The following is a 288,358-nucleotide window of genomic DNA, read 5'->3' as shown; positions in this document are numbered from 1 at the left end:
AACTGGCCGACCTCTGTGGCGGAGTGGATAGCACACCGCGCCACAACTCCAGAGGTCCCGGGTTCGAATTCCAGCCTGGGCATGGGTCTTCTTTGTGAGTGCCCCTTCATCAAAATCATCATATCATCGCTCATCCTCATCTTCGCGATTAGCAAAAGTTGCAGAAAAGGGAATTAAAATAAACCTGTTTCACAAGTCTCAGATTGCGAAGGAACGAGTTGCAATAATACGTACTAATGACTAGGGGTGTGCGGGACAAGAACATTTTTTGGTCAGGACGGGGAATTTTTTAAAATCCCGACGTTCGGGACGGGTAAAATCCGCAATTTCCAGAGAAATTTTCAGGAACGGGTAATGATAAAAAAAAAATTCCCGACGCTGTGGATATCGCGAATTTGACGTTATTTCCCTTTCTTTCGATTTCTGAAATAAAAGCTAACAATTTCAGAGAAGTGTCAAGACACTTACAATGCAGAAAACATCAAGAATTAACCACTTTTTAAAACGACCATTTGGAAGTTCCGAACTGCTCGGGATCTCGAAATGTCTCGAAATCATTTCCCGAAGTCGGGATCGGGACTGAATTTTTTTAACCGACTTTTCTGGATCCCGCACACCTCTACTAATGACTCAGTCGGGAAAGTGATCATGTTCAGCTCCCAGATGCTAGGTGAGCATTGCTCTCATATTTAACGCGCCCCAAGTGATATGAATATCATTATGTGTGGAAGCATTTTCTATGCAGAACATTTGCTACGGTCGATGCTATACTCATTCTAAAAAAGGAGGACATTTACCGATTTCTAAAAAATCCGCCCGGACGCCGGACAGACACCTAAAAAGGAGGACATGTCCGGACAAAAGAGGACTTCTGGTCACCCTAAGCCAGTGACTGGAGGGGACGTTTAAGGAAGTGTTTGAAGTTTTGAAGCGTCTATCTCAGACCGCTGTGTCGAGATGATTGGATTTAAGGGGTCGAAGGATTACATGCATCCCCTCCCCCGCCCCAAGAACTGGTCCGACTATGGTGTTAAGGATAATCTTCTTTATATGCTTGTTTCCGGCATCTAGAGTCTCTTCTTTGGCAGAAGAGCAGCCGAAATAAACGCTGGACCATGGACAGGTATCTTGTGAATGGACGCTGGCAATTTTCTTCTTTGTCCCCTTCTCAAATTTCACCTCGTCTAGGCCCAGTCCATAAGATCACGGCACATTTCTTGAGGTCTCTGTCTATTCCAGTTATATCCACCACTTTCTTGAAGTTATGGGGAAAATATTTTTTCGGTATTTTTGTCTTTGGACGTTCCACTTCCCATTTGCCTTGGTGCATCTACCGTGCATCCGTTTCCTTGCGAGGCCGAGAGATCGGAAGAAGTGTGGCGGGCGGAGATGCCGACATTTTCGACCAGTAACATCCCGCTTAAGTTTACCCTCGAATTGCTTCGGTCGGAATCGTTTGGAGGTTTCGAATGTGCAACACTGTGTCAAGATTACGTTGCAGAGTAAACCGTTAAATGTCAATGGTTTTCGTGAGCATTGTTTGCAATCTGAAAGCTCCGAGCTTGAGTTGTTCTTTCCTTCGCGACTACAGGTGCCCTGGACAGAGCTACGAATGGAGTGAGGAACAGACCTTGATCCAAGGGCGTGTTAATTTCTTACTGTGTGGATGAGTGTTGTTTTTGGTTACTTGCCGTGCTATTTCTTTGTGTAATTACAGTGTGTGTTGTGTGTAAGTGAGGCGATTGAAATGCCAGCCGCAATGTTCACGTTACAACAAATAATTTTTATGTATGACACTTATTTACGTGAAAAAAAAATTGGGTCGAGACAATTTGCACAGAAATTCCCTGGCGTTTCACCTCCAGGTAGAGAGACGGTTTGGTGTCTTGTCCTTTCATTACGAAAATAATTACGGAAGAAGAACTTTTACGTGTGAATCAAAGTTTCATCAAACGATGCCAGGAATGTGTGACATCACTTTGAGCATGAGCAACTTTTATTACAAAGGTTAGTGCTCGTTTTGCAATATTAGTATAAATATCTGCATGCTAAAGATATGTCCATAATAATAAGCGGCACGTTACTGGTCGAAAATGACGGCTTCTCCGCCAGCGCCGCCCGCCACACTTCTCCCGATCTCTCGGCCTCGCAAGGAAATGGACGCACGATATTATGATGCCTAATTCCCTCTTCATCTCGGCTTGTATTCTGTTTTATTTTCTTCGTCAACTGTTTATTTACCTTTGATTCCCATGCACGTAACCTGGAGAGGATAATCCAGAATGTGTCCAAATTTTAGTTCATTCTAAAATCTATTACCTTCATATTTTGGGAAGTCGTGCCACACACATGCCACTATTGTGTAGATCTGGGCTAAGTAAGCGCATAGAACACTTTTCTGTGAGAGCCGTGGTTTCCTTTTTGTAACGAACCTGAGCGTTTAAGGTTTTATGGTAAGAATTTAAGATTTTTAAAATGTTTGTTACTTCAAATAATGTGCAAGCTGTCACAGACAACTATAGTTAGATTGATACAGTTGTGTTTGGAACTTGTATATAGGTTTATAAATACGTCATAATCTGTTCGTGTTGACGTCACTTTCTCATCTCAGCAGAGGAAGTGAACCCACCTGAATGTTTTTCACCTGACGACAGACTCAGTTAGAAAACAGGTGAAGGTGAGAAATTAACAGAAACGTGGTGACGGTTAATGGAATGCCCGAATAGTGTAATTGGTAATTATTTTCGTTTCATTCTGGCTATACTCGGAAATAATATTTAAGTACAGAAACTTTCGTGCATTTACGTTTGTCTTGTCCAACGTTAATTCTATATGCAAGTGTGATTGTGATGTGATTTAATATGCTATAGAATTGTTCCTCTTCAGGCAGAAACGTAAGCAAATCTGTACCTGGCTTGTAAGTCCACATACGATAGGAAATATAAGTAATTATAAAACTGCGTTTAACTTTGAATACTGTGTTGTGTTTCTTTTCTACCCAGCAAGCCCTGATGATTTGCAAAGATTCTCATGTTCCCGACTAAAGGAGTAGCGGACTAACTTTCTGAGAACTGGTGTAGAACAGGGGGACGTTGCATTTTTAAATTGAAGCCTGATAGGCCAGCGAAATCTTGTCATTGAAGGTCAAAGATTTTGTCAAATAGCAGCTTTTCCTGGTTTCTTACATTCATAGTATATCTTAAACTGCACAAGGGATGTGAAGAAAATGTCTGTGTCTTGAAATCCCTCTTCCTTGGCCCTCTGCTCAATTGAAATTGCCAAGATGTCCATCCCAACCCAATTTACGAAGAATAAAGATCTCACATATCCAATTACATTTTACGATTTTTTATGAAAAGGGGCAAGAACGGGCAAAAACTACTTTCGGATCCTGAAACTAGAAACAGTATTCTAACGTCAGATGGTTGAATCTTAACTTGAGCTTGTTGGAGTTGTTTTGTTACTCAACGAGAAGCATCGAAAAGGAAGAAACTTGTGGCTTTTAGCACTAACTTGAGTTCCGGTGCATTAACAATTTAATACTTGATTAAACCAGATGACAAGAGTATCTCCTTATAATTAAAGCTTAGAACTAACAAATAAGTTTCACACCGCAATTGGCATCCGATAAATATTTATAAAGACACAAAACTAACTACGTGGAAAAGTCCTTTCTGTAACGAACTAACAAAGATCACATCACAGCCACACTTCAATGGTTGCTATTGTGTAACATGAGGTAGTTTTCAATAGAATGGACCTTTCACTCTCGAATTATAAGGGTACCAAACCTACTTTCGCAATTTCAATTTTGGAATTTTGGCCAGGTTTTCCATTCACTTGGCCCCCTGTGCACTGTAGTAAATATTCTCAAGTGTAATAATTAGACTACAAGTAACAAATCAATAACAACTAACGTGTTAACTTTTCTTTCAGACCGGAAACGTGTTCACTAAACTGTCACGAAGAAATAATGTTTGTCGGTTTGGACTATTCAATGTTAACCTATATTCCGTTATTTGCCGTCGCTTTTTTGCCACATTTGGTTAATGGGGACAATGAGGATGAGTGATGACTGATGATGTGATGAAATGTGGTGAAAGAACACTCGAAAGGAAAACACATGCTCATGTCGGGATTCGAACCCGAGGCCTATGGCATGTTAGTGCTGTAAAAAATAATTACATATCTTAAAAGTATTTTACAAACCAACAAAAGACTGGAAAAAAATTCAACCTACACTTTGTAGTTCGTCATGTATTTTCAAACGTTGGAAATGGCTCGGTGAGATTGGATACCTCTGGTCTAGAGCATCGTTTCTCAACCTATGGGGCGCGACCCACATCTGGGTCCAGAGGTGGCGTTTGGTGGGTCATGAAGTCGGGGTCGGGAAGTTAATTACTGTCTCTTAGAAACATATTACATTTAAATTACTAAGATCTGAGACCTGAAGAACACGTAACAGTTATTTTACAAATTATCCTGAACGATTTTTTATGAAATCGAAGACTTTTCGATTCTGCCCCCCCCCCCCAAGTTAAGCCCCAAGTTAAATTCTGCCCCCAAAAGTTAGGAACGACATTTTGATTCTATCCCCCAAAGTTAGGCAAGGCACCAAGTTCGATTTACCCCCCCCAAAAAAAAATGGCCCGAAGTTTGATTCTGCCCATCGAAGTTAGGTCCTAAGTTCGATTCTGCCCCCAAACGTAAGGCCCCAGGTTCGATTTTACGCCCCCCCCTTCCCCCATCAAGTTCGGTTCTGCTCCCCTAAAAACTACATCCCAAGTTACGCTCATGGTTTCAACATTTTAAATTCAACCCGTGTTGTACCCAGTCTAAACTTTACATTTCTGTTATTCGCACTCTACCATTGCTTTCTACCGGCCTCTCTCAATTTCAGGATGTGTGTTTAGTTAGATGTTAGACTAGACTAAATCAGTCTTTTAAATTACATATTTACTTCTCTCGCAAAATTTAAATTCGGTCCAATTTGCGTATTGTTACATTGAAAAAGTGTTCCTGGACCGTATTTTAATTGTTCCTGAAAAAAGGTTCCTGGACCGTATTTAAATTGATTCGGAAAAAGGTTCCTGGACCGAATTCAAATGCTTTAAATATGAAAAGGTTTATACACTGCCTAGAACCCATTTACGCTTGCTGATTTTCTGTCCTGGACCGGAATTGAATTTATTGAAAATTCATGGACCTTAAACAACCCTGCCTACAAGAAATTCTGCCGGCGCCCATGCTTACGGGTCCCATGAAGTGTAATATCCTTCAAGGTGGGTTCCGGACTGAAAAAGGTTGAGAACCACTGGTTTAGAACGTTAGCAAGATGCTAACTACAGGTGCTGTGTTGAGATGACGTCAGCATCTCGCTTCCTGATTGGATGTTCTGGTGTTTGGCTCACTCTTAAGCTGCAAATGCATAACAGCTAGAGGTGTAACTATAATAGTCTCACTTTACCTCCGATCAATCCATCTGCCCCCCAGCAAACAAGAAAAGCTAAATAAAAAAATGTTTCTTGTAAGGCCCAAATATGCAAATTTTGTATGGTATTTGGAGGGATGAAATTCTTGGTTGGGATCCGCAGGGGTGGCTTAAGGGCCGTGAACTTCCCGGTGTGCCACCCTCGAGAGGTCCTAAAGTGCTGTGTCCTTCTTGAGTAGCGCCAAAACCTTAATTCTGGTTATATAAGAGCGGTCTTCCTTCCTTTCTTTTTTTTCCTTTACAAAGAGTTGTTACCAACCATACATTTCATATTGGAAACCAGCAAGAAATTGAAGGAAAGAAGTTTCAGGTAAGAAACATAGATGGCAGCACTTGATGAAAGAATTAAAATAAATTGTTAAAAGAATACGTATCTATTTAGTGTAAGTCAAAATATGGTAAAAAGATGTAAAACAGATGAAAGCAATGTATAAAAAGTAGATAATTAATGAAAAACAAATATAAGTGTTTTTCATTATTCAGTAAGTTGAAACCTGCAGTCAATTTTCAGGCACATAAAGAAGTATTCAACAATGTAGTTAGTAAATTAACTTAATCTGCTCTTCTTCATAACAATTTAGAATCATGTTTATATGCGCCGAAGGGTAGCTGCTGTAACAAAGAATAAAATAAAGTAAGCAATCCAAAATGAGGGTGCGTGAATTGTCCTGGTCAGATCTGACTTAAGAAAATGATTTCCAGACTCTCGGTCTACGGTGCAAGGCGCGGGAGGGATTTTTGATCGTACTTCAACGTCGTCTAGTTTCTCCTCAATAAGAAGACCCTGATTACTAGGGAACGGAACTTTATGTGCTAAAATACTCAGAAATATTTATTTTTTTATGTGTCATAAATGTTGAAAATATGTGACAAAAATAAAAAAATAAAAACATTTGGTAACAAAAACAAAATATTACATGCATTTTAAACACCTGAAATCAGTTTCTAAATGCTTACCTCTTAGCGAGCTATTTCTTGGAAGAGTTGCAGTGGATCACCATAGTTTTTTTCCAAATTCTCCATTGTAAATCTGTGACGATTATCTCTAAAAAGCATCTTATATTACGAGAAAGATCGCTTCACTTCACAAGAAACAATTCTTGCATATTTGAAGCACGAAATGTCACTAACGCTGAAGTTTTCCAAAGCTTCCTCTTCTTCTACTTCATCTTCCAAAACACGTTCAACTTGGCACAAAGTTTGAAAACCTTGTTTTTTCCCCAAAAATGTCTGTACATTTAGAGATTAGCACTTGTGCGTTACATGCAGTGGGGGGTAATATTTTCCCCCAATAGGATCGTAGGCGAGGCGCCAGATGTCTGCCAGCGAGCGTGTTCAAAGACAAAACAAACCTGACACTCTCTATATGAAAGAGGTGCTGAGAATAAACATTTTTCCTTCGAGGTAGCCGAAGTCAATGAGCGATTTTATGTATTTAAAATGAAAATTCGTAAAATATGTATTTACATAGGGAAAACTGGAAAATATGTGTTTCTATGTAAAATAAAATTTGCTGTGTTGACATATAAGGCTATGATCAGAATTTTGGCAAAAACGAGGGCTTCTATCTTATCGCAGAAAAAACATTTATTTACCTAAAGTTCCGTTCCCTAGTGATTACCTTAATAACTTCCTTTCCTACAAGAATTCGTAATGACTTAAGAATTGTACATAAAAATTCGTTGTTTTAAATTGTACCGATAGCATGGCATTATTAGACTGCAGAAAAGCACCAGCAATACGTAAACTAAAACAAAACAATCTAAAACACTTGTGAACACCTTAACAATTCACAAACACGTGCAAACTGGACACCAATACTGACACGTCCAGTGCCAAAGTGAGCGTGCAGCTGTGGATCTAAATGCCGGCAGACGCGCTCCCACCTGCCCGGCGAGCTGGCCGCCGCTCACCGGACGACTCGACCGTGAAAATCACTGTACTTTCTTCTTTTCTCTGTGTGTTTCCTTTCCTCTGTATATGTCTTTCTTTTCTCCTCTCGCATTGTTTCTTTTTTTCCTATATGTATTAGTCCTTTCTCTCTCTCCCCGTACTTTATTTGTCTTTCCCTCTCTTTGTTTATTTTTCCCTCGGTTTTTCCTTCCCATTATTTGTTCATCTACCGTATTTCACAGCTTAAGTGTCGCAGATTTTATGCCCCCCTCCAAATGGGATGCGACTATTACGTGAAGATTTTAAAAAAATTGTGTCTGTATTACCCGAACTTAAAAATCATTTAGTACTTTGGTTCAAACACAAAAAAATTTAGAAACTCCCCCCCTCCCCACTAATCATTATCATCTTGTTTCTTACCATGTTAATAAGGATGACACTAATTTTCATCCACAATATTTGTTAGATTGGGGGCAGTAGCAGCGATTGGGTTCCAAAACCGGGGGTGGGGGTAAAGACAGTATATTTCCGTTTGTATATAAGGTTTAGCATAGTGCGCGGACAAAAGTGGCGAAATGTGGGTGGGCAACTGCCCCTGTCGCCCTCCCAATCACCGCCACTGGGTTGAAACGAGTTGTCCGGATGCCAATCTGTCGGCAAAGCAGATATTTTTGTCACTCAAATATTGACTCTTATATACAGTCTATTCTAGATAAACCCCTTACGAGCTACAAGAAATGAAGCCGCGAGCTACCGGTTTGACGATCCCTGTTCTAGACCAGTGTTGCCACATGAAGGGAATTTTCCTTTTTGCAGGGAAAATTGGACAGGATTTTAAGCAAAAGGGTAGAGGTAAATTGGTTAAAAAATATAAATTCAGGGAATTTGAAGACATTGAGCTTAATATTAAAGCAGGGTGTCCACCAAAATAACAAAAACAAAATTCTTGACCTTTTCATGACTTTTTCTTGACCATTGTTTCCCATTTTCTTAATATTTATTTAATCGCCCCCCTACTTAGGTATACATAGTTGCAAAATTTAGAAAGTATATATTTTTATTCAATGAAAATTCCCTACCACATGGCCAGTTAAAATGAAAACTTTAACAAGAGATTCAGTGGAGTGACGTGACTTTTCAAAAGTGTTACCGGCTATCAGTACGACAATTATGCCTGCTAGACGTTATCCCCCCCATAAAGAAAACATGTCTTCGAGCTAGATATTTGTTAATTTCGTTCTTGTTTTGCAATCAGCACAGTGATTTAGCCACAAACACTCCTAGAGACAGTTACCACGAAAATCCAATGAATGGTGATAGACCCTTGTCAATTCTTCATCTGTCTCTGTTTCTTTGCAATGAGCTGCGAAGGGGAAGAAGAAGAACCACACTTTTCTCGGGTCAGTTTGACGTTTGTGTGGTGAGCACTGAGCAGACGACAGAACTCCGCTCCTTCGTGGAAGGGAAACCCAGCTGTACGTACTACTGTTGCCAACTTAGTATTTTGGAGCAAGGTTTGTCCAAATCACGAATCACACCAAGGAACTATATTTTCGTCTATTACCTAACTGGTCTCAGTTGTAGTTTAATCCAGCCTTGGCTCTGCAGTCTACCTATAGTTACTTCACAGAAATGTTATTCCTATTTTTGGCGGGATTTAGCTCTTTTCTGCCAATCCGATGCGACAACACTGGCTGCTCCGGTGGGTCTGAACGGCAACGGGCCCCTTAACAGGTATATGAATAACCCCATAAAGTCCTTGCCCGCTCTTTCCTTGCATTGGCGCCCTCTTCTCCCTTGTTGCCTCCTCAGGGTAGCGGAACGGCCTCCCTCTTCGCTTTAGTCGGCTGCAGAAAAATGTCCTAGGCAATATCTACTCTACGGCAACGGTGTTCATTAATGTATTTAACAATGTTGTCATTTTATTGAAACAACTTTTTAATTCTTTACATTTTTCTGTTACCTGCGGTAACACCGGCTACATGCACGCCACGCCTCTGAAGAGATTTAATCTTGATTTAATTATGAATGCATGTAAAAATTAATGCTTCAGACTTCATCCTCGATGGGGAATGGCCACATTGCTTTATTTAATATTTTTACAAAACTTCATGCATACAATTAAGAAACAAAGTGAGCAAATCTTAACCACAACTCCAATTATTCAATTCTATCAAATCCCAGTACAGGTATATAAGAATTTAAGTTCACTGTACTGTAAAAAAAGTAGCAAAAATTATTGACCACAAGCATAATTTCTTGACTTTTCTTGCCCTACCTGTTGATTTCTTGACTTTTCCTTGCCCTACCTGTTGATTTCTTGACTTTTTCTTGACTTGCTTGATATTCGTGACTGGTAGACACACTGTAAAACAGATCACGTTGGGTCTGAATTTCGTATTCACATTGTTTTCTGTCACTTCTTTCTACTCCTTTGAATATAAGCCTATTATATATATTTGTATTTCTATTTTGTTTCATTTTACGTCGTTCTTCTACTTATTTGCTTAATGGGACGATATGGATGAATAATGGATGATGCAGATTTTCACATACACACGCATAGGCGAACGGGAATAATAATACAACTATTACTGCTACTAATACTCAGTTGTCAGCATATGCAGATGATGTAGACTTATTAGGGGATGATATAAATACAATTAAGAATAATGCTAGAATATTTTTTTCAAAGCAGCTAAAGAGATAGGTTTGGAAGTTAGCAAAGAGAAAACTAAATAGATGCTTACAGGCCGAAACCAAGTTAGGTAATAATCAAAATCTAATTATTGATAACAACTCGTTTAAACCAGTTTCCAAATTCAAGTACTTAGGAATAATACTAACAAATGAAAATTATATTAAAGAGGAAATTGAAAGCAGGCTTACTGCAGGAAATGCAGTTACTTTTTCCTTCATAAACTTTTGTATTAAAAGTTAAAATATGCAAGACAGTAATTTTGCCTGTATTATTATATGGATGCGAAACTTCGACCCTTGCATTAAAGGCGGAACATAAATTGAGAGTATTTGAAAATATGATCCTTAGGAAAATATTTGGACCTAAAAGGGATGAGGAGACAGGTGAGCACTATGCTACATAATTTGCATTCATGTCCAGATATTATTAGAATGATTAAATCAAGGAGACTTAGGTGGGCAGGCCATGTGGCACGAATGGGAGAGGAAAGAGGAGTTTACAATATTCTTGTTGGGAAACCTGATGGTAAGAGACCTGTAGGAAGGCCAAGACGAAGATGGAGGGACAACGTTGAGAAGGACCTAAAGGAAATCGGTAGGGATGGAAAAGAGTATATAGATCTTGCTCAGGATAGGGACAGATGGAAAGCCTGTGTTGCTGCAGCCATGAACCTTCGGGTTTAAGAATCCTAGAGAGTTAGTTAGTTATTACTGCTACTATTTATTATCATTAGCACATTTGTTGTTATTACTATCACACGATTTCTTTAGATGAAGGGAAGAATTGGGCGAGAAAGGGAAATTTGGCCCACATTGTGGCAACACTGTTCTAGACTCTAGCTGGAATCTCGCAGTCAGCCGGAGATGTTACCAAAATAACACGACTCAATGTGCCCACTTGACCTTTCAAGCGTTGTCACTGGGACATGCCTCACAACAACTCCGAAACATGTACTCTAGACTTCGCAGAGCTTGTTTATGGGAATCTCCAATATTTGAGACAGAAAATCAACCTCCACGCAAGATTACACACACGAAAACTCACGCATGTTCGTTGGAGCCCCACCCATACTTCACACGTCGTTGATAAATGTCCGTGGCCTGTTGGTGGCCAAACCAGCCACGACTTGGCCGTCGAACACGCCCTAACGACAGAGGAAGGCCCGGGCGATTTGCCTTTCTGGGCAAAAATTCACACATCCTGCTTCCAAGAATGTCGATCCTGCTGTTATTGTTGGCATCGCCGACAAGAACCTGTTAATGGAATTTCGTGGTAACGATGCAACGTGGGTGATCGCTTGCACCACGCTGCGATGTTGACATCTTACTGTGTGTGGTGCATGTGCAACGGACATCTATAGGGTGTACCGTATTGTACGTCGAATTAGAAAATTAAATAAAAAATAGGGAAAATATCATGAAAATATGTAAGCAGTAACATCTCCCATTTACGTATGAAAGACAATGCCAGGCATATGTCCACCCGTACCGAGTCTGCATGCATTTATACGCTCCACAAAATTACTGATCACCCTCTCGCAGATGTTGTCCCGATCACCCGTATGATTTCCGCCTTCAGTTCCAAAAGGGTTCGTGGTTTGTTGGCGTACACCTGTGATTTCACAAACCCCCATAAGAAGAAATCACAGGGTGTTAGGTCACACTCCACCTGCCAAAACCCACACCACACAGTCGTTCTCAGCGGATGGATGGATTTCACGCTCCTGGATTATTCGAGGATTTTCGGAAGGAAACCACAACGAACGAGTCAAAACAATTGAGGCTACATTAATCGGCATGACAAAAGATGCCAACTTTGGTAAGAACAGGTCTGCCAACCTCGAAACAAAACAATAGCACTCGATTCAAATTCGGCGTCCGATACGGAACACCATATAGAAGACTTTGGCAGTATCGAGTTACTGTTAGCACAGTTATAGCAGTAACAGTTACGTTATTACTAGTAACAATAACTGTTGCTTACTTACTTTTCAACATGAACAACGGTAACTTTAACTGGGTGCTTGGAATTTGAATAACTGTAAGTAAGTTACTTTCCAAAATGAGTAAATGTCACTATAAACAGATAGTTACTTTTAGACATACGTATCTGTAACTCCAGACTGAGTTACATTTCGATGCGAATAGGTATAATAGAACAGTTACTTTTCAACACTAGTAATTGTAAATGAGTAACTTTCCAACAGGAGTAACTATAAAACTCTAACTATGCTTTTTAACATGAGTAACTCACTATAATCGTGTTACTTTCAAACATTACTAATTTCAAGAAAGTACTAACTTTTCAACATGTAACCATAGAGCAACTTATTTAATTAATTAATAACTTAATTATAGGTGGTTCTATGATGTAACTAACTGTAAGATGCTTTTCAACGCGAGTAACTGAAACTTTAACTGAGTTACTTTTCAACATTAGTTATAATAAACATATTGTCAGTAAACATTTGGAAACATTCCCCCGAATTAACTTTCATCAAAATTTTTGTTTGAGTTGGTTATTTTACGTCGCTTTTCTTCCACATTTGGCTAATCGCAACGATGAAGATGAAATTGATTAAAGGATGGTCACAAAAACAAACATGGACTGAATCGGCCATAATTTCAATCTTATATTTTTGTCATCGTAGATTGTTCTTGTCGATTCTATTGGATTACCGTGCAAATTGTCCATGACTATTTTCATTATTTTTTTCTCTTACATCCTGTGTGTTTTTAAGCGATGGATTTTTATGTATGCTTGTGCAGAAGTTGTCAACAGCTTGTTTTGAGTTTTCTTTTAATTCTTGAAGCTCTTATTGGGTCAAATAAAGTGCACGAACATGGTGATGGACAATTTGCAAGGTAATACTCATGGATCCCACTGTACGTTAGATAAGTTTAAATATATAAATGTACGAATCCACGTACTTGATTTATGTAATAGGGCTACATGTAATTTGAGCGTGTAAAACAATAGCAAAGAAAAATACAAGATTAAGAAACAAACAGAATAAAGAATTCATATCATCTTGTCGTTTTGCAGTAGACTTTCTTTCTAATGCTAGTATGACGTAAGAGAATGTTGACGTGTTTAAATGTCACTGTCCTGAAATCAATGAAACTGTAAATATGGCACTAGGAGAACAAGGAGGGGCTAATATAACATAATGACTAGCCTCCTCTTCATGAGTTTTGCGCAATTGTTTTGTCTTGTGAGACTCATGTTCAGACGAACACGTGAAAGTCACGAGGCTATGAGCGAGATATTTCAACATTGGTGATCAATTTTCCCAAATCGTTCTCCCGTGCGTAATTTATCTTCAGGGCTAGGAAAATGATAAAAAGTAATTTTCCTCTCGGGATGTTGAAGCTGATGCAAAACATCATAGCGGTCGGTCTGTCTTCAGTTAAAAACTAGAAACAGTGTTTTTGTTTTGCATTGTTGTGCACTTTTTGGGCGTATTAATGCTTCTTCGGAAAATAGATACGCCTGAACCATCGTCAAGCAAATACAGTAAAACCTCGTTAATTCGGACTAATGGGGAGGGGATAAGTTGACCAATTTAACGAAAGTCCAGATTAACTTAAATAAATTTAGATAACAGTAGAAAGTGCATTAAAACTCCGTTTATAGCAACAAAACACGTTTATTATGGTGTATTTAAAGGGCCTAAACCTAAATACACTATACAGTACAGTAAACTGTGAAGCAATACTGTACATACAATGCAATATGTACATACCCATATTATGATAATGTGTCCAACGAACCTGGCTCTGCATTTAAGACATTCCATTCTGCTTTTTTTTTGCCTATCCGGATTAACGGGGTTTAACTGTACTCTCGAATTTGGAAGTATCGGATCTCTCGTATTCTTCCATGAGCATAATAATAATAATATATACCGAGCTGAGTACCTCAGTGGTTTAAGCGATACTGAAATTTATTAACCATCTGGGAGAGGAATTTTTAATGGAGTGAATAGTTTTATAGCCATAATGATACACGATATTCTGCATTCATTTTTTTTCATTTAGCGTCGCTTTTTCAGCTACTTTTGGCTAATCACGACGATGAGGATGAGCGATGAAATTGATGAAGCGACATTTACAAACAACGTCCATGCCCTGGCTAGGATTCGAACCGGGGAGCCGTGTCGCTCATCACGGTGGTCGACTAAAATAATTTTAAATTATATTTTATTAGATCTTTTTAACATGCTTAATAATAAATAAAATCATTAAAATTTAACTATCATTCAGTTATTGAATGCTTAAATCTTAATATGACTTACAAGAACTGAATGTAATTTTCTTCGATCAGTGTTGAATCCAGCCACTTTCCTTCGGGAGCAGTGGCGGCTATTAGGGGGCCAGTTGTCCCTCACTATTTGCCCCTTTTGTCCCCCACACTACGCTAAACCTTATCTACTAAGGGCAAGTTTTTCAATGTCCTGTTAATCTCTCTGTTAACTAACTGCCGTTGAAGATAACAGCCAGTTTTAACCAGCACCGGGTTTTTCAATGTGAAAGTAACTGCCAGTTAAGTAAACCATGGTTCGTTCTCCGAAACAGTGTGTTGGCAATTCTGAAGCACGGAAATTACACCAAATCGATCTGCGCGCCATCTGTTAGTATAGTTTCAAACCGCGTCGACTGGCACACAGCCTGGCATTTAAATATAGAACTACAAGCACGCCGCGCTCGAATGCACGTTATTGTATGTGAAACGATAAGAACAATGGCTGCGTATCCATTTTGTATGCTTACGAAATAAATTAACGAAAGACAGCACTACAAATTTGGTTTTCTTCTAATAAAGGCCAATTCCACGTGGGGGATATGATGTTATGAGGCACAAGTGCAGATACTTTCTTCTAGAGGAAGCGTGAAGAACTCGAAAGTCGAGACATTAATAATACCTGTTTGTTGATATAAACACTATTATTATTATTAACATGTAAATATTGTACATTTGACTGCATGCTTTGTACCTCTCTATGCATGTTGTTGAGCGAAAAAACAACATGTTAATAGTAAGCAAGCTTTCTAAACTTCTAAAAATATGAAGGTACGAGTAAAAATAATTTTAAAATTTACAGTAATATTTATCCGAGAAGATCATTCAACAATAAAGCGTAAATTGAATGCAACACACGTAATAAATAATTGACAAGTAAAAAAAATACCCGTGACCAGTACTCGAACTCGTATTACAACACGCTCCGAAAGGTGGTGCCGCTAAGCACTATTTTATTTTATTTTTTTAATAAAAGGAAATACCTCCCACACGGAGGTATCCCCCACCATTCACTCTTTTTCTCATTTTTAGACTTTTCAATTCTTACATTTTTCTTTCTTTCTTATAAACTGGACGAACACAAATACCCATGCCTTACCCGGGACTCGAACCCAGAACCCCTGGCGTTGCAGCGCGCTCTGCTAACCACTTTTTTTTTTTTTTTTTTTATTATTCCATTTTAGTCAACAATTACAGTAAATCTTTACAATTCTTACAGATATGTTATTCAAGTATTACATTTAGAAAGTTGGCATAGTGTAATTTCTTATAACCTAACGACATTTGTTGATATTCTTGTCTTATTGTTAATCCAAAGTCCAAGTAATTATAATTTTTCCCCACAGGAAATACAAACATTAAGTATTGTGCTATAAGCCACTGAACTGATTGTTGCTTTGTGCTTGGAAACAAGTGGAACTCTGGTAAAATAATGTCTTTTACTGATACCTGGTTTGGTGAAATACGACAAATTCTACTTAGCATTGTTCTTAATTTTGACCAAGCTGTGGCTGCTTTCTTACATTCTGTTATCTTATGGGTAATCGAATCTGGTGCTTGGCAATCATAGCAATTTGGAGAATTACTAAAACCATATTTGTGACATCTATCTGCCGTTACAATAACTTGTTGAATCACTTTGTACCATATAGATGATGCCTTGTTCGTTAGGTGTTTCGCCGTTACATTGTTCCATATTTGTTTCCAATTACATTGTGGATTTTCTCTTTCAATTCTAACGGTTATTATATTTGCGTTAAGTTGCTCTCTGTAAAGCTGTTTAACAGAAGGACAATCGTAAGTTTGTTTCACAGTTTTGTAAAATGTATGTATAACGTACTCAGTATAAAACGCTAATTCTCTGGGTATAACTTTTATATCCATTGGTGCTGTTAATGGTACATCTTTTAACATTGTAATTATTATTCGTTGCGTGGTGGATTCAGTTGGAGAAAATATCGCTGAAAGACCGCTTTGGATAAATAAAGCTTTTGATTGTATCGCCACACTCTTTAGATTCATACCTCCCCTCTTTTCCGGGAGGTATAGCTCGCTCATAGCCACACGGAACACTGAATCATGCCAGAGAAATTTACCAACCTGTTGCTTTACCCTGGCTGTTTGCTTCGCGGACAAGGTCAATGTCTTGGATAGGTACCAAAGCTTCGATAGAGCGTAAATATTTACGTATCTCACTCTCGATTTCAAACAAAGAAACCTGAGTTGATTTGCACGTAAAGTATATATAACTTTTTCGGTTACTAACCGACTATTATGCTCAATGGTGTCACTAATATTTGCATAAAATTGTATACCTAGAATTTTAACTTTCTGTACTACACGTACACTAGTGTTATTACTAAACAAATTGTTGACTCCCAAAGGTAACAAAAACGTTTTGTTTACATTTAGCTTTGCGCCCGAGACATTTTCGAAATATTTCAAGTATTGTTGTGCATTCTCCAAATCCCTTTCGCTATTTAAAAATAATGTAATGTCGTCCATAAAACTACTAACTTGTATCGTTTTTGACTTGACAGGAATACCTTCATTTATCTCTTGTATTCTTTTAAGTAAGGGAACCAGTGTTAATACATATAATGCACTACTAAGTGGACTTCCTTGTAAAACCCCCCTTTTCATTTGGAAAGTTTTCGTGAAACACCCATTAATTTTTAATTTTAACTGAATGTCTCCGTACAAAATTTGTATCCATTTTATAAAGGTGTCTCCAAAACCAAAAGCCTTTAAAACACTGTACATATATTTATGACTAACTCTATCATAAGCCTGTGAGAAATCCACTGATAAAATTGCGTTGCTAGCTTGCTGGTTTTGTGTTGTAATGATTACATCTCGTATGGCTTGTAATAATTGATGAATCGTTCTTTGAGGATTACATGCATATTGGGTATCCCCTATTAGTTTGTGCATGTAAGGAAATAGGCGGGTGTTTAAGCATCTGCTAATGATCTTAATGTCACTACTTAGAATTGTAATCGGGCGGTAGTCAGAAACCACTTTGGGTTTCAGTTTTTTTGGAATAAAAACCATTATTCCTGTTCGACTTGAGGACCCTAATTTCCCACTCTGTAATACCTCATTAACCCATTGCGTGAAAACATCCCCAAAGAGATTCCAAAAGGTTTGGTAAAAGTCTGAGGGCAGGCCATCCTCTGCCGTTGATTTATTTCTGGCCGCTTTGAAAACTGCATTTCTTACTTCGGTATTCGTAAAGGGTTTACTAATTTCCGTTCGCTCTTCTTCTGTTAGTCTTTCTGTCACATGGTTTGTGAAGTCCCACTCTGTTTCTAAGGGATTATAAGCTTGACCCATTAAGTTTAAATAATACTGTAAAAATGTGTTCTGAATTACTCTAGGATTAGTTGTGTCCTGTCCCGTAGCGTCTGTTATCTCTGTTATTAAGTGACTTTTAACGTGTCTATGCTCTTGTAAAATATGATATAAATTTGCCTCTTCGTCATTATCCAAGGGTAACTTTTTGCTTTTGATTTTTACGATACTTCTCTTTTTTCGGTGTAAAGAAAGTAATTTTGATTTCATCTCGTTAATGTAAGGCTTATTTACATGACCTTGTAAAGCTTGACTTTGTAAGTCGTGTAACACGGCATAATAGAAATTATACATGTTGTTAAAATCTCTACTTTTGTCTATACTATACATTTTACTAATATAACGAAATTTTGGTTTTACAATGAATTCCCACCAATCTGTCAAAGTCTTACTGGGTGATCTACGCCTAACTAACTCTTGCCAAGTGTCTTTTATTAACAGTTCATAATTTTTATCCGCCAATACGGAACAATTTAGCATCCAATATCCTCTTCCCATATGTGATTTGTTTTGTTCCAATTTTATTTTTAAAATTAAGGCACTATGATCACTGAAGCACACGGGGAACACACTTACACTTTGTACATTTTCTTTATAACCCTTCGCTATATAAAATCGGTCAATGCGTGAGGAACTTCGAGTTGTAAAATGTGTAAATCCTGGTTGGTCTCTATTTTTACAACTCCATGCATCTTTTAACTGTAAACCTTTTGTCAATTCATACAGTGCGCGGGAGAAATTATAACCTGGTTGTTGATCTTGCCTGTCTAGGACGGAATTGAAATCGCCAGCCACTAACGCGTTAAATGTATGCGATGTTAATTCTGGACTTAAGATTGTCGAAAAGAAGTGTTCTCGTTCTTGCTTATTATGACTTCCTGAAGGCGCATATACATTGCATAAGAACAAAGGACCTAATTCCGCACTTATTAATCTTCCTGATGGGTGGAAGGTGACATTATGTAAGTCAATTCTTTGATGCGCCGCTATTGCTGTGCCTTGATATGTGGCAGTAAAATTATTATGAACCTTGTACCTTGCCAGGGGTGAAAAATTGTCAATGCCTACTTCTTGTAGGAAGGCGATATCAATATCCGACTGTGACAGAAAATCATTTAACGCCATTAGTTTATTCTGACTTTGTAATTTGTTAAGGTTAATCGTTGCTAATGTAAATGTGTACATTAGGGTTGGCAGGATCTTATTTAAGCAATGCATTAATTATTTTTTGTACTTTATGCTCTGCAATTGTTCCGCTTTTGATGCTGGGCATACTCACTCATATCTCTTCTTCACTACCTGAGATATGAACTGTAGGCATTTCTGTATCACTTGGGTTATGTGTCCCTGCCCCTATTAGTTCTAAGCTTTTTTCCTCTTTTCCTAAAAAAGGGTTCGGTTGAATTGGGTTTTCTCTCTTGGGCTTGAGCTGTACTTCTACTGCTGTACTTACCACGTCATCCTTTTTTTGTTTCTTCGGACGTAAGGTCATGTGGTCTGTTGCATTTTTCCTCGCATCCCTGGCGGATCGTGAGCGGGGTTTTTTGGGGATAGGTGCTGGAAATTCTGCAGCTGTAAACATCGAACTTGTTGGAGTTTGGGGGTCTTGCTTCGGGAAGTCGAATAGGGTGGATGGAACTATAGATTCGTTCCCACTTACACTTTCACTTGCACTTTCGTGCACACTTTCCTTGTTCCCATCACTTGCATTATTTTCTTGCGGATTTAACTGTGGGGTTTTGGAGATCTTAGTACTGACCTTGGTCTCGTTGTCTTCAGTGACTTCCATCTGCTCGTGTTGTTCCTTGTGGTCCTCTGGTGTAACCTGTCGATATGCCGGTACTGGTAAAATGGTTCGGATATCCTGGACATGAGCAGTTGAATCCCTAGGAGGGTGTGAAGAACTGGGGAGTGTATTTACCACCGCTGCAGCGTATCCATCGGTGCGTGTCGGCCTTGCCACCCTATTCTGGCACTGATGATGTAAGTGGTCCTGCGCGTTGCATCTAAAACAGAGTTTAGGTTGTCCTTCATAAGTAGTCCAATAACGCTCTTCATTTAACTGTATGTAAGATGGCACCGGTTTTTGTAGGATGATGCGTACTATTTTCCTGCCCGTTCTGACTGGGTAGGGGAGGGTGGTGGAATAAACTTCATCTCGTACTGCTTGTACTATTCCGTATTTTGACATTTCGGTTATTATGGCACTGTCTGGTAATTCCATGGGCACTAGATGAATACGAACGATTGTGACAGGTTTGTCTGCTTTATGTACTGGTATATCGTATTCTCCCGTATCGTCTGTGAATACGAAGGTTCCTTTACTACGTGCTATTATTTCCGTGCAAAATTGTTCGGTGCTTAATTTAACAAACACTTGGTGTTTTACAAAGTCTACTTCGATACTCAAAACGTCCGCAACGCGCAATTTCACTACATCTCTCATCCATTCATGGATGGCGAGCGTGGTCGGTCTTTGCTGCACTCGGGCGAAGGAAAATTGCAAAGTATTTAACCTTTTGACCGACATGACTCAGAAATTACATACGTACACTTAACGTCACTGATACTGAGCTGCTCGCTCTGCTGTTAGTATAATATTCACCTGTCTGTAGAAACAATTTCCGCGTGTTGATTATACTCTACTTGACGAATGTTCGGGGAGCGCTCGCTAGACACGTCTGCTCTCTACCTCGCCTCGTCGCGGAGTGGACCACTTCGCCACGGAGGTCGACAGCACTACACCACATTACTGTTTGGAGATTGTCCCGCCTGGTAGACCAGATATCCTGGTCACAAATTCTCTAACACAACCTTGCCAAGCGAATTCTAGCAACTACCCTGCTTAATTTCCATATTTGCATGGATGTTGGTAAGCTCTGCCAAACAAAATAAGTATTTTTCTGTACGAATTTAAAAGTTTTATGAATCATATCTTGTTTAATCTGACAGTGAAGTTGCGAGTGTGGAACTTCGATAGCTGAACGAGGCATCCATGTTGCTTCGTAACTTCCAGTTAGGCTGGTAACTGCAAGAAGAAGCACCAGTAAAGATAATCGCCGAAATTTTCACTAACTTCCAGTTACGTGCTAACATGAACCTTAACTGAACATTGAAAAACCGGCCCTGGGAAATTAAATTGTCCCGCCACCCCAGTTTTGGAACCCAATCGCCGCCACTGTCCGGAAGATATGGAACTTCAAGCAGCCATAAGCATCAAAACAATTACTGATATTTTAAAATTGCCCCTTACCTAAAAGTAAAAAAAAAAGTAAAGTGCTCCCCTGTGCATAGCACCACGCCATGAAGGCGTATAGGGGGTGTGGGGGTAACGCCCCACACTTTCTTGATCCGGTCGTGAGTGGGGGTGATGTGATCAGCATCACGCCCCTGACCGCCTTTACCCCCCAGGGTTTCCCCCAGGTACCCATGTTATTCGACGCTGGGTGGGCGCCGGGGCCGCTTTCACCGTTAGAAAAGTTCCCGGATTTGAACCGGCCGGGGATCGAACCCGGGACATCTGATATGTAATTAAATTAAATGATAATAAACGAAATGTAAATTCTGATGAGACTGCACAAGCATATCACCATCATTCCACATCAATTTCTTTACTAACTTTTAAAGTAGAATAGAATATATTTCAAGTATGAGCTTTTACAGCTCTGCATACCGTACAAGGATGAAACATTTTAGTGTAATTTTCCTCTGTCTACTTCCACATTCACACTGCTTGGGAGTTCACAAACACCGTCTTTCATTTCCATTGTTTCACTACACTTGCATTGCTACCTGAATGATTCCTAAATTTTCTCAGATTTATTTATTTATTTAGTAGGCCCCCCTTTCACACATGTTCGTTATCCCCACTGAGCTTCTTTGCTCTCTGTGCCCAGGCATATACCGCGTTTGTTACAACCTGTCCCGGTTCCCGCGCTAGCTGGTCGCTGGCTTTTCTCCGTGCTGGGGAAAGTCAAAGCCAGGCAGCCAATTAAAATACGCAACGTCGCAACAGCGTCTACGTAAGCTCCTATCTTCTGGCTTCCATTCGCTCCTCGCTGCCCAGCAGACGATTTTTTCCTCGTTTCTCATTGGCACCGAAACTGTCGAGCGATCGCTAGCGCGGGAAACGGGACAGGTTGTAAAAAACGCGGTATAGTGCAGGAAAGTTCCTAGATTCCTAATTTGCGCCCCCCCCCCTTTCTCGGTCTCTCCCTCCTAATAACTGTGCCATTATATTCTCGATGTAAGCTTCATTTATTTCCCTGATATATTTTTGTCTTGCCTCCCCTGCTGCAAGGAATTGAAATTCGTCACAACAAGACAAGCTCATATTATACCAAGAATTCTATTGTACATTACTACAATTAGCAGTTATTAAAATGGGCGATAATTTAAATTCGTTCATTATATTGTCTCTTAATTATAAAGAATACTGAGTCAGTGCTTATTAGACGAAGCCAGAAAAAGTTTGTTCTGCGTTAAATTAAGTGAATGGAAGCAAGCCATAGTGAACATGGCTGCTAAATTTCTTAGCTGTTGTTCTAATGCTCTGCCAGGTTATTGACATTTTCGGGGAGGGGAGGATTTATCAATTTCCGGAAGTGAATTTATCACTGTCTTCAAGTGCTAATGTTGCCAGACCAAAGGACAATTTCCCCTAGGTCTTTCTCGCTGGGGCAGCTACCAATCACTCATGCCAACTTCGCTCTTTTGGAGCCAGATCTTGCTCTTTCGTGCACTCGTTTGACTGTGAACTGTGGCACCCGTCCTTTGCCCCACCATAATGCCACAACTGGCTCCGGCCCATAAAGACCAACTTTTGCCATAGAGTGTACATTTTGCACGTGACGTGATATTCATATATAGGCTGCGTCACCCACCCCCTCTTTCCTCCCCAGGTATTTTTATATATAGCGCTGTGGCTAAGGTGAAAATGACAATATTATTATCCGGGAATCCTTTATTTTCGATTTCATATGAACATCATTGGATTATTGAGATTGGTGATGCCACCAAATCTAGGCGGTGAAAACTAAGAATAAATTGCCATCACTTTAAAGGTAACGGTAATAGCAACGCCCCCACCCCTCTGACACCTAAAATTACCCCAGGAGTTACTTTATGCAGCCTTCGTTAATCTAGCTCCTCGAAAGTCATCTTCAGCTCTATTAATGGTGAAATGTAGCTCTTTTATGCACATCAGGTTTGGCAACATTGCCAGGATGACCGTAGGAGGCAAGCAGAAGTGCATTAGGCTTATGGGACCATTATTTTATTCGTTCTCTCGAGAATATAAAACATCCAATGACGTAGAAAAGTGCATTGACGGAAAAAGGACACATTGAACTATGTTATAGTAGCAGGAAAAGTCGAAACTCCCATTTGATTAGCCGTAAGTTGTAGTTGAAGTTGATTTCCCATAAGGAATACATGGGATTCGGTAAATACTTATTAATCATATTTTTCAAACATCGTGTCTAGCTTACTAATCAACTTGAAAAACTGTTTCCACTTGCAACATGGATAGACATTCATACTCTCTTGCATACTAAACCCTTTTTTAAATAGCTGTGCCCAATCCGACGATATTGAAATAAATCCACAACTTGTGCGTAATTGTCCCTCCTCGCCTTAAGAATTCGTGTTAATTCTCGCTTTATTTTTCTAAATATTCATTGAAATTGCGCTATGAGTTGTAACTCTTGTGTCCCATTGTTTTAGAACTTGCCTTCCTCAATAGAGAAGAAAATGCCGTTTGATATTTAACGCCTGTAAGTTCCTGAACCCGTCTTCAACCTTGAGGCCGTGCTAGCATGCTAAGACGGGTGTTAACCAACTGGACGTTCAGCAATTACAACGGCTCCAGCTAATTTCCTGCTGGTGGTGGAAAAGGATTCTTCTAATTGGCAGGCAATTTCGCTCCCGCGATTATTGTTGATGAAGTTCCGAACGCACACCTACGAAGGGGTCATCTGATTGCCGTAAATTACCAAGAGACCCCGAAGCGCCTTCATCCAGAAGTTTCAATGATAATATCCGGGAAGTGAGGGGGGGCAGGGGGGCTGCTTACCGCCGGCTAATGGGAGGCTAACACAACAATCAACTTCTGCCCTGCCCTGCCCTCGGGGTGCAGTGCAAACAACAATGATGTATGAAGAACGACTCATATGAGCGAACTCCTACATCGCCTTCGGTGCTGAAGTTGCAGATCGAGAAGTGTTGCCAACTCTGACTTCGAAAAATCCCTGATATTAGTTCTATGCTAGTATTTTCGACTGAGTTCGAAACAGGAAAAGCACATAGGCGTGCGCTCGGCGGGGCAAGGAGGGCAGTTGTCCCCTAACATTTTCAGTGCCTTTAATAAACAATATTATGCGCTTAAAAAAATAATATGCATTTTCAAGCTGCTGAAAGTTCCAAGCAACCAGGGAACATTATTTCTTACGTAATCGTGTGCGTCAGTAACGAGGTCATAGGCATGTGCGCGGGGGTGACAGAGGTGCCTGGGCACCCCTAATACGTCGTCGAAAAAATGTAGAAAGTACTACGAAAATCATGAAATTCTTGAAAAAAAAAGTAAGGGATTTCGTTTCATTTTAGATATCCCTTTCTCTCTCTCTCTCTCTCTCTCTCTCTCTCTCTCTCTCTTCAAAACAATTTGATATCGTTTACTAGCAAAGAAGAGATTTTTCACTTTATAAATCGCATAAAGCTAATCGACCCCCACTTACCCCTCTCCCGAGCACAGCCTTGATTGGTAATGAAACATTTTTCAACTCACTAGGCTCATTTATTTATTTACATTTATACATAAGAAGATTGCAGTAGCAATCGAAACTAAATCCACACGGGAAAAAATGCAATCTGATTTGTAGAGGATCTCTACGCAATTTATAAAACTATAATTATAGTGGTTTGATAACGGCAAATAGTAATTATGAGAATTTATTTATTTTATTTAATGAGAGGGATTCTGATAAAACCTGTAGCCTTGTAAAATAAAACGTCATTGATTGATTGATTTTTATTTTATTTTGCTTTTTTGCTACTCTTGGCTAATCGGGAAGATGAGGACGAATGATGATTTTAAGAAATTGATGAAGGAACATTCACAAACACCAATGCCTAGGCAGGGATTCGAACCCGGGACCCGTGACATCGTTGCGTGCTGTGCTTACCACTCCGCAAAACAGGCCGGCAAGAGAGGGGCAATTTTACGTATCCTGGAAGTTTTGTGGGACGTCTGATCACATTAATGAACAAAAACAGAATCTGTCCACAGGCTATTACTTGTGAAATCAATAATCAAACAAAACCACTGAACTTTTCTTATTCAAGCTTCCTGAAAACGTGTCCTTTGGTGGTTTGGGATAAGCTGGAACGAACTGTGGTCAGCACCCAGTTCCAACCACGCACTGTTCTGACCACAAATTGTGCAGGCTGATCGCTGTCTAGGTCTGGAGACTTCTATCCCGAGTTGGCACACTCGCCAAGGCCCTTTTCTCTCCAACGACGGAGCCAGCAGACTTCCTCCCGACCTTGCCTAGGTGTGGTCACGATCTCTCGTGAGGTCGGAGGCAGGAATACCAGAAGGTGTAATTTCTCGAAAATCGTTCTCGGCAATTTGGATGCGTTCGCGAGGCGAGGATGAAATACGATTTGGCCAAAAGCGAGAAGAGCGGAGTGGAAAGGTCGGGCTGTGCTGTGACTCTCGTAGGAAGATCTCTTGGTAGGTGAAGATGCTGCGAGGTTGATTGAGATCTCAAGGTTCGTTTTCAGGTTAGGGGGGAGGGAAAGACAATGCAGTGGAGCTAAAGAGAGAGAGAGAGAGAGAAAGAGAGAGAGAGAGAGAACTCTCGATATAAACGATAAAGGGAAAGAAAGAGAAAGACATCTGTATAGAAAGGACAAAGAGAAGATGGAGGGAGAAAGACATGTTGCCCACGGGACGAGACGGGACAGGCTTTTAAAAATTCGAGACGAGACGAGATTGACCATGTGTAATGAGACAAACGAATATTTTCGAGACGAGACAGCATTTCCACGAGACTACACGAGACGAGACAGGCCAAAAACAGGCCAAAGTCTCGTCTCGTGGGCAACACTAAAAGACATACACAGATGGAGAACGAAAGAAAGGAAAACGAGAAACAGAGAGAAAACATCTGGACAGATAGAACGAAAGGCCTCGATAGAAAGGACGAAAGGAAAGAGATACAGAGAGTGAGAGAAACTCTTAATACGAGGGTTGGGCAGTAAGTCATGGCAACCCAGTAATAATTCGATGTCCACAGCATTGTCCATATGATTGCATTATGCAGTAGATCTGGACGCTTTTCCCTAACGGCAAGTCGTAGATCACAAAATCTTCAGGCATGGTGAAGAGGATGCTGCTGCCGATGGTATTCGACGTCTTCCATGGCAGCGTGCTGTAAACAATGCAGGAGATTATTTCGAAGGTTTGTCATAATCAGACAAGTTTTTGTAACATGTGTATGTCACAGGGTCAGATAGGTTTTTGTAACTTGTACATTAATACATGTGCATGTCACGGGGTTGCTTGGGTTTTCTTTCATGATTCCTACCAACAAGATATCCATAATGGATACTCTTTCAGTTGTATATAACAAATGTTTAATATATCCTTCAATTGTCGAATTATTACTGGGTTGCCATGACTTACTCCCCAACCCTCGTATATGGAACGAGGGAAAGGAAGAAACATAACATGAAAAACTCTGGATAGAATGAACGAAGGGGAGACAGAGAGAGAAATAAAATATCTGGATAGAAAGGACGAAGGAAAAGAAGGAGTGAGAGAGAGAAAGAAAGAAAGGAGGGAAGGAAAACGTGGATAGAATGGACGGAAGGAGAAAGAGAGAGATACTCTCGTTAGAAAGGGCGAAGGGAAAGACAGAAAGCGAACAATAAAACCCCTGAAAGAAAGTTCGAAGAGAAAAGAGAGAGAGAAAAGAAAGTAAAACATTTGGCTAGAAAAGACGAGAGGAGAAAAATAGAAAGAATGAGAGACTCTCGATATAAACGATAAAGGGAAAGAGAGAGAAACATCTGTATTGAAAGGACAAAGAAAAGATGGAGGGAGAGAGAAAGACATACACAGATGGAGAAAGAGAGAAGATGCTGAGATTGATTGAGATCACCAGATTCGTTTTGAGCTTCGGGGGGAGTAAAAGACAATGGGTTCATTGGAGCGTGGAAAAAAACCTAAAGAACTCTCGACGAAAGCAGTTTCCGTTAACCTTGAAGCCCCTTTGAATTATTGACAGCCACTCTTTACCACTATTGTGCAATATCTTCATTAACCACGCCTTCCACTTTTGCAAAAAGATTATTTTGCAATTAGTAGCTACGGAGACTGACCTGTCTAGAGAGGCGTTGGCCCTGGGGCGGTGGGGGTGGGTTCCAGCCCAACTTGATAGTCTCCCATCCACCTAAAAGGAAAGATAAATTTTCTGCCACGGTTGGTTAATCGCGACGCTGAGGATGAATGATGATTAATTAAATAAGGTTGGTGAAGGGACACTCATAGACAAGATAAAGTGAAAGGTACATGGATGATTATACTGACTGTGATTTGATTGGAAAAGTCCCTGACAGAAGTGACATTAGTCGTATGCTAGGATTTACGATTGATTGGTTTATTTTTCATCCATTTTCATTCACTTTTGGCCAATCGCAAAGATGTGAGTGAGTATTGATATGGTGTATCCATGGACGTCCGCAGGATTTTTTCCAGGGAGGGGCAAGGAAGGTATTTTTTTCCAGGGAGGGCAACGAAGACAAATTTTCCCCAAAAATAGTGTTGTTCCCTAAAACACATTGCTTAAATTTGAATTTATGGTGTTCATGCAATAATTAACACATATTATTGTGACTAAAATGAAATTATATGTGTGAAATACATAATTTTGGTTGACTTTCATTTTCCGGGGGGGGGGGCACGGCCCCCCTCCCCCTTCCGGACGCCCATGGCGTGTAACTGATGAAGAGAAATTCACAAAAAGAAAAAAAAAACATGTCCAGGTCGTGATTCGAAGCGCGGACCCCTGGCGTCCTAGTGCCCTGTGCTAACCTCTGCACCACCGAGATCGGCTGTTCCCTTTTCACGTTTCTACAACGTAAAAAAAAATATATATATAATACCGAAAACTGTAGGAAAGAGGGGTGTAAATTTCCCCTTGTCGATAACGGTTCCCTCCCAGATGAACATTCTTTGGTCGAAAATTCCAATAACGACACCCGCATTTCGACGTTCACGAAAGCCATTATCTTCCACTTAGGCGGCATAACTTGCGGTGCAATTTGACTAAGAGGCCCCGTTTGTCACTGACCACTTTCGCAACACTCTCGCAGGAAGGGACCGCTCTCCACGTGATTCACATGACCCCCTGATCATGACCTTCAACTAGGCGACCATTGTTTTCGAGGATCTGCCCAGAGTGCCACGTGTCGCGGTGACTACCGACCAAGGAATGTGCACCAGACTAGTTGCTTCCCCTACGACTTGATAACTTCAAGTTGCTGCAACAGGATTTTTCTTAAAATTTTCGTCTAGAGCAGTGCGTCTCGACCTTTTTCAGTCCGTGACCCACCTTGAAGGATATTACTAGGTAGCGGAAGTTGATGACCTAAAAAAATATAGGTATATGACCTATAGAATGTCCTAAAAAATGGAAAAAAATGACGCAAAAAATTACTATAAAATTTGCTAGCTTCAGGTTAACAATTCAAATGAAAAGAAAATTAAACAAAATGCAATCTTTTTTTTTAAAAAAGGCATCAATTAAAATATGCAACGAGGATTTTCAATGGAAACAACCTAATAATTTTTAAACAATTTAATGAAAAAGTCGTATACACTGAATGAATTGGTGTAATATGCACCAATTTCCCGCATCTGTGCTTGTAAATTGCAATCTTGCGAGATCTATATACGCCTATGTTCACCTTGGTGAAAATACTCAAGAATATTACCAAAATGAAAGAAGTGATAAAATATGACGAAACAATACACCGAATATAGCGAAAAATGACGGGAAAATGCCGAAAATCGGAGAAAATTACCTAAAACCTGAAAATTGGCAAAAAATGCAAAAAAAATGCACTTTAAAATTACCTTTTTTCGGTTCTAGACGAAGTGTAATACTGTGTATATTTAATGGGCATCGTGTCAGAGATGTCAGAGATTTCATCAACTTCCGCTCCCTAGATATTACATTTCATTGGACCCATAAGCATGGGTGCCGGCAGAATTACTTGTAGGGGTGTGCATCCAGTTTATAATCATCATATTTTAGCTAACGTCGAGTACAGTCTTGTACGCTTGCTTAAACAAATTACACATACTTCATTCTAGAAAAGTAAATATGTAATTTAAAAGACTAATTTACTCTAACCTAACATCTAACTAAACACACATGCTGAAATGGAAAACTTCCTTTTACTCGCCGAATTAATGTGAGGTTGGGGCTGCCTTTTCGCATAAGTTGAGGCATGTTGGGTTCAGTGGTAGTTAACTTAAGGGGGAGAGGGCCAGTTTCCCCTAGGTCTTTCTCTCTTCGGCAGCTGCCGATCACTGTTGCCAGCTTCGTTCTTTTGGAGCCAGATCTGGCTCTTTCGTGCACTCGTTTGCCTGTGAACTATGGCACCCGCCGCCTGCCCCACTATGATGCCATCACTGGCTCCGGTTTACATAGACAACTTCTGTCATAAGTATACATTTTGCAGGTGACGTGATATTGTTTTATTGGCTACGTCGCCTCACTCCCTCTTACATCCCCAGCTACTTTTTCTTTATAGCGCCTTGGCTGACGTGAAGAGGACGTAATATTGTTATCCGGGAATACTTTATTTTCGATTTCATACGACCATCGGTGGATTATTGAGATGGGCGATGCCGCCGGATCTAGACGGTGAAAACTAAGAATAAATTGCCATCACATTAAAGCTAACGGTATTAACAGCGCCCCACCCACACCCGCACTCATTTGACACCTAAAATTACCACAGGAGGCACTTTATCCAGTTTCGTAAATCTAGCTTCTTGAAAGTTTTTACTCCGCTGACGGTGAAATTTAGCTCTTTTATGTGTATCAGGTTTGGCAACACTGCCAATATGGCCGTAGGAGGCAAGGAGAAATGCATTGCTCTTATGGAAGTATTATTTTATTTGTTCTCTTGGGAATATCAAACTTCCGATGGCATAGAAAAATATATCAACGGAAAAAAGGACAGACTGAAGTAGTAATTGACAGACGGAAATGTCGAAACTTCCATTTGATTAGCCGTAACTTTAAGTTGAAGTTCATTACCCATAAGGAATACATGAGTTTCTGAAAATTCTTATTCATCATATTTTTCAAACATCGTATCTAGCTTAATAATCAACTTTAAAAACACTTTCACTTGCAACATGTGGAGAAATTCCTACTCTATTCAACACCAGCCTTTTTCCTTTGTGGCATTGCCCATTCGGACGATATTGAAATAAATGCACAACTGGTGAGAAATTGTCCCTCATCCCCTTAAGTCGTAAATCTGAGTGAGCGTCAAGTCTATGTCTGCACTTGGTTTTCACTTGAATCAGTGATGAAAATCCCTTTTTATACAAATATGAGGTTGAGAACGGCATGAGCAACTTTAATGCTTCGTCCGAATGTTGGTCGGAAATACGAATGTGAACTCATTGCTGCGACCGAAACGAAAACGACAGATATCGGCCCCCTCGGGACCCAGCAGTGGGTCGAGCCCCGTAGGTTGAGAAACGACGGTCTGGAGAAATAGTCAACCATCCCCCGACAAAGGTTGCTGGGAGCCCGGCTCCGGTCCCCTAAAGACTTACCAAGTACGAAAATTAAAATACTATTATCTCACTTAGGCTGCGAAGTGGGAAGTGGCTTTTCTCAGTCCTGAGTTCCCTTATTTCTTTCGAAATTTCAAGTGTGTATGATGATAAGAATGGTACAATTATTGGAAAATTGGCGAGATTTGGGTTCCTCCTTCTCTACAAATACCGCCATGATCGTAAATATGTTTCCTTATCTTCTCTCACCTGCTTCTCCAATGGAATTCTTTGTTTCATTACTAGGTACAAAGACGGATATGGTTTCTCTTTCTCTCTTCTCTTTCTTTTCTTTCTTCTCTTTCTCTCACCTCTTTTATTTCTCTTTCTCTCATCTCTGTCTTTTCTCTTTCTCTCATCTCTTTATTTTCTCTTTCTCTCATCTCTTTCTTTTCTCTAGCTCTCATCTCTTTCTTTTCTCTTTCTGTTTTCTTTCTCTCATCTCTTTCTTTTGTTTTTCTCTCATCTCTTTCTTTTCTCTTTTTCTCATCTCTTTCTGTTTTCTTTCTCTCATCTCTTTCCTTTCTTTTTCTCTCATCTCTGTCTTTTCTCTTTCTCTCATCTCTTTCTTTTCTCTTTCTCTCATCTCTTTCTTTTATTTTTCTCTCATCTCTGTCTTTTCTCTTTCTCTCATCTCTTTCTTTTCTCTTTCTTTCATCTCTTTCTTTTCTCTTTTTCTCATCTCTTTCTGTTCTCTTTTTCTCATCTCTTTCTTTTCTCTTTCTCTCATCTCTTTCTTTTCTCTTTCTCTCATCTCTTTCTGTTTTCTTTCTCTCATCTCTTTCTTTTCTTTTTCTGTCATCTCTTTCTGTTCTCTTTCTCTCATCTCTTTCTTTTCTTTTTCTCTCACATCTTTCTTTTCTCTTTCTTTTCTCTTTCTCTCATCTCTTTCTTTTCTCTTTCTCTCTTCCCTCTCTCAAGGAAAGAAAGATGGAAGGAAGATAGATAGAAAGAGAGAAGGAAGCTGTGAAAGGAGGAAGATAAAAGGGAAAAGAACGAAGGAAATAAATAAATAGGGCAACACGTGCTAACTTGATATATTTTATTCATGAGATTTTCTCTCTCAGCAACCATGACTGCTATAAAAAAACATGGGGCTAATCCCAGTATACAATTATGAACACGAGAATTCCGAAATGGATACCTATAGAAGCATTGTTACGTGGGAAAAAATATACCTAACAAGCTCTCTGAAATTCGACATCTGATTAAAAATTCTGACTTTGGTGCTGAACGCCCTTTTCATCAAACCCGTGACCTTCAGATGAAATTATATTTTTTAACCTTTTAACACCTCTGATCGAAAATTTCACGATGAAGTCGCAAGGGACGAGAATTGATATTTCCCTCGGGGGTACCTTGATCACCGAAGTCAAGGTTTTCTGCGAAAGGTCAAAGATCATCTGCTAAGGTCATATTTCCATGCTTTGTTCCTTTGTGGAGACGTAGTTTCGGCTCATAATTGGCCTTGAGTGTAATGGAATACCTCGAAGCTGAAAAGGCTCAGCATAATTGGTTTCGCACTAGCGTTACTTCTTGGATCTATCTTTTTCTTGTGCTTTGAGATCTGCCGTCGTTTATCAGTATTGGATTCAAAAGTTGCTTCTTTTGGGCCTATCTGATCTCCGCCGTGTTGTTGCCAAATATTTTCCCTCGGGTGTGACTCTCTTATTTTGTTTCTATCTTTCTCTCTTCTTTGCCTGTTTCCCTTTTTCCTTTCTGTTATCTTTCTTTCTTCTTAACTACATTCTTCCTTCTATTTGGTTGTTTCTCTGATTTTTCCGTCCTCTCTATAACCCTTTATACGTGTTTTTCTATCTGTTCCTACCACTTTGTCTTCCTTTATTTCTCATTCTATCTCTCTTTTTCCTTCTTTCTGGTTTTTCTATCTCTGTCTATTGCTAACATTTCTTTATTTTCCCATTCTTTGTATTTCTATCTTTCTGTTTTGTTGTTCTGTCTCTATTTATCTATCTTCCTTCCTGCTTTTCTATCTAGATTCTATTCCTTTCTTCTCGTTCTTCTACCTCATTCTATCACCTTGTTTTCTTCTATATTTCCATTCTATTTTTTTTCTGTTTTTATCTCCATTCGCTCTCATTCTTCTTTTTCTATCTCTATCTTTTCTCTTTATTTGTTCTTGTTTCTCTGTCTCTTCCTATCACTTTGCTTACCTTTATTTTCACCATTCCTTCTTATTTTTATATCTCCATTCTTTCAATTGCTTTCTTCCTCTTATTCTATCTCTTCCTAATGCTTTGTCTTATCTTGTTTCTCTTTTATGATTTCCATTTGTTTCTCTTTCATTCTTTCTTTGACCTTCTCTGTGTGTGATTCTTGGTCTGTTGTAGATGTTTCTGAATGTTTGCTCTGTGGGTCATTTGAGCTATTGTAATGTATGCGATCACTCCCCGTTCCAGCGCCACTTTAAAGCGTCGTGACGGAGGCAAAAGGGAACACTTGCCCCCACCATAAAACAAATTGGAGCTTTATTAAAATTTACGAGTTAATGTACTTTTGTTAACCTACTCGGACCAAAGTAATGAATAACTTTTATCAGCAGCGTAACTTGGGGGGTAGGGTAGAACATGAACCTCAAGTTCCAGAAGATTTTCAAAATACTTCTAACATGTAAATTTTAATAAATATGTACATTTTAGGAAGCGAGTGCCCCACCTGCCCCCTTCAAGTGACGATTATTGTTTTTATGATTTCGCAAATTTAACAGTCGTTAAGAATAATAGTCCTGGAAGATATTTTTATGGAATAGTTAACTTTTTGGTTCTTCCCTCCCCCAAAAGTTAGATCCCAAGTTGCGGCCATGGGCGGCTGTTCGGAGCGACGTGGTGGGCGACATTTGATTGACTGATTTGCTTAATTTTACTTCGCTTTTTGTGCCACGTTTGGCTAATTTGCGAAGATGGGGATGAGTGATGACATGATGAAATCGATGAATGGACACACAAACATCCATGCCCAGGCTGGGATTCGAACCCAGGGCCCCTGGCGTGTGGTGGGCGACAAGCTTTACAAATAACTCCGATGGAAGTCATCCCAGAAAACGGCGGATACGCATCATATTTGGCTATTTGTTTTAAAATGAGTTGTTACGAAGCAGATATTTCATATTGAAAACTAGATCCAAAGAAATAAGTTTCAGAAAAGACACATAGATGGCAGCACAAGCTGAAAGAATATAAATAATTTGCTGTGGGATAAGTGTTGATTTTGTGAAAGTACATACATGATAAGGAAAATGTAGATAAAAAAAGGCCATATATATAAAAAAAATAATGGACAGACTTAAAAATACAAGTGCTTTCATCATTTAATAGATTCAAGCCTGTGGTCATTTGTTAGGCACATGTAAAGAAGTACTCAACGAAGCATAATGCAATAGAGCCTTTGTCTCTGGTGTGTAACATTGCACGATCATGCAGTTTAAGCAAGATATTATAGTTATTTTCATATCGTTATGTAGGTTTTAAATAAATGTGTAACCTGTAATATACGTATTCTTTAACAGTAATACTTAAAGTATTTAAAAATAAGACTGTTACTTTTCTTATCGGATGCGAAACTTGGTCCCTTGCATCAAAAGAGATACATACAAATTAAGAGTATTTGAAAATAAAATCCTTAGAAAAATATTTGGGTCTAAAAGTGATGATGAGACAGGTGGGTGGAGGAGGTTACATAATTTAGAACTGAATAATTTGTATTCATGTGCAGATATTATTAGAATGATTAAATGAAGAAGACTCAGGTGGGCAGGCCATGTGGCACGAATGGGAGAGGAAAGGAGAGATCACAAGATTCTTGTTGGGAAACCTGATGGTAAGAGACCTGTAGGAAGGCCAAGACGAAGATGGAGGGACAACGTTGAGATGGACCTAAAGGAAATCGGTAGGGATGGAAAAGAGTATATAGATCTTGCTGAAGATAGGACAGATGGAAGGCTTGTGTTGGTGCAGCCACACACCTTCGGGTTTGAGAAGGCTAGAGAGTGAGTTAGTTACTTTTCATATGTCAAACCGTAAATATGATCAAGAGGAGTGGAAACAGGGGGGGATGAGGGTGGAATGTAGGGAAGAGGCGGTTGAAAATTTTATCTTGAGCTGGCCCTGAGCATACACACTTATTTGATTTGCAGCTTCTCCAAGGGTTGGGCAATGGCGAATCTGCCTACGTTTAGCGTTTTGTCCTCGAGTGAAATGGCGTATCCGTGACGGAGGCTGTCAAAGCGAGTAATCAGACTACAATGCAGAAGACTGCATCCAAGAGGAGACTTTGATGGATCCGAAAGAAGAAAATATGAGGACCTTCTGCTCCGTGGAGGCCCGATTAAGTTATCAGATAGCGAAGACCGAAATCAGAAGCAATATCGCTGTAAACGGGTCTAACTGGGTTTCTGAAGCATCCAGAGTCGTGACATCCCTGAGGTTCGTCGTGATGGCCTCATCCCCCGTCTGAATCAGTGTTGCTATCCTCAGAGGCAAGAAAATCCCTTCAAGAGAAGGAAATTCCCTTATCTGTTGAGAAGAATAACGAACCATGTTTAGAAATGTGTTGATAACATTTACAAAACATGTAAATGTTATCTGTACGTTAACCGAAATGTTATTGCTTCGACGACAGGGGTTTTGGTTCGAATCCCGGCATGAATGTGCTTTGTGAGTGTCCCTTCATCAATTTTATCGTCTCATCACTCATCCTCATCGTCATGGTTAGCCTAAAGTGGCAGAAAAGCGAAGCTAAATAACAAAAGTCAATCAAACCATGTACAATTTTAGTTCTAACTTTACGCCATGCTATGATACATGGTTTATATCTTAAATTTTACTACGTTTCAAATATTTCAATTTATGCCCCTTTCCAAAGCATTTTCCCCCAGAAGCGACCATTTTTCAGAAGGGGACTCGGGGCTGTAGTCCCCAAAGTCCCATCCTAAATCCAAGACTGAGCTATAGTAGTGGCCCGACGAACAATGCACTATTTTCACTGATTAGATAGTTAAATTAAAATATAAAGCGAGAAATTGATTTATATTCTTAAAGAAAATCATGCTTGTAAAGAACACATACCTTTAAAATTTCAGAAAAAAATATTGAAATTTGTAAATTTTACCGAATTATTGATAGTTTCCATAAAATTCACCCTTTTTTATAACATTGACAAGAAAATTGTTTTCCCCATTCTTAAGGAAATTTGCTTAGATGTGGCAACACTGAGCCGAGTGCGATATCTACAATGGAGATGTTATTTCCAGTGTATCCAGCTATGCCGAACGGATGCACCAATAAGATCTACCGATTCATCATGTCAGCTTCTGCATTGTTTGGTTATCATTTTCTTCCATAGCTATCACGTCGATCGTTCCTTAATGTTGGGTTATTTGTCAATGACAACTCAAAGCTATGCATCAACGTCAAGTCAAAGTCAAGCGCTGACAGTGCAGTGGCTTGTCTTGTTTTTCTCATACAGGTAATTTTTTGCGTTTCTGTGATTATAATATAAATTGGTGAACGTTAGCTCCACTGCCACTGAGAACAAGTACAAACATGAACCACGCTAAGTGGTATTGAATAACGTTTATGGTTCTCAAAGTGTGGTACGCGCGTACCCCCAGGGGTACATGAGTAACTTGAAGGGGGTACGTGATCAGCTCTGCAGAGAAATGTTGAGAATAACCACACGACAACATTTTTGCCGAATTTGAAGCCGAATCTCCGGTTGAAAGTTTCAAGTACACAACCAGACATCAATAAACTGTCTGAGGAGGCTATGCAGGCATATCCTTCTCACTAGAAACTCTGAGGATTTACAATAAAAACTCCAGAATTGTGCTTGACAGTTTGTTTACAAACTTATTTTCCTTCTTTACTTTTTTCAATAACTCTGGAAGGAATGTATGATTGGTTGATTGATTGATTGCTTTATTTTACTGTACTTCGCTTTTGTGCCACTTTTGACTAATTTGCGAAGATGGGGATGAATGATGACATGATGTAATTGATGAATGAACATTCACAAACATCCATGCCAAGGCTGGGATTCGAACTCGAGACCCCTGGCGTCGTAGCGTGAAGTACTAACCACTCCGCCATGGGGGCCGGCGAAAAAAAAGTGTGAAAATTAAAGTTTTCTTTCATATACTTCTTAGCATACATGTGTTTCACATTTTTATTTTTATAACTAATCATAAAGATTGTAAACGTAGGAACATCCAATATAATAATAAACGTAAGATTCTATTGTTTACTTGTTTGCCATCTTTCCACATGCAGCCCGAATGCCATTTGGCTCTATTGCAGATACACGCCAACAACATATAAAAATCGCCTAACCAATCAGACAACCCAAAAAATTCTCCAAAAGCCATTATTCGGAGAAAACCTATGGTGTGGGTACTAGTGTTGCCCACGGGACGAGACGGGACAGGCTTTTAAAAATTCGAGACGAGACGAGATTGATCATGTGTCCCTTTGACAAACGAATATTTTCGAGACGAGACAGCATTTCACAGCATTTCCACGAGACGAGACAGGCCAAAATCTCGTCTCGTGGGCAACACTAGTGGGTACAATAGACGTTTAGCTACGACTAAAGGGTACTATGAGGAAAACGTTTGATAACCGCTGGTGTCCAAGTAGTTCGTAAGCAAGGACGTTATTGTTTTCTGATTGTAGGTGAGGTTTGGCACTGATCAAAAGACGACCGATTGGAAATGATTCTACTTTTTCTTCACCTCCTCTCATCGTAAACTATGCACCATAATTGAAAGATTTTTATTACCAAGTCAAATGATACCCGAAAATTTCTGAGAGTTTAGTCTTGCACAACAAGCAACTTTTCGCTTTTCAGAAGCCCAGATTATGCCCGATCCACAGTTCCCTACTCCACAGACTACCCACCTAATACAATAATGTAGCTAACCAAATATACATGTTTGAAAATCAGGCACGTTTTATAAGGCTGTTGTCTGAAAATTTGTAAGTCACTTTGTAGCATATAATTTTAGCTTATGTTGTTACTTGGTTGTTATTTTTTTCTTCTTAGTGCGTTCTAATGGCTAGTGCCGTATTTGGAATCTTTTGATAGATAAATAAATAAAAAAATCTACGACGGTGCTACGAACGCAGAGGATCCAGGCATGGGGCTTAACTTTGGTGGGGGCAAAATCGGACTTGTGACTTAGGTAGAGGGCTATAATCAAACTTGTGATTCATCTTTGGGGGGTCGGAATCACATTTGAGATGGGAGGGGGGGAATCGAACTCGGGACTTGTGGGGAGCGATTCAAACTTAGGCCTTAACTTTCGGGGGCAGAATCAAATTTGGAACCTTGGGAGGCAGAACCGACAAGTTTTCATTCCATAAAAGATCCAGAACCACGAGTATTTTCCTAAATAACTCACATTTGCGCAATCATAAAAATACTGTTCAATACTTTGCTCCCCTGGTCTCAAGTGTTTAACAAAATTATCCTTAATTTTTAAATTTAGTAGCCTGGAAATTCTGAGGGGTGCAAGCGCCCCCCTTGCCCCTGTCAAGTTACTGCAATGGATCCAGGTTCGATCCCTGTTTGAGACATGGATGCATCATTAAGCTTGTCCCTTCCATAGTTGCTCATAGTCGCGATTCACGCAAGAGGTAGAAAAGTGACGGGAAATAACTGAAATTTAGAGGGGAAAAAGCATAATAATCGGCTCCCAGTAATAGCCAGTTGTATGAACACGGCACGCTACGATGCCAAGGGTCCCGAATTCGAATCCTGGCCGTGAATTCCATAGCATCACTCATCCTTATCCTTGCGATTAGAAAAAATGTCAGAAAAGCGAAGTAAAATATATCAATGATAGATAGCATTAATATAAAATAAGATTCTGTTGAAATATTTCCATTAGAAAAACCTTTATATCATTTGTTACTTTATGCTGATTTTTTCCTTATCTTAATTGTGAAAATGAGGATGAAACATAAATTGATGATTTCTACATGTATAAATGAAGCATCCATGACTTGCCAAGGATTCGAACCTAAGGCCTCTGCTTTCGTAGCGCCCAACGCTTCTTTGCCATAGAGTTGTGTGTGTTTATCTGACCTGTACAGTATAATTTCCTGGTTACGTTCTCATGTTTTATGCTGTATTGATGAATGATGATTTTATTCAAGGAATAACCTCACGTCTTCATCTCTACCGCCGCCAATTTCCATCTAAATACGCACACTCCTCGGAGACCAGTACCCATATTCCCTCCAGGGACAGCAATGCAACAATGCTATGCTTGTGATTTTCACCCCTGATAATGCATGATTTAGTGCCAGGGAAACGTGTTTTTTGTCGAGAAAATTGCCCGCTTCTGAGTCTGCCTTTGTAGGAAGTGCTGGTGACCGTGGAAATTGCCAGCAAATATCTCAATCGCTGTTGCCTATCTGGTGTGGTAAGGTCAGCCTTCTTTCCAAGTTGGTTTGCGTGGGAGTGGACATCGCTGCTGGTTTCATAATGAGGAGAGCTGTGCGTCTACGCGTAGACAACGATAGTCTGCATCTACGCCTACAATTTTTTACAACGATGGTGTACATCTACTCCTAGACAACGATAGTCTATATAAACGCCTAGACAACGATAGTCTACATCTACGCGTAAACAACGATAGTCTGCATCTACGCCTAAACCACGATAGTCTGCATCTACGCCTAGACAACGATAGTCTACATCTACGCGTAAACAACGATGGTCTGCATCTACGCGTAAACAACGATAGTCTGCATCTACGCCTAAACAACGATAGTCTATATCAACTCCAAGACAACGATAGCCTACATCTACGCGTAAACAACGATAGCCTACATCTACGCGTAAACAACGATAGTCTGCGCCTAAACAACGATAGTCTATATCAACTCCAAGACAACGATAGCCTACATCTACGCGTAAACAACGATAGTCTGCGCCTAAACAACGATAGTCTATATCAACTCCAAGACAACGATAGCCTACATCTACGCGTAAACAACGATAGTCTGCATCCACGCCTAAACAACAATAGTCTACATCTACACCTAAACAACGATAGCCTACATCTACGCCTAAACAACGATAGCCTACATCTACACGTAAACAACGATAGTCTGCATCTACGCCTAAACAACGATAGTCTACATCTACACCTAAACAACGATAGTCTACATCTACGCCTAAACAACGACAGCCTACATCTACACGTAAACAACGATAGTCTACATCTACGCCTAATCAACGATAGTCTACATCTACGCGTAAACAACGATAGTCTGCATCTACGCCTAAACAACGATAGTCTACATCTCCGCCTAAACAACGACAGCCTACATCTAGACCTAAACAACGGTAGTCTGCATCTACGCCTAAACAACGATAGTCTACATCTACGCGTAAACAACGATAGTCTGCATCTACGCCTAAACAACGATAGCCTACATCTACGCCTAAACAACGATAGTCTGCATCTACGCCTAAACAACGATAGTCTACATCTACAACTAAACAACGATAGCCTACATCTACGCCTAAACAACAATAGCCTACATCTACGCGTAAACAACGATAGTCTGCATCTACGCCTAAACAACGATAGTCTACATCTACGCGTAAACAACGATAGTCTGCATCTACGCCTAAACAACGATAGCCTACATCTACACGTAAACAACGATAGTCTGCATCTACGCCTAAACAACGATAGTCTACATCTACACCTAAACAACGATAGTCTACATCTACGCCTAAACAACGACAGCCTACATCTACACGTAAACAACGATAGTCTACATCTACGCCTAAACAACGATAGTCTACATCTACGCGTAAACAACGATAGTCTGCATCTACGCCTAAACCACGATAGTCTGCATCTACGCCTAGACAACGATAGTCTACATCTACGCGTAAACAACGATGGTCTGCATCTACGCGTAAACAACGATAGTCTGCATCTACGCCTAAACAACGATAGTCTATATCAACTCCAAGACAACGATAGCCTACATCTACGCGTAAACAACGATAGCCTACATCTACGCGTAAACAACGATAGTCTGCGCCTAAACAACGATAGTCTATATCAACTCCAAGACAACGATAGCCTACATCTACGCGTAAACAACGATAGTCTGCGCCTAAACAACGATAGTCTATATCAACTCCAAGACAACGATAGCCTACATCTACGCGTAAACAACGATAGTCTGCATCCACGCCTAAACAACAATAGTCTACATCTACACCTAAACAACGATAGCCTACATCTACGCCTAAACAACGATAGCCTACATCTACACGTAAACAACGATAGTCTGCATCTACGCCTAAACAACGATAGTCTACATCTACACCTAAACAACGATAGTCTACATCTACGCCTAAACAACGACAGCCTACATCTACACGTAAACAACGATAGTCTACATCTACGCCTAATCAACGATAGTCTACATCTACGCGTAAACAACGATAGTCTGCATCTACGCCTAAACAACGATAGTCTACATCTCCGCCTAAACAACGACAGCCTACATCTAGACCTAAACAACGGTAGTCTGCATCTACGCCTAAACAACGATAGTCTACATCTACGCGTAAACAACGATAGTCTGCATCTACGCCTAAACAACGATAGCCTACATCTACGCCTAAACAACGATAGTCTGCATCTACGCCTAAACAACGATAGTCTACATCTACAACTAAACAACGATAGCCTACATCTACGCCTAAACAACAATAGCCTACATCTACGCGTAAACAACGATAGTCTGCATCTACGCCTAAACAACGATAGTCTACATCTACGCGTAAACAACGATAGTCTGCATCTACGCCTAAACAACGATAGCCTACATCTACACGTAAACAACGATAGTCTGCATCTACGCCTAAACAACGATAGTCTACATCTACACCTAAACAACGATAGTCTACATCTACGCCTAAACAACGACAGCCTACATCTACACGTAAACAACGATAGTCTACATCTACGCCTAAACAACGATAGTCTACATCTACGCGTAAACAACGATAGTCTGCATCTACGCCTAAACAACGATAGTCTACATCTACGCCTAAACAACGACAGCCTACATCTACACGTAAACAACGATAGTCTGCATCTACGCCTAAACAACGATAGTCTACATCTACGCGTAAACAACGATAGTCTACATCTACGCCTAAACAACGACAGCCTACATCTACACGTAAACAACGATAATCTACATCTACGCCTAAACAACGATAGTCTACATCTACGCGTAAACAACGATAGTCTACATCTACGCCTAAACAACGATAGTCTACATCTACGCCTAAACAACGATAGCCTACATCTACACGTAAACAACGATAGTCTGCATCTACGCCTAAACAACGATAGTCTACATCTACATCTAAACAACGATAGCCTACATCTACGCCTAAACAACAATAGCCTACATCTACGCGTAAACAACGATAGTCTGCATCTACGCCTAAACAACGATAGTCTACATCTACGCGTAAACAACGATAGTCTGCATCTACGCCTAAACAACGATAGTCTACATCTACGCGTAAACAACGATAGTCTGCATCTACGCCTAAACAACGATAGCCTACATCTACACGTAAACAACGATAGTCTGCATCTACGCCTAAACAGCGATAGTCTACATCTACACCTAAACAACGATAGCCTACATCTACGCCTAAACAACGATAGTCTACATCTACACCTAAAAACGATGAGCTACGTCTATGCCTAAAAACGATGGGCTATGTGTACGCTTAAACATTGATAGTCTACGTCTACGCCTAAAAAAAACAGTCGCTGCATATAAACAACGATACTCTACAACTATGCCTATAATGATAGGCAATGACAGTCTACACCTACGGCTAAACAACGATAGCCTGCATCTGCCTCTAGACAGTTATAGTCTGCATCTACGCCTAGACAACTATAGTCTACATAGCGTAGACAACAATGGCAAGTGTCTTCGCATAGACACCGATACTTTGCATCTAGACCAGTGGTAATGAACCTTTGTGACTCGTAAATATCTTTCTATTATTTTTATCTTTATACATGTACCCTTGACATTTAAAATTAATAAATAAATCATGACAGAATGATAGAGATTATTACTTCGATTGCGTGTAGGTTTGTTGATAAATATAAAAATTTCGTTTCAATTTGTTGACGACTAAATGTAATTAAATCTTTCAGTTTTCTCTGGCCAATGTAATTAATTTAATTAGGCTAGTGCCGCTTTTCGTTGGCATGTTCCAATGTATTGTATAATTTATGCAGCACAATTGTCATCCTGTCATTTTATAGTTTTGTAAAATTAATTAGAAAGAATTAAAGACCAATGACACGACGCAATAGAATATTCTACTTCAAAACCATCGAATAATGTCTATCAAACTGTAACTTGGACAAATGTGCTCTATAAAGAAGCGATTTGTGGCTGTAGGTAAAGAGAGTGTACTTCCTTCAAAAACTCGTCATTCGGGTGACACGTAGAAGCAAGAAAGGGAACACGTAGTTGTCACATTAAGGCAACTGGTTGTTGGCCAAGGTCAGTTAACCTTGAGGAACTCAAAGACTGAAAGACTGGCTTAATACCACGTTCGTAAAATGCACGTGCTTTGTAATGACAAAAATGAACGAAAGAACTGTGTTCCTTTATTTATTTATGAGTCATCGTCAAGATAATAAACATTGAATTCAATCATACCCCATAGCAAGTCTGGTGGCCGTTCTGCATTTCTTGTCAATTATCTTTCGATTCGAACCCTTAGCAGCTTAGCGCTCTGTGCTAACCACTCCGCCACGGAGGTCGGCGTACATTAGCTCGAATCGCGAGATCGAGACGCTCCATTCGAGACAGATAGATTGGACTAAAAAGAAGCGCCAGTGTTCAGTAGCGGCTTCTGCCTATTCGCACGTGCACAGCCAAATAAATCTGTAATGCAAATCATTATTATTATACTTATTTATTGAACTCTATCTCCTTCGAAACATCAAGTGTTCCCAGGCCGCTCCACCAAGAGAGATGGTGGAGGAGCCCGCGATCAGTGATATCAACCCGCGCAGACCAGGCCGCGATCGGGGCTGGAACACAATGGTAGTTTCGCTCGCTATGACGCTGTTGCAGCAGTCTCGTAGAGGACGCTGATTGGATGTTTTGGCTTGAGCGCCGTGAGAGGGGAGGTTGCATCATTTGGGAAGGCTGTGAACGCAGCGATCTGTGTGCGAGCAAATGTAGTGTTGCAAACCCATTCCGTTGGAGATCGTGTGACGAAGTCGAGGCAACCCACATACATCATCGCAAATTGAGGGATCTTTTTTTATGAAAGGGAAATTTCGATGGTATATTGTCCCGAGCATAACAGCGGAAGAAAAGGAGGAGAGGGGGAGGGCAACTGAAACCAAAACGAGTGTTTTAAGCATGCCTTTGCTTCGTGCATCTTGGTCAAAATAAACGGCCTCTGTGGCGCAGTAGCCGAATTATAAAACTCGCATCAAATAGTCAGCTGTTTTGCATTGTGTGGCTGTTACTGCGTTACAAAATTATTTAACGCTGTCAAAAGGTCGTTCCTGTTTCAGTGCAAAGTGTTTGATTTCATGATGAATAGGGAAACTGTACATAGCGAAAGCAACTTAACGTTATTGCATTTTTGGAGGGAAGTTAGCTACAAAGCCTGTAGGAACTGCAGTAATATATGGATACGGCGGAAGAGAAGGAAAATTCTGAAGTACGATTACGAAGCAGGGCAGTGTGAACTTAGTGAGTACTGTTATTTGCTTTAACATTTACGATTATCTCGATTTCGCTTGATTTGATTGGTTTGATCAGACTGTCATTACATATAAACAACAGCTAGATAGATTACAACTGATTTCCTCAATGTGGTAGTTGGATCGGCTTCTTTGGTGTACGCCAGTGTTATCATTCTCCTTGTTCATTAATATCAGCAGAGCGGGGAAGAAAGTTTTTACAAATCGACAATAGTATTGATATTGTAGATCGGTATTTCTATTTTTTGAGTGATTTTGTCAGGTTATCGAATGCTGAATCACATACTGCACAATAAAATCGCTCTTCTCGTGATTGGCTGGATAATATACGAAATATTTGAAATTTGTAAAAAAATCCGTGTTAAAAAGATCATGAAATACATATAACTCTGTCATTGCACCATTTTCAGCGAAAGGTGATCAAAACTTGGGTTGCCAATATATTAAGCTTCATTATGTACGCAAAAACGGCTGCGAGTATTTCACAGAGGTGGTAACACTTCTGGACGATAGACTGAAGTGCACACCCATAGAGCCAGACCACGAGCCGCCACTGCCAGTGTTGCAAACTGTCTCTTCCTTTTAGTTCGCAAGTGTTGAAAAATGATTCGTGTAAGTTTGATTTAATTTTTGTTGTTTAGCGTTTTCTTTTCAGCTACTTTTGGCCAATCACAACAAGGACGAGTGATTATATCATGATATTGATCATGGGGATCTCTGGCATCGTAATGCGCTGCGCTAACCACTCTGCCACGGAGGTCTGAAGATTCGTATACGTGTTTTCGTTTTTGGACAGCATATAGCTTGTCTTCATCTGAAACCAATGCCAATTTGAAGATAAAAATCATTCGAGAGGTACTTCAAATTCCCAATCAATATACAAACAAATTTACAACCAATCAGACGCACTATTAAAGTCTGCATTACCAACAGACACTTACACAAGATAACAAATCGCTGAAGTAAAATGGGAAGCTATTTCCAATTTTACCCCCCGCGTCGACTTAAACCAGAAACCAATTTCCACCTGTCCGATCAATCGTTAGACAAATCCTTGATATATCGAAGTTCAGAAATGTCCCTTAGCTTTCATAGTAATGGAAACTCATTAAGCTGTGCTAATTTGCAGAGTAGCGAGTGTTATTTCATTCACGACCACAGCAGATTTAATTTCTAGCTTCAGCACAGCTCGCTAATATCCTAGACGGTTATTAATGGATGCTCATTTCCTTCCTTGTTTTCGCCTATTTATTTTTCGCATGCCACAAGCCTTGCAAAAGAAAAAAAAGTTAACTCGAAACGTTCTCTGAAATTGTTTTTGTTATACCGAGGCAGTTGTTTATTACAAGTCATTACAGAAGCTTGTTCGGAATTCAAACCTATTACTTCAAGCCCAAGGTTTTAGTTGTACAATGACCTAATGCACAATGACCGTAAGAACAATTAATGTTTGTCTTTTATGCTTTCTTGAGCCACAACGTTGACCTAAAGGGTTGAGTGTTCGACTCACTAGCTCGCGATATTTCAATTTATTCATTTGTTGTTTTATTATTGACCTAACAGCTTTCATGAATTTTGCTTTCATTATTGTTTTACATTACAAATATCCTTACATCCTGTTTTCCCCTTGCACAGAAGTTATAGTACGTCTGTCAAGACAAAAAATATAAACGTTACACTTTCTTATCAATGTTAACAAACTATAGACTACTCGAACGACTGTATTCACCACTAAACTTGTTAAATTTATTGGACTTTCAGACTTTAACCAAACTAACAACAGGCCTCCCGCACTGGTGCAAAAATCCGAATAAGGTTAATTTCGGAATTCATTTGTTCGTGCATGAATTAACCAGCTACCAGTCGGCACCACCATCGATGCTAAATCCTAATTTTCTCATTAAAAATTTAGTTTATGTATCTATTAATCAATGATGATCACGTGTACTTGATTTTGTATTTTATTAAATGCCTTTCCCTTCTTAAACATGTATAAGAAAAATCGTATTTTTAAAGTCACTAGTTCTACATGACGTAACATCGTTCCATATGATCTGTCATGGACGTACACTAACTATTTTAATAAGGATGTAGAAGAACAAAAAATAAAAACAATGGCTTATTGTGCAGATTTTCATTGTAAAAACTGTCAGAAGAGGAATCCAGAGCTGTGTTCGTGTTCTGTCATATCCCGAAAGGTTAGTTATTTATGAATTCTGTTCGCTCTTTATGTAAAAATAATTTCCATAAAGTTAGTTTCCACGGAGAATAATTCCTAGCATGTCTTCGTATTCTGTATTTTGCTTCATTTAAGTAAAAGGACATGTGTTAAAAAAAGTCTGAAAGATTAAAGGTTCGATTTTGTAACTTAATGTTATATATAAGTTACACAGGAGGATAGGAAGCCAACGAGAATAGTAGGAATGACTTGAAGTTTGTTTGAAGTTCGGAAAAGCTCATTTCTGCATGTTTTAATGCAGAAAGTTGCAAGTTATCGCGCTCCTATTCGCTTCTGTATGAAGTTTATTTCTTCTAGCATTTAAAACTTTGTCAACATGTACATGAGATGAAAAAAGCGTGTAAATATTAAAGCAATGAAACCTAAGGTAACGGTTCCTATCCTTCTGTGATATTTTAAAAAAATCTCTAAGCAGGAAGACTAATTATGGTAGAATTTTAGCAATCATTGTCACACGAAATTTGAACCTTTCTTGGTACTACTTTACTATACCGGAGACACATGATTTATTTCGCAATATTTTACATTGCTAACGTACTATTCTGCATTGCGGAACATTTCTTTAGGTGAAATAATGAATTTCTAACGAAAATAATGTCTATTTCTTACATTAAGTACTTACTGTTGTTCCTTATTTCCCAGAAACCATCCACGGGTAGCCCCCAAAACCATTGACATTAGCCCAAAAATTCACGATAGCCCCACGAACCATCAGGGGGATGAGGTATGCCTACTAGATTAGGTTAGGCCTGTTAGGTTAGGTTCCATTAGCACTCCTTTCGTTCAATTTAGCATATACGGACAATACGAGAGCGTATTGTGCTCTCGTGCAGAAAACAAATGGCGGCAGCAGCAATAGCGCGTCGGAAATAGATTTTCGTAGAAAACCACATGCATTCACATTAAAATGGATCAAAACTACATTCCCGAACATCAACAACGCTACAGAAAATGATTTGCGTAAGTACTTTCTCCTGTAAATTTGAAGAAATCCGTCTCCGGTATAGTAAAGTGTTACCAAATCGGAACCTTAGTAAAATGAATTTAGGTAATTTATTTATAATGCTAAGAGAACCAAACCTGGCCTGCCTAACCTAACTACGAAAGCATACATTGAACCAAATCATAAGTAATCACTAGTTTTGGAAACGAAATGAGTGTAACTAACCTACATGTGCAATATATGCAAAATATTTTACGAACATTTACATGTGCAATATATGCAAAATATTTTACGAACATTTACACATGGTTACTGTAAAGAAAAATCTTTTCTCACTGGTGCCACGGGAGGAAGATTTTGTGTTTCAAATCGCATTTTAATCTATGTGGTTTAATCAAACCCTACAGAATTATGGATTTTACTCCTATTATTAATAATAATATATTTTGTTGATGGAATCATCTAATTATACCTGTAGTTAATATTATTGCTGTAATAGCTCTTGTTGTTGGTCATGGGCTTTGATCTACTAGATGGTATGGGTGATTTTGATTTGTTGACATATTTCCTGTCCTGGTATCTTCTTCAGAAATATGTTGTGTCATAACATTTTTCTTGAAAGCACTCCCCAAAATAGATTCCATGATCCATTTAATGACAAAAATTGCATTGTTAGCCAGTTGTAGGTTAGGCAGTAAGCTTCAGGGACTCTTTCTAAAAGATAATGTGGTAAAACTTTGCTTCATATGTTAGGAAGTTTAGTGCAATATCTATAATATTTTTTTATTTGCATTGCCACACACTGTATGGTGCCATAAGAAGTAGGTTACGATGAGAAATAATGTGAAAATTGAGTAAAAATAAATCAATTGAATGGTGACAAGCTCATAAAATTTTGCGCAATTGTTGAAGGAGCTATCATAGAATGGACCCTTATACATTTGACACTACTTTATTCAACAGATAAAGATAGTGATCTAATTCATATTCATTTTCAGTAACTTTTCTTTGTGTTGACACGCTTTGACCTTAGCTCACTAACAACTCTTGCATCTTGGAATTTATCTTCTTTGAGTGACATAAAATGCAGAATGCTTTGTCTTGCATAGTTATATGTTTCTAAAATAATTTTTCATCTCTTATTTTTCTCGTAGAGCTGAGATATGGTTGGAGAAAATATGGCGAAAGGACTTGAGGCACAAAACATACAAAAGTTACAGAGTTTGTGGAGACAATTTTTCAGAGAAAATGTTTATGAATTCTAATAGAAATAAGTTAGTGCATGATGCATACCCAGATGTAGAACCAAGTAAGTATATTGCATTTCTTATGGAATAACATTGTCATCAGTTATGTGGCTCATGCATAAGAAATTGTATTTTCCCTTTTCTGCATTAAAAAAATATATGCTTTAGAGATAAATTTTGCTTAAAGTACATAACACCTAACAACACGATACATTGCTTGAGGATGTTAGAAACAAATGTATTTAATGTTTCACTAAATATTCCAAGCAGGATGGATGAAAAAGATATGATTTTCAGCTAAACAGTCCTGTAAAATATTTGAAAAGTTTGATTAAAGGAAATAAAATGCACATATTTTTCTGTTTGAGACTGTACATATGTGAACCTACTATGGAAATGTTTGTTGAGTGTGTTAATGATGCTTTAATAATTTCAGTAACTTTTATTCCAGTGAAAGTCTGTAGGAGCTCAAAGAGATTATCATACCTTATGCGAAATATATTAATTACTAGTGATTCAATAAATATATATATATACCTGAATAACAACGTGTTTGTTTATTTTCCCTTACATTTGTTATTAGCAATAGAATATAATGTTTTACATTTTCACAGTATATGAGTACTAAATCATTAAGAGTAATGTACTTACTCTGAAACTGTTCTCTTCTTCTGGAGTATTTCAACATGTAAATTCATTCTTGGTGAAGTATAACATGTCACCATAGTGAGTGTCCGACCAAGAAACCTATCAGTATGACACAATGGTTTGTCTAATGGAATTTCATTAACAATATTATGATAATATTCAATACAGTGGAAATTATTTGATGTAGGGTTTTAAGGATTTCTTATAGTCTTTTACTTTATATTCCATATGTTTATTGCTAACAATATAATTTATATGTGTAATTGGAAGTAAGATGCTTGAAATAAATTTTGGGACTTGTAGGCATAATGACCATATTGAGCCATTCAATGTATGTGAGGAAAAATCCTCTTATCTAATATCCTTACTTGAGTTTGAACTGTTCTTTTAGGTCTACTTTATGCACAGAAAGGCTAATTTGGTTAAAACTACCGTTTAAAGTGGGATCCGAAACACTATGGGTCTCCACCGGGTATCGAACCCATACCTGAGTTAAAAAATGGATGTGAAGAGCCCCTTGAGAAAGGTTGAAAGTGAAATGTTATAAAGACTTGCAAAGGATATACACAAAACTACGAACTTCCTCAGAGACAGTATAAGAGCCCAGCTATTCTCAAAAAGGTAATGACATTTCTTAAAGTGCTTTCATTATCTCCCAACCTGGTCAATAATTGGTAAGATCAAAAGTATGAGGAAAGTATAATCTACACATTAGGTAGGAATAAGCCAATCACTTAACATTTAGACATGACACATTGGATGGTCTAGCCCTTGCAGCAAATCATCATGAGTGAGACACCTATGTTCAATACGAGGCCAAGTTAAATTTACTTCTTGATGGAAGGGATGATATGAGAAACATGCAGCAATGATCGACCTGATAGTGTGAAACTTGAAAGAATGATTATTTATTAACTCTTTATGTTCACTTTTTTTAGACTGACTAGAAACATGTGTGACATTATTTAGAAGTAGCAGGGATTTTGTCAATATGGCATCCACTATGAGTGAAATGTTGCTGTTCATTGGTTCATTTCCAAGTGGCATATGTCACATGTCACTTTGGTGTGAAATCTCTCTAAATTGCAAAAAATACTGTTGGTTTCTTTGTCATCAGCTGAAAATTTGTACATTTCTTTTGTTTCTTAATTAGCTTTAAAAAATTCATGTGCAATATTTATTCTGAATGCATGGATTGTATCATCTTCAGTACTGTATTAAGTATATGAATATATAAAATACATATCTGTGCAGGATAAGATCTTTCAGTGGTGTATTTTTAATTCCTTTGTGTGTGTGTTTAGGAGTGGGGGTTGGGAGTGTGCTTATCTAGCTTGATCCTACATACTCAATGACTGCTTTGTCTTTTATTCTAAGACATTCATATTTCGAGTCCAAATTTTTGTGTAACTATGAAATATGTAATGCCATATGATGAAATTGTAGTCAATATGTAGAGTGGTTCCAGTAAGTAACTTCGAACAAAACTTGCTTGTATAACATACTTCTACTCCCATTCTAGATTAAAAATTAGGGATTTTTGACAAATACTAAAATGAATAAGCATGCAGTGATTAGTTAATAATATATCTTACAAACATTCACACGTTTTTAGAAATGGGTTGAAATTACTCTCATGCAAACCAGAAAAGTGAAATTTCATACAACTTCGATTGATTGATTGATTTGGTGTTTTAAGTCAACTTTATTTACATTAAGGCCAATCGGGACTGGACCTACAGTTTAAAGTGGGATCCGAACCACTATGCGACTCCATATAGGTACAACTTCGAGATGGGGTGGTTGCTATATAGGCATTCTAGGTTAACTTGTGTAAGGTGTGACCTTTTCTTACTCTATTTTCCTATAACTATTCATTATCACCATCATAGTAGTTTTTACAGAGAAATAGACTGATAGAATTAAAACAATTACAATTTTATTCCAGAAATTATTCTGTTTGATAACTTCCCCAATGAGCTGTATCACTCATAACTATTATTTTATTCTATTCTCTCATGGCAGATGGCACTGAACTAGTTTCTATGTCGTATTGTCCAAAATACTATTTCATCTACAGAACACTGAATGTAAGTTGTGATAGAAATTAACTGTAGTGTAAAATATTTACTTTCATCTACAGCATAACATAACCCATGGTTCTACAGAATAGTTTCTCAACCGATAGGGTGCGACCAACTCCTGGGTCCTGAGGGGACATTTGGTGGGTCGGGAAGTTGGATTCGAAACTTTGTTAACTGGGTCTTAAAAACCTATTACCTTAAATTACTTAGATATAACATTATTGTTTTAACAATTTAAATTCAGGCCGTGTTGTTGTAAAAGAGCAAATATATGATTATAGACTAGGTGCACACCCCTACAAAGTAATTCCGCTTGTTCCCATCTTCTGGGTCCCATGAAGTGTAATATCCTTCAAGGTGGGTCCCTGACTGAAAAAGGTTGAGATCCACTGCTCTACAGTACTGGAAGGTCCTTGGCCTATCAACTGACTACCAGTCTGCATCCCACAACCCTACCTAGAGGTGTAGAGATCTTCAACCAGTAATGGGGTGACGTAGGGTCAGCACATCGAACCCTCAGCTGTTATAGGAGATTTCCCAGACTGGGTTACGCTACTCACTTGTAGGTCCCCAATTTTCTTAGGATGGTGGTTAAGTTTGGAAAACAAGTACTGACTGACTATATGTATATATCTTTTATTTTCCAGTATATTTCATACCTACAAGCCGCCAGCCGATTTGTAATGGTTTCGTTACATGAATAGCGTTAATGTTCCATCAGTAGTTTTTAATATACGTTTTATGATTTATTCTTATTTCCTGAGACAAAACCTTCGAATCCTGTCTTTTGCTTCCCTGGCATTTTCAGCATAAAATCCCCTCCCCCTCTCAGGGTACTCCACTCATATCAATTGCAGAGAAAGTGGATGCATTTGTCTTTCGTTTTATGAGGCCATAGACAGATGAATGGAATTTTCTACGTTGGTAAATCAGAAGTGTCTACATCTTGCGATTGAATATGGTAGGCCTACACAAGGGAGGAAATTACAGTGACGGCACCAGAAACAGTTGCTGGTATTAAGTGTGCTGTATCCTGCAGATTGCCACCCACATTAAACTGTGCAGCAATTGTTATGAAGAGAAAGAGACAATTTGGGAAATGTTGCAACATGGCTCGAGCGCCCTTTAGAACACTTTGGGTAGCGCAATGATCCGCTCACCCCACCCTTCCATTCCTGCTTTTATTTTCTGCTAATAATTCGGGACATATCTCGTAAGGTCGTAGTATTTATTTTATTTAAGTTCATAAAAATGTTCTACAAGGATAAATACCATTGTTCGGTTAATGCAGGGGTCCTGGGTTCGAATTCCTGTTAGAGCTTTCTTTGTGTCATCAATTTTTCATAGCATCGTCGCGATTAGCCTAAAATTGGAAAAATGCGACGCTAAATAAATAACGACGAGGGAGGGGTAAAATGCATTGATCTACGAACAAAGTAATCGCCGTAGAGTTTACACAAGATAAAATCGCGATTTGCCCAAAATGTCAGTAAAGCAACGCATAATAGGGAGAATACTAAATAAAAATACTTATTACCACAGATAATACACGGACCATTTTTCATGCACAACGGAATGATTTACGTGCTGGAATTTCGGGAACTTGAAATTATTTTCGTATGTTGTGCTTCTGGGCTACTTATTCTGTATATCTCGTAACTTAGATGTTGAAATCATTCAAACGTAACGTGCATTAACCGAACAATGGTATTTATCCTTGTAGAACGTTTTTATGTACTTAAATAAAATAATTAATTCGACCTTACGAGATATGTCCCGAATTATTAGCAGAAAATAAAAGCAGGAATGGAAGGGTGGGGTGAGCGGATCATTGCGCTGAGTCGCATTCAACTGTCACTGCCAAGAGTAAGATATGATTGGCGGAGAGGTTGCTATGACAACGCTTTACGTTTCGAAACAGCCGTAGGGTGGCTCCACATGTTCGGTTTGGTATACGCACAGATTACAAAGGAGAGATAGGAAGTAAGCGATCTTATTAATCTGTGCTAACAATCCTTTCCAAATAATCTCCCCGAATCGAAACCGGAAGTCATGATTTTTCGCTACTCTCCAGGGATGGTACATACAGGTAGATCTATAACAGTGCAATCGATGTGCATTGGATCAAGTCTAGACTGACGACATATTGGATACTTTCGTCGTAACACAGCATAAACCCAAATTATCTTTCAAAATCTTCGACAAACGATTAAAAATATGTATTTTCGAAATTGATAAATACTAACAAATGCGAACTTATTAAGGTTGATTGATTTTGTTTATATTACTTCGCTTTTCTGCCACTTTTGGCTAATCGCGAAGGTGAGGATGAGTGATGATATGAAGAAACTGATGATTTGAGTATCACCCATGCCAAGGCGGGATTCGAACTCCTGCGCGCTGTGCTAAACACTCCGTCACGACGGTCGGCGAACTTCTTTGACAAAATTATAATGAAGCAGGAGGAAGACTTGCCAACATTGACTTCTTATGTAGCTCATAATGGGAAGCACTGCATAAATTGAAAGGTCATTAAAACCAATCACGTAGTGGACCAAAAAGGATGCCTACGCGAGATTGAAACTTGAATAAATCGCAGTCACCTTCGCCAACAAGAGATATGCTCAACAATGGGAAGCATCCAAGAAACGAAAAAAAGAAAATCAGGCCAGAAGGCGGATAGATCTTAAATTTAACCGAGATTTACTGTTCGCTCTGGAAAGAGGGACGAAGGTAATTAAAAAGAAGGAGTAATTTGACTTCATAAAAGCTCCATTGAAGGACAAGCAATGTCGTTGCTTGATGACCGCAATCATTGTTCACGGAAAGTGCCAATAACCGCCTTGATCCACTCCTCCATGTCGTTACCCACTGTTGCCAACCCCTATTTGATAACCCTGGGACTTGTATAATTTGATCGCATTGGCACTTGTAAAATATAGCCAGCCAGAGCACAAATATACTAGGATAATGTAAAAACAGTAGTTTAATTAACTTCTTTCGCAGCAATAAATAATTTACATCAAGAATTTTTGCTCCACGGAAAGTTATTTTAGTCTAAAATTAGATACTGCTACATACTCTTTCTTATTGTTTATAGTTCAGAGTGATTGGACATCTTTCTCATAGGTAAGCTCATGATAGAGAAAGTTGTGAAGAACTACATTACAATTATTCATTGGGACTTTCTTGAAGGAACATTTGACTTATTTTATTTCGCTTTTCAGCCAGTTTTGGTTAATCGCGAATATGAGGATGAATTGACTGCAAGTGAAATGAACATTTGGGTATTTCGAAGTGATACACAACGAGGACCTGACGATCGGACCGCTGCTCTGTGGGGTCGTAATGTCCTGTGCTTTTCTTTACGTGTGCTGCTGAGTATCCCTTCACAGCCTCAGTTTTAAACCAGGGTACGAACATTCTATTCTGAGGCAGTATAGTTTAATTGTTGTTAGTAGGCTATGACAGTATTAGTTTTAGCAATTGATTTAGGACGTTTTTAACGGCCATATTTTCTTTTCTTGTTAAGGCCCTGTGTTCAATTTTGTTCTAGTTAGGGGGCTTATCCCCGTATTGAATCTAGGACAATTGCGATGGCGGACAATTGCGATGAAGCCAAAATCACGGTCAATTGCGATGATTTTGACGGTGAAGGTAATTTTACAAATTAATGGTAGGCCAACCTAACCTAACGAAAGACGCCACAGAACTAATAATGCTGTATAAGGTTTGAACAGCAAAATAAATACGTAGCTTGGAAGAACGCATCCAAAAAATTCATGATGTTCTGGCCTGCCTCAAGAGCCAATCAGAAGGCACCAACATCAAGTACATGCGGATGGAACTTAATATAGAAGATCAGAAAAGGAAGACATTAAAATCTACGAGAGAGTTGGGAAGTGTATTCGCACATATGAGGAAACGGGACACTTGAAAAGGTGTCTGTTGACTCCAGCCCATGTTCAAAAACTTGATTGAACCAAATTCTCAGCCGAAAATATCAATATTTCACATAAATCTCTTGTAAGAGGTATTGTACGGGGTGTTGTCACCCTTCAATTTGATAGAAGATTTAAAATGTCATCGCAATTGTCCACCAGTCCTTTCACTTCTGTGTTCATCGCAATTGTCCGCCATCGCAATTGTCCGCCATCGAAATTGACGGACAAAAAATAGACTTAGGTGCCGTTTTTACTTTTCATAGAAAAAGTTATAATTTAAAGTTGAAAGAAAATCATTCGCTGCGCATTGTCCTAGAAGTACGAAAGAACATAATGAGACTAAGGGACAGTTTCTATGTTCGTTAAAGGCATCGATGGCGTAGTGGTAACGTCGTCACCTTGTAATCAAGGGATCCGGGTTCGATGCCCGGTGGAGGCATATTAGTTCGGATCCCACTTTAAACTGTAGATCCAGTCTCGTTTAGCCTTTCTGTGCATAAAGTGGATCAAAATAACAAATTCAGCAATGTTCGTTAACTAGTTTTCAATCACTAATAAACATGCTATTGGTTCCTAGGTTGGTTGATCCACTCGTCACTCCTGGAACCATTACAGCCCTGGAGGAAATTCTCGATAAACCAAGGCCCCAAATCACACAAAACTGAATTCATATTAGCTGTAACTTCTTACATTCTAAGTTCGTTGAAAATCCCCTTCAGTTCATGTTTACGGGGCATGAAAGCAAGCATTTGCCCTAGCGATGGCTCAGTTCACAGAACCGCTTATGTTGAAGCCTCTGGCGTGCCATGGTCTCGTAGGTTTACTGACCTCACCCTTCAGGGAAGGAATTTATAGCCAGTACACAGAGTGCTAAATGGCCGTAATGAAATTTACAAGTTGGCAATCCTGGTGTAATGCCCAGAAGTCCAGCGGCAGACAGCTGATCACCTGATATTCTTCAGCAACAATATACGCAGACAATACAGATGTGCTTTGGCAGGCCTTAAGAAGCCAATCACAGAACCGGTTTCCCTCTGCGCTAAATGATCTCAAAAAGACATTCGCCTCACGAAAGCTTTCCTCGTGGAATACAACAGCACAACTGCATGAAAAGAGCAAACAGTCGTGTCAAACTTTCATTTAAATAAAGTTTTTATTGGTTGTGGACATAATCCATGCACCAGTTCACAATTTATCAATTTATAATATATATAATGTTTACGCACACATTACTTTCATAATAAATAACTAAATCATTTCATTACACGTTTACATCATTTTCGAAATACAAGTCTAGCAGGCATAATCGTCGTACTGATGGCCTGTAACACTTTTGAAAAAGTCACGCCACACCACTGAAAAGTGGGTAGACTGGAAAGTTTTGTTAAAACTCACTTTATGGATATAAATGCTAATAGGGAATGAACCTACAATTTTATGCAAAACCAAACTTTGTTGTTGTTGTTATTATTGTAATTTTATGAAATATTGTTTCAAATTTTACCTTTAATATCATTATTACACCGTTTTGTTTCTTGTAATAAATGAATTGTTACTACTACACTACTATTTTAATTGACACGAGTGAACATACTACGACAGTCATCATACAAGAATATTTTCTTCTAAATATAGTTGTTATTATTAATAATATTTCAGTGTGTACGTAATGAACAGAATATAGGTCCAACTCAATGAATCAGAGGTGCCCATCCCACCCAAGGACTATGACGCACTCCCCCCAAAAGGGAGAACACCCCCCCCCTATGCCGAATTATTTACTCAAATTATTTTGGTCAGACAAAATTTGCGGAACAATATAATGTACACATATTTAAGCAATAATACGTTTACTTTAGGTACTTCAGGCTCACTTTCGTGTTTGCTATAGCTCTTTTCTGTTCTTACGGCGGACGCTCTAGAAGCTGGCAGGGGAAGTGGGGAGCGGGGAAGCGACCAATCGAGCGCGATGAGAAACGCAGGAGCCAATAGAACGAGGTTCACGTAGTACTTTCTTTCGCCGCGTCGTCTCTCTCGGCTGTTGTCTGGTTGGTCTACAGCGTAATCCCCGCTTTCCTCTTCCCCAGCCAGCTTCTAGAGCGCCCGCCGTAAGAACTGAAAAGAGCTATAGTGTACGGAACATGTATCTGCTTGACTAACCTTGTGTTAATGCGAACAGCACGTCCCCCCTCCTCCAAACTGATTCTAAAGGCATATAAGAGGCGGTGTTTCTCTTCAACCCCATCGCCGCGATCAGCGACAGGTAGGTAGAAAAACTGTACATAACAACCATAACAAAAAATCAACAAGTTAATCAAAAGAAAAGATACCCCCCCATTTTTATGTGAAGATATATAGAATTGGTATAAAATTTTGTCCCCCCAAAAATTCCCATGACGAAGGCGGGCCATGAATCCCCCCTGTGGGCACCCCTGCAATGAATCAATCAATCAATCTTCGGCCTCCAAAAAATATAGAGCGAGAGGGAGAGAGATAGAATGGAAAAGAGTTAGAAGCAGAAACAATGAATGAAAACCAGAGAAATGAAGAAATTGAAGGACGAAAAGAGAGAAAAGGGACATCGAAAAATGAAGAAAGCAAAAACAGAGGGAGACAGAGAGTTGCCATATTGCAACTGCTCGCTGGATCAACACTGACCCAACTTCTCCATTACCTACAACGTGACAGTGAGGCAATTCGGAATCACCAAGGGCAAAAACAGGACCGTGAAATCAGTACAAGATATCTCATCTTCTCATGGCGATACCGCGGCAACAACAAACGACGAGCAAAGATATCCGAGAAGCGAATGAAATCCGGTTGGAACGGCTGTAAAGCTCTCAACACATATGACCATGCGCCGCCCTACATGACTCGTCTACATTCCATTGTTGCTCTGTCCACGTCCCTCCCACTGGCTAACACTGAAAGGGCGGACGTTTAGTATCGCTGCGAATCCTATCCGATAGGTGGATAGAATTCCGCACACGTATCACTGATTATTTATTTGTTCACTTACATTTATTACCTTGTACAATTACTCTTCGGTATTGAATTACAATCTCCCACGAGGCTATGGTTCTCCGTGTATCTTCTGAAGTCAATGCGATGTTGGTTTTTTAACTTTTTAGAATGAGCGGGGGCAATTATTCAATTACATTTGTGCAATCTAAAGAGTCAGGCTTTGGGCTTCCACGGGACGCGCACTGATTCGAGTCTCCTGGGAGAAGTGTAACAACTTTTCTCCTCAGATTTCGGCCTCTGTATGGGACCGGTCGGCACCCACCATCGTGAGGAAATTGGGGAGCTTCCAATGACTATTGAAACCTAAAACGACTGACGGTTCTTCGTGCTGACCACACGTCACAGGTGTGAGTGATGCCGGCAGTCGGTAGGTAGGCCCTAGCCTTCAAGGACTGTTGCGCCACGGATTATTATTGCTATTATATATATATATATGCAGGCATGACACCGTCGCACAAAGTACTGACGTACCCGTTGGAACAACCTCCGGGTCGTACGAACAATGTCACAGGCAGCGAGAATTCTTGCCAGGAGATCCTCTTCAGTCTCGACAGGTTTTTGGACAAAACTTCGTTCGACGATGTCCTGCCTGCAGTGAAGCTGGGGGACGCCACTTTGAACAACTGTTGTGAATGTAGCAGCTTGTGAAACTTGTGCAGGTAATAAAAGTATTACATCTTCATAAGTCGTTTACGGACCAGGGTTCCTTATCTTAAATTGATACATGTGCCCTTCTCCATCATCCCTGAAAGTTTGTATCATCAGCCCGGAAACACCCTGTATATATATTTTTAAAGTCATGCTCACGCTCAAACTGCGAGCCCCGGTAACGACGTTGTACCTTGTAATGAAGGGATACTGGGTTCGATATCGGGCGGAAGCACAGAGTGGTTCGGGTCTCACTGTAAACTGCAGGTGAACTCCAGATGAGAATATCTGTGCATAAATTGGACTTGAAACAAAAACTCGAACTTCGTTGTACATAGGATAATGTGTGTGGAAGACGCCGTTAGGGGTGCAGTAGCGTGGCCAAAGCAGTTTTTTTTGGGGGGGGTCATAACCATCCCTTGGCCCAGTATTTCTAAAAAAAATAACGTTAAAAACAGGAAAAGATGGCAAAATGAGACAAAATACTGGGCACGCTACTGAAGGGAGTTATTATTCATGGCTAAGTTACGGTAGGTGCGCACTCGATCTGCCTCCAGAACCCAGCAATTTTACTCGGCGATGCAATGCGTTCCAATAGAAATTGAAAAATCGTGTGAAATATCCATTTCACGTAGTTTCATGTAGCCGTAAGCCGGACCCTGTGGCTGACTGGTTAGCACATCGCGCTGCGACGCCAAGAGTCCCGGGTTCGAATCCCGCTCGGGCATGGTTGTTTGTGAATGCTCATTCATCAATTTCATCACTCATCCCCATCTTCGCAAATTAGCCAAGAGGCACAAAACGCGAAGTAAAATAATACAAATCAATCAAATCAAATCAAATCATGTAGCCGTAAGAATTATTCCATGTATAACACGCACCATAGTTTGAAGGGGATAAAATTTTAGAAGACGTAAATATAGTACACTTTATTTATTTAAAGTCTAGAAGACAGGAAGTGTGGAATTTTCGAGGTATTTTTGGTTTTTTAAGCACAAAATGTGTTGAAATTCGCGAGAAAAGCCACACATTCGCGCTTGATCCCAAATTCGCGTTGTTTAACGATTTCGAATGCAACCTTTGCAAAAATTATAACTTTTCGATGTTATTGCGAAATACCAAGGTCCTTACATATATACATTTCAAAACCACTTTTCCAGTTTATGAAAATTCAATTCCTTTGAAAACCGAAAATGGAAGCATTGAAATTCAGCTAGAGTAATCGAAACTACTTCGTTCATAAAGGAATTATACAGATGCAAGACACAATGCAGAAAATGCATTGAGCAAGAATGGGACAGAAGTGAGCAAAGTTTATGTCCTTTAACCGAGAACACAATCGAGCAGGAACTCAAATATTCTCGGAATAGGAAGATAAAGAATCATGAAACCGATTCAGATGTCAAATGTGGCTAAAACATTGTTGTTATTGGCAGAGAAGGAAGGAACATAAGTGGGAGCTATCCTGGTCTCCACCTCACATTCCTTTGCCTAACGTAAACATCATGAACGCTTAGATCCGCGTGATTACCATACAATGTCATTGGTGATGCGAGTCTTACACTGACATGAAAATACATAATTATGTCTTTTGACTTAATTATTGTCCTGTAGAAAGCTGAACAGGAGCGTCAAACCTGCCTCTGCAGCTTAACAAAGATGAAAACCTCCCTGTGGCGCCGTAGTCGAATTTTCAACCGCAAGCGAGCGGGTAATATCTAAGAAACTAAAAGTTAAAATATACAGCGTGTAACAAAAGTATTGTAGCCAAACGAGTAACATTACAAAGTAACAAAGTACATCATTTCAAAGAGTAAATTTGCAAGTTTTTTCCTCATTGCAGGTGTTACGTGTAGTTCCATATATCGTCGCTAGGTGGTGTCATAATCAAGATGGCGCTTTCTGGAGCTGGTCCTTGTCTTTAGGATATAACTTTTGCACTAACTGTAGTCTGTACGGTTTCATGTTTAATTTTTTACGCAAAACACGCCACACAGTCATTGATGACAATTCCAACTCACGTGAAGCTCTGCGTATAGAGTTTCTCGCACTCCTTGTGAAATCTTGTCTCACTCGCTCAATGTCATTTTCACTCACACCTGGCCGACCACTTTTCTTCTTGACACACAAACACCCAGTTTCAACAAACTTTACATGCCAATTGTAGATTGCCTTCCTGGTTGGTGCTGCTTTCCCGTACTTCATCCTAAATTTTCTTTGGACATCCGTTGCACTCTTTGCTTTGTCAAATTCTAGCACGCAGAAAGCCTTCTCAGCTCCAGAAAGCGCCATCTTGATTATGACACCACCTAGCGACGATATATGGTACTACACGTAACACCTGCAATGAGGAAAAACTTACAACTTTACTCTTTGAAATGATGTACTTTGTCACTTTGTAATGCTACTCGTTTGGCTACAACAATTTCTTTAAAGAGTTCCCGGACTTTTGTTACACGCTGTACAAAACAGTAATTTTGCCTGTAGTATTATATGGATGCGAAACTTGGTCACTTACATTAAATGAGGAACATAAATTAAGAGTATTTGAAAATAAAATCCTTAGGAATTTTTTTGGATCAAAAAAGGGATGAGGGCAATTCTGCCACGCGACCCTGGAAGTTATGTCAGAGCGGTCGTTTGCTGTGTTGGGTTGCATACATACAGGTTAGATTTTAAGGGCTTATAGCGCAGAAACTAAGCGCTTTCGAGGTAATATTTATTAGGAAAAGTTACTTGTTATTATGATAAATCGAGACAACAACGAGACCAGATCCTCGGAGACATGTTTAGACGAGATCGAGAACGAGAAACTGAGACGATACTTTGGCAACGTACATCTCTTTCTTCCTCCCTGCCTATCTCCCTCTTAATTTCTTGCTTACTCTTTCTTTCCCTTTCTCTGTTTCCCCTCTCTCTTTCTCTCTTTCGCTATCTATCGATTTTTCTTTCTTCCTCCATCTATTTCTCTTTTTCTTTTCCTCTTCTTCTCTCTCTGTCCCTATATTTCTATTTGTTTCTCACTTTCTCTCTCTTACTGCGTCTTTCTCCATCTCCTTCAATGTCTATCTTTCTTTTTCTTTCACACACAAACGCACCCACTTTCTCCCTCCCTTTTCTCTCTCTGTCTTTCTCGCTATCTCTGTTTCTCCAGCTATCTCTCTTCTTTTCTTTGTGTTTCGCTAGCTCTTTCTCCTCCTCTCTATCTTTTTATCTTTCAGTGTTTTTCCGTCTCTCAGCGTTTTTCTGTCTCTATCATAATTTCTTCCTCTATGTCTCTACCTCCTTAACTCTATTTCCACACCTCTGTCTACCACTTTCTTCATTTGTGTGTCATTTTCTCCTCTTTATACATTGTCTGAGATACGATATAATAAATGTATCAGAATATCAGGTGTGTGGTTGAGCACAGTACAGTGAGGCAACATTGGTGGTGACTTCAGTTTTTTTAGCGAAAATATTGCGAAAAAACATGCACGGTGGGACCTTATTTCGAAATATACGAAAGAACGTTAGTTGTATGACCCACCATAAAGGCAGAACCACCAAAGTGCCTGCTTGTCTGCTGAGTTGTATGCAGATTAGATCGGATACGAGCGCACACGACACAAGCAACAGGTCCACAAATCTCTCCGCAACCGTTAGGCAAGATAGCCAAATCCACCTCCTACCCTGTCGCGTGGAAGTTGCTAAACCCACGAGAGTTCAAGCACGCTCGTAACATTGAAAAGCGAAGAGTTTTAAAAGTGGAAAGTTACGATAGGTTCCGTCACCATGTTGGCTGCTATAGAATGGAATGAGTTTCATGGCTGGGTTAACTGTTGTAGTTTGTTCATTCCTTCCACGCTGTGGTTTCGCTGGTTTGTGAATGAGATGCAAACTTCAGTGCTTGCTTATATTTGCTTTGAGAGAGGAGGCACTTATTTCAGTCATCATATAAGGACAATGCTTCAAACGATTTTGTGAATGAATGAATGTAAATGAGTGTTTGGTGCGTCGGCACGTATGGTCATTTTGCACCCACCTAAATACACGAGGAATAATCCCTTTATCTAAAACCCTTACCTTAAAGTTAAAATAGGAATGTTAAGAGCCCTTTAAGAAAGGTTAAAGGTGTAAGGTTGTAAACGGATCCACACAAGGCATACACAACACATTGACCCTAGCTTACCCGTGCTTTCCGAGAAACTTGCTTATCTGAGGGGGGGGGGGAGAAGGGACTCACAGGCCCACTGTTACGTACCCAATAGGACCAAGTAATGTAAATAGTTTGTCAAAGAGGAATAGAGATGGCAGCACCAGGCGTGCAGGGTTAAGAATTGGCATAATATATGTGAATAACTTTATAAATAAGAACAAAGCAAATTGGAAAGAAGAAAAACAATAGAATATATTATAAGAAGACAAAGAATAAATATGAAATAAATAAATTAATATATGCATTTTATAAATCAAATCAGTGATCATATGTAAGTTAATATGAAAATTAAGGAAGTCAAAGCACGGATACAAGTTTGTGTCTTTGAACAGATATTGCATCTGTTTGATTTATCATTCCCATAGCGGAAATTTTGTTTACATCAGTGGCGTGCGCGTTCCAATCGACGCCCCACAGCACTTTTTGGTTGCGCGTTTTAACCGTAGCACCTACTTGGATGCGCGTGTCAATCGTTTGCACCAAGTATACACTCTGTTGTACTCAGTTAATGTTGGCGCGTTCCAATCGCAGCCGCAAGGGAGGTTATTAGTATTATTCCCAAAGCTTAAAAGATAAAGTTGGATCGTTAAATAGTCAAAACATAAACAAATTGAAATCCAGAGGGAAGTTTACAAAAAAGACAAGAAGGAAGTCCAGACCCAGAACGTCCATTAAGGGAAGTCCAGATCCTCCATATTGAGAAGGAAGTCCCGATCCAGACCGTCCATTGAGAAGGAAGTCCCGATCCAGACCGTCCATTAAGAAGGAAGTCCAGATCCAGATCTGTCCATTACGAAGGAAGTCCAGATAGAAGAATATTCAAATAGAGAAAATAAATAATAAAAAGCATATTGAGATGAAAATTGACTGTAAACAAGAAAATTATAGAAGAAAGTAGCTTATCATGTAAATATTCTTACTCCATGTATCCTGTGTTTAAATAATATATTCGTTTAAACGTCTCCATTGGAAGGCATCCTGTCTGGTTTCGTTGTCTACAAAGAACCCTACCCTGTAGATAAGCTAGCTGAGTTTTAAGATTAAGGTTTATGTACCTTTGCACCAAATGAAGGTAGCACCACACTTTTCATAATCACTAAAATTCAAGAAAGCACTTTGTATTTGAATCACTGCTTCCTCTGTTGATTATATATGTTCAGTTATTTATTAATTTTAATAATTACAAAAATTACCATCATTAATAAGAAATAGTAAACAATTACTGCACGAGTGTCGCACACATATTTTACCATTCACTAAAACTCAAAAAAAAATTCATTAATGCTTTTTTCTTTATAGAAGTGCAGTTGTTTATTAATTATAATAATTACAAAAATTACCATCCTATTGTACTCCCACTGGCATGAGTGCCTCGAATAACGGACATTCAAATATGGCGCTCGATGCGCCCAGTAACACAGAAAGATTGAATTTTCACAATTGAAAAGTCGAAAAAATAGAGGTGGTGGGCGTAACAGGCTCCACCTATGGTAAGCTAGGATTATAAAGTTAAGGAGAGACTAAAAAACTTCCTCACAGGCCAGCAGTTCTCAGAAAGCTAAAAACATTTGCTAAAATACTGTAATCTTCCAATGTGAATGCTAAAAATCATTCGGAAACCTAACCTTTGTCAATGTAATGTTACATATGTGATAAACTGCATGTGGAGCAGTAAGCTACAAGTAAAATAATACATATATACTTGTAAGAGATACACAAAATTAAATTAATACACAAAGTGATTAACTACAAATACAAAAGACAAAATAATAAGTAATAATAAAATATAAAAGTAATATGCCGAACACTTAAAAAGCGTATTACATACACGACACATTGGAGGATACAGCCCCTGGAAACAGGCACGTATCTAGAAATACATTTCGGGGAGAGGCCCGACGAAGTGTTTCAATAAAAACAAGAATAAATATATTAAACTAAAATAATATTCATGAAATATGTAAATTAATTAATGTATTGTCATTATTTCAAAAGTAGTTAAAATTATGATACAAGAATAAATACAGTATATAATAGGGCGTATTCATTATCTAGCTTACATGTAGTTAAGATTACCAAAATTTGTATAAAAACAACTGCCCTGGCAAGGAAATTAATGTGAAATGCATAAAGAATTGAGTATTTATTGAACAACGAAAATGGAGTTAGATCCAATAGACGAAAATTAAAGTTCCTGATTAATATTTTATGCCTATTCATAAGTAGTAGAGTACATAAATCTTTAGAACTGTCCTTGAAAGGAGGCAAATTCCTTTCCTTCCAATAAGTTCAGTGGAAAATTAATAACCATCGATAATATGTATAATGCTAACATATAATTTATATAATGCTAAACAATTATATTTTGATTATTTAATTTTAGAACTTGGTAAGTCTTTCAGGGGGGTCTGGACACCCCGGGGTCCCCCCTGAAATACGTCCTTGCCTGGAAATGATCATGGGTGAGACGGCTGTGTCCGATTCTAAGACGGATTGAAATGATCTCTCGATGGATGGGACGGTACGAGGAACGCCACGCACCAATGAAGGGCTTCATAAGAACAAGGAGACATATTCTGCAGGTCCCTGGCTGGCAGAGAGTGGTCGAGAACATTGCTTCTTATGTGTTTTCGAAACTTTCCGTTACAATTTTTCCTCTATATAGACAGAACAAGGCCAGTTTCTCCATGATCCTTTGTCCCATTTAATGATGCTATGTACGAGGGGATGCTGAAAAGTTCGTAGCCCAACCAAGTTCCCAAACTGTTTAGAGGAAGGTCACATTATGTCTTGAAAGTACATATCCTTGTATGTACATACACTAAAAGGCATTGCATAATTGACAGGCTTTCTTGTTGTTTCAGGTTTTTAAGTGACCATGTCTGTTTTTCCATGACAATGCCCCAGCCCATCGAGCAGCAGCAACGCAGCAGAAATTGCGAGACCTGTGCTTTCAGTGTATTGATCATCCACCCTATTTCCCCGATCTGGCTGCATCGGATTACTTTCTGTTGCCTCAGCTCAAAAAACACCTGAAGGGACACCATTTTGCCTCAGATCAGGAGGTGATTGCTGCCACAGAGCATTGTTGCGACGAGCAAACTTCAGAAATTTTTTCAAGTGGTTTGCAAAGGTTGGAGCACTGGGCCAGAAAGTGCATTGAGCTTCGAGGGGAGTATGTTGAGCAACTAGGAAGTTTCATTATTCCAAATGCATTCCTTTTACGTCGGGCTAAGAACTTTTCAGCACCCCCTCGTATGTTCGTGGAAATATCTTCAGGCTTCCCAAATAAGATTCGCGCCGAAAGTAGAATTCAACCTGAGCAGAGCGAAACACCCCCTCTCTTATTGTCTGACTATCTCTCCTCTTTCTTCCCAGTATGTTTTCTTTCTTTCATTCCCTATCCCTTTCTAAGATTTTTTAATCTCCTTTATCTTTGATTCTCTCATTCCAAGTGTTTTCTTTCTTCCTTCTCTTTATCCCAGTCTATTTATCTATCCTTTCCAACTCTGTTTCTCTCACCCAGTCTGTTCTTTTCTATATCTCTTCCCAGTTTGTTTGCCAGTCTCTTTCGTACTCTATTTCCTCTTCTCGTTCTCAGGTTTCTTTTTCTTACTCTTCCCAGCTCTTTCTCTCTCTCTCCTTGTATTTTTCCCAGTCTGTTTCTCTCCCCCTTTCACACGTTGTCTTCCTCCCTGCAGTGAGTGCATGTTTCTTTTTAACTCTTCCATCTTTTCCCCCGGCCGTTTTAATTTCTTCTTTCCTTCATTTTCTTTTTGACTTAACTCCATCTTCTCTTCTTTGCATGTGCCTTTCTTTCGTTCCGCCTGTACCCCACTTTTTTCAGTTCATATTCCCCCCCCCCCGTGTTTTCCTTAGTCAACCATCTTCTTTTTTTTTCGTTCGAAGGACTGTACTAGAAAAAATAGTGCATACAAAGATTCATCTTCGGCCCAAAAGAGCTTTTATTTGACTAAGTTTATTTTATACTTGGAATAGGGGTGTGAGAGCAGATTGGTCCACACCTGTGCAAAATCTGTGTCCAAATAAATATGTCTGCTAAATAATAAGACACGCTTTCGGTAGCAGCAGGGGCGCCGACTTGTCAAAATTATTGGGGGGGAGGGGTGCTCTGTTCATTGAAATAAATTAATGAATGACTCACTCTCTCCCTTTTTTAAGTTTTGGCCTCAGAGTTCGGAATCTCATGAATGCAGAATATTAATTGTCCACGGATGGATATGTCACAAGTTTCGTCAACCATAATAGCAAAATATTCCCGACTTTTAATATCTGCTACCACGGAACGCAAAACAGATCTCCCTGATATATCAAAGATCTCGTTCTGAATGTCATGTGAGAGCCATTTGTAGCCCGAACGTCCCATTCACTACGTTAATTCATGCACATCGTCTTTTGAAAGTTTTTTAGTAAAAATTTTAACAATACTCATAATTACATACTTAGTATATAGTAGTAAGTCATGAGTTTTGTTGTCTCTGGTCATAGCACCCCCAAAGTTGATGGTTTAGCGGTCTCAGCCCCCCAAAGTTGAAGGTCTAGAACATTTCAAATGTGTATTTAAAGTTAAGTTCATGTGGCACAATTCAGAGTAAACTTTACAAGAAAAGCAAAAAAATACATTAAACAAAATTATTTGGGGGGGGGCTCTGCCGTCACATCGTTAACAGTGGGAGGCTCGAGCCCCATGGAGTCGGCGCCTATTGGTAGCAGTGCATATAAAATACGTTCCGCAAGAATATAGTACCTAAAAAAACTGGTCCACGATTTCAACAGTTCTGATATATTATGCATTATTATATCCCTTCACTTTCCAACTTCAAAGTTGAGAACATCCACGGAATCCTCTACGGATATTTCGTCTTTTCACGAGTCTATAAACCGTTGTTTTTTCCAAATCCACAAACAGTTTTATGTCACCTCCATTGTTCGGATAATTTATTCAAAACCTTTTAACCTTGCGGGAACTGAACTCGAAGCTTCCAACATTCCAGCTGGCCGCACGTCTGAAAGAGAAAAGGACAATGCTCGCTCAAGGGCCAGCGTGACGTCACGCGCACGGCTGTTCGCGAGCGAGGGTCCCTGGCATGGCGCATTTCTTCATTCCTCGCCAAATCGGTGAGGTCGGAGTTGGGCGCGAACACAACGCCACGCCCGACACTGGCCGTCGCAGCATGCTCTAGGACCCATCAGCAGAAGATGACAACCCGCACTGCCCTAGTAACACTAATTTTCGTGAGTAGAATTGCTTCTTTTAATCTTGTGGTGTCGGTAAAGTTGTGACGTTTCTCGTGTTGTTCTTGGCGACTGGTTTCTGACCATGGTGCAAGCTGATAATATTATTGACATTTCTGACACGGTCTGGTTCTGTCGGACGGAACCTTGTGTTTTTGCACCACTCGTCCAGGTGCTGGTTCAGGAAACTTATCGAGAATTTCGATCTCGCTAGAGGAAGGTCTTTGGAGTGTGGAGGTAAATTAGAAATTAGGCATTGGTGCAAAGTTGTACCTGTCGCAACAAATTTGTCTTTCTCCCACTACGGAGTGATAACGCTCTCGCCTTGTAAGCATGGGGGTCCCGGGTTCGATCCCCAGTGGAGGCGTCTCGCACAGTGATTCGGAACCAACTTAAACTGTAGGTTTACTCTCAATTAGCATAGCTTAGCAAACAGTGAACTTAACATATGCTGTCTCTATCCAATCACGAACTGTGCACGGATATTCGTTGCGAGTGTCTTTTCCGTCACTTATCGTCATTGTCGCGATTAGCCGCAAGTGGAAGAGAAGCGACGCTAAATAATATAAATCAAAATCTCTTCTGTGTGCGTGTGCGAATTGTTCTTTCACTCCAGGTGTGTGTTGGGGAAGGCATATATCATCTTCTGTATGTGCTCATGTTTCTCTGCATTTTCCTCCATATGTATGGATGTTCCCCCCTTTCTTTCTAAATTCCCTGCAAGTGTGTGCATATCTTTCTTCCTTTCTATACACTGGCGTTCCTATTTATTTACCTTCAGCTGGGCCCAAGGGTGGACGAAATATCTTGAAGGGTTTCTGCTTTGCTAATCTTTGGCAACTTTCTCTCTCTTTTTTCCACTTGTCTTTCAACCTCTGTTTCTTCTCGCTGTCTCTTTCTTCTTCTGTTTCTGTATCTTCTCTTTCTATTTCTCACTCTTCTTTTTGCTCTTCTCTCTTTTCCTCTGTTTCTTTCTTTCTCGCTTCCTCCCTTCACATCCTTTCTTCTTTGTTCCTGTGCTTCTCCTTCTCTTTTCGCTTCCTTTCATCTTCTGTTTCTTTCTCTCTCTTTCTCATTTGTCCCTTCCTCTCATTCCATCCATCCTTTCTCTGTTTCTATCTACCTATTCCTGTTCCGTTTCTCCATGTTTCCTATTACCCACCCTCTTCTCTACTTCTTTCTGTCTTTCTCTGTTTCTCTCTCTCTCCCTTCACTCTATCTCATTCTTCCTCCGTGTTCTGCATCACTATTTTTCTATCTATTTTCCAACCTTTTCTCTGCTTCTTCTTCCTTTTCATCTCTTCCTCTACCTGTCTTCTTTCTTCCTATACTTCTCTCTTTTGCTCTATCTTTTCTTTATGTGTTTCCATCTAGTTCTCCCTGTTCTATTTCTTCCCCTATTCTCACGGCTTGTACCTTCCTATCTCTCCCTTTTCTCTGTTTCGTTCTCTCATACTTGTTTTACTCTTTCCGTCACTTTATTATTTATCTCTTTCTATCTATCTCCTAGTTTGTCATTCTTTCTATATCATAAAATATTCTGCTTCTCATGTAGAGAAGTAAAAAAATTGCGTGCGCTCGTGTGTGTGTGTACGCATATCTCTTCTAACACACGCATTTTCCCCCTCTTTGTGTGTACGTGTCACCACTCTTTATTTCTCTCGGGACAGATTAAGCAGCAGATACGTTTTGTGACAGTTTTCACCCAGTACGTTCCAACGGTGGGTCCGCCACTGTTTTCACGGCGCTTCCTACATCCGCAATTGTTACATTTCCGTGCTTCCGGTTTCGGTGTTAAGTGACAGCTTGCAACTGGACAGGCGCAGTGTCCTTTGTGGTGTAAAGATCGTTAACTTGAAACAGCAATGCCACTTTTTAGAAGTGCGAAACCCTTCTTTTGCAGCGACTTTGCAAATAATTATATCTTTATAACGTGTGACAGTACGTCATAATTTTTCAGTAGTTATCACACCATTACTTTGACTGTTTCACGTTTATTCTTTAATCTGGAGAAAAATTCCGAAAATTGCTTTCCTGTTGGTGTGAAGCGTGACTTCAATTTTAGAAGAAAATACATGGTGGTTTGGATCCCACTTTAAACTGTAGGACCAGTCCCGATTAGCCTATCCGTGTGGACTTAAAGCAAAAACTCATACACTGAAACAAACGGACATAAATCAACTTTTTGACCTCAATACATTTTTCTGCAAATTTATTTCTTTACTGAGTTAAGCAATATTATAAGTACAGTAAAAGCTCGTTAATCCGGACTAATGCGGGGGATAAGTTGACCGGTTTAACGAAAGTCCGGATTAACTGAAATAACCTAAGAGAACAGTAGAAAGTGCATTAAAACTCCGTTTGTAGCAACAGAACACGTTTATTATGGTGTATTTAAAGGGCATAGGCCTAAATACACTATACAGTACAGTAAAATATTACGGAGCAATATGACCAATGCGATGGTTGACTTCTAGCCACATTTAAAACCTTGCATTCTGCTTCCCCCCCTTCTTTTGCTTGTCCGGATTAAGCGAAGTCCGGCTTATCGGAGTCCGAATTAACGAGGTTTTACTGTACTGCAGTATTCCCCCCCCCCCCCAGTGGTTGGTTGTCGACTTATCTACGATTGTGACTTAATAGGTGCCATTCTCTATGCTCACTGAAGACTTATACAATTTGTTTTCGGCCTTGCGATGCAAACATGAAATTGTGGACATAAAAACGAGGTGATTGCAACTTACTGATATATCGTTTGATGCCAAACCTTTCGTAAGGCTCAACCGGACCTTTGACCGCCACCAGCGAAGCCGCTTTCGAAAATTCCCTTCTTGAGAAAAACCTTTATTTTATTCCAAACTCTGAAAAATTACATCTGCTTAGAATTCGCTCTTGATGTCTATCTTGTCTCAAGTCACCAAATAATTAGCCAATTTTTAACATAGCCCCTTACGAAATTCTGGGGCACGCCACTGGTATCAGTTACTGCTTCCCGTTCTGTTTTCCAATTTCTTTTTCTATATCTTCCTTTGTTTCCGTGTCTCTTTTCTTTTTTTCCTTTTATTTCCTTTTTCTTTCTCTTTTTCTATCTTCCTCCGTTTTCTTGCATCTTTATCTCTCCTTTTTTGTTTATCAACTTTTCAATTGTGTTTTGTTTACTTCTCTTTTTCTATCTCTCTTTCTTTGTTCCCCTGCTTCTTTCCTTCCCTCTTCTTCTGCTCCTATTTCTCTCTCTCTCTCTCTCTCTTTCCGTGTTTCTTTCTTTCTCTCTTTTTCCGTATTCCTTTCTCGTATTCCCTATGTCTTTCTCTTTTTCCTTATTTTCTTCTATCTCTTTTTCCGTATTGCTTTATTTCTATCTCTCTTTCCCTGTTTCTCTCTCTTTTCCATATTTCTTTATATTTTTCCTTATTTCTTTCTTTTTTCCCTATTTCTTTGTTTCTCTCTCTTTTCCGTATTTCTTTGTTTCTCCTTTTCCGTGTTTCTTTCATTCTCTCTCTATTTCCGTACTTCTTTTTCTTTTTTCCCTATTTCTGTCTTTGTTTCCTCTTCCGTATTCCTTTCTTTCTCTATCCATTTCAGAATTTCTTTCTTTATCTCTCTCTTTCAGTTTTCCTTTCCTTCTGTTCTTCTTGTTCTCTTCTATTTCCCTTTTCTATATCTTTCTCATTATCTCCCTTTTTCCATGCCTCTTTATGCGCAATTCCAAAAATCTCTCATGTAGAATATATGGGTAAGCAGCAGGGAAGGAGCCACAGCCGCCTTCTCCCTCCTGATGGCGTCGCACCTGATTCCGGATAGGCATGAAGGTTTCACTATGCTTGTTCCTTCATCCACACCGCCGCGACAAACCTGCAGAGGTAGAGAAGCGATCTTTAGAAAAAACAAAAACGAAATACCAATCCCGCTACGAAGAATCCGTTACGGTGCTAAGTATCATTTCACTTTCAAAACGAGTGACCTACTTCGTTAAGCCAAACAGCCGTGTGATGTCACGATTTCAATTATAATTAAAATATGATCATTGGTCAAGGTCACGTGCTCAAACAGTGCAGTGGCGGACACGAGAAAGGGCCAGAAATGTTGACGTAACAGTTGGGCTGAAAAGTTCGTAAGCTGACTCATAGATGGCGTTACTAGAATTAAATCCATGTGACTTTTACTTAGTACTAACCTTCAAAAGATACGTGTATAAATTTCACAGCTGCCGGATAATTAGTTCGTGAGATATAGCATTGTGAGTGAAGCAGCTTTTGTTATAGTGAAAAAATGGATAAAACAAGAATTTCGTGTGTTAATAAAGCATTGCTTTTTGGCGAAAAAAAATACTGTTGAAGCCAAGGCTTGGCTTGATAAACATTATTCGGACTCTGCACCAGGAAAATCAACCGTTGAGAAGTGGTTTGCTAAATTTAAACGAAGCGAAATGAGCATCGAAGACGATGCACGCAGTGGACACCCCAAAGAGGCTGTTACCGACGAAAACATAAAAAAAGTCCACAAAATAATTTTAAATGATCGTAAAGTGAAGTTGATCGAGATAGCTGAGACTTTAAAAATATCAAAGGAACGTGTTGGACATATTGTGCATGAATATTTGAACATGCGAAAGCTGTGTGCAAAGTGGGTGCCGCGCGTGCTCACAATCGACAATGCACCGTGTCACAAATCAATGAAAACGATGGCAAAATTATATGAATTAGACTACGAATTGCTTCCTCATCCACCATATTCTCCAGATCTGGCCCCCAGTGACTTTTTCCTGTTTGCAGACCTTAAATGAATGCTCGCTGGAAAGAAATTTAGCACTGATGAAGAGGTAATCGCCGAAACTGAGGCCTATTTTGAGGCTAAAGAGAAATCGTACTATAAAAATAGCATCGAAAAATTGTATGACCGCTATAATCGTTGTATCGCCCTCGAAGGCAACTATATTGAATAATAAAATCGAATTTTGTCAAAAAAATATTTTTTACTATGTTAGCCTACGAACTTTTCAGCCCAACTGTTATTGTTCTGTGATTCATTTGCACCTTGGAGGATTTATATCCATCAGGGGCGTACCAAGGATTTTTGGAAGATTTTTGATCTTTGATTATAAAGCGCATTATTGGATATTTGTTAAGGGAGTGTAATACTGGAATAACAACTTCCAATGTATTTGTCACTGGTGTTAGGAAGTTACTAGTTAGTTACTTCCAAACTAGCAGTTGCAAGTAACAGTTAACTTTTTGAGCAATTCTAATTGTAACTATAAAGTAAGTATCTGTAAATGCAACAGGGAGAATCCACACCGAAGAGACACGCGACACGAGACACGTGTCGCTTGGAAGCCAACACTCAGTAATCAATGCAACCGAACAGACACGCAAGATGCACGTGTCGCATGTCGCTTACGTGTCTCTCAATACCGTGCATCGTGTCGCTTCAGTTTGTTGTTCGCGTATGCGCAGTGAATGCTTCACTCCAATGAGCTATATTTAGACTCTGGAAGAGAGCCCAACCGGAGGCCTTACAACGTGTTTGAAGCTCAAATTTGATGATATTATAAAGTATCGATATGTACAATGTTTTAACAATGTTTTAAGATTTAAACATAACGTTATTTGATGCAGTTATCGGCTGCAATTTGCCTTCAATAATTGCCTTTCGCCAATTACGACGTGACTGCTTTTATTTGAAAAAGCCAACATATGGAGGCACTTTAGTTCAAAATAGATCAGTCAAGATGGTAAAGTACCCTAGTGCATTGTTTCTCAACTGCCGGGCCGCGACCCGATACCGTGCCCTCGTATCAACTATACTGAGCAGCGCAAGGTTCTACTGAAAGTGGTTGACAACTATCATAATCCCAATATCACATTTGAGTTGTGAGTTTTCGTTTTTGAAGTCCATTTTATGCAGGACTCGACCTACAGTATAAAGTGTGACCTTCTCCGCTATGTGCCTCCCCGGTTATCGAACCCGGGATCACTTAATTACAAGGAGACGACGTTACCACTTCGTCATCCATATTTTTATATTTGTCAACAATCCTACACACGTAATCAAACTATTATTACTCTTTATGATTATGCTAGAATTTATTTATCAATATTTAATTTCATAGCTACAAGTTAATTCATGCATAAAATCTTAAATACTGTAAAGATTTACGAGGAAAATTTTTGGGCTAAGGGCATTGACTTAAAAAAATACCGGGACATGGTTTCACGAAGGTTGAGAACCATTTCTCTAGTGTTTAGGTATTCGCTTTATTCTGGCTGGAAAGTCTAGCGTATGCAGTTTAAAGTCAGTGCATATTATTTCTCAGTTTTCTCATGCACATGCCTCTCCTGAGTTTCAATAACGTGCACAAATTTTACAATGCGATTTAGATGTAACAATGTCTGTTGTTACGTTTTTCTCGGGTGACTAATAAACTGATTAATGCAATTATGTCGGTACCATCATGGAAACTGAGCAAAGAAACCAGTGTCGCGTGCATCTTGTCTCTTCGGTGTGAATTCTGCCTTAGAGTTACTTTAAGGGCAGGAGGATTAGTTTCCATGTCCAGCCAGACGCGAGGGACTGCTCCCCTCCCGTCGACCTTTCCCCACATTGATCTGCAGAAAGAGAGGACTGGGCTCTGAATAGTCGTAGGAGGAGGGGAAAACTTAGCATTACTCTTATTGGAGTACTATTTTACTTGTTCTCTTGCTAATATCGAACTTCCGATGGCGTAGAAAAACACATGAACGGAAACAGGGCAGGTTGAAGATTTCGTTTATGTTAGGAAAAGTAGAAATTTCAATTTGATTAGCCGTAACTTTAAGTTGAAGTTGTTTGGCAATAAGAAATACATGAGAGTCTATAAATAATTATCCACCACATTTTTTTAAAAATCGTATAGTTTATGTAGCTTCAGAATGAGCTTAAGACACCGCTCCTACTTGCAACATGCGTAGAAATTTAAACTCTATTGTCCTATGTTCTTTTCTTCAATAGGAGTGCATAGGTGGTGGGAAACTTAAGACATTTAAATTGCTAACTCTGAAGTTTCTCAGTCTTTGCATGTCATTGTAAATAGATTGATCATAATATTAATTTTGATTCAAAAAAGTTCATCATAATTTTCACACACTGAGGTCCAAAATAACATACGTTGCGTGTGCGTAATACTGTTTTCTTGCACGCACAAGCATGGCTGACTCTTGCAAATTAATTGCCTGCAATTTTTCCATTTCATCATAGTTATTCATTGATGGATTGATTGATTTTTATATCCTTGGCAACATAGAGGTTATTCTTGCTCGTCACACAATACGGCGACAAGCCCCTTAACTGAAACAACATTGGGGACAGGGTGTTAACAAGAAAATAAAATGTGTCTCTTAAAAACTTACTCAATTTTTAAAACTAATTCACTCATGCATTGCTTAACAACTGAAACTAGACTGTCTCCCAGTGGTGGCGATTTGGGGGGGGGCTAGGGAGCAATTGCTCCCCCCCAATTTTTGCCAATTTTGCCCCTGCGCTATGCTAAACCTTATCGACCAAGGGAAAGCAAACTGTCCTTGCCCCCTCCCCCAGTTTTGGAACCCAATCGCCGCCACTGCTATCTCCATATCTTTAATAATTTGATTGAATTGGTATTTTAAGTCCACTTTGTGCACAAAAAGGCTAATCGGGACTGGACCTGCAGTTTAAAGTGGAATCCGAACCACTGTACCTCCGCCGGGTATCGAATCCGGGACCTCTTGATTACAAGACGACGGCGGATATATTTAATAAAAGCTGAGACTTGAATGGGAGGGGTAACAACGAGCCTGCCTCCAAGGCAAAGTTAGGGCCTCCCAGATGGCGCAGTGGTAGCGTCGCCGCCTTGTAATCAAGGGGTCCCAAGTCTTTCTTCTCTCTTTCTTTTTCTTTCTCTCCTCTCTGTCATAGAGAGAGAGAGAATTTTCTCTTTTTTCTCTTCTTCTTCCCTCTCTCTCTCTATTCTCTCCCGAGAGAGAGAGAGAGAGAGAGAGAGGAAAGAAGAAGGAAGAAGAGAAAGTACTTTTCTTCCACTTTTTCTTCTCTCCTCTCCCTTCTCTTTCTCTCTCTTTCTCTCTCTCTTCCTTTCCTTTCTTTCTTAACTTTTCTCCACTCTTTCTCTCTCTCCCTCCCTTTCCCCCCGAAAGGGAGAGAGGAGAAAGAAAGGAAAGATTCTTCTCCATTTCTCTTTCTTTCTTTTTCTTCAATCGTTTCTTTGTTTTCCTTTCCTTCTTCCGAGAGAAAGAGAGAGAGAGAGAGAGAAGAAGGGGAAATGGAGAATAACTTCTTCATCTATTTTTCTTTCTCTTCCTCTTTTTCTTTCTTTTTCTTCACTCTCTCTCTCTCTCTTTCATTCCTCCTTTCTTCTCCTCTCTCTCTTTTCTCCTCTCTTTTGCGAGAGAAAGAGAGAGGAAGAGAGAGAGGGGTTATTTCTTTTTCTTTCCTTCTTTTCTTCTTCTTTTCTTCCCGGGTTCGATACCCGGTGGAGGCACGTAGTGGTTCGGATCCCACTTTAAACTGTAGGTCCAGTCCCGATTAGCCTTACTGTGCATAAAGTGGACTTAAATCACCAAATCAATCAATCAATCAAAATCCATGGCAGAGTTGTTAGCACAGCGCGCTACGACGCCAGGAAAATCGGGTTCGAATCCCGGCATGGGTATTTGTGAGCATCCCTCCGTCAATTTCATTGTATGATCACTAATCCTCATATTCGCGATTAGCTAAAAGTGGCAAGAAAGAGAAGTAATCCAAATCAATCAATCAATTCTGCACAATCAAATCGATTGATGCACCAGAATGCATCGATTGATGCACTAAAATGTGTTTTGTAGCTTCTTCAAAGAATCAGATTCACATTTGATGCATTTTGGGTGCATTTTTGTATGTCGTGAAAGAAACACCAAAGTGCATCATTTGATTCAAGTGAGGATGCAGTGGAGATGCACTTCAATGCATTAGTTGATGTTCCTTGATGCACCTTCCTGCATCTTTTCGGATGATGCACTTAAACGTTTGGTCTCAGCTAATGACTTTATGTAGCTCAGACGAAATGTTTAAGTGCATCATCAAGAAAGATGCATTCTGCTGCATCAAAACTCATCAGCTGATGCATTAAAGTGCATCTCGACTGAAAAATCCTCACTTGAATCAAATGATGCACTTTGGTGTTTCTTTCACGACATTCAAAAATGCACCCAAAATGCATCAAATGTGAATCTGATTCTTTGAAGAAGCTAAAAAACACATTTTAGTATATCAATCGATGCATTCTGGTGCATCAATCGATATGATGCATTTAGTTCTCTGAGTGCGGACGCGAGGCTGAGGTGCACACCCTACAAAAATAGTACAAAATTCCAACACTATTAATTTTTGAATTCTCGAAAGTGGTACTACAGCATTTACTTGTACGTGTAGTATAATTAAGCCTTGTTTCCATATTAAAAACAGTAAGTTGCTGACCAAGGCAGTTTTTTATGATATAAAATAAAACACTTAACAGGTAACGTTTCAGGGTTAAGTGTTAAGTGTTTTATTTTATATCTTAATAAACTGTCTTGGTCAGCAACTTAGTGTTTTTAGCATTTACTTGTAGAACCATTATTTTATTTTGATTTTTCGGTTATTTGACATGTACAAAAGTTTTGATTTATTATACAAAATTGTACAAGTAGTTAAATGGAAATGACCTAGACCGCTACTGGCATTATAATTAAAATATCCAAGGGATTTCTTCGCGATAGTTGATCTTGCATTATCTATTGTTGAAAACAATGTTACAATAAGAAATGCCTTGTCTGTTGTAAACATTGAAAATAAACAGATTACAAAACGAACAGGATACAGATGAACGGAAAACCTTCAATATTTAACACAAGAAGGGAAAATATATAATACGAGCTTTCCAGCGTTACGTGTGTGACATTCACACTTAAAATGTAAGGTTCTAGACGTGAGATTTCATAAAACTATTCATAATGAACTGATTTCATAGAATTATGAAGTACTTTGTGGTATTCGCTAACAAATTAAAAAAAAAACTTGAGCATTTATAACACGCTGAATGCACAAAAGCATTAACAAAACTGTGACACTTGAAAATGTAGCAAATTTTGACTTCATTTGTCTATGAATCATATAAGCTGCAGAAGATAGTAATTTTGTTGGTGAAATGTGTCACAATTATATGCATTCATAAACACCTAGACATTAATTCAAATTAAAATAATTATAATTTCCTGATTCATTCATTTCGTTCTTTACGGGCCTCCTCGATGGCGCAGTGGTAGCGTCGTCGCCTTGTAATCAAGGGGTCCCGGGTTCGATTCTCGGTGGAGCCACGTAGTGGTTCTGATACCACTTCAAACTGTAGGTCCAGTCCCGATTAGCCTTACTGTACATAAAGTGAACTTATTTATTTATTTATTTAATTTTATTTTAAAGTGTTTTTAAACTGCCGAGAACAGCTTTTCAGCCTTAATAGAGCAGTATTACATGTTACACGTTACAAGGTTACATATTACAAGGTATCCAAAACCAAAGTATTGGACAAGAGAGCATTTCAAAATATTTAGCAAACATAACCTACAACCACAAAGAATTTTAAAAATGCATTAAAGAAAATACAATTGTTACATTTCAACTATAGATCTACGTATAAAAGATTTCTTAAATAATTATCCTTATATATGAAGTTGAAATCAATCAATCAATCAATTTCGTTCTTTACATGGAGTAGGGCCACTGTTCGTGGAATGCCCCAATAGCATGTACATGGATTATATGTCGCAAAATGTTTGAAAATATGCAAAAATAATTAAAATATGTGCTACAAGCGAATAATATATGTAAAAGCACGGAAAACAATATTTTCGAGGTTACATAACCACAATTTGCAAAGCTAATACAAAATAACATTGATTTTAGCATCATATTAAGATATGTAATCACATATCGTCCCTGCTTATAATGTATAACGGTTTTCCTGAGAAGATGGTCTAGGTACAGTCACGAAGTTTGAATTATTACCTGTACTGGCCTTCAACCGACAACCGTTACGTGTGCAGACTCGGTCAGTTCAGAAGCTCTGCAAATATGGGGAGAGGCTTCCTTTGAACTATGGATACAGGTTGATCAATATTCACCGGCTTTTCTGGAGAAACATTTCTTTCCTGTCGCGGAAAATTAATCGCTTCATTATTGCGTAACTAGCTTTCCTGGGATAGTGACGCGAACAGGGAACCTACCAGTAGATATGAGTAGCTACCGACGGCACAGGTGTGCTTGGAGTTATGTTCAGCAGACCCATTGATTACTCGGATGGAATCACCTCTAGCCACCTGTACTGTCATTGTCTCTAGAATCCACGTTGCAAGTTCTGAGTATGTAGCCTTCCTCTTAGATGTATTGTTGTAGCCTGTCAACAATAAATTTGAATCGCAAGATATGTGTGGACGGGTATTCGAGAAGCATGAAATATATTTTAAGGTAATCAAAATATTTCGCGGGTGAGTCATTCGTTGGTCAGAACAACTTTTCCATTGTTGGCACCTTTCTCCACTTCTCTCAGCAAGAGTGAGTATGTTTTATCGTCCCTGTCTTATTACTCGATATTTTATGCGTCCATATTTTATGGGATGAAACTTGGTGTCGTATTTTGAATATGCGTGAGGAGAGATTTCGATTGAATCGGTCATATTTTAATTGTTGTAGTTGAAAATGCTTGTCTGGTTCTCGTGTCTGCCTCAAAGGAAAAGTCTCGCTCTCAGCGAATGCTGACAAAATATAGTTCACTTCTTTACCACCAGCTGGAAATGTGGCGTTAAGAATTAAAGCTCCCATACTCAGAGGCCGTTCGAAGCAACTGATTGCGTTGAAACTTAGTGTAGAGGCTCTTTATACCATGGGGAAGCGAATGCTGACGAAACAAATAGTTCACTTTTTTACCACCAGCTGGAAATGTGGCGTTGAGAATTAAAGCTCCCATACTCAGAAGCCGTTCGAAGCAACTGATTGCGTTGAAACTTAGTGTAGAGGCTCTTTATACCATGGGGAAGCGAATGCTGACGAAAAAATAGTTCACTTTTTTACCACCAGCTGGAAATGTGGCGTTGAGAATTAAAGCTCCCCTACTCAGAGGCCGTTCGAAGCAACTGATTGCGGTGAAACTTAGTATAGAGGCTCTTTAGACCATGGGGAAGCGAATACCAGCTGGAAATGTGGCGCTGAAATAAAAAGGAAAAGTCGGACATGGTAAACTTTATTTGTAGTTCATATCAGTACAGCAATGTTCAATATGCACTAATCGAAATGAATGATCTTTTGGAAGCTCAAGACAGCTTGATCAATGATCGCACGAAGCGCTATGTTCACTGTGTACCAGATTTCAGCGCCACATTTCCACCTGGTGGTGAAAATATGAACTATTGTTTTCGTCAATATTCACTTCCCCATGGTCTAAAGAGCCTCTATACCAAGTTTCACCAGAATTAGTTGCATCGAATGGGCTCCAGAGGGCTCTGTAGGGGAAGTTTAATTATGACCACTTACATTAGTACACTCGCCTCGCTTAGTTTCACAATTAGTTTCTTTATACAGCACTTTTGTCAAAGTAGTAGATCGACCAATATTGGACAAAAATACTGCATAAGAAGCTAATTTTGGCACTACTAAGTGAGGTGAGTGTACAAAGGCGTCAACAAGATACAAAAGTGTAAAAAATGTTATTAAAGTACACTAAGTCTACACAGTGAAGGAATGGTGATAGTCATTTCAAGTAATGTAAATATGTATATCAAGAGGTGTTTCTTTACAACTTGAAACAATGTCCTTCCTTGGATGAATAAGAAATTCCTTATGAACCATTCTAAGAAAATCAGTCTTCTTGACGTATGTTTTAAATATAGTGTTGGTTAAAACTTCGTTTTAAACACTTAAAACATTTTATTTGTTCTTCAAACATAAATTTTGCCAACACTGTTTTTTCACAATATGATGATCATGAATTAAAAATAAAAACGTCAATAAGTAGATGTTCGCATGAACGTAAAACAACACAGGATCAGTGATGTGCCGTAGACTATAAGTTTACGTCTACATGCGTTGTCTACACGTAATCTACGCGTAGATTACATTGGATTGTAGTTTACATAGACTACGTAGACAATCTAAAGTGCATTACAATTAATTTTCAAGGGTTTCATGAAATGAAAGTGACATTTTCAACTATATTGGTTCCTAACGAAATGAAAATAACCGTATTTACAACAAAATTTATCTTCTCTTCTATTATCAACTATGGAAGAAGGTAAATAGTATGCAAAAAACAAAAACAGATGGCAGTCGTGAGGCAAGAGTGGTCTTTTCCCCATAAAGCACTACAATATTTCCTATATTAGGTTTCTTCCTAGGTGAGAAATTGTTCGAATTTAAAACAAAGAGTATGAAAAGTTCTCCACACACATCAGCAACTGATACGCGGTATAATTTTCTTATAATTCCACGGCGCTCTTTGCTAAGTTATCACCTTTCGCCATGTTGTTTACATAGATTACGTAATCTACGTGTATAACATAGTCTACGTGTATAATGTAGACTATCGTTGTTTACGCATAGACGCACATCACTGCACAGGATGTAGAATAAAAAATAGCGTGTGCCGAAAGTAATGCATCGTAGAGGTGCATCCAGCCAGAACATATTTAAGCTCGCTTGGATCACAGTTGCAAGATCGTGAACCAGCATGGTTGATGACGTCAGTAATTGCTAACTATCTGTAGAGGTGCAGACTGAACTGTTGCTTGTCAAGCGCTAAAAATATTCAGAAGAAATTATCCCTTCCTGAACAATATCTACGGGTCAGAGGGAATGCCAGCACAACAATCATTTGCTTCATTGTTTGGATTTCCTTGTGTTTTTTTTTCACTGCCCCCTCTGGTTTCACAGGTGCTCATTATTCCGGCGGCCAATTGCCTTGAAATCCTCTTCTGCGGATTGATTAGTCTCGCATCAGTTGTCACGTGGCGTTGCAGTTTGTAATTTATGCTCAAACTTGCCCTGTTACCAGTTCTAAGCTCTCCTCTTTCCTCAAACATTCTTTTTTTTGCATGTCCTTGAATTTAAAACTGAGACATTTAACTAGGCAGGAGTCACCGGAAGTTTCTGCACGCTCTTCTTTTGTTTATCCACCCCGCTGTGACGTTTTCCCCACGTTCTTCTAGTGTTGCCAGAATCGTTTCGAGATAGACACTACAAATTGATCAAAACTTCCTGTGCCAACACATTTCATATCAAGTAAAGCTGATCTGGGCATGTTCTTGCTTGCGGAAACTGCAATACTAATTGTTTATTAAACTCTATTATTAACCAGGCACGTATCTAGAAGTATATTTCGGGGGGGTTTATTATTTAAATTATTAAGTTAATAAAATGTACAAAGCTATTCATAATAATATGCAAATTAATTAATATTGTATTGTTATTGTTAAATGAATAGGTAAATAGACGCTATAAGAATGAAGCAATATGTATTTATTCATTTTCTAGCTTACGTGTAGTTAAGAGCACCAAAATTTGTATAAAAACAACTGTCCTTACAAGGTAATTAACATAAAAAATAATTAAATATTTATTGCATAATAAAAAAGGATGTTAGATTCGGAGGGCCTCTTACAGCCGACCCCCTGGAAATTCTCAATTGATAATGGAACTTCTCATTCAACGTAGTAAATACTTTTCACATAAGAATCGATAAACTTGACCCCCCCCCGAAAATAAACTAGTGACTCTAATGTGTGTGGTTGTAGTTTCTAAGAGTACTTATAGATCTTATGAAGCTGTTAATAGCTAAATCATGATTTAGAAGGCACAGGTAAAAAAATATACAAATAAAGTGACAATTCAAGATAAACCACTGGATCAGCAGCTATTTCAGCAATTTTAGTTACAATTTTATATAATCCTTGTTACTGATGCATTGACAATAAGAAATATTGTCGATATCACCCTGAAATCAGGAAATCGCAATTTTAAATATACTATTTACTTATGAAATATAACCCAAAACTGAATTTTTCTTATATGTAGGCTAAAATCTTAAGACCAAAATAAATTATTTTCAAAAATTCATTCCATCGATAATGCATCATTTGTAAAATGTAACATATTTCTCCAATTTTAAATATACTATTTACTTATGAAATATAACCCAAAACTGAATTTTTCTTATATGTAGGCTAAAATCTTAAGACCAAAATAAATTATTTTCAAAAATTCATTCCATCGATAATGCATCATTTGTAAAATGTAACATATTTCTCCAATTGCTAAGATAGACTTATGTGCACATATTGAGTGATATGTTCGTACAGATGGCAACACTGATTTCTTCCAAGCTTGAAGTTCATTACAAATTAGCGTAACTGCAGAACTTGTTGCAGCGACTTGGCAAAAGCAATCGAAACAAATTTTTATGCAAATTGTCCTCTCATTCTGACAAAGAAATGCTCTTTCGGTGATTCATCCTGCCCCCAAAGCAACCTGTTAACGCGCGGAAGGGGCTGTGTAAATTGCAAATGAAGTTCGCTGGTGATATCATCAGTGGCTGTTATGTCGTCTTTTCTTTCCCAGATGTTTGGCCTCGCCGGAATGGCTACATGGCCAGCTCTTATCTCGGATCACGTAGTTGCGAGTCTACAACGTAGGTTATACAGCCAGCGAATCTGTCGCGGAAGATTTAAGGTTTCTTGGCGGAATAAGATACATAAAATTGAGTGTCCGAATTGTGTCTGTTTGCTGTTAGTCTATCATTAATACAATAGTTAGAAAGTTTAATTTAATGGGACTGTAGTAGTCATATAGAACAAATACTTCATGAAAGCTTCTAGCATTGTGTACTTTAGTCTTCGATTATCTGCCACTAAGGAACACGCCTTAGTTATATTCTTTTTTTCACTTCAGAAACTTACGATAGTAAAATTCCATTACCCTTTCAAGGTAAAAATGAACCTAGTCTAGCTCAAGAAATGTTTACAAAATTTCAATATTTTTCCTAACAGCTTCATGTCATGGTTTAATATAAGCTACATAAACATACATTTATATAAATTATTAATAAAATTACCATTAAAATAATCAGAATGATCTGATCGAAGAGTTACAGAACCACTTTTTATGAATTTGTAAATACCGAAAGAATTTGCGAAACAAATCACGTTTTATAAAAAATGTTCAGGATTTTAATGTACTGAATATGTTCAAATCCTGGAGTGCAAATGACCTCTAAATCTTATTATTATTCAGTAATTAAACTGCAAGCACCAAAAAGAGTAGCCACACCAAATGTTGAAGTAGATTCACAGAGTCAGTTACTTAGAATGTGACAAGCTGTCCAAAGCAAGTAGCACACTTGCCTCTACTTATTTGAAAGTGCATTCGTGTGTAATTTTATTTCACGCTTGTTACAATATTACTATCCCTGCTCTTATCACGATGGGTAATATTCCTTTCTTTTAAGTGTTCACTTTCCCCTGAAAATAAAATCATATTGTCGACAGACATGAAAGAACTTCGTTTCACATGCCTCGGTGTTATTTATCATACCATGGCCATGATTCCTCTATTTTGAACCAAATCTGATATTCACTAACATCGGTGATATAAACTTAGGGTTTCTTCTGTGCAACTACTAATGCATAACATGTCCCCGTACCCCTACTTGCATCTATCGTGTTTCGATTGTTTTGAAAATTGGTCGGTATCCTTCAATTTGCAACTTTACAAGCTTTATACTCGTAGGACAATAGGCAGTGAACTAACTCGACCTGTTGATTACAAACCTTAGGACATGCATGACTTTAGGAATTTAATTATAATATAAACTAAACATATTATTATAATATATATATATATATATTATAATAATATACAGGGTGGGTGAGAAGCAACTAGGCATTGAAAATTTGAGGTAGTTTTTATAATATTTAAGCAATCTCAATTACGCTACCTGACAATGCTGCAAGAGTAAAGTATGTCTGAGCCATCGTATGTCGGTGGGGAAACATTGGTGAGCTTGTTTTCATGCAAGACGGTGTGCCACCACACTTTGCACTTACCGTACGAGCCGGGTAGGACCATAAATTTTCCGGGACGTTGGCTGGGACGACGCGGACCTCACGAATGGCCTGCCAGAAGACCAGACCTCACGCCCTGTGACTTTTTCCTGTGGGGCTGGGCAAAGGAGGAGGTGGACAATACACTGTGGATGCACGGATTCGAGATGTTAAAAAAAAAAGATCTACAGAAGACCGTGCAATCCATCCCCGTTCGTTGGAGTAAGCTGGTGGATGGCGCCGGTGCCTGCATTGAATTCTGATTGATTGATTTGGTGCACAATAAGGCTAATTGGGACTGGACCTACAGTTTAAAGTGAAATCCGAACCACCCCGGGACCCCTTGAATACAAGGCGACGACGGGGAGGCCATTGAATTCTAAGCTGGCACCTATGCAATCCTATTCCACAATGTATAGAAAATTTTATTGAGATTGCTTAAATATTACAGAAACCACAGCAAATTTGCAATGCCTAGTTGCTTCTCACCCACCCTGTATATTCCATATATGTATGTCTAGGGCTAATATGTACTATTACGGAGACTTCTCGGACACTCTGTACATAAAATTTCAAATAAATATATACTGGATACATCCTTAACCCAGTCGCGGCGATTAGGGGGGGGGCGTGGGGGCAGTTCCCCTCCCCTTTTGCTGCTTTTGCCCCGCACCATGCAAAACCTTATATACCAAGAGAAAGTAAACTATTCTTGCCCCCACCGAATTGTGGCATCTTGCCCCGTCCTCCCCCAGTTTTGGAAGTCAATTGCCGCCATTGCCTTAACCAATTAACATCTAGCATGAACTTCCACAATGGTAGAAATGAGATTCGTATCCTTCTACTTGTATTCTTGTACAGAGCAGTTTGATGAGCAACTAGTTTATCGATTTCTATGCACCTCACAGGTCCATTGTTTGTTGAATTACTCAGTTATCAGGCAAGATGAAGCTGTGGTTTCGCAGAAGTAAATCTTACGCGATAACTACACTCAATTCTGCATTGTCTCAGTCCGTTTTCTCCAGGTTGGTTGTTTATGATATGCAGACCTGTTTTTCTGGTGCGATAATAGCTCTGGCACAAGTTGACAGTTTCTGGCTTGATGTCATGCAGAGGACGTGATATGCATCTGCATCGTGCTGCTTCATCAAGTGCAGCTCCCACCTGAATCTCAAATGAATCGCTAACAATGGGTGTTGAAGCTTTGATGTGGAATTGTTGAAGATTCCTTTTTTACGAACTGCATCGGGTAAGGTTGCAAAATATCAGCGTTTTGCATTAACTTGTGAAGAAATTAACAAAATTTTCTGAAACACTCAAACTGCTGACCATGGCAGAATTTATTGAAAATAACACACTATAAATGTAACGTTTTCAACCTCTAACAAGGTCTTCTTCAAAGTTTCACACTAAAATTTCTTGTCTGAAGAAGACTCTGCTAGGTGGAAACGTCATATTTAGGCTATAGTGTGTTATTTTCAATAAATTCTGCCATGGTCAGCAGTTTGAGTGTTTGGTAACAGTTCGTTATATCGGAGACACATTTCATCATTTTTACAGAAGAAACTGCTTATGGAAATGAGTTTCTCTAAGGTTTCTAACGTTCGTCGAGGTATTTTCTTTCATCGTGGAATCTATTTGACTGGGAAATCATGTATTTTTCATGAGAAATATCTCACCGACGCACAATTGCCATTGCTTTCCTACGTGAACTGGATGCTCCATACGTTTCATGACGCAACTCCCTGTCAGTGTTTCCAACCCCTTTTTTTTAACTATGCTTGCCTAACCTAACCAAACCTAACCTAACTTTATCGGAAATGGTTCGTGGGGCTATCCGTGAATGGTTCGTGGGGCTATCCGTCAGCTACCCGTGCATAATGTGCAATTTGCACACGTGACGAACACGGTAGTAGGTATTTTTCGGTGAATAAGGTTGGAAACACTGCAAACCGACAACGATAGTCAACGTGTGCCCGCCATATTGTGTTAGGGAAGCGAACAAATGAATAACAAAAATTACTCTCTATGTGAAAAATTGTGTTTCTTTTCGTGTAAAAAGCATAATGGCACCTTGAACTATGTTCCGCAATACACAATTCGTAAGTACGAACCATGAGAAACACAAAATATCCGATTTTAATGTGTCTCCGATATAACGATCTGGTACCGAGTGTTTTATTAAACATGGAAACAAATCTTAATGGTGCTACCATTGAAAGTTTCTGAAACGGAAGCATTCCATGTTATCGAAACCCGAACGGAAAGCCATCTTTCCAGGTGGTTGCCAGCATGGTCTTCAAGTGGCTTCACCCTTTCGGCTTACTCGACAAAGAACCAACTGTTAAAATTTCTGATTTGGAGTGACATGACAGTCCCCTCTCAGCGGCTTTGATTTCTCACCAGCACAGGCGAGAAATAATTTCGTCTTACAGCTGCTCTGAGCCATCTTTCCAGGTGGTTGCAGCTCTGGCTGCAAGTCGCAGAGAACGTCTCGCGAACCGATATATACGCCAGACGGTTGAAAAAACACTGTTACAGGCCAAAATGACGCATTTGCATCCAATGGGCCTACAGGAGCTATGAAAACTGAGGTAATTTGAAAATTATGTAATTGATGGTTGGTTCACCATTGGTGTTAACATGAACATCGAGTGCAGTTTCCTTGTAGCAATACCTAGTTTCATTCTTTCTCTTGATTCAGAATACAGACCTGGTTTTGAGCCAGCATTCTCTGCATCTTCAGCCAAGAGTGCACCTCAGCCGGTTTGGCCATAGATGTCTATGACAATGCATGTTGGGATTGATGTAGGAAAGCATGATACAGAAGTGCAAGGGAGTAGTCGTCAGCAAATTCCTTAAGAGCTAGAAACCCACAGACCAAATTGAGCCGTTATCCTTCATTATTGTCAGAGACTGACAAACGACAATCGAAACACTTGCATTTGCCAACTTGTGAATCGCATGCATAAGAAATAGAAAGGTTAATTTGCCGGGAAAGAAATTCAAGGCCATGCTTTTTTTTTTGTTTCATTTGCACACTGCATTGTCGGCACGTGCTTGACATTCTGTTCCAAGTACGTCGAAAAGAGCTTCACCAACAGCAAGAGTTATGATCCGCACAAGGTCTCGGTTGAATAGTGGGTCGCACATGCGAAGAAACCAAGAAATCTAGGTTTTATCTGGAATGCAATATATTATTAGGTGTAGTTGTAATACGGTGTGTAAGGAAGATAACACTCCGATGTAACAGCTACGCAGCAAAGAAAATATTTCTTAATTTAATCACATAACGGTAGACCATTTCATATTCGAAGATTTCATTGGTGCACAATAGATTACTGCATGGAACCACTTTCGTTCGAGCGTTTACGATGGAATGTCATTTTAATGTGACAATAATCGTAAAAAAATGTAGTATGTAAAATATCCGTCCTTGCAGTTTTAGCCCACAGTCATCTGTTTCATTTTCATGTGTCATTGTATTGGTACGATAGACTGAACTGCATTTAACATGGAGATGATGACTATATATTTACTTAAGTTTCAATTTGCTGCGTCTTTCATCTCACGATTCATATTTGAGAACCCTCTACCACAGACAAATTGCGGTTATATGTGTACTGCTAGGCTTCGAGCGCTTACAGCTCGTTTTGACTGTTAGAGCTGCTTTATTCACTCGAGGGAAGAAGCTCTCGATTCCGTACGCCACCTACCGTCGTCCGTGTGAACTATTTGGTGGTTGAGTGAAAAGCTCTTTCTGCAGCACTCTAGTGCACAAGTATTGCTCTGGAAATCAGTTTTTTAACGTTTTATTTCAATTCTTGAAGCTCTCACTGGGTAAAACGAAAGTAATAAACATGTTGAAGGGCAATTTGTTTGGTGATACTTATGCATAATATCACTCTACACTCGCCTCACTTAGTAGTGGAGTAATTTAGTTTCATACAGTATTTTTGTCCTAGGTACAGTTCGACCAACATTGTTCGGTTGTTTTTACGTAGAACTTTCTAATCTTCGTGTAATTCACCTTTAATCCTTCCCAGTGTAAGTGAAAATATTTCTAATTAATTCAACAAAACGGTGCATCAAAAGTGCACTGTGTAAATTACACAGCACTACTAAATTCGTTGACTGTACAGAGGAAGGATGGGAACAAGGGGTAAAGGAAAGATTCTTTTAAAACAGTTTGTTTATAGAATATCTCTCTAATGAGTGCGGACTTTCGCCTATTTTCCCTTTTTTGTTTACAGAACACAGGCTTCGATATTTTAAATTATTTTCATGATATTTTAACTTGACTGAAGTTAAAGATGCTATTAAAAGGCTAAAGAATAACAAAGCACCTGGCATTGATTTAATACCAGCTGAGTTAATTAAATATGATGGAAATTCGTTAATTTGTCAAATTCATAAATTAATTTGTTTAATATGGAATAAAGAAGAAATCCCTCAACAGTGGAAAGAATCCATAATTGTTCCTGTGTTTTAAAAAGGTGATAAAATGAACCGCAATAATTACCGTGGAATTTCTCTACTCTCAACAACATATAAAATATTAAACATTATTTTAGCAAGACTAAACCCAAATGCTAATGAAATTATAGGTGATTATCATTATGGATTTAAACGTAACAGATCAAATTTTTCACATCAGACAGACACTTGGGAAAAAGTGGGAATACAATCAAAATGTCCATCAGCTATTCATTGATTTTAAGAAAGCATATGATTCAGTCCAAAGAAATAAATTATATATTAGTCGAGTTTGGAATAACTAAGAAGCTTGTTAATATGATAAAAGTGTGCACCAGTGAAACAGAAAGTAAAATTCGTGTGGATATTAATATGTCTGACAAATTTACAATTCATGTTGGATTAAAACAAGGAGATACATTATCTCCATTGCTCTTTAATTTTGCCTGAGAATACGCTGTTAGGAAGGGTTTCGTGTCGTTTGCGCCGAGTCATTTCCGCCGTGACATATGTCAAGACCTTCCTTGGCTGGTTTTCCCACAATCCAGAGTGTCATCACCGCCGAACGCACGTGTGTTTATGGTCACATGGTGCATAGTGCATAAAGTGGACTTAAAACATAAAATCAAATGTATGTTTATGACGTTGCAAAGCTGTGTTTACACTGAAATGTTAAACCTATCCAGAGAGTCAAATATGACTTTTCTTTACTTATTTCAAAAGACGTTACACAGGATTACTTGTATCAATTTTATTCCACAACACAAAATACATAAAACAGCATCAGCCTATTAACTATTGTTAAAACATTGCAAGCATTCTACAAGTACTACGTAAATGTACCCTTGTGAAGCAACATAAATGTGCCAGTTTATTGCACTATTAGACGATACACTACATAAAATTGTCAAAAACATTATAAATACAGTGTTATTTTTTGCAAACATTGTACAAGTAATAGCTACGTATATATAAACACATTATTTCGATACACTTACACAACAACAATACTAACGTTATTTGAATTCTTGTAGGTATACAAATGCTCGAAGGCATCCTTGAAGATCGCCCGAGCTATTGCACTTCCAAAGAACGACTCAACACGTTTGTCCATTTCGATGTATTGATATTTGTGTGACAGTGGAAACACGTTTCTTAACACCTTAAGTACTGCACTTTCAAAGTCTAGCTTGATTACTTTCGGATTAATCTCAGGACAGTAGTTCTTAATGAATGAAAATAATCTTTGATAAGTTCTTTCGATTTTGTCCGGAAGTAAAGCATAAACTACTTGTGCTCCGTTAGTAGCAGTATTCGTACTACCGATGTCGATATGAAGGGTATACAGCTGATAAAACTGTTTGGAGCAAACGCCAAATGTGCCATCTAAATATACGGTTTCTGAGGTTGCCAAAACATCTTTGGATCCGACACTAGCAAAAACTAACAACCGCTTTCCATTTTCCGTGTCGTCAAGGTGAAGAAATGGAGAACCGTCATTAAAATACTTCAAAGATTCTAGTAAAGTTAGATGATCTTGCGTCTTGTGCATCTTTTTGAATACCTAAAATCGATCTCCTTTTTCTGTTCAGGTACACTTCTGTCTGTCGTAAACAGGAACGTTACTAACAATATCCAAACCTCGGTCTAGACATTCATCCATTTCTTTTCGGAATATTTGCCAAACAGGCGTTAACACTTCTTCACGAACTCTCTTCTTGCAATTCGTGAGTTTCTTCTTAATTTCAAGCCCAGCATGGTCTGGCTCACATGTATGTTCCGGGATGCGCACAATTCTTCCATTTTTAACAATTAACGCACCTCGACATTTAGGGCTATCCTTTTCCTTAACGCAAACCTAAAAGAAGATTGACATTGCAACATTAGGCCTCAAGAATGTTATGATGAGATATAACACACGTTTTCTAATAGGTATAAAAGTTCACATGTGGAAATTTGCTTACCCAAACTATTAAACCATCCTTGTTCTCTCTCTTCTTCCTATACTGCTGGCCTTCGTAAATAAGGGACCGCTTTCCACGCGTTGTTTCTATCATGTCCATATTCTCAGCCATCTTGTCGTCTCTCTCAAGTCTCAGTTTTACATAAATACTAATTTCCCAATGTAGATCCCTCATATATACTTTCATCTTACATTCATTTATCAATCACCTTCCTTTTCAATAAAAGATAAACACAGATGCAGCTGGGCAACGTCATAAACACACGTATGCGCGGCGGTGATGACACTTTGGATTGTGAGAAAACCCACCAAGGAAGGTCTTGACATATGTCGCGGCGGAAATGAACCGATAAGAAGCCTCGGCGCAAGCGACACGGACTCTTAGGAAGGTAAAAGAAACTAACGGAGGACTAAAATTAAACTGTGTGACTCAGCTGTTAGCATATGCAGATGATGTAGACTTACTGGGGGTGATATAAATAAAATTAAAAATAATGCTAAAATATTTTTTCAAAGCAGCTAAAGAGATAGATTTGGAAGTTAACAAAGAGAAAACTACGAGTCGCATCCAGAAAGTAAGTTTCCATATTTTTTTTAAAAAAAAAACAACAACACAGTTTCAGGAAACCATTTATTGGCAACAGGTACAGCAAAGGTTCAGCTATTTTTCAACATAGCAACCACCAGAATTGAGACACTTGTCGTATCGTGGTATCAACTTTTGGATCCCACTGTCGTAGAACTCTGCCGCCTGTGAATGGAACCAGCGTGTGACAGACGTCTTCAGCTCTTCGTCGTTGCCAAAACGCTCACCGGAGGACATGAATTTCTTGAGGTGCAAGAAAACGTGAAAATCGCTGGGAGCCAGATCAGGACTGTAAGGTGGATGATCAAACAACTCCCAGCCAAATTCCGTCAAAACAGCTGCTGTGCGCCGAGCCGTATGTGGACGAGCATTGTCATGGAGGAGCACAACACCTGCAGTAAGCATGCCACGCCTCTTGTTTTGAATGGCACGTCGCAATTTCCTTAGTGTTTCACAGTAAAGGTCAGCGTTCACCGTTTCACCTCTGGGGAGGAAGTCAATGAGCAAAATGCCCTTCCCGTCCCAAAACACGGTGGACATCACTTTCTGTACCGACAGCGTCTGTTTGAATTTCTTCTTGACCGGAAATCCACTATGCCGCCAATGCATTGACGTTTCCGGGGTGAAGTGCGAAATCCACGTCTCATCGCCCGTGACGATCCTGTCGAGGAAATCATCGCTGTCATCATGGTACCGTTGCAGGAATGTCAGTGCTGCTCCTGAACGTTTCATTTTGTGTTCGGGTGTCAGGTTTCTCGGCACTCACCTGGCACACAATTTTTTGAACAGCAGGCGCTGCGTGACAATCTCATGCAACACGGATCGCGATATCTGCGGAAAAAGGCTACTCAACTCCGAAATCGTAAAGCGACGGTTCTCTACGATGCGCTGCCGCACCAGCTCAACCAGATCATCAGTGATGAGGGACGGACGCCCACTGCGCTCTTCATCATGGACACTTTGACGACCTTCCGAAAACTTCCGACACCAGCGACGCACCATCTGCTTACTCATAATGTTCGGCCCATAGACCTCACAGAGCTGACGATGAATGTCAATTGGCGCAATGCTTTGTGCATTCAGGAACTTTATCACCGACCGAACCTCGCATGCGGCGGGAGAAGGAATACGAGCTTCCACTTCGGACCACTGCTGCCTCGCTACTGGCGCCGGGCGGGATCTGTCCACCTGGCATATGATTGATACGTTACGTTACACGGCTCATTATGTTTACTTTCACGGAAAAAAAAAATAGGGAAACTTACTTTCTGGATGCGCCTCGTAAATAGATGCTTACAGGCCGAAACCAAGTGTTAGGTAATAATCAAAATCTAATTATTGATAACAACTCGTTTGAACCAGTTTCCAAATTCAAGTACTTAGGAGTAATACTAACAAATAAAAATGATTTTAAAGAGAAAATAAAAGCAGGCTTAATTCAGGAAATGCATGTTACTTCTCTCTTCATAAACTTTTGTCTTCTCGTTTAATATCTAAGAAACTAAAAGTTAAAATACACAAAACAAGTAATTTTGCCTGTAATATGATATGGGTGTGAAACTTGGTCCCTTACATTGAGAGTATTTAAAAATAAGATCCTTAGGAAAATATTTTGGCCTAAAAGGGATGAGAAGATAGGTGAGTGGAGAAGGTTACATAATTTAGAACTACATAATTTGTATTCATGTCCAGGTATTATTAGAATAATTAAATCAAGAAGACTTAGGTGGGCAGGCCATGTGGTACGAATGGAAGAGGAAAGAAGAGTTTTTTTTGGATTCTTATTGGGGGACCTGATGGTAAGAGACCTGTAGGAAGACCAAGACGAAGATGGATGGATAACGTTGAGGTGTACCTAACGGAAATTGGTAGGGATGGAAAAGAGTATATAGATCTTGCTGAAGATAGGGACAGATGGATGGCCTGTGTTACTGCAGGCATGAACCTTCAGGTTCAAGAAGGATAGAGAGTTAGTTAGTTAGTTAGATATTTCGAGCCCGATAACGTATTTTTACACAGTCCTAGTACCTATTAATATCTATCTTGTATAAACACTTATTTTCTGGTATTTTGTTTGCTTGTTTATGGTTCATGGCCAGTCTATTCATCAATTTAATCTAATCACAATTCATCCGCCTCGTCACGATTAGCCAAAAGTGGCAATGAAACAACAGAAAGTATGAAAAATACATTACAAACATTTAATTCAATAAGCGTAAAACTGACAAAGCGAGTTGAAATACTTTAGCACTTTTTCTAATTTTTATTGCCTTTTAAGTGCCTATTCTGGAAGTTTTAGTGCATATAAATCTGTCCCCTACTGAGCAGACTGAAATAAACTTGTAGTTTATTTCCAAGCGACTAACTTTGAATTTATATGATTCGGAACTGTTGTATGCTTTACAATCTTCACTACATACATTTCCTGAAAGCGATTTAGTAATATATTTGATCATTTGCCTCAAAGCTTCAGCAAATATCACAATTTATAATAATTTTATACGCGCGTTGGAAGGATTAGGTTACCATATCAGTAGGCAAAATGTAGGACTTTAAATCACAATATAAGACGCAATTCATTACATCATGTCATGCATTCTAGTAAGTGTTAGAAAATAACCTGAAATTCAGACATCACTTCAAAAATTATGAATTTTTCAAAGTACAATCAATAACGTTGTTATCAAGCATACTTTTACGAATTTTCTGTTCCTCCAACTTCACTATGTATTATCTAAACAGTGATGCTCAAGTAAAGTAAAAATGTAAAGTGCTCCCCTGTGCATAGCACTACGCCATGAAGGCGTATAGGGGGTGTGGGGGTAAGGCCCCACACTTTCTTGATCCGGTCGTGAGTGGGAGTGATGTGATCAGCATCACGCCCCTGACCGCCTTTACCCCCCAGGGTTTCCCCCAGGTACCCATGTCATTCGACGCTGGGTGGGCGCCGGGGCCGCTTCCATCGTTAGAAAAGTTCCCGGATTTGAACCGGCCGGGGATCGAACCCGGGACCTTTAGCATGGTAGTCAGACGCGTTACCGATTGAGCCACCGCGGCCACTGAAATTGAGATGCTCAAAATGTAGGTTTTTTTTACCATTTCATTCAATTTCTCCTGGTCACATTATATTATATATGGAACTGCAATGCAGAACATGACCAGGAAGAAGAGGGCGGGTGTCTGGCTATACTAACAAGGGTGACCATGAATAGCGGACATTTCACTCAGTCCAGATGTCTACGAAGTATTTATATACAGACCATGAAGTGTTTGACGTGTATATTAATTGATCCTGAACACATGATTGATTTCCAAGTGTTTTAAGACTAAAAAAAATGACATATGACATAATGCATTATACTTGTAGCACAAAAGATATACAAAACACTCTCGCAAGATCTGTGATGGATAAGCGGTTGAAGAGCTCACAGAGAATATAGAGTGTGATAATAGGCTATTTTGAGTAGGCATATGTCGTCAAGGACAAGTTGCAGAGATTCCTTGAAGGTAAATATGTGCAGGGGTGCTAGAAGTGCTATGGCTTGTACGGGGTGTTCCATTTACAACACATCCTGGATTTGGGGATAGTACAACTTTTGAACCGGAAATGTACACATATAATCCTTATACCAAATTGAAGCCTTGTCCGTTCATATATTTTTAAACCGGGGAACAATGATTGGGTTTCATTTGTGTCAACTAAGTGTTGCCAGATGTAACGGGAAGTGTAATTGAATTTTTTTCAGTAATTGCATGATGTATACAGTTTCGAAACACATTTTGTGGCACTGAAACACCAGCAGTGTTGACAATGCACAGTCTTAATTTCTAAAAATAACGATTTTCCTAGTTCCCCCTTAAAGACGCCTCATTCGATTGGCTATCGGTAGAAATGAACATTTCTTTTTTCACTGCCATAGATGCCGAGCTAATCCACATAACCAAACTGAAAATTACCGATGGCATGTCCGTACATGTGTGTTATGTGCCATTTTTCATACTTTGTAAAATATTTCATTTACACTTCCAGTTACATCTGACAACACTGCGTGAACACTAATGAAATCCAATCATTGTTCCCCGGTATAAATATATATGCATGGACACTGCTTCAATTTGGTATAAGGATTATATGTGTACACTTCCGGTTCAAAAGTTGTACTATCCCCAACTCCGGGATGCGTTGTAAATGGAACACCCAGTAGTTGTATGAGGAAATTGTAAGGTTGGAGTGTTTGTTCGAAATAAACTTTGGTGATATATGGGTGAATCACACTTGATTGACTTGCTAGCAATGAAACAATTGGGGTGGTGCTTCAACCAAAGAGAAACAATTACAAGAACTAAAGACTTATAAAAAGAACTGCCACAAATATTCTTCTTAATTGTCTTATTTTTGGTCGCTTAATGGGGACAATGAGGATGAATGATGATTAAATTAAACACCCATGCTAGGTCGAGACTCTTAAGTTTGAAATTCGATGACGAAATCGCAAGTTGACCCCTCATTGCACTCAGCCACATAGTTCAAAGTCAAAGATTGTAAGTCCACTTTATACTCAGATAGACTAATCGGGACTGGGCCTACAGTTTAACACACTCTACTTCCACCAGGTGTATAACACGGGATCCCTTGATTCAGCAACATAGGAGACTGCAACACACATGCATTCGAATTTGAAAATAACTGACAATGCTTGATTGATTCGGTTTGTTTTAATTCGCTTCTTTTCCACTTTTGGCTAATCGCGAAGATGAAGATGAGTGATGATATTATGAAATTAATGAACGGACACGAACACCTATGCCCAGGCTGGGATTCGAACCCGGAACCCCTGTTGTTGGAGCTCGCTGTTCTAACAACTCCGCCACGGAGATACGCATGCAAATGGTAGTACAATACAGGCTGCACAAGAAACGGATTTGTTTGAATTAAAAATACGTTTGATTAAGCTTCTTGGTAACCTTAACAAAAAAATTGGTAGCGTTAACTAAATTTTGTAATTTTGACTAAATTTTTTGAAAGAATTTTGTTCTGGCGAACAATTATTTGTTCGTTCTATATTTAGACAGATATTGGTTACCAGATACTATATACAGTAAAACCTCGTTAATCCAGACTAATGGGGGAAGTAAGTTGACCGGTTTAACGAAAGACCGGATTAACTGAAATAACCTAAAAGAACAGAGAAAGTGCATTAAAACTCCGTTTATAGCAACATTACACGTTTATTATTGTATTTAAAGGGCACATGCCTAAATACATTATACAGTACAGTAAAATAAAAAGCAATACTGTAGATACAATGTAGAATGTACAATATGACCAATGCGATTGTTGACTTCTAGCCACAGTTAAAACCATGCATTCTGTTTTTCTTTTCTTTTTCTTCCTTTTTTTCCTTTTGCCTGTCAAGATTAAGCAAAGTCCGGTTATCGGGGTCCGGATTAACGAAGTTTTACTGTATATGTATGATATTGCAAACACATTTTTTCATCTATGAGTTCGAAATTAAAATGTCGTTTTCCTAGCTTCATACGCAGATTGTTGATACCTGAACAAGTTTCTCCACGGGAGTAATGCTTATGATACTAATATGCAGCTAATGTTGTTGTATTCAAGTGTTCTATTTGGGAATGGTGACTTGATCCCTCACCGCCTTCCCCCCATATGTGAAGTTTATAACTACAAGAGTTAGGCATTAGATACTAGGATACTAGCAGCAAATTGTCAGGTTGCACAAATTTAGCTGCAAATTATGCTGTGCGAAAAAGTCCGACGTCAACAATGTACGTATCAATCAGAAGGAATTGATTTCTTGAGGAAGCACAATGATCTGATTAATTGAGGAAAGCGAGATCAGGAAGTCATGGAGGAATTCATGATGAAAGCGAACATACCCAATTATCAGCTGGGAATTGTCGATGGATGCCTGATCACTTGCAGAAGAAGTGAGAATAGGAATTGCTCGCATTTGAATACATTTGATTTCTTTTCTGCCGAAGCTTGTTTACGCCAAAGGTGAGAGCTATTTTTACATTCAGCTCCTGCCACAGTGCGATGTTCTGCCACCATCGGAACTGGTTTGTCCTTGCCTTTCCCAGCAACGGCCACCTTTCAATATCAACGACCGTGCAGTCTAAGTGGGCAGTTTAACATGGAAATTTCGCCCACAAAGGTCAGAACGACGCTAAAAAGGAAGAAGTACGTTTTTCATTCATGCATGTGTTTGCGGAGTGCGTTCGGTTGTTAGGGTCGGGTAGAATGTGCCTTGGAATGTTACTCACATGCGCAGCGAGCGGTTCCTTTGACTTTTTCCTTTTGGATCAGTTGGTAAACAATAAGGAACAGGAAGGCTAGAAGCTTCGGGTTCTAGTCTCGTGCTTGTCTCACAAATAACTTCTTTTTTTCTTATTTCCAGAATGTCTCGTTTTGAAAAAGCACAATGACATTCGAGATTATGAAACTAAGGTTCAAATCACCAACCCTGGGACCTTCTGTAAACAAAACCACCTGCATGCAGAAAGCATTGCAAACTCATAGCAGTAAAGTAATCTACATGAAAATCCAGCGTTGTTACAGGATTCATTACGTAAGGTAAAACAATGGCCAATTTGTAGTATGGGATACGCTGCCGCAAATTACGTCTCACTTTAAACCAATGATCTTTCTTTTGTACTTATTGCTTCACCTTTATGGTTAACTCTTTGCACCAGTAATCATTTCTCATAAATTTTGCTTCTTTCTTGCATGCGAATTGAATATATTTTACTTGCATTTTTTTTAGACAAAATAATGTAACATGGTAGTGTATATTTCTAAGGTTTGATATAGATATGAGTGTATTTGAAATTTGTTTGTAGATTTTACGTAAATTGTATCTTATGTAAATAAAATATATAATGGGCATAAACAGCCATATGCAATGCTGTAAGTCCAATAAATATATTGATGATGATGATCAAAACAAGACAAAGAAAGTTGGTAAATTTATTGCAGTTGGAAACTTTGACAAGCATCCTAATAACGATTTTTGTTCCACAAAATATAGTGCACTTCGTAAAATAACTTGGTGACATGGCAAGGTAAGATAAGTGTGAACATTTTGTAGGAATATGCATTGTAACTTTCAATGAGCTTAGTGTACATAATGATATTTTATAACATAGGTTATTTTCTAAAAATAATCATGTGAACAGCAAGAAAGTAGTGCCACTTTCAACATGGCGAGTTCTATGCATGCGGGAAGGTCTCCGTGTTCAGTGATACATCGATTCGGTGAGACGGTGTGTTTACAGAAGGTCTCAGGGTTGGCGATTTACACTTTAGAGGAATGGTGCCCAGGGTTGTTAAAGGTCCAGGAATTTTAAATAAATTCAATTCAGGTCCAGGAGAGGAAATCAGCAAGTGTAAATTGGTTTTGGGCCGTAAAGTACAGTCACGGACAGTTCTGGCTTGTAACGACCTTATTGAAGAAGCACTGAAGCAAGCCATCCATGTCTGACCACCAAGCGCCTTGTGACTAGACAACCCAACCAGCATTGAAATTCTGCGGCTTGTATACCAGTCACGGGTATACATCTCTGTAAATTGAGTAGTGATGCCAAAGAGAAATACGAGATGAAGATTGTCGATCGTAATGTCTCGTGTTCTCGACATGGAAAAATACTCGGTCCACGTTACGTTCCATTATTTAATGTTGTTTGGGAACGAACCTGACGGACTGGGTTTATATTTTCACTCCTTGCATTACAGTAAATTACATATTTTACAATTACATTAATGCTTTGAACGAAAATAATGCCCAGAAAAACATCGAACACACGTTCACACCATTCTTCTCACACACATGCACGTGAAAACAAACACACAAAGCTAAGTTTTGACTTCCAAGTGAATCTCCAAATAACAGTAAATGGAGAAGAACGATGTGCGAAACATGGGATTTTTCACATAAAGAATGCGTCTATTTGTGACATACGTGGTTTCTATTAATAGACAATGAAACAATTATGAGAGAAATTAACATGCATTTTCGTCTTCAGGTGCTGAGGAAAGAAACAGACTGACTGGAAAAAAGAAAGCATGGTGCTATTGATAGGCTGTTGGTTAGCGTACAGAGCTTTCATCAGTGAGGTCTAGGTTCGATCCCCACCAAGGACATTTATTTTTATTCTTTTCTATTAGTGAAGAAGTATGTAATATTGTTTTCTAGGCATTTTGACGAAAGGATACGCATCAAATTTGTTCGTTTAATCTGTATTTTCATTCTTCTAATAAGTTCTCTATCGCAATGGGATATAGAGATTCTCTATCTAGGCGATGGATATCTTCTCAATGGTTACGTAGCTGCGATTCTCCAGTCCCTTACACCCACTTGTCTTATTTATTTACTTCATTTCATATCTAACGAAAACACACAAATATAGTTAGAACAAGAAACACACCTCGCTTCGAAGGTTCCAGACTCGAGTTCTGGCTTTTTTTTTGCGAGGGTGATTATTCTTGTGTGTCTGTTTATCATCTCTGTCAAAAAAATATTCCTCATTATTGCCGTGATTAACTTAGGGAGAGACCAAAGCGACTGAAATAACAAAAGTACAGAAAATGCAAGACATATCTGCCTAGGCATGTTATACCTTGGAAATTAGCAATCTGAAAGTTAACTTGCGTTTCAGTCGACTATTTGCGAAAGAGTTTCGTGTTGTCTCGTTTGGAGTGTTGGTTATCGTGTCGGACTAGCATGCGGCCAACCCGAGTTCGGGCCCAGCGGAAGGCAAGTTTGTTTTTTTTGTCTAATTTTATCCAACCTTTTTTATAAAACTGAGGTTTCTGCAAAACCTTTTGAATTGCATGCCACTTCGTATGTGCCAGGTGCCCGTCTGGGGCAAACTCAGATTTAAGATCAGATAAGGAGAGGCTTGAAATACCATAGCTAGACCTCGTTGCATATTTTAATTGAATGTGCATGTGCTATCATTTGGTGCCCTTTTTTTAAAAGCAAGATCGCATTTTGTTTAATTTCATTTTCATTTAAATTTTTAAACTGAAACCAATAAATTTGATGGTCATTTTTTGCATTTTACGTCATTTTTTCCCCATTTTTTAGGATATTCTATAGGTCATATACCTATATTTTTTAGGTCATCAACTTCCGCTCCCTACTTATAAATATATTAAATTATGTGGATACCTGATGTGAAACGTACGATGCACGATCAGAGAGCCTGAATGTTGCATTGAAAACTGCAGAGAACAATGACTGACTTATGAACAGTGAAAGGTTTTTCCATGCTCCAATGGGATTTTATTTATAACTATAAATAAACAAGGGAGAAGGTCACAGGTTGGTATGATGAACTAAATTGTAATCTAAAAGTTTTAATTGAAGAAACAAAACACGTTCGCGGTTAAAAATAGGGCATTCAATTTCAGCCACATTAGACTAACTGAAAGACTATTTTCAAAATTAATAATATTTGGTTAACCGGCAAATCCAAACTTGATGTTAACAACGTAATGCACTTGATAATCAAAGAAACATAATTTTTCTTGAGCATGCCCTTTATTTTGTGTCTTGATTGTTGAAATCATACGTTGAAACGAACAGTAGTATGTTTTAGAGTGTGTTTAGAATCTCTTGCGTACTGCATGTAAATACTGAAGTCATTTTAGTTTCCTAATCAAATAACAATTATTCAGTGTAATCCTTTAAAAGGAAAGCCTTTGTTTCTTTGCAGCTGTTCATGACAGAAATTCAATTGCAAGACAAGGTACCAAATTAGCAATAGTTATCTTACATATTTGTGGTATGTGCTTGTCTGCCTTATACCGGTGATGAAGGAAGCAGATATAAAAGATAGACAATTACTGTTCTTGGGTAGCTCGTCCTGCTTTTGTCAGAAAACCTGATCAGCATACTGAACCAAGCCATCACACGAGATACGACTTCAATAATATAATCCCGTTTCTGTGGCCAAATACCTAAAAAAAAAAGGCAATAAAATTGTCAGTGTGAGGAGACGGAGAAATAATTTCCTTTTATCTTACATTATACTCTGTCTGTATGCCTAGTGTGGTTTGTCTGTCCCAAAGCTGAAGACAAACCTCAGTCTGTTGTAACGCGTGGCATGTTTTCTTCCAGTTTACAAATCAAGTAAAATACCTTCGTTCACTTCAGTGTGCTGGTTCTGCAGGCTCAAGGTCATGTCGACTGATAACGAGATAGACCACGTGACCCCCGGGCCAACTGTCAGCACCGAAGACAAGCTTCAGTAACTTTTGCGAGGTTCCTTCTAGTCCTTGACAGAGCGCATGCTCCGTAATTATGTTCAGAAAACCCATGTTTTCTGTGTATAAAATTTACGTATGTTTGGATTGTGTGCTCAAATGTTGCAGTAAACATAACTCCGTGACACACAACAACAATTACAAGCGCTTGAAAGATTAGAAACTTAGCAAGCGTTACTCATAAGACGATTAGATTGTCCGACTGACAGAAGAACAGGTGGTGGGTTGGTAGCGTGTAAGTTTGACACGCAGGAGATACTAGGTTCGATTCCCCTTTGATTGCATCCAATTTTTTTTTCTTAACTCGAGCGACTATATATTTGAATTTATTTATTGCGAACATTCTTATTTTATTTTCAATGCGAATTGTTGAATTTTGTTATCCAAACGATTACGATAATTTCTTGTGAATAGTATTGTATGTATTTCTGGATCATTTTCTCGAAATAAATGTATACTTTTCGCCAGGCATAACATTTTGTAGAGTATGTTTGTAAAATGATGAGATATGTGGAAAAAACTATCGCAAAAAAAATTTCACAAATAAAATTTAAAACGGTAAAGTAAAGATTTCCACCCAAAATTAAAGTAAAAATGTATTTAACTTTTACTCAAATAAATTATTAAATAAAATGCAATAATTAGTTGCTCGAGTTATATAAAAAAACATAGGGCAATAGAACTGGAATCGAACTCAAAGCCTTCTGTACGTGAAACTTATACGCTACCACGGGGCCACTTGACCACTTGAAAATAATGTAATAGCTTCGCCTCATCAAGGCACTTGGAATTCATCGAAACCTTCAAGTGCTTTTCCTCGATTTTTTCCTTCTTTTTAAGTCCACTTTATGCACAGTAAGAAAACTGGATCTATAGTTTAAAGTGGGATTTTAACCACTTGGAACCACTAAACCGCGTATCAAACTTTTCCTCTGGAATTGTTGGCTAGCGTGCGATATTACCAATACTCGGTTCGGGCATGGATGTGGGTGTTTGTCCCAATGAGAATACAGATAATATAGAGGAAATTGACATGTGTCACAACTGAGAAAAAGGTGAAGAACGAGAATACTATTAATTTTGAAAATACTCTTTCAGTTAGGGTAATGTGTCTGAAATTGAATGCCCTATTTTTAACCGCGAACGTGTTTTGTTTCTTCAATTAAAACTTTTAGATTACAATTTAGTTCATCATACCCACCTGTGTCCTTCTCCCTTGTTTATTTATAGTTATAAATAAAATCCCATTGGAGCATGGAAAAACCTTTCACTGTTCATAAGTCAGTCATTGTTCTCTGCAGTTTTCAATGCAACATTCAGGCTCTCTGATCGTGCATCGTACGTTTCACATCAGGTATCCACATAATTTAATATATTTATAAGTAGGGAGCGGAAGTTGATGACCTAAAAAATATAGGTATATGACCTATAGAATATCCTAAAAAATGGGGAAAAAATGACGTAAAATGCAAAAAATGACCATCAAATTTGTTGGTTTCAGTTTAAAAATTTAAATGAAAATGAAATTAAACAAAATGCAATCTTGCTTTAAAAAAAAGGGCACCAAATGATAGCACATGCACATTCAATTAAAATATGCAACGAGGATTATCAGTGCAAACGGGGTCTAGCTATGGTATTTCAAGCCTCTCCTTATCTGATCTTAAATCTGAGTTTGCCCCAGACGGGCACCTGGTGGTTTCCCCCGACACAACAAAGACTGTCACCAGTTCAGCATTTCTTTTGCTCGTAAATTGCAATCCTGCGAGATATATATACCTTGGTGAAAAGATTCAAGAATATTACCAAAATTAAAGAAGTGACAAAATATGATGAAACAATATACCGAATATTGCAAAAAACGATGGGTAAATGCCGAAAATCCGGGAAAATGACCTAAAACCTGACAAATGGCAACAAATGCAAATAAATGCACTTTAAAATTACCTTTTTTGGGTTCTAGATGAAATGTAATATTGTGTATATTTAATGGGCATCGTGTCCGAGATGTCAGAAAAAAGATGACATTTCATCAACTTCCGCTCCCTATTTATAAGTTGTATTAAGCGAAATTCTCCATTTTTATTCTTTCTATATATATGATATCAGTATCACATTTCAAACAGTTATTAATGGTTTGAATGTCATTTTTTGGGGAAAAAGTTTCGTATTACTTTAGATTCGAACATGCAAACGCAAGTATCAAAGTATTGCTTTAGACAGCACTCATGATTTTGAAACGTGGAAAGGTAATCATTTTACGGGAAATGTAAAAGTTGGTGTGTGTTGACAGACTGTAGTTACTGCCATATTAGCACTGACAACTAGGAAGCGTTCTCAATGATCACGTGGCTGCATGCTTTTCACTAATTAATAACTGCGTTTTTTGAACACATACACAAATACATCGTCGCCTCGAAACATCAAATTTTCATCTTTGATGCTTTCAGATTACCAACATACGAAGTGGCATGCAATTCAAAAGGTTTTTGCAGAAACCTCAGTTTTATAAATAAGGTTGGATGAAATTAGACAAAAAAAAACTTTCCTTCCGCTGGGCTCGAACGCGGGTTGCCCGCATGCTAGTCCGACACGATAACCAACACTCCAAACGAGACAACACGAAACTCTTTCGCAAGTAGTCGACTGAACGCAAGTTAATTTTCAGATTGCTAATTCCCAAGGTATAACATGCCTAGGCAGATGTGTCTTGCATTTTCTGTACTTTTGTTATTTCAGTCGCTTTGGTCTCTCCCTAGGTTAATCACGGCAATAATGAGGAATATATTTTTGACGAAGATGATAAACAGACACACAAGAATAAGTACCCTTGCAAAAAAAAAAAAAAGCCAGAACTCGAGTCTGGAGCCTTCGACGCGAGGTGTGTTTCTTGTTCTAACTATATCTGTGTTTTCGTTAGTTATGAAATGAAGTAAATAAATAAGACAAGTGAGTGTAAGGGACTGGAGAATCGCAGCTACGTAACCATTGAGAAGATATCCATCGCCTAGATAGAGAATCTCTATATCCCATTGCGATAGAGAACTTATTAGAAGAATGAAAATACAGATTAAACGAACAAATTTGATGCGTATCCTTTCGTCAAAATGCCTAGAAAACAATATTACATACTTCTTCACTAATAGAAAAGAATAAAAATAAATGTCCTTGGTGGGGATCGAACCTAGACCTCACTGATGAAAGCTCTGTACGCTAACCAACAGCCTATCAATAGCACCATGCTTTCTTTTTTCCAGTCAGTCTGTTTCTTTCCTCAGCACCTGAAGACGAAAATGCATGTTAATTTCTCTCATAATTGTTTCATTGTCTATTAATAGAAACCACGTATGTCACAAATAGACGCATTCTTTATGTGAAAAATCCCATGTTTCGCACATCGTTCTTCTCCATTTACTGTTATTTGGAGATTCACTTGGAAGTCAAAACTTAGCTTTGTGTGTTTGTTTTCACGTGCATGTGTGTGAGAAGAATGGTGTGAACGTGTGTTCGATGTTTTTCTGGGCATTATTTTCGTTCAAAGCATTAATGTAATTGTAAAATATGTAATTTACTGTAATGCAAGGAGTGAAAATATAAACCCAGTCCGTCAGGTTCGTTCCCAAACAACATTAAATAATGGAACGTAACGTGGACCGAGTATTTTTCCATGTCGAGAACACGAGACATTACGATCGACAATCTTCATCTCGTATTTCTCTTTGGCATCACTACTCAATTTACAGAGATGTATACCCGTGACTGGTATACAAGCCGCAGAATTTCAATGCTGGTTGGGTTGTCTAGTCACAAGGCGCTTGGTGGTCAGACATGGATGGCTTGCTTCAGTGCTTCTTCAATAAGGTCGTTACAAGCCAGAACTGTCCGTGACTGTACAAGGTGGTTATAATTAAAGTGACGGTGTTCAGAGTGCTACAGCACGGGCTGTAATGAGAGTAGCAGTCTGAAACTTCGTAGATATGCTAATGAAGCAATGCGCTCGCGAATTATGCAAAAAAAAAAAAAAAAAAAAATAGTTCCAATTCTCGCCACCAGGGTAAAAAACGGCGCTGTAAGCAGTCAAAACGTGGAATTTTCCGTAACTCTGACGTCAAAGTCGGTGAAATTGCCTAACCATTGTGTGAGCTCCCTGGTTGTTGTTGGTGACGCTTGTTGCTTTTTCCTTTAGTAATGTTCATGTAATTCGAATAGTGAAATTGTAGCGATATTTTATTACAAAGAGTATTGTTTTCTGCGATTTATAGTGTTTTTCCTGTAACTATACCAAGTTTTGACTGCTTACAGCGCCATTTTTCACCCTGGTGGCGAGAATTCGCGAGCGCATTGCTTCATTAGCATATCTACGAAGTTTCAGGCTGCTACTCTCATTACAGCCCGTGCTGTACCACTCTGAACACCGTCACTTTAATTATAACCACCTGGTACCTTTTAATCCTCAAAGTATTTCAATTTGGTCCAGCAATATTTTTTCCGAATGAATTTAAATACGGTACAGGAACCCTTTTTTCCGGATTATTTTAAATATCGCCCAGGAACACTTTTTCAATGAAACAATACGTTACTTGGACCGAATTTAAATTGTGCGAAAACAAAGATTCCGGTCCTGTTGCGGAACTCAATAGAACCCATTACAATGTATGGATTCCTGGACTTTTAACAATCCTGATGGTGTCGAGACGTCTCGTCTCGTGAGAGGGGTGTGGTGACCAAAGATGAATTCAGGGGATGACCCGAGTCCTCCCCCCCTGGAAAATTTCAGTAACCTGTCGGAGCATTCGACAATATCTAAGAAATTTGTCAACAGTGTTCACTTTGGCTTCTTATCATTCACTTTAATTTAACATAGAACGTACTTTTTCCTGTTCTTCCGTAGTAATAAGCACTGATTCGGTCGTCTTTATAATTAAAAGTCAAAATAATTAACGAATTTAAATTATCGTCCGTTTTGATAACTTCTAAATAAAGAAATAGGATGGATCAGGATACGCTTCAAGCTTGTGTGCGTAGCTTCAAGCCTAGATGCATTAGTTTGCTGTAAATGTAAATTATTGCATGCTATAATATTATTTTATTTTTATTCTCATAATTTTGTTCTTGAAATCATAGTTAATTATACCTACTTATACTTAATAACATATCGGAAGCACTCTATAGAATTTGTACTGTCTTCTGTACTTACGTGTTTGCGGTTTCTCTTTCATCAATTCAAATCTTATGTTTCATCCTCATCTTAGCCAAAAGTGGCAGAAAAGCGAAGTAAAATAAAGAGAATTAATCGACCAATAGGATTGTGAGATAGCAGCCCTTTTCTTATTTAACCTTCTCTCGTCTCGATCTCGTGTCGATTTGTAAAGATCTGTGTATTTTTCCTTTTTCGAGATACTGAATATACATGGATACATGACAAGCTTATTCAAACGAAATAAAAACACACTTTTTGTGCTCATTAAACAGTATCGGACAACATCCCCGGGATAAGTATGCCTGAACAAATGACAGTAGAGGAATTTTGATTTTAGCGAATTTTTTACATACCTTACATATCGATTTTCTAAATTACCGGGCAGTAAATCTGTTATAGATGCCTTTGTCATATCGGAGATTCATGGCTCGTTTACGTCTCGAATTTCAATACTTAACGATTGAAATGTTCGTGTAGGTGCGATAGTTTTATTACGTCATTCCTCAATGTAAAACTCATGAGTCTGGAAAGGTCAAGATTATGAATCAAAATGTTCGACTATGCCAGAGGTAGATTTCTGTTTTAATTGAATACGAAACATATCTAATTACTTACACATAAATCCGACATCTGTTAAAATGACTGTACCAGGAGCATTGCCCTTGAACTTTTTTCCATCACTAGAAATTTCAGGTTATTTGCATGTCATCTAAGTATCCATTTCATAATTCCTATCGCCAGTATCATTGTACTTCCACGTTTGAATAACATATTCTTACAAATATGTGCAAACGTATAGATCTCCTGTGTGGTGTTGTTTGTTGAAGTACAATGACACTGGTGATGAAAAGTTTTAAGTAAGCTATGAGATGGTCATGTGAATAGCATGGAGTTGCTTGCTAGTAATGGTGGAATACTGTACAAGCAAGGGTAGTGCAATTTGTTAGCAGCAGTATTTGAGAACTTGACATTGAATAAGATCTGCCAGTATTGTCCATTTGCTCATGTTGTAATGTGTTGAACTCACGGATTAAGGTCAGTCTCGAAGCTGGCATTGAACCCGTATAAGTTCTTTGTCTGCATGATGCATGAGAACTTACACACTCCTGCATCAAGCCAAAATGCACTTGCATTCTTTAAATTACAAAGAATGACTTGAGTCAACAATAACGAATGATGATGTCGGCTGCGCAAGGGGAGTCTATTGTCCGCTAGAGGCGCTGAGGTCAAAGCGATGTCGAACTTGAAGGTTGCTCGAAAGAAGAAGCATCAAAAGACAAGGATGGATAAAAAGAATTTAACTTTTTTACCTCTGGTCATTTGCGATGATACAGCAGGCAGGAATCTAGCAGTCGGCAAGGTACAAACGGACTGAAGTTGAGCTGAAAGAGCCTGCAACTCACTTGGAATTCAATCGTCAATTTGCCTGTTTACTCAAATTGCTCTTCGCGCTAAAGAAGGCTCATTCCTAATTGTCCTGGACCACTTCATTTCCTTTGCATTCGCTTAGCGCCTGGTAAAGTGAAAATTGAACGAGTGGATCGTCAAATTGATGTCCAAAGTGAGATGGCGCTGAGGTAGCCATTAGCTAGCACGCGCTTTACACCCGCGAGTGCATCATCTTTCAAAATGCTTGGTCTATGATTGATGGTGGACTGAAGTCTTCAGCATTGACCGCTGCACGTTGTCTACATATGGAGGCATTTCGTGTTTCGCTTCCCAACTGGACAATTTAATGAGCGTTCCAATTAATTCCATGTCATCACTAATAGATTAGATGTCTGCAGCGGTTTCGTGCAACCAGTTATTCTTCGGACTAGAATTTAAACATAATGGCCTGACAAGAATTGTTCTTGTGGGAGGTCCAATTGAAGAATACGTACTTAACAAAGTTAAATAAGAATGCTGGCAATTTATCTCTCGTGGCAAATAAATTCACTAGATTCTAGCTGTCCAATTAGTTTACTCTTCAAGTACAAAGGTAGATAAGTACAGTGAATTTTAATAGCACGCTTTAAGCTAATGATAATCGTAATTTATTTGATAAAACTCACGCGGGAAAAACGATGGGTTAATGTTGATTAGAAACAAATCTGCACAAAGTATTAGCTAAGTAGAACCAAGAATAAAAGAATAAGAAAACTTGAAATATATGCAGTGGTTGGAAGAAGCATATCGAATGACACAAAAAAATGTTAAGTTTTGATTCTGTGGTCTTAACTATTAGACTGAATAGAAGCTAAACGTTCCTGCAACGCAGATTTTTCGTAACAACACTGAATCGTATTGCCACAGTTTACTGACACTTTTGGTCTATTGTGCATTATAAATGTCGAAGCAACAAGACATTCAATTCATATTAATATAATTTAATAGATACATGCAAGAAAGAGAGACATTCTACAAAACACATATATACTGTGAAATTCCTCTTCCTCCGTTTGGAATCGTTGATTTGTGAACCTCACCTTACAGTTGGAGTATATTGTTATATTTTTTTTAAGAAATGTGGCATAAGAGTTTAGTAAGAGTAATTTCTATCAAAGTGTTTATATTAAATAATAATAATAATAAAGTAAAAAAGAAATATGAAAGTTTATGTACAGTACATCAGTACACAGATATGGAAAACTGTAAAAAGTGGTAATCCAAAATAAAAGTAAAATTATATTAATTAATATTAATATATATGGTCTAGGTCCGAGATATTGAAACTCCCAGTCATAGAGGCTACTTCCCACATATGAAAGTAAATGGCGATCTGCCAAGGGCATATCGATGTTTTTATGATAATTTACAGGCTAATAAAAACATTAAGATGAAATGGAGTTATTCTTTTTTATAGTTATATCAACGAGGTAATTATGACAATTATGTAGCATTAAACTTCTATTTACAATATCTGAACTGAAAAAATGTAGATCTTTACACTTACAAGTTTGTGAATTATCGACAAATTACTGTTATGGACAAGTAAATTAATTGGGATGGGACGTACAGTTTCTTGTTTATTTTACTTCGCTTTTATGCCACTTTTAGCTAATCGCGAAGATGGGGATGACTGTTAATATGATGAAACTTATGAATGAACACTCATAAGGAACACTCATGCCTAGACCGGGATTTAAACTCGGGACTCTTGACTACATAAGAGGAAAGAGCCATATTGTATAGTTAAGTTAATTTAAGTTGTTGTAAGTACACTTTATGCACAGTAAGGCTAATTGGGACTGGACCTACAGTTTAAAGTGGAATCCGAACCAATATGAGCCTCCACCGGGTATCGACCCCGGGACCCCTTGATCACAAGGCAACGACGCTACTACCACTGCGCCATCGGGGAGGCCAGCCATATTGAATAGGAAAATAGGAATCTAGAGTGAGGGGGATTGCTCTTGAAAGACGCAAAAGGGTGGATAATAGGCAATTCCAAAGGGATTATGGGATGATAAGGGTAAAATAGGTCACGGTGACATCAGTAAAGAAAATAAGTGACACAGAGAACAATTCAGAGTCAAATTGAGAATGTTCTGTAGGAGGCAAAATTCACCGCACTTCCTCTCCTGACCGCTGAAGGAGTTACCTCGAGGCAATCAAGGCCAAGTCGTTTAACGCTTCGAGGTGTAAGGAAATGAAATGAAAGTTGCACATTTAAATTCCAAGTTATACGAAGCTCCAGGGAAACGAGTTGCACGCACGGAACTGCAAATTCCGGTCGACCAGGCTAACCCAGGTTCATTTGACGGTGTGTTCCATTCCAAACTTGGTTTAACACCGTCATGGACTTCGAGAGAAGAGAATGGGGAAGTGGTGGTTGAACCTCCTCCCTTAGAAATTGTCATCGTTCATTTCAAGTTACCAAAATGCAGAAAGATTATTGCTTTTATTGTTGACAAGAGAAATAACGTTCAGTTTGTTAGTAATCGAACAGAATAACAGAATTAAAATGTGTGTTATATCGAGAAAAATAGAGTGTAAAATGCAGAAAGCAGGTTACGTTGTTTTTCATATTCTAGTGTTTAATCTAAAAAATAAATAGTTCCACAGTTTTCGAAATTACAAAAATGAGATTTTCATGTAAGCTGAGTAGTCACACGACACGAATTTTATGACTAAAATGTATCCTTAATTTTTAAAGCTTGAACTAGGAGTGTAAAAGTGAATAACGAATTATTATAACTGTCCTTTTTAGTGCACTACCTGTACGATGAAGGTAAAGTTAAAGCTCCCTTTCTGTGTGGTGATGTGGAGATATAGAGCTGAACATATTCTTGATCTCGGCCATAGTTGAGATGATGTGATCAGCATCACGCCCGGCCGCCTTTACACCCATCACGAAGGGTTGCCCCTGGTGGGCCTCAGAGGCGCAGAAACAAGAAAAGTGCCCTAAATGTATGAAATATAAAGAAAAGGCAATGAAAAACTGTTGTGCTAGATTATTCATTCATTTAGTGAATCGAGTAGAATAAAATCCCAGAGATATATTACTACTACTACTAATAATAATAACGCCGGACCCTGTGGCCGAGTGGTCAGCACATCGCGCTTCGACGCCAAGGGTCCCGGGTTCGAATCCCGCTCGGGCTTGGTTGTTTGTGAATGTCCATTCATCAATTTCATCATTTCATCACCCAGCCCCATTTTCGCAAATTAGCCAATAGGCACAAAACGCGAAATAATATAAACCAAGTCAATCAACCAATAATAATAACAAGGCAACAATAAAAACATGCAAATGCACCAAAACCCCAACTTTATTTTTTTTTTTTTAAATTAAGTTATTTAGCGTCGCTTTTCTGCCACTTTCGGCAAATCGTGACGATGAGGGATGATACGCTGAAGTTGATGAACACTCTCAGCGAACACCCATGCCGAGGTCGGAATTCGAATCCTGGACCCCTGACGTCGTGATAACAACTCCGCCACGGAGACAGGCAATCCTAGCCTTGGTAATAACGAAGTTCATGGAAGGTGTTGACAGAGGTACCCATCCCCCCATGGCCGAGGACGCATCCCCCCCAAAATCGTTCAACAAAATCCCTCCAAGCGTCATTGCCTTGTAATCAAGGGATCCCGGGTTCGATACCCGGTGAAGGCACAAGTGGTTATCCCACTTTAAACTGTAGGTAAAGTCCCGATTAACCTTACTGTGCTAAAAGTGGACTTAAAACAGCAACTCAAACTCCAAATCCCCCCAAAAGAATTGCTCATCATATCCCCCACCCACCAACACATACACCCACACATACCGGGTGGTCCAAAAGTCCGGGCACGGTCACATATCGTGAGAAATACACATCGAATCGGAAAACGAAAATATACGTGTTGAGTAAGTAAAAGAAAGCTATTTAATGATATCACACTTGATTCCCCACCCCCGCCTCACACCCAGGGGGCGGGGGTAGGGAATCAAGTGTGATATCATTGAATAGCTTTCTTTCACTTATTAAACACGTATATTTTCGTTTTCCGATTCGATGTGTATTTTTCACGATATGTGACCATTCCGGAACTTTTGGACCACTCGGTATACATAGTATGGATAAACATGCAGTAATTGATTTTTCTTTGAATATCGATAATTTGATTTAATTTTTTAAAAATTACATTTTCGAAATATGTATGCTTTAGACAACGAAAACTGACAGTCAGTCGTAGTACAGGAACACATACAAGCCAAACAAATCGTGCCGGAAATCATCCAGCACTGAAACTGAAGTCCGCATTTCGGAAGTTCCGAACCGACTCAGGACTACTCGTACCACAAAGAAATACCAGAGAGTTTACCACTGGTCGAGATGCCAACAATTGAAAGGCGCATGAAATTCGAATCCTGTCATTGCAGTTGAAATTAGAAGACTAAAGAAAGAAAAAGCACAAAACTGCTCAGGCCACTGCCATTGTTAGTGTGCTGAACCTTATTCTTAACAGTTTATCTGCTTGACTAGCCTTGTATTAATGTGAACAGCACCCCCCACCCTTTCCAAACCGATTCTAAAGACATAAGAAGTTGTGTTTCATTTCAAGCCCATCGCCGCGATCACCCACAGGTAGGTAGAAAAACTAATAACCATTACTAAAAATCAATAACAAGTCAATCAAACGAAACGATCCCCTCATTTTTATATGTATATATATAGAATTGGTAGCTAAACTATAAAAGTTTGTCCCCTCCAAAAGTTCCCATGACGCAGGGCACCCCTGGGTGTTGATACAACAGGCCTCGCTTTTCTACCACTGTAGGTTAATCACGACGATGTGGATGAAATAGATGAGGCAAAACACATTCGTGTCTTATTCAGGATTTGAATCTAAAACTAGGACCACCTAGGACCCTGAGTGTCACAACGCGTCCAGTGTGATAGATGCGATATCGTTGAACGTTTGCCTGTAAACGTTATGTTCAACCGATTCATAAGCAAACAACCAGAATAGGTTGCGGTCCGCGTGTGGAATTGCAATTGACATTCTTGTGCTGAAATACTGACACACAGAAGTGCGGGTGCCGAACCATTTTTATTGCTTTCAAGGTCCCTGAAAGCGCCACTTTTCCTCCAGCAAGAGAGACCTTGAGTTGCGTCTGAAGAACTTCAAAGCACAAAAAAATCGCATTGACATACTCGACCGGCTGCAAGCTGTCTCTTGTTACCTGATATTTCCACGGAAAGAGACGAGAATCCATTAATTTTGGAGCGGGATGACTCAGCCGCTAATCCCGGCGTCTAGACTTGAGTTCCTCAGCAGACCCGTTATTCACACAGGCGGACTGTTTGATGTTGGTATTCAGCGCGCAATTGCAGACAAGAAGAAGTGACATATATTCTGAACGTGGAAAAAAGCAACTGCAAGTATTTATCATTGTTAATTAAAATTTGAGTTGAGTTGCTCATAGCTAAATATATATCCTTGTACTGTAGACATGGACGTCCACAGGATATTTTCCAGGAAGAGGCAAGCAAGGTATTTTTTTCCAGGTGGGGGGGCAAACGAAGTACAATTCTCCTAATAATAGTATTGTCCCCTCAAAAAACATTGCTTCAGTTTGAGGTTATCGTGTTTCTGCAACACCCTTGCAAGAATTTACATTATTACTGCGACTAAATAATACGTGTGAAATCAGTATTTTTTGATCGACTTTCATTTTCCAGGAGGGGCGTGCCACCCCTCCCTTCCGGAAGTCCATGACTGTAGGCTATTTTTTTCATCTAGGTACATCGATTTTTCGGTGTTATTTTCTTACAAAGTCAGGCTCCTAGCCATTTTTATTTTATTTTGGGGGGTTGGGGGCTTATCCTTTATGAGCAGTGGGGTGGGTAGGAGCCCTTAGGATGAATTTCTCAGTATATTACCACTTATTATTCAATTTGTTCAATCCTGCTATGGAAATAAAATTAATTACAACTATACACTATTTCCAACGAAACATTTGTAGGATTTCGGGGGCTTCAAACCACCGGGCCCCTCTCCGACTACGTGCCTGTACAAAGTGGTGCTATTTGTTCCAAAATTGGCATTTTTTAACACGTTTCTGTGCCAAACATGCCTAAAATTATACCTTCATTGTCCCATTGAACTAGTATTTTAAATTGTAGGTCACAAGGCCTACTCATCTTCGTGACCGTTTCATACTTTGGAAACGATTTTTGAGGAAGTTTTTTTCTTTTAATATTTCTCGCGCAACACAATATGAAAATACCAATGTTATGGCTCCCGTGTGACGGTAGATGCGCACTCGATCGCCGCCAAAACAGCTCGACTTTACTCGGTGATGCTAAACGTACGTTCCCGTAAAAGATGAAAAATCGCGGGAAACGTCCATTTACAAGTGGTATCATGTAGCTGTTGAAATTATTTCATGTATAACACGCACCGTAGTTATCTCTTGGATAAAATTCTGAAATCAGTGCGAGTTATGCATGCGTAAATTTTATTTTTTGAGCCAAAATCCCCAAGGATTACCACGGAATTTTTCGTTTTCAGGCACAAACTGTGCTGAAATTCGTGAGAAGTCTCACAATTTGCATTTTATTCGAATGGATGAAAAATGTATTCAGAACATGCTGCTGCACATACGGAAACACATTTTGGTAACAAGAATTTTTTTCGGTGCTATCGCATTTGCGAACAATCAAGGTCCCTATATACTTAGTGTAACTAAGGTTTTAAATATCAAGTAACCAGGAACAATATTATATTTTATGAGGTTATGCGAATTAGTAAAAATGGGAAAACTTAATCTACTGATTCATTTAATGAGAGGGATGCGGCTGATCTTACCTGAAGAGATAGAGCCTTGTATTGTATTACGTTTGTTAAGAGTTAGTTTTTATGTTAGAATATTGATTTTCATTTGTTTACTTTCATAATTCAAATATATCTTCTTCTTCTATCTTCTATATATAAATGGATGTGTGTGTGTGTGAGTGTGTGCATATTTGTTTGTTCCGGCATAACTCTCGAACGCCTGGAGCAATTTCAACCAGCCTTGGTACACGTATCACTTGCAATCTGGAAATAAATACTGTGGGGGTAAGACGCCCCTGGCACCCATAGGAGTGGGCTGGGAAGGGGTAACATGTAAAAATAATCGAGAATCACCGATATTAAATTCCGCACAAACAGGCATCCGTGACTCTATGCAATCCGCACAACGATAGTGTTTCTCGGGTTGTCTAACATTCAGGCTGTGTTGCGAATGGAATCCATAGTGTTCGTGACACTCCCAATGCGGTTCGACTCCAAGTTCATCACCTATCGGCATGGGGGGTGAGAGGGGGTGAAAAATAAAATGCCACAAATGACCTAGATTAGTGTCGAATCCATAGTTTTCGGAGTCGCTGAGCTAATTGGTGACATTCACGATCACATTTAAAATTAGCTACATTTTACACTATAGTTAGAATTCATTATTTTCCTGTCTAATACAAGATTGGGATAAATAAATACCTGGGTAACGCCGGGTAATCAGGTAGTAATATAAATATGGACGTAATTAAGGCTCGGAAGTTGATGACCTAAAAAAATGACTTCAAATGGTAAAAAATGACCTAAATAATTTTCAATCTTAAAATGAAAGTATGATTTTTTTTTATTAATTGCAAGAGAGTTATTGAATTCTTAGATACAGCCCGTTGTTTGGTGGTTTTAACTACCGAATAACGAAAAATAGCCCTTGAGGGCCAAAGCCTACGTCTCCACTGATGACATCACTCCCACTTGTCTCAACAGAGGTGGGCGACATCCAACCACTTACGGGGTGATACCTAAAACTATCTGTGAAAAAGGAACATGGAGTTACGACAATAAGGTTAACATTGTGCAGATACGCAATTGATTGATTGATTGAGTTGGTGTTTTAAGTCCACGTTATGCACATTGAGGCTAATCGGGACTGGACCTACAGATTAAAGTGGGATCCGAACCACTATGTGCCTCCACCGGGTATAACTTGATAACAAGGCAACGACGCAACCACTGCGCCATCGTGGAGAGAGATAGGCAATTGAAACTCCCTTGAACGGACCCCTAAAATTAGTCTGTGCAGGCCTATGTGTCAAACTGAGCTCTGTTTATCTTGGTATCGTTTTGCTTTTGTGTTTTAACACCAGTTTACTGCAGTGGCGGCAACTATGATGGGTAGTGCCAACGTGATCAAGAAATAGAAAAAAAACAACTCCGGAATGCCACCCCCTCCTCTTGCGGTTTCGCCACTGGCCAAGATGTTTATCCTCGTTTGGTAACGTGGATAACAACGTGTGTTTAAGTAATAACGTACTAATCCGATTCATCTTCACTCACCAACCTATCTATATACACTACAGGACACTTCCCTAAAAATATAACAATTACAAGAGGAAAGGAAAAACAAATCCTATCACCTTCTCCTCCTCCATACACACGTTTATCTAACTGGATGTCGAGAATATCTTTGTTATGAAAAGAAATTGTCGAAATGCCAAAGGAAACTCGCATCATCATAGGATTTTTTACTTTTATATTTTTAAAAAAGTCTGAATGGCCCTCTTGGTGCATCTATCTATTATCAAAAATGTTCATTTAACTTTGGAAAAATACTAGGTTCGTTTCTCCAAAAGTAGGCAGAAATTACTTCCCGTCTTACAAATCAGTCGTATTTAGCGACTTTTCTCTGAAGGTAGCAACTGTGTCAACACTGCGAAAGTTCCCTCGCTGTGCCAAGCGAAGACTGGCACGATTTCTTATGGGCTAACCCCGACCCCTGCAACTTTGTTCTCGGCTCATGGTGGAAATGTTCCTCGTGGAGACTTCTTCAACCCTCTGCACATGTGTCAACTTGGTTAGGTCCATGGGTTAGGCCAACTCTTGGGCGGCACGGACTGTTGCCTCGCGAGGGTACGAACGAAACAGCTGGCGATGCAGTGAGGAGGTTGGGGCGGTCGTCACGTCAGCTTGACCGATCGCAAGATTCGAATCTCCTTGTCTGTAAACTATCAATGTATTCATTTAACAATACTTGGCGAGGTATGCGTTTCTTCCGAGGGTAGTGCCATGGCACGGCAGCTCTACCCCTTGAGCCGCCCCTGGCTACTGCTTTACTATTGCTTCTTTTCGGTTTAAAATGGCTGCAAATGTCGATAAATAAATAAAGACAAGATAGGGATGAATAGAAGACAGAAAAGGAGAGGGGAGTAACAGCACTGGAAATAAATAGAAAAAGGAGAAATTACTACCATGGAGGATAATAAAGGACTATTATAGTTATATTATGCAAGGAAGTACCTTTGAACACTAACATTATCGTACTGTCGGTAGATACTAATTATAGAAATTCACTAGTCTTTGCACCTTTCAAAGAAAGGAAAAGACCGAAGTTTTTTGCTAAAGAAGAATGCTACTTCGAAGAGGCGCCAAACACGGCAGACGTGACTGGCGGAAAACACGTGGAGATGAACAGCAGCCCAGAAATTACAGTTCTGCATGGCCTTCGCTTCCATGACGTAACAAGATTACAGAGTCTTTTTTCGACGTCCTCAGATCCCGTTCTTCAGCTGAGGGACCACGCCTACTCCTGGAATGCCAGCCACGTCCTCCTGGCGTGGGGAAAGGGCACGTGAGCAAAAGCTGTGCGAAAAATCAACAGAGCGTGAATTGGAGGGGGAGGGGGTCGAAAGGATGACGGATTGCCTGTTCCCGGGATGTGCTCTTGCAGAGTCGGTACCGGTGGTCTGTGATGAATTGAGTGTTTAACCAATAGAATTGTGCCGTGGTGTTTTTTTTATGAGTTTTGGATCTTTATCGTGTCTAAGTTTCTTACCAACCTCATTCATTGTTCTTTAGTTTTAATAATAACCATTATATATATATATATATATATATATATATATATATATATATATATATATATATATATATATATATATATATTTTCAAACTACCGTATAATATAAAGTTTAGTAACAATAATAATAAATAGGGCTAGGATTTTGATAACCTTATAATTGCCAAAAAATGCATTTATGACCTAATACATGCAAGAAAATGTCCTATAAACTTAGAAAAATGACCTAAAAATTCTGAAAGATTTGTAGAACAAATTTATAAACTACCAAGAGAAATTCAAATTACAAATTAACGTTACAGTATCTATCACATGTTCATTGCGTATGGTAGTACAAGAAAGAAAGTTCACTTTTTGTCATCTTTTACACTTTAAGTACTGTGTTGCAATACACAATGAAAATCATATGCAAATTTTCAAAAATGAATGACTGTCGGTTGTCGGACAAGAGAGCCTTGTACATGGAAAAACTTCTCTCGACTTCCAATGAATATCACTTGCTGTTAAGTCACTTTCAATTCCATGGAGTGTAAATTGTTTCCCTGACAAAATGTCCGATACAGAGCACCAAACTTTGTACCTCTTATTTTTGAACAATAATCCGTTCGGCGACAATGTATTTACTGATAGATGGGGGAAATCACAGTGATGAGCTGAATTGTTACACAGCTTGTATCAACAATACTGCACAGAATTTCTTTGTTTCTTCAAACACAGTCGTTCAGAACTGCGCTGAAGGCAATGAGACGAGAGTCGGGAACCTCTCTCCTTCAAAGGGTTACATTTGCATGTAAAATGCCCCTTTTTTCACCAAAATGTAGAAAAATGCATAAGATGACTTTTAAAAGGCCGAAAAATGACCTAAACGGTTTAAAAAGTTTAAAAAATGACCTTTACTCCAAAAAAGGTCAAAAAATGCAAAAAATGCCCTAAGAAAGGCATCCCAATTTATTCACTTACGTGTAAAACACGTTCCTATCTACCTAGGCAACGTTTCTGCCTTACCAAAAAAAAGAGGCATTTGCATCAAAATCGTAGCCCTAATAATAACTAACAATAAGTATTGTCAGTAGCTTAAATGTATATTCTCAATGTGATTTTCGTTATTTAGCGTCCCTTTTCTGCCACTTTCTAAAAAAAACCGATTGCCATTTTGAAAGAGAAAAATTCAAAAAATACGAAATATCTTATTGTGTATGCAACCCTCCCCCTACAAAGCAGTTATAAGCTATCCACCTTTACAATTCCAGCTCCTCCCGGAAAAAAAGTCCTGCGTACGACAGTGCTAACGACTGATCGGTTTGGTATATTTCACTTCACTCATTCTGCCACTTTTAGCTAAGGCGAAGATGATGATGAATGATGATAAGATGAAATCGATAAAAATTACTCTTCTACCAAAGAAATTAATGTAATTTTCTTTTTAGAAACGGATTATTTATTGAATATCAAAATTGCTGTTATAGCTCTAGCTGATGAAAAGGAAGGTCTATGATAATTTTTTTGCGTATTATTACTAGTAGTGCTACACATGAATTTTCCCAGCTACTGTCAACGCAAAGCTGATAATAATCACAATCTACTCTTTACTTTGACACGTTCCTTTAGTTACAAGAACACGGTTTAACTAAAACACCAAATAACAAGTTCACATGAAGACTCGAAAGCATCACGTGATGCCTCTCAGGGTATTGGGTAATATCTCTCCTCGTTGTTCAGACCAAATCAAAGTCAAGTTTTCAATAAGGGAAAAGGTATATTTTTTCTTCTTAGCAAACTAATTACTTATGTGCCTAACATAAAATCCATTTCACTCCAAAAAATTAAACTTCTTATAATTCAACTTGATCACTCAATTCAAAAAACTCCAAGCCCGAACTCCAAAAACAAGACAAAACACAATCGTAATTTCCACGGTAACAGCTCTTAACAAGATAAGTATATACAGGTCAGTCACTAACCTGACATTATCAGTGATAGGTAAATTACAGAAATTAAGATTAAAGAACAATAAACATTTGTACAAGAGAAAAGGTAATTAATAACAATAAATATTAGTTTAATGGGAAAGGACGTGTCAACTTTTATGTAAATTCTGCGGAAACAAAGGAATTTCATATTTCAGAACAGTAAACAAGTATTTTGCTTATTTAATTTTCGTTTTGATAAGTCTTCCAGAGGTGGAGGCGACCCCCCTGAGTCCACCCTTTAAATACTGTGACGTATTTCTCTGCTGTTATTAAATAATGTATAAAACTATCTACGGCCTCTTAATGCTACCTTCTCTACCAAGAAAAAGTAAACTGACCTTGTTCCCCACTTTTGGCACCCAATCGCCGCCACTGTAAACAAATTATAATTTACTAAACACAGTAAAGTGGTCTACCAAATGTAAATAACAGAATTAATCAATCTTGAAATTATATTTGTTTTTAATTGCATTAAATATTCAAATATTTGTGAATGCATTTCACCAACAAAAAATATTAGTATCTATAAGTATAAACTTCACAGACAAATAAGTCAGACTTTGCTACAGTTTTGAAGTGTCACACGCGTAACACATTTTTGTTAATACTTTTCATGCATTCAGCTATGTTATCATACTCAAGTTTTTTTGTTTTTTTGAATTTGTTAGCAGACACCTCAGTTCATAATTCTATGAAATAAGTTAGTGGCCGCGGTGGCTCAGTCGGTAACGCGTCTGACTACCATGCTCAAGGTCCCGGGTTCGATCCCCGGCCGGTTCAAATCCGGGAACTTTTCTAACGGTGAAAGCGGCCCCGGCGCCCACCCAGCGTCGAATAACATGGGTACCTGGGGGAAACCCTGGGGGGTAAAGGCGGTCAGGGGCGTGATGCTGATCACATCACCCCCACTCACGACCGGATCAAGAAAGTGTGGGGCGTTACCCCCACACCCCCTATACGCCTTCATGGCGTGGTGCTATGCACAGGGGAACACTTTACCTTTTTACCTTTATGAAATAAGTTAATTTGGAATATTTTAATGCAATCGCATGTCTAGAACCAAGGGTTCCCGCAGAATTTTCTCTCAGGGGCGGCAGGGTCACAGAAAGTTTTTATTATTATGCTATTATTACAGATATTATTTTTATTATTGTTACTATTATTATTACTACTATGACTACTACTACTTATATATATTTTTAAAAATACATCAATTTGTAATTTCCATATTCTGTATAGGTATCCATATACTGTATAATTTGCATATGCACAAAAACCTGTTTCTTATAGTTAGATAATGAGTGTAAAATATACTGTAAGCTTAAATGTAACCATATTTCAAATAATAATAATAATAATTGCAATCATAATAATAATAGTTGCTGAAACTTACAGCCTGTCACAGAAAACAACATTTTTTGTTATAAAATTTCTCTACAATTTCACCATTCGGATTTCATTAATTCTTTCCAATAATCTCCGGGGGGGGGGGCAAGTGCCCCCTGTCCCCTCCCTGCGGGCACCCTCTAGAACCTGACATTTTATGTGTGAATGTCACACACGTAACGCTGGAATGCAGCAAATATGCATTTCCAGAATTGTATTTAGAGGTATATTAAAAGTGACTGCTCCCCTCCCCCCCCACAAAAAAATCTATCTGCCTCTCACCTGTTTTTTCCTGGCACCGATGTCCTATTCAATATCATAATCGTGCATTTTACGACAAAAATACACATCCCAGCAAACTGCCCCGACCCAGTCCTGTTCACGTGCAAACCGCCGGAAATGAAGCAACAATTAATTACATCAGCTTAGCGACATTGTTGTTCCTAAGCAATAATAGCTTTTCCTCAATTAGCTTGATAAGGGGAAATGTGCTAACATGATTTCAATGCGAGATAAATCGCAATGATACTTCCCATTGCTTTGCTTTGCGACTTTCTGTTGTAACCGAGTAGTGTTGCCCACGGCACGAGACGGGACAGGCTTTTAAAAATTCGAGACGAGACGAGATTGACCATGTGCCATAAGACAAACGAATATTTTCGAGACGAGACAGCATTTCCAAGAGACTCCACGAGACGAGACAGGCCAAAGTCTCGTCTCGTGGGCAACACTATAACCGAGAGTCTTAAGGCATTTCATTTCATCATGCTATCAGGTGTGTTTAGGTCGTGGCTGGAATGTCCCGGCATGCACTTGGATAATGAACATTTCTACCTTGTAATCAAGGTGGCCGGATTCGATTTCCGATTGGGCCACATTCCGGTGGTTCGCCAACTTTTTGGCAGTGTTTGTTTTGTGCAGAAACTGCACCATAGGCGTAGGCAGCTTTTTTATTTCGGAGAGGGGGGGGGGCTCAAATTGTAAAAGTCATGGGCAGGCCATGTGGCACGAATGGGAGAGGAAAGAAGAGTTTACATGATTCTTTTTGGGAAAACCTGTAATTGGTAAGAATACGTAGGAAGGCCAAGACGAAGATGGTGGGATAATGTTGAGATGGACGCAGTGATGTGCCGTAGACTTCAAATTTACGTCTACATGTAAACTATGCGTATATTACATTGGGTTGTAGTCTACATAGACTACGTAGACAATCTAAATTGCATTAAAATTAATTTTCAAGGCAGGCTTTCATGAAAGGAAAGTGACATTTTCAACTATATTGGTTCCTAACGAACTGAAAAGAATCCTATTTACAACAAAATTTATCTTATCTTCCATCATCAACTATGGAAGAAGATAAATAGCATGCAAAAAAAACAAAAAAAACAGATGGCAGTCGTGAGCCAAGAGTGGTATTTTCCTCATAGAACACTATAATATTTCATATATTAGGTTTTTTCCTAGGTGAGAAATTGTTCGAATTTGGAAGAAAGAGTATGAAAAGTTATCCTTACACATCAGCAACTGATAGGCAGTATAATTTTCTTTTAATTCCACGGCGCCCTTTGCTAAGTTATCACCTTTCGCCATGTTGTTTACATAGATTATGTAATCTACGTGTATAAAATTGTCTACGTGTAGAATGTAGACTATCGTTGTTTACGCGTAGACGCACATCACTGGATGGACCTAAAGGAAATCGGTAACGATGGAGAAGATTGGATTGATCTTGCCCAAGATAGGGACAGATGGATGGCTTGTGTTGCTGCAACCATAAACCTTCGGGTTTAAGAAGGCTACAGAGTTAGTTAGTTAGTTTTGACACCAGGTGTAGTGCAGGCGTATCTCGGCTGGTGAAAGGAAATGTTTAACCAATTAGACGAAAAGCGGTGTTCAATTTCATAAGATTCAATAAATGCCTGTCTGCTGCTTGAAACGTTCATTTGATTAGTTTACACGCACCACGTGATCATACAGCACACGCTACACCGCTCCAGAACGTAATGCAAACGTTGCAAACACCAAATACACTACTCAGGGGTGCCCATCCCCTTTATGCTTAATTATTTACTCAAATTATTTGGTCAGACAAAATTTGCGGAAAAATATATACAGACATTCTTTAAGCAATGTTTAGTTTAGGTGCTTCAGGCTCACTTTCAAGTTTGCTAACATAGAACGTCCAAGACTGCTCAGGCTCACTGCCATTATTAGTGTACTGAACCTTTTTCTCAGCAGTTTGTCTACTTGACTAACCTTGTATTAATTCGAACAACACGTCCCCCCAGCCAAACCGATTCTAAAGCCATAAGAGGTTGTTTCAATTCAACCCTATCGCCACGATCACCCACAGGTAGGTAAATAAAACTGTACATAATAGCCATAACTAAAAATCAATAACAAGTCAAACGAAACGACCCCCCCTCATTTTTGTGTGAAGATATATAGAATTGGTATAAAATTTTGTACCACCCTCAAAATTCCCTGAAACCCCCTTGTGTGCACCCTTGACATTACTTGACACCAAATCAACGAAGTGAACGAGTCGGTGATGCACCGTGTAACCAACAAAACGCGTGAGTGCATTGATAGTCGAAAAGTGCAGCGAACTGGACGGGGCTATTATGTACGTTCTAAGGCTCTGTCCGAAAGGTACAAAGTGCAGACTTGAAGTATGGTCTTGGCGGAAGTGACGCCACCTAGTACAGTTCGAAAGCGCCAAGAACAGAAGTACGCAAGTGCACAGCTCGCAGTGCAGATGGTTGCTGACTAGGTCACGTGATTTTCGCACTCGTTGTTCATTTGTTTAACATCACGGAGGTAGAAAGCCAGCAGCACAGGTAGATATACGTTATGGGCCAGCAAGTTGTTGGTTGAAGTTCTTCTAATGGGTGGAAATGTATGTGTACGAGCATTTGAAAATGATATGTGATTTCTATGGTGAAAAACAAGTGTTTAAAACGCAAGGAAAACAACGAGTACTCAGTTTTATCTACTGATCGTATTTGGCGCTGCAGTCGAAGTGCAATTCGAAACACAACACTTCCAGTCCACGACTTGAAGACCGCATTCCAAGACCATACTCGGAGGATGCTCGCTTCAAGTACGGTCTTGCACCTTTCGGACACGGCCTAAGGCCGCGTCCCAATCGGCAGCAGATGTCGTCTAGAGCATCGATCCATCCGGGGACTCATGGTACCTCCGTTGTCCGAATTGGCGGCAGACATGGAGTCGGAGGGGAGAGACGAACGGCGCTACAGATGCACGCTCCAACTCGCTGTGGCCCTGCGCTTGGCAGCCATATTGCAATTTCCGCTTTGCGGAGACAACGTTTACTGAATAGATGATGTGAAAGTCAGTGATTCTTGGACATTTTATCGACAAAACTGAATGTAGAAAAATTGAAAATGAAGAAATTATGTCACATTTCCTAATATTAGTAGTAAATAGGTGGAAATCATTGAAACGTGTGGTTGGCGTCTGCCTTCTGCTTTCATCCTGTGCGCCTGCGTCCTAGAGCGCGGTGAGAGACGTTTGGGGCGACACCTGGCGGGAAACGTGACAACCATACTCATCGGCGGTGTTTGAGTTTTTGCTTTGGGGGGGGGGGGGGGGGCAGACTCTGGGAGAAGCATATGATGTACCTGAGGGTTATTGAATATCCCCTAGTTTATAAGGGGTCCGGAGGCCTTCCCCCGGAAATTAAAAAGAAAACAACTTAAAAACACTGAGTTTTAGGCCTTTTAGATTTGAAAATGTTAAATTTCCTCGCTTAGCCTAAGTAAACAAATATTAATTAGTATATTGGTTGTCAGTTTTAAAAGAAGCAAAACAGTACGATTATTGTATTTTGTATTTCATTATTTTTTTATTGATATAATACTCGTATTACTTCAAAAAAGTAATAAGCTTCAGATATTTTAGAAAAATTAAATTGAAAACTTCTTTTGATGCCTCAGCAGTAACTGTTGACTCAACACAAAGTCATTTTACGTTTTTCTTTCTTCAAACTGTACACATCAATCAAATCGTCTAAGACCCGCTATGCTATCATGCCATCATGCCAAACGTCAAGATTTGCGGTATGGCTTCATAACAAAAATGTAGTAACTGAACTTAATCATGTTTTACTTTTTAGTATTCTTTAACTTGGGGGGGCAGGCACCCCTGGCCCATCCAGAACTCTGCTTATGACCATACTGCAAGGGGACAAGTAGTTTCGGACGACTTGACGGTAGACGAAAGCAACGGGAGAGAACAGGATGGTGTGCTTGCCAATCCGGACACGGCCTAATGACAGTGATTCTACCCAGGTGCATGCAGTCTCGTATCACTCCTTGCTTTTGTTTTGAAGCCAGTGGGCGGAGCTTAAGTTTGTCTGCGTAAGATGGCCTCATCTACTTCAACCAATGACTTCATCAGACAGAAGAACATCGCATCGGCTGCTGCAAGCGTACGCGGGCTGGAAGTAGGCTCCAACTACAAACGGAAACTCGAGGTTTACTTTACGCTTCAATACTATAAAACAAACTACAACTAGCTGTATTTGCTTATGGAACATTGTTCCTTCAGGTTTCCTGTCGCTTCTGTTAGTACAGCCGTGTGTTGAGCAGGCACCATTGCTTCGTAAATCTTATTCAAAAGTGCACAAAATTACATGCTTTCTTACGGCGTCTTCCAATGTTTTGGTCTGACTTCTCCGCTTCTGTCACGTGACCCGGCTTCAGAAACAGCGCGCGGGTAGCTAAATTCATTTTTTTAAATGATGCCCTGATAGATTTCTAATTTTTTTAACTTTATACGTTAAATAACATGTACCCTTGAAATTTAATATTAATAAATAAATTATGACATAATCATAGAGAGTATTGGTTGGATTATGTCTAGGTTTGTTGACACATATAAATACGGTTTAAATTACTTTCTGCCACTTTTACTCCCGCATATGCTAAACCTTATGTAATAAGGGAAACTAAACTGTCATTGCCCCCCCCCCCCCAGCTTTGGAACCCCATCGCCGCCACTGATTATAGATAATTGGAACTAGTGCGAAATGTCAGTGAAATATGACAGTTGGTTTCCACGCCTTGAAATATAAGCATGTGTCTGTGGCACGGCCATTGGATACAGCTATTCTCACATCTTCCCTTGTATCTTCATTATGGCATCTTAAAAGGTGTTGGTCCGCTGCTTTAAGGACACTAATGAATCATAATTAATATGCTGTCGGGGGCAGGGGGACGGGGAGAGACGTTATTAATGAATGGGTACTTTTTCGCTCGTTACCACGCCATGTGTCTTGTGGTTGCACTGAAGCATGCAATGGGAGGAGGAAGAACAAAATGCAGAAGAGCGTGAAGTCTGTATCCCTTGCAAAAAAGACCCAGGTGTTGGCCAAATGCGTGTCAGACTCCATGAATGAGAAAGTGGAAGTATAAGGTAGGCTTCAAAGGAAAATTACATACTTATCCGCGATTCAAATTATACGATATGCCATCTGGTGAGATTTTCTGGAACTGCACACAGATCCCAGAACGTTATGAAATCACACACATGTTGACTTCAATAACAAATTAATGTGCACAAGGTGCAAATGATGCACCCACAATTTGGCGTGTCAAAATGCACACAGAGATGCATAAAAGGGCACTTTTATCAGCTGATGTTCCTTGTGATGCACTAAAAATTCATCAATTGGGAAGATCAAACAAGATCATTTCAAAGATAACAAAATTACACATTTAGATCTGCCAAAGTGAACTTTCGTGATCTTGCAAATGATCTTGTCTGATCTTCCCAATAGATGCAATAGTGAAAAGTTTTCAATTGTTTCCAACCCTGAAGGGTTTCTCTGAAAGAGCGTGATTGAGAACTTTGGATGCTGCAATGGAAAGTTGTAGGCTTTCGAAAGGGAGGGGTAATGTGTACATTTTTTAAGTAGTCAGCCCTCATTGTGCAATATTTTCCTACCTTTGACGTTCTTTTTTTTAAAAAAATACTGCAGCAAAAGAGGGGTTAGACCCCCACCAATCTCCCCCTTGGGCACGCCACTGGTTGTAGGTTTGATTGTATGTCACACTATAGCTGGATCCTTGTAATTACTTTCATTTTCCTGCACATCTAGACACCAGAGTGGCTGAAATATTGAATAAGTATATTGGATGCAGGCTCGAGCAACCTGTGTGGTGTATAGCACCGTACCATGAAGGCACATTTAGTGTATGCGGGGGTAGGTCCGCACACATTCTCGATCTCTGCCATTTTGGAGGTAATATAATCAGAACCACGCTAACCCCTCCCCCACCTCCGGGTTGCCACAGGTACACATTGATTTGAGGCTGAGTGATCCCCAGAGCCGCTTTGTGTGTGGACATGGCCTGAAAAATTCCAACCTTATATCACCCACCCCGGGAACCGAGCCCGGGTGTCCCGCGTGGCAGTTAGACGCTCTACCGACTTGACCACCGCAGCTCCCCCTTGGCATAAAGTGGACTTTAGCTTAACGCCCACTGAGACGCGAAGAAACACGGCAACAGAACTTCTGTCGTCTGCTTCTATTGAAATCAAATGGTGTAACGCCCACTACAGGGGAACGTGCGGAACCGAAGCGGGAATTTCCGTGCCAGAAGTCTGCAGGTTATCTTAAAGGTTATAGCCTACTGAGACGGGTCTGTTGCGTTCTGTTTCTTCGTCTCAGTGGGCGTCAAGCAGGAGCCTAGATTCTAGGTAGCTAGGTTATCTGCAAAGCCTGAAGCCTAGAAAGTAAAACACTGCAGATAATGGCGATTCTGAAGTTAGCAACCTGAATTCTTAGGAGTTGGCAACCTCAATTCTTAGAAGTTGGCAACCTCAATTCTTAGAAGTTGGCAACCTCAATTCTTAGAAGTTGGCAACCTCAATTCTTAGAAGTTGGCAACCTCAATTCTTAGAAGTTGGCAACCTCAATTCTTAGAAGTTGACAACCTCAATTCTTAGAAGTTGACAACCTGAATTCTTAGAATTTGGCAACCTCAATTTTTAGAAGTTGGCAACCTTAATTCTTCGAAGTTGACAACCTCAATTCTTAGAAGTTGGCAACCTCAATTCTTAGAAGTTGGCAACCTCAATTCTTAGAAGTTGGCAACCTCAAGTCTTAGAAGTTGGCAACCTCAATTCTTAGAAGTTGGCAACCTCAATTCTTAGAAGTTGACAACCTCAATTCTTAGAAGTTGGCAACCTCAAATCTTAGAAGTTGGCAACCTGAATTTTTTTAAAGTTTGCAACCTGACTACCGTTGGGATGGCAACGTGGCTTCCTTGAAGACGTCAAGAATGAGCCCATTAGTCTTCTCCCTTCCTCCATAGTCTAGGACCACGTGTCATAGTGAGTTAGACTCAGCATACGACACTGGCGTCAAGCTTTAATGGGCGATCTGCTTTAAACAAACTTAAACAAGCGTAAATTCGGCTTCAGAATGATTACAATTCTTCCTATTGAAATTGGAATTCTTCCAAGTTGAAAAAAAAAGTGAAACTAACAACTGACAATATGTTGACTATTTCATTTACCCCGTTGCTGAGCATAGGACAATCTAAGGTTACGCTAAGCAGTAGCAGGTCAAAGAAACCAATAAACGAGAGGGAAGAAATCGACACGCGGTTTTCTCCGGCTCGTTGCCTCTTCTCGAATTACCTGCCATTGTGGTTCATCGCATTCTTGGAGGTATTAGGAAGCCGAGCGTGCAGGAATCCATCGCCTGAAGAGAGCTGCGAGGGAAGCGACACCTGCCAGGGGGCGCTGTTTGTTCCACGCTTTATCTCGGACCGAAATCTCGTTAACAGATTTCACCGTATCATGCTAATTGAGGCGAGGCGTTTTTTTGTTGACTGGAAACAACAATGTCCTTTTGCAACTGGCGTAATTGATTGCTGCTTCATTCTTGCGTGGTGGACGCGTGAACAGGATTGCAACTATTTGAACTGAATCTTCTTGGATGAAGTGCTTCCTTTCTTCTGGGAAAAAAGGTTCCGGTACTCTTCAAGTACTTAACCCCCCCCCGTGCCTCCCCGATGGTGTAGTGGTAAAGTGGATTCCACTTTATACTGAAGGTCCAGTCCCGATTAGCCTTTCTGTGCATAAAGTGGACTTAAAACCACAAATCAATCAATCAACATCTCGCTCTCTCCCCCCCTCTCTCTCTCTCTCACACACACACGACGCCAGAGGTCCCATGTTCAACTCTCAGTCTGGGTATGGATGTTATTTGTGAGTTTAGTTTCATCAATTTCATCATATCACCATTCATCCTCATCTTCACTGGCTTAAAGTGGCAGAAAAGAGAGGTAAAATCAACAAAATTAATCTTGGTCTCTCGGGTGGAGTCAGGACGGGGTTAGGAAGTTGAAATTTGGACCCCCCCAGGTTGCGAAATCCCGGTGGGGGGGGAGAAGGCGGGAATTCCCCCCACCAACAATCTTGTTCTGAAATTTCCCCCACCAACAAATTCTTCCGGGGGGGGAGAGATTTTGTTTTAACAACAAACATAAACAATTAGTTTGGGATTCGAATAACGGACAACAAAGAGCCTCATCTCGTAGGACACTGAATCCAGTAATCCCCAGAACACAGAAATTTGACCGATTTATTTCTTCTCCATTTCTCATCGCCTTTCGTTAGCAACCACGAAGTATATAGATATATTAATAAAACACGTAATAGCATTTATATGTGAATCTTATACAGGAAACTATTGTCTTCTTAATGTCTCTTAATTTTTGCCGCTCCTCCCTTACGCAAATCATTGTTCATAGCATCAGTAGTACATTAAAATCTTCAATTTGCAATAACATTTTGAATGAAAGACAGTCGATGTAATATATTGTATATTTTATAATATAATTTGATTATTTAATAATTGACATATATTTAATGACATTATATATATATATATATATATATATATATATATATATATATATATTGTGTGTGTGTGTTTGTGCGTCTGTCTTTCTGCTCCTTTCCCCCACCAATCTGCAGTGATTTCGCACCCTGCCCCCCCCCCCCCCAAATATCAAGACCATTCCTGTGCCACTGGACACACATGTCCTTCGACAGCATACAAAAATGTGAATCTGAGTTTTACTTGTTTTTCGAGTAAGTCAACCTACCTTTCCGCGGTAGCTCCCTCATTCTCCCTCCACTTCTTCGAATCAGTGGATAGCTTAACTCCGTACGCTGTCGATACTCTTTGGCTCACATGCGGTGACCTTTCATGCTAAAATATTTCCCGATGTCCACCGCTTCTGCGTCAGGTGAAAGCCTGTTTGCAACTTCAGGGCATTGTTGTTTGCGAAGAGACCTTGACAATGGGCGACACCGCACTTGTCGCGTCATGTCACCCGAGGCATTGTTGCGTGAGACAAGACAAGTACTTACAGGTTTACGTTCACTTGAACTTGGAATATGTAGCTCATCTGCATATGTACCATGTGCATCTACGTCCATCATGTCCATCTACGATCAGCAAGTGCAACTGCGAATAACAACCGTTTTGGCACGAAACTAAATGGTTGGTTAAAGTATAATCAGTGGGTTGAACTGAAATTCAATATCTTGTCACAGAAAATTACAGTTTTCAACTGTAACTGCATTCTTTTATGCATAATAATGAAATAATGAATACGTCGAAATTACATACCAGGTTAACCCACTGATTTGTCTGAAAATACAGAAATTGAAATGAAATTTTATTATCGATAATCATAGGTATTAAATGAAAACTGGGTCATGCTTCAAAGGTGACATTTTAGAATTCAATTTAGGGATAACTGATCACTTTTTTGAACTGATACTAGATCACGATCTAGAAATAATCATTGTTTGAAGGGACTTTAGGTATATGATCACGGCCACATCACATCTCGAACTAAACTTTACAGTGAGTTTTCAAACCGAAACGACAAGCTATACAGATTCCTTCAATCTATAAGCAAGCATTCACCGCGCATGCGCGAACAGACCCAGCCGACACGCTGCACGTAATTGAAAAAAGACCCATTCAGAGCGACTGTTGCAGCTTGCCTTGTCGCTTCGATTGATTGATTGATTGATTTAGTTTATTTTACTTTGCGTTTTGTGCCTCTTGGCTAATTTGCGAAGATGGGGATGAGTGATGAAATGATGAAATGATGAAATTGATGAATGGACATGCACAAACAACCAAGCCCGACCGGGATTCGAACCCGGGACCCTTGGCGTCGCAGCGCGATGTGCTAACCACTCGGCCACAGGGTCGGGCGCCTTGTCGCTTCGGTTCGAAAGGTTGCAATGATTACTGAGGGTTCGCTTGGAAGTTTTCGGACTGAAGTGTTGCCCGAGAAACATCAAGTGACACGTGTCGCTTGGCAACCAATCCTCAGTAATAAATTAAACCTTTCGAACCGAAGCGACGCGACAGGCTGCATGCGTAGTTCTGAATAACGTGCAGTGTGTCGCCTCGATCGGAGTTTGAGCTTTAAATCCACTTTTTGCACAGATAGGCTAACAGGGTCTGGATGGACCTACAGTTTAATGTGGGAATCCGAATCTCTACGTGCGTTCACCGGGAATCGAACCCGGGACGCCATCGACGAAGCTAATTGAAAACCGTTCGGACGATCCATAAGTGCTGGAGCAACCACAGGCTGAACTCAAGAACTAAAGAATTTGTAATTCTAATGATCAGTCCTCGAACTCGGAAGTGAATATCACCCTTTGGAGGAGAGTATCCAATCCGACTTCCCAGAACAGGTTGTCCGCTGCTGTTCGGTGAGGAAGGTCAACCACACGTGGGCGGTGGTCACTCCGGCAGCCAACGGGACTCGGGGCAGGTTGCTTATCTGCCGAGGCGCCTACGTGCTGCTGCTCAGTCCTTTTATAACCGTGAAATTGGCCACTTTCGGAAGGTCGTCCGCTCCTTTGGCATAACTTCTACGGCTGATAATTATCAGACGCTGTGTCTGCAATCTCTACATGAGCAGCAGGGTTTTCTGCACCCTAGCAGAGGCTCTGTTGGTGCTACAATGCCACAACGATCTTAAAATGCTAGATCACTAAGTTGTAAGAACGAATGGGAGGGAGCCCCTGACATACTGTACTCCCAGAGAATTATTATTTTTTAAAATTAATGTATAGATTGCGATGATTATTGTAATATACAATGTGTTTCAGGGCACGGGAACCAGAAATAACTAGATATTTGATCCCAAACGATAGTCCGACAACTCCATGGCGGAGTGGTTAGCACAGCTTGCTAAGACTCTTGTGATCCCGGGTTCGGATCCCGACCTAAGCATGCGTGTTCTTTTCGAGTCTACCACATCAATTATATCATGTCACTCATTCTCAAAAGTGACGGAAAAGCCAAGTAAAATAAACCAAATTAATCAATCATCCAAAGTATGGCCCGGTTAAGAAAACTTCTGTACTCTCGCCGTTTTATATTCGTAAAAATAACGAAAAAAACAGCGAAAATGCTAACGCCACCAAACTTACCACCCCTAAACTAAGAAAAACGCCCTAATTTGCTGTCAACATCAAGCAAAATGAAGCGGTAGGCAACATCTGGTATTGTTATGGTTCATCATATCCGGTGCTATATTCACTTGCGTAAAACCTTCAGGCTAGACTGCTATAAGTAGGGTTCGGATTTTTATGACCTAAAAACTTCTGTAATAAGCATGTATGTATGACCTTAAAATTAGCAAAATATGACTTTAAAAACTGAAAATATGACGAATACGAGGGTCACTATTTATATTTTGAGCCTAACAATGAAAAAACAGGAATTTGGCATTGAAAACTGCTTTATTGTTTTTCGAAGTATTCTTCTTTATGGTCAATACACTTTGCATTCGTTCGAACCATTTGTCAAAGCAGTTTTTCCAATCTTCTTGAGACACCTCCATAATATGGTTTTTGAACGCATCAACGGCGTCTTCCGCCGACGAAAATCGTTGTCCACGCAATTTATTCTTGACATTCGGGAACAAGAAGAAGTCATTGGGTGCGAAATCAGGACTGTACGGCGGATGACCCATCAATTCGATTTTTGACTGTTCATAAAGTCGGTTATTAGACGAGATGTGTGACAGCTGGCATTGTCTTGATGAAGAATGATCCGACGGCGTTTGTTTGTTTTCCGTATTTGACGGAAGACCTCTGGCAAACAAATTGTTGTGTACCATTCAGAGTTGACCGTTCTACGTTCCCCTAAATCTATAGGCACAGTTGCCACATGACCAGTTTTCCCGAAAAAACAGGCGACCGTTTGTTTCGATGTGCTTCGAGCGCGAACAACTTTTGTTGGATTGGGGTTCATCTTGAAACACCCATACAGTCGACTGCTGTTTACGTTCCGGCTCATATGCATATATCCATGATTCGTCACCTGCTACAATCTTATATACGTCTTTTGAAGCACCACGATTGTATTTATTGACCATTTGTTTGCATCAATTGACGCGAGCGTCTTTTTGAGTTTTTGTCAAATTGTGTGGGATCCAACGAGAACGTACCTTTCTCACAGCTAAATGATCATGTAATATTTTATATATGCTGGTGGAGCTAATGCCTATGGTTGCCTCAATCTCACAGTATGTCACATGATGATCTTGCAGTATTAGGTTTTGCACAGCATCAATGTTTTCTTGAACAACAACAACTGATTTTGGACGACCTTCGCGAATCTCGTCGGTGAGCGAATGGCGGCCACGATTAAATTCATTATACCAGCGTTTCACAGTGGCAAAGGATGGGGCTTCATCGCCAAATGTGGAAGTAAGTTGATCGATGCACTCTTGTCTTGATAATCCACGTCGAAAATCGTAAAAAATCATCGCACGAAAATGTTCACGAGTTAATTCCATTTTATTGTTGTCGCGCAATCTCCAAGGCAACATAAACAACACAAATGAAGCTATTGACAAAACATTTGAAGTACGTTATGGTCAATAATGCCAGACGATTCCGTGCAAACGTCAAATCGCGCCTAACTTCAATCAGTGTTGCCAAGGCTCAAAATATAAATAATGACCCTCGTAGGATATATGTAAAATTTAAAATGACTGACATTTAAAAAAATATATGAAACACAATTTACAAAATAAAATTCGGCCATCGGCAAGTACTGAAAAACTTTTCACCGAACTCTGTCACAAAACTTTTTAATTTCACACTCTCTGGGCACTTCACTTTCGGCATCTTGAAATTATAACAACGTACGCGTTACCTTCAAAATTCGTTCCCCCTACTCTCTGGACCAAAGATGGTCTCTGGATGTAGTGCGAAGTGGAAGCTTCAAACTCTAAACAACAGGATTCCTTTCTCCCCTTCCTTGGCACTGATATGCTCCCTCACTGAAAATATCGTACACTTCCAATGCTGTCTGGTTACCGTGTATAGAAAGGGAGGGGAGGGGCAGAACAGCTAACGATAAGGAATGTACAATAGCCTAACAACCTTTAAGCCGATTGCGGACAACGAAAAGAACGAGTGGAAAACAATTTCACTGTTTATTTTTTAAAGCACGTCCAGGAAAAATACACCGTTGGTTATTTTCCAACCAAGGTATAAAACAAACTGGAAAAAAAAAATATCCGCCGTTTAGATAAGTTTGCGAAACAAGCCAGTAATTTATTTTTAAGCACTGGAAGCACTGCGTGTTGAACATAAAAATATGCTTTTACTCCACACTTTTGGGCCATAATATGCCCCATTCCACACTTTTGGGCCATAATATGCCCTAAACCGAAAATATAGTAGAAATATGCATTTATATGACCAAACATTGTTATTGATTTCAAAATACCAAGAAACGTGCTGAAACTAACTTAACAAACAGAAAACCAGCCGCTGGGAAAATATGATATGTCATAAAAATCCGAGCCCTAGCTATAAGCTAAGGTAACAAGAATTACGTTAGTTTACCACAACACATCTCAGCGAGATATAAACAACAGAAAACGTTCATAAACAACATAATCTTCATGAGCCATGCATTTTTTTTTTCACTTTCTTGCAGGGATATAGACTGTCAAGGTCATTTGAGGTAAGCTAACGTAACATTCAAACAAATTTACACTGGAAAAACTCACCTCGGAACAGCGAGTAGAAACTGAATGGTGAAGATGATAAACACACACACTGGCTCATACACAATGAGAAATAGTACTAGTCACAAGAAATAACGGCCTGTAGATACACAAAAGTCTAATATATTCTACACTAAACAAACATAAAATAATACAGATGAGCATACACAGTACAGATATAAATAAGAGATTCGTTTATGAAAGAAAATCCACGAAGTGAAACGCAACACAACAGCTCCATCTATGTCCTTCTTTTGGAAATTACTGTTGTTGCCAGGTCCTACTAGAAATTCTTTTCCACTAAACTTGTACAATATCACCAAAGTTGACGAGTAGTATAACCTATCTGGTTATGCGAAGTTCATGTAAACATTGATGGAGTGAGGCTATTTAACATCACATTTCTTCGACCTTTGGCTAATCGCGATGATTTAATGCAAACAAAATCACATAACTTTTGAGAAATACTTCCTTTCCTTTTGATATTTTGGGTCTCATCTTGTCCATATATATATTGGTCGTTCATTGATTGATTGAATTAAGTTATTTAACGTCGCCGTTTTGCCACTTTTGGCTAATCGCGACGATGTGGATTAGTCATGCAATGAGATAATTGAAGGGACACAGAACATACGTAATTCCTATAGTGCAGCGATTCCCAACCTTTTAACGTTCGTGGCACTATTGCGAATGCGATTAAAAACCTGGGACACCCTTGCTAGAATTTTTTCAATTTTAAATCTTAAATTGAAGTGGAATTTGTTATCAGGAGCAAGTTAAATTTATTGTCAAATAAATATCTACTCCAGAACTTATGTTATTCATTTATTGAAAGATAACACTGATCGAGTGCTCCCCGATGGCGCAGTGGTAGCGTCGTCACCTTGTAATCAAGTGGTCCTGGTTCGATACCCGGTGGAAGCACATAGTGGTTCGGATCCCACTTTAAACTGTAGGTCCAATCCCAATTAGCCTTACTGTGCATTAAGTGCACTTAAAACAAACCAACTCAATCAATCAGCATTGGTCGACATGGGTTTGGATGTCTCGCAGATGACTGTTGTCTCTAAATAATTTCAGCATGCCGATTCCAAAAATTCAATCCATATATTCCCATCCCGTTAGAATTTTTCATAATTTCACAATCAAATTATGATATTCGCCATTATAGTACATTTATTACATGACGCAACAAAACATAAATTTCTGTTGTTTCCTAATCGATAAGGGATTCTGGAAGTGTTTTCAATGCTGATCACGGAAATGACATGCATTTTTTCCCATCACGTGAGGATTTTTCACAATTTCACAATATAATGTGTAGTTCCATTATTTCCTCAATGGATGGCTCTGTTTTGATGGTGGTAAAATATTGATTTTCTACAATACAAATCCTCCAATTTTAAACCATAAATGCATGTAAAATTGTATGCACCTTCACATAACACATTAGTATGAAAATTGTGTTGACTTTGATAATGCAATGTCCAATACTCAATGTTATGGTATGTTCGGTTGATTGAACGTAGTGACGTGGAGAAAAATCCTTACCTAGGGAAATATCCTGACGCAATGGGTAGAAATAGATGCCATTTCCGTGATCAGCATTCAAAATACTTCCAGAATCACCCATTAGTTTAGAAAGGACCGAAATTTCCCTTGTATGAACTTATTTTGCTGCGTTGTGTAACAAATGTGATATAACGGCGAAAATTGTGAAATTGTGAAAAATCATGTCGTGTTGCAAAAAAATGGATGTCATTTCCGTGATCAGCATTGAAAATAGTTCCAGAATCACTTACTGATTTTGAATCAACCGAAATTTCCCTTTTGTTGCCTTGCAATGTAATGGCGGATATGAGAATTTTGATTGTGAGATTGTGAAAAATTCTGACGTGATGGGAACAAATGGATGTTATTTCTGTGATCAGCATTCAAATTACTTCCAGAAACACCCACTGACTTGAAAACATCCGAACTTATTTCTCAAAATATCGACCAGTGTAATAGATGAAATAAACATCAGAATAGAATACACTTTACTACAATGGAAACCACTCAAAAGAGATGTGTTTTATTAATGTGAAACTTGCTATTGATGCTTAGAACACAAATGTTTGATACCAGGCAGTGGCGGCGATTGAGGGGGCGAGGGGAGGCAGTTGTCCCCCACTTTTCGCCACTTTTGCCCCCGCACTACGCTAAACCCTATCTACAAAGGGAAATATACTGTCTTTACCCCCCTAGTTTTGGCACATTGCCCCCCCCCCCCCCGCGGTTTTGGAACCCAATCGCCGCCACTGAACCAGGCCTTACAGTTGAACACGAAACACGGAAATCATCCTCAATATTATGCTGTCCATTTCTTGCTTTGGATTTTATTGTCGCCATAGCAGAGAAGGCTTGTTCGCACAAGTATGAAGTTGAAAAGGCCAAAAGTACGTCCATTGTTTTCTTCACTAGGATACTCCATTGCCAGTCCAAGCCAAAAAACAGCCACCGATGCCTCACTCTTGGCGAACTTCCTAATAATACAGGGTGTCCCACGAACGGCGCAACTGGGAATTAAGAGTGGTGTTACTTTGTAAGCGAAACCTGTACATACATAAGTCATACACCAAATGTTAGCCCTGTCCAAGTAGATATTTCTAAACATAGAAACAACAAACGGGGTGCAGTGTTGTTCATGCAGTGTTGCCAAATGTAAGTGAAAGTGTAAATTTATTTTTCCACAAAGCATGGAAAATTGCATGTCAAACATTCGTACGGAAATTTGGACGTCAATTTCCACCTTGGGTAGGTGGACTATTTCGCCATCTATAGTTCAGAGAAGAAAACCGATCGTTTTCGCGTATAGCCAATCCTGAAATGCCTCGTAAAGGCGTACCGGTCCAAATGGGTGTTTTAAAACAATTATGAGGTACAGTGGCAACACTGTTGATGTTTGAAGGCAACAAAAGGTGTGTTTAGTGATGGTCTATGACATGGAAATACTGGAAACAGGAAAAAAAGAAAATGAAAATTATGGTGAAAAAAGTGTTACTTACCTACTCCTGGCAACCATGCAATGCGATAAGAGCGCCCACCGAACGAGAACAAAAGAATCAGTTAGTTGTGTACTCAGAACTGTTTGAGCCGTGCATTTCGCATTGTTCGTAGGGGAAGATTAGAATTGTTCTGTGAAATGAAGTACTCTTTGGAAGAGAGGGTGTTCATTGTTGAACATTATTTTTGTTCAAAATCGTACGCTAGTGTAAAAACTGTGTTTCGCGAGAAATATCCGAATAACAGTGTTCCAGAAAATTCGACGATATATCGACTTGTTTCCAGATTTCGTGAAACAGGATCAGTTAATGACAAACCCTACCACAGACAACCACCAGTTTTGACACAAGGTGTGCTGCAGGATGTGGAGCAGAGAATATCACAATCTCCCAGGAAATCTGTTCGTAAACTTGCTGCACAGTCAGGTGTATCAAAAACAACAACTCACCGAGCGTTAAAACAATTGCACCTACTTGCATATAAGGTACAGGCTGTGCAAGAACTGAAGGAAGCAGACAAAGGTGCACGTGTAAGATACTGCCAGTGGTTTAGAAATGTTATTAGAGACAATGGTGTGAATATTTTGGATAAGGTTTTTTTCACGGATGAAGCATGGTTCCACTTAAATGGATATGTCAACAGTCAAAATTCTCGACACTGGTCAAGTAACAATCCCCATTTGTTACATGAACAATCACTTCATCCACAAAAGATCGGTGTGTGGTGCGCGATTTCGCGGAGAAAAATAATCGGTCTATTCTTTTTCAACACAACAGTTGACGGAATAGTTTATCGTGACCTTATCACACAGTTTATTTCTCTGTTGGAACGTGATGAACGTGATTGTTGGTTTCAACAAGGCTCCGCAACATGTCACACGTCTAATGAAACTTTAGACATGTTGGCAGAGTTTTTTGGCGATCACATTATAAGCAAAAACCTATGGTCCAGTCGCTCCCCGGATCTGACGTCTCCAGATTTTTTTCTGTGGGGTTATTTGAAACAAACAGTTTACATTAATAACCCAAGAACACTTGATGATCTAAAAATAAACATTTGCACAGCCATTAACAATATAAACCAATCAACCTTGCATAAAGTTGCTTCCAACATGATAAAACGTGTTGATGAATGCCTCAGGGAAAATGGTTGTCATTTTCAACATCTTTTGTAAAGCTACACTGCCTGTTACGCGCATTGCATGGTTGCCAGGAGTAGGTAAGTAACACTTTTTTCACCATAATTTTCATTTTCTTTTTTTCCTGTTTCCAGTATTTCCATGTCATAGACCATCACTAAACACACCTTTTGTTGCCTTCAAACATCAACAGTGTTGCCACTGTACCTCATAATTGTTTTAAAATACCCATTTGGACCGGTACGCCTTTACGAGGCATTTCAGGATTGGCTATACGCGAAAACGATCGGTTTTCTTCTCTGAACTATAGATGGCGAAATAGTCCACCTACCCAAGGTGGAAATTGACGTCCAAATTTCCGTACGAATGTTTGACATGCAATTTGTCATGCTTTGTGGAAAAATAAATTTACACTTTCACTTACATTTGGCAACACTGCATGAACAACACTGCACCCCGTTTGTTGTTTCTATGTTTAAAAATATCTACTTGGACAGGGCTAACATTTGGTGTATGACTTATGTATGTACAGGTTTCGCTTACAAAGTAACACCACTCTTAATTCCCAGTTGCGCCGTTCTTTCCTGTTTCGTCTTTTTCGTTTGTCCCAGAAATATCTCGCGGCACTCTGGTTGGGAATCATTGCTATGCATGATTATCCTGGCTACAGATCGAGGCACCAGAGCTCCGTTAGTCTGCAAAATCCAGTCTAGGGTGTACTACGTGGCAGAGAAACATATTGATCGTAGCTGTACAGTCAAATATTTAGACTACACCAACTGTTGTAACATTAACTCTTAATCTGAAGTTTTCATAGCAGTTAGATAGATTGTTTGATTTGGTGTTTAAGTCCTACAGTTTAAAGTGGAATCCGAACCACTCACTATGTGCCTCGAACTCGGGACCCCTTGATTACAAGGCGACGATGCTACCACTGCGCCATCGGGGAGGCTCATAGCAGCTACACAGCTTGTAGCTCTGGTCTGGTGAAATATTCGAACGATTGGCGTTTCAATTTAGAGCGATTGATCTGCGAATAAGATATTGTGCATTGTATTGCAAAATAGTCTCAATACTGTATCTGGAAGTTTAAGTGTATAATAAGTAGGGGTAGGAAGTCCTGAATAATAATGTAAAAAATTGCACACAGAAAGACTTTAAAATTATTAAATAATTTCCGAAAATAATTTAAGTTAAAAGTAATGTTGTGCTCTTGCATTGTCCATATTTTCAATTCATGATGCACAATTGAAATTTAAATATGAACGTAATGCTAGGAAATGCATTTAAACGGCAGGGAAGGAGCAAAAACGAACCTCAAAATTGATTTAAAATATGCAAGAATAACGACAAAAAGTACTGACAATAACCTAAAAGTCACAAAAGAGGCTGGAAAATGCAAAAAATACAAAATAAAAACAATGTTTTCTTGTTTAATTGAAGAGAAATAGACTACTATCATGTTCAGGGCCAGATTAAGGAGTGTGCTATTGATGCTGCAGCATTAGGCCCATTCCTGAAATAGGCCCAGATGACAACAGACGAGAATTTTCCGAAAGCTGAACAGTTTTCTCTTGCTATATTAACCTGAAAATAAATCTTAGAATGAAATTTGGAGCCCAATTTCGGACTCCTAGACACAGCGTTACTTATTATACAGTTACTATTATTCTTTGCGCTGTGACGTAACTATAACATCGTTGTGTTTATTGTTCACCGAAGATTTCAAGCATCAGGCCCAATTACGTCTTAATCCGGCCCTGATCATGTTTAGAATTACAGTAAAACCTCGTTAATCCGGACGAATGCGGGGAATAAGTTGAGCGGTTTAACGAAAGTCCGGATTAACTGAAATAACCTAAAAGAACAGTAGAAAGTGCATTAAAACTCAGTTTATAGCACAAAACACGTTTATTATGGTGTATTTAAAGGGCATAGGCCTAAGTACACTATACAGTACAGTAAAATAAAAAGCAATACTGTAGATACAATGCAGTACGAGTGTATTCCTGTGACACTGCGGCTTCTTCCGAAAGCATTCTGCTTTTTGGGGGGGGGGCGTTTTGCCTGTCCGGATTAAGCGAAGTCCGGCTTATCGGGGTACGGATTAACAAGGTTTTACTGTATTTTCAAGGACAAAAAAAGATCATCATCAACTTCCAAGACCTAATAACAAGAAATAACACAAAAGCTAACTTTTTAAAGTCTAAACAACAAGAAGTTGCTGGGTATAATGTGACAAACAAGATTTGTAAGTTTATAAACAGAATTCAATTTTCGTTGAAATCTCCCTGACACGTGATTGATTGCCCTTTGTAAATGGTAAAGAAAGGAAAAGCCTCATACTTACGACCACATAAAAATACAAGGTAGCGTTTATCGCTGCTCAACCTTGCATTTCTCAAGAAGAAGTAGACTTCCTGTCCTTCATAAATTTTCGAGTATTGCTAAAGCTACTAACTGTTTAATAGATTACATTAATGGATTTATTGGCATTCTCCTCCTCTATTGTCCCTGCTTACTCTGGAATCACTATCCTTCAGGATGTGTGAGCAATAAAAATAAGCAGGCCATGCTTTCTTATGTAAATGTAATGACAGGTTTTTCATGTCAACTGATCACAACCAATGGAAAAAAGTTTGGATTACTAACCATATATTAGGGATGTGACGAAGCTGAAAATTTACCGATGCCGATGTACTCACCGATAATTTTTGGAACCGATGCCGATATTTAACCGATTCCGATACATAAGATTATTAAACAGAAATGGGATGTTATTTTCAGCATGACAAAAATAAATTTGCTATGTACATTTCTATTGCATATCATATGTATATACATATATATTCTCAAGAGATGTGAATGTAGATTTGCATCTACAAAATGTTATGTGAACCTTTAAGAATAACATGGATTCTCAAGAGATTTAACATTAGTACACAAGCAGTTCTTTGAAATGCAAAATGAATTCCTGTTGTGCCAGATTCAACTTCAGAAACACGAGATTTGGAAGCACTTCAGGAAGTAACCTACTTCTTCTCTTATCGCAAATCTGTTCAGCAACACTGAACACAATCACTGAATACTCATGCAGCAGTTATGCCCAAGTATTTTCTCAGCACTTGCTTCAGGTTTGAATACTCATTTTTGAATTTCCAATACAACAGCGGATCCTGGTTCAGCAATGTACTGTTTTATTTCCGATTTTGAGTTAGGTTGATCCTCTGAATGAGAGTTTGCAATAATTTTATTACAAAAACTCTACAATAATGACGAATCATAACCAAATTTTCAATAAATCTTACAAAACTAGAATATAAAACTTATTAGAAGGTAAAACTCTAGTATAATCTGTACCGGTTTAAATATCGGATTTTTGCAGATGCCAATGCCCATATGTCAATTTCATACATCTGTAATCGGCTTCGGCACATCCCTACCATATATGGAAAGTATATTTGTAAAGCTACCATATGACGAATTGATTCACTTGTTGTATTTTACTTCGCTTTCCTACCACTTTTGGCTAATAGCTAAGATGAGAATGATTGATTATGTCAGATGAAACGGACGGACACTCACCAAGAACACCCATGTTCATGCTGGGACACGAACCTGCGAACTTCGGTAACGAGATCGACCACCGGGCTCAGCCTCTGCTCATTGTCGTGAAGCCATGTGATGCTTTGGTCACTATCTCTTCCATCTGTGGAGATGATGTGATCAGCACCACGCTCCGACAGCCTTCATGCTTTCATTTATTAGAGGCTGGGTTGGCCTGAGAGCCGATCTTCACAGGGACATTGTTGGGAAAAATTGTCACCTGAAATTTCACACCCCTAGATCGAACCCTATTTCTATTTTATGAATTATATATTATTATATAACGCTATTTTATAAAACTTTAGTATGTTACGAATTTTATTTCTATTACGATGTAATGCAGTCAACAATAAGAAAATTTCTGTGGCGGAGTGGTTATCACAACGCGCTATGACACCAGAGGTTTCGGGTTCGAATCCCAGCCTGCGCATGTGTGTTTGTGAGTCTCCTTCATCACAGCATATCATCCCTCATTCTTATCTTCGCGATGTCAAAATTGGCAGAAAAAGCGAAGTAAAATAATCAAAATCAATCAATCTAATGCGCCATTGATTCTAATCCGCCGACTCCATGGGACTTGGGGTGGGGGGGGGGGGGTTCGAGTCCCCCAAATAATTTTCCCTAACAGGATCTAATGTATTATTTTGCTTCTCTTGTAAAGTTTACTCTGAATTGTGCCACATGAACTTAACTTTAAATACACATTTGAAATGTTCCAGACCATCAACATGTCCAGAGACAGCAAAACACATGACTTATTACTATATACTAAGTATGTAATTATGAGTATTGTTAAAATTTTTACTAAAAAGAGTTCCAAAAGACGATGTGCAAGAAGTAGGGTAGTGGATGGGACGTTAGTGCTACAAATGGCTCTCACGTGATATTCAGAACGAGATCGTTGATATATTAGGGAGATCTGTTTTGCGCTCCGTGGTAGCAGATATTAAAAGTCTGGAATATTTTGCTATTATGGTTGTCGAAACATGTGACATATCCATCCGTGGACAATTAATATTCTGGATTCGAACTGTGAATAAAAATTTTGATTTTTTTGAGGAATTCATGGGCTTTTATGAGATCCCGAACACTGAGGTCAAAACTTAAAAAAGGGAGAGAGTGAGTCATTCATTAATTTATTTCAGTGATCAGAGCCCACCACAATAATTTTGACAAGTTGGACAAAATTTGTCAGTGCGCAGTGGATACAAGCAAGCACGGTAACCATTTTGAATTTCTACTCGTGGGATAATAACTCATTTACGAAAGGAATTTTCCAGTAAAAGCATTTTGAAAGTGTACTTCCTTACCATTCATTGGGAAACTGCGCGTGTTCCAACATTCAGATCCCTCTGTTTTGCTCTCTCGTTTGCTAATAGCTGAAATCCTTATTGCCCGCTCGGCTATGCTCTTAGCCAGGGTATGCCCCATAACTTCAAACGCGATTTTAATTGGCTGGTCACATTTCTTAATAACTGGAACAAAAGGATTTCACTTCCTTTCACTTGGCTTGCAGCTGACGTTACAAAGTTGAACTGGGCGATTTTTTTTTAAACTTGCACGAACAGAAAACAAATGTATTCAGAGATTCTGTGCTGGACCAGTTTCAAAGGAAAACTAACATGCTAACTTGTTGGAGCTTTGTCTATCGCACTTACTGCAAATCAATAGCAGAACCGTAATATGAAAAATAAATGCATGCTGAATGCTAGAATCCAATGCAAATTAAGTGACAGATGAAGAAATTTGCTTCGAATGTCCAAAAAATTAGTTTCTCGTAACAAAATATCTTCTTACATAGGCTGTAAACATATGATAGTTCACTGGAACCAAATTAATTTTGTAATCTTGCATAGTTACCAAAAATACCAAATGTTTTAAAGACTACAACATTTTTTTGAATACGGTTAGCAAAAACATAATCAAACAACTTGTTTTTTCCTGCGTATAATTATGAAAATTAGTATTATTAATGCTATTGTGTATTATCATTACTATTATTATTATTACTGTGGCTGCGGTGGCTCAGTCGGTAACGCGTCTGACTACCATGCTAAAGGTCCCGGGTTCGATCGATGGGTACCTCGGGGAAACCCTGGTGGGTAAAGGTGGTCAGGGGCGTGATGCTGATCACATCACCCCCACTCACGACCGGATCAAGAAAGTGTGGGGCGTTACCCCTATACGCCTTCATTGCTTGGTGTTAAGCACAGGGGAGCACTTTACCTTTTTATTATTATTATTATTATTATTATTACTACGAATTTCTCATTTTATATTTGTATTTGCTTATTTACAGTCTTCAAGGTGATCGTCACGATTAACGATGTTTAGAATAAATTGATTTACTTTTCTTCGCATTTCTGCCCCTTTTGGCTAATCGCGACGATGAGGATGAGTGCTGATTTGATGAAATTGATGAAGCGACACTAACAAAGAACACCCATGGACAGGCCGGGAATTGGAAACTCCGGTAGCGAGATCGAAAGTCGGCAATAAATCTGTTGCACCATTGATAGCTGGTTATCTAGATTAGACGTGCATTTTGGCTAAAGTATCTGAAAATTCACTCCCTTCGAAATATTCGCCGAACAACTTCACTGAGGTAATAAGAAAAATAATCACTTGCTATGAGGGCCATTTGCAACTAAACATTAGATTGGCTCATTTCTTTGCAACATTTGTAAAATTAACTTTATTATCTTCTTATACATGCTTATCCTCTCAGTTTTAGTAAAGTAATCTGAATTCCGTGAAAAATATCATGATACTAACATGCTTCTGTAATAGGAAAACGTTCAGGAAAAGTGAAACAAACTGATATAAAAATATTTATGAATCTACAGCCATCTATCGTTCATCACAGCAAACAATGACTTAACATAATGATTTTTTTAAAAGGTGTATTTTTCATTCAAATATTTAATAATGAGGTAAATTCATTTAATAATGCCAAAAACTAATTGTTATCATCATAAACTTTGTAACATAACGATTAGCTTGTTGTTTGGTTCTGAAAGGGCGAAAAATCAATTGAAAAATTGCTCTTGTTAATATTTTGACATTTGTGTAAGTTCAATTAGTGAATTTTCTAATCCTGGGACGGCATTTGCGAGATCAGGAGGCATAAAATGTGTCGACTTTACATTTCTTTGATGGAAGTACAAAGAAAAAGTGTCATAGTGGGATATTTGCCCCTGGGGCATTCGGCGAAACGGGGGCAAGTCCATCATAAGGAACAGCCTATTGGAAGCAAACGAACACGAGTAGCTGGTGTCGTGTGAACCTAATTCGCCATAGCTAAATGTTGCGTACGTCATTTTCTCTATGGACCACCCAGCAGCCTTGTGAAAACAGGAGACCAAATATCCACACAGGAAAATGCTGGAGAATCTGTCGCAATTGGAAATTGATCGAGCTTTCGATTTCGTGATGGGAAAATTTGGTTTCTCCGCTGCTTAGCGTAAAATTCGTTCCGCTTCCGTTCCCTATCCCGTGGGAAGATGGAGGGAATCTTGGAAGCCCGGACGGAAAGCGACAAATCACTTCGACATTTCGCAAATTGAGCTCTTCTCGTGGTATTAAAGACGCGCGCCTCTACTATACATGTTTGTTTATTTGGTAGCCCGGCATAAATTACTTCCTACTGTCTTAGTAAAACTAACACTCTGGCATTCCTAAAACAGAAGATTTTCTGTCGCGACAACATGTTGTTGATTTGGTTTGTTTTACATTGCTCCTCTGACACTTTTGGTTAATTGCGACAGAGTGATCATTTGATTGGACAGGGGCGCGTCGAGTATCTCAGTGATGCTTGCTGAGCAAGATATTCGCTCATTGAGCAGACAAATAAGTTACTTGAAGGCATGTGATCAGTGATCAAAACATCAGTAATCTGTGATCAATATGGCTGTGTCGAGTGGACAAGATTTCAGTGATATTGAAAATCATTTAAATGGATATAGTGGAAAAAACTGTCGAAATATTCTTTTTCACACACTTGTACAGTGGGATCCATGAGTATTACCGTGCAAATTGTCCACGACTATTTTCATTAATTTTTCTCTTACATCCTGTGTGTTTTAAAGCAATGGATTCTTATGTATATTGGTGCAGAAGTTGTCAACAGCTTGTTTTGATTTTTTTAAAATTATTGAAGCTCTTATGGAGTCAAATAAAGTGCACGAACATGGTGATGGACAATTTGCACGGTAATACTCATGGATCCCACTGTACAACTTGCCAAAACTACAGTGCATATTTGGAATAAACAACACTTTCATTTTAATACAGTTACAGAAGTGGGAAATTATATTACCTTCTATTAACTTCCTCTGTAATCACGCTGTATCGCAAGCCGTACTTCTTCATTATTCCTATCCGCCACCTTCACACAATCTTCCTCTTCTTACTCTTTACCTCACGAGATCGAAACGCAGAAACGATATATTCTGTGGCTTTTTAACCTGTGGGGAGCAAGGTTCAAGTTCGCTCGGTGAGCAAATGAGGAGCGCTCGTCGAGCAACGCGTATTTGGGCGTCAATCAGCTCAGCGATCACATTGCTCGCTGAACCCTTGCTTAGGTACTCGACGCGCCCCAGGTTTGAACATACAACTCTCTCTCCCTCCTGATCAACATACCTTTGTGGGTGAGGTACGTGTTTTGAATACAGAAGCAACGATAATATTTCTGCACGATATTTGAATGAAAGGTATTCCATTTGCTAGAGACCACGCAAAATCATGTCATAAAAATAATTGTTTTCTGAAGATTGTTTATAGAGCCACCTCACACCCTCACCCTCATTAACAGATTTTTAAAAATATAACTGTTCGGTCAGATATTTTTAAAAATTGAGAAACGTGTTGATATTTCCGTCTTTCACTAGTACTTGTATTTATAACACAACAATTAACGACAATTTATTTGGATTGAATTTCAAAGTTTTAGTAACAGCTTCAAATTCCTATTTCATACATATTATACACTTGCACATGCACAGGCTAATTATGATGTGAATGTGAATATGGCAGTTTGTAACATTCCAATGTAAGAGCACATACAAAATCGGAAGGAATGTTTTTTAAAACCTTTTTTTGTTTTCTGCCACTGCCAACTACCATACACAACAATAGCTAACCATCGGAAAAAAAACATGTTTTCTTTTAATTTATACGAGATTTGATCCTAGCTTTTCCGTACTTTAGTTCTATACGTATTTTACGCGTAATTTACGTGTCATGTAGAAAACATTGTTTTACACGTAATTCCATAACCCTGGCCATAAAAAACAAAAATGTTACGTAGAAATTTTCAGCGAAAAATGCAGGCTCGACCAGAACTCGAACCTGGGTCTCTGGCATACCGTGCCATTGCTCTAACCCATGGGCGTATTTAAGGGGGGTTCAATGGATCCAAACCCCCCCTTAGGTTGAGTAAAATTACCAGATTACCTGTTCTATCCGCTATGCGCAGTGACTTGTTCGTAAAAATGTCTTTAGACTTATTACAAGCGTATAGAACGGGATACGGTTGGGAAAGAAATTAATTCCACACACCAGATGGAACTGCAAAGCAAATGTCTGCAATTTCATGATAGTTTCTGAAATTCTCTTGAAAATACGCAGAAAACTCCTGACGTTTCACAAATTCTATAATGACACATGTCATTTCTGCCCGAAGCAGCTGCTTGTGAACTTATAGCGCGAATATTATAATTTCATTAGAAGTTCCCGACATGGTTTGTTACCATTCAAGATTTCAGTATTCCTCAGGATCTATTTTTTTTTTATATTTGAAATTCCGCAACTATGATGGTGCTGATGTAATGGGTGGTAGAATTAAGGGGGTGAGATAGATAGATAATTTCAGAGAAGTGTCCAAAAGCAATTTTTGTACATTGTTCAGCACATATTTTAACCATGGCTATTGCCCATTTCTGTGGAATTTCTGCGATATTGAGACTCAAATCAGTTATATTTTTTCCCCCTCAAGTCTTCTCAAGGTATCAGCCCCCCCCCCCCCGTGGTTAGCATATCGTGGGTCCCAGGTTCGAAACCCGGAATGGGCATGGGCGTTTGTGGGTGTCCATTCATCAATTTCATCATGTCATCACTCATCCCGATCTTCAGAAATTAGCCAAAAGTGGCACAAAAAGCGAAGTAAAATAATGCAAGTAAATCAATCAATCTTCTCGAAGTAATTTGGTTGTAAGAAATGCAGTGCAAGATAGCTAGGGAAATTCTGTAACGTTCTCAAGTTGTTTGACACAAGATGGACAGAAAAGTATCAATACTCAGTAGAATGACTTGTGCAATCGTATACACTAATAGTAGAAACTTTACTGTTGTCCATTTTTGGACCATTTTGCAGTAGAAATGAACCCAAATTTCTCTGAACACAGTCAACACATTGAAAAATCGCAACAACTTATTCCAATATGAAATGCCTATTCCTCATTAATTGGAACACTGTGTCAAAATGTTGGATGGCGTGGTTGATATTTTTTACATTTTCAAATCTGAATTAAAAATGTGGCAAACAGTAATTGAAAAGACATGTCCAGGGTCTGCATTGCAGGCAGTAAAATATTGTGACAAGCTCTTGTACTCAAATATGCACAAATTGTTGGTGATCTTGGCTACACTGCCAGTTTCATCTTCAACACCCGAGAGGATGTGTTCAACATTAAGGAGGTTGAAATATTGTCCTCGCAATTCAACGGGAGATCCTCGACTAATGGACCCTGCACTGTTAAGTGTACATACATACGAATGTTAAAATAACACCGATGATGTTATTTTCAATTTTGTAGCAAGGAGGAAAAGACTAATTCTAACATTGTAATTCTTTTTTAAAGAGAAGCTGGGATTAGCTTTTTCAAAAGCATTTTCTGCTCATTTTATGTAGAAAAGTTAGAGGTTCGTAGATAGACTTAATTTAATAAATGTGTGACCTTTCTTGTGGTGGCAGATTGGATTTTGATAGCCAGATCATACCTAGGGACGCTATACGTCCCGGATTTTCAGGGACAATCCCGGAATGGTATAGTTTGTCCCGGTGTTCCGAATAGCTTCGGGATGCACAAATGTCCTGGAATCGGGTGGGAAAGAAGAAATGATTAAGACTATACTTTCCTGAACTTTTTTTATATTTAAATGCGTGGACGTAATTTTAAAAGGCTCATTTTACAAAACAATCTGACTCTACATTGAACCACTCCCTCTCCATAATACAAGAGTTAACGAGATACAGACGGCACTGCAAACATATTTGACTTCATGATGGCGCCACCGTCTGCTAGTGGTGCTGAATTTCAGTTACGATTCTCTTCCATTGTATAGTAACCTGCTTACTATAAAGAGTCAGTGCTTGGGTGCCTATCTGTTCAGTCCCCAGTTTTCAAATAAAGTTCCCACACAATGTGTGATGTAAATGACAATTATGTTGTACATACATACAACTTTATCGGGTCAAGCCCCCCCCCCCCCCCGCTCCCTAACAAGCACCGGTCAGTAGTGTCCCGGATTTTCACTTATGAAATATAGGAACCCTAATTGAACCCCCTCCCTTACGTGAGCTATATATGCGCCCATGCAGTCTAACCACTGAGCTACCGAGCCTCGCCTGATCATTCGCTATCGCTGTTTTACCTGCGTGGTCTCTGCCAGTGCTACCGCAACGGCATCTGTTGCCTTTGAAACACAGTAGACTTCGACATTGCCTGGTTCCTCCCAGCGTACAGATGTTAATTATTGAAGATCGAGCCTGTTTTTTTTTCGCTGAAAATTTCTACATAGTACATCTCCTGTGTGTGCCTAATCTTCAATAACAAAAGCGTTATATTTTACATTTTCGCTATGGAAATTCGAGACCGGAACAGTAGTTCGCAACTGGTAGCACTCGATGACTGGAGCACCAAGTGGATCGTTTAAACTTTAACGCCTCTCGTAACCCACCGTTAAATTGGCCGTTACGTTCTTCTATAGAGCAAGACTCGAAACATACGCACAGAGCCCCGAAGAGGCCATAAAACATTGTAACACGGGCGACAAAAAAAGAGTCATCCAAATCCGACAAATAGCTTATTAAGTGTGTGGTTCGACATGTGGACGTGTCGAAAGCTGCCAAGACCACTTGGAAGTGGATATCAACAATACGGAAGCCGGTGGCGCCCTCTCGGAGGCATTGTTGCGAAGGAATCCACTTGTAAAGTGTCTTGGGCGTGGCTCTTCCAATGGGCCCCCGCTATCATATTGAAATGCTGGTTCTAGCGGCTCAATTTACCGGCCTGCTTTATTAACGCGCTTTTCTGTCAATGAGGTGAAGATTTATCTTTGGGGGAAATCCCCTACTGAGCTCTCTTTCGATTGAGCCGAACACTTAGCGTCACTTTGCTTATCTCTCGATCCAATCCTTGCGTGTAAATTACTTGTCCATTTGTCGTTATTAATAATCGCCCACTTTTTTCTGTAAGGAAATTTGAGATTTGTCAGTTGTCGCTTTGTTCCACTAATGGCCGTTGGAAATATTCTTGGCCTGGCCACGTATAGGGTGGATTAATGTATGCAGCACGTATCGTCAAGTCTTTGGACCTTGTTCAGCTCCATGTTGCCCTGAAGTATGTGCCTAGTAACCTTAGTTAATGTGATAGTTTAGAGATAACGCTCCGGTACGAACTATTAAGGCTCTGACAGTTTTGTCGTGCATTTCCGCTAAATGTTCATACAAAGCAGACAATCTGGACTGTCAAAGAAAGCGTAGGAAATGGAATCTAAGGCTCGGAAGTTAATGGAAAATCATCTTTTTTCCCGGGCCTTGAAGACAATGTTAAAGCAGTAGTCTGCTTTCCTTCGCTTAGAACCAGAAAACAGTAGCTTCATTTTCCATTTTTTTTTCATTTTGCATGCCCTTTGCAATATTCTCCGTCGTTTAGTTTGCATTTTTTCAAAATGATTTTCGAGGTTAAATTTTGTTCCTTCCTTTTTGTTTCGTGAATTTTAAATGCATTTGCTAGCATAACGTACATATTCAAATTTCCTAACAGCTACGCCTCAAATCAATGGGTACCAGGGGCAACCCTGTGGGGGTAAAGGCGATGGAGCGTGGTGCTGGTCACATCACCTCCTGGTCAAGATCGAGAATGTGTGGGGCACTACCCTCACATCCCCTAAATGTGCCTCCAGGGCACGGTGCTACATGGACGGGGAACTTAACCTGCGACATTAATAGAAACTATGGTCAATTTAAAAGCAAGCTATCATCCTTAACCGAAATCTTTGGCAATGGATTAAATAATTAACTGCGGTAAATTTATTTTTCCTCCAGCAAACTTTAAATACTTTGAGGTTCCCTTGGTCGTCACTATTATCGATTTAATCTGTGGTTTTAAAGTAAAATTAGTCACAACATGAAAAAATTACAATCTGATGCTCGCGAGACACAACTGTATTTTCAAATGCTGACGAAGTACTGCATCGTGCATGGCTCACTCTAAAAGGAGATGAATGACTTGGACAGAAAAAAATTAGAAAACACATTTAGCATTTAATTGCTTTTCCCGGGGTGTAAGGGGTGACCTTCCACGTAGTACACCCTGGACTGCATTTTGCAAACGAACGAGGCTCTGGCGACTGGCACGATGGCCAGTATAATTCTGTGCGTTGTCCTTTTCTTTTGTCCTTGTGTGTGCTGAGGGCCCCTTTACAGCTTCAGCTTTTAACGAAAGTCAGAATATTTTAATATTTTAGTAACACGACACTGCAATTATGCTATTTTAGTTATGGTAAGGCGGTGGACCCCGTATAATGTGACGGGTGCATAATAGCCTAAGTGCTGACGCACCCAAAATTGAAGATTCAAATTTAAAATGCTTTTTCTTTTTGCTTACATAGTTTAAACCAAACCACCAAACAACGAAATTAATCGAATTATTCAACTAGTCTCTTGTAATTCAGGAAAAAATTAAGCTTTTATTTCAAGAGGGGAAATTCTTTTTATGACATTTTTTTTTGTAATTTTAAGGTCATTTTACAGGTCATTTTCTGAGATCTTTTAAGTCATCAACTTCCGATCCGTAATGATTCACTATACGTGATGCATATTTTTTATTTTCTTTTAAATGTTAAAACATTATTTTTGGACACAAACACTCTAAAAGGGCAACAGCCCATAAGGCCCCATACTGAACTCTTGAGATCGCCTATATGAGTCACCCGCACCGTAAATCAGATAGAAAGTAACACCTTGGACAATGAGAATGAATGATGAACTTCTGAAAGTCGACTGGTCAAACACACGCACATGCTTTTCCAGAATTCGAACCCTAGATCCGGCTTCCGTCAGGGGCCTCGAATTGGAATCCCGGATTTCACCATATCATCACTCATCCTTATCTTCGCGATTAGCCGAAAGTGGCTGAAATGAGAGAAAATATAAATCAAACCAAGCAATGAATTGCATCCTGGATCGCTGCCGTCGTAATATTAGTTTAAAACCATTATTACAGCACAATCCCTGCATTGTCGTAAACAAAGAAAGAGTTCGTAACTTGCTGCAGTGGACAAACAAGAATGCTTGTAACAACGCACACCGTACACAAAGTCTTCGTTTCCACCCCCCTAAGCGGAACCACGCGTGGATGCTTCCGATATATTTCTCACATGTTGCACTTGCAGCGCGACGACCTTGGCGGGAAATCCTTGGTCGAGGAATTCCAACGAGCGAATTAACAGTTGCCAAAGAATTCCCAGAGAAACTTTTCTCGCTTATGAATTGGTCAGCGTTAAGTCTCTTCACAAAGGGGACGCGCGAATTATAAAGTATAATAAATCGACTCTTTGGCTTTTAAGTGGCTGTTTATCATTTTAAAGTCCCATCAGGAGGTGATCGCTTTCCGCTTACCTTCAACGCTGCTTTATTTACTATCCAAGAGCCTTTCGACTCCGTAATATGGGAAACTGTAGTGTCCTTGTTCCTTTGAAATAGAGAGTGTGAACAAGTAAGTTTTCAACCAGGAGCATGGCTACACACTGTCCTGGTTATCTCTGTGGCAATAAGAGGGAATGGGATTGCGTGGAGGGGAGCGACTACAGTAACCAGCCTTCGCAGCAGCGTGTACTGCTTCGCTCTGCCTACTCGACCCCCCTTTTCTGCCGCTATGTGCGTCCTTGCTCCAGAGTGAGCAGGAACAGAGTACAGCTAGGCTACCTGTGAAGCCCGAAGCTTAGAATAGTATCCTATTTCGGCTCACTCCATTTTGCCTAAACCAGTTGGAAGGGAAGTGTTGCAATTGACGGAAATTTTGATGGGCTCTGATGTAGCTAATGCATGGTGATAAACGTAAACGGCAAACAATTAGGAACATGTGCCGATGCTAATTACGAACAGTCACATGAGCATTTTCTTAGTCTATCTTTTAGTAGGCAGAGCTCCACTTCAATCTCTGACGTTTAGCCTGATTGCCAACTAAAAGCAGCTTCGTTTTCTGTTTGTTCTTCTTTTACCTAAACAAATCTAACCTGACTTATACTTAACCTAACCTAACCAGGTGTGTGACATGAAGAAGAGCTCAGTATGAATTAATAAACAAAGCATATATCTCCCTGTTGAGAGACCATTAAATTTCCCTCATTTTAAATATTTCTCTTTCAACTACGTAGGCGAAATGAGATTTGGCGAAAGTCCCCTTTCGCCTAAAATGGCTGACAGATGTCATATCAGCAGGTGGTGATAAGTCATTAGGCGAAACGGGACTACATGAAGCTCAGAGACTACAATACAGTAGGAAAATCGATTAGAAAAGAGCATCAAATTTAATTTTTCATTTCAATAAGATGATGATAATGCTTCAGGAGTTGGCAACCTGTCAGGGCTTCATTGTACAAAGAATACCCCTTCCCCTTCTTCCCCAATTCTGGCGGATTAACATGGGGTTATATGGAGATTTAGTCTTCGCCTTTCTTTCAAAGCAGTGTTGTTCCCAGCATGGAATTTTTCCCAGGAAAGGGATATTTTGGAGCCAAAAATTACAGCAATGGAAAAATGGCGAAATATATATAAATGTGCATCTTTCCATCAACAGTGTGCCATTCTACCGTAGTTTGTTACCAGACTGAACAGAAAGAGACCCGCTATTGCAACAGATGAGTAAAAGCGTGGAAATTTTAATGTCGGAAAGGGAATTGTTTGTCATTGTTTCAAAATCGTAAAAACGAGAAAGACCCCCTCCCACCCCCGGAGGCTGAGTTCTGTCTTGTCAACTTCAGTACATTGAACCAACCCCTTCGTCTGCCTCATAGTAAAATCAGGCGATGAAAAACTACCCATCTGACAGTTGAAATGGACCCGCCCTATTCATAATATATTAACCACTGTGGCCAGCTCATTAAAGGCAGAAGGTAGCGTGTCACTTGTCAAATTTAGCAATACTCATAAGACATACAGTCAGAAGAAATTTGTTTCGCTATCTTCCTGCGTGCTATCCATGAGAAACGAACGCGTATATTAATTTCGACGTTGTCCAAGTGTAATATTAGACGTTATCTATTAGCGAGGATAATATCTGCTTGCCTATCTGCCATACAGAATTGTATATCAAATTGGAAAAAAGCGTGCGTGTTTGTTGAAACAAGTATTAAGATCGGGCAATTCTCATGATTTATTTGAGTGTGACGCAACCGCTTATACCGTAACGCAGGTGTATAATGGCCACACCCAAAATCTCCCCTTCCCCCTCTCGTTGGTTAATTCCTCTGTGGTCATTTGCCGGTTTGGCTGCCTGACCTTCGGTAACAATAGTCACCGCTTCTCAAAAGCCCTGGCCAGCCTCTCAGAAGTAAAATGAATTGCAAAAAGAAGAAATGTTCTTTTTTATTGTCTTGATGGTTCATTCATCATGGGAGAGTTTGTCCTTTGTTTTTAGGGGGCAGTTTTGATTGGCTGTCGTCGTGCTTGTTAGCGCTGCAGTGTGAGGAGACGTTGTCTTGTTAAGAGTGTGATGTTGCTGTCCAGACTAGGCTAGATGTGCGCTAGGTCCAGTCTAGCACCACAATTGTTAAAACTTAACCAAGGCCCGCTTTAGTCGAAAGCATTTTTTAACCTTAAATTCTTAACATTTATGCCATGACGAAAATGCTACCGTGCAAAGTGAAGAATCTAATGGCGTTTCAGATGCCATGGCATATTTCATGGTATTTCTCAAGGATAGAATCGGTCTTAACCAATCAGAAGCGAGCTCTAGGTCACGAGTGCAGATGATATGGCGCCCGCGTGAGATGTAAACAACGTATCACTTCACGCTTTTAAAAGACGATAACTATTCAACCGAGAGGAATAACGTTTCGTATAAAAAGGTTTTAGGTACAAAGCAATGGCGCTGCTTAAATACATACTTTACAACGTTTACTGTACACGTATGGAAGAATATTTGAGTTATTTCAATTGTAAACACTGTGAACTCACCATACATGGTGTAATTTGACTTGACTTTCGTGCTGTATATATTAGACATTGTAATAGCAAAAGTTAACCGATATGCTACATGAAATGCTTCCGTGTAAAATGGGCCTTGGGACCTTCCCGATGGCGTAGTGGTAACGTCGTCGCCTTCTAATCTAGAGGTCCTGGGTTCTATACCCGGTGGAGGCACATAGTGATTCGGATCCTACTTTAAACTGTAGGTCCAGTCCCGATTGGCCTTGCATAAAGTAGAAATTAAACACAAAATCAATCAAGAAAGCGGGACTTAAACACGGAGATTCACTCCCAAGCGACCCAACAGACCGAGGCGACACGTGCAGCTTGTCGTGTCGTTTCGGCACGAAAGTTTGCATTGTTTCGTAAGATTGGTTTCGAAATGTCGGTTCGGTCTGGAATCTCCCTCAGAGCAAGTTTCATGTTTTCTAATTTTATTTTCATTTTAAGTTAATCGCAAATTCGCAATACTTATGATATCTGGTGAATTCATGAAACGTTTCTTATAAGTCCTCTTACGCCGCACTAAGGCTAATGAAAGCTTCACCTACAGTTCAAAGGCAGATCCAAACACTGAAATGTCCTCTATTCGACATGTGATCAGCACCACGCTCCGGCTGACTTTACTCCTTCAGGTTGGCCCCCAGGTACCCATTGATTTGAGGCTGGGTGAGCTACAGAGCCGCGTTATGCTGGGACAAGGCCGGAAAAAAATCCCACCTTTATGATAACACAAAATGAGATATGGTCAGTAATAAATTAAAAGTTAGTTGCCAAACATTGATACAAGAAAACAAAAATGGTTCTAATGCAGTACACCAAGCTATTAATTAGGCAATTTACACACTTTAGCCGCGTCCAGTTCGCTGCACTTTTCGACTCTATATGCACTCACTCGTCTAGTTGATTACAACACCGATTCGTCTACTTCGTTAATTTGGTGTCAAGTAGTGTATTTAGTGTCTGCACCGGTTGTACTACGTTCGGGAGCGGTGTAATGTGTGGTGCATAGTTACGTGGTGTGTGCTAACTAATGAAAAGAACATTTAAAGAAGCAGGGACGTCATTTCCTTGCACCGGCCTGACACCGAGATACGCATGCACTACACCTAGAGTCGAAAAGTGTAGAGAACTGGGCGGGGCTAGTATTAGGCATTCAGCCTGTGTGGGAAGAAAGGCAGTACCTAAGAATGTGACGTCAGTTCATGATGAACCCAATGGCAGGTTGGAATGGAAACTTATCCTCGGTGATTTCGATGAAGGTGTTGAAACAACCCTCACCAAAAGAACTTCAACAATTTCATATGAATATGAATAGGGGAAACAAAAAACAATCGGAATATAGGGAAGTCACATTTAAGACACAACTTGCAGTTTAAAATAGCCAAGTTTTAATAACCACAAAAATGAAATAAAAAGAAAAATCAAGCAGGTGATTTCAACAATGGAATAGTGAAGTAAAAAATGTTGATTTCAACAATGGAATAGTGAAGTAAAGAAGAAGGTGATTTCAACAATGGAATAGTGAAGTAAAGAAGGTGATTTCAACAATGGAATAGTGAAGTAAAAGAAAAGGAAGGTGATTTCAACAATGGAATAGGAAAGTAAAAAATAAGGTGATTTCAACAATGGAATAGTGAAGTAAAGAAGAAGGTGATTTCAACAATGGAATAGTGAAGTAAAAGAAAAGGAAGGTGATTTCAACAATGGAATAGTGAAGTAAAAAAATGTTGATTTCAACAATGGAATAGTGAAGTAAAGAAGAAGGTGATTTCAACAATGGAATAGTGAAGTAAAGAAGGTGATTTCAACAATGGAATAGTGAAGTAAAAGAAAAGGAAGGTGATTTCAACAATGGAATAGGAAAGTAAAAAATAAGGTGATTTCAACAATGGAATAGAAAAGTAAATAAAGTGATTTCAACAATGGAATAGGAAAGTAAAAAATAAGGTGATTTCAACAATGGAATAGGAAAGTAAAAAAATAAGGTGATTTCAACAATGGAATGGTAAAGTAAAAAGATGGTAATTTCAACAATGGAATAGTGAAGTAAAGAAGGTCATTTCGACAATAGAAGTGAAGTTAAAAAATGATTTCAATAATGGAGTAATAAAGTAAAAAATGTAATTTCAACAGTGAAATAGTAAAGTAAAAAAGGTGATTTCAACAATGGAATAGTAAAGTAAAAAGATGGTAATTTCAAAAATGGAATAGAAGAGTAAAAAATAAGGTGATTTCAACAATGAAATAGTGAAGTAAAAAGGTGATTTCAACAATGGAATAGTGAAGTAAAAAGATAGTAATTTCAACAATGGAATAGAAGAGTAAAAAATAAGGTGATTTCAACAATGAAATAGTGAAGTATAAAGGTGATTTCAACAATGGAATAGTAAAGTAAAAAGATGGTAATTTCAACAATGGAATAGAAGAGTAAAAAATAAGGTGATTTCAACAATGAAATAGTGAAGTAAAAAGGTGATTTCAACAATGGAATAGTGAAGTAAAAAGATGGTAATTTCAACAATGGAATAGAAGAGTAAAAAATAAGGTGATTTCAACAATGAAATAGTGAAGTAAAAAGGTGATTTCAACAATGGAATAGTGAAGTAAAAAGATGGTAATTTCATCAATGGAATAGAAGAGTAAAAAATAAGGTGATTTCAACAATGAAATAGTGAAGTAAAAAGGTGATTTCAACAATGGAATAGTAAAGTAAAAAGATGGTAATTTCAACAATGGAATAGTAAAGTAAAAAGGTGATTTCAACAATGAAATAGTGAAGTATAAAGGTGATTTCAACAATGGAATAGTGAAGTAAAGAAGGTGATTTCAACAATGGAATAGTGAAATAAGAAAAGGAATGTGATCTCAACAATGGAATAGTAAAGTAAAAGAAAAAAAGGTGATTTCAACAATGGAATAGGAAAGTAAAAAAAATGTGATTTCAACAATGGAATAGTAAAGTAAAAAAGTTATTTCAACAATGGAATAGTAAAGTAAAAAGATGGTAATTTCCACAATGGAATAGTGAAGTAAAGAAGGTGATTTCAACAATGGAATAGTAAAGTAAAAAAGTTATTTCAACAATGGAATAGTAAAGTAAAAAGATGGTAATTTCCACAATGGAATAGTGAAGTAAAGGAAGGTGATTTCAAAAATGGAAAGGAAAGTAGAAAAATAAGGTGATTTCAACAATGGAATAGTGAAGTAAGAGAAAGTGAGGTGATTTCAACAATGGAATAGTGAAGTAAGAGAAAGTGAGGTGATTTCAACAATGGAATAGTGAAGTAAAGAGAGGTGATTGTGACAATGGAATAGTGATGTAAAAAAGTGATTTCAACAATGGAGTAGTAAAGTTAAAAAAAATGTTATTTCAACAATGAAATAGTAAAGTAAAAAAAGTTGATTTCAACAATGGAATATTGAAGTAAAGAAGGTGATTTCAACAATGGAATAGTAAAGTAACAAAGTTGATTTCAACAATGGAATATTGAAGTAAAGAAGGTGATTTCAACAATGGAATAGTGAAGTAAGAGAAAAGGAAGGTGATTTCAACAATGGAATAGGAAAGTAAAAGGTGATTTCAACAATGGAATAGTGTATTAAAAGAAGAGGACTGTGATTTCAACAATGGAATAGTAAAGTAGAAAAAAGGTGACTTCAACAATGGAATATTGGAGTAAAACAAAAGGAAGATGATTTCAACAATGGAATAGTGAAGTAAAAATCTACGCATAGAGACTGTGGAGGTAGAACCTCAAACATTTCCAACTCTAGCATGTAATCTTAATTGTGCATTATCCATTGTTTACTGCTTTTAATTATACTAATTGCAACACTACATATCAAGAGAGAACCTTTTCTCTCATCTTCATCTGAACAATAGGGGCACCCAGGAATTATCTATGAGGGTGGCGGTTAAAATGGTGTGGTTCTTTTTCTCAAGCAACATCTTTGGTACGGGATGAACTAAAGGTCCTACAAAAGGATGCAAAGATTGATAAATACTCGTGTGGCGTTCAAGCAGCAATTTCTTTTATTTAAAAATGATACAAGGGTTAGAAATTTTCCATTATAAAATTGTGGAAAAAATGTAATTTTCTGTATAACATAATGGCCGAGGGGGGAGGTTTTAACCGCCATAACCCCTTCGGTCCGCCCATGATCTGAACAAATATATTTCTGACCAATAATAATACCTGTACTCTATATATTTTTTAAGTCCTCCTCCTTGGCCGTGCGGTCTAAGGCAACTTGCTTTGGACGGCGGCTGCGGGATGGCATGAGTTCCATCCCGTGTTCAGTCTCCGTGAATTTTCGGCCTGTGTATAGGACCTGTAGCAACCCATCATCGTGAGGAAATTGGGGAGCTACTGGTGAGTAGCGTAATTCGGTCTCGACAATCTCTTATAACGGTTGGGGGTTCGACATGCTGACCCGACGTCACCCCATTACCGGTTGAAGATCTCCACACCTCTAGGTAGGATTGTGGAGGGAGACTGGCAGTCGGGAGATAGGCCAAGGTTCTTCAAGGGCTGTCGAGCCACGGATTTATATTTTTTAAACTTTTGGATATTTAACGTCGATTTACTAACTTCTAGGTTAATTGTGATTAACGTATATGTCTGGTGGTAACATTACTGTGTGCTATAAGATTTATTTTCTTCATTGTTGTCACTGAAACAATAAATTTAATTACCTTCACTACCTATTTCCTTTAGGTCAATATCAACGTTATCCCTCCATCGTCTTGGCCTTCCTACAGATCTCTTACAATCAGGTTTCCCAACAAGAATCTTGTAAACTCTTCTTTCTTCTCCCATTCGTGCCACATGGCCTGCCTATCTAAGTCTTCTTGATTTAATTCTTTGTTTCTCGTCTCTCTGTTACTGAGGGGGACGCGCCCCTCCTGTTGCCTCCCCTAACGACGCCCGTAGTGGTGGGATTCCACATGTAACCATCGTATAGCCAATTGGCAGATTCTAGCTTTTAAATAGCTGGTGGCGCCAGAGCTATAGAGTTAAAACAGTGCAAATTATATGGAACTCTAAACATTACCTACACGAATGACGCCAGAAGAGTATAAATGTGTAAATTTGCACAATGAACAAGCTGAGAAATTTGATTTGTCTCCTCTAATTCTACGACCTGGCGACAAACAGCAAGACAGACGCGATTCTTCGCTGCATTTGCATCTCAACAACCAGCATCAAATCCATCCTGAGCTTCGTAAGGGCCATAATAGCCAAGGAGAAGTTTTCAAATTACCAAGAACACTGTAATCACGGTTCAAAACCAACCGAGCGGCCAACGATAAACCACACAGGTTTGTCCCATGCTGTGTTCAACTGCCAAGGACGCTCGACGTCCTCTGGCTTGAAGAATGCCACACCCTTCTCCATGGCAGCGGCCTTCAGTGGCGATCTGGTACCTTGCGGGCATGTTGCTGTATGCGGAAACAATAGCCGAACGGCTACCACCCCCAAAAAAGACAATTAAATGCTTACGGTAACGACCCATTGGATGTTTATGTGCTGACTCGACAATCTTTCGATTATTGCCAGAAGGTCGGTCACAAAATTGACTGAATCAAATGCCTGTCTTAAGTTTTCCACTTTTAAGGCGCTGCAGGATCTTTCCAAACCATCTCTACCGTTTCAGAATACTATATCTTATCTACAAAGGGAAATATACTGTCCTTGCCCCCCCAGGTTTGGCATCTTGCCCCCACCGGTTCTGGAACCCAATCGCCGCCACTGGGAACATCCAAAATTGTTTAGGAAGTTTCCACATTGAAGTGACAAGAAATAACTTGGGTGAATTAAAACCAAAGTGTTTTGAGTAAGCATTGGGAAATTCCAGGAAGCCTTAGAATGACAATTTAAGAAACAATACTAATCTTTTCCAACGTTGATGATTCATTTGCCAACAGTTTCGTTTGTCGACATTGCATTTATTTAAGGGGTCACTCTTATCGCACAACACTTGAGCAACCTTTCGTACTGACGTCAAACGAGGAATGCCTACGTTGTTAGGTTAGGTATGTTAAATACACTGAAAAATTCATATTTATGCTAAGAGAACTAAACCTAGCTAGCCTCACCTAACAACTTAGGCATTTAGCCTAAAATTGAAAGAATTATCCCGTGACGTCAGAACACATGGTTGTTCAAGTGTTGTCCGATAAGGGAGACCCTTATTGAAGTGGTAAGATTTGTTTTCATATTCTGAAACGCTGAAATCGTGTAAGTCGATTGTCCGGATATTCTGATATCAGAATTATCTGGGTATTAGGATATTAAGATTATCCGTTGAATCCGAAACAGATATCGGATAATTTAAAATCCGGATTTCGTGGGCTTTCCTAGTGAAAACCACTACAAATGCAACAACGAGAGCGATAATGAAGCAAAACAATTAAACGTTTACATGCGTGAACCTTTCTACCGACTTCCCAGGGGCGTATCCACGGTAGGGCCCCTCCCAACTGCCATATTTTTGGAAATATTATTATCCCTAATTTTTTCAACACCAGACTCTTCTTTTATCACCAAGTTCAACAAGTTCGATAATATGTGTTTTAAGTTTGATTTAAGCTCACTTTTTGCTAATGATGGACCAATCGGAACTGGTCCTACCTATACTCTGTCCCGAGAATCTCTGGTGCAAGCGAACGATAACAAGTCTCTGCGCAAGTTGTGACACGAGAGAGCTCAACCAATGGACGCCTGAGAGGGAACGGGATTGTGTGGAGGAGAGACAGCGACCGCAGTTAGCAACTGTTGGCAGCAGCGTGTACTTCTTCGCTCCGCCCACTAGCTTTCTCCCCTTCTCTCCTGTTATGTCCGGCATTGCTCCAGAGATTCCTGAGCTAGAATATAGAGTTCAAATTTGAGTCCGAACCACTCTGCAAGATGTCTCAAAAGGGCATCGAACCTGACACCACTGCGGAAAGGGGTTCTTGTTTCTTTGTTTATTAATTTTACTCCTCATAGCTGATCGTACAGTTTACAGTAGCAATGGGGAGCAATTATAATAATAACGACACATAGTAATAACATCTATTCCAACCCATGCTCTCTATTGTCATTGCCCCATAAAAGCTAATCCTGCTAACGGAACCATATATTGCTTACTATACAGGTTAGAATTGTGTTACTCATCTCTGTGAGATGAGTAACCAGACTGAAATTCGCCCCTCCCAATTGTGATTTCTGGATTCGCCACTGCGACTTCCCCTATCGAGCTAGTCTTCCCCGGTAGTAAACTATGCAAGATAAAAAAGAATACCAAAATCTGAAAAAAAAAAATTGTTCACAGATAGATAGTTTTTAACGTATATCTGGTCCAGGAGATTACATTACAGCTATATCGAATCATATAAAATATTATATGTTTACTCACCGTTAACCTTGAGTCACAGCCCTCAACTCTATTACAGACGTAGGTTGTTGCTGACGTCATATGATGCTATTGTATTGCGTGGAACATCGTGTCTGTAAAACAAAAACGCATATTAGAAGCAGCTTGACACCATTTTAGTCAACAGTGCTAACTTGATCTACTTTTTTGTTCTTTAGGGTAGCTTTTCTCACACTTTTGGCTAATGACCATGAGGACGAGTCACCATATGGTGAAGGAAAAAGAACACCAATGAGCAGGTCTGGATTCGATCCAGGACCCCGTGGCATTCTAGGGTGTCGCTACCCCGCCACGGAGGTGGGCTGGAAATCAGTGCGATCAACTTCACGGGCCAGCTATATAAAAATTACAAAAAATTACCATCATTAATATAAAAGAGCCAACCAACTATTTACTGTAACTTGCATGAGTGTCAATCATTTTTCTCATGATTCACTAAAACTCAAAATAATGTTTTTTTCTTTGTTTGTGCATGTGTAGTTACATAGTAATTATAATAATTGCAAAAATACCACCATTAATAAAAACAAGTACCAACTATTTACTGTCATTTGCATGAGTGTTTTGTTGGAACACACATATCAGGATGAAATTTGGCTGATAGCCCACCGCGTGAATTTTGTCTCCTTTGTTCATTAGGTGTATGTTATGAACAAAAGTCATCAAGAAGCATTGGGAACATCCTGCGAAACAACGCAATTGATTTTCAATCTTTTGCAAAACGTTCACAGTTGAAAACTCGGAAAACAAGAGGTGGGCCTGGCTGCCCTCGCTTCTCCGCCCCCCCCCCCCCCCTAAGTTAGGGTCAATACGCACTAATACGAATTTTAAGAATCCATTGAGAAGTCTAAAATAGAGTACAAAATGAAATCTCAAGTACCCTTGTCTTTAAAACGAGGCTTTAGATTGTTCATAGTTAAGTACAGAGTCATAAGCAGAAAGCTACAATCAAGCATAAAAATAAAGTTAGAATCCCACTTGTAAAATTCCAACACAAACCACTGTTCAAGACAGATACAGCTTGTCTTTGATACGTCATGAGCTTCTTAAGCAGTTACAGTTCTTATGAAAGACTTTTGCACGCCACTGACAACTCGGATATCAATACAACTTGTTCATATCAAGTACTGAGGATAGCATTTGCATATTTTTGACGCAACGCTTGGAATGACGATTAAATTAAATTATTCCCTATTGTTAATTGGCTTTCCCGAGGCCTGCACTTTCACTTGTGTCCAGAACCACGATTAAAAGGGATGAAAGGATATATTAACCTTGAGAATTCCTACGTTGATTTGACGTGATGGACAGGCAGCACCATCTGTTGTTGAATTCGAAACCTCGGAGGGAAAATTACCTTATTCTCAGCAGCACAACTGCATTTAATGATATTCAAGATGCAATCTGTTTTCTTCTTTCATTTTTTCCCCTACCCGACCTTGGTTAACAAGGTAATCGGAATGAGTTTTTGTGTCTGGTTTCCACATGAATTCCGCTGGTACGAAATTATATATTATTTCGATCTGTTTCAAGTTAGCTTGTATGTTGGGATCAACAGTTCGATAAGCCATACACTAAAAAAAAATTGCACATACTAATTTTACATAGTATTTTTCCACACATGTTTTCTGCACACTATTCGGAATAACAAGAGTTTGTAGTATTTCTCACTAGATGGTAGGATATGTTGCAGAAGTACTCAACGCAAATATTACACTACAAAACTCAAAACAATTTTTAAGTTTACAACAAGAAAATATTCCATATTACAACTCAAATACACCTTATCTTCAAAATGTGATTATATTCATTGTTGCCAGTTCATGAAGAGAGAGAGTCTTGGTAGAAACAGGAAATTACACAGTTTTCGTTATGAAATATATTAATCTCATTTCAGTTTATATAAATAAGTGATCTGTGATATGTTCCGTATGATAATTTGTTCCGAGTGTGTAGTGATTGTGTCCATATATGACCCACGGCTTGAAGGCAGAAGGGGAATAAAGCCCAAAATTTGTGGCATTTAAAAAAATCTATAAAACACATTTTTAGAGAAACTGGGTAATTTTAAATCGGTATCGTTAATAAAAACATAATTTATGTTTCTAAAGCGTAAAAAATTGTGAAATGGCCACCATATTGATTACAAGACGGACGCAAGACATTTTTTTTCTGCTGAAAATGGAAAACATTTCAAATTTATTTTGTTACCCATTTCAGGATTGTGATACAGCACAGTGAAGGGTGTCACCATATTCAAAGTACCGTGGTCGACATCCGAACGATTTTTCGAATTAAAATCATTCGAGCAAAGCTGATTCCTAGTTCCATATTTTTTAGTTGATAAATATATAAAGGCATATATTATGTGTCAGAAATATAAATGAAGCACGTGTAAGTCTTCACATGTATTTATTTCATTATAATTTATGTGATAAATTTGTTCGCAAGATAACTGCGAGCAGAAAATAACTGTAAAAGTAATTTAGTTACTTCTCAAGAACCAGTAACTTCAAATAAGTTATAAGTTACTTTTAAGAAGTAAATTTATCTATTACTTATACAGAGAGAGAGAGAGAGAGAGAGAGAGAGAGAGAAAGAAAGAAGGAGAGAGAGAGAGATAGAAACAGAGGGAGGGAGGGAGAAAGAGAAGGAGAGAGAAAGAAACAGAGAAGGAGAGAGAGAGATAGAAACAAGAGAGGGAGGGAGAGAGAGAGATAGAAACAGAGAGGGAGGGAGAAAGAGAGAGAAGGAAAGAGAGTGAGATAGATAGATTGATTGATTTGGTTTATTTTACTGCGCTTTTCTTCCAGTTTTGGCGAATCGCGAAGAACAGCATGAATGATGATATGATGAAACCAATGAAAACCATGCCCAGGACGGGATTCGTCGTAGCGCACTGTGCTAACCACTCACGAGAGAAAGTGCGATAAGGATGAAATGAGCCAGCAATTATTACAAAGACAAGTCGAATTGTCCTTCAATTTGCAGAACACCGATTGGCCAGTTGAGATTACTGTAACCCCTCCAGCCTTCCTAGTCGGAGAACGTTGAAGAAGGAGCAAATGCAGAGATGATATCGGAAGGGGAGGCGAATCTCTTTTATTTTCCATCCGTGGCAGCCGGCCTTGCCCCAGGGAGAAACTCCTCGGCTCGAGTTGATTGTCACGTTCGCAATTCAGGTTGGCAGCTCAGCAATCCCTCCCTCCTAAGGTCTCTATCGGTTGGATCACAACCGGCTAGCTCTTAGTTGTAGCGTGCTGCGATAGGGTTTTTCCACCATCAACAAGATAAAAAAGTTAAAGCCTAACTGGTCAGATACCGTAACACTTTGATTTACTTAATTTACTTCGCTTTTCGGTCACTTTTGGCAAATCGCGAAGATGAGGATGAGTGATGATATGATGAAATGGGTGGACACTCACGAAGAACACACATGCCCATGCCGGGATTCGAAACCGGTACCCCTGGAGTTCTAGCAGGACGTGATAACCACTCCGCTATGCGGGTCGGCAGTTGGTATTAATGGCGCAAAAATGGCCGTGTTGTACACACTTCTTCGATCCGTTTGTACTAAAATGCGGGCAGAATATGATGCCTCGGACTCGATCAGTTGGTACGATCAGGTTGGATACACTGTCTCGATCGGTTGGTATGAATGGCGCTAGAAGGTGCAGGTTGGATACATTGCATCGATCGGGTTGTATTAATAGCACTAAAAGTGCAGGTTGGATACACTGGATCGTTCGGAATGTATTAATAGCACTAAAAGTGCAGGTTGGATACACTGCGTCGATCAGTTCGTATTAAAGGGGCTAAAGTACATGTTGGATACACTGCTTGGTATTAACGACGCTCAGAAAACGTTCGTTATATACGCTGTCTCGATCAGTTGGTATTAATGGCGCTACAAAGTGCGGATTGAATACACTGCTTCCAACTTTTGGAATGAATGGCGCTTAAAAAGTCCGTGCTGGATATACCGTCTTGACCAAATAGCGGTAAAAGGCGAGAGTTGTTAACACTGCATTGATCAGGTATTATTAATAGCGCTAAAAGGTGCTGGTTGGATACACTGCGCTGATTATTGGTATGAATGACGCTGAAAAAGTGTGCGTTATATATACTGCATGTCTGCATCGATCAAGTGGTATTAATAGCGCTAAAATGTACTGGTTGGATACACTATGTCGATCAGTTGGTATTAATAGCACTAAAAAGTGCTGGTTGGAAACACTGCATCGATCAGGTGGTATCAAAAAATAAAAGCACAAGAAGAAAAAGGATTGAGAAAGAGATTCCTGGCATTCCTCCCCCTCCCTCGGCAGCCAAAGGGGCTCCGGATTGTCGCGTGCGTGTCACGAGTGCTTAGCTTACAGGCCAGATTGTGATCGGAGAAGGGTTTAGGCAACACGCGTGGGCCCAGTCAAGAGATACACGAGTTTATGTTTCAGCAAGCAGAAAGGTAATCTGATCCTTTCACAAGATGGATACACTTTGCGAGCGTGACGGTTGCTTAAACGTTGCGCTTAGGCAAATCGTGAAGTTTCTTCCCATTCCGTCCATTTGTAGCACTGCTACGACGAACTCTTGCAGGGCGGATTTTCGTGTGATGTACCTAATATTATTACGATAAAATCATGAATTCGGTTGATATTGAGGGCAGAAGATAGAACACGAAATGCGCGTCTGTGTGTGTGAAAGAAAGAGAGGGGGGGGGGGAGAAGTTATGTATAGATACCCAGGAGGTGAGAGAAATTGGAACTACACAGAGTGAGAGATATACTACAGAGAATTCCCTGACATTCGCTACGAGACTCGGCGGCATCAGCGCTTGTCTTTCCCGGTGAACGGGGTCAGCGACAGTCGCTAGAGTCGGCTATTAAAATTACAGTTTTCATATTGTGTGCTAACCTTGACTACAGAAGGTGTTGAAAATTATGTCCCTCTGCTTCAACACATTCCTGGCATCTCCGAAGGAAATTTGCATTTACACGTGCAAGTTCGTCTACTGTAATTCTCGTACAATACTCTCTTTTAACTCACGGATGGTGTGCGGATTGTCTTTGTATACTTGGTTTTTCTTTCCTCTTTTATTCAGAACTGACCCTGTTACTCTAAACTTTTTTACGAGGCTTAATATACGCGACTGTCGCGGACCCGTTCACCGGGAAAGACAAGCGCTGATGCTGGGCCGCTTGCCGCCGAGTCTCGTAGCGAATGTCAGGGAATGCTCTATAGTATAGGAGAGAGAGAGATAAGTAGATAAGTGAGGGAGAAAGAGAGGGAGAGAGAGAGAGAGAAGTAAATGAAGGAGAGAGGATGAAAGAGGGAGGGGGAGAGATAGAAAAAGAAGAAGAAGAATGAGAGATCAAGTCGCAGGGAAAGAGGGAGAGAGACACGCAGAGCAGTGACAGAGAAAGAGAGGGAAGTAGAGGGCTGAGAGAGACAGAATAGGCAGAATGGAACGAAGACAGAGAAGTAGGAAATTCTTGTTTAGATAGAAGAGAGTGGATAGAAATACCAGTGCGTTAAAAGATACAGAGAGCAAGGGACGAAGAGAGACATGAGGATGGGGAAAGTAAGAATAGAAGAATAAGAGAAAACAGAAAAATAGCATTATTTATAGATACCAAGAGTCGAGAAATAAAGACAGAAGGGGGATAGATAATGAAGAGAAATGAGAGAGAGGGGGGAAAGATCTTGGGGGGGCTGCGGGTGAGGTCAGAGCAAGAAATCACCTTTGCAACTATAAGTTACAAGAAATATGGTGAACACATACATCTAAATTTTTCTACCTTCTTAGGGCCTCCCCGATGGCGCAGTGGTAGCGTCGTCGCCTTGTAATCAAGGGGTCCCGGGTTCGATACCCGGTGGAGGCACAAGTGGTTCGGATCCCACTTTAAACTGTAGGTCCAGTCCCGATTAGCCTTACTGTGCATAAAGTGGACTTAAAACAACAACTCAACATTTTCTACCTTCTTCTCTGAACAGAAAGATGAAGTGATTTAATCAAAATTAACAGTTTGAAATGAGCCGAACCACCAGTGATGTGCGTCTACGCGTAAACAAGGATAATCTACATTCTACACGTAGATAACGTAATCTATGTAAACAACATGGCGAAAGGTGATAACTTAGCAAAGGGCGCAGTGGAAGTAAAACAAGATTATACTGCGAATCAGTTGGTAACGTGTGAGAAGAACCTTTCATAGTCTTCCTTGCAAATTCGAACAATTTCTCACCTAGGAAAAAACATAACATAGGAAATATTCTAGTGTTTTATGAGGAAAAGACTACTTTCGCCTCACGACTGCCATCTGTTGCTTTTTTTGCATACAATTTATCTTCTTTCGTAGTTGATGATAGAAGAGAAGATAAATTTTGTTGTAAATAGGATTCTTGTCAGTTCATTAGGAAACAATATAGTTGAAAATGTCACTTTCTTTTCATGAAAGCTTTGAAAATTAATTTTTATGTACTTTAGATTGTCTACGTAGTCTATGTAAACTACAACCCAATGTAATCTACGCGTAGATTACGTGTAGACAACGCATGTAGACGTAAACTTATAGTAGATATACGGCACATCACTGCGAACCACTGACGTACGAACCTGATAACTCTTCTTCACCATACGATACAAGAACCGATACGCTTCCAGAGACACCTACTGGTAACTTTTACATTACAAAGCAGCATTCGCAGCTAGTTAGAGATACACTATATCAAAAATGCACGTGGCATTAGAAAAACTAGAAGTTTACAGCACATAAATTTGGCTATGAAACTCTTTTTTCCTCTCTTCTCGTGCTGCGCCATGCTCCATAAGCTTGATTGCGATAGGCGGCTGCCGTTTAATGTATTAGCAGATAAAAACTTGGGCAGAGAGGGTCTTAATTTCCCTTAATTAGTAGTCGTTACTGTCTACCTTACGTTATCTCAGTTTCCGTTGGTCCCGCAGTAGTCCCGAAAGAAAGTAGTTTAATACGTTGTTGAAGATTATCATCATTATAATTTGTTAGGCTTATCTTCCTTTATGTCGAAAGTTTTATGTACATTACTATTTATTACTAAATCTTCATTCACTTTTGCCGAAAGTTTCAGAGAACTAAGATAATATTCTAAATTCGTATTAGATCTGTTTAGGTTCTCTCTATGGTTGATTTGGGAGGTGGATGGAGTTCATGAAAGGTGACCTCCCCCCCCCCTTTCCCCGTGACGCTTCCTGAAGACGTCTAAACTAACAACAAATCGCCAATTAACAAATGGCGCTTGTTCTAAAAGGGCGATCATCTTTTCCGTGGCATCTCAACTTAAGGAATCGTCCTCGAGGTCTTCTAAAATTAGCAATAAAGAGTCGATTATCGTAACGGTAAATAAATCGTCACCTTCCAACCCTAGAACACTACACTACGTAATATTTACGTATGCTTTGCGCTCAAATCCCTCTCCTACCTCCCATCTCGCACCCTTCCGCCTTGCAGTGCCTCAAGTTGTGGTAAGGAGTGTGCAAGCGCTGATCGTCTTGATTTGGTTTTTTATGTTGTGCACTGTACGTCAATTTTACGTTGCTGTAGTAAAACGAGAAAAATCTTTCACGTAATTTTGGCAATTGTAAATTCGATTTGTATACTTGGATTTTGAAAACACACGTTTAGAACCATTCACTCTTTTCTTGTAAGACTTTAAAATTACATTCGTTCCTTATTTACAGCGTTATGAATATTATTATTGTTTGATTTCATGGTTTGAAATTTTCGCCTTCATTCTTAATGTATGAACGAACTTGTCAATCAAGACCTTCTCTTAAAATATTCTATGTTTAATAAAACCATGTTTATACATTTTAAAATGAAAATAAAACTCCAATATAAGCAAAAATAAACAAAATAATGTTCACAAACAATCGTAATTTGTTTTTATGATGTAGAGGTTGTTTTAAAAATCGATTCGTTCATGTTTGTAAAATTTACGTAGCGGTAGTTACACTGTAATATTGGAACACGGTAGTGTTCTAGGGGTAAGCTTCATTATTTCCTGGGAAGTAAAACTATAACAATATGTCATCACTTTACATAGAAATAAATTACAATCGCCCTACCAATATATAAATATTACAGGGGAAAAAACTGATAAGTCCATTTTTATCGATTTGCTGTTGTCGATGGCATTAGGTAGTAGCTCCGTTAGTGTAGTTTGCATGTTGTAACTGTACAGATGGAAAACTCGGTAAGCCCTGAGAAATGTGAAAGTTGTATGCGGGTGAAAAGTAGTGTCTTGATTGATTTGCTATATTTTACTTCGCTTTTTGTGCCACTTTTGGCGAAGATGGGGAAGAGTGATGATATGATGAATGGACACTCACAAACATCCATGCCCAGGCCGGGATTCGAACTTGGGACCCTTGGCGTCGTAGCGCAATGTGCCAACCATTTCGCCAAAAACAGCAAAATTTTATTTTTTCAGATTTTTTCCTGCAGGAAAAGAGAGAAGAAATAATGTACTCTTAGGAATATGTCTGACTTAAAAATACTCAGTACATAGGAGTCCACCTTACTACTAAGGATTGAAAGTGGAGATACGTCGATCTGATTCCAAATATAGCGCTTCAGAGGAGATACTTTAAACACAACCAAAAAGAGCATTTTTTGCAGTTACGTTCCTCTGGTTCTCAACGACGAAGTAGAAAGGGCAAGCTTCCATCGTCATTTAAATTTAAGCGAAAAAGAGAGACAGATAAAATGACTGAGAGCCACTAAGTAAACTTAATTGGAGAAAAAAAAAGAGAGAGAGATGCACAACTAAGACCAATACCTGTCTCTGAGTATTCAATTCTCTATTCCTTCGATAAAGGTAGAATCTGTAGAGGTGCACCCAGCACACACAAGGATATAATAGTACTACACAAAACTCCGGAGAGGGAATTAGTCTGGCTGTGAGTGTAGATGCCTTGTTAGCCTGCAATAATGCAGTTTCGGGGTGTAAGGGGTGACCTTGTGAGGAGAAACCCGAAAGTCAACCCCCCCTTCCATTCAGTGAAATTGGAAAGTTGCAGGCCAACGAGCCTCTTCCGAGTGGACCCACAGCCAGTGGGGTTTCGTGTTGTATCGTAATATATGTTTGTGATTGTTCCTTCAACGGTTTCATCTTATCACTATCCATCGTCGCGATCAGCCAAAATTGGCAGATAAATCTACAAATCCCCAGAAGAAAGGTTGAATGACTTTTTTGAAAAGTTTCTCGTACATACGCTGAGCAATGTACTAGTTACTTTTCAGCAATATAGATGGCACCCTGAAGTCAAAGATTCTTCTTCTCTTTAAATGACAAAAAATTAGTCTTAATGTTCAATGTTTCTTTGGGACAGTTAGAGAATTATCTTGAATCATCTAATTTGTGTTAATTTATTTATGAGAATCGTTTCTTTTACAGGGATAAGGTTCTGCAGCACCTTAATTCTTATGCCATAGTGTAGAGGTTTCTGCATTTCAGAGTCTTGCCCAGTGATGAAGTAGCTCATGTTGAATTCCTTCTCTTTACAGGTACTGACCCGTCATCTGCTCTCGCCCGCCTCGTGCCTGCCGGCTAAGAAGCTTGGAGAGGTTCCGGTGGTGGTAGACAGAGATGGTCCCATTGACGGTCCTGACTTCCTTTCCCTCTTCCTGAACACCCCTGATGTCCGCAGCCAGCCGCAAGAAACCACGACAACGTTAGACGACGCAGAGGGAACTTCCAACACTTTACGAGCCGAATCGCCAAACGTAACGGATGGAACTACGCAGGAAATCCCTAACACGACACCTAGTGGGTTGGGTGACATTCAAACGATTACTCCCCCTGTGATTAGCAACGATTTGAACGACCAGAAATTTGCAGAATCAAGAGTGGTGTCGGTGAGGATATCTACATCAGTCAACAAAGGCCCCGCCATACCAAGTTTTCATAGATCAATAACTGTTAAGCCTAGCATCACGACTGTCAAATCCAGCACTGTAACTTTGACTAGTAAAGAGCAGCGCCCAATCCAGGGGGCAGAGAAGGACATTTTTACAACTTTCCTCGACGCCTTTGCGGAAACATCTAATCCCTCTACGGTGCTAACAGAGAATGATGTCATCAAACCGTCTGAAGATGAATTGTCCGTTCTGACATCGACAATGCAGAAGAGCAAGAAGCAGGAGAGGGAAGACGACGAAGAAGAGGTGTCTTTGGTGCAAGAGGAACCGCGAGTGACAGCCGCTGAGATAAGACGAAGCCAGTTTAACGTAGAGGAATCTTCACCCGTACCTCTCAATCCACATTGGTTTTCGGCATCATCCGCTAAGCCAATGCACAGGTCGTCGTACACAAGACGTATCCCAGTGGGTTACGAGGTCAGTGTCTCGCACCAGGCTCCTCAAGAGTACAAGGAGGAGCCTCTATCGTCGGTTGATGTCCCAAGCAGCAAGAGTCACCAGAGGGTCGAGTTCTTCCGTCCTCAGCTGCGCAGCGAGCCTCTACAAGCCCAACTCTCACAGACACCAAAACCAGCCGACTACTCCCAACACCCTGGACAGAATTACCAGGTAAGCGTGAGTTACCAGCAGAACCAAGACTCTACCATCAAGCACGACGTCCCAAGACCAGCACTGCCTCCTCTGGGAGCAATCAACCAAGGTTTTCCCAACAGGCAGTTCGCTGGAAGGAATTACCAGAAACCAGAAATGAATTACGAAGTTCCGGTAGCAAATTTCGAACGACCGGAAGTTAATTACGGAGTTCCGGTTCCCAACGGCGAAAAACCAATCAGGAACGAGGAACCAGTTGAGCAGAATTATGAAGTCCCAGAATCAGTCAGCGCCATGACTCGAGGCAAGGCACACGGTGTCCAACCATCAGAGCCAGGAATGTTCGAGGTGTTCGACAAAGACCTCGCCAAGCACAAGGAAAGCGCTGCAAACCAGAAGTTCGGTTATGTAGTTGAGGGAAGGAATTATAGAAAGTACATGGTGGAGGAGAAAACGTCTGACGGTTTTATCGTGGGGGAGTATGGGGTTGTTAACCATGACGATGGTCAACTACGTGGGGTGCGTTACACGGCCGACGGTACCATCAACCCGAAGCTTATCTACGACGCACTTGCGAAGTTCTTGTCCTTGTGATTTTGACTGGGTTTGCTGCAAAGTTTTCCCGACAAGACATGATTCCAACCCGATACTTACGCGGCAAAATGTGAGTTTGTGATGTCCTGTACAGTTGAATGTGTGTGTGTAAGCTTAATGTTAGGAGTGATGATTGGTGTCGCTTTGAAGTGCTTTTTGAACAAGCTTCGAAATCAAAAAAACTTGATTTAGACTAAATCAGTTACTTCCTAGTCATCACAATGCTTGGTGTTACAAAGAAGCAAGTCTTGTGCTTTCTCTTGTATTAATTGTAAAAGGCCACATTATACCATGTGAACTAGATATTATTTTTTGTGATTCCTCGACATTAAGTGATAAAATTAGTGATAATTTTGTTTTATTTGGAATGTAATTGTGTGATTGTATCTGGTAAAAGTGTAGATAAAACCTTTCTTGCGTAAACTTGTGTCTCGTAGCTGTTCTGTATCTATGGGATCATATAGAAAAATTCAAATTGAAGCAATTGGGGCCAAAATAACATTAACTATGCGTACTTGCATTGTTTCATATTTACAGAAATCGTTATTACGTATGGTTAAATCACAAAAATAATATCTTAAGGTCATATGGTATAATTCCACAATAATAAGCATGTTTCCGTAAGTTAAAGAATATGTTCTAAACTTAATCCATAGTTGTACAGCAAGTATATGCAATTTCAAGTGATTATATATGATTTAGTCATTTTGTACTCTCGGCAAGTATTTTCATTATTGATAGTGCCATTAATTGATTGCATAAGTGGAAGGAATGTGAAATGATGCTTTATACACTGGGCATTATTTCAAGATATACTTAAAATTTATGTTATTTTCTTCACTTGTGATTAATTAGTACATAAACCAGATACGACTCTACAATTAATGTTCAAAAAAACATTGTTTAAAATGAATAATAGAAGAAATTGTACTTACTATGAAATCGTATTTTGCACTCAGAAATTTGAAACTTAATATGAATAGCTATAACATATATTTCATGATTGAATTGTATCTGAGTGAATATTATCACAACGATATTAAATCATGACTAAATCAAATATATAAATATAGTTAGAGAACCGATTCTATGACATTAAGGTCAGAAATACAGATGTTTGGTTACTTCAATCTCAACACGAATAAAAGTGATACCAGAACATGCAAAATTTGATTTTGTAAAACAATTGTTTTCCACTATCATTTTTCAAGATGTGATACAAACCATTTCGTTCCAAATATTTAACATGAGCTCTCGGTGATGTCATCCAGGTAAATGGTTTTATCCGCCCCCTTTAATATTTTAACAATGCGCGCTGTTTGTAACAATGGGATAATCGATGGTATTGGTAGGATGATTTTATGCTTTCCACCTCGGAATCCCATATATATTCCGGGTAGTTGGGAAAACATAAGGAAACTCAAACATATTTCTCATATTTCTATTTCTGCCAGTGTGAATAGAACATGTCAGATATGTTTGTCAAACAGGTTGCAACAAATAATTATGTCTGTATTTTTTTATTTTCCTGTCGTGTTATCTGTAACAATCAACACTCAAGATACATTTATCACAATCGCATAGCAATGAGGGACATATCTATTTCCCGCTACAATAGGGTAACATTATTGACTGTGTTTATCTGTAACCAATGAGGTACGTTGTTGATATCTAGGTTGTTCAGGAAAAAGCACATAAGTCACAAACTGCGATATTCTGTTGCTTTCTAAGTCACACTGAAATAATGAAAATAATTTTATATTGGGCATGTGTAAACATTCTAAACAGTAATGGCCTAACATGCATATCATGTTTGTAGTGTTTGTTATTAAGAGAATAAACATTAAAAAAAACTGCCTGCTGTAAAATTTCATTTCTTGACAAGCGATTTTTCACGAACAGCCTAGATATATTGGCAGACAATTGTAGAAATTGAAATGGGCAACAACATTTATGATGAAAAGTATTTTTTAAAAAAACAAATAAATTATGGTAACAGCCATTTTGTAAATTATTTTTGGTTGCTTTTGAAAAAAAGTGGGTAAGGTTAACTTCACCTACTGAATTTCTATGAAACAGTACGAACTCACTGTAATACATGGTTTTATGTTTTGAATTCACACATGTTTTTGAATGTCAAAGCACGAGGCATAAATTTGTTCGTTTTCGCCGCAACAGCAAACGACGTGAACAGTGTCCACGTGACTTAGTGGCGGGAAAATTTAATGCTGTATAAACTATTGTTGTCACTAGATAACTGCTAGATTAAATTGTTATTCTCTCATAAGTAAAAACAAAATATGACACATTGGATATACAACGGGTGTGTTTCGAACATAAAGTTTGGTCATTCCAGCTGAAGTTGTTGTTGCAAAATTCGATTAGTTTCAAGCACTGGCGTACGTAGAATTTTTTGCGGGGGGGCTGTAATTCTCAAAAATGGCAATTGGGGATCATTTTAAAGATGGTTTGGATTTATCACTTTGGTTTTTCCCAAGTTCTTCACTGCTCGTATTTGAAAATGGTGATTTTCTCAAAATTTCGGAGGAGGCTGTATCCCCACGAGCCACCTCTGCGAACGCCAGTGGTTTCAAGTGACAATATGTGTTCTTAATTTCATATCTTACTTGAATGCTATAGTTACACCAGAATAATTTTTGTACCATGCTTCTTTCTCAGTTTACTTGTGCGGATTCTTTTCCAAATATGGACGAAGTGTAACTTATGTGACCACGTGATGTATATCATATTACGTCATTGCGAATCAAAGATTTGCAAAACACTGAATCAACAGAAAGGTTGTCGTCTTCTGTACGTGGTTTCCATGCTTGCATCATGCGTGCAAGCAAGAAACTATATTTTGTGGTAAATAAAATAAAAATGTTATTTTAAAATCTCGTTTTATTCAAACATTTCTTGTTTTACCCGTACCTTTCCATGTTTACAGTATAGAGCGGCCACAAACAAAATAACCATCGAGCAGAAGCCTTCGCGCAACTTCCCCTCCATGCGCAAGTACGATGCGCACAGGATACGCAGTTCTGCGCAGGTTCTTTTCCTTGTGGTCTCACTATAACAAAACACTCTTTGAAAGTATCGTCAGCAAATAGTTACAAGGTAAACTAACAATGCTCTAATTGTGCCCACTTGACAAGCAGCAGTACAAAGAGGTTTGCACACGTTTAGAACATTGTTAGAGGAAATTTAGATACTTTCCACCCTCAGCGTAAGTTGGAGCCTAATTTTAGGGGTCAGGACATGAACCTCAGGTTTCAGAAGGTAATAATAATAATACCCTAACGTAAATTGTAATAAAGTTGGAAATTTTGTTTATATTCAAATCAGACTGACCTTGGTATCTGCAGTGGCGGAAATTGGGTTCTAAAACTTGGGACAAGGACAGTATACTTTCCATTGGTAGACAAGGTTTAGCATAGTGCATAGGGAGTGTCATAATGAGGAGGGTGGGGGCAACTGCCCTCCCTGATCGCCGCCAATGCAAGGAAGGATATCAACAGCAAAATGCTTTTTTTTTTTTTTTTTTAAGAATAATTGACTTTTGGTGAAAAAATCATTAGGTTGACTACTAGTGGCAATTGAGCTAAAGAAGAGGAAAATTAGGTAAAGTCTTACTAAGTATAGTCAGCGGCAATAATAGTAAGAAAATTGTTCATCACTATTTTCAATATTTTTATTACACATCCTGTGATGTTTTAAAGAATAGAGTTCTGTTGATGCAAAGCAGATGTCCCCGTTTTGTTGAACTTTTCATTTCACATTGTGAAAAACAGAATGACTTAAAATGGTCAACAATTTGCCTACTGTTTGTTTTGCCGTTGGGTGTACATGACCTTGAACTGTCAATTTCGAAGTAAAGCACTACAGCAGAGTGCTACGAGAATACCCAAAGATTTCTGATGGTTCTGAAGAGGACAAGCATGTAAATATCAGGTTACAGGTAACAACCTTATCCCACCAAAGCAAACAGATACAAAATGCCTGCTGTGTTCCGCCATGTGTGGTATTTGGTCTCCATTACAGAGTTTATGGAGGACACGTGCTAAAGTGAAGTTGTTCCCGCAAGATCAAAGTGATTGTCGTTGGCGCTTCGTACGATGCTGCAGTCACGCGTACATCGCGCCGCCTACACTAAACATCATCTTTCACCAGTGTTGCCACATAACAAGAACATTCCCTAAAACAGTACTTTTTTATAAATAACGGCAAATTTCTAGTAGAAATCGCGACGATGAGGATGTGTGTGATGAAATAATACACATGCCCAGGCCTTGAATCACGCCCTGTGCTAACCACTCCGCTACGGAGGTCGGCTGTTTAAGAGTCGGTTAAGTGGCTGAGCTAGAGGCGCAACCACAATTTTTTGTCTGGTGGGTGGGGGCAAGTACCAGGATAAACGTACCAATAATAATAATTTATTCATTTATTTATTTATACATACTCCCCATAACAGAGCTATTGCTCAGCTTACAACGGGGGTTTACAAGTAAATAAGTTTACATAGTATATACTATTCATATGCATAAACATAAATATGAACATATACAAACACACAAACCAGTCACGGATTAAGGAGTGTGCTATTGATGCTGCAGCATTAGGCCCATCCCTGAAATAGGCCCAGATGAAAACGGACGAGAATTTTCTGAAAGCTGAACAGTTTTCTTTTGCTATATTAACCTGGAAATAAATCTTAGAATGAAATTTGGAGCCCAATTTCGGACGGCTAGACACAGCGTTACTTATTATACAGTTAATATTATTCTTTGCGCTGTGACGTAACTATAAGGTCGTTGTGTTTATTGTTCACCGAAGATTTCAAGTTAATGCTATCAATTTTACGTTAATCAGTTTACTTAGTAATTTAGCTGCGTTTTTTACAATATGTTGGCGATTTTTTCCACTTTTTTATTGTTCGGTAAGTGCGACGTAGTAAATTTTTAACCTTGAAAGTTAGTTGTACAGAAAAAATCGACGGCATTTCATTGTTAGATTTTGATGTGACATCATCAGGCCCAATTTAATCTTAATCCGGCCCTGACACAAATAATTAAATGATATCAATGCCTATTAATAGTAGTATGATACATACAAAAATTATATTAACATTAAGAAAATAACTTAAAATATAAAAATAAAAGTACCAATTTTTAGACAAGAAACTAAAAATAAATTGTTTAATAACAATACATAACTTTTATAAGACATAACAAAATCGATGTCAACATTATTTTGTATTAGTACATAAAGAGCTTTACATATTTTAACCATTACTGAATTTTGATGTACAATATTTTTAGAATTAACCAAAGAAAATGGCAAATAAAAGCGAAGCGTTCTAGGTTTAATTGTGAATCTTATCAACTGAAGACAATCTTGAGCATCAATTGAGTTATTTATAAATTTGTAAAGTAAAATATTTGGCTAGTTCTCTTCTTGATTTTAATGAAGAGAACCCAAATTCAGATAAAATAGTGTCATAGAGTACTCTCTCTACATATGTGGACCTTTTAAATTTCTTATAATGTCATTATTATTACTAGTGGTAGTAGTAGCAGCAGTTTCAAAGACATCTTATCTCCATAAATTACACAAAAAGGGGTAGATTTGGAACAAACGATTTGAAATATTTTTTTCAACATGCTCAATTTCACATTAGTTAATAATGGGAAATAAGCACACAAACTGTAATTTTGAATGTCAGAAAAGGAATGATAAATGCATTCCGAGGATAATTCCTTTTGTACATAACATGTATCCTATAATGTACAGGATATGTTTTGCACATATGCAACATGGAGCGACATAAAATAAGAAAATACATATGCAACATGCTAACACTAAATTGTGTACGTATTCAAAGTTTATTCAATACATATATACAACACTTCCTATTTAAATACATTAGAGGAAACAAGTAGTCCACATTGCGAGCGAAGCGAGCAAGAACATTTTTAGATCCAATTTTTGCAACTGAAAATAATTTTGATTTAATAGGTCGCAAATAATTTCACGGGTTGCCGTGGCATTCTCTTTTTTAGAATTTGTTTCATTTAGATCGCTCGGCGTCGATGGCCGACTCCCGCCGCCACCCAGCTACGGCTCTGGCTGAACTTGACGAGACAGAAAAGCAGGAATTGCGAACGAAGGCAGGAAGAAAATTTTACGAAATATTTATTCGCATGAAATTTGAAATCAAGGCAATTGCTCCTCTGTGCCCCTCTGCAGGTGCCCTTGGCCGTCAACATTTGGCCCCCTTTGCCCCCACTAGAATTTACTTTCGTCGAAAGTTGGGGGAGCAATGACCCCCTGCCGCCCCTGTGGTTGCGCCACTGGGCTGAGCTCGTCGAGTAGTTGACACACGATCTAACCGAAGATATCAAATTCCCTCCCGTCTTGGGCATCAATGTTCTGTAATTATTCTTTATTCTCAAGAGTGACAGAAAATGTGAAAAGTTAAGAAAAATACAAAATTTAATAGGTAAAACACATAAAAATGTGTAGGCCTAATGCGCTGTGTCTGTATGCAGGTAGGGCTTAAAATATTTTCGACATTAGTATACTGGAGTTGACCTGCCGGTACCAACTCAAACCCCAGCGTTATCTCCAGGTACTCATTGATGGGAGGCTGAATGGGCTCTAGAGTCACTTATGCAAGGACAGTAGAAATCACCTACCCTGAGAATCGAATCCAGGCCTCCCTTGTGGTAGTCAGGCGCCCTATCGACAAACCTAAGCAAAGAAATAAATATGTCGTCTCACCCAATATATTGTTGTTCTTCTTTAAAACCCGGATTTCTCCATATTTTTTTCTTGTCCAGAAAATATTTGAAAAATTGATCAGATTTGTCCGAGATTAGCCAAATTCGTATATTCTTGGCAGGCTTCCGTGGTGTAGTGGTTAGCGCAGGCCGTTATCACGCGAGGGTTCCCGGGTTCGAATCCAAGCCTGAGCGTGAGTGTTCTTTGTAAGTGTTCCTTCATCAATTTCATTATTCATCCCAGAGTACAAGAGGTGTCCTTTCGCAAGGCACCCAAATGCCTACCATACTTCCACTAGTACACCCTAGTCTGCATTTTGCAGACAAGCGAAGCTCTGGCGCGTCGACATGCAGCTAGGATAATCCTCTTTAGGACTTGTGTCGTCCTGTGATTGTCCCTTCGTCCATCTCATTATATCATTATTCATCCTTCGCGATTAGCCAAAAGTGGCAGAAATGCGAAGTAAAATAAATAAAATCAACCAATGAATCACCAGTTATCCTCATCGTCACGATCAAGGCAGCAGAAAACCAACGTAAAATACCCTAATTCAATCAATCAATCTTATCGCCATAAATTAGAAAATGGTGTGATCTTAGAATTTACTACTCAATTTTTGTACTTTTTTTAATTTTGCATTTTCTTCCTATTTGCTTTGTAGCGAAATGCAGAGGCGTTTATGACGAGAACCATTTTTAATGTCAACAATTTTATCATATATTTATTCGTCTTCATCGCCACGATTAACAAACTGGCAGAAAAACAACGTAAAATAAGAAACATGGAAAAACAAAGCTCCTTTTTTAAAGTTCTCGCAACGCAGGGTTTTTTATGCTGAAAATAGGAAGTTTTGGATACAATAACTGGCAACACCGGTCGTTCAGGAAACAAAGACTACCCCGAAGCGAGCATAATGGAGCAAGATTAACAGTGCTCTCGCGACTATCAATGTCACCGCGGAATTCCTTATTCCGAGTCGTATTTCTTACAATGTTTTCGGTTGATGCTCCTCGATGTGTGCAAACATTCCTTGCCTTGGAGAATGCACGGGGGTCGTTTATGTAAATACCCGTAAAGCGTCCAGGCATTGACTCGCTCTTCATGGTTCATTGTCCCGTCTCGTCCGCCCTGGAGTCAGATGGGTCATGTCACAGGCTCGCAAACCAGCCTTCCTACACTTGCAACGAAGTATGACACATCTTATTCGACCGTTATGCAAATCGGACCCCGTAAAAAGCTGTTGCAATCGTGCAGTACGTGTGTTGAGAAGGTTCTCAACCTGACGCTTAGATGTCACTGTAATCTGCATTGTGTTCGTAAGATCGCGCAATATTTTTTACGAGGAAACATAATTCGAGTTAAGACACACTTTATTTCTGTCATTTCCTTCATGACCTTTAGCACTGTCTGAGTTGAGTTTCAATAACCATGGGCGTCGCCAGAAACTTTTGTGGGGGGGGGGAGGGGTCAAGCAATTGATAAAACTTGATATTAAAAGTAAAGACAATTCTTATGATTACCCTTATAATAAATATTATAAAGTGATTAAACTATTTTTATTGAATTATTTTTATATCCTTGGGGGAACTTTTATATTTTATCCACCAGATGAGTGAATATCCAGCACATGTATTTTGTATTATTATATTATTATTATTATTTCTTACGTTTTCTTATCAAGCAGCGAACAAAAATCGAGTTTTCCTCGCCAAACTCACAGATTATCTTCACATAACCAAACGTTCGTTCTGATTGGTTGTTACCACAGCATTTAGCAGAAAAGCAAGTTGCAATTAGAACACGGCCTGTTCACCAAATCATTTCCAGACAGGTACCCAGCCCATGACCAACTGGAGTCTTCCAGTAGGAAATCCGGTTCCGTGTGAATCGACCTTAAAATTGAAATTGCTGAGAAAAAAATGTAGTTTGCAACACTTCTTTCTAGGAAACGTTTTTCTCAACCTGTCCATATTATTTTAAGTGAGGTGGTTGAACTAATAACAAGTTCCAGTGGGTGGAAAAACGCATCGACTGGACGTGCTGGCGGACGAAGCTATGTTTGGTAACAGAAGTGGAATCGGTAATTCCGCTCGTTGCTAATTTGTCAAGGTGCTAATGGATCCGAAAAGCTAAATAGGAAAAAATGATTGCTGAAATTTTGCGAGAGGTGGCGTCTATGAGTCTGTAGGGTGTGGTCTCTTTCTGGCTGCTGCCGGCGACCTTCGGGTCTTGAAAATTTTAGGCGTCATTACTTGCCGATATGAATCTAGGCTCCCTTCGTAAGCGATGCACTGTCCTGCCCTTTCGAACATCCGGGTATGAGTCCTCTCATATGTTCCGAGTTGGCATGTTTAAAACAAATTGTATTAAACGTTTTAAAACACATGCCTTTAATTCTCGTTGTTGCAAACATTTTAAACATTTAAAACACAGTGTTTTAGACATGTTTTAAACGGGGTTTCCGCCGTTATTACAGGGTTTTCGCTTACCTGTGCTACGGGGTTTCCACAGTTAAATTAGGGATTTCACTTCCTGCTCTACGGCGCTTCAGCCGTTAATACAGGGGTCACAAATAGAACAAACATGCAAAGTTTAGTCTTCATGGATATATCACCGAACACTTTATTGCAACATTCTGGTTATACATATAGAAATTAAATGTTGGATAAGAGATTTTGAATTTAACTCATTATTCACAAAATAGGAAGTTAAAATCTCTTACTGTATATACAGTGTACGAATTAACGGCAAAAGAAAATGAATCTTATCCCTGCCAGGGCTGTGTCTATCCCCCTCAAAGAGAATGTACAGTAATTGAAAACATACAGTAGGCTATAACATTTCCGAACTTAGTAATAAACCTAAACCAAAAGACATTCGTGTTCATAAATGGTCTAGCCATCAAAGATCTTGAGATTTGCGGAAAGAGTTAATGTAATTCGAATGGTGAAATTATAGAGATATTTTACAACAAAAATATTGTTTTCTGAGACTTAGGTACAGGACGTAAGTTATAGCAACTATTATTATCATTATGTTACAGTACCCATCAGAGGTCACATGAAGTACATTTAATCAACTGCATTGAGAAAAAGTACAAGGAGACAAAGAACTGTTCATCAACAAAGTGATGGGTTAGATGTTCATTGAAAGGAAGAAAGGCGAATCCAGTTTCTATCTAAATAGTAGACTCGAGTCGAGTCTGAACTTTTATAAAACGTCAGTAGTAGTAGTAGTAGTAGTAGTAGTAGTAGTAACTAATACTTATAATAACAAAATTTATAAAAATAAAAGCAATAATAATAACATTAGTAATAATAATAATGAAAGTTTCTATGACTCTGCCCCTCTGAGAAAAAATCGTGAGTGCGCCCCTGAGTCTTGTGGAAGAAAGAAGGTCACCATTCTCGAACTGAACAACTCACCGAGCCAAGACACGAGGGGCTCTTTCCACTTAATTTTTCATGGCATAGTGTTGATAATTTACATGTATTAAAGTTTGCACAAAAAACTAGTTAGGTAGGTTAGGTCGACATCAAGTTCGAACTTGGCAATACAAGTTTGGTCATGTTTTCGGTGTTACTAGTTCGATAGCTCTTTTCGTATATGACTTTTCTTTAAGTGCAAATTCTAAGTGTTTTAAATTATGTGTAAATTTTGCCATCAGATTTGATGACCTACGCTCTACGTTCTGAGGTACTTAGAACTGCAAGATGTTCCGCAACACTCCACCCTTACCGGGCCGCTTCTGGCAGGAAGAACCCAAACAAACAACTAAATAGGCTCGTTAGTCCTGGGTTCCCATCCCGTTCCTCACCAGAGCGCTCGGAACCAAAGAATCAATCACAGGCAAGAACTTACTGAATTAATGTTGCAGGGTGATTGCTGAAAACTCGCAGAAATGGGCTTTATACATTTATTTACAATTCAACAAACAAGGCTCGGATTCTTCCAATAATTCTCTAATTTACATTATTCACATTCCTCTAACTTGAGCCCCACGGCAGAACTGCCAACTGGAAGCTAAGCATCGGCAGAACTGCCTCGGGATGCTTTTTCTCGTGGGAGGCCACTGGAGACCGAAGATCGCTCTCCCTTCTGCTATCCAGTTCCTAAACACACTCTCTGTCCTCTGTCAGAGGCCATATTTATACTTCCTCCCGCGTCGCATGGGGGAGGGCTGAAAGTTCAAACCTTATTGGCGCTTTTAAACTACACAGAACCATGGAAGAAACCCAAGCATACAGAATCATACACAAACACAAAAAAAGAAACAAAAAACAAATACTGTTTGTAACAAAGATAATACTTTAGTTTACTGACTAACATACAAATTTGCATACTCCAAAAAAAACTACCTCCAGAAATTAAATAGACCAATGAGTGGGCATCATCCCCAAACCAATTGTGTTCAGTACCTATTTTGGTACCTTATCCCCCCCCCCCCCATCAAATTTTTAGTGCCTTGGCCTGCCTACGAAACTGATCTTTAGTTATAACTTTATGATACGGTCGAGTTATCGTTTCAGAAGCACAAACAGAACCAAATGAATCCAGGAAAGAAGGCAATGAGTTAGTTTCATGATTGCAATGCTCGTGTTACGTCCCAACAAGATGTTTTGCTATTGGTCAACCCAAGGCTAATTTTGGAACTATTATCAACACGGCGTTTTCCACTGTAGTTAAATGGCGGTCGTGACTTGATCTTTTTTTTCGTGCTCTTCAAGCAGTACAGGTTAAGGTCAAGCACGGGAGAGCAGAATCAAGAAGTCTGGATCTTTCTATTGCCTCTCAGCAATTCTGGGTTGTTGGGGAAAAGGCACATAAGTCACAAATTGCGATTTTCTCTTGCTTGCATTTAAGTCACACTGAATTAATTAAGGAAAATATTATAAGTATAATTTTGTACTGGGCATGTGTAAAGATTATAAACAGTGTTTATCCAATATTTATATCATGCCTGAAATGTTTGTTATTAAAAGAATCAACATAAAAATAATTGTCTATAGTGAATTTGCATTTTTTGACTTAGGTGCTTTTTCCCCAACAGGCTTGAATTAAAGCGGAGTTTACGTATGTCACTTGAAGAATATGTAGATGAAAAGAGTTTCTTTTTTGAACACAGTACATGAGTGTTATTATACAGGAAATGGGTTCGCTTGTTTGCTTGAGTTTTTGTTTTACGTTCACTTTATGCACAGATATGCTAATCGGGGCTGGACCTACAGTTTATAGTGGGATCCGTACCATTATGTGCCTCCACCGGGTAACGAACCCGAAACACCTTGATTACAAGGCGGCGACGTTACCACAAAGCTATTGGACGAGACGGGTATGGAATCTTACAAGACACTTTATACACATTGATGAAACGTATTTTGAAGCAGCATTTCTGAAAAGTTCGTTGCATATTTTGATCCATACATCACAGTTTTCACAATCGTATGTTTGCTGTATATTCTTCACAGCAGTGATTGAAGTGAGGGGTGCGGGGAGATGATATACACAAGTTAGAAGAATTTTCGCAAAGCATCCACATCTGTGATCATGTTAAACCATTAGGAACATACCCCCAGCTAACCACAAGGCTGGATCAAACATCCGCCCAGCTAACTTTTCCCACTCCAAGCTCTCTTCCACAGATATTTTGATTTTAAGTATTTCTACAGACGCTAAGATCTACTTCCAGCGTCTATTCGAAGGACCATTTTGTATTTATGTAATCTTTTTGTTAACCTGATCTAAACGTTAAACAAAGTGCATTCCTTGCCTGACATATCCATTCGAATTCCCGAGCAGAAATATGGTGTCGCGTACACATATGTCTTTGGCCATATTTCATGAATTCACAGCTATAAAATGTACAACTGAGCGGAACAAGTGCGTTCATAAGTTCAACCTAAGAATAAAGATTCCTTTGGGAAAGCAAATCAAGCACTGTCTGTCGGCACAGACGCATAAAGAATTAAACATGTTAATCGCAGCACACGAGAGACTAATACATTGTGCAAAACGTCCAGGTGTAGCGGAACAATGAGGCATTGAGTTTATTATGATCTTCAAACGCAAAAAAATATATTCCTGAACCATTCGTGATAGAACACATACAAGTTATATTTGCATACATTCTTAAATTTCTCAATGTAGGTGTACATGTCTGTTTAACCTTTTGTTGGTGACAGTGTCTGTGTCGTTTACGTTGTCTTTTGTTTTTTATTGCCTCCTCTTTATCGAAACTTACCCGTGGAGTTGTATGGTTGACCGTGAAAAGCGTCTCGCCTTTTTGCCATCTCTCAACGGCAAGCCCCTTGCTTGATATTTTGATTGTGCTGTGTTGACTGTGACACAAGCAAATATCAAATCACAGATTATACGAGAAGACGAAATCTGGAGAATGTAAAAAGGGAAGAGCTACGGAAGAGAAACAATAGATGCCAGCACGAGGTAGGAAAGGTGAAAATGCAAGATAAATAATACAAAAAAATTAAAACAATGTATAAAATTAAATGATAAGTGAAAAGAAAAATAGAAGCGTGATAGGGCTTACCAGATCTCTATAAGGGAGATGTAGGACATGTTCCAAAATGTAGGACACACAGCATTCGCAATAAATAAGACATATTTCTACAGAACACGTTAAAAAGTAATTTAAAAATGACACTTTTTCAGTTTAAAAAATGAATTCTTAACGAAGTCTTAAATGTACTGTAATACACTAAACAATGCACTTCTAATACATGTTTTAACTGGTACTTCTCAGAATAGAAAATTCTCTCAAAATTGCAGGTTTAGTCAAAATATATTGATGAGAGATTGGACAGTCAATCTTCGAAATTATAAGGACCAGCACCAAACTTTTATACATAATTTATGAAAAAAAATTCTCTTGCGAGTCCATTGTACTGATGGTAGTGAAAAGTAGTTTCTCAACATTTGCATTATGACCTGTAATGGCTAACCAATATTCAGCAATTACCGTAGTTTGAAATGGTTACAGAAATTAAATGTTGGGTATTTTTAGTATAATTACAGGATTTCTACCAAAATATCAAATCCAAAATTCTTGGGTTTTGCAGGAATTTTCTTGCCCTTTTTTTCGTTTTTGTTAACCTTTATTTATTCGATCCGTACTTAGGTAAAGTTGGAAATTAGCAAATAAGAAAATACATATCTATGATATTTAATGAAAAACCTCTACCAAATGGGCAGTTAATATTAAAAGTGAAGCTGTTTTTTACAAGAGAATTAGGCTTGCTTCATCTATTAATGCATCCTGGACTGCATTTGGCAGACCAGCGTGGCTCTGGCCTCTGGATTCACAGCCAGTATAATCTTATATCGGGCTGCGTATTTACAAACCCTATAGTACTGTAGAACCTCCAGCGATATTTGGCTACTGATTGGCTGCCATTCCGGAAGTTGATGCAGCGTTCCTTCAAGTTAGCGCTAGATGGCAGGGTTCAAATTAACAGTGTAGTTTTGAGATATCCATCCCAACAAGATAAGAAACCCATTTACAATAAGCTTCATTTTTTAGCAAAATTATTGAAATTAATGTTTTAGAAGACAGATATCAGAACTTTTCTTGAAGTGAATGATTTTTCTATTTAAAGTCACATCAGTGCAAACATTGTAACTACCAATGACTATTGAGAATATTATGTATATCCAACGTATAGCATTTTAAACATTATATTTTATTATATGAACGTATATTTCTTAACATAATTTCGACAATCTGTTTACAAACTTTATTACTATATAATCACAAGTCTAATTTTTCCATACTTTTGCTGTAAATGAAGAAACAAGGAACAATGGACACGGAACTTAAACACTTCCGGTTCACACAGCCAATAAGAAAGTGTTATATACCTCTGGTTCTGCAGCACTATAGGGTTTGTAAATACGCTATCGGGCTTGAGTTGTTGTCCCTATGTGTATGTGATTGTTTCTTCATGCATCTTATCTTACCACCCTTCATTCTCATCTTCGCGATTAGCCAAACGGGCAGAAAAGTAAAGTAAAATAAACTAAATCAACCAATCAGTAATTGTGTTAGCAAAAATTCTTCACCACATATATAATTTCCTGATTTTATTGACTTCTTGACCTACTTGTTGATTTCTTTACTTCTTCTTGACACCCTGTTCTCTATACCCCCTGCTTTACGATCAAAAATATTGAATAAGAATGGGGAAAACCTTGTTCCATCACTATAAACCCCAAGGCAAGATATTCCGCTCAGGCACTGAACAGGGACATCAGAATGTGGACTAAAACTTTGTCCATTACTTACTTCCGTTTTCCTGTTTGTTCTCTAGCAGGACAAACCTTCATTTTCATTTTGGGCAATGGACTTGTAACTTGCACGATTATCCTTTGTTCGACGAAACACGTACGTATTTTCCTAATTAATATTATGTGACGTTCAAAATATAGGACATTTATGATATTTTTCAAAATCCATTTAGGAGTTTTATTGTGAAATAAGTACATGACATATCAGCATGAATGAAATAAAAAAAGAAAGACAATCTCAAAAACTTTGTTTGTCATACCTTACAAGTGCTCAATGTGTGAAACTTTGGTTACACGGGAGACATCCAGGCGATAGTCCAATTCTGCCCACACCCGCACCAGCATGTCACGATCTATCGTTGCTATGGCTGCTGTAATGCGAACTTGGAGGTCGTTCAAATCAGCTGGAAGCGGTGGAATGAACACCCTGTCCTTCACATATCCCCAGAGAAAAAAATCACAAGGTGTGAAGTCTGGGGATCTTGGCGGCCACGGAAACAATGCGACGTCATCGTCAGTAATGCGTCCAATCCATCTTCGCGGTAAGTTCTTGTTCAGGTACGCACGCACGAGTTTCATACCACTTCTTGATGGTCCTGCGATCTGGTGGATCCTTCTGAAAACGAGTGCGAAATCGCCGCTGAACAGTCACAGTAACCTCTGTTTTCGCAAATTGTATCACGCAAAATGTTCTCTCGTTACCTGAGAACGCCATATTGTACACTGCTGCCGCCTAGCGGCCAACCGCGTCACCACAACATGCGCTGTTCACGTGACACAAACTTGGAGAGTTTCTGATTCCATATGTACATGATTCGAACTCGCACGTCTCATACATAACGCACACGATGTTCCCCAAATGTGACACTGACATATGAATAACGCGTATAATAAGAACTAGCTTACAGTTATGTGTTAAGTATATTTTAAGAAGTAGTACACCACTAAGGAAAAGAACGTACAGAGCAAAGCAAAGGTCACCGTCCTTCGCGGTCGCGGTTGATGCGCGATCAACAGGGCACAAAACTTCCTACCATCATTAGGGATGGTAACAAAGAAAATGGGGGCTTTTGCTTTGCTTTATCCGAGTTTTTACATAGTTATGTATTTTTTTAATACATGCTTTAACACATGACTATAGGCTGGATATTATTAAATGATACATCACACATCTATTTCTCTTTTCATCTACTTTTACACATTCATTTAAATTATTTTGCATCTTTCTATCTCAATAGGAATATACTTCTCTATAGGGATTCAGAAAGACTTCCACATGCAGTAAAAGCTCACTGGAGAAATAAAAACTTTTTCAGACGACGTGAACTATCGTTTTCTGGAAATCTCCTGTCACGAAATGTATTCGTTCTACTCGTACGATGATACTTGGATTCCTCCCACGCGACAAAGAAATTCGATATGGTACTAAAGAACTCAAATTTATCTGATTGAACATCCCAGAACACTGAATCTAGCAGTCGTAGATATTGTTCAGACCAGACCAGCTTGTCCGTCTTCTGAAAGTGTACAAATGCGTTTTATAACTGCTTATCCGGGAATTCTACAACACTTTAAGTGTCAGTTGGGGATATTTCTGGTTGTTCAAAAGGGTGTTTCATAAAGTGCGCAGGTTTTAAATAGATTGTCAGTTTCTTGTTTGAAGGTTGGCAACACTGTTCATATCATTTTCGTTATCTCTTATCATTCCGATTATTAATTGAGCAATTGTTGAGCAACGCGTCGTTATTTTGAAAACAGATTACAGAAACGGGGAGTCTTACGCACAGACAGTTCGTAAACTGTCGACTATGCGGTAGCTACTTGTCATGCATTGCACAATAGTAACAACACCGGAATGAGTACACCATGTGGGGTTAATCCTAACCTCTCCATTGTTGATTGTCAATGTCTTTCACCCTGACAACAATAGAAAAGTACGGGAAATCGCAAAATCACGGTTTCCAGTTTATCCAGAGCAGGCCTCTCCCCATTTCTGTTATATGTCTTCAACATAACGACGCGTTGCTTGGTAGTGAACCGCTCCATGGCAACTCAACTGAACATCTGGGAAAAAAACAATTGCTCAATTAATAATCGGAATGATAAGAGATACCGAAAATGATAAGAACAGTGTTCCCAACCTTCAAACAAAAAAATGACAAGCGATTTAGAACCTGAGCACTTTATGAAACACCCTTTACTTGTGTTCCTCCCACGCGACAAAGAAATTCAATGACACTAAAGAACAGAATCTAGCAGTCGTCGATATTGTTCAGACCAGGCCCGTACCCAGGATTTTTTTGAGGGAGGGGCCAGATCCGTGCTTATCAAATATACAGTGGCGGCTATTTGGGGCGATCTGGGAGCAAATGCCTCCGAATTTTTTGCCAATTCCCCCCCCCCCACCCACCCACCCCCCGTACTATGGCCTCTTAATGATTGTCCACCAAGAAAAAATAACTCTCCTTCCCTTCCCCAGTTTTGAAACCAAATCGCCGATACTGGTCAGAATTATTCGGATAGTTCTGAGTTTCGCAAATTAAAAATATTTTTAAATTTCCTTTATTTTCTTATACCAAACCAGTGAACAGACACGATAATTCTACGTATGTTCAGAAAATATTTATAAATTAAATTATACGCCTTAGCAATTATCATTACAATAAAGAATTATTAATGTGGAAGGATCAAAGCGAGGTATGGTTAACCAAAGAGAGAGAGAGAGAGAGAGAGAGAGAGAGAGAGAGAGAGAGAGAGAGAGAGAGAGAGAGAGAGAGAGAGAGAGAGTCACCTGGTAGCCATTAGCGGCGATTGGGTGCCAAAACTGGGAGCAAAGGAAAATTTTCTTTCTCTCAGTAGACAAATTTGAGTTTTTGTTTTAGGCCCATATTCTGCACAGATAGACTAATTGGAACTGGACCTACAGTTTAAAGTGGGATCCGAACCACTATGTGCCTCCACCTGGTCTTGGTAGACAAGGCTTAGCATTCATATGCCATAGTGCAAGAGCAAAAGTGGAAATAGTAGGGGAGGGCAGGCGACTGCCCCCATGCCCCTCCAATCGCCGCCACTGCTGGTAGCCTTGCATCAATGGTTATAAAACTAAAAGTACCCAGTTTTCCAGACTGCAGGCTTCTGGAGACTGCCTCTCTACACAACAAACATATTCATTTATACAAGGTCAAAATTCATATTTTTACAAGTTTGAAAAATCGTCGATGTTATTTTCGTAGCTTCTTATACGTTCACATTTAAAAGTTTCATGGCTAGAGGGGGGCCATGGCCCCCATGGCCCCTCCCCTAGGTACGGGCCTGGTTTGGACCAGACCAGCTTGTATGTGTTTTGAAAGTGTACAAATGCGTTTTGTAACTCCTGATTCGGAAAGTCTACAACACTTTTAGTCTCATTTGAGGACATTTCTGGATGTTCAAAAGTGCGCTCCAAAGGAGTTGGTGTTGCAAAATAGTTCAAGTGCGAGTTGGGTCTGGACTTAAAGTTTAAAGTGGAATCCGAACCTATGTACCTCCATCGGTTTTCGAACCCGGCACCGTTTCATTACAAGGCAACGACGTTGGAGTTGTGCCATCTCTGAGGCTAACAATTATTTAGGTCAGCCATATTTCTCGTGACATTTGAGTCTTCTGCTGACCATAAACCATGCGTGGAGTTAAATTGTAATGGCAATATTCTCTGAGCAATTTAATTTTATATTCTGAGCCAAGTTAATGTTGGCCGCAAACAAGGGCTTGTGTACAAGACGAGTTCTAGTGTTGTTTTTGACGTTATTATGCATTATTCTAGCCCTTGATCGCCATTTAATGACATCAAAAGGCAACGAGAAATATCAAAGTAGCAAAAATCCGCTCCTTGGTAAACATTGCTTACGGCTTCCTGGCAATTACAGAACCAAGACGTAGCTAGCTAATTTCAAAATCAATGGATATGTCGGCATGTGTTCGTGTCAGCTTCTCGTTGGCTCATCTTGAATTCTAGCTATCCAGAACTTGTTGCAGAGAAGCTAACCACGTTGCTTATTCTGATTGGCTGGATTTCATCCTATAGTTATCCAGTAAGGTTTCGTTGAACAGCAAGCTAACGTGAGTAGTTGCTTAGCGGAGATATGAGATTGATTTACTCCAGAACTCCCATTCGCAGAGACCTCTCGAACATTTGCAAGTAATCTGGATTATTCTAAAGATTTCACAGAACGGTACGTTGTTCAAACCATTGCCAGAAGAGGAAGTGTGTGTACTACAGTGTGATATCTGCTCAGTACTTCAGCTTCAACCTCAGGTATGTAAATTTTAGCCTTGACATAATTATTTTATTATTTATCAGCCATCGACCTTTGCTTTTATGGAAGCCCACCATTAAACGTATTTACTCGTTCTCATTTCATCAAACTTTGGTTGCTGTTAATGGATTTGCACTAATACGTGAAGAAAATTACGGGACGTATAATTGAAGCATTCTCCTCCTTAAAGAACGTACTGTGGAGGCTGGTGAGCAAAATTTCTGCAACTGTGATCCATAAAGTGTTGCAGGAGGGAAAGTGTCGTTTTCAACTGTGTGTGTGCGAAACAACGGCGAACACTTTGAACAGACTCTATAAGTCTACTTGTTTTTCTCCTATGGGTTCAGACTTACGAGAAAAACTGTATATTGGTTTCTATCCATGGCGAAGTGCCGTTTTCCGTACTCCCCTCTTGTTACAAAATTCATGCAGAATATTATAACGTATCCAAGCAATGAAAGCGCAAGATATTTCGACGGGCTTTCAACAGTTGCATTCTGTCCAGTGAATCTCTGCAGCGAGTGAACGAAAACAAGCGACTCGAGAGGGTTCGACCAGTGGACTTGTGAGCTGGGAGGCTAGTGTACCTACCAGCCGTTTGCAGCAGCACGCGCTGCTTTGCTCCGCCAACTCACTTTCCTCCCTGCTCTTCCATTATGCGCGACCACAGAGCAGAGTATATCTCCCCTCCATATCTACAACAGACAGAAAATTAAAATCTGCATCCAAAAATCTTCTCAACCCTGTCTTTCCCCATAGTTTTTATTATTGATATGTACATATACAAAATAAATTATGTAGGAAGATACATATTAATTTCTAAAATGGTGGAAGACAAAACTAAAGATATTATACTTTCCTTCTTCACCATGATGTAGAGTAGGATTCTGTGTTGGAAGCATGGTTGTTGAAGGTCCAGGAATTTTAAATAAATTAAATTCCGATCCAGGAGAGATAATGAGCAAAAGTAAATGGGTTGTGAACTGTAGAGAATCTTTGACTAGAATTTGAATTTAAAATTTTGGGAGCGTCAGCACTTAGGCTATTTTGCTCCCGTCACAGTATACGGGGGCCAGCCCCTTACCTCTACAAATAACAACTCTAACGTTGCATAACTAAAAAAATTTAAAATATTCTGACTTCTGTTAAAAGCTGAGGCTGTAAAGAGGCACTCAGCACACATAAGGACAAAAGAACAGGACAATACAAACAAAATTATACTGGCCATGGGGCCAGTCGCCAGAGCCTCGTTAGTCTTAAGTCCAGGGTGCACTAACGTGGAAGTGAGGTTGACATTTGGGTGTACTACGTGGAAGATCACCCCTTACACCCCTGTAGAGAATCTTTCTAACTGTAAAGTATTTCAAATCGGTCCAGGAACCTTTTTCTGGATGAAGTTAAATACCGTCCAGGAACCTTTTCTTCAATGAGACCAAACGCAAGTTGAACCGAATTTAAATTCTGCGAGAAAAAAAGGTTCGGATGCTGTTGCGGAATCCAATGGAACACATTAGAATTTATGGGTTGCTGGACCTTTAACAACATTGGTTGGAAGGCTACATGACCTCAAATATTTGCTGCATGAACTAATTTTTATTTTTTCTTCCAAATACATTTTTTATATCGGGTGGTCCAAAGGTCTCGGAACGGTCACATATCGTGAGAAATACACATGGAATCGGAAAACGAAAAAAAAAAGTGTGTAATAAGTGAAAGAAAGCTATTCACACCTGATTCCCCACTCCCGCCCCCTAGAGGTGGGTAGGGTGGCAAATGTGAATTTTTAAATGGAAACCCCCATTTTGTATTGTTGAATCGGAAAGAGGACTTCATTCCGAGTCCAACGAGCTATCAACCATTCTCCTATGAGTATATGGAAGGGGGGTATACCCCCTTTTCATTCTATTGAAAGGTCTTGCAGATTCCGAATCTGCCAATCGCTTTCACTCTAGCTCAATTAGGGGCAAAGCGTCACTTTTATTTTTTTTAATTTTATTTATTTATTATTATTATTTTTATTTTTTAATGCGAAAATTTAAAATATATCTCCGTTCCGAATTGAGCTAGGAAGATGGTTGACAGCTCGTTGGACTCGGAATGAAGTCCCCTTTCCGATTCTACAATACAAAATGGGGGTTTCTATTTAAAATTTCACAGTTGGTGGGGAATCAAGTGTGATATCATTGAATAGCTTTTTTTCACTTATTGAACATGTATTTTTTCGTTTTCCGATTGGATGTGTATTTCTCACGATATGTGATCGTTTTGGACTTTTGGACCACCCGGTATAAAAAAATGGGTTACCTACAAACATCGCTACGTAAAAATATTATTTTTCGAACTGTTAAAATGAAGTGAACGATTCATGTTCGAATTCTAACAGGGGAATGGGTTCCGTCTAGTCCAGTCATTCATAGTTTTTCTGCTGATAATAATACTGATTATTCTATGGAACTTATTTCAGTCTGAACTTGTTTCTGGATTTAATGTTGAGTATAGTGCTGGTGCATTTGCCTTAATTTTTATATCTGAATATGCTTTCAGCGTTCAATTTCATATATTTTCCTTGAAAATTTTTAATTTTCCCGAGATCAAAGTCGTCCAGGAACCACGTTTAAAAACGTTTAGCGCTCTCAAATGTGAAGCAACCCCGATTCTATTGCAGACGAAGATAGAAAATTGTTGGTGTCCTGGGAGCCTTGAGTGCTAGGTCGCTGGTGGTGGGAAGCGTTCCACGGACCACAATGCAAAGCCACTTGCAAAGACTTGGAACTCAAGATAATGTTGCTTTAGTGGTCATCGATAACAATCGTAACCGACGATGCACTTTCCCTTTGGTGCAATAATAAATACCCTTTTAGCCGTAGAGATCACATCCATCGCTCCCTATGCTACATGGATACCAAACCCACTCCTTTGCCTTCTAACTGATTCCCAGAAATCACAAATGACCCAGGAGGAAGCTTCCAGCTCTATCAGTACAAAATTTTGGGTGAGCATCTGTTATTGTTATTGTATTATATTCATTATCTGCAACCTGGGTATGATTTCCGTCTCCTGCAACCTCCAGACTTTTTCCATTAATCATTAATAAAGGGTGATTCAAATAGGACTTTACAACTTTGAAAGCATATAGAAATTTATTCAGATATCTTATAGAGTTGGTTGAGGTGCCATTGCAAAGCAAGACACATCAAATGTGTCATACAACATTCATGTTGGATCGATGTGGCTACCATTTGCAATGTGGCATACATCCCACCAGAAGTCGATTTCATTCCAGACTTTCACCAGTAAGTCAGGCAACACTTCTGCAGCGGCGGCGTTAATTCGAAGTCTCGGCTCAGCAAGACCTGCAGGTAAACGTGGTATAAAAACCCGATCTTTAATGAAACCCCACAAGAAAAAATCTAGCGGGGTGAAATCTGGGGAGCGAGGGGGCCATGCAATTGGACCTGCACGACCAATCCACCGACCTGGGAATCGGGTATCAAGAAAATCTCAGACTGATACGTGATAGTGAGGTGGTGCCCCATCTTGCTGATAGTCAAGGCGTCCATCTTAGTCATCCTCGTCGAACTGAGGAATTCGAAAATTTGATAGCATATCCAGATACACGATACCATTTATAGTTGTATCCTGGAAGAAGAATGGACCGTACACTTCTTTTTGCTAAGGACACAAAAAACATTGACCTTAGGGTTATCATGAATATGCACGTCGGGTTGACTTCGTAGGACTCCGGTCAAAGCGTTCTCCGAGTTGTTCCACATCATCTCCAGGTACTTGTGGACGTCCTGGTGATTTTTCATGTCGTACAGAACAACCAGTCTCAACGAAGGTTTGGTGCCAAGAGTAAATTGTAGGCATAATGGAGGCTCCTTACGGTGCTCCGTACGAAACTTACGTTGCACTGCAGTTGCTGATTGCGTCTCGTGGAACCAAAACACACATCGAGCACGTTCCGCACCAGTAAAAGTAGCCATTTTCAGGATCACTTCTCACAGCGCTACTGGTGGGTGAGTTCGGTACTAATGGACTACGTGAGTCAAAACTTGATGTATCTTGCATTGCAATGGCACCTCAACGGACTCTGTAAGTTATCCGAAGAAATTTCTATATGCTTTCAAAGTTGGAGCATTCTCCTCCTTAAAGAACATACTGTGGAGGCTGGTGAGCAAAATTTCTGCAACTGTGATCCATAAAGTGTTGCAGGAGGGAAAGTGTCGTTTTCAACTGTGTGTGCGAAACAACGGTGAACACTTTGAACAAACTCTATAAGTCTACTTGTTTTTCTCCTATGGGTCCAGACTTACGAGAAAAACTGTATATTGGTTTCTATCCATGGCGAAGTGCCGTTTTCCGTACTTCCCTCTTGTTAAAAAATTCATACAGACTATTAATCTCTTCGAAATATATCTTGATACCAGTACAATGTTGTGAAATTTAAAATTACTTTGATCTTTATATATATTTTGATTTGAATTTTTCAGGTGATTGATTGCAAATGAAGATGAAGAAAATGCTGGTCGCGTTGACGTTCCTGTGGTTCATGACCAATTCGTTCTGTGTCACAATATCACCAGTATCGACGACAGAAGCTCGCGAAAATACTGTTCACCTTGTAGAAGAGATTTTAAAGAAATATTTCCACGCTGCTCGAACAGTAGTTGTTTATTATGACGAAGAATCAACAGAGTTTGTAGATCTCATTAGTAAGGAATATTCAGGACCATTAACTATAATAAAACCTATGAAGTTAAGAAACTGGTGGGAAGGTTGGGATTTGAAATGGTTTTCTAGGAAGATAGAAATCTCCTACCTGTTTCTTCTCAAAGATATATCCACTATAATGCATCCCTTCAAATATCACTTGCATTTTAAGTTATGGAGACGGAATGCAAAACACTTCATCCTTCTTACTGGAAACAATACACTAGAATCTATAATTGGCTTACTCTTGGTAGCACAGAGGATTCTAATGTTGAATATTGTAATTGCTTCTCCATCATCAGAAAACCAGTCTCCATCAGAGAAGGAAAGTGCTGGAGATGTCTCTCTTGTCCTGTACTCTTACTTCCCTTTCACAGAGTCCCGCTGCAGAACGGCTGAGGGAGCAGAAGTTCTGGATGTCTGGAGCAATGGGAGATTTCTTAAAGGGAGGGATTTGTACCCAGACAAGGTGAAGAATATGCACAAGTGTCCAATTAAGATGATAGCGAATTATTACGAGTTGTACTTTACGCCAGACAAAACTTTAAAAACCAGTGACACGTATTCAGGTTCATATGGTGGCTTCATTACAACAGCGATGGAGAAAATGAACTTCACCTTCCAAACAAACAACATACATAACGAAACTACATCGATTGGATATATATTGCCAAATGGAACTGTCACAGGAGACATTGCAGAATTGAAGAATGAAGTCATCGATGGGATCATAAAGTTCCAAGGTGTGTCTTTTTATGGCAACGTATTTTGTGAAGAGCTGCAGATTCAGCAGTTTGCAGAATTGACATGGGTGGTTCCAAACCCTCGATTCTATCCTCAGTGGATGAGTCTGTACTTTCCATTTCAGCCACCTCTGTGGACCCTCACGCTTCTGTCTTCACTGAGTATCTTCATCTGGATGACAGCGGCCGTTTCTTTGTTCCGTCGGTGGGGAAGGATCACATATCGGTTCCCTTCGCTTTCAGGTCTCTCTGCATTCATATTTGGGTCTGTCCCCAATCCTCCCCCTCCTGTACTTACACTCAGATCTATCTTTGTACTGTGGATATTTTCAACTGTGATACTCTCTACTCTTTACCTGTCTGCATTGTTTGGTTTCATTACAAGTCCCAAACTTACGCCTTATATAAACACCATAGAAGATGTTATGAATATGGGGTTATCTGTTGGAGGTGATCAGATAGGTCTACACAATGTTTTACTGCTGAGTCAATTTGAGTCAATATACAGGGAGATCCACGCAAACTGGGTTCTAGAGGAAGACATTTTGAAAAACTACAAGAGAGTTGTGAATGAAGAGGACTTCGCATTTCTTACTTCTAACCTGTTTCCTGATGTATTGGCATATCGTTATATGCTATTCGATTCCTACAGGCAACCATTATTCCACATAACATCAAACAGATTGGTAAGTACCTCCCTAGTGTTTCTGTTGCAGAGAAGCTCTCCCTTTCGGGACAACCTTCAGCACATAATCACCTCCTGCGTTGAAGCGGGTCTACCTCCAAAGTGGAAGAAGGACGCTGTTGAAAGGATGATCCTTCAAGCTCTGAAACTAAAGAAGTTCCAGGAGAAGCCAAAAGTCATTGTGATTACTCTGGAGAATCTAATGGGAGCCTTCGCCCTACTTATATTTGGTCTTACTATCAGCACAGCAGTGTTTGTAGTGGAATGCACACACAGGCGTTTCACTAAATGGGTGAATTTGTGTTGGTTGTATTTAAGGTCAAGGAAATGTAAAGGACGTTAACACTGAAAAGATTAATGTGTTTCCATGTATATATTTCAGTGCACTGCTTTGACATAGTTTGGTTGGTTGATTTGATATTTTAAGTCCACTTTATGCACAGTGAGGCTAATCGGGACTGGACCTACAGTTTAAAGTGGGATCCAAACCACTATGTGCCTCCACCGGGTATTGAACACGAGACCCCTTCATGACATAGTTTGGTAAGTTTGTAGTTCCAACTGAAGGGGAAAACAATGCCATCTGCGTTGAAGTGCTTGAAATACTTTAAGAGGATGCCTACTTACAGAGGCGAATCGGGACTGGACCTGCGGTTTCAAGCGGATTTCCAATCTCTATATGCCTCCACCAGGGATAAAATCCGGGACATCTGGACAAGGCGTTGACATATCATTACCTCATCTGGGTAGCCCTGATGTTGTTTTAGAGATAATTCTCTAGGTTATAAGTGCAACAAAAAATTTTCCTCGAGATCTGAATATTCATATCTTATTTGAAGAAGAAGCACACGGTGAATGTGCCTTTACTTTTGAGACTTAGAATTCGACAGTTGCCATGCCCCAACACTCTGTTCACCTGGACGGTCTAAGTGTATAAACCGTATGTTCCTGCAGCCTCTTTCATTGGAGTGCTAAGTAGATCCAAGACATTTTAGAGCTATTTCTGCGTAAACAAACCCACTAATCGATTGATCTCATGCACACAAGAGACTTCCAGTTTTACACGTGGAACGAGGGAAACAGATGTCGTAAGTTGGTAGCCCTTAACATTTCTTGGCAATTATGTTCAACATATTCGATTGTTTAAAATTCATGTGTTTGATTGAAAATCAATATGTGTGGAATTCTCTTATAAGGTATTCGATATCGTTAAGGGCAACATTCCTGTCTAATGTTACTTGTTACGACCTAGTAAATTCAGTGACATTAAAGAACTCAAATTTAACTGCATGAACATGTGAGGTCACTGATCTTAGCAGTAACAGGAATTATCCAGACCAGTTGTTTTCATCTGTTTCTGGTTTCCTCTCTTCTTTCTGACAATCTAATTGAGGAATTGGAAGAGGAAAAACTGTGCATCAAAGCAAATTTATTTTGAAATTTATTTATTGTAAATGTAACTCACACATAACATCAACTGATTAATTAATAACAATAATAATGCACATCTAATTGACAAATCCTCAATTTAAACATACAACACTGAACAAAATCAATTCTATCATTTCTATGTTATTTTTCAACGTGTTCTGTTCAATATGTTTCGTTTTGTAGTTACAAATGGATCAAACAGAAATAAAACAAAACACGTGACAGTTCAAAATGACCTTGTCGTTAAAGTGTATGGTTTTTTCACTAATATGTAGGCAACATTTAAAGAAATCAATATGATAAAATGCCTTCTAGGACAAACTGAAAAGTATAGATAAATAAGAATTAAAAAAATAAACATACTAAGTATTATGAAGCAGGCTAAAATAGCTTTGTACAAGTAGGCAAAAAAAAATTATACACTGAAAATGAAATAAAAAATATTGATCTGGAACTAGGTAAAGCAACCAAAATTGGACTTGTTTTAAAGTCTAAAAAGTGAAGCATTTTTTCTTGGTAGAATAGCTGAAGGGATAATACCCTCAACCACTCCTCTTCTCTTCTCTGTCATACAACTGCACAGTTCAACTTTTTTTTAGACTGTACTTACTTTTGGAAGATACTTGTGTTTTTTGAACAAAATGTTTTCCAAAAAATCCCAAAATGAGCCAAAAAGTGTTTTACACTTCCGGGATCATCAGTTTTAGAACGCATTTGGACTTTTTTTGAACACATATAACATACACAGTGTATGATGTTCCAGAATTCGAATTACATATGCATTTTTTACATCGATTTCAATAGGAATTTCAAGGGAAATAAAAATCTCTTCGAATTACCAAATATATCGATTTATTCAAATTTAAATTAAAAAGAGTCCACTGTGTAAGTATCTGAATGCAGGCCTTAAGTACGATGTGCGTATGTGCGGGGCCTGGGGCATACAATGCACATTCAGGTCTGAAAATATCGGAAATTTTTGTTCGTTTGTCCTATACAATCACACAATTAATAAATAATTTATGTGTATATTTCGTATTATTACCTAAGATCATTATGCAGAACATGTTGAAGGTTAGAACAAATAATGACGAGAGGCTAATAAAATGTCTAAATTCGTGTTTCTTTTCATTTCTGATGTGACGCTGGTTCGCTCATTACATTTAATTACATTACATTATATTTAATTTCAAAAATAGCTTTCTATGTCCCCCATCCAAAGTTGCGATCAAGAAAGCAACTCTTTGCAATTTCCCGCACCCGTACAAAATCCGCAGAAGTGGCTCCCCTGCGAAGAATGTGTAGCTTGTATAATGAATGGTTAGAGAGGGGCATACACTTGGACATATTTGCTAAATTTTCTGAGTATAAACGCTATTTAATGAACAACATTCTTGCTTAATTTTTTAATTTTTTATTATTTTATTATTATTATTATTATTATTATTATTATTATTATTATTATTACTATTATTATTTTTACCTTCTTTATGTGTATATATATACACCCATACATATATCAATGTAATTGTGTAAGGTTTGATTAACTTTTTATCCACGGTAATATTTAAGGACGATATATGTATATATCGTCCTTATGTATTTTTTTTATATCTGAAATGTGTATAAATATTATTTTGATGTGTATAAATCCTATGTAAGACATTTACTGTAAAAGGTCAGGTGCCTGTTGTGCGCAGGATAATAAATACATAAATAAATAATAAAAAAAAAGAAATTGGTGTATTCAATATCATACTCCTTTACCCATTACAGTGGTACTTTTCTCTGTGATATCCAATAACATGTTCTATAATAATTCTCCTTTGAGTAATTTTCATTGCATTTTGGCGTTGTAGTGAACTTACTTTGTTTCATATGAAAAAATACTATGTTCACTTCACGAATTCTTTCTAAATATAAAAGAATAGTGCATAGTAATTACTTTTAATTGAAATATATGAACACGATTTTTCTGTTGTACTTTCTTTAGAATATGATTGCAGTAATTTTGAATATTTTCTTAGTATGTCAGAACAATGCACAAAATCAGGAAAACTTAGATAAGTTGTTTAATTGGAAGCACCAGCGTCCCTTAAACTCGTAATAAACCATACACAAATAGTTATTCTTAACTGGCGCTGGACCCCTTCAAGTGCAAGGTGTAAGGAGAGTGCCCCTTCAAGTTCGAGGTCTTGGGCGAGTGCCCCAGTTGCCCCTACCTAGGGCCGGCTCTTTCTGAATGATGAATGTCGTAAGAGTTGATTTATCCTTTTTCTCGTTATTGATTTTTGATATTTCAGAGAATTGAAATACCCGACGTTGTTTTCATAGGTTGAACCGTAAACTATTTCTAATTCATATTGTTTGTTTTGTTCTTTGCAATACTCTTCCACAGCAAAATATCACATTCCAAACAAATACCCGTTCGCTGTCGGTCCCTCCCACTTCGATCAAACACAACAATCCATCAAGGTTGCACTGGGAGACCAATGAGGAAGCTGTTTCATCATAAAAATCGCTTCCGAAACGACCAATCGTAATGAAACGAGAGCTAGAAGTGATGTGTTGCCTGCGTCACTTCCGACAAGGCCAGCGCCTGATTTGCGATTCCGATGTTGAAAGCGTGAAATGTCCTACATGCGGAAGGCAGCTCCAAAGTTTGAGGAGCTTCGTTCAATTAACCTCAGAAACAAAGCAACATCGCCGATCGTCCTGCCATCTATGGAACGAGGACCTCATTAGCAATTCTCACTCATCACGATGGATGGCTTTGCTTTGTATGCTTCAAAACTACGCAGGAGTTTATTTATAAGATCATCAACGAGCCTTCGAGAAATTTACATCCAACAACAACAAGGTTATCGGCTCGTGAATGATGTTGAAATCTTAATCTGTAGCATTTTTAATACTCAGCTGTCATTTACATGCGAAACAAATTACTCTCAATAGTTCCACATGGTACATTTCTTAGCAATTTACACGTCATACATCTTTCGGTTTTGTTTTTTAAGTTGACGAATGTAAATAAGGAACATTCATACAAGTTCATTTCTGAAGTTAAGCTCTTTTCAGTAAAGTTCGAAGTTAAGTTCTCTTCGGTTTAAAGAACACACTTAAACGGCAAAGTTCATAACATTGTTACTCTCCCATTACCAAAAAAAGCACAAGGATGCTAAAAGTTTTGAGCTGCTTAGCTGAGAAATTTTATTTATCGTCCGAACTTGTCTGTTGTTAGCTATTAATGGCAGAGTAAAGACAGTCGTATCTTCTTATGGTGAGCAGGGTGGTATTTATAGGGGGGATGGGTATTTGTGTCCCTTACTCTGCTTGATAAATTTTATCCATGGGGGGGGGGATGTTATATGGCCTAAAGACATTATCTCATGCTGTTCCTAGAGAGTCAGTAGAATTTCACCACGACTGGGAATTTCTTAAATACCACACTGATGGTGAGCTTTTTTTTTTTAAAGTCTTCTTGAACATTGTAGGCTCTTGCACTTGTATTAAGTGCAATAAAACCACGCACTTTGGCGTCTTCGTTGTATTCATCATCTTCGGGACACCAGATCAATGTGGCCTCTCCGATGGCGCAGTGGTAGCGTCCTCGCCTTGTAATCAAGGGGTCCCGGGTTCGATACCCGGTGGAGGCACATAGTAGTTCGGATCCTACTTTAAACTGTAGGTCCAGTCCCGATTAGCCTTACTGTGCATAAAGTGAACTTAAAACACCAAATCAATCCAATCCAAACCAGATCAATGTTTATACGTTAAGCAAAAGGCTCGATTCAGACAGTGCGTCCGGGTCTTGTAAATTACGAATTAGTGCAATAAAAATACTGTGTGTGTTTCTTTAGGCGGGGACGTTCGTAATCAAAAGCTACACTGCAAAAAAAAAAAAAGGTGTGTTTGGGGTGAGTTTCGCTCCTTGGAGGTTTCGAAGGTCAGAATACTCGGAATCCTCACCCTTTTGAGTGAGTTTCTCCTCCCTACCCTAGGGTGAGTGCAGATCTGTCGTGAAAACCTTCCCTATACACCTCTTTGGGTGAGTTTCGGCTGCACCGTGATGCCACATGTACAAACTTTCCCACTGAAAATCCACTCAGAGGCCTGTCATAGCGAAACAATTTTGCCGACATGACAACGTTTGTGGTCCTGGACTTCCTACTAGGCTCTCCGACGCAATTTGTCTACCTGCTGAACCCTTTGCCCAACAAATTACCACCCTGTAGCAGTTCTCTAAATATTCAGCAGAGGCGCTGTAGAGCAAGTGGCGCTGGTTCGAGTGACCAACTCATGAAATACTTTCAAAATAGGCCGAAAACCCAAGGTCCGTCGACGTTGTTCCTGCGGGAGAAACTAGCGGTCGACGGACCTTGGAATAACTCTATCAGTTTTGAGATCCCTGTGATGTTTTAATAATTAGAAAGGTAAGCATTATTATACTAGTTGAAGATCATTTACCTCTTCCTCACGAACCCCTCAAACTCACCCTATGGGAGGAAAGACACTCTATACTAGGGTGAGAAAACTCACCCTATGGGAGGAAAAACACACACTATACTAGGGTGAGAAAACTCACCCTATGGGAGGAAAAACACACTCTATACTAGGGTGCGAAAACTCACCCTATGGGAGGAAAAACACACTCTATACTAGGGTGAGAAAAACTCACCCTATGGGAGGAAAAACACACTCTATACTAGGGTGAGAAAACTCACCTTATGGGAGGAAAAACACACTCTATACTAGGGTGAGAAAACTCACCCTATGGGAGGAAAAACTCACCCTATGGGAGGAAAAACACACACTATACTAGGGTGAGAAAAACTCACCCTATGGGAGGAAAAACACACTCTATACTAGGGTGAGAAAATCTCACCCTATGGGAGGAAAAACACACCCTATACTAGGGTGAGAAAAACTCACCTCAATATGGGGTGTGGAAACACCTTTTGGGGACGTCTATTTGTGACAAGCCAAACTCACCCCAAAAGGTGAGTTTCCACACCTTTTTTTTTTCAGTGTACTCTCAATTCTATCATAACTAAATTTAGTATTATGAGCTTCTCTTTTGGAGCATGGGTTGTTCAAGGGGGTAGTAGAAGGGTTGATAGTTCACATTCCTTGTGATTTCCAACGGCAAGTCGTCAAATTAACAGAGAGTAATTACTAATTAGTATGGCTAGGTCGATACCGATACTCTCAAGGATTTCCCACCGATACCGATACTTGAAAATTGGGTAACAGTTCGGTATATCGGAGACACATTTCTTCATTTTTACAGAAGAAACTACTTACGGAAATGAGTTTCTCTAAGGTTTCTAACGTTCGTCGAGGTATTTTCTTTCAATGTGGAATCTATTTGACTGGGAAATCATGCATCTTGCAAGATAAACATCTCACCGACGCACAATTGCCATTGCTTTCCTACGTGAACCGGAAGCTCCATACGTTTGATGACGTAACCCCATATCAGTGTTTCCAGCCCCTTTTTTTATCTATGCTTGCCTAACCTAGCCTTATCGGAAATGGTTCGTAGGGCTATCCGTGAATGGTTCGTGGGGCTATCTGTCAGCTACCCGTGCATAATATACAATTCCATGTTGGAAACACTGCATACCCACAACTGTAGTCAACCTGTGCCCGCCATATTGTGTGTTAGGGAAGCGAAAAAAGGAATTACAAAAACTACTCTCTATGTGAAAAATTGTGTTTGTTTTTGTGTAAAAAGCATAGTGGCACCTTGAACTATGTTCCACAATACACAATTGGTAAGTACGAACCATGAGAAACACAAAATATCCGATTTTAATGTGGCTCAGATATAATGAACTGGTACCAAAACTTGTAATAATTAAAAGGTGTTCAAAATATTCATTAACAATACTGTGTAAGTATTCCACTCTAATTATGTGCATCAATTTAACAAGATTTTTGCCGTAAAATATACAAAAATACATTAAAATATTAAATTACATGTTAAGTCATCAGAAAATTATTTTTTCACCGAAAACTGTTACAAGATAAAGAGAAACTTCCGATATTGTGTAATTTCGAGGATAATTAGACAGGAAAGTGCCGAGAGACATTTTTGGACAGTCCGTGAAAGCCCAAAATGGCGGTACATGTAACTGAATTCCAACCCATGCTTTCCGATATCGATTCCACTGCTATCGCCCGATACCGATGCATCGGCATCGGCTCAGCCTTAATAATTAGATATCACCCCCGTCCCTTTGATGTCTAAAATTGGGCGAGCGGCCACGATATGACTATATACTATATACTATATACGGTAAAATAGCATAAGAGTAAATAGCAACCAACGGGATATGACGCATCAAGATTTTATTTTCTTTCTTGGTAGTGGTACGTACGTCAAGTCAATGGTGTACGGACAAAGACCAAAGAATGAAGCCTGACCTGAGAGGCTTCTGCACAGATCACATCAGAAATACTACTCGTCACGTGGCGCAACATGTGAGCGCGGTGTGATCCGTGAAATGGCGGCCATGTTGAGTGATAATGTCCTGGGACAGGAAACTGGTGATTCTCTTGCACACACGTATGTACCATTAACAGGCAAAGAATTAAAAAAAAATCTTGTGTACAACGTTTTACCTTTCAGGCATCTCAAACGGATCACACTGTAAAATACCAGAAAATGCTCTATAAAAATGAATACGCGTAATGAGATTAAAAAGAACAAAAAAATGCTCTGTAAAATTTCAAATTGATCTTTTACAACAACGTGTTCATTTTACCAGCCCTGCATTGCAATGCACTACTAACAACATTCGTGTGTTGTCAAAGCAAAGTGACTTAACACACTCGAACATTGAAAAGCACTTTTCCACCTCTACCGACACTAGAAGAGCATATTTGAAGTAAACTATTTCACCAGGTTGCAAATCCCTTACTAGTTCTCCAGGCGAGATAAAATTTCATCACATAAAACATCAACAATTGAACATAGCGTACCAAACCACTCATTTCTGTACAAAACCAGAATAATTTTCTTGGCTACTTAACCATGAACATTTTCTAAGGCGTTTGTCACTTTCATCACTGTGTCTCTAAGGAAGAATTTACTAGATTTTCTGGAACCAAAGTTGTTGTTCTAAAACTTTCGTATTGCCAAGAAACAAGTAGGTTGCTTTTTAAGAAAACAAACAAAAATGAAAAAAAAAATTGATAAAATGCACTTAAATGCCGTGAAACTCCCTGAAAATGCAATATCTTGCAAAATCGACAAAAATGTAAAACCTGCTCCATGAAAGGTGGTTCGTTTTGGTCTTTTTGCTATGAAACTCAGGAACTAAGCAATGTATTAGGCATTCCGAAAATAGATGCAAATTCATCAAAATCCAAGCCTTAATGTCACACTGCACAGTTATTAGCGAATCACATGATGATGATAGATTCCTCCCTGCAGGAACGCGACTAACGAGGCCTCCTGCGTCCCTCCTTCCACCTCTCTTACAACACTACAGTACGCCTGCTCGCTCTGCTCTGCAATCCACACGTGCACACTACACCGCTCTTTCACATATACGGTTTTTGATTGATTCATTCATTTTGTGTTTTAAGTCCACTTTATGCACAGTAAGGCTAATCGGGACAGGACCTACAGTTTAAAGTGGAATCCGAACATAGTATATGGTGGCTGACCAGGTCTCATATATTATTTTACGAGATTAACGCAGAGAAGTCGAAAGAAACCCAAATACAATGGGAATACAAAAGAAGGGAAGTAAGAATACTGTATCCTAAACAGGATTATATAATAAACACTTTGTCAAGATTTTCGGTATGCAATTGTCGATCAATTATAACTAAAGATACGAAATTTCAAAAGCAGAAAAATACGAATTCAATGTACACTGTTTTTAAAAATGCAGTTAAACATTAATTTATGCACATTCGTTCAATTTCTCTCAGCATTTCCTTTCAAAATAAAATAGAATTCACACAACATTCAATCTGCAGACTGTCCCTAGAAAGCAAAGTTTCGGAAGTACTTCAAATGCACGCTTTTCCCGCCATCTATTGGTGCTACTTTGAACTTACCGTGAAAGTTGAGCGCGTCGTGCTTCCCCCTGGTGGTCGACAAAGAAACAGCCTTCTGAATTTAGTCGCCACCTGTTGATAGAAAGAAGAAATATTATTCATATACCTCGCTGTTGGGAATTCCTCACTATACCAAAACAATAACATCAATAGTAAAGGAGCGAAGTATTAGTATGTGGATGTGGTATTATGTTTAACACATCTTCCTGCCGTCATCTTTTGAAACGAGTACAAAATTGTTGCACATTTCGCGCAACTGAATTTTTGAACACATTTCGACATTTTCAGAACACGTTTAATGTGCTCTAAAGTGATTTAAACAAGTATCAGAAAATATTTTCAAAAATGTTTATTTTATTAATTGAATTGAATCCATACAGTATACCACTCCTTAAATATGCAAGAAACACAATTGAAAAATCATTCGTGTCCATTAGCCGAATAGTATGCAGGCTTGTGGATTAAAGAACGACAAATTCTGAAATTGAACAACCTTACCGAGCCAAGCCGAGGCAACAGCACGCTGTTTTCCACTTGAATTTTCAAGGCATATTATTGATATTTTACATGCATTAAAGTTTACAAGAAACTGGCAGCTGGGTTAGATGGCCGTTAAGTTTTAACTTGGAAATAAAAGTTTGTTCAAGTTTTCGGTGTTGCTAATTCGATAGAGCTTTTTGCATGAGAGTTTGATTTCTCTTAGATTGAAAAAGGTACTGTTTCTAAATTACATGAAAATGGTATCATAACATTTAATGATCAAGGTTAGATCAACTGTTCATAAGAACCGCTGGTCAACTGTTTAATTTACTAACTGGTAAGTTGCAACATATACAAAACGCTCGTAGAGAACTACGGTAAAAGGCAAGAGCTTCGGAAATGGAACAATAGATGGCAGCACGGGGTTGAACAATCTATATAAATTGTTGGAGGAGAAATATGGATCTTGTAAAGGTGAAGATGAGATAGAAGGATTCAGAATAAATAGAAACAACGTATATAATTAGGTGATAGATGAAGAGGTAAACAGAAGCGTAATGTACTGTATAATAAGAATCAGCCTACAGTTATGTGTTAAGTACATATTAAGAAGTAGTACACAACCAAGTAAATCTAGTTGTTTTATGGTTCTACTTAACTGCGTAGTTAGAGATCGGTTTGTTCGTTGAACTCTCCAACCTAATTATTGTCTATTTTTGTGGAAGCAGGAAAGGTTCATGATCCATTTGCCTTGACTCATCTCACCCAACAGGTTAGTAGGTGGCGGTGCTTGCCCCGAGATGAGGCCTTGCTCGAGAAAAGGTTTATGATCCAAAACTAGTTGTTAGAGCAAATAATAGAATAGAGCAAATAAAAGTAGCTGTCCTCCGGGGCCGCGGTTCATACGCGATTAACAGGAGACAGAACTTCTTCCCTGCATAAGGGATGGTAACAAAGAAGATGGAGGCTTTTGCCTTGCTTTATCTGAGCCCATTGCTTTTGCATCGTTATCTATTTCTTAATACATGCTTTAACACATGACTATAAGCTGGATATTATTAAATTATACATCACAATTCTCTTTCTCTTTTCAACTACTTTTACACATTCATTTAAATTATTTTGCATCTTTCTATCTCATTTGGAATATAATTCTCTAAAGGGATTGAGAAAGGATTCCCCACATAGCAAGAGTTCACAGGAGAAATAACAGCTTTTTCAGACGACATGAACTATTGTTTTCCTGAAAAATCCTGTCACGAAATGTATTTGTTCTACTCGTACGATGATACTTGGATTCCTCCCACGCGACAATGAAATTCAATATGGTACTAAAGAACCCAAATTTATCTGATTGAACATCCCAGAACACCGAATCTAGCAGTCGTAGATATTGTTCAGACCAGACCAGCTTGTCCGTCTTCTGAAAGTGTACAAACTGCTTATCCCTGAAGTCTACAACACTTTAAGTGTCAGTTGGGGATATTTCTGGTTGTTCAAAAGGGAACAAGAGTACCATTAACATGCGCTCCCAAGGAATACGTGTGATTAAGAGCTGTCTACTGTCAGCTAATCTGCCAAGAAAGAAAATGTTTTATTCTCCAGGCTTGTTTTAAAGTTCACTTCATGCACTGAAGAGCGAATTGGGAGTTGACTAAGAGTTTAAAGTGGAATCCGAACCTATGTTCGGTTTCAAACCCAGCACCCTTTCATTACAAGACAACGACGTTGGAATTGTGCCATCTCTGAGCCTAACAATTATTTAGGTCAGCCATATTTCTCGTGACATTTGAGTCTTCTCGTGCCCATAAACCATGCGTGGAGTTAAATTGAAATGGCAATATTCTCCGAGCAATTTAATTTTATATTCTGAGCCAAGTTAATGATGAGCGCCAACAAGGGATTGTGTACAAGACGAGCTTCTAGTGTTGTTTCTGGCGTTACTAAGCATTATTCTGACCTTTGTTCGCCATTTAATGATATCAAATGGCCACGAGAAATATCAAAGTAGCACAAATCCGCTCCTTGGTAAACATTGCTTCACGATTTGCTGGCAAATTACAGAACCAAGACGTAGACAGCTCATTTCAAAATCAATGGATATGTCGACATGTGTTCGTGTCAGCTTCTCATTGGCTCATCTTGAATTCTAGCTATCCAGAATTTGTTGCAGAGAAGCTAACCACGTTGCCTATTCTGATTGGCTGGATTTCATCCTATAGTTATCCAGTAAGGTTTCGTTGAACAGCAAGCTAACGTGAGTAGTTGCTTAGCGGAGATATGAGATTGATTTACTCCAGAACTCCCATTCGAAGAGAACTCTCGAACATTTGAAAGTAACCTGGATTATTCTAAAGATTTCACAGAACGATTTGTTGTTCAAACCATTGCCAGAAGAGGAAGTGTGTGTACTACAGTGTGACATTTTCATGAGATAGAAGGTACCACAACGCAATCCCTCGTGCTAGCTGTTTTGTGATTATATCTGCCCAGTGGTTCAGCTTCAACCTCAGGTATGTAAATTTTAGCCTTGACATAATTATTTTACTTGTTGTTTGAAAAAGATATTAGCCACCCACCATTAAAAATATTTAGGTACTTGTTCTGATTTGATCTAACTTTGGTTATTTTTGTTGGATTTGCACTAATACGAGAAGAAAATTACGGGACGTATAATTGGAGCATTCTCCTCCTTAAAGAACGTACTGTGCAGGCTGGTGAGCAAATTTCTGCAACTGTGATCCATAAAGTGTTGCAGGAGGGAAATTTTCCCTTTCAACTGTGTATGAACAAACTCTAAAATTCTACTTGTTTTCCTATGGGCCCAGACTTACAAGAAACCCTGTATATTGGTTTCTATCCATGGCGAAGTGCTGTTTTCTGTACTCCCCTCTTGTTACAAAATTCTTACACAGTATTAAAGCGCATCCAGGAAATGACGACGCAAGACTTCTTTGGACGCGCCTTCGATAGTTGCACTCTGTCCAGGGAATCTCTGCAGCGAGTGAACGAAAACAAGTGACTCGAGAGGGTTCGATCAGTGAACTTGTGAGCAGGGAGGCTAGTGTACGTACCTACCAGTCCTTTGCAGCAGCACGCGCTGCTTTGCTCTGCCAACTCGTTTTCCTCTCTGCTTTTCCATTATGCGCGACCACAGAGCAGAGTATATTTACCCTCCCCTATCTACAACAGACAGAAAATTAAAATGTGCATCCAAAAACCTTCTCTCAACTCTGGCTTCGCACTGAGTTTTTATTATTGATATGTACATGTACAAAATAAATTATGCAGGAAGATACATTATTCATAAAAAGGTGGAAGATAAAATTAATGATATTAAACTTTACCTCTACGCCATGATGAAGGTAGGATTCTGTGTTGGAAGCATGGTTGTTAAAGGTCAAGGAAATTTAAATAAATTCTATTCCTGTGCAGGAGAGAAAATCAGCAAGCGTAAATGGGTTGTGGACCGTAGAGAATCTTTTTAACTGTAAAGTATTTCAAATCGGTCCAGGAACCTTTCCTTCCGATGAATTTAAATACGGTCCAGGAACCTTTTTTCAATGAAACAATACTCAAGGTGGGCCGAACTTAAATTCTGAGAGAAAAACAAAATCCATCCTGTTGCGGAACCCAATGCAACACACTAGAATTTATGGGTTGCTGGGCATTTAAGAACTCTGGTTGGAAGGCTCCATGACCTCAAATATTTGCTGCATGAACTACTTTGTATTTTTTATCTTCCAAAACATATTTTCTTAAAAAAATATAGGTTACCTACAAAAATCGCCATGTAAAAATATTATTTTTGGAACTGTTAAAATGTAGCAAACGATTCATGTTTGAATTTTAGCAGGGGAGCGGGTGTCCAGTCCAGTCATTCATAGATTTCTGCTGATACAAAAACTGATTATTCTATGAAACTTATTTCGGCGTTCAACTTCATATATTTTCCTAGAACATTTTTAATTTTCCTGAGATCAAAGCCATACGGGAACAACGTTTAAAAGAGTTCAGAGCTCTCAAATGTGAGGTATCCCCGATTCTATCGCAGGCGAAGATAGAAAATTGTTGGTGTCCCGGGAGCCTTGAGTGTTAGATCGCTCGCGGTGCGAAGCGTTCCACGGACCATAATGCAAAGCCACTTGCAAAGACTTATACCTCAAGATAATGTTGCTTTGGTGGTCATCGATAACAATCACATCCATCCATCGCTGCCTACGCTTACATGGATTCCAAATAAACTCCTTTGCTCTCTAACCGATTCCCAGAAATCACAAATGACCCAGGAGGAAGCTTCCAGCTCTATCAATACAAAATTCTGGGTGAGCATCTGTTATTGTTATTGTATTGTATTCATTATCTGCAACCTGGGTATGTTTTCCGGCTCCTGCAACCTCCAGACTGTTTCCATTAATCTTTAATAAAGGGTGATTCAAAAAGGACTTTACAACTTTGAAAGCATACAGAAATGTATTCAAATAACTTACAGAGTCGGTTGAGGTGCCATTGCATAGCATTGCACTGCACATCAAGTTTGTCATACAACATTCATGTTGTGTCGGTCTGGCTACCATTTGTAATGTGGCATACATCCCACCTGAAGTCGACTTTATTCCAGATTTTCATCAGTAAGTCAGGCGTCACTTCTGCAGCGGCGGCGGTAATTCGAAGTCTCAGCTCAAAAAGATCAGCAGGTAAAGGTGGTATAAAAACCCGATCTTTAATGAAACCCCACAAGAAAAATCTAGCGTAGTCAAATCTGGGGAGCGAGGGGGCATGCAATTGGGCCTGCACGACCAATCCGCCGACCTGGGAATCGGGTATCAAGAAAATCTCAGACTGCTACGTGGTAGTGAGGTGGTTCCCCATCTTGCTGACAGTCAAGGTGTCCATCTTGGTCATACTCGTCGAACTGAGGAATTAGAAAATTTTATAGTATATTAGGCAAAAAAGAATTGTACGGCCCTTTCTTCTTCCAGGACGCAACCATAAATGGTATCGTGTATCTGAGGACACAAAAAACATTGTCCTTTGGTCTATCACAAATATTCTGCAAAGCTTCATGGCTATTTTCACTACCCCATATTCGGCAGTTATGAGTGTTCACCTGTACTGATGTGAAACGTTGACAGTAGTGTAATTGGGCCGGTTCAAAATAACACTTTGTAGGTATCCTCTTTTTTTATCAACTGAATATCAGTTTTTGACATATTTTGACAATTTTTTGTCAATGTTTTAGCGTTTAGCGATGTTTTAGTACCATTTTCAATGCACAACTTTTTTTTCTCACCTCACACTTGGTAGGTATATCACGATCTTACGTGATATAACTTAACCTATCCTTTTTTCTTACTTATTGTTTCAAAATAATACATTGTAGGTATTTTTTTTATCAATTGAATATCAGTTTTAGACATATTTTGACAATTTTTTGTCGATGTTTTAGCGTTTAGCGATGTTTTAGTACAATTTTCAATTTTTCCCACTTCATACTTGTAGGTATATCACGATCTTACGTGACCTATTTTTTTTTTTTTACGATTTTTTTTTCAGTGATATAACTTAACCTATTATTTTTTTATTTGAGTACCGAACTAACTTACATTGGACTTCGCGTTTGTTTTAATATTTCAGTATTTTAAAGTTTTTTCACATATTTTTTATATAACCTAAAAAAATGTGTTGATTTTTTTTAGTATGTGGCAATTTTTTAACGAATTTTTTAAAACTGTTCCGTTACCTTCTCGTTCTTCACGTCGTACGCGAAGGACTTCTCGGCGACCAGGATGACGCTGCACACGGTATCCTCGGGCAATGGACTGTTGAACTCGCAAACGATATTGATGTTGGTTCGATTGTTGATAGGGGTAAAAAGACAGTTCTACGCCAGAAAATGATGCGTTTTTTACAACCTTAACGGAAAATATCGTAAAGGCAAACGCGAAAGTGATAAGATAACTCTGTTTCCGGTCGCCATTTTGGATTTCCGAACATAGATTCTATTCATACTTTTTCTCACGTATAGGCGTACATGATGAATCCGCAAACAGATTTTTTCTAAGTCTTACCGTTTCCAAGATAACCCCACTTCCGGTTGCCATTTTGGATTTCCGAACATAGATTCTATTCACACTTTTTCTCACGTATAGGTGTACATGATGAATCCGCAAACAGATTTTTTCTGAGTCTTACCGTTTCCAAGATAACCCCACTTCCGGTCGCCATTTTAGATTTCCGAGCATAGGTTCTATTCACACTTTTTCTCACGTATAGGCGTACATGATGAATCCGCAAACAGATTCTTGCTAAGTCTTACCGTTTCCAAGATAACCCCACTTCCGGTCGCCATTTTGGATTTCCGAACATAGGTTCTATTCATACTTTTTCTCACGTATAGGCGTACATGATGAATCCGCAAACAGATTTTTCCTAAGTCTTACCGTTTCCAAGATAACCCCACTTCCGGTCGCTATTTTGGATTTCCGAGCATAAGTTAGTAGGTCACAAATATGCCTTTGACCGCAACCCTGATTTTTCGACCCCTCAGAAAATCGCATCGAAACCTCAAAAACTCACTTTCTCTCCACGTTCCGCGCCTCATTTATTGCGCTGACGATGTTTCACGGCGCAGAAAAGTCGTGATGAGTAAATTCACTTTCTCATCCTTGAAGGATGAATGCACCTTATCGTAATTTTTTTCTAAGTCCCGGCCAAATGTTTATATATCGCGAGCTTTGTAAACCTCTCGCGAACGATGTGATATTTCTGCCACACACACACATATGCGCGCGCCTCTCATTATTTCCGTATTGTGACGCAAGCAAACAAACAAAATAATAATTGTTTTTTTTTTTTAGGATTCCTGGCCCCTATAACCTCGCCAGGGTGCGTGGTGCCCAACCAAAAAAAGTAAAAGGTTCTAACGGCTGCGGTTAGATAACCACATACCTCTGTAGAGTTTCACGTGTTTTTTTTCTCAAAGGTCCTATGGGATACCTCTGTTTGTCAAAAATTCGAGATATTTGCAATTTAACGCAGGACTTGGAAAATTTTCGGAAAATTTTTGGTTCCATGACGACCTATGTTTATTTTGGTATGGGAGGACAGAGGACACCGAGACTCGACCGACGCACTAAACCCGACCTTTCTACGACTATTCGTTCAAAAGTTACGAGTGATCAAAGTTTTGGGAGGTGGGCTAACTTCTTACCCCTTGGCCCCAGGACCACCAAAACTTGGTACACGTATTCTCCACCTCCAAAATCGACAGGGGGTAGCTTCGCTACCGGGATGGGGGTGTTTTTCGATATATTTTTTCGATAACTCTTACCATTTTCGAGATATTTGCAATTTAAGATTTTTTAACACAGGACTTGGAAAATTTTCGGAACATTTTTTTTTTTGGTTCCATGACAACCTACGCCAATTTTGTTATGAGAGGACAGAGGACACCGAGACGATGCTAACGCAAGAAATCCCAGCTCTCTATGATCATTTTTTCGAAAGTTACGAGTGATCAAAAACATTTTTGGCAATTGGCCCACCCTTGACCTCCAAGAACCTCCGAAAACTTGGTACACGTACTCTGCATCACCAAACTCGACAAGAGGGTCAACGGGAAGGATATTCGCGCTATCTCTTACTGTTTTCGAGACATTTTGCAATTTAACGCTGGACTTAGAAAATTTTCGATTGATGAAAAAAAATTTGGTTCCATGACGACCTATGTTTATTTTGGTATGGGAGGACAGAGGACACCGAGACTCGACCAACGAACTAAACCCGACCTCTCTATGACTATTCGTTCAAAAGTTACGAGTGATCAAAAGTTTTGGGAGGGGGTGGGCTAACTTCTTACCCCTTGACCCCAGGACCACCAAAACTTGGTATACGTATTCTACACCTCCAAAATCGACAGGGGGCATCTAACGATGCCGTTTTTCGATATATTTTTTCGATAACTCTTACTATTTTCGAGATATTTGCAATTTTAAGATTTTTTTTAATGCTGTGGACTTAGAAAATTTTCGATTGATGAAAAAAAATTGCTTCCATGACGACCTATGTTTATTTTGGTATGGGAGGACAGAGGACACCGAGACTCGACCGACACACTAAACCCGACAGGTGGGATGCTTCGTTTTTGGCGCAGCCCTTTGACCTATTTTTGAAATGACTTACGACATTTTCCTACAAGGCTGTCTCCCCTTACAATGTTTTCCTGTAAGGCAGAGATCGTCTGTCAATGGGCCCTCAGTGTAATCTACTACGACCTAATACTAACTTTCTTTTTACGTTTCATTGCAGTGACGAACTAAAAGAGCGGAAAAAAAAAGGCTCTGAAAGGTGAGTGTCAAAAAACGTACTTTCAAGTATGCATGCTCCGGTAATGTAACTTTCTAAAAACATGTGCCGTCCATGTTTCTATATCGTGAGGTGTTTCTGCGATGATGGCCTTTATATGCGGCTGTGAATGAAGTTCTACTCTTAGAAGCAATAATGCTGTAACGCGGAAGAAAGGATATAGGATTCTTGCAGTGATATGGCTGCATCAAAACAACTGCTTTTTTTATTCACCAGTTCCATCTGTTTCTGCGGTGATGTCATCCAACAACAGCTCTTAATAATGGTCGCGGATTGCTGTATCCAGATTGTCGTTGCATCTGCGGAAATATATAGATACTCAATCTCTCGTAAACATTCTGTACAACTAAATTACGTTCAATTCGTCCTCTTCATTTCTCAAAATTAAATTTCTGTATGCATCTCGTAAGGAAATGTGAGTCCATATAAAATGTTCAATTCGATCCATCCATCTAATTGGTAAATAACCTCTGGATATTTATTTTTTCCTCTATTCCTTGGAGAATGGATTCCCAGGACCAGTTTCAAAACGACGTGCTACATGCTCAAAGTATTGTAAAATCTGATGACAGCAAACTGTCTAGAACCTTTCTTGAATACACAATTCATTTCAAATCGTTCGTCAGTATTTTCAAACGTCTAATAGATTCGTAGCATTCGCAACCAGCACCATCTTTCGAAGGCACCGATTTTTTGGTCTGACGCCTTTATTGTCCATGATTCAACACCGTGCATGAGAGAGGGCATCCCCGATTGCCTTGTAATCAAGGGGTCCTGGGTTCGATACCCGGTGGAGGCACTTAGTTGTTCGGATCCTACTTTAAATTGTAGTCCCGATTAGCCTTTCTGTACCAGTCGACCTCGTGACGTAGTGGTTAGCACCAATTAATTGATTTCGTTTATTTTACTTTTTTTCCGCCACTTTTGGCTAAACGCGAAGATGAGTATGTGATGATGATGAAATTAATGAAGGGACACAACAAATAACACCCATGCCCAGGCCAGGATTTGAACCTGGGACCCCTGCCTCAACGCTGTTGATTTCCGGTTCAGTGGTTAGCACATGATAACTTATTTGAACCAGTTTAAAAATTCAAATACTTAGGAGTAATATTAACAAATGAAAATTATATTAAAGAGGATATAAAATAAAAAAGTAGGCTTAAAATTTAGGAAATGTATGTTACTTCTCTCTAAGAAACTTATAGTTAAAATATACAAAACAGTAATTTTGCCTGTTGTATTATTATATGGATGTGAAACTTGGTCCGTCATATTGAAAGAGGAACATAAATTGAGAGTATTTGAAAATAAGATTGTTAGGAAAATATTTGGATCTAAAAGGGGTGAGAAGATAGGTGAGTGGAGAAGGTTACATAATTTAGAACTACATAAATTTATATTCATGTCCAGATATTACTAGATTAATTAAATCAAGAAGACTTAGGTGGACAGGCCATGTGTGGCACGAATGGGAGAGGAAAAAAAAATGAGTTTACAGGATTCTTGTTGGGAGACCTGATGGTAAGAGACCTGTAAGAAAACTAAAACGAAGATGGAAGGACAAATATTTGGGATGGACATAACGGAAAAATTTGGTAGGGATGAAAAACAAAGAGTATATAGATCTTTCTCAAGATAGGGACAGATGGAAGGCCTGTGTTGATGCAGCCATGAACCTTTTTTGGGTTTGAGAAGGCTAGAGAGTTAGTTAGTTAGTTATGAAAGCACATGTCACTATATATAAAAAAAATACAATCCCTGGCAAAAAAATGAATTTTGAAAAAATGAAATTTATTTCCATATAATGAACTTCAACCTATACAATTGTACATTTTTTTTTTAATTTTGCAGGATTTAAATGAAATGGACGCAAAGAAGAATTGGGAACACGTACGTAATGCAATAGAATCAGCAGTTAAATAAAGTATAAATCAAGAAAAAGTAAGCCATTGTTCGCATAACCTAATAGAAATAGATTGATTGATTTAAGTCCACTTTATGCACAGTAAGGCTAATCGGGCCTGGACCTGCAGTTTTTAAAGTGGGATCCCAACCACTACATGCCTCCACCAGGAATCGAACCCGGGATACCTTCGACGACGCTACTACTGCGCCATCTGAGAGGCACTAATAGAAAATAGACTTAGGTGATTAAAGAACAGCATGTTTAGAAGATTACTTGAAAAGTAAAATTAACGAAATTGAAATAAAAGTAGTAGAGGTGCAAATGAATTGAGAAAGGGGTGGCAACCCAAAGTAAACTTGATATAAAATGGCTGACTATTTTAAATGGATGGAAGAACTACTTTAATGATGTTTAAAAAAGTTCATGTAGGAGATAAATCAGAAATAAATTAAGTACGCACAGCAGAATCTAACTTGATTGAAGTCAAAGATGCCAAAGAGATAAATTAGTCGAGAAGAAACTCGTTAATATGTCTGACAAATGTACAATTCATGATGGATTAAAAAAAAAAAGAAGATGCATTATCTCCATTGCTCTTTTTGTTTTAATTTTTTTGCCTTAGAATATGCTTTTTAGAAAGCTAAAAGAAACTAACGAAGTAGTTTTAGCATATGCAGATGATGTAGACTTACTGGGGAATGATGTAAATACAAATTAAGAATAATGCTAAAATATTTTTTTCAAAGCAGCTAAAGAGAGATAGGTTTCAGAAGTTAGCAATGTGAAATCTAAAGATATGTGCTTACAGGCCGAAACCAAGTGATAACAACTTGTTTGAACCAGTTTTTCCAAATCCAAATACTTGCGAGTAATACTAACAAATGAAAATGATATTAAAGAGGAAATGAAAAAGAAGGCTTAATTCGTGTTACTTTTCTCTGTCTCCTCGTTTCATATCTAAGGAACTAAAAAAAAATAAAAAATATATAAACAGATCTTGCTCAGGATAAGGACAAATCGAACTGCAAGCATGAACTTTCGGGTTCAAGAAAGGTAGAGAATTAATTAATTAGTTAATATTCAATGTAATATGGTTTCACGTATTAAACAAAAAACAAAGTTAGTAATATGATATTCATATTGACAAGGGAATTCTTACAATTTCATTCCCCTCGTAAATTTTGCCAATAGCATTTTCATCATCCTGTGTTATTTCAAATCTTCAATTATGCAACGCAAAAAGAAGAAGAATTTCCATGACGTGATAACATGAATTTTGTACGTTGAGAGAAAAATGGAAACGAAGAGCTGTGAAAAAAAAGCTTGACTGACGAGCGGGAAACATAATAGAAATCAAGGAAGGAAAGTATGAACAGAGGAAAGGGGATATTCAAAGGAAGGTGGCTCTTCCATGATAATTTTTTCTTTCTCAATCCGAACAAATTCATAAACATTATCATCATTGAATGTTGTTGTTGTTGTTGAGTTTTGTGTTTTAAGTCCACTTTATGCACAGTATGGCTAATCGAGCCTGGACCTACAGTTTAAAGTGGGATCCGAACCACTTGTGCCTCCACCGGGTATCGAACCCTAGACCCCTTGATTACAAGGCAACGACGCTACCACTGCGCCATGGAGAAGGCCCCATCATTGAATGGTTGGTTACGTTGTCCCTCCGAACGAAAGACGGAATGCATACAAGCCTGTGCCTCCTAAGTTCATCGTGGCTTGCGAAATGAAAACTTCCGATGATTTCTTATTTTTTTAGAACATGTTTCGCTAGGGAGGTCAAAATTACAAGTTCCGTAATTAGAATAACTTGTTGATTTCATTACGAACGAAGAAGGAATGCATGGCACTTAAAATGCTGTAGTATTATTACATCAGATCATCTTGTATGCATTCCGTCTTTCGTTCGGAGGGACAACGTAACCAACCATTCAATGATGGGGCCTTCTCCATGGCGCAGTGGTAGCGTCGTTGCCTTGTAATCAAGGGGTCTAGGGTTCGATACCCGGTGGAGGCACAAGTGGTTCGGATCCCACTTTAAACTGTAGGTCCAGGCTCGATTAGCCATACTGTGCATAAAGTGGACTTAAAACACAAAACTCAACAACAACAACAACATTCAATGATGATAATGTTTATGAATTTGTTCGGATTGAGAAAGAAAAAATTATCATGGAAGAGCCACCTTCCTTTGAATATCCCCTTTCCTCTGTTCATACTTTCCTTCCTTGATTTCTATTATATTTCCCGCTCGTCAGTCAAGCTTTTTTTTTTCACAGCTCTTCGTTTCCATTTTTCTCTCAACGTACAAAATTCATGTTATCACGTCATGGAAATTCTTCTTCTTTTTGCGTTGCATAATTGAAGATTTGAAATAACACAGGATGATGAAAATGCTATTGGCAAAATTTACGAGGGGAATGAAATTGTAAGAATTCCCTTGTCAATATGAATATCATATTACTAACTTTGTTTTTTTGTTTAATACGTGAAACCATATTACATTGAATATTAACTAATTAATTAATTCTCTACCTTTCTTGAACCCGAAAGTTCATGCTTGCAGTTCGATTTGTCCTTATCCTCAGCAAGATCTGTTTATATATTTTTTATTTTTTTTTAGTTCCTTAGATATGAAACGAGGAGACAGAGAAAAGTAACACGAATTAAGCCTTCTTTTTTCATTTCCTCTTTAATATCATTTTCATTTGTTAGTATTACTCGCAAGTATTTGGATTTGGAAAAACTGGTTCAAACAAGTTGTTATCACTTGGTTTCGGCCTGTAAGCACATATCTTTAGATTTCACATTGCTAACTTCTGAAACCTATCTCTCTTTAGCTGCTTTGAAAAAAATATTTTAGCATTATTCTTAATTTGTATTTACATCATTCCCCAGTAAGTCTACATCATCTGCATATGCTAAAACTACTTCGTTAGTTTCTTTTAGCTTTCTAAAAAGCATATTCTAAGGCAAAAAAATTAAAACAAAAAGAGCAATGGAGATAATGCATCTTCTTTTTTTTTTTAATCCATCATGAATTGTACATTTGTCAGACATATTAACGAGTTTCTTCTCGACTAATTTATCTCTTTGGCATCTTTGACTTCAATCAAGTTAGATTCTGCTGTGCGTACTTAATTTATTTCTGATTTATCTCCTACATGAACTTTTTTAAACATCATTAAAGTAGTTCTTCCATCCATTTAAAATAGTCAGCCATTTTATATCAAGTTTACTTTGGGTTGCCACCCCTTTCTCAATTCATTTGCACCTCTACTACTTTTATTTCAATTTCGTTAATTTTACTTTTCAAGTAATCTTCTAAACATGCTGTTCTTTAATCACCTAAGTCTATTTTCTATTAGTGCCTCTCAGATGGCGCAGTAGTAGCGTCGTCGAAGGTATCCCGGGTTCGATTCCTGGTGGAGGCATGTAGTGGTTGGGATCCCACTTTAAAAACTGCAGGTCCAGGCCCGATTAGCCTTACTGTGCATAAAGTGGACTTAAATCAATCAATCTATTTCTATTAGGTTATGCGAACAATGGCTTACTTTTTCTTGATTTATACTTTATTTAACTGCTGATTCTATTGCATTACGTACGTGTTCCCAATTCTTCTTTGCGTCCATTTCATTTAAATCCTGCAAAATTAAAAAAAAAATGTACAATTGTATAGGTTGAAGTTCATTATATGGAAATAAATTTCATTTTTTCAAAATTCATTTTTTTGCCAGGGATTGTATTTTTTTTATATATAGTGACATGTGCTTTCATAACTAACTAACTAACTCTCTAGCCTTCTCAAACCCAAAAAAGGTTCATGGCTGCATCAACACAGGCCTTCCATCTGTCCCTATCTTGAGAAAGATCTATATACTCTTTGTTTTTCATCCCTACCAAATTTTTCCGTTATGTCCATCCCAAATATTTGTCCTTCCATCTTCGTTTTAGTTTTCTTACAGGTCTCTTACCATCAGGTCTCCCAACAAGAATCCTGTAAACTCATTTTTTTTTCCTCTCCCATTCGTGCCACACATGGCCTGTCCACCTAAGTCTTCTTGATTTAATTAATCTAGTAATATCTGGACATGAATATAAATTTATGTAGTTCTAAATTATGTAACCTTCTCCACTCACCTATCTTCTCACCCCTTTTAGATCCAAATATTTTCCTAACAATCTTATTTTCAAATACTCTCAATTTATGTTCCTCTTTCAATATGACGGACCAAGTTTCACATCCATATAATAATACAACAGGCAAAATTACTGTTTTGTATATTTTAACTATAAGTTTCTTAGAGAGAAGTAACATACATTTCCTAAATTTTAAGCCTACTTTTTTATTTTATATCCTCTTTAATATAATTTTCATTTGTTAATATTACTCCTAAGTATTTGAATTTTTAAACTGGTTCAAATAAGTTATCATGTGCTAACCACTGAACCGGAAATCAACAGCGTTGAGGCAGGGGTCCCAGGTTCAAATCCTGGCCTGGGCATGGGTGTTATTTGTTGTGTCCCTTCATTAATTTCATCATCATCACATACTCATCTTCGCGTTTAGCCAAAAGTGGCGGAAAAAAAGTAAAATAAACGAAATCAATTAATTGGTGCTAACCACTACGTCACGAGGTCGACTGGTACAGAAAGGCTAATCGGGACTACAATTTAAAGTAGGATCCGAACAACTAAGTGCCTCCACCGGGTATCGAACCCAGGACCCCTTGATTACAAGGCAATCGGGGATGCCCTCTCTCATGCACGGTGTTGAATCATGGACAATAAAGGCGTCAGACCAAAAAATCGGTGCCTTCGAAAGATGGTGCTGGTTGCGAATGCTACGAATCTATTAGACGTTTGAAAATACTGACGAACGATTTGAAATGAATTGTGTATTCAAGAAAGGTTCTAGACAGTTTGCTGTCATCAGATTTTACAATACTTTGAGCATGTAGCACGTCGTTTTGAAACTGGTCCTGGGAATCCATTCTCCAAGGAATAGAGGAAAAAATAAATATCCAGAGGTTATTTACCAATTAGATGGATGGATCGAATTGAACATTTTATATGGACTCACATTTCCTTACGAGATGCATACAGAAATTTAATTTTGAGAAATGAAGAGGACGAATTGAACGTAATTTAGTTGTACAGAATGTTTACGAGAGATTGAGTATCTATATATTTCCGCAGATGCAACGACAATCTGGATACAGCAATCCGCGACCATTATTAAGAGCTGTTGTTGGATGACATCACCGCAGAAACAGATGGAACTGGTGAATAAAAAAAGCAGTTGTTTTGATGCAGCCATATCACTGCAAGAATCCTATATCCTTTCTTCCGCGTTACAGCATTATTGCTTCTAAGAGTAGAACTTCATTCACAGCCGCATATAAAGGCCATCATCGCAGAAACACCTCACGATATAGAAACATGGACGGCACATGTTTTTAGAAAGTTACGTTACCGGAGCATGCATACTTGAAAGTACGTTTTTTGACACTCACCTTTCAGAGCCTTTTTTTTTCCGCTCTTTTAGTTCGTCACTGCAATGAAACGTAAAAAGAAAGTTAGTATTAGGTCGTAGTAGATTACACTGAGGGCCCATTGACAGACGATCTCTGCCTTACAGGAAAACATTGTAAGGGGAGACAGCCTTGTAGGAAAATGTCGTAAGTCATTTCAAAAATAGGTCAAAGGGCTGCGCCAAAAACGAAGCATCCCACCTGTCGGGTTTAGTGTGTCGGTCGAGTCTCGGTGTCCTCTGTCCTCCCATACCAAAATAAACATAGGTCGTCATGGAAGCAATTTTTTTTCATCAATCGAAAATTTTCTAAGTCCACAGCATTAAAAAAAATCTTAAAATTGCAAATATCTCGAAAATAGTAAGAGTTATCGAAAAAATATATCGAAAAACGGCATCGTTAGATGCCCCCTGTCGATTTTGGAGGTGTAGAATACGTATACCAAGTTTTGGTGGTCCTGGGGTCAAGGGGTAAGAAGTTAGCCCACCCCCTCCCAAAACTTTTGATCACTCGTAACTTTTGAACGAATAGTCATAGAGAGGTCGGGTTTAGTTCGTTGGTCGAGTCTCGGTGTCCTCTGTCCTCCCATACCAAAATAAACATAGGTCGTCATGGAACCAAATTTTTTTTCATCAATCGAAAATTTTCTAAGTCCAGCGTTAAATTGCAAAATGTCTCGAAAACAGTAAGAGATAGCGCGAATATCCTTCCCGTTGACCCTCTTGTCGAGTTTGGTGATGCAGAGTACGTGTACCAAGTTTTCGGAGGTTCTTGGAGGTCAAGGGTGGGCCAATTGCCAAAAATGTTTTTGATCACTCGTAACTTTCGAAAAAATGATCATAGAGAGCTGGGATTTCTTGCGTTAGCATCGTCTCGGTGTCCTCTGTCCTCTCATAACAAAATTGGCGTAGGTTGTCATGGAACCAAAAAAAAAAATGTTCCGAAAATTTTCCAAGTCCTGTGTTAAAAAATCTTAAATTGCAAATATCTCGAAAATGGTAAGAGTTATCGAAAAAATATATCGAAAAACACCCCCATCCCGGTAGCGAAGCTACCCCCTGTCGATTTTGGAGGTGGAGAATACGTGTACCAAGTTTTGGTGGTCCTGGGGCCAAGGGGTAAGAAGTTAGCCCACCTCCCAAAACTTTGATCACTCGTAACTTTTGAACGAATAGTCGTAGAAAGGTCGGGTTTAGTGCGTCGGTCGAGTCTCGGTGTCCTCTGTCCTCCCATACCAAAATAAACATAGGTCGTCATGGAACCAAAAATTTTCCGAAAATTTTCCAAGTCCTGCGTTAAATTGCAAATATCTCGAATTTTTGACAAACAGAGGTATCCCATAGGACCTTTGAGAAAAAAAACACGTGAAACTCTACAGAGGTATGTGGTTATCTAACCGCAGCCGTTAGAACCTTTTACTTTTTTTGGTTGGGCACCACGCACCCTGGCGAGGTTATAGGGGCCAGGAATCCTAAAAAAAAAAAAAACAATTATTATTTTGTTTGTTTGCTTGCGTCACAATACGGAAATAATGAGAGGCGCGCGCATATGTGTGTGTGTGGCAGAAATATCACATCGTTCGCGAGAGGTTTACAAAGCTCGCGATATATAAACATTTGGCCGGGACTTAGAAAAAAATTACGATAAGGTGCATTCATCCTTCAAGGATGAGAAAGTGAATTTACTCATCACGGCTTTTCTGCGCCGTGAAACATCGTCAGCGCAATAAATGAGGCGCGGAACGTGGAGAGAAAGTGAGTTTTTGAGGTTTCGATGCGATTTTCTGAGGGGTCGAAAAATCAGGGTTGCGGTCAAAGGCATATTTGTGACCTACTAACTTATGCTCGGAAATCCAAAATAGCGACCGGAAGTGGGGTTATCTTGGAAACGGTAAGACTTAGGAAAAATCTGTTTGCGGATTCATCATGTATGCCTATACGTGAGAAAAAGTATGAATAGAACCTATGTTCGGAAATCCAAAATGGCGACCGGAAGTGGGGTTATTTTGGAAACGGTAAGACTTAGCAAGAATCTGTTTGCGGATTCATCATGTACGCCTATACGTGAGAAAAAGTGTGAATAGAACCTATGCTCGGAAATCTAAAATGGCGACCGGAAGTGGGGTTATCTTGGAAACGGTAAGACTTAGAAAAAATCTGTTTGCGGATTCATCATGTACACCTATACGTGAGAAAAAGTGTGAATAGAATCTATGTTCGGAAATCCAAAATGGCAACCGGAAGTGGGGTTATCTTGGAAACGGTAAGACTTAGAAAAAATCTGTTTGCGGATTCATCATGTACGCCTATACGTGAGAAAAAGTGTGAATAGAATCTATGTTCGGAAATCCAAAATGGCGACCGGAAACAGAGTTATCTTATCACTTTCGCGTTTGCCTTTACGATATTTTCCGTTAAGGTTGCAAAAAACGCATCATTTTCTGGCGTAGAACTGTCTTTTTACCCCTATCAACAATCGAACCAACATCAATATCGTTTGCGAGTTCAACAGTCCATTGCCCGAGGATACCGTGTGCAGCGTCATCCTGGTCGCCGAGAAGTCCTTCGCGTACGACGTGAAGAACGAGAAGGTAACGGAACAGTTTTAAAAAATTCGTTAAAAAATTGCCACATACTAAAAAAAATCAACACATTTTTTTAGGTTATATAAAAAATATGTGAAAAAACTTTAAAATACTGAAATATTAAAACAAACGCGAAGTCCAATGTAAGTTAGTTCGGTACGCAAATAAAAAAATAATAGGTTAAGTTATATCACTGAAAAAAAAAATCGTAAGAAAAAAAAATAGGTCACGTAAGATCGTGATATACCTACAAGTATGAAGTGGGAAAAATTGAAAATTGTACTAAAACATCGCTAAACGCTAAAACATCGACAAAAAATTGTCAAAATATGTCTAAAACTGATATTCAATTGATAAAAAAAATACCTACAATGTATTATTTTGAAACAATAAGTAAGAAAAAAGGATAGGTTAAGTCATATCACGTAAGATCGTGATATACCTACCAAGTGTGAGGTGAGAAAAAAAAGTTGTGCATTGAAAATGGTACTAAAACATCGCTAAACGCTAAAACATTGACAAAAGATTGTCAAAATATGTCAAAAACTGATATTCAGTTGATAAAAAAAGAGGATACCTACAAAGTGTTATTTTGAACCGGCCCAATTACACTACTGTTGACTCATCGCTAAAAATGATATTGTCTGGTTGTCTGCAAATCTATCCAATATTTTCACACAAAATTCCTGGCGAGCTACTTTATCTGCATCCGTAATGTGTTGGACCATTGTTAGTTTTTTATGGCTTCAAGTGACTTCGTTTACGTAATACGTGCCAAACAGTCGGTTGTGGAATGCCAGTCTCACGTGATTCACTTCGGGTTGACTTCGTAGGACTCCGGGCGAAGCGTTGCCTGAGTTGTTCACAGCAGCTTCAGGAATTTGAGAACGTCCTGGTGATTTCTCATGTCGTACAGAACAACCAGTCTCAACGAAGGTTTGGTGCCAAGAGTAAATTGTAGGCATACTAGGAGGCGCCGTACGAAACTTACGTTGCACTGCAGTTGCACCGAACGAGTAAAAGTAGCCATTTTCAAGAACAACTACTGGTGGGCGAGTTCGGTACTAATGGACTACGTGAGTCAAAACTTGATGTATCTTGCATTGAAATGGCACCTCAACGGACTCTGTAAGTTATCCGAATAAATTTTATATGGTTTCAAAGTTGTAAAGTCCTGTGTATTAAAATCTCTTCGAAAGATATCTTGATACCATTACGATGTTGTGAAATTTAAAATTACTTTGATCTTTATATATTTTGATTTTGATTTTTCAGGTGATTGATTGCAAATGAAGATGAAGAAATTGCTGGTCGCGTTGACGTTCCTGTGGTTCATGACCAATTCGTTCTGTGTCATAATATCACCAGTATCGAAGACAGAAGCTCGCGAAAATACTGTTCACCTTGTAGAAGAGATTTTAAAGAAATATTTCCACACTGCTCGAACAGTAGTTGTTTATTATGACGAAGAATCATCAGTGTTTGCAGATCTCATTAACAAGGAATATTCAGGACCATTAACTATAATTAAACCTATGAAGTTAAGAAACTGGTGGGAAGGTTGGGACAATAAATGGTTTGAGGAGAGGATAGAAATCAGATACCTGTTTCTTATCAAAAATATATCCACTATAATGCATCCCTTCAAATATCACTGGCATTTTAAGATATGGAGACGGAATGCAAAACACTTCATCCTTCTTACTGGAAACAATACACTAGAATCTATTAACGGCTTAATCTTGGGAGCGCAGAGGAATCTAATGTTGAATATTGTAATTGCTTCTCCACCAGAAGAGAAGGAAGCTGGTGAAAATGACTCTCTTGTCTTGTACTCCTACTTCCCTTTCACAGACTCCCACTGCAGAACGGCTGAGGGAGCAGAAGTCCTGGATGTCTGGAGTAATGGGAGATTTCTTACAGGAAGTGATTTGTATCCAGCCAAGGTGAAGAACATGCACAAGTGCCCTATTAGGCTGAAAGCAAATTCTTTTCCGTTGTACCTTACACAGGATAACACTTCTAAAAGCAATGGCAGGTATTCAGGTTTATATGGTGGCTTCATTACATCTGCGATGGAAAAAATGAACTTCACCTTCCAAACAACCAACAGATATGACAAAACCTATTCATTGGGAACTGTGTTCCCAAATCGAACTGTCACAGGAGACTATGCAGATTTGGAGAATGGAGTGATCGATGGAATCATAAAGTTCAAGGGAAGTTCTTATTATGGCAACGTGGGGTGTGAAGAGTTGCAGATTCAACAGTTCTTAGAATTTAATTGGGTTGTTCCAAAGCCTCGACTCTATTCTCAATGGATGAGTCTGTACTTTCCATTCCAATCACCTCTGTGGACCCTCACGCTTCTGGCTTCATTGAGTCTCTTCATCTGGATGAGAGCGGCCGTTTCTCTGTTGCGTCGGTGGGGAAGGATCACATATCGGTTCCCTTCGCTTTCAGGTCTCTCTGCATTCATATTTGGATCTGTTCACAATCCTCCCCCTCCTGTACTTACAGTCAGATCTACCTTTGTATTGTGGATATTTTCAACAACGATACTCTCTACTCTTTACCAGTCTGCATTGTTTGGTTTCATTACAAGTCCTAAACTTACGCCTGAAATAAACTCCATAGAAGATATTCTGAATATGGGGTTATCTGTTGGAGGAGATTACGAAGCTAGAATAACTATAGGACTGCTTAATGAGTCGATATACAGGGAGATCTATGCAAACTGGGTCTTAGAGAATGACAATTTGAAAAACTACAAGAGAGTTGTGAATGAAGGGGACTTCGTATTTCTTACTTCTAACTTGTTTCCCGACGTATGGGCATATGGTTATCTGTTGTTCGATTCCTACGGGCAACCATTATTCCACATAGCATCTAGCAGATTGAATACCCTCCCTCTGGTGTTTCTGTTGCAGAGAAGCTCTCCCTTTCGGGACAACCTTCAGCGCATAATCACCTCCTGCGTTGAAGCGGGTCTACCTCCAAAGTGGAAGAAGGACGCTGTTGAAAGGATGATTCTTGATGCTCTGAAACGAAAGAAGTTCCAGGAGAAGCCAGAAGTCATTGTGATTCCTCTGGAGAATCTAATGGGAGCCTTCGCCCTACTTATATTGGGTCTTACTATCAGCACAGCAGTGTTTGTAGTGGAATGCACACACACGCGTTTCAGCAAATGGGGGAATTCGTGTTGGTTGTATTTAAGATCAAGAAAATGTAAACGAAATCATCACTGAAGAAGATTGGCGTGTGGATATTTATGTTCACTGCTTTATAATTTTGAAATTTTATCTTTTGGTATAAGCATGTAGGCTAACCAAGATTTGTTCTGTAGTTTAAAGTTTGATTTTCTACATTATTTTTTATTGATTGATTGAATGAGTTGGTGTTCTAAGTCCACTTTGTTCACAGTAAGGCCAATCGGGATTGGACCTACAGTTTAAAGTGGGATGCGAACCAATATGTTCCTCCTCCGGATATCACTCTGAAGAAAATTGATTTGAAATCCACGAAGTTACCACTACGCCATCTGGAAGACCCTGAATGTTTCATTGTTCTCTGCAATGTAGATAATATAATAGAGGTTACAAAGTTAGCAAAAAATATGCCTTTAAATTTGGATAGCCATTTTCTATTTGTGAAGGAACAAATGCTGAACGTGGCTTAATGTAAGAGGCTTGTAATTGAACAGTTGTCATGACTTCTACTCTCTCTTCACTTGAACGGCCAAAGAGTGTAACCCCTCTGTTCCATCGGCCATCTTCATTTGGAGGGGATAGGGTGCAACACTCTGAGAAGCAAACACATTTATCGAGAGTTTCATGACACAAGAGGCTATTGGAGTGACATATGGAAAGAGGAAAACAAGGGTCGTGTGTTACCAGCACTTGACCGTTCTAAGGAATGTGTTTAGTAATCTTTCATATTTTAGCCTGACTGTCATAATTAATGTACTGGAATGAAAATGAATATGTGTGGAATTGTCTTATAATAACTAAGAATGTGGATGTTTATTTCATGGTGTTGATGTTAATTTTGTATAGGCACAAACATTTTCTTGTCTATTTGATTCTAGTCCCCTTTTAAGTCACATAAATTAATAAATACTAAGGGGATAAAAGTAATATAACTAATATAAATAAATAATGATTCAGTTTTCATATATGTATTAGTTTCCACTCTGCAACTTATCATTATAATGTATGTTTATACCAGATGAAATATTAAAATATAAAGTTGGAAGTATTTCTCTTTATGTATCGTTGATGTTCTTGACACCTACGCACATAAACATGTATAGTCCGCACGTTTACTTCGTTAACGTCCAAGAACTGAAGGAAGCCGCCGCCACGAACGTGGGTGGGGTTAAACAGCGGGCGAGTTGTTTTCGTCCAATCACACTCAACCTTCAGCCAATGGGCGCAGCTGTCATTCTGCTCGTCTACTCCACGTGGAGTCTCAGTCACATGACTGCGGATACGCTGTTGCCGTACTTTGCAACTTCAATGTGGAGACCGTGGGAAGGTCTTAGTGCGGGGGAGGGAGGGACAAGGTGACGGTGTTGCAGAACAAGGTGAAGCTGTTGCACAACAAGGTGATGTCGCAGAACAAGATGGACATGGTGAGGCTCCTGCTCATCTTCAGTCCACTCGTGGTCAAACATGAACATTAAGTAAACAGAATCAAAAACTTGTATGCAGTGTATACAAATATGCGGTTGGAAACAAATTCGGAAAAGGTCCAATAACAGAAACTGCCAAAATTTTAAATCTGTCAAGACAGACTGTCAGCAAAATAGTGAAAAGTGGTGTAAAAACTCCCCAGAAGACAAAAACATACAGAAAAATGTTTGCCAAAGTAGATGATTTTACATGTGATGTAATACGTAGAGAAATATATAAACTTTACTCTAGAGGAACATCCCCAACAGTGAAGGAACTACTTGAGCATTGCAAAACAAAATGTGACTTCCTTTACAGCACAACAACGCTTCGAGAGCTCATTCGGAAACTCGGTTTCAGATTTCGGCTTCACAGTAAAAGGAGGGTAATGATGGAGTCTCCACGAATTGTGTCATTGCGCTATCGGTTCTTGAGACAAATTAGACATTTTCGATCCTGTGGATATCAAATAATTTACCTGGAAGAGACGTGGTTTGATACTCACGATGCTGTAAGAAAAGGCTGGGATGATGGTACATGGTCAATGTTCCCCCATCTAGGGGTAATCGCATTATGAGTCTTCATGCTGGAAGCCGCGTAGGAGGGTACCGAACTGTTTTTTTTTGTCTGCAAAAAACATTGATGACGCCAGAGTAGATAGTCATGATGATATGACTCTGCTGCTGTGTTTGAAAACTTGTTTAAAAATTGTCTGTTGGAAAATTTGCCACAGGACAGAAAATGCGTTATAGTCCTCGGCAACGCTAGTTATCATTCACGACAAATATTCAAAATTCCAAACATGTCGTCTCGGAAACAAGAAATTCTAAATTTTATGCAGCAATATTGAAATACCAAATCCAGTTCCCGTAAAATCAATTTTGCTACTGGAAATACAAAAGGCAAATATAGAGAAAAGATTTGATATTGATGACATGGCTACTTCTTGTGGACATAAGGTTCTTCGTCTTCCGCCCAACCATTGTGAATTAATTTGGGCACTTTTAAAATCTGATACCAGAAGGAAAAACATAACTCCATCGTTTGAAGCAAGCGTGTGTGCGACCCTTCGTGAGTGTGCCGGTGCTATCACTAGCGACTATTGGCAAAAGTGCATCGGTCATGTGGAAAAGAAGGAGTTGGAATATGTAACTCGAGACAATGATGGCGACAGGATAATAATTACTGTAAGCAGTGATGAGAGTAGCGGAATACATAATAACTTTCCTTAAAGTAAGTATTTAATATCTTTTCCTTATTATACGTATATTGTATAAACTGTTTCAGCCCAGTTTTTTGTCAGTAATATCGTGCTATTGGTCAGGGTTAGATAATAATAAGCCATGTATTTATTGTGGTTAGACTGTCAAGTTCATACATTATGCTGCTTTTACATAATATATGACTCACGAATAGGCGGGGGGAATACTAATAGTAATCCCGTAATGTCATCAAACCATTTCTTTCTTCGCGGCAACCAGGGCATTGTTTTTCTCCTTTCTCATTTCGCCGCAGGAGAGTAGATGTGGCAACACTGTGCGTTGAATGTGATTGTTGCAGCTGGTGAGCGCGCTCCGTGGACTCCAAAGCCAACCGGTCGTTAACGAAGCTAGCTCGTCGACTTTACGAGTGAGTTTCTAAGTTTAATATTCCAAGCCGTTAGTGACGCCATTTTCACTTCTCCAACAAGGGAGAAATCCCTTTTTAAATTATGCGACGGAAGAAATGAAAATGTCTTTCAACTTGATTTTAATATGCAAATCGGATTTCTTCAAATGTCCTTCCATTTATGTTTTTTTTTTCGATGGAATTTCTAATTTTTCATAAAATCCCCTGCGCCAAGGGGAATTTTCCATTCAAGTGGCAACACTGATGGGATCTTGAGATTTTAGACCTAGGATCGTGAGGAAATTCTGGAAACTTCTTGAAATGATCAATAAACGGGTTAAAGTTTCGAAAGTCCTGAAACAGCGGCGATGGGACTCAATGCAGTGAGAGGTCACGTAAAGGAAAAATGACGCTCATCAGGTTTTAACATTCTCGAAGAGCTGTGGAGGTAATTTCTTCCTGGAGAATATCTCAACTTAGGATAGAACTCTCAGCAATCAACCCGTGGGTTGAGGATTTTATTTCACGTATTTTTGGTTCAGATGTCAGTGAGGACGTAGAGCCATACAAATCTGATCACCTTATATTTCTGATATTCTATTTTCATTTTATTACCTATAGTGTGACTGATGGGAAGCACAATTGACAGCAATTAATGTTCGTTTGTTCGTTGGATACTAGAGTTAAAGAGCTGTGTCTTTGCGGGCGAGATCTGTCCAATAGCAAGGGTAAGAGACAGAGGCTGCCTTAACCCCTACGCGTCATTCTCTTCTAACTTTGTAAAAACTGTCAACTAACTAAGTGGCGACTAGTTGGAAGCCAGGGAAATTTATATGTACATATGAATCTCTTTCTCTCTCTCTCTCCAAGGATTAGCGAAAATTACCGGAAAATGTAAAGTTCGTCATCTCTAGACAACTTCCAGAGCTCCTTTCTAGTCTTTCGGCGGGCACTCTACATGCTGGCAAGGGATGTGGGAATTGGTGAAGCGACCAATCTAGCGCGTTAAGAAACGCAGCAGCCTGTAGAACGAGGTGCGCGTAGTACGTCCTCCCGCCACGTCGTAACTCTCGGCGCCACCTCTGTTGTCTGGTTGGTCTGCGGCGTGTTCCCTGCTCCCAACTTCCCTTGCGAGCATGTAGAGCGCCCGCCGTAACAGTAGACAAGAGTTATAGTGATTTGAAGATATCATAACTTCTAGTGGTCTATGACATCTGCAACTTATAGCCTAATATCACATGACATATTTTCTGGATCTGTTCTTGCATGTTCGTATGGATAAAATAATTCACAATCAGTAAAATAACAAATGAACTTATTTTTTTATATTAAAAACAGTTCAGATCTTAAAACTACAGTCTCAGTTGCTAAGGGACAAATCATAAATCGTGGTGCTATATGTATTCGAGCAATAACAAGAATAATTAAAAGCAGTTTACGTAATCTTCCTTACATCACTTTCGAATACATTATATGTGTTCTCAAGACGTCAAAATGGGTTCCCAAAATGCAGATCCGGAAAGTGAATATTTAAAGAGCTATTTGGTACATTTTGGTGCACATCTTATTCAAAGGTGAACAAGAGAAGCTTCAAACAAGTGCGCCAAATGTGATTGGTGTTACAAAATAGTCGAAACACTGCAGCGGAATGTCCTACAAGAGAAGGGGAGGGTGTGGGGGTTGTGTTCCTTCCGATATTCTACAGAGAAGGAAAATGAATTACTCCGCCGACATGTTTTGCAAAGACTGGATCTACATTTATTACAGAATCCGAACTACCATGTGCCCTAGCGGACATCAAACCCGGGTTCCCTTGATTACAAGGCGACGATGCTAGTGTTACGCAATCGCGGAAGCTGTCCAGACAATGACAATTATTTAGGTCAGACATATTTCGCGTTCGATATTACGAATTACACGTGAGACCAAGTGACATTTAACGGTTCTTATGGCCATGAAGGAGTATGGTACATTGGAGGTAAATTGAAAAGCTAATACTCCTGAGAGCAATTCAATTGTAATTTTCTTATATTCTGAGCAAAGTTAATGCGATCGCAAACAATAGATTCTGTAGAAGATGAGCTTCTGCTATTGTTTCATGAATTCTTACTGGCTCTTGATGGGTATTTAATTGTACCAAAAGGCCACATCAAAGCAGCACACCTGCTTCTTGGCAGACAATTCTTCAAGGCCTGCCTGCAATTACAGAACCAAGACGTAGCCAGCTAATATGAAAATCAATGGACATGTCGACATTATTCGTATTGCTTTGAGAATTTTCTGATTGGTTCTTCTTGTTACCCAGTTATCCAATAAGAGTTTGTTGAAGGGGAGCTATATCTACGTTGCTTATTCTGATTGGCTGGACTCCTTCATGTAATTAATCGATAAGGTTTTATTCGACAGTAAGCTGGATTGAGTACTTGCGCAGAAGAGGTATGAGGATCGATTACTTAATTGTTCTCATTTGACGAGAGTTTCTGAATGTTTGCACGTAACTTGGATTGTTCCAAACATTTCATAAAAAGATTATTCATTAAATCCATTGCCAGAAGAGGAAAAATTGCTCAGTGTACTTCAGTGTGGCCTCGGCACTTATGGCAGTAACTAATTACGGGTGAAGGCATCAGGCACCCCCCACCACACACACACAAGATTCATAGTGAGAGTGCAGGAAAAGATAAGTGGGGCGAGGAAGAAAGACTGGAAGAAGACTGCTGTTGAGGGAGGAGAAGAATGTGTATATAGGGGACAAAGTAAGAGACAGCTTAAAAGAAAACTAAATGTAACAAAATTTTGTAGAAAAATCAAAACTATGAAGTGCGTACAGTCTATGGCTCGCCCAAAAAGAAAATGAATCTAAATCTAAATGGCACTCGACAATTTCGTGGAGTCCAATTATCCAGGAAATTATGCAAAATTAAATTGTTTCCTTTCAAATGGCCCATAACTTTGTCTACCTCCGTCTCCGCCGAACGCAATCTACGCCACAGTGCGTCGTTCTTTTCACGGAGCGTCGCGTTCTCTTTCTCCAGCTCTTCAAGCCTTCTTCCAATCGCGGCCATCCCCGACTCGATATTGGCAGTCTTCTCGTAAACATCTGGCTAGGTTCCTAATTTTTCATTTATGTTCAGGACCGCCGCTGGACACTGTCGAGCGCATTCAGTCTATCTAAAATGCAGTCCAGGTCATTCTTGTGGGTCGGTCCCGGATTTAGCTCCACACCCCCAATCACCAGCAACGTCATAATAAGTATTGCACATATCACTGTCCCCTTTGCCAGTTTTTCCGGAACACATTCACTCACACACTTGGACCTCTATAGGTGTTCCAGAGGCCCACCCGCGCTCTCCACACCCCTAACTCCACTCCAATCCTGAAGACGGTCAGCCCGTGAAAGCACAAAATGGCGGGAAAGTATCGTTCGGTATCGGTAAATGAATTGTAGCCGATCCTTTCTGACACCGATTCCACTGATATCGGCCGATACTGATACAACGGCATCGGATCAACGCTAGTAATTACATATCACCCCGTCCCTTTTGATGTGAAATATTGGGCAATCTCTCAAGATATGACCAAAACCAACTATAAACTGTAAAGTTAACACACAAACTGTACACAAGAGTAAATAGCAACCAACAGGATATGACATCAAGATTTCTGTTTTCGTAGGGGTACATGAAGTCATTGGTGAACGGACAAAGACCAAAGAATGAGGCCCAAACTGAGGCAGAAGATCAAAACGGCGTCTGCACAGATCACTCCAGAAATGCTACTCGTCACGTGGGGCAAAATGTCAGCGCGGTGTGATCTGTGAAATGGCGGCCATGTTGAGTGCTGATATGCTTGGACATGAAACTTGCGATTCTCCTGCACATGTATGCACCATTAACAGACAAAGGAATTCAAATATTTTCTTGTACACAACGTTTTGCCTTTCATACGTCTCAAACGGATCACACCTAACAATACCAGAAAATGCTCTACAAAAATGCATTTAAAGAAATCCTTTCCTACAACAACGTGTTCATTTTACCAGTCCCGCACAGCAATGCACTACTAACACCATACGTAGGTTGTCAAAACAAAATGACTGCCGATTGCCTCTTAACAAAGACTTGAACATTGGAGCTCTTTTCAACCTCCACCGACACTGTAGGAGAACACTTGAAGTGAACTTATGTCACCAGATTGAAAATCCCTGTGTAGTTCTCCAGTAGATCTTTGATTGATTTCTTGCTTTTAAGTCCACTTTATCCTCAAAAAGGCTAATCGGGACTGGGCCTACAATTTGTTGGATCCGATCCACCATGTGCCTCCACCGGGTATCGAACTAGGGACCCCTTGATTACAAGGCGTCGACATCGGGGTGGCCCAGTTTTCCTGTAGAAAAACTTTTTCCAGATATAACATCAGCAAGTACGAAACCACAATATTTTTTTGGGCTACTTCCTTCCCGAATTAACCACGAACTCTTTCTAAGACCTTTATCACATTTTTTACTATGTCTCTGTTTCAGAAGGAAGAATTTATCAGATTTCCTGTAAGCAAAGTAGTTGTTCCGAATCTTCCGTATTGGCAAGACACAAATAGGTAGCTTTTTAAGAAAATAAACAAAAACATAAATAAATGTGTTTACCTTGTGAAAACTTTAAAAAAAGAAACAAGATAATGTTTTAAAAATTGATAAGATACACAAAAATGCCATGAATGTCCCTGAAAATGCAATATCATGAAAAATCGAAAATGCCAACGGTAGAAGAGAAATTCCGGACATTTTTAAGAAGCTGGTAACAGTACCGCATTATATAATGCTATTTCTTACTCAAGAAGTATGGGTCTGATTTCAACCGAACTTTGCACGGTTGAAGAAATGTACCTCCGCTACATACTACATATTTTTAATTTGATCTATTGAGAGGGGGACATCTTCTTCTTCCTTTAACACTAATTATTTGGAGGCACAATGTATAAATTTTATCTCCGCTAAAAGCCCTGTCCTTAAGAAACAAAAAAAATGTCATCTGTCTACGTCAATTAGTTCTAGAGTTACATATTTGTACTTCGCGGTAAGTTTGAAATGACGCCAGCGTAAGTGAACATACAAGCTCTAGAGGTTCGGCGGATAAAGGTTGATCAACGATTCCGTGTCACGTTTTGTGTGGAACATTTAATATGACCAGAGTCAATTGGCTTCTTGAAAAGTTCTTTAGTAGCCGTGTTCTGTGAAATCTTTAGAATAATTCAAGTTGCCGAAAACTCTCTTCAAATGAGAATATTGATTTAACTAGCCTCATATCTCTTCTGCGCAGCTGCTCAATGTAGCTTACTGTTTAACAAAACCTTATTAGGTAACTATAGAAGGATGAAGTTCAGCCAATCCGAATAATAAGGTGGTTAGTTTCTCTTCAACAAAATCTTATTGGATAACAACGCTCTAGGAAGAGCCATTCAGAAACCAACACGAATACATGTCCATTGATTTTGAAATTAGTTGGCTCCGTCTAGGTTCTGTAATTGCCAGCAAGCCGTGAAGCAATGTTTACCAAGGAGCGGGATTTGATATTTCTCGTGGCCTTTTGACGTCATAAAAAGCGATCAAGGGCCGAAGACTACAAGAATCAACATCAGAAGCTCGTCTTGTACAGAATCTCTTGTTTGCGATCTCATTAACTTTGCTCAGAATATAAGAAAATTACAATTGAATTGCTCTCAGGAGTATTAGCTTTTTGATTTACCTCGAATATACCATACTCCTTCATGGCCAACGGAAATGTAAAACCTCACGTGGTATCTTGCATAACTTGAAATGTCGAATGAGAAATATGGCTGACCTAAGTAATTGTCATTGCCTGCACAACTTCTTCGATGGAGTGGTTATAACGACGACTACATGTAATCAAAGGATCCCGTGTTCGATACCCTATGGGAGTATACAATAGTTCGGATTTCAATTTAAACTCTTAATTTCACACCAAATTGGCCTTTAAGTGCATAAATAATGAAATAATTCTGGAGAGTAAGGCATTTTCTCTCATAGTAGAATACCTGAAGGAATATAACCCCCGATACTCCTCTCCTCTTCTCGGATATGCCACTGCATTAGCTCAAGTATTTTGTAACACTAATCGTCTTAGGCTTTGGAAGCACTTTCTTACAAGCTACTATTGTTTGAACAAGATGTTTTCTAAAAACTTCACCAAATAAGCCTAAAAGTGTTGAACATTTCTGGAAGCAGCAGCTGTAGAACACATTTCGACCCTTTCAGAACACATAATGTGTTCGGAACTGATGTAAGAAATATATTCTGCAAATTGTTCCAAACATGTATTTTTTCCAGATTTCTTACAGCGCCATTTGAACTTTGATAAATTTCTCGTTCGAATCGATGTTAGCATTGAAACCTGTACTTCTAAAAGTAGAACTTAACCTTGGGAAATTTTATTTCATATTTTATAGATTCTAAGATTTTTATCCTAGATGGGAAAGAAAATAGACAGATCCAGAAAATTTGTCAGATAATATTAGTCTGATTGAGCTTAGAAAACACAATGTCTATTAGGAATTGTCTAGAGATGAGGAGCTCTATTATTGTAGCTGGAACGATCGCTAATCATCTCATAGTGAGATTCACATATACATTTACTTAACTGCCACTTATTAGCTGACTGCGTTGTCCATAGCTTTTACTAAGTAAGAAGTGGAGGACGCGCAGTGGTTAAGACAGCTCCCTCCCTTGCTATTGCGCAGTCCGGTTTGGTCAGGGCTCACTCGCAAAGATATACCTCGTCGACTCTAGTTTTCAAAAGTTTGAATTGCTGTCTTTTGTGCGGTTACTCTTTCTAAGCAAGTAACTGTCCACTGAGAATCAAGGTCTGTAAGTGTCTCTCTCCCTTTGCATGATCTGTCAGCGCATCGAGCCCAATCGATACCTGAACCCGCTTCTTCATATTTGGAAATAGTTCCCCGATTCTCCACACGATCCTGGGTCAGAAATATCAAGCTCCCACCAGTGTTGTCAGGAGAAAGGTAAATTTTCCTGTGTCCAGAGAATTCTAGGAAAAATATAAATTCCACCAACAAATAGTAACTGGATGGAAATTTACAAGATATTCGATGTGCACAATGAAGTCAAGTTGATTGAAGTGTGAAATATATTTTCCTTTCTTTCGTCGCAAAATTTATTCCCACTCTCCAAAGAGGGATACGTTTAGTTGGCTGGAACAATCACCCTCTAGTAAGAGAAGTAACAATGGTGTTAGTAACGGGTTGGAATATTAAACTAAGACACTCCCTCGGACATGTTATGAATATAGAACAGCAATGCAATGAGACATAAACAAAAATACTTTCAACTTCAATTTTTAATATTTTATTTGACATATATATTCATAATTATAAGTTGCAATATGCACCAAACAAGAATATATAAAACAGAATGATTAAAATTACATTATTTGTTACCTATGTACTGGAGGTATAAATTGTTGGCTTTTTACTCGATCAGTCTAGGAACTTCATCTTTTATATATGTATAGTGCTATGGTCCAAAAGTTATAGATCATAAGAAAATATTTGTGCCTCTACAAAATTAACATTTTCCTCCTGCTATGTGAGTTATTAATATCTATATTTAGATACCTCGTGATACATTCTATTCTAACTAAGAGCAGTGCTGACGAATGGATTCTTTATTGATTGATTTCACTTTGCTGTCTTGAATGCTTTAGCTCATCGCAAAGATGAAAGTGAATGGTAGTAAGATGAAAGTGACGAAAGGAGAAAAAAAAAACATAACACGGGAGACACATAATATTAGAGTGGCTGAGGTGCCTCTCTTGTCTGAGAGAGGTTTACACTTGGGTGCTTTCCGAAAACATTGCCTTTACACTCCACTGACGAAAGGAGACCAGAAAAGAGGAAAACTGCTGGTGTGGATAATTTCTATGACTGCTAGATTTGGTGTCCTCAGATGTTCAACCACATAAATCTGTGTTCTTTAGAGCCGCCGTGAGTTTATTGGTATCGTGGGAGGATACCCAAGGATGGTCTTACGAGTAGAGCAAATATATTTTGTGAAAAAGTTCTCCCAAACAGAAATACTAGCGTGCTCTCAGTAGTATTTGTCAACAGTTAAAAATTTTCTTGATGCTAGTGAATCCTCCACACTCGGAGATAAACTAAGCGATTCCATTGAAAATGTACCATTACACTGCCGGGAGGCATGCTGCCTTAGGCAACACCAAAGGCTTTACTCTACACCATAATATAAACACCCATATTTCAACTGCAATAAGAGTATTCCGCACATATTCATATTCATTACAGCACATACATTATGACAATCTGGCTGAGTTATGAAAGCGTGTTAAACGAATTCGCCAATGAATGCTAAGACCTGTTACCTTGACACTCGTTTCCCTCGTTCCACCTGTAACATTTGAAGTCTCTTGTGCGCATGATACCAATCGGTTGGTGTGTCTGGTTACTCACATATAGTTCAAGAGAATGTTGCACCCACTATCACTAAAGCAGAATAAGAACGATTGAAATCCTTTGCTGTCCAGGTGAAGAGAGAGTCAACCTCATGAGAACCGTGGAAATATAATTCACAAATGAAAGCTGTATTTAACGTGTGTTCCTTCTCCAAATAAGATATGAATATCCAAATCTATAGGACGAAGCTTTGTTGCACTTATAACATAGCGAATTATCTCTAATAGGAAAAACTAATAGTCTCCTCGATGTCGTCATGATAACATCTTTTGTCAAGAGGTCCCGACTTCGATCAAAGAGAATGGTTTCAAATTATAAACTGTAGGCCCAGCCCCAATAAAACCTGTGCATAGTTCGACTCAAAAGAAACAAACTCAAAGTCGACGAAGAGAATTCACAATACAACAGTCGACGAACATAAACAACTTCATTCCGTGCAAACACAAGCACTTCTTCTGTAGTCTAGTAAGTTTATGTACTTCAGCCAAGAGGCAATTGTTCTCACCTACAGTTGGAAACAACCTCCCAAACTATGAAAAAGCAGTGCACATAAATCTGCACATGCGAATACCATTCACCTTCTTATACGTTGATTTCCCTTGCATTTCCTTGACCTTAAATAACACCAACACCAATAAACACCTATACTGATATGTCTGTGTGTGCATTCCACTACAAACACTGCTGTGCTGATAGTAAGACCCAATATAAGTAGGGCGAAGGCTCCCATTAGATTCTCCACAGTAATCACAACGACTTCAGGTTTATCCTGGAACTTCTTTCGTTTCAGAGCATGAAGGATCATCCTTTCAACAGCGTCCTTCTTCCACTTTGGAGGTAGACCCGCTTCAACGCAGGAGGTGATTATGTGCTGAAGGTTGTCCCGAAAGGGAGAGCTTCTCTGCAGGAGGAACACCATAAAAAAGCTTTTGAGTCTGCTAGATGCTATGTGAAATAATGGTTGTCCGTAGGAATCGAACAGCAGATAACGATATGCCCATATGTCTGGAAACAAGCTAGACGTAAGAAAGGCGAAATCTCCATAATGGACAACTCTTCTGTAGTTTTCATAATTCTTATTCTCTAAGACCCAGTTTGTGTAGATGCCCCTGTATATTGACTCATTCAGCTCTCCTATACTCCTTTTACCTAACTCATCCCCTCCAACAGATAACCCCATACTCAGAATATCCTCTATGGTGTCTATGTAAGGCGTCAGTTTGGGACTTGTAATGAAACCAAACAATGAAGACAGATAAAGAGTAGAGAGAATAACAGTAGAAAATGTCCACATTGCGAAGATAGATCTGAGTGAAAGTACAGGAGGAGGAGGATTGTGCACAGATCCAAATATGAATGCAGAGAGACCTGAAAGCGAAGGGAACCGATATGTGATCCTTCCCCACCGACGCAGCAGATAAACGGTCGCTCTCATCCAGATGAAGAGACTCAGTGAAGACAGAAGTGTCAGGGTCCACAGCGGTGGCTGAAATGGAAAGTACAGACTCATCCACTGAGGATAGAGTCGAGGCCTTGGAACCACCCATGTCACTTCTGTGAACTGCTGAATCTGGAGCTCTTCACAACACACGTTGCCATATTCAGAACCAACTTGGAACTTTACGGTTCCATCAACGACTCCATTCCGCATATCTGCAAAGTCTCCTGTGACACTTCCATTTGGTAATCTATCTCCCAACGATATAGGTTCTTTATAAATGTTGTTTGTTTGCAAAGTGAAGTTCATTTTCTCCATCGCAGATGCAACGAAGCCACCTAATAAACCCGAATAAGTGTCGCTACCTTTTGAAGTTTCGTCTGGCGTAAAGTACAACTCATAAAACGTCGCTTTCAGATTAACTGGGCACTTGTGCATGTTCTTCACCTTGTCTGGATACAAATCCCTCCCTTTAACAAATGTCCCTTTACTCCAGATATCCACAACTTCTGCTCCGTCAGCCGTTCTGCAGTGGGACTCTGTGAAAGGGAAGTAGGAGTACAGGACAAGAGAGTCATCTTCACCAGCTGCCTTCTCTTGTGGTGGAGAAGCGATTACAATATTCACCATTAGATTACTCTGTGCTACCAGGATCAAACTGTTAATCGAGTCTAATGGATTGTATCCTGTGAGAAGGATGAAGTGTTTTACATTACGTCTCCACTTATTAAAATGCCAGTGATATTTGAACGGATGCATTATAGTGGATGTATTTTTGAGGAGAAACAGGTAGGAGATTTCTATCTTCTCTCGGACCCATTTAACTCCCCAACCTTCCCACCAGTTTCTGAACTTCATGGGTTTAATTATAGTTAATGCTCCTGAATATTCCTTACTAATGAGATCTGCAAACTCTGTTGATTCTTCGTCATAATAAACAACTACTGTTCGAGCAGTGTGGAAATATTTCCTCAAAATCTCTTCTACAAGGTGAAGTGTATCTTTGTGGAATTTTGTCGTCGATGGGTGTGATATAGTGAGACAGAACGAATTGACGTAGAACCACAGAAACATGAAAACGATCAGTAATTTCTTCATTTTCTATTTGACGAAATCAGCTATAAAAGAGAATATAAACATAAATGAAACAAAAATTACAGAATATTTCTTCACATGTTTAAATATTTTTAATACCTTAATGAATAATATGAAAGTCCCAATAGAGCAGTAAAAAACTACCCAGTGGCCAGTGAATAAATGGTTGTTACAATATAACACAGAAATAGTGTCAGATCCTAAATTTAAATATTGGGCCATTTCATGTGAAATCAACCAATGAAGAGACACTTTTCAACCTCACAAAATAGCAAAAGTATTAAATACGTGAACATGTGACGCGCACAACCCTCCTTTCCCCAGACCACTAGAAAAGGCTAAAAACTCACAAATGAGAATCAGGCTTCGATAGGTATATACAGTAAATACTTCATACTGCGCGTGTCACACATTCACACTTTTATACTTTAGTGAAATCAAGTATCTAGTTTTCCTGTAATTATGGTCATCAATCCTTAGTATACCTTTTCTCTATGGTACTGCGATGCCATGCAGTATTCAGGGCCAAGCATGTGGCATTTTCGTCTACCAATGAGGCTCGCACCAGTGTACAGCCTGAACGGTGTACGATGCGTTGAAAATTCAAACACCTTAGATTGAAACTTACTTATTTCCAACAAATTTCTCCTCTTTCCATTTTTCGCTATGTTCAATAATAACGGAGTTTCCTATGAGACCGGATCTTTGAATCATGCACGTTAATTCAAACAATATTGTCTTTAATTTATGTTACACTTTTACTTTTGAATATTAGGAATTTGTCTATCAAAATAAGTCATCATGCATTACCTAACGCACTCTACCCTACCCTAAATCTAACATACAATATCCTGTATCCTATTGGCGTCCCATTCTTAAATTTTGTATAGTTATTGAATAATAGTGTATGAGTTTCTGAAAGAAATTAAAAGATCCGTTTTTGAGAAAATGGCTACCAAAGTTTCATTTACACCACCGTCAGTTGACATAGGCATGCAATATCTCATGTGAAAGAGCTCTTCAAGACATTTCCATCACCGTCCGAATTACGTCCGTAGGTGCTCTGTTTGCGAAATATTGCATTTAAAAATTAACAAGATGTTGGAAGATATAGTCAAAATCTCATAGTTTGCAACACTGTAATTTCGGAAATACAACATATACGGATCTGCAACATTGCACATTTTCCTACCTCAGATGGCCCTTCCACTATGCAAAATTTCAAGCGAATCAAAAAATGTAACTTTGAGTGTTGAAATTATTCTCTAAGAGGGAACCGGAGTTCTGGCTGGCAGAGAACAAAGCGCGTCCTGTCTCCAGTGCTTCTGTCGTTGGACGGAAGCAGTCACGCGAGAGTTGCCAAGCTCTTCCATCTGATGGCGGGAAGTGTACCACGACAATCATTCTGACTATAGATGTGGAGGCTATTTCGATTAAACATTCACTGAGCTCCCTTCATAGAAACCATGGTTCTTTCTGTTTCTGAAATCTCGGGAAATTCTCAGTAAACATGTATTCCTTGGTACATCAAAGTAAATGGCATCGTTAGGTATGATTCTTGTCGAGGTCCACTGAAACAAAATTCTTTGAAGGCCGAGTCTTTCCGAGCGGCTTGCAATGAGTGACACGTGATCAGTGAATCGAGTCCCACTACCAGTGCTGTAATATCACTTTCTGATAGCTATATTCTCCGTACCGGCTATCTCTGGAGGAAGCGGACGAGAGCGAGTCTCTGCGCAAGTAGGGGCACGAGACGGCTCCACCAATGAACACGTGAGAGGTGAATGCGTGAAGGAGGAGTTAATGTAGTCACTAGCATTCACAGCAGTGTGTACTATTTAACTCTGCCCACTCGATCTCCCCCTCCTCTTACACTATTCGCAGCATTCCTCCACAAATTCCCGGCTTAGAGTATAGCAGCAATTACTTCACATCAATGATGTAAGCACAAAGATATTTGATAAGCGCAATTCCTGTGCGATTTCGACCTCGGAATAATTAAGTCACATCGAAATTGTAAGAAGTTGAGCATCGAAAGTTGAAACAAAAAATTTGTTAGAATAAAAAGTGATATAATTAGCAGAGAAATTATGAATGATATCGAGTTGAATCTTCACGGACAAAGGGGTGCCTATTGGAGCCTCTACCCCCATCCTGCTAAAATTCATACGAGGAGTGTTTAATGTATTTTCAAGATTCGAAAAATAATTCCTTACATACATATAAATATGTAAAACAGAGACAAAATACAACTGAGTTTAAATAACACATATTTGTACTCCTTGCACCCTTCCAAGACAGAATCTTACCTGCATTATTGTGTTGAAGTAAAATAAAATACCTCCAAATTTGTCTTCCACCTATTTGTAAAGCACTAACTAACTCACTCTCAAGCTTTCATAAACCCGATAGTTTATGGCTGCGACAACACAGGGCTTCCATCTGTCCCTATCCTGAGCAAGATCTATATACTCTTTTCCATCCCTACCAATTTTCTTTAGGTTCATCTCAACATAATCCCTCCACCTTCGTCTTAGTCTTCCTACAGGTCTCTTACCACCAGGTTTCCCAACAAGAATCCTGTAAACTCCTCTTTCCTCTTCCATTCGTGCCACATAACCTGCCCACCTAATTTTTCTTGATGTAATCATTCTAATAATATCTGTACACAAATACAAATTATGTACTCTCCACTCACCTGTCTCCTCGTTCCTTTTAGGGCAAAATATTTTCCTAAGGGTCTTATTTTCAAATACTCTGGATATATGTTACTCTTTCAATGTAAGGAGCTAAGTTTTGAATACATGTAATATTACAGGCAAAATTACTGTTTTGTATATTTTAACTTTTAGTTTCATAGATATTAAACGAGAAGACAAAAGTTATGAAGGGAAAACTAACATGCATTTCATGAATTAACCCTGCTTTTTATTTCCTCTTTTAATAGCATTTTCATTTGTTAACATTACTCATAAGTACTTGAATTTGGAAACTGGTTCAAACGAGTCGTTATCAATAATTAAATTGTGCTAACACTCGGCCTGTAAGCATATATTTAGTCTTCTCTTTGCTAACCTATAAACCTATCTCTTTAGCTGCTCTGAAAAATATTTTATCATTATTCTTAGCTATTTGTAAAGAAATATGTATATTTCTGAAGTAGGTCTTGAAGCTTTCCTGACAACGAATAATTGAATAGAGACTCTCCAGATAGCAACCAGGGAAGTTTTTCTCATGTTACTACAAACACGTTAACAATAACCAAAGATAGATCAAGTAAGAATATCAAACACAATGATATACTTCACTACAAATGTGGGTATTTGAAATCATTTTCAAGCGATAAATATTTTTTAAATTATTTTTCCATACCTGAGGTTGAAACTGAAGCACTGTCCAGATATAAGTACAAGACGCAGGACAACGATTAACACAAAATATTGTTTTGTAGTTCCTTGTACCTCATGAAAATCCCACACTGAATTACACTACATAATAATTCCTCTTGTCGTAACGGATTGAATAACGAACCGTTCTGTGGAATGTTTAAAACAATCCAAGTTTCGAGCAAAGAGTCAGAAACTCCTCAGATGAGAACAACGTAATGACGTAATCAATCCTTCTGCGCAAGTACTCACTCTAGCTTTCTGTTGAATAAAACCATATCAAATAACTACTGCAAGAAATGCAGCCAATCAGAATAAGCAACGTGGTTAGCTTCCCTTCAACAAACTCTTATTGGATAACTGGGTAACTAGGATACAAGAAGAACCAACCAGAAAATTCTCAAAGCACCGCGGATAATGTCGACATGTCCATTGATTTTTGTATTTGCTGGCAACATCTTGGTTCTCTAATTTCGTTAGAGCCTTGAAGAATTGTTTGCCAGGAGGTGAATTTCTGCTGCTTTGATATTTCTCGTGGCCTTTCGATATCATTAAAAAGCGATCAAGAGCAGGAATAATGTTTGAAGACTCGAAAAAACAACACCAGAAGCTCGTCTTGTACAGAATCTCTTGTTTGCGATCAACATTAACTTGGCTCAGAATATAAATCTAATTGCTTGTGGTAATATTGTTATATCAATTTGAATCCTAGAAATCGTATTCCTTCATTGCCACCGGAATTGTGAAACCTCTCGTGGTCTCTTGCGTAAATTATGATATTGAACGAGAAACATGGCTGACCTAAATAATTGGATAGCCTCCTCGATGGCGCAATTCTAACTGCGTCGAATTGTAATCAAGGGTACCCAGGTTCCATACTCTATGGGACCATATACAGATTAGTAGTTTGGTTTTCACTTTAAACTGTTATTTCAGACCCAATTGGCCTTTAAGTGAAGAAAGTGGTATTAAAAGAACTCCTGAGAGTAAGGCATTTTCTCTCATGGGAGAATACCTGAAGGAATATAACCCTCTGTAACTTTTTCCTCTACGCAAAAATGTCACTGGATTGGTGCAAGTATTTTCTATCACTAATCACTTTTGGAAGCACTTTATACAAGCTGCTCTTGTTCACTTTTAGAAAAGATGTTTTCCAAACATTTGCCGTAAAGAGACTAAAAGCGCTTTCCAGATCAGCAGTTGTTGAACAAATTTTGACACTTTTAGAACACATAATGTGTTCGAAACTGATGGAAAAAATATTCTGCAAATTGTTCCAAAGATATTACTTTTCTTCAGACTTCTTACCGTAAACTTGAACCTTGATCAACGAGTTCCTTGTTCCTTCCAATCGATGTAGTGTCATAATTTCTCTTTTAGGTCCCTTCATTTGAGACACTATTTTGAAAAGCAAATCTGTTTTTCTTCGCTAAGTTTGTTATATTTTTTGATTGTAAGATTTTTATCTCCCACGGACAAGCAGACAAACAGACCCAGAAAATTCGTCATAACATGTTAGTCTATTAGACCATTAGAAAGTATGATGTCTCTTAGGAGATGTCTAAGGGAGAAGAACTGTATGTATTTGGGCAACCTTCGCTTATCCTCACAGAGAGAGATTCATATGAACAGATACATATCCTCAGAGGCGGATCAAGGGGAAGAGCCGCCGTGCCATGGCAGTACCCTCAGAAGAAACGCATACCTCGCAATATTTGGGTATTGTTAAATTAACATATTGATAGTTTACAGACAAGGAGATTCGAATCTTGCAATCGGTCAAGCTGACATCATGACCGCCCCAACCTCCTCACTGCATCGATCGCCAGCTGTTTCGTACCCTCCCGAGGCAACGGTCGGAGCCGCCGAAGAGCTGGCCTAACCAAGTTGACACACGTGCAGAGGGTTGAAGAAGTCTCAGCGAGGAACATTTCAACCATGAGCTGGGAATAAGGTGGCAGGGGGCGAGGTTAGCCCATAACACACCAGCCATGCAAGTTTTCGTCTGGCACGACGACGGAACTTTCGCAGTGTTGACACAGTTGCCACCTACAGATGGATTTGTAAGACCCGTTGGGGAAGTAATTCGTGAGAAAGGTACTATCTACTTTTCTGCCTGTTTTGGAGAAACGAACATAGTATTTTCCCTAAGTTAAATGAATATTTTGGTAACAGATAGATGCGTCTAGAGGGCCACCCAGACTTTTTTAAAAATATAAATGTAAAACATCCTGTGGTGATGCGAGTTTCCTTTGGCATTTCGACAATTTCATAATGCACAGTAAGGCTAATCGGGACTGGACCTACAGTTTAAAGTGGGATGCAAACAAGGGACGACGCTACCACTACGCCAACGGGGAGGCCTGAAAGAAATGAAAGATTTCTTTTTTCACACCTCAATCAACGTTACTTCAATATTCAAGCGGGATATCTTCATATGTTGCTCCAGTCTACATTTATTTCTATGATTTTTTTCTTTTCTTTGAAATCCCACTACGATGATGGACTGCAAGCGCCCAAAAGTAATAATTGTATTTACAGCAAATATGAAGAACTTATTAATTGCCTTCCAATGGTATAAACTTCTCTATCGTTGGAAATAATTTCAGCGAAAAAATTTCGTAACGATACCCTTTGGTGTCCGAAATGGAAGGGGGACAAAGAGTCGCCTTGCCCACTGCAAAATAAATGTTAACCTAATCTATTTATATTTCACACGCATAATTTCACTTAAGTGAACGTAGTATCCGTTAATTGTTTTCAATGACATAATTAGTAAAGCTGGGACAAATCGATGAAGGAACACAACTTCAAACAGAAATTGTTTGTTGGCGAAAAAGCTTTCCTTTCACATGAAAGAACCATTAACGTTTTTAAAGATTATGTTTCCACTTTACATCGGACCGTAACAATGATTTCGTATCGGTCCATATGTACCTCATGCAGTAGTTCGGTACTTACGGACCTAATTTATAAAAGCGACAAAATCGGAACCATGAGTTATCCATCGCCCAGACTAATTGGTGTTTCTATTACTGTCCAAAAGTTCATCTAAATGCTCTCTCTCGGTTATCCACATGTGCTTAGAAGAACACATTCCGCAAACTTTGGGAAATTATAATGTGTTGTTCTGCTCCACGAATAGGCTAGTGGACGACGCTACGAATTCTCGTAACACGGTATTTAATTCTGACTATATATGCAACCACACAACACAAGTTGAACATTATCAATAATATATTGACTCTGTAGAGAATATAAACAAAATATAGCTTCTCTGTAAACAATCAGGTTCTCCATCTCTTTGAATATGTCCATTTCGGTTGAATCAATGGATTGTATCTTGTTGTCAACACGCACAGTCACAGCTGTACTTTACTTTCTCCTTGTTCCATCTACACGGCAGAACTTCATGCAATATCAGAGAGTATTGTGGCAATACCAAAGGTGCTGTTCTTTGGTGAAGTTCACACTTTGCAGAGAGTTCCCATGTATTCTGGTTCCTTCAGTGTGCTCCAGAGTCTGGAACTTCTCCCTTCCGGAAACCCTATAGGACAGTGAATCCTCCTCTGTAAGTGTGGTTGGGTATTAAAGGCAACGAAGCAGCTGCAGCTGTTGCCAAAGCCTTCCGAAGTGCTTTTCACCTTATATAGACCGTGTATAGGCCGGCAACCTTCAGAATGTGTCCCGTTATTTCCTCCTTGAGATTTGGCAGGATGATTGATTGAGTTGGTGTTTTAAGTTCACTTCATGCACAGTAAAGCTAATCGGGACTGGACCTACAGTTTAAAGTGGGATCCGAACCGCTATGTGCCTCCACCGGGAATCGAACCCTTGACCCCTTGATTGCAAGGCGACGACGCAACCACTGCGCCATCGGGTAGACTCATTTGTCAGGATGGGGTAACAGGGAACAAGCCGATCCCATCATTGCTGCATGACGTTCTCACACCGTCCCTCCCGCAGAGAAGGGATAATACTAAGTTGGCTTCTCATTGGACATGCCCGTCTCACCCATAGTTCTCATCTGCAAAAGTTGGACCTTCCACTCTGGAGTGTATTTAATGTTATTTTAAATGTGAGGCACATTCTTATGGAATGCGCTGTTTTTAATGTCCTCAAATTATTATTCTTTCCCACACGTTATCGTCCATGTTAGGAGGAGATGACAATGTTTAACCAAATATCTTAGATATCCGAGAAGCACGGATCTTTTACACTATCTCTAGGTAATATTTTAGTGACTCCTTATCTTCTATATCACAATATTCTCATGCTCTTTATTATGTAACTTTCGTAGACGTAGGTGTAGCTTGGGACCTACCTTTGGGGAGCAGATTCCAATTTAGAGCTTAGCTTGGGGGAAAGGGGTTGAATAGAAAAGTTTTCAAGCCCACAAAAATATCACCCAGCACTATTTCGATAAATAACTGTTACATTTGCAAAATCACAACAATTTTGTTACTTTACTCTTTCAGATTTCAGAAGGTTAACAAAAGTATCATTACGTGAAAAGTTTCATAAACCTGAAAATTGGGGGGAAGTAGTATCTCCCTTGCGCCCGCCACGTTAGGCCTATGCTCATAGACTTTTATATTTCTACATAGACTTAAAACATTTCAAAAACATTCGTGTCACGACGTGTCAGCACATGAGTTTCCACTACATGTTTTCACTTTAATACAATGTGGCCATAAAATTCAGTTCCCTAAAACAGTCGCCATCAAGCTACGTTTCTCGGTTGTCCACCCTCTCCTAAACCATCCCTCACAAAGCGAAATTGCAAGACAACTCCAACCTGTCAGTGATCACGAAATATCACTATGTGTGAATTATTTCGATCATTATTTCCTCATCTTGTCATTAGTTCCATTGGCCAACTGACTTATGCACCACCCTGTACTTCTACAATTCTGACTTTACACCCTGTTATACCTTCATGCATTGAAATGTAACACATTCCAGCTACTGCTACAATTCACAAAGGAGAAATAACCTTTTGCAAACTTTGTGCTCCTCATAACATTCATTCAAAGAGACTATTTAGTCTGTATTATTGTTCCTTAGATATCTAGATTTGCCCAAGGCGTACAGTTTTAGTATTCTGGTTATACGTTGCCCTGAAGTAGATGAACAACACCTCCAAAGATCATTTCTTTAGTAATTACTTCAGGGTCATATCCTAATTCCATCCTACTACTAGGGGTGTTCCGAACAACAGTTTTTTTTAAATTAAATATTTAATTTTAACCATTGAGAGAGCTATTCGTTAACTTAGGCCCCTCCTTCGAAACTCAGAAGAATGCAAAATCGTAAACAAACTTATGGACACAATGTGGTGCATATACCGTTCTTCAGACTGTAGAATCGCTTGGACCTGACTTGTTCAAATCCTTGGGACAAGGTTATGACATAGCACTCATACAGCAACTTGTAACGTGCTATCATATCAATTGTGACTACTGTATTCATGAAATGACACTTGTCTCAAAATGATACTGAATATAATCAACGCTCAAAGCAGAAAATTAATTATTTTCGCAGTAATTTCAACAGGGAATTCACAAACATTTAAATATTTATTTGCATTCAACAGAGAAAAAATAATAAGTACTTGTATATACAGACTTTAGATAATGAATTTTTAAGAAGATTGTTAACAAGTAATTGTTTTTACCACCTTTGTACATTCTGCAATACCAAGATCTAAATCAACTTTATTATATTTATTTGCAATTTCATTATACACACTGGTCATCCTGAATAATGGTTAATGTTTGTACCATCAGGGATCAGATAACAGGGAATGCGGAAATCATAGAGGTATTTCACTACTCAGTGTGCCTGGCAAAGTCTATTCAAGAATTTTGGAAACTAGACTAAGACAAGAAATAGAGGATAAATTAGAGGAGACACAAAGTGGATTCAGACCAGGTAGAGGTGTCCAAGATCACATATTTACAATAAGGCAAATAATAGAGAAAGTTATAGAATACAATAGAGAATTATACCTATGCTTTATAGATTTGGAAAAGGCTTTCGATAGGGTGCCATGGCAAGAGCTATGGAAAACCCTAAAGAAAAACAATGTAAACAAACAATTAGTAGATGCAATACAAAGTTTCTACAGAACAAATAGATGTTATGTCAGAACTGGCAATAACAGATCAGAGGAATTCATAACATCAACAGGAGTAAGACAAGGTGATATTTTATCCCCATACTTGTTTATCATTCTAATGGATGATGTTCTGAAAGAAATAAAACCAAAGATGAGAAAATTCAAAGTAGGAAATTGGAAACTGAAAACTGTAACTGTATCTGAACTTTTATATGCAGATGATATTGTATTGTTTGCAAATTCACAAGCAAACCTACAAAGAAATTTAGAAATAATAAATCGTAATATGTCAAAGAAATATATGAAAATAAACAAAGATAAAACAACTGTGTTAAGGATAGGGAGAATAGAAAAACCCTGCATAATAAGCCTTGAAGATTCGGAGCTAAAACAAGTACAAAGTTTTAAGTATCTAGGTGTTACAATCAATAGTAATGGAAAAATAGATGAAGAATTAAACACTCGAATAAAGAATACAAACAGATTATACTATGCCATAAACAAAGGATTTTTAGGGAAAAAGGAAATAAGCCAAAAAACAAAAATGATTGTGTACAAATCAACTTATGTACCAACATTGATATATGGAAGTGAATCCTGGATAATTAATGAAAAACAAAAACAAAACTTACAAACAGTAGAAATGAAATATTTGAGGAGAACAGTGGGAAAGACCAGAAGGGACAAAATCAGAAATCAAACAATCAGAATAACATTAAACACACAACCAATATATCAGGATGTTGAGCAAGCACAACTCAGATGGTTTGGACACCTCAGCAGAATGCCTGAACATCGAATACCTAAACAGGTATGGGAAGCAAGAATGGGAGGATTGGATGTAAAGAGACCGAAAGGAAGACCACGTAGGACATGGAATGAGGGAATGAAGGATATCCTGAGCAGGAGGAACATCACGTGGAGTGAAGGAAGGAAGTTGGCAGAAGATCGTGACAGATGGCGAGCTCTCTACAAAACCTCGACACCAATCGGTAGAAGAGGATCGGAATAAGTAAGTAAGTAAGTAAGTTTGTACCATCCAATTCTAAGAATGATACACAAAAACATTTCTACTTCTTAAATTACATACACCGGCATTGAAACATATTTGAAGAAGATATTCCTTGTTATCAAAAACATCAGTTACAGAGAAAAGTGTATACAAACATATCTGTGTTTCTGTTCCCTTGTGACACTAATATGAAATAGGACAGCATACGAAATTATGTCACCTGTGATGTAGTTTGCAAACAAACACGAAACTAACATAAAATATGTCATTTCTAATGTTTTGCAACGTATTATCCATCATGAAAGCGTTTAACATGTTATATTTATCGATATAATTTAACTAAAGAAAATTTTCGTTACTGCTGAAGATTCAATAACTTGATGCACTTTCCACCACATTACTTACATCGAGAAAACTGATGTGTACAAATGACGTTTCCAAAAGCATTCTAATTTCAAAATTTGTGAACAACATATTATGAGGAAAATAATTAAAATTCATATCATGTATATGCAAACATTACCTCCATGTAACTCATGTTCAGCCATTGCCTGCAGCCAGTGTTGTCATCTGAGCTTACACACAGAACACAAAACGTGTCAATTGACACATATATATTTTGATATCAATAACACGTTAACGTGCATAAATTGCAAATGATGCACCTTTTAGTGTGTCAAAATACACATAGGAATGTATTTAATGGTATTTTTATGAGATGAAGTTCTGTATGATGCACTAAAATGCATCAATTTCGAAGATCAGACAAAATCATTTCGAAGATAACAAACTTTCGCTTTTAATGCATCAATTGACTCAGCTAAATGTTGGTCATCAATGATAATGCATCAATTGACATCTGCTTTCTTCACCATTTCCTTTAATAATTCATATTCCTGCTGACGAATATCAGTCCATTCCCATTTATGTCCTTTCTTCAGCAATTCATGCAAACGAGGTATACGCATTGACAAGTTGGGTATATGCCTATGGTAAAATGAAATACCTCCCAAAAATGACTTTAGTTGACTGACATTACTAGGTACATCACATTTTAATATTGCTTCTAAGTTCTTCACAGATTGTCTAATTCCTTCACCAGAAATGCAAAATCCTAAATACTCAACTTCCGTAGCAAAATATTGAAACTTCTTAGCATTTACCTTCACATTATATTTCTGAAGACGATCTAGTACATTATCACGGGAAATTGGGAGTAAAACGTAGCCATTGGAAAATTAAAGGAACTAGCATCGTTAGGTGTGATTCGTACAGAGGTCCACTAAAACAACAAACATTCTTTGAGGACCGACTCTTTCCAAGCGGCATTCGTCGAGTGACACGTGGTCAGTGAATCGAGTCCCACTTCCAGTGCTGCATTATCAGTCTCTGAAAGCTATACTCTGTCCCGGCCATCTTTTTGAGCAAGCGAACGAAAACAAGTGTTTGTGCAAGTAGTGACCAATGAAGACGTGAGAGAGGACGGGATTGAGTGAAGGGGAAGCGACTGCAGCTACGAGCCTTCGCAGCAGCGTGAACTGCTTCGCTCTCCCCACTCGATTTCCTCCCCTTCTCTGCCGCTATGCGCGGCCTGGCACCATAGATTCCAGGGACAGAGTATAGTGGCAATTGTCTTGTTAGTAAAATACCAGGACGCCAACAATTTCTAATTTTCACCTTTGATAGACCCATGGCTCATTCACATCAATGGTGAGAGCAATAAGAATTTTGATCAGTTCAGGATCGAACGTTGAAACAAGAAATGTGTTAGCATAGTAAATATTATAATTAGCAGTAAAAACTATGAATGACATCCAGTTCAATCTTTCCGGACGAGGGGTGTATATTGGATTGGACCCCTTCCCATCCGCCTCTCGCTATTATTTATTCGATAAATGTTTGTTTTCGAGATTCGAAAAAAATTCTCACATGCATAAAAATGTGTCAAAACCAGACAATATGTAAAGGAGTTCATGTACCAAATATTTGGACACCCTTCCAACACAGAATCTTACCTGCATCATTGTGTTGAAGTAATATAAAATATCTCCAATTTAATCTTCAGGATATTTATGAAGAAATATATATCTTTCTGAAATAAGTCCTGAAGCTTCCTGAAGCTTCATCTGGAGATAAGAAGTGGCGTTAACTCTTGAAAGCTTGGAAACCTATCCAAATATTGATTGATTGATTTGGTGTTTTAAGTCCACTTTATGCACAGTAAAGCTAATCGGGACTGGACCTACAGTTTAAAGTGGGATCCGAACCACCATGTGCCTCCGCCGAGTATCGAACCCGGGTTATCCAAATATTGAAAGCCGGTCCAAAACTCTGGCGTCATCATTGCCTAGATACATTATAGCATATTGAATGAATTTTTGCAACAAGGTTTGCGGAGAAAGTTACAGAAAAATGCGATTCAAAACTGGATGGAAACTTTTATAATAATAAGGCAACGTCAACAATCTTCCGAATTAAAGGCCTTGTAACATATTTCTCATTTTACTACAAACTCATTAACAATAACCAAAGATAGATCGAATAAAAATATCAGATATAACGATAGGCTTCACTATACAACAGTGGGTATTTGAAATCTTTTTCCAGCAATAAATAAAATATTTATTTTTTCATACCTGAGGTTGAACCTGAAGCACTGGCCTGGTGGAAGTACAACACTTAGGAAAACATATGATTTTCAACGTATTGTGTTGTGGTTCCTTGTGCTTCATGAAATTACACACTCAAGTACACTAAACAATAATTCCTCTTCTGACAATGGATTGAATAACGAACCGTTCTGTGAAATATTGAGAACAATCCAAGTTACGTGCAAAGACTCAGAAACTCTCCTCAAATGAGAAGAATGAAGTAATCGATCCTCATATCTCTTCTGCGCATGTACTCAATCCAGCTTACTGTTGAATAGATCCCTATTGAATACCTGCTGGAAGAAATCCAGCCAATGAGAATGAGCGACGTGCTTAGCTTCCCTTCAACAAACTCTTATTGGATAACTGGGTAACTAGGACACAAGAAGAGCCAATGAGAAGATTCTGAAAGCAACGTGAATAATGTCGACATGTCCATTGATTTTGAAATTAGCTGGAAACGTCTTGGTTCTTTAATTGTCTTAAAGCTTTAAAATTTGTTTGACAGGATGCGGAATTTTGCTGCTTTGATATTTCTCGTGGCTTCATGATATCATTGAAAAGCGATCAAGAGCAGGGATAATATTTGAAGACTCCAAGAAACAACACCAGAAGCTCGTCTGGTACAGAATCTCTTGTTTGCGATCAACATTAACTTGGCTCAGAATATTAAACTAATTGCTTGTGGTAAAAATGTTTTAACAATTTGAATGGAAGATATCGTATTCCTTCATGGCCACCGGAATTGTGAAACCTCTCTTGGTCTCTTGCGTAAATTGTAATATCGAACAGAAACATGGCTGACCAAAATAATTGTTATTGACCGGACATCCTCCCCGATTGCGTAGTCAAAACGACGTCGATTTGTAATCAAGGGTTCCCGTGTTTGGTACCCAATGGGGCACATAGTATTTCGAAATCAATTTTAAACTGTAGGTCCAGATTCAGTTGACCTTTCACTGCATAAAGCGGTGTTCAAGGCAAATGCGGAGAGCAATGAATTTTCTCTCATGGTAGAAAACCTGAAATAATAGAACACCCTATCACTCCGCTCCTTCCCGGATATTCCACTGCATTGGATCAAGTGTTTTGTACCATTAATCGCCTTTGAAAGCACTTTATACAAGCTACTCTTAAACATTATGTTTTCGAAATATTTCCCCAAATTAGTCTAAAAGTGTTGCATACTCCCAGATCAGCAGTTTCATAGATTTCGACATTTTCAGAGCACAAATAGTGTGTTCCACACTTATGCAAGAAAGATTCTCTAAATTCTTCCAGAGATGTATAATGATTGATTGAATTTGTTGTTTTTTATGCACAGTAATGCTAATCCGGGCTGGACCTACAGCTTAAATTGGGATCCGAACCACTATGTACCTCCACATGGTATCCTACCAGGGACCTGCCCAATATCAATTTTGATAAACGAGTTCCTTGTTCGATTCGATGTAGTATCATTAATTTTCATTTGAGTCCCTTATCATTTGAGACACTACTTCCAAAAGCTAAAAGGTGAAAGATAGTTCCCTTTCTTTCGTCGCGTAATTTATGCCTCCTCTACAAATGCTTGGTGGAACAATTACCCTCTAGAAGGAGAAGTAAAGATGGCGTCTGGAACGGCTTTTAATATTTATCTAAGGTAGAAGCGTATACAAACGCACTGAGATATAACAAAAATACCTGTCTCGTTCACCGTTCAGTGTTTCCAACTCTTGGCAGGCACTTCATTCGTTCTTCCAGCCTTCGTACTTTCACCTTCCACAGGAAGATGCAGCAATAAGCTAGAAAAAGAAAATCCCTCGAATGCCTATCTTCGCGCTTGTTCCGACGACCTGAAAAGTTGACAACATTCTTTATTGCACAAACTAGTCCCTCGGTGTTTTCAAAAATATCCTTTTTCCTTTCCATTGCATGCATACGGATTTGGATTTGAGTTAGTGCGCGAGTTTGCCTTGTGTTCCACCTGTGTGCGTATTGGTCGCTTATGAAATAATTCGTTTTTATTCGCGAGTGAAAGAGTCTATAGTTACTGTACGTGTGTATTTATTTGTGTGGTTGTGTCTGTGTTCCAGACAACTTGACATGCAAATTAAGTAAGTAAGTATAAACGAACTTTTTGGGGGGTACATGGCCAATGAAAAGTGTTGTGACTGAACTTAACAGTGCATCATCTTCCTAGTTAGTTCTTGATATTAGATCGGAATTTGTTACATTTAATTCCAAAAAGTGACCCATTGTTCGAAAATTTTACTTACTCTATATAAAGAAACTCTTCTTAAAAACCTTAAAGAAAAATTTAGATTTTATCTTGCCACCCACCCCCCTCCGCACCCAAAATTAAAATGTGCCCTGCATGCCTGGAAGGCACGCGCCGCACCTGCACAACACATATCCTGTATAGAATTTGACTGGCTGTGGTAAATGTAAATGATTGATTTTACATTGTTATGTTGTCACTTTTGGCTACTTGAAAAAATTAAAATGACTGGAAAGTGACGAAAGGACAATCACAATGACACAACACAAATCCTGTATCGAATTGGACTGGCTGTGTGTAGGTTAAGCCACCGGTGCTTCTCTTGTATCAAAGAATGAAGCTTTCAGGCTGTTGTTACGGGGAACAGACACTGACATCTGGGCACAGCTCGGAAAGCTTACCCATTACACCTCGCTGACAGAGGGAAACCAGAAACATAGGTAAATAGTTCTTCTGTATAATTTGTATGAATCTTAGGATCAGTGTCCTCAGATGATCAAGCACATAAGTTTATGATCTTTAATATCTCATTAAACTTAATTGTCTTGTGGGAGTAGAACGACAACATTTTGTGAAAGGAATTTCCCGGAAACAAACTTCGCGTCGTCTCAGTAGCAAGAGTCTACTGTTAAACATTTCCCTCACATAGTGAATCCCCCTCCCCTCTGAGATAAACAATAAATTTGCTTTTTGAGAATGTATCAATTAACTGAAGAACAAGCATGTTTCCCTGAACGTTATCACAGATCTTGCACTGCACCATAAAATTAGCAGTCATGTTTTGAATTAATATAAGAGAATTCCACACATATTTTCATTCCAGTACATTAATTTTAACATTCAGACTAAGATATGAAAGCGTGTTGAACGAATTCATCAAGAAATGTGAAGTGCTACGAACATTCAACTCTTGATTCCCTCTATCCACCTGTAAAACCGGAACGTTTATCACCCAGGGCTATAATCTATTAGTGGGTTTGTTCGCTCAGAAACATCTCCTCCAAATGTTGAACACACTTCCGGTCAAAGGTGAAGACGGTTGTGGGAACATATGGTTTGCACACTCTGCCATTCCAGGTGAAAACAAGAAAAAGATATCATTGACAACTGTGACCATCTGCTTCTCGAAATAAGATATGAACTATCCAAATGCAAACACATACCCTTTGTTGCACTTGAAAACTAGTGTATTAGTTCATATTAGAGTACATTAAAGAGATTCAGGACCTTTCCGATATCATCATGGCAACGTCGACACATAGTAATCAAGAGTCCTAAGAATTCGATTCTCGCTGGAGGAACTTTCTTGATCTTAAATATAACCAAAACAAATTCACACGATTACAGAGAGACCTGTATGTGTTCTCCAATGCAAACACTGCTCAGCTGATAGTCACACCTAATATAAGTAGGGCAAAGGCACCCATTAGATTCTCTAGAGCAATCACAATGACTTCTGGCTTCTCCTGTAAATTCATTCGTTTCAGACCATCAAGAATCATTCTTCAACACCGTCCTTCGTCCACTTTGGAGGTAGACCCGCTTCAACGCTGGAGGTGATTATGTGCTGAAGGTTGTCCCGAAAGAGAGAGCTTCTCTGCAACAGAAACACCAGAATATTTCTTTCTTTCTTTCTTTATCTTTTCTTTTTTGCATTTGTTATATAATCGGTGGTTATTTATTTTCACGGAACTTTTGAGAAGACAATTAGGTCTCCCCGATGGCGCAGTGGTAGCGTCCTCGCCTTGTAATCAAGAGGTACCGGGTTTGAATCCGGTGGAGGCACATAGTGGTTCGGATCCCACTTTAAACTGTAGGTCCAGTCCCGATTAGCCTTACTGTGCAAAAAGTGGACTTAAAACACCAAATCAATCAATGACAAGACACGTATTTGGGATGATACGTCTTTGATGGACATTACCAAAGATTTATGCACACTACTACTTAAGTTAATATCCATAAAATATTAATCAGGAGCTTTATTTTTCGTCAATTGGATGTAACTGCTTTTTTTGTTATTCAATAAATATTAAATTCTTATTGTATTTGACAGTAATGTTCTTGTGAGAGCAGTTGCATTTATATAGGGTTTCCAATAAGAACGATATGATTTTACAATGAAATAAAATAAAAACTATTTCAGATACAACCAAATTTTTATATTATTTTGAAGCATAGTTTATTACATTATGTTTTGAATAACACATCATTTAAGTGTCCACCTCGACTTCGTGCACACGAGTAGATTCGATGAACCCAATTTTCGATGACTTTGTGCAATAACTCGGGTTTAATGTCACGAATGCAGCGTACGATTTTCAATCTTAATGCATCAAGGGTTTCTTGCTCTGTTTGCATAGACTATGTATTTCAAATAACCCCACAAAAAGCAAAATAAATTACTTAAACCACAACTTCTTGGAGGCCAACTAACAGTTACATTTCTTGAAATTATCCTTTCAACAAACTGTTCTTGCAATATGTCGATAGTGGCATTAGCAGTGTGACATGTGGCACCGTGTTGTTGGAACCACATGTCTTCCAAATCAATTTCATCTAAATTTGGCCACAAAAAATCTGTTAACATGAATCGGTACCGCTCACCAGTCCTACCTCGTTTTGGAAAAAAATAGTCCGATGATGCCACCATGCCATAAACCACACTACCATACAGTGACCTTTTGCGGATGAAATGGCTTGTCGTGAATCTCTTGTGGATAGTTTTCACACCAAAAAAAGACAATTTTGTTTGTTAACATATCCACTTAACCAGAAATGAGCTTCACATGAGAAGATAATTTTTTTCCCCAAAATTATGATCAGTTTCAAGTTGCTCTAAAGCCCAAGCAGCAAAGTAACGGCGCTGAGGATGGTCCAGTGGCTTCAGTTCTTGGGTCAACACAATATACGGGTGTAAACGTAAGTCTTTTCGCAAAATACGCCAAGTTGTCGTTCTTCTAAGCCCCAATTCTTGAGCATGACGAGGAATCGATATATTTGGAACTTCTGCAATTCTACCTCTTACAGCAGCAATGTTCTCTACACTTCTTGCATCGACCTCTTGTTGGTATTTTCGCATCGTGAAGAGTAAAATCCCTTTCAAATTTTTAACGATTCGATGAATAGCAAGCACAGAAGGGCGATTATATGGACCATAGTTTTCGCGAAGTGCACGTTGAGTATTCACAAAAGAACGTCTATCTTCATAGAATTTTTGGATAACAGCCAAACGTTCTTGAAGCGTGCATTTAGCCATGATGAACTGTCACAGTATACTAAACACAAACGAGAACAGTGACACTTAAAGCATAGTTGCCACTTCATTTCAAAATCATATCATTCTTATTGGAAAACCCTTCACAAATTTTGTAGCTAGATAATGCATACATGCTATTTATTACATATCTATTCTTTTACCATATTACCACCTTTTACGCGTAAGTATTCACGTAATAATGACAACACAATATTAGGTAATTTAAAATGTCTTTAATATTTTAATTTAATTAAATATATTTATTATAATTTATATTATTATTACTATTATTATTATTATTATTATTATTATCGAGATACTTGGCCGGACACCTCTCCCCCCCGAAATGTATTTCTAGATACGTGTCTGCAAGTTATGTAAATACAGATTTAGTAGTTCTCACCAAAATATGGACTTAATTATGGATTTAAATTGTAAAAAAAAAATCACCTTTCTATTAATAAAAGACACTACTTACGTAACTCTAAAATTTCAAAACAATTGATTGTCCTCCTCCCGGCAGTGTATTGACTGTCTTGAAGAGCAGGGGTGCCCATTCCCCCCCCCCCCAACCGGCCCATTACCTGTGACGAACAATCTCCCCCTAAAATGGTAGCACATTAGCCCCGCCTCCCCTCTTTATGCCAAAGTATTTACTCAAATTATTTAGGCCAGACAAAATTCGCGGAACAATATAATACAGACATATACTATAAGCAATCGTATGTTTACTTTAGGCTCACTTTCATGTTTGCTAACATAAAACGTACAAAACTGCTCAGGCCACGGCCATTATTAGTGTACGGACCCTTATTCTTCTTAGTATGTCTGGTCCCGGGTTCGATATCCGGTGGAAGCACAAAGTGGTTCGGATCTCAATTTAAGGGGGCAGGGCCGATTGTCGAAAATTGCCCCGACCAATTGCCCCAGCAATTAACGCGTTATTTCTTTAAATCTATACACTATATTTCAGTTCTGTCTTTTTTGCTCATTAATTTTCAAATAAAGGTATCATATACTTGAATAACAAAACAATACAACCATTGTTACCGTTATTAACAAGCGCCGTTCGGAAGAGCCCTTTCTTTCCCTTTTGTTACTATGGGATAAATTGAAGATAAGAGGGAAGCGGTTGTAACTCCTCAACCACTGCATCTTTTTTTTAAAAAAATAAATTCTAAATGTAAGAATGAGTAAAAAGCAACATTTTAAGTAAGATCTGACAATTATGGGTCTAAGAGGGGAAGCGGGAACAAAGTTCAAAATTCGAAATTTTTCGTAATTACGAAAAACTTTCGTACCCCGAAATTTCCGTTCTATTTTTACAAATTTGCGGTACGTGCATTACATATCCTGATAGAGTATTTTTCCAGACTTCTTACAGCGCAATTTGAACTTTGATAAATTTCTCGTTCGAATCGATGTACTATCATAAATTCTATTTTGGGTCCATTCAAAAGACCTGTACTTCTAAAAAGCAAAACTAATTCTTGGGAAATTTTATTGCATATATTATTGATTCTAAGGTTTTTATCCCAGACGGACAAGAAAATAGACAGATCCAGAAAACTCGTCACATAATATTAGTCTGTTTGAGCTTACAAAACATGATGTCTTTTAGCAATTGTCTAGAGATGAGGAGCTATATTTATGTAGCTGTGGCATTCGCTTATCACCTCAGAGAGATTCACATATACATTTACTTAGCTGCCACTTACTAGCTGTCTGTGTTGTCGATAGCTTTTACTAAGTAAGAAGTGGAGGACGCGCAGTGGCTAAGACAGCTTTCTCCCTTGCTATTGCGCAGTCCGGTTTGGTCAGGGCTCACTCGCAAAGATATACCTCCTAAACTCTAGTTTTCAAAAGTATTATTTGCTTTCCTATGTGCTCCCCATTAACCACTGTATAGCTAATAAAATAAATGTTGAATTATTTAAATAGAAATATTAGCTCTAGGCTAATATGGCTCGAGGTCGTCACTGAAATCTGAAACAACAATTTCTTAAAAAGAGTAAATGATAGGGAATCTTCGCACGATGGGAATGATAGTGGTTCTAAGTTGCTCCTTGCCCTAACATACAGAAAATGCCTCTAGGAAGAAATAAGCTCCACACAACAGTCCACTGAGAATCAAGGCCTGTAATTGTCTCTCTCCCTTTGCATGATCTGTCAGCGCATCGAGCCCAATCGATACCTGAACCCGCTTCTTCATATTTGTAAATAGTTCCCCGATTCTCCACACGATCCTGGGTCAGAAATAGCAAGTTCCCACCAGTGTTGTCACGGGGAAGGTAAATTTTCCTGTGCCCAGAGATTTCTAGGAAAATTATAAATTCCACCAACAAATAGTAACTGGATAAAAATTTTGAAGATATTCGATGTGCACAATGAAGTCAAGTTGATTGAAGTGTGAAATTGAAAAAACTTTCTTTCGTCGCGAAATGTATTCCCACTCTCCAAAGAGGGATACGTTTAGTTGGCTGGAACAATCGCCTTCTAGTAGAAGAAGTAAAGATGGCGTCATTAACGGGTTGGAATATTAAACTAAGACACTCCCTCGGACATGTAATGGATATAGCAAAGCAATCTGACATAAACAAAAATACTTTCAACTTCAATTTTTAATATTTTATTTGACATATACAGTATATTCATAATTATAAGTTGCAGTGTGCACCAAACTGGAATCTATGAGAACAGAATCATTAAAATTACATTATTTGTTGCCAATGTAGTAGAGGTATAAGTGGTTGGGTTTTTATCCGATCAGTCCAGGAACTTCATTTTTTATATTATAGTGCTAGGGTCCAAACGTTAAAAATCATAAGAAATTATTTGTGCCACTACAAAATTAACATTTTCCTCCTGCTATGTGTGTTATTAATATCCATATTTAGATACCTCGTGATACATTCTATTCTAACTAAGAGCAGTGCTGACGAAAGGATTTATTACTGATTGCTTTCACTTTACTGTCTTGCCTGCTTTAGCTCATCCCAAAGATGAAAGTGAATGGTAGTAATATGAAAGTGACGAAAGGAGAATAAAAAACACAACGCGGGAGACACAGAGGATTGGAGTGGCTGAGGTGCCTCTCTTTTCTGAAAGAATGCACACTGTACAGTCTTAGAAAAAAATACCTGGGCCACGGGACGTAGAATTTCGTAACGTCTTAAAGCCTGTTGTTTATGCAACCCAAATAACAAAATATTCGCTTAAGTTTGCCTGGTGATTCTGAGTTCTCGGAAAGGATTGAGCTTTGATAGCATGAGTCACATGACTCGTGCCCCAGCCACAACAAACAGCTGGGTGCTACGATGCCTCCAGAAGAAAATTTCAGGAACTGGTTTCTTGACAAGACCTACTCGTAAAGAAATACTATTCTTTCAAGTGATATTAGAGTCATTGTCAAGAGGTTCGCTGAAATTATGGTTCTCATCACAGACCACATGCCACACGTTAATTGTTTAAGTCCAGTTCATGCACTGGACCTACAGATTAAAATGGGATCCGAACCAAATGCCTCTCTATTTGGTATTGAATTCGGAAGCCTTTCATTACATGGCGAAGACGTTACCACTACGACATCAGAGAGGCAATGGAACCCCTTGAGAAAGAGATAAGCGAAAATTGCTACGTGACAAACCATATTTGCCCGTAAATTTTAAAAATAAGACAATATTTTGTACTGACAGTTTCGAACCGTGGGAGAGGCATATATTTTTTTGTACCATCGTCCATTTCACGAGTTTATAATTCTTCCTCACCGACACGAGTAACGCGAGTGGTAGAAGAAAAGCGAAGTAAAATAACTGAAACAGAAATAAAAGGAAAAAGCGAAATAAATTTTATTCATAATATTCTGCAGTCACTTGAGTTGTATTCACGGGATGCTATCTTTAAAGAAAGCCGTGGTCTGTTCCTTGTCTTTTTTGCTTTCTTTGTGCTCTTGCTTCCCCCGTCACGATTGGTCTAAAACTAATTAATGCGACGTTAATTAAACAATCCAAACAACGAAACAATGCACAATCAACTGCACAAAACAACATTCCAAATGTTTTCGAATCGGAAAACAATTGAGATGCTGTAAAATGACTTAAGATGCAGTAATAAAGTGGGAATTCGGTACCGTGTAGAATTAAATCGGTAGAGATGTTCGATTTGATTGGATGTTTGTTATTTAGATTTGCTATTCTTTCACTTTTGGCAAATAGCGACGATGAAGATGAGTGATGCTATGATGAAATTGATGAAGGGACACTTACCAAGGACACCCACGCCCAAGTCGAGATTCTAACCAGGGACCCATGGCATCGTAGCGCGCTGTGCTAACCACTCCTCCATGGAGTGGACATTATAGCATATTTTGTGTGCTCAATTGGGATCAATCAATGGAATGAATAGGCATATTATATGATTAATAAATTCATATCATAATACCACGTCATATTATTCGGCACGAAGTAACATCAGAGACATTCAATCTTGCATTTTTGCCTTTCAACTAATTCTTTGAATTCAGGTTAATCACAACAATAAGATAAATTATGAAGCAAATGATAGTGAATGTGGGATATTATTACGAATTACCTGACAGAAACAACATTAAGCAGGCTCGGTGGTCAAGCTCATTAAGTGATTGACATTCGATATCGTCGCCAAAGTTCCCGGGTTTGAGTATCGTCCTTGTCGGGGGTGTTTGACTATTTCGTCATCAATTTCATGTAATGGTCACTCGTCCTTATCGTCGCGATCATCGAACAGGGAATAAAAATTATAAAAATAAATACGATGGAAGAGTACTTATTTCATCTCTCACGAAATCTCCTACAAAACCGGAATATATAAAATACATGTATATTCATTCACATACATTTTCGATTTCTATATTTAACTAATCGAGACCGAGAACGGGAGAGCAATTTTCAATTCGACAAACCGAGAGACGGAGAAACTGTCAAGTCTCGTTTCTTCTTGGCACCTCCGTAATCGAGTTGTTCTGTTTGTCATTGGCTTTGTATTGGCAATTATTGCCAGTATTCTTCCCCTGCAGGTAAACCATAACGATGAATTATGATGAAATGAAGCAGATAAAAGGGCAAGAACAAGAAAGTCATGCCTGTTCGGGACTCCAACCCAGAACCTTATGTAACGAGATTTGAAATTCTGGAGAAGGCGTCCGTGTTTCGCTTGGTTTTCTCTTTCCTCTACTTCTCTTATATTATCATACATGTATAATAAAAATGGATCTGATACGATATGTTGCGATTCATAATTGTGCTGGTTAGATGCTACAGATGTGAACTCCAAACTGCAATATATTATTCCCTTGTGTTTCGTATGTGGTTGAACATGAAATTTTCTTACACTGTGACAATTTCTTTCTTAGTTTTGGTTTGGTGCACAGATATGCTAATCTGGACTCGACCTTCAGTTTAAAGTGGGATACTAACCACTATGTGCATCCACCGTGTATCAAACCCGGGATCCACTGATTACAAGGCGACGACGTTATCACTACGCCATCGAGGAGGCCCCATGACAAAATGTTATTCACTCGATCTCTACCATAATTTATTTCAGCATTTACATTTTCGATTTCTTCTTCTTTTTTCCTTTTGTTAACTACTCTTATACAACTCTTTTTGCGTCTTCGAATTTCTTCTTGTTTCAGGAAAAAATAATACATGCAGGCTGTATAAAAATCCCCCGTTCAAATAGATAAAACGTTCACTCTCGAAAACTAATTTACATGTTTATCACTAAAGTAACCATTAGGAAGGAAACTATTGAAATGGTAACTGATATAACTGCAGATGAAACAATACTTACAGCCACTAACGAAATATCTATTCTTGTGTAGCCTCACAGACAAGTATATGGTGAGTCATTCACTCTTGCTGACTACGGGCGAAGGTCACTGAACTAAAGGGTGGTGGCAAGCAAGCAGGCTTCTGCTCTACCAAAGACGAGGTCACGTGTTACAGTTATCAATGGCGTACGAAATAAGGAGGAACACAGCTATCTGCCGTATGTTTTGGTCCCGTCATTGCACTTTATCGTCGTGGCCTTGAAAGTGGGTGCGTATAGAGGTCCTTCAACTTTCGTATTCTTTTTCATTTCAGAACCCGTGCTGTATCGTCGACTTAATCCAATCTATCCGATGTAGGTTTTAGGTTCTGTTTCTGTTCGGTTATTTCACGTTGTCTTCCTGCTTATGTTATTCGCGACGAAGGTTCTGGATTCGATAATCTGGGCAATAACGGGATTGTGTTAGTTGCTTGATTTGGTGTCTTAAGTCCACTTTATGTCCTGTTAGGCTAATCGTGAACGGACCTATAATTTAAAGGGGGATCCGAACCACTATGTTCCTCCACCGAGTATCGAACCCGGGATCCCTTAATTACAAGGCGCCCACGATCCCACTGCGCCATCGGGGATTGTGTTCGAAACGAATGAATCAAATTTGAGTGATATGATATGCAACCATTGGAAGACTATTGAAAGAAAAGCTATGGGAACCTGCCAGTTTTTCTACTGCAGACAGGAAACCATAAACATGGAAGAGAAGCTTATATTCTATGAAACCTGACGCTTTGTGCTCGAATACTGGCTAAATATAATCCATAGAGGCATAGCAACGTTAAACAACCTCTTATATGATACATATAGGTTTAAAAAGGTCAAAATACAAAGATTGTGTGCGCCTCACTGATGGCGTAGTGGTAAGGCCTTGTAATCAAGGGGTCTGGGGTACGATACCAGGTGATCGCACATAGTGGTTCGGATCCCACTTTAAACTGTATGCACTTCAGATTAGTCTATCTGTGCCGGTGACTCAGTCGGTAACGCGTCTGACTACCATGCTATAGGTCCCGGGTTCGATTCCCGGCCGGTTCAAGCCCGGGAACTTTTCTAACATTGGAAGCGGCCCCAGCGCCCACCCAGCGTCGAATGACATGGGTACCTGGGGGAAACCCTGGTGGTAAAGGCGGTCAGGGGCGTGATGCTGATCACATCACCCCCACTCACGAACGAATCAAGAAAGTGTGGGGCGGCGTGATGCTGATCACATCACCCCCACTCACGAACGAATCAAGAAAGTGTGGGGCGTTACCCCCACACCCCCTATACGCCTTCATGGCGTAGCGCCAAGCACAGGTGAGAACTTTATCTTTTTTTTTTTTGCATACAGTGGACTTACAACAAAATTTCAACTTGCGATAAAGATTATGATAAGGTATTAAAGAATTGGGTCTAACACATTTTTTTATTGTTTACCAATGACATTATTAACTAATATTCTTAATTTCAGTTTCAAGATGAAATCGGCTACGAAATAAAAGGAGTGGGTTCATATTTCTGTTACGAAATTCCACTTTTGTAGTAGACCTGTGCCACACTAAGTTGTGACAATAAACAAATCTGAGACACTTTCAAAGTATTAAATTTCTATCTACGTATTTGGGAAAAATCTTTCAATATAATACTTTTTTTGGACGCGTCAAATCATAGTATTTAATTCCTGTTTTAGCAGCTTTAAGAAACCTGATTTTTTTGGGGGGGGTTACAAATGCCCTTTCTGCTCCCGTCAAGTTACGCCTATGACAAACAGGAATTCAAAGTAAAAGACTGTCCCGACTAAATCGGGAGACACGTCTGATAGATTTACAATTGGGAAAATCATAATTAAGCGTGTAGTTGAAAACAACCTATTTTCATATATTGCATGCAGCTCTACTTTTTCTGCAATGTGGATCAAGAACTGGGGACGTGGAGAAGCACAACACTCCACGTAACCAATAGTCACGTGACCCTCTTTGCTTTCCTGTCATGTTGACCTTCGCGTGGAACACATTTCTCGGTGTTAAGACAGGCAAAATCACCCGATCATCGAAGGGTGCAATATGTGTTGCCTACCCTCCTGCATTACTTGCTCCTATTAAAGCCTTATGGGGAAGAACTTTTTTCCATGACTGTACCATGTGGGAGAGAGGCTTACATTTGGGTGCTTTCCGAAAACATTGCCTTTACACTCCACTGACGAAAGGAGACCAGAAAACAGGAAAACTGCTGGTGTGGATAATTTCTATGACTGCTAGCTTCGGTGTCCTCAGATGTTCAACCACATAAATCTCTGTTCTTTAGAGCCGCCTTGAGTTTATTGGTATCGTTGGAGAATACCCAAGGATAGTCTTACGAGTAGAGCAAATATATTTTGTGACAAGGTTCTCCCAAAAAGAAATATTCGCGTCGTCTCAGTAGTATTTGTCAAGAGTTAAACATTTTCTTGATGCTAGTGAATCCTCCACACAAGGAGATAAATGGGATTCCATTGAAAATGTACCAATTCACTGCAGGGAGGCATGCTGCCCTCGACAACACCAAAGGCTTTACTCTACACAATAATATAAACACCCATATTTCAATTGCAATATGAGTATTCCTCACATATTCATATTCATTGCAGCACATAAATTTTGACAATCAGGCTGAGTTATGAAAGCGCAAATGAATGCTAAAACCTGCTACCTTACGACAATCGTTTCCCTCGTTCCACGTGTAACATTGGAAGTCTCTTGTGCGTATGAGACCAATCGGTTGTTGTGTCTGTTTTCTCACAAATAGTTCAAAATAATCTTGCACCCACTTCCACTCATGCAGGATAATAATGTTTGCACTCCTTTGCTGTCGAGGTGAAGAGAGAGTCAACTTCATGAGAACCGTGTGATAATAATCCACAAATGAAAGCTGTATTTAACGTGTGTTCCTTCTCCAAATAAGATATGAATATCCAAATCTATAGGACAAGGCTTTGTTGCACTTATAACATAGCGAATTATCTCTAATAGGAAAAATTAATGGTCTCCTCGATGTCGCAATGGCAACATCTACTCTTTGTCCCGAATTCAATCATAGAGGATGGGTTCAAATTATAAACTGTAGGTCCAGCCTCAATAGAACCTGTGCATAGTTCGACTCAAAAGAAACAAACTCAAAGTCGACGAAGAGAATTCACAATAAACAGTCGACGGATATAGACAACTTCATTCCGTGCAAAGACACGCACTTCCTCTGTAGTCTAGTAAGTGTATGTACTTCAACCAAGAGGAAATTGTTCTCATCTACAGTTGGAAATAACCTCCCAAACTATGAAAACGCATAGCACATAAATCTGCAAATGCGAATACCATTCATCTTCTTCTACGTTGATTTCGCTTGCATTTCCGTGACCTTAAAAAGCACCAACACCAATAAACACCATTTGTGAAATGTCTGTGTGTGCATTCCACTGCAAACACTGCTGTGCTGATAGTAAGACCCAATATAAGTAGGGCGAAGGCTCCCATTAGATTCTCCAGAGTAATCACAACGACTTCTGGCTTCTCCTGGAACATTTTTCGTTTCAGACCATCAAGAATCATCCTTTGAACAGCGTCCTTCTTCCACTTTGGAGGTAGACCCGCTTCAACGCAAGAGGTGATTATGTGCTGAAGGTTATCCCGAAAGGGAGAGCTTCTCTGCAACAGAAACACTTGGAAGGCACCAAGAACTCTGCTAGATGTTATGTGAAATAATGGTTGCCCGTAGGAATCGAACCACAGATAACGATATGCCAGTACGTCTGGAAAAAAGCTAGACGTAAGAAAGGCGAAATCCCCATAATAGACAACTCTTCTGTAGTTTTTCAAATTGTTATTCTCTAGGACCCAGTTTGCATAGATCTCCCTGTATACTGGCTCATTCAGCACTCCCATAGTTTCTTTACCTATCTCATCACCCCCAACAGATAACCCCATACTCAGAATATCCTCTATGGTGTCTACGTAAGGCGTCAGTTTGGGACTTGTAATGAAACCAAACAATGCAGACTGGTAAAGAGTAGAGAGTATCACAGTAGAAAATATCCACTGTACAAATATAAATCTGAGTGGACCTACAGGAGGCGGTGGGATGTCGACACACCCAAATATGAATGCAGAGAGACCTGAAAGCGAAGGGAACCGATATGTGATCCTTCCCCACCGACGAAGCAGATAAACGGCCGCTCTCATCCAGGTGAAGAGACTCAGTGAAGACAGAATCGTGAGGGTCCACAGAGGTGGCTGAAATGGAAAGTAGAGACTCATCCACTGAGGATAGAGTCTTGGGTTAGGAATCACCCATGTCAATTCTGCAAACTGCTGAATCTGCAGCTCTTCACACCACACGTTGCCATAATGAGAAGCCCCCTTGAACTTTAATGTTCCATCGACGACTCCATTCCGCACATCTGCATAGTCTCCTGTGATAGTTCCATTTGGAAATATATATCCCAACGATATAGGTTCTTTAAAAATGTTGTTTGTTTGCAAAGTGAAGTTCATTTTCTCCATCGCAGTTGCAACGAAGCCACCATATAAACCCGAATAAGTGTTTCTACCTTTTGAAGTCTTGTATGGCGTAAAGTACAACTCATAAAATTTCGCTTTCAGATTAATTGGGCAGTTGTGCATGTTCTTCACCTTGTCTGGATACAAATCCCTCCCTTTAACAAATGTCCTTTTACTCCAGACATCCACAACTTCTGCTCCCTCAGCCGTTCTGCAGTTGGATTCTGTGAAAGGGAAGTAGGAGTACAGGACAAGAGAGTCAGCTTCACCAGATTCCTTCTCTTCTGGTGGAGAAGCAATTACAATATTCAACATTAGATTCCTCTGTGCTACCAAGATTAAGCCATTAATAGATTCCAACGGATTGTTTCCTGTGAGAAGGATGAAGTGTTTTGCATTCCGTCTCCACTTATTAAAATGCCAATCATATTTGAAAGGATACATCATCGTGGATATATTTTTGAGGAGGAACAGATAGGAGATTTCTCTCTTCCTTGATAACCATTCAAAATCCCAACCTTCCCACCAGTTTCTTAACTTTATAGGTTTAATTATAGTTAATGGTCCTGAATGTTCCTTACTAATGAGATCTGCAAACTCTGTTGATTCTTCGTCATAATAAACAACTACTGTTCGAGCAGTTTGGAAATATTTCTTTAAAATCTCTTCTACAAGGTGAAGTGTATCCTTGTGGAATTTTGTCGTCGATGGGGGTGATATAGTGAGGCAGAACTAATTGACGTAGAACCACAGAAACATGAACACGATCAGTAATTTCTTCATTTTCAATTTGACGAAATCAGCTATAAAAGAGAATATAAACATAAATGAAACAAAAATTACAGAAAATTTCTTCACATTTTTAAATATTTTTAATACGTTAATGAATAATATGAAAGTCCAAGTGGAGAAGTAAAAAACTACCCAGTGGCAGTGAATAAATGGCTTATACAATATAACACAGAAATAGTGGCAGATCCTAAATATAAATATTGAGCCATTTCATGTGAAGTCAACCAATGAAGAGACACTTTTCAACCTCACAAAATGGCAAACTATTAAATTCGTGAACATGTGACGCGCACAACCCTCCTTTCCCCAGACCACTAGAAAAGGTTAAAAGCTCACAAATGAGAATCAGGCTGCAATACGTATATAGAGTAAGTACTTCACACTGTGCGAGTCACACATTCACATTTTTATACTTTAGTGTAATCACGTATCTATTAGTTTATCTGTAATTATCGTCATCAATCCTTAATATACCTTTTCTCTATGGAACTCCGATGCCATGAAGTATTCAGGGCCAAGCATGTGGCATTTTCGTCTACCAATGAGGCTCGCACCAGTGTACAGCCTGCACGGTGTACGATACGTTGAAAATTCAAGCACCTTAGATTGAAACTTACTTATTTCCAACAACTTTCTCCTCTTTCCAAGTTTCGCTATGTTCACTAATAACGGAGTTACCTATGAAAGCGGACTTTTTAATCATGTGCGTTAATTCAAACAATATTGTATATAATTTATGTTACACTTTTACTTTTGAATATTAGGAATTTGTCTATCAAAATATGTTATCATGCATTACCTAACCTACTCTACCCTACCCTAACGTACCCTAAATCTAACATAACTCAGGATCCCATTGGCGTCCCATTCTTAAATTTTGTATAGCTATTGAATAATAGTGTATGTATGACTTATGATTTTTGAAAGAAATTAAAAGAAACGTTTTTGAGAAAATGGCTACCAAAGTTTTCTTTACACCAACGACAATTGACATAGGCATGCAATATCTCATGTGAAAGAGCCCTTCAAGATCTTTCCATCGCCGTCCGAATTACTTCCGTAGGTGCTCTGCTTGCCGAAATATTGCAATTAAAAGTTAACAAGATGTTGGAAGATATTGTCAAAATCTCATAGTTTGCAACACTGCACATTTTCCTACCTCAGATGGCCCTTCCAGTATGCAAAATTTCAAGCGAATCAAAAAATATAACTTTGAGGACCTTGTTGATTTCACATGAATGACTGACCCTATTACCCTGTTAGATTGGCGTGTGTTTCTGGGGAATGATTAGCGTGAAAATGATTCGAATGGCCTATCACATGGCGGTAGGTCTGATCTTCACGCTAATGCCGTTTATACTTTCACAGTTCCGCCACTGTTTCATCTGTCGTCTGCGTGTAGTAGTTGTCCAACTAATGTTTCAAGTGTTCTTAGATAGGTGAAGCAACAGTGACGAAGTAAGTACTCTGAAGAGCAGTGAACCTAACAGTGATCTTATAATCGATCTTACATCTGTAATTATTTTCAGTTCGAAATTCACAAGGAACACACGTTTTCACGCGCTGCAACTGAGAAATTCTTTGAATGTTTTTATTGGTTGGAAAATGAGGTAAAATACGATTTTTTTTCAAGGAAGCTATGCCCAAACTGTGGTTCTGACCCACAAAACTCCATTTCTGTTATCCGTTGATAATTTAGTGTATGTGTAGATAATGTGTAACGAGAATTTAAAGTTAATTCCACAAAATTCTCATTCAACCAAACCACATGCCTAAAAATGTATTTCACTATTCATCATCTCTTTTACATCTATTTAAATGAGACGGTGAGGAGCAATTGTTTTATTCTACGTACTATAACGTTAAATGGAAATCACGTTCAGTTATTTAAGGTAAGTTTCAGAGAGGATTCAGCTATAAGTACATACTCCTTGTTTGTCTGTTGCCTTCCCTTACCCTTTGCTGCGAATGTGGAACCCAGTGTTGATATTATCCTCGCAGAGAGAACCGTAGTTCTGGCTGTCTGAGAACAAAGCACATGCTGTTTCCAGTGTTTCTGTCGTTGGACGGAAGCAGTCACGTGAGAGCTGCCAAGCTCTTCCATCTGGTGGCGGGAAATGTTCCAGGACAATAATTCTGACTATAGGTGTGATAGGCTATTTCGATTAAACATTCACTGGGCTCCCTTCATAGAAACCATGGTTCTTTCTGTTTCTGAAATCTCGGGAAATTCTGTGTAACATGTATTCCTTGGTACATCAAAGGAAATTGCATCGTTAGGTATGATTCATGTCGAGTCCACTAAAACAACATTCTTTGAGTGCCACGTGGTCAGTGAATCGAGTCCCACTGCCAGTGCTGTAATATCAGTTTCTGAAAGCTATACTCTGTCCCGGGTATCTCTGGAGTAACCGAAACGAGTCTCTGCGCAGGTAGGGGTACGTGACGGCTCCACCAATGAACACGTGAAAGGGAAAGGGAATGCGTGAAGGAGGAGCTAATGTAGTCACCAGCATTAACAGCAGTGTGTACTGCTTAATTCTGACCACTCGATTTCCCCTCCCCTTCTCTGCCGCTATTCGCAGCATTGCTCCACAGATTCCCGGCTTAGAGTATAGCAGCAATTCTTTCTCCAGTATTATCCCAGGACGCCAATAATTTCTTCCTTTCACCTTGAGTAGAACCTGGACTTCTTCACAAAAACGATATGAGCACTAAGACCTTTGCTAAGCGCAGTTCCTGTGCGATTTCGACCTCGGGAAAATTAAAAGTCACATCGAAATTGTAAGAAGTTGAGCATTGAAAGATAAAACAAGAAAATTGTTAGAATATTAAATTATATAATTAGCAGAAAAACTATGAATGATATCCAGTTGAATCTTCGAGGACAAGGAGAGGTATATTGTAGCCCCTTCCCTCAAACTGCTAAAATTTATACGAGGAATGAATTTTTTGAATTTGAATTTGAATTTAAAATTTTGGATGCGTCAGCACTAAGGCTATTTTGCACCCGTCACATTATAAGGGGTGCAAACCCTTATCGTTACACATAACAACTCTAACGTTACATAACTAAAATATTAAAATATTCTGACTTTTGTTAAAAGCTGAGGCTGTAAAGGAGCACTCAATACAAATAAGGACAAAACACAGGACAACACAAACAAAATTATACTGGCCATAGAGCCAGGCGCCAGAGCCTCGTTAGTCTGCAGTCCAGGGTGTACTACGTGTAAGGAGAACCCCTTACTCCCCTATACGAGGAATGTTCAATATATTTTCAAGATTCGAAAAATATTTCCTTACATACATGAAAATATGTAAAACAAAATACAAAATACAACGGAGTTCAAGTAACAAATATTTGTACTCCCTGCACCCTTGCAACACAGAATCATACTTCCATCATTGTGTTGAAGTAAAATGAAATACCTCCAAATTTGTCTTCCAGCTATTTGTAAAGAAATATGCATATTTCTGAAGTAAGTCTTGAAGCTTTCCTAGGAACGAATAATTGAATAGAGCCTATCGAGATAGCAAACAGGGGACTTCCGGAAAGGTTTCCTAGCTTTCTGGAGCTAACGTCACTCTCATCTGCAGATAGGAAGTGACGTTAGTTCTTGAAAGCTTGGAAACCTTTCCAAATATTGAAAGCCGGTCCAAAACTCTGTCGTCATCAATACCTAGTGTTGCTCACGAGACGAGACTTTGGCCTGTCTCGTCTCGTGGAGTCTCGTGGAAATGCTGTCTCGTCTCGAAAATATTCGTTTGTCTTATGGCACATGGTCAATCTCGTCTCGTCTCGAATTTTTAAAAGCCTGTCCCGTCTCGTCCCGTGGGCAACACTATCAATACCTACATACATTATAGTATTCAGAATTAATTTTTGCAACAAGGTTTGCGGAGGAGGTATACAAAAATGCCATTCGCCAATGAATGGAAACTTGCATAAAATAATAATAATAGCTAATAAGATCAATGTTGAATAATTTAAATAGAAATACGTATTAGCTCTAGGCTAATATGGCTCCAGGTCGTCACTGAAATCTGAAACAACAATTTATTAGAAAGAGTAAATGATAGGGAATGCTCGCAAGATGGGAATGAGAATGATAACGGTTCTAAGTTTCTCTTTGCCCTAACTTACAGAAAATGCCTCTAGGAAGAAATAAGCTCCACACATCATTCTGCGGAGAATCAAGGCCCGCTAAGTGTCTCTCTCCCTTTGCCTCACCTGTCAGCGCATCGAGCACTATCGACACCTGAAACCGCTTCTTCATATTTGGAAAGAGTTTCCCGATTCTCCACTCAAACCTGGGTCAGAAATATCAAAGCTCCCACCAGTGTTGTCACGTGGAAGGGAAATTTTCCTGTACGCACAGAATTTTAGAAAAATTTAAATTTCACCAAAAAATAGTAACTGGATGGAAAATTTGAAGATATTCGGTGTGCACAATGAAGTCAAGTTGATTGAAGTGTGAAAGTTGAGTATTCGAATATGTCTGCCGAAGTAGATTGAGTTGAGTATTCGAAAATGTCTTGCGAAGTAGGTCATTATTCTACAACTATTCTGAGACAAAGGCTACTGTTGTATATAAGTAAAATCTCATTACGTCTGTGAATTTCCTTATTTCTGTTTTTCGGAAACAAGTCCGTTGCAGTCTACAATCACCTACCTTCAGTTCTGAAGTTTTGGTAACGGTTTTATCACAGGCCTTTTACAAATGTGGTGTGTTGTGAATATTTCTTCCTCGACCTGTTATGACTCTCTCTAAAAAAAAAATATTAAAAAACCGGATCCGTTGATAGATCAAATGAAAGTGTATAGTAAATTATGATTTGCATCACTGTTCACCAAGACAAAATTCTTTTCATATCCAAGTCTCTACAAGCCGATTTTAATTTTGTGACACCTTGTAAGTGAATACACTTCCACCTTCAGAGCCCTAATACCACTATCAGGGGCGCCGACTTGTCAAAATTATTGGGGGGGGCTCTGATCACCGAAATAAATTAAGTTTTTTAAGTTTTGGCCTCAGAGTTCGGAATCTCATAAAAGCCCATGAATTCCTCAAAAATATCAAAATTTTTATTCACAGTTCTAATGCAGAATATTAATTGTCCACGGATGGATATGTCACAAGTTTCGTCAAGTATAATAGCAAAATATTCCAGACTTTTAATATCTGCTACCACGGAGCACAAAACAGATCTCCCTAATATATCAATGATCTCGTTCTGAATGTCATGTTAGAGCCATTTGTACCCCAAACGTTCCATCCACTACCCTAGTTCATGTATCGTCTTTTGAAACTCTTTTTACTAAATATTTTAACAATACTCATAATTACATACTTAGGATATAGTAATAAGTCATGAGTTTTGCTGTCTCCGGTCATAGACCCCCCCCCCCAAAGTTGATAGTTTAGCGGTCTCAGCCCCCCAAATTGATGGTCTAGAACATTTCAAATGTGTATTTAAGCCCCATGGAGTCGGCGCCTATGACCACTATCTAACGACTTCCAGCTATTTTTCTAGTAGAATCCCAACATGTCACCAATTTTTATCTCCGCCTGAGATAGAACTGGCGATCGTTCACTTGGGTGGAGATAGTGCTAAACATTTGGCTAAGCAGGATTGCTTGACGACTCTGATCCTAGGAAAATTATAATGTGTGATGAAGAAAAAAATGTCCAGCAGCGAACAAAGAAATGAAATTTGCTTGGGTTGTCACTACTAGTATTATCAGAAGAAATTAAATTATATTTCTCTTGAACATTCTCAATCAAGGGGGTGGAACTTGAGCTGAACCGCCATAACTTTAAGAACAAACACAAAATCTTTAATATCTATGTATGAGTTCAAAATTCAAAATTTTTACATGTCTATTTATCTACGTATGTAACCTAATTGTTTTTTCTTTAAATGCTCAAACAGATAATAAATACACAAGATATTATGTACCAAACATTTGGCCACACTGTGTCTTCCAACACAGAATCCTGGCTACGCCATATCGTTAAAGATAATATCTTCAATTTCATCTTCTAGATGTTTATAAAGAAATTCATATTTTCACCATTGATACTTGATCCGCATGATAATTTCCTGTCGATGACCTAACTGTTGAAAGCCGTCCAAAACCCAGGTCCCGTCTAGTTCGATGCATTTTTGACACTAGTTGTAGTGCAGATGTATTCTGGTGTCAGGCTGGTGAGAGGAAATGACGTTCGGGTCAAGCAAGTAGACGGATAGCGGGGTTCAAGTTCAGAAGATTCAACAAATGCCTGTCTGCTGCTTTAAACGTAATTTTGATTAGTTTTCAGGCACCACGTGATCAAACACCTCACAACAACACCGCTCCGGGCATACACCAAATGCACTACTTGACACCAAATCACTAAGTGTTGCACTTTGTAACCAACTACATGCGTGAGTGCAGAGAAAGTAAAACTATAGCAACTAGGCGTCGTCATTGTTCTACTTTTTTAGTTTGTTTCAACACTATGGCGAGGTAGCATGGAGAAAAGTGAGCGTCGTCACCTGATTTATGTAATAACGTACCATCCTCCGAACGGCTGGTCTTGTAAATTTTTTATCCTATTAGTGCAAACCTATTATCAATAACCAAAGTTGGATCAAGTAAGATAAAGCAATATTATTTGACTAAAACCAAAAGGAGGTGTCTGAACTCCTTGCCGAAAGAAAAGAAAATATTTATATTAATATTAAAATCTCCATACCTGAGGTTGACGCTGAAGGCAAATGCAGATATATGTTCAAAACAAGAAACAGTAGTCAACCCAGACTATTGTGTTGTGTTCTTTGTGAATTTCCTCCTTAGCACTACTTAGCCTAAGATGTACAAGACAACGTTTTCAGCAATAGATGTTCGTGTGCAAAAACAAACGGTTATCCTTGGTGCCACTTACTCCGTTCCTTTCTTGAAGTGCAAAAATAGCTGATGTCGAAGTAACGAAGGCTGAACACTTTGGTAGATAGTCACAACTACAAGCGCCTTCATCTTTGTTAGACTCCGGCCAATGAGAAACGTTGAATAGGTTCACAAATAAGAGAAGCACACGTGGACATGTCTATTGATTCTGATATTTCTTGGAAACGTATTGCTCATGTAACAGCGAGGACGACAAGGAGTAATATTTACAAGTACTTTAACTTTAGTATTAACCGAAGGCTAATGGCGTAATTATATTGCGAAGAACATACACGAGATATGCGTCTTGTGTCGAAGAGAACATTTACCAGCAAAGGTAATTTACTTTACGACAAATATGGAACAGCTCCTTAATTGCTCACGAGGCATATAGACTTCTTATGTGTCTTTTGGTAAACATTTCAGTCACAAAATTTCGTAACTATGTCCTTGGGTGTCCGGAGTGGAAGGGGCAATGGGTGGCGTTCCCCACTGGAAATAAATGTCAACCTAAATATTTAACACACATAATTTCCATGTTAAGTTGGTACAACCGTTGGAGGAACAGAGGAGTTGGTTTTAAGTCCACTTTATGCATTTAAAGGGTAATTGGGTTGGGCTGACAGTTTAAAGTGGGATTCAAAGCACTATGTACTTTTTCCGGGTATCGAACCCATGACCCTTTCATTACAAGACCCAGTTGAAGGAACACGACAACTTCGAACAGAAGTTTTTTCCTTCTCGAGAAATGCTTACAGGTCGCCAAACCCCAAACCACAGAAAATCCTGCGCACAACCGCGACTATGTCTCATGTATTTTTCAATAATAATTTGTAATTATCGCCTTAGGATTTAACTTATTTACTTTTATTTGGTTATTTAATTTAATTTATCCGAATTGCCACATACTCCATTCCTTTGGTGAAGTGCAGCAATGTGTGGTGCGATTGTTTAAGTAACAAGGGATGAATATTTCCGTCAAACACTCAGTACAACAAGTATATTCTTCCGGCGAATGAGAAATGTAGAGTCGATTCAGAACTACGAGGACCACTCGTGGACAAGTCTATTGATTTCGATATTACTAAGCAACTGTGATGAAGACATTGAGCAATATTTACAAGTACTTTAACATTAGCATAACCAGTAACCTAATGGCATCATTATATAGCGAAGAATACCTACGAATATAAGCGTCTTGCCTTTACCAGCAAAGGCAATTAACTTTACAACAAATGTTCAGGAACTTTTCAATTGCCCTCGAGGGATAATCTACTCGGACATCTATCGTTAACATTTAAGTAATACAATTTCGTAACCATGTCCTCGGGAAGGCTGCGTACATGGAATACTCGTATGCGTAAAAACAAAATTCGTGCCTTTTGAGCATAAGAGAAAGACTGGAGGGGTGGGGAAATAGCTGCGTTGCTGGAAGTGGAGGGTGACGTGGAATTTGCGTATATGTCTGAAGGCAAGGAGGTCATTCTCTGCTAATTTTTTGTAATGTAAACTTTCCCTTCACACTATAAATAGATGTAGGATTGGCAGTGTTTAACTTCTGTTGTTAACAATTAGTGGTTTAAAAGTTTTGATTTTTCATTATTACACAAATTAATGGAAGACATTTTGGAATATCGTGGCATGTTTCAAACCTCTTTATGATAGATTAGTTTCTCGAGTGTTGATTTTTGTACGTCTTCTTCCATCTTTCTGGGGGTTCTGTCAGTTCTTGCACCAGAATGAATGTTCTGTGATTTCCTGATAACAGTTGCATTCAAATTCACGTTCAGCTTTCTACAGTTTGGTGTTACATTACTCCGAAATCGTTGTCTAAAAAGTGGTCAGGGGCTTATGTTCCAGACCACGTTTTCAGCAATGGATATTGGTGTGCAGAAATAAAAAAGGTTATCCAAACTGACTACGTACTCAGTTCCTTTCGTGAAATTTAACATTATTTGATTGGACTTTTGAAGTAACACGGGTTGAAATTTTTTGTTGAAGACTAAGTATATCTTTTTCTTCAGCACAACCCAATAGTCCACCAGGATAATATTCCGGTTAATGAGAGACCTTGAAACGACTCAGAACTAACTGGAACATTTGTCTACAAATCTATTGATTTTGATATTACTTGGCAGCGTCTTGGTTATGCAATTGCAAGGAAAACATCAAGAAATATTTATTCGTAACAATGTCCTTCGGTATACGAAGTGGGAGGGGACAAAGAGCGGCATGGTCCACTGGAAAATAAATGTTAACCTAAAATATTAATATTTCACAAACATAATTTCATTAAGTCACCTTAATATCCTTTAATTGTTATCAATGACATAATTAGTAAAGCTGGGACAAATCGTTGAATGAACACAACTTGAATCAGAAACTGTTTCTTGGCGAGAAAAAACTTTCCTTTCATATTAATATTTATGTTTCCATTTTACATCGGACCGTAAGAAAGATTTCGTATCGGTCCATAAGTACCTCATCCAGTAGTTCGGTACTTAAGGACATAATTTATAAAAGTGACAAAATCTGAATAATGAGTTATTCATCGCCCAGATCAATTGGTATTTTGCTTACTGTCCAAAAATTCATCTAAAATGCTCTCTATCGGTTACCTACATATTCATAATGAACACGTTCTGGCAACTTTGAGAAATTATAATGTGTTGTACTGCTCCACGAATAGGCTAATGGACGACGCTACGAATCATGCTGAAAATATATGCAACCATGCAACAAAGGTTCAACATTATCACTAATAGATTGACTTTGCAGTGAATGTAAACAAAATATATCGGGGCCTCCCCCATGGCTCAGTGGCAGCGTCTTTGCCTTGTAATCAAGGGGTCCCGGGTTCGATACCCGGTGGAGGCACAAGTGGTTCGGATCCCACTTTAAACTGTAGGTCCAGTCCCGATTAGCCTTACTGTGCATAAAGTTGACTTAAAACAGCAACTCATACAGCCCGTAAACAAAATATAGCTTCTCTGTAAACAAACAGATTCTCCATCCCTTTGAATATTTCATAAATAAAAAGAATCGTTAGTTAAGGTATACGATTTCCTTTGCTATAAGGCGGACCTGTACTAGGTCCAAGTTGCGAACTGGTCAAATAACTAATCATTTGTGTACGTTACAACAGGATCATAATTTTCCAAAAAGCGCACAAAAGGAACACAAAGGCAGACACGCGTGTGTTTTCCCAACTGTAAATGCCTAGTCAGGACATTGTGCACCATATGAAGTGTATAGTTGGCGCTGCAAGACTTGCTAAACTGCTCTGGCATGAATGAAATGAAAAGTGGGTGGGTGAAAACTCTAAAGTTTAGAGGAATCGTCTTAGTCCAATAGCTAGCGGCGGTCATAGACTATGGGTGTTGCGAACAACGGTTTCTGAAATAAATTGAAATATGTATCTTTAACCATTGAGAAAGCT

At 38.9% G+C, this 288,358-nt stretch overlaps 5 protein-coding genes across 5 annotated transcripts; 3 read left to right on the top strand and 2 right to left on the bottom strand.

Annotated features, from left to right (window-relative positions):
- The first annotated feature begins 68,522 nt into the window (after nucleotides 1-68,522).
- On the top strand, nucleotides 68,523-179,811 carry LOC146003679 (uncharacterized). Its single transcript, XM_083142042.1, has 2 exons — nucleotides 68,523-68,662; nucleotides 175,319-179,811. Exons 1-2 carry the CDS (start codon nucleotides 68,627-68,629, stop codon nucleotides 176,915-176,917), a joined length of 1,635 nt encoding a protein of 544 aa, XP_082998168.1. The 5' UTR covers nucleotides 68,523-68,626; the 3' UTR covers nucleotides 176,918-179,811.
- Nucleotides 179,812-201,274: 21,463 nt separating this feature from the next.
- LOC146003798 (uncharacterized) lies at nucleotides 201,275-202,777 on the top strand. The gene has a single exon (XM_083142217.1). The coding sequence runs from the start codon at nucleotides 201,275-201,277 to the stop codon at nucleotides 202,775-202,777; it is 1,503 nt and encodes a 500-aa protein (XP_082998343.1).
- A 29,339-nt stretch (nucleotides 202,778-232,116) lies between these two features.
- Nucleotides 232,117-234,069, top strand: LOC146003797 (uncharacterized). Its single transcript, XM_083142216.1, has one exon. It carries the CDS (start codon nucleotides 232,117-232,119, stop codon nucleotides 234,067-234,069), a length of 1,953 nt encoding a protein of 650 aa, XP_082998342.1.
- A 12,106-nt stretch (nucleotides 234,070-246,175) lies between these two features.
- On the bottom strand, nucleotides 246,176-247,798 carry LOC146003796 (uncharacterized). The gene has a single exon (XM_083142215.1). It carries the CDS (start codon nucleotides 247,796-247,798, stop codon nucleotides 246,176-246,178), a length of 1,623 nt encoding a protein of 540 aa, XP_082998341.1.
- A 28,216-nt stretch (nucleotides 247,799-276,014) lies between these two features.
- Nucleotides 276,015-277,640, bottom strand: LOC146003794 (uncharacterized). The gene has a single exon (XM_083142211.1). The coding sequence runs from the start codon at nucleotides 277,638-277,640 to the stop codon at nucleotides 276,015-276,017; it is 1,626 nt and encodes a 541-aa protein (XP_082998337.1).
- Nucleotides 277,641-288,358: the final 10,718 nt, after the last annotated feature.

Source organism: Lepisma saccharinum, chromosome 20, assembly GCF_977018435.1.
Source record: "Lepisma saccharinum chromosome 20, izLepSacc3.1, whole genome shotgun sequence".
NCBI classification, from domain to species: Eukaryota; Metazoa; Arthropoda; class Insecta; order Zygentoma; family Lepismatidae; genus Lepisma; species Lepisma saccharinum.
The sequence above is the reverse complement of the archived record's forward strand: the minus strand, read 5'-3'. Positions and strand labels throughout refer to the sequence as shown.

Excerpts from the sequence above, each read along its gene's own strand:
- LOC146003797 (XM_083142216.1), top strand. The coding sequence starts at position 232,117 with ATGAAGAAATTGCTGGTCGCGTTGACGTTCCTGTGGTTCATGACCAAT.
- LOC146003796 (XM_083142215.1), bottom strand. The coding sequence starts at position 247,798 with ATGCATCCGTTCAAATATCACTGGCATTTTAATAAGTGGAGACGTAAT.
- LOC146003679 (XM_083142042.1), top strand. The coding sequence starts at position 68,627 with ATGACAACCCGCACTGCCCTAGTAACACTAATTTTC. Across the intron at positions 68,663-175,318 it reads CCCTAGTAACACTAATTTTC|GTACTGACCCGTCATCTGCT; the intron begins GTGAGTAGAATT and ends TTCTCTTTACAG.
- LOC146003798 (XM_083142217.1), top strand. The coding sequence starts at position 201,275 with ATGTTGAATATTGTAATTGCTTCTCCATCATCAGAAAACCAGTCTCCA.
- LOC146003794 (XM_083142211.1), bottom strand. The coding sequence starts at position 277,640 with ATGATGTATCCTTTCAAATATGATTGGCATTTTAATAAGTGGAGACGG.